Raw genomic sequence first — 288,358 nt, forward strand, 5'->3', positions numbered from 1 at the left:
TCCTTATAAAAGGGGGATATTTGGAGATAGACACGCATGGACAGAAGGCAACATGAAGAGACATGCAGAGAAAATGTCCATCCACAAGTCGAGGAGAGAGGACTGGCCAGATCTTTCTCTCACAGTCCTCAAAATGAACCAGGCCTACCGATGCCTTGGTTTTGGACTTCTAGAACTCTGAGAATTCTTTCCCAGAACTCATATTTCTGTTTTTAAGCCAGTGTGTGGTACTTTGTTATGGTAGCCCAAGTAAACAAATACAGAAATGTATTTATTTTCTCAATAACAAGCAGATAGACTGATTCCAGGACTGATTAGTTGCAAAGACTTTTTCTTTTATTGTGAAATATACTCCTTCGCATTTCAAACTTTGGGTGAATGGTACAAGAATATAAACCTCATCTGCTGAATTTTCTTTAATAAGCTCACTTTGGACCATTTGGCCATTAATTTAATAAAGTCTTTGCAGTTATTTAGTACTTATTTCATACAGCTTCTAAGGGCAGTACAGTCTATAAATGAGTTCCTTGGTGCGATAAGTAATTTTTCTTTTGATTTGTACCTGTTTAATGCACATACACAAAAAAGACAGGATGGATCTATTTTGGTCAAGTGTGTGTGGATAATCTCACGGTTTTATAGTCAACCTATGTGCTGATGACCACTAAAGGTAAATCTCTGAACTCCAGGCCTGTATATCCAACTGCTCTTTGGTGTTTCTACTGAGATACCTAGAGAAGGCAATGGCAACCCACTCCAGTACTCTTGCCTGGAGAAGCCCATGGACGGAGGAGCCTGGTAGGCTGCAGTCCACGGGGTTGCTAGGAGTCAGACATGACTGAACGAATTCACTTTCATTTTTCACTTTCATGCATTGGAGGAGGAAATGGCAACCCACTCCAGTGTTCTTGCCTGGAGAATCCCAGGGACGGGGGAGCCTGATGGGCTGCCGTCTCTGGGGTCGCACAGAGTCGGACACGACTGAAGCGACTTAGCAGTAGCAGTAGCAGCAGTAGCATCTCAAATTGAACCGATCCAAAACTGAGCTCCTTATCTTTTCCAACGCACACCACCTGATCTTCAAATAGTCTTCACCATCTTGGTTGATGACAACTCTACTCTTCTCATCGCTTAAGGTAGAAATGTCAGTGTTATCTCTGACTTTGTTGTCACACGTTATTTTCAGTTGGTTCAATAATGCCAGCTGATTTTACTTTCAAAATGTACCAAGAATTTCACCATTGTTACCACCACGTCTGCCTCTGTTCTGGCCCAAACTACCATCGCCTCTTGTCTGGGTTGTTGGAGGAGACTCCAAACTATTGTTCCTGCTCTTGCCACGAAGCAACTGGCGTGATCCTATAAAAATGTATGTTGGATCTCATCATGCTATTCAAAACCTTCCACTCATTTCTGAACTCATTCACAGGGAAAAGCTGAAATGCTCACTATGACCTGAGAGACCCTGCATTTTCTGGCTCCTATTTCTTCTCTTACATCTTCTGCTGTTCTCTCCCTATGTCTACTCCACCACACTTGTGTGTGCATGCGTGCATGCTCAGTCATGTGCAATTCTTTGCAATTCTATGGACTGTAGCCTGCCAGACTCATCTGTCCATGGGATTTCCCAGGCAAGAATACTGGAGTGGGTTGCCACACTCTTCTCCTGAGGATCTTCCCAATACAGGGATTGCATTTGTGTCTCCTGTGTCTCCTGCATTAGCAGGTGGATCCTTTGCCACTGAGCCACCTGGGAAGCCCACTCTACCACAGTTATGTCCTCGTTATTCCTGGAACAAGCCACATGTATTGTTTTCCCTCAAACTTTCCTGCTTCAGGATCCTCTCTCCCCAGATATCTGTGTGATTATTTCACCTTGTTTGAGACTTCACTCAAAAATCTTTCACTGCCCCCCTCCCATCTTTATTACTTATTAGCATTTGACACTGGACATGTACTTATTTATCTCACATATTGTCAGCCTCCCCAGCTACAACATAATTCCCATGAGGTGTGTTTTTCTTTTCTTATTATATTTCAAGGACTCAATAAATTTTGGACAAACAGCACTAATTTGTCCTGTTTAGAGAGAGAACACTGAACTCTCATCGTCTTCCTTCAGGATTTGCAATAATGCTATGAGAACATGTTCCTTCATAATCTGAACCTCCACGTCTCATGCTCTTTTCATTCTTTTCCATGTCAGGCAGCTTGTTCCCAAACTCTGCTTTTATCATTCCACTCACCTGATTGCAAACACATTCTGGAACACCTTTGTGTAAACATTAAAACATTCAGACAAATGCCTAATTTTCCAGTTCCTGGCAGTTGTATTATGTAAAGTATGAGATCAGGCATAAACTCACTTGATATTAATTTTTGGGGGGAAGAACTTTAAAAACAAATTGTTTTCTTTTTTAGCCACAGCAGATATTGTAGACCCAGCATTTAATGATGGCAGATATTATTAAACAGTTAACAAAGCATGAATAAATGAAAGAAATATCTATTTTTTATTGTTGCTATGTGACTGTGAGCTCCTACAGTCCTGGACCTAAGGATTATTTTATTTATCTTTGATTCTAGCACCTAATTTATCATCTAACCCCTAAAATAAATTCAGTGTTTGATGCATGAATCATGAAGGGCTTCTGTTAGTCCATATTGCCTTTTAAGCCTTGGTCCACCTATATCTCTGCCATTACTATTATCCAGGTTATGTGCCTCCTTGAGTTTGCTTGGCTAAAGTCTTCTGTTTGATGCTATGCTTACCATCCAGTAACATGACACCACTATACAGCACTCTTCTAGGTTGCAAAAGGGATGTTTCAGTCTTCCTTAGAAGGAGGCTTGTTGAAATCTGTGGCTGCCTTGGTAATAGTGGCCAAGATAATCTGACGCTCTGCTTGCTCAGGTTCCTCGTGTTGCTTTTGGACATGACTTAGTTCAGTTCAGTTCGGTCGCTCAGTCGTGTCCGACTCTTTGCGACCCCATGAATCACAGCACGCCAGGCCTCCCTGTCCATCACCAACTCCTGGAGTTCACTCAGACTCACGTCCGTCGAGTCAGTGATGCCATCCAGCCATCTCATCCTCTGTCGTCCCCTTCTCCTCCTGCCCCCAATCCCTCCCAGCATCAGAGTCTTTTCCAATGAGTCAACTCTTCACATGAGGTGGCCAAAGTACTGGAGTTTCAGCTTTAGCATCATTCCTTCCAAAGAAATCCCAGGGCTGATCTCCTTCAGAATGGACTGGCTGGATCTCCTTGCAGTCCAAGGGACTCTCGAGAGTCTTCTCCAACACCACAGTTCAAAAGCATCAATTCTTCGGTGCTCAGCCTTCTTCACAGTCCAACTCTCACATCCATACATGACCATTGGAAAAACCATAGCCTTGACTAGATGGACCTTTGCTGGCAAAGTAATGTCTCTGCTTTTGAATATGCTATCTAGGTTGGTCATAACTTTCCTTCCAAGGAGTAAGCGTCTTTTAATTTCATGGCTGCAGTCACCATCTGCAGTGATTTTGGAGCCCCAAAACATAAAGTCTGACACTGTTTCCACTGTTTCCCCATCTATTTCCCATGAAGTGATGGGACCGGATGCCATGATCTTCGTTTTCTGAATGTTGAGCTTTAAGCCAACTTTTTTGCTCTCCTCTTTCACGTTCATCAGGAGGCTTTTTAGCTCCTCTTCACTTTCTGCCATAAGGGTGGTGTCACCTGCATATCTGAGGTGATTGATATTTCTCCCAGCAATCTTGATTCCAGCTTGTGTTTCTTCCAGTCCAGTGTTTCTCATGATGTACTCTGCATAGAATTTAAATAAGCAGGGTGACAATATACAGCCTTGAAGTATTCCTTTTCCTACTTGGAACCAGTCTGTTGTTCCATGTCCAGTTCTAACTGTTGCTTCCTGACCTGCATACAGATTTCTCAAGAGGCAGGTCAGGTGGTCTGGTATTCCCATCTCTTTCAGAATTTTCCACAGTTGATTGTGATCCACACACTCAAAGGCTTTGGCACCGTCAATAAAGCAGAAATAGATGTTTTTCTGGAACTCTCTTGCTTTTTCCATGATCCAGTGGATGTTGGCAATTTGATCTCTGGTTCCTCTGCCTTTTCTAAAACCAGCTTGGACATCTGGAAGTTCACGGTTCATGTGTTGCTGAAGCCTGGCTTGGAGAATTTTGAGCATTACTTTACTAGCATGTGAGATGAGTGCAATTGTGCAGTAGTTTGAGCATGACTTAGTGATGACTTAATACCTTGAAAACCCAGCCTTTCTTCCTGGAACTTCTCTGTTGCTACAGTGGTGGTAGGCACTGCTGGAAGCTGCAGGCTGTGGGTGGACAGCTGGGGAGTGCTATTGGCTTTCATTCACTTGCCGGCTCAGCTCATGCATGGATAACGCCACTGCTGTTCAGAGTCTCATTTCCCTAGAGCTGCCTGGGGAGGCAGGAGGCATGATTCAGAAATACGGGGTAGTCCACAGCTCCTGCAGTAACCTATGCCCAAACGGAGCTCCATTTTTCTCTCTTCCTCTGTTCCAAAACATTGTGGTCTCCCAGGTCTGCCATGGAGAAATCACATGAGACTGAGCAGCCAGACCTCTTTGTGGCCATCTCAGTTCATCACCTTGGTTATCTTTCTTTTTTTTTTTTCTTTAACCTCCTTGCCTGCCTCATTTCCCCTTTCCCCTCACTCCTGCTTTCCTGGAGTTGCACTCCCTAAGGTATTGTTATACAAGCCCTTACCTCAGGTTCTGTTTTCTAGACAACCAGGATTCAAATATCACCATTGAACATCTCCTCAGGCGTAGGCCTTGTAAAGATTTCTACGTGTTTACTTTTGTGGTATGTACTCTCATATACGTTTTTTCTGTTCTTTCTTTCCATGTTCCTCTTTTGCACAAATCAAATGAAAACAAGCTCTTATCCTTAATACCCTTAAGGGCTTAGATCACTGACTGGTAGTGGTCCGTGGCCTGTTAGGAACCAGGCTGCACAACAGGAGGTAAGCAGCAGCAAGTGAGCAAGCTTCATCTGTGTTTACATTACTCTTATTCCTGCCCGAACTCCTCCTCCTTTTAGATCAACAGTGGCATTGGATTCTTAGAGGAGCACAATAAATGTAATGTGCTTGAGTCATCCCCAACCATCCTCCCACCCTGGTTTGAGGAAAAACTGTCTTCCTCAAAACAGGTCCCTGGTGCCAAAAAAGTTGGGGACCACTGGCCTAGATAATAACAGCTAATTATGCACCAGGCACCTTTACAACCATTTTTATCTCTCAACAGCTCTGTCTAGGTACTAGCATTATGACCTTTTTTTTTTTTTACAAAAGAGGAATCTGAGATTAAGGTGTTTAGTGACTTGGTCAAAGGCACACAGTTAGTAAATGGCTATGTGAACTCCAGAATTCATATTGTTAAAGACATCATAGCTCAAAGAAGCCTCCAGTAAGGACCTGGCTTTCCCGGAACCAAGATACAGGAGCTTCTCTCTTTACAAAGAGTTTAGATTCCAAATGGCTATACTTACGGCCATGGCTTTAATTCATTCAAACTTAATATGAAGGGGTTTACATTTCCAGTCTCCAGATGAATTTTCCACAAAAGGAAAGGGAGATGGGCAACCCTTTTAAAAGATGTCTACTTTTCTCATCTTTGCTCATATATGTCCTATGGCATCTCTTTCTTTTTTTCTGGCCACTCCATGTGGCAAGCAGGATCTTAGTTCCCCAACCAGGGATTGAACCCATGACCCCTGCAGCAAGAGCAAGGAGTCAACCGCTGGACCACCAGGGAAATACAATAGTGTCTCTTGCTAAAGGAGACATGTTTTGTATACTTTGAAATTGAGGGTAAGTAATTCCCTCCTAGATAATCTCTTCAAGTGTGAAGAGGAACTGTTTAGCAGCTTTGTGCCCACAGATACTTCGAACATTTGATTAGTGCTTTGAGCCTATGGAACCACATTTTGCCCCAAAACACAAATTTTACCATCTTAAACTTTAGTTCCGGAAACAATACTTGGTCTTAACTAACTTCAGGTTAGGTTACTAAGCACCTGACTTAGAAGGTTATCTCTTGGATTATACTCCAAGGTTTTTCCATTCCATCAATCACTTTCCCAGTCTCCTGCTGTCAAGAGCATAGGCATATCATGTTTTACCTGTTGCATGATTTGCTTGTCACCTTCAGAATTGTCAGTACTATCCAAGGAGTCATCTGTGTGCAAATGAAGCAATTCTCATTCTCATCGGTTTCAATTGTGAATATCTCTTTTATCTCCATCACAACTCTATCCCTCTTTTTTACAGGACCTATCAGCACTCCTACTGCTTTTCTATCTATCAGATACTATGCGGTCATTATTATTCATGTAGCACCTCAAATTAAGCAGCAACAGAGCAAACATCTTTGACTCCAGAGCCCGCTGACTCCCAGGACTTTGGTGGGGAAAGATGATTTGCTTTTGTTCTGATTCAGTTCAGGTCAGTCGCTCAGTCCTGTCCAACTCTTTGCGACGCCATGTACTGCAGCACGCCAGCCCTCCCTGTCCATCACCAACTCCCAGAGTTTACTCTTAAACTCATGTCAGTGATGCCATTCAACCATCTCATCCTCTGTCGTCCCTTTGCTCTGATGGGTGGCTTTAAAAAATGTTAATAAATTAACAGTTCTTAGTTTTTGATTTTTCTACTCTGGATGCTTGACATCTTTTAGGAGGCTTCCTTCTTCCATTCAAGGAGAAAGATGTAATAAAGTTTACCACCTTCATTGAACTCCATGCCTTATTGGCTTATTGACTTTAGAAAGAAAGGATCTTGCTAACTAGTTACCTCCCTTTTTTATAGTGATTTAATTTATTGATCAATTTGAAGCCCATGTTTATATGCGGAGGCTTCACTGGTCAGATCCTGGGGCCATCACATAAGCAGTATCACTTTGGACATGTTTCCAAAGTTCTCAGGATATCGATTCCCTTGTAAGCTAGTGTGGGGAGTCGGTGGGAAAACATAAAAAGAGTTGTTATGCGAAAGGGTTTCCACCAACGGAAACTCTGAATTTCTCTGAGGGTCTTAAACAGGATGAACAAATGAAGCAAGCTCTCGGATGATGTTCAGTCAGTCCCCGATATTCCAGGGACAGGGAATCGAAGCTGAGAAATCCAGATCACAGGCGGACGGGATAAATTCCGTGCGTGGAATGAGTCTACAAGACTAGGGGGTGAACCACAGGCTGGAGCGCCCCACTTCTCCACCTCCATCCCTGTTCTCGCTCCACGCCCACCCACAGCTCGCCAGCATCAGAACGTCATCGCCCGGCGGCCGGGGGCCGGGTCGCGCAGCCCACGGCGTGGGAGCCGGAAGCCGAGCGATCAGGCTCGCGGCGTCCCGGAACCGCGGGAGCCTGAGAGCTCGAGCACCTGGGGAAAACCGGCAGGAGACAGCGGGCATGCGCGAGGCTGCTGGGCCGCGCAGGCGCGCTGGCGGCCTCGCGCGGGAGACTAGATCTGGTTCTCCGGGTTGGAGTGGTTGGGGCGTTGTGGGTTGTCCTGGCTGCGGGGGAAAAGAGGGGAGAAAAAGGAGATGCGGTTGGAGCCGGACTCTTGAGACGGGCGGATTTGCTTCTGTGATGGGGAAGGGCCGAGTGGACGGATCCTAGTGTGCGTCTGTGCTGGACGCGCACTACAAGAGTTAGGGATTTGTCGGAAGATGAAATCAAACTATTCTGCAAAGGTGCGATGCGATTTTCCTAAGCCAGGAACACGCCCAGATTCACGCCCAGATCCTGAGGATAGTGCTCCTTCGGGATGATTCTGTATCTGTGTGCCGGCACAGCGCAAAAGCTGACGTGTTATTTCAGTCCGTCACCAACGACTGCGGGGCGGGCTTTATTACATTACTCCCCAGTTTCCCTTCTGGAAACCTAGGACAGATAAAGTTGTCTATAGGTCGCACAGCTGAAGTCATGGAATTGCTCTTTCCACCAGGGTTGTCTCCAAAGCTCACCTGTCGCCTATTAGACGGTTGGAAGTCATGAAGTGAAGTGAAGTCGCTCAGTCGTGTCTTTGCGACCCCATGGATTGTAGCCTACCAGGCTCCTCCGTCCATGGGATTTTCCAGGCAAGTCATGAATAGGTGATAATTAGACAAGAAAGACATTTTGTAAATAAGTGGTAAATCGTGAGGTTTGGACGTTAAAAGGTATAAATCAGGCTGTAGGAATAGTTAGGTGTCAGGGTAAAGGGGTCACAGTGGATTTTGAATAGAATTTGGCTGGAAGTAAGGAAAAGGAAAGCATAAACTTGGAGTTGGAACCGGAAACCTGAGAAGAAAAGGAAACAATTGCCTCAACTGAAACCTTGTGTTTACATTTAGCTTGTAAATTATAGCATCTGTAATTCTAGAGATTCTTCCAAAGCAGTGGACTATCTCTTTTCTGTACCTAGATTTATGCTAGATACATAGTGATAACTATTCCTCTGTTCAGCCAGAGGATGCATTCCGGCCACCCACTTAACAGTCGGAAACTTTGGTACCCATCACAAAAATAATAGGAGATGGAGGGTTTCTTGCTGAACTCTGACCTGCCTCAGAGAGGTCTCTTTAACGCTTGCAGGTTTTCTAGCTCCATAACTTTTGTGGCTCCAGTAAGAGGAATAAATAATCATAACTCCCAAACCAGTACCATCTCAGTGCCAACATCTATTTTTAAAGACAGGAAAAAGCCCATATCATCTTTGTTTAAAGAAGCTTGGACCCAGTGATTTGTTAATTTGTTCGTGGTTTCATACTGCTGTTATTGCTGTAACAGCTGCTCCTGCTGCTAAGTTGCTTCAGTCGTGTCCTACTCTGTGCGACCCCATAGACAGCAGCACACCAGGCTTCCCCGTCCCTGGGATTCTCCAGGCAAGAACACTGGAGTGGGTTGCTGTAACAGCTTGCTCTGCCCAATTTAACAACTGATTACTACCTTGTCTTAACCTCTCATTGTTTAATGGGTATAAATTTTATCTCCCAAGCAAGACTGTAGGATTCCCCAGGCAGGAATACTGACTTTGACTTTCATTCCCACTAAAGAGCACACGCGAGGCACTCAGTTAATAATGAATGAAAGGTTGCCTTCTGAAGAGCAGGAAACAAGCCTGTTATGTCTTTATATTTTGCTGGCCCTCTAGCAGAACTATCTCCTTTTGGAGGACATTCAGCAAGTATGTGACTTGACTGCTGTGCCTTTCAGCAGAGGAAATATAATCTCCCTGTTGCCCTATAAAGAATTGGCACCTAAACACCATGTTCCCAAGAAGTCTGTCAAGAAATCATTGTTGATAAATTGATTAGCCTCAGAGAAATTCTTAATTCCTTTCTGAAGTGTGCATCTGCCCTTCCACAGTGAAATTCATGGTCAGGCTGCCCAAGAAATTCTTTGGGAGACTGTAATTTGAGTATCTTCTTGATTGAGAAAATAAATAAACCAATAAAAACCCCAACCCAACAACGGAAACCCAATACCAAACAAGACCTTGGTGCTTAAGAACCTCATCTGCAAATCAAACAACTTCGTGCCGCTGGGGCGGGGGAAGGGTCCTGGGGGCGGGGGGAGAGTGGGGCGGGGAGGCGGGGGAGAGAGTTGGGGGAGCTGGGAGGGAGAAGAGTGGGGGGTCGGCGGGGGAAGAGAGAGAGTGCATGTGTGTGTGTGTCTCGTGCTTCATTTGAGGTAGGAGATGCCAAGAAAAATCTGAAATACCGTTTTTCTGTTAGCCTATTCAACTGATAGCAAAGACTCCATGGGGTGAGGTGCGGTTAGGAAGGCGATGAGTTCAGGTAACATTTGAGCACAGGAGAGTCAGAGGCTAAAACAAATCCTTTTCAATATTTACATTCAGTGGCGCTAAATCTGGCCCGTTTCCCCATTTATTAGCTGTGGAAATTGGGAACATTTCTGAGCCTTAGCGGCCTCTTTTGTAAAATGGGCATGAAAACGATACCACCATTTAAATTTTGTACTTACAATGTGTAAATTTGTAAAGCGCTCAGCATATTCCCTGGCACACTAGTACTTAGCAAGAGCTTTAAGTAAGTAAAAGGCGATGACCTCGACTTCCACACGGCTAGCCTCCTGTAAACGCTACTGGTACCAAAATACTGGAGACGCCGCAGTTTCGGATTATAAGGTTTTCTGACCCATGCAATTATTTGTCTGCCGTCTGCTCGGCTAAAACTCGCTCAAACGATTTGGGATGTTCGTACTCTCCTCCTCGCCTACTTGGTTCCCGCTCTCAGTCCCCTGCCGTCTCAATCGCGGTGGGGGCGTGAACGGAGGAGGAGGACACGGCGGTCTCCTTCCCCACCCCCAATCTTCGCGGGTCTGCGAAAGCCTTGGAAACCACTCCGCGGCCCTCTTCCTCCCTGGAACGCCCCGGGGGCGGGACTCGGGGGCCGCGCAGGCCCAGTGCAGCCGCTCCGCGCCTGCGCAGCGGAGCAGCTGAAGGAGGCGGGGGATTGGTATCCGAGCGAATGTGTGAGGGGAGGAGGTGTCCGGGCCGAGCGTGGTACTACGACGGGCGCGGGCCGGAGGGGGCGGGGGGATGCGCCGCGGCGGCGGCGGCGGCGGCGGCGCGGGCGCTGGGACTGGTGTTTGGAGGCGCCAGAGCAGCGGATCCCGGTCTCGCTGCCGCAGCAGCGCGGGTGTCGCGCGCGGCCTGAAGACGCCGTACCTTTTTGCTCCTCACCTTTTTTTTTTTTTTAAATAACCGGAACCAATGAACGCAGCCGGGACCCAAGCTCCAGAGGCCGCCGGTGCCGACGGGACCAGACTGGCGCCCGGCAGGAGCTCGCGTCTGGGGTGGCGGGGGCGGCCCGAGGAATCACAGGCGGCGGCGGCGCCTCTCGAAGCGGACGAGTGGCCGGCGGCCGGGGCGCCGCCGCGCTTTCCCCCCGCTCCTCCTCCTCGTCCTCATCCCGCCACGACGTCCGGCCCGGCCTTGGGCTGGCTGCGGCGGCGGCTCTGGGCTCCGCTGCTGGTGCTCGGGCTGCTGGTGGCCGGCGCGGCGGACGGATGCGAGCTGGTGCCCAGACACCTCCCCGGACGGCGGGCGGCGGGCTCTGCTGCGGCGGCCGCCTCCCCTGCCGCTGCCGCGGCGGCGGCGGCGGGCGACAGCTCGGTGCTCATGACAGGTGAGGGCCTGGAGGGCGGCGGGCGGCGGGCGGGGCTCTGCCGGACACTGCGGGACCACCATCTTCAGGAGGGGCCCGCTCCGCTCCCGACGCCTGCACTTCGACGGCCCGGGTCAGTGCGTGATGCCCGGACGCCAGCGCCCTGGTCGCTGCTTGGTCGCCGTCTCCTGCACTCCGGATGCCTTCCCTCTCCCCCCAACACCCCGCCCTCGCCCTCGCCTCCCGACGGCATTCGCTTCCCCGCCCTTAAGTCTGCTCCCCGGTGTTCCACGCTGAGCAATGCAGTGGTTTCTCTTCCGTGCTGCAGAAAGAGCCGGCAGGGTCTGCAGGGTACTGGGCTGATTTTTTTTTTTTTTGAAGCTGCTAGAAGTAGTCAGCAGCAGCAATGCGGTATGGAGTCCGCCTCTGGTGCTGCTTTTGCAAAGGCAGCTGGCAGCGAGTCTCACCGGTTCAAAGCCCCGCTGAGCAAAATGTCCCAGGGGAGACTGCTAGAGCGGATTCTTTGAGAGCCATAATACCTAGTGGTATTAGCGGTTCCTTGTTAGTATGGCAAACCTCTAGTCTAATGTGGATTTCTTTTTTCTTTTTTCTTTTTGAGGAGTGGGAGGAAGACCCTTTTAAAGGATGAGTAGATAGTATTTGCTGGTGGGATCATCACGGTGCAAAGGGTGCAGAAAGCTCAGCAGCTAACCAGCCAGATACCGAAAATTTACCAGTGCAGGATATTTGGTGCTTGTATTTGAGCAGCATAGTCCTTACAGACTGCAATAGCACCTTTAAAAAATGTGGAACGTTCTTGAAATTTGCGAACATGTATGGTAAGATGAGGTAGAAAATTAAATCCTTTAAAGCTTTCCGTTTTCGTGTGCTACTGATAGGTTGTGGTTTAAGTAATGATGTAAGGATCTTGAAATGCTTTCTTTGGGAAAAGTAATGGCGTTAAAGTGAGCTTTTTTTTTAAACTTTATTTTTAAAAGTAATTTGTAGGTTTTCTATATAACTGCAGGACTAAAAAGGACACAGTCAAGTGTAACAGTATGACCCATCATTAATTTAACCAAAGAGATAGTCGAACAGGCGTTTGAAAGTTACTAACAGCTGCTGTGAGTGGTGCTCAGGAGGTGGAGTTCAGAGCAAAGTAGCTATTCTCTGGGTTCTGTGACAGGATGTTTACTATTCTAGCGAGGAGGGTGTTGGTAAACTTTCCAAGCTTTTTGGAAGTTTTGTGAAACATGATGATCGGAATATTTAACTTGCTTTACCCTAAAACTTATCAGGCCCTTTAAATGGAACTTGAAACATCAGGTCTCCATGATTTGGTAAAAAGATTACAGAATGGTCAGTATTAGGAGTGTAATAGAGTTTGAGTGAGAGAATAGATTGGATACTTTTATGCTTGAATAGTCTTATAGTAATCATTAAGAAAGTAGCAAGATAAAACTAGACTGTGGAGTTTTAATGCCTCATGCAGGAAGGGAGGGGGTGAAACTCCTTGGGTTTCTAGAAGGAATAGGAGTGTGACTCAGTTTCTTGAGTAGAAAAGTTTGGTTAATAAATAATTGACTACTGTTTTATCAATATGTAGTTGGTAGAAGGGCACATGATTCAGAAAATTTAGAATTAACCGCTAATGTGTGTCATGTAGATTACATCAGGAAAATTACTTGATGGGATTTTATTTTAATAAGCAGTTAATAATCCTTCCTTTTGAAGACTTAAGTTCCTCTGAGTTATTTATGGCATTGTGAAAAAGGCAAGGTGATTTGTATTGGATGAAAAGTATGATATATCACACAAAATGAGTTTGAGTGGTATTGCTTTAAAGTAAGTTTACTAAAATAATATTAACCCTGAAATTTGTTTTTAATATTCTTTCCCTTTGTTAGAATATTGATTTTGAAAAGTTGGACATTTCTGTTTAAACTTTAAGATAATCAAACTACGCAATGCACAAGTTGTCATTTTAATAAGTATGTAAATACAGTCAACAGAACTGGTAGCTGGGAAAAGGTAAATTGAAAGTCCACAAGAAGGTTAGAGAATATTGAAAATTTCATTGGTTTATATGGTCTGTATTGGGGTCCTTCCTATTCTTCTGATTGTATGAATAGTGCTATCTTTTATGGTTTCCGTTTGTAAGTGTTGTGCTAAACTCAGAACATAATTATTGCTATTGTACGCTTCAGGAAGTAGAACCGTAGACTGAACCAAAAAAAAAAAAATAACAGCATTATCATAATCTAGTCAGTGTTAATGGATAGAAATGGAGTAGAGAGTTTCAGTAATAAAAGTAAGTTTTATGTGACTTTTGAAAAGTGGAAAATTCTTGTAAGAATTTGGAGACAATTGTTCTCTCTGACTCTGTATTAATGATGTCATTTAACCGTGAATTCTTAGTAGATCTGAAAATGACAATCAGAGTCACTATCTTCTTTCCTCTTCAGATTAGTATTTTAAATACTTAGATTTAGCAACACCATGAGTTTTTCTCTTACTAATAAGATCTAGAGAGCATTGTCTTCCACTAAAGTTTTCCTCTCAGGAGTTTTACTGTAGAGGTTTAGTGTAGTTTAAGAATGAATTGCCTGTCAGTCATCTGCTGCATGCTTAGTTTTGAGCAAGCAGGTGTTCTTTTAAAGAGACTGTGTGTGCATTTGTGCTCAGTTACTTCAGTGGTGTCTGACTGTTTACAACCCTGGAGACTGTAGCCCACCAGGCTCTGCTGTCCATGGAATTTTCCAAGCAGAAGTACTGGAATGGGTTGCCATTTTCTCCTCCAGAGGATCTTCCTGACCTAGGGATAGAACCCCCATCTCCTGCTTTGCAGGCGGATTCTTTACTGCTGAGCCACTGGGGAAGCCCTTGAGAGAGAGAGACTATGTCAGATCATCAGGATAAACAGACCCGTTGTCATAAGAATATTGATTTATTTTTTCTTTTCTTTTTTTTATATTACTGTTTTAGGATTTAGTTTGTGCAAATTTTTGATAAGATGAAACCATTAAAAAAGGCTTTGTAGTAAGGGTTTAAGTTATATATGTGTATATGTATATAATATTTTAATAATAATTTTAACTTAATAATAACTGGATATATACTTAGGGTTCTTTGAAAGCGATTTTGAAATTTAAAGCAAGCTAGGGATGCACTTGTTGATTATAATCTAAAGCAGTGCTTGAATAATTAAAACATCATGTTTTTTTTCTCTTTTGCCTAACAGATTCAGAGTCAGTGACTTGATCCCAATCAAGTCTGAGTGATTGATCTCATCCAGATATGGTCCCTGAGAAACAGTTTATGAAAGGGCATTGACAGAGGGCATATACATATATATACACACACATACGTATGTTTTTGTGTGCATAATATACATACATAAACATATTGCATGTATATAGAACACAATTATTCTGGTAAAATATGCAGAACAATTGAAATATTAGAACATTTTCAGAGTCTTTTAAAACAAATTTTATCTTAAAAAAATTTGCTTCTATCATTCTTTTATGAATTAATGTAACCCTTTTTAGTGTTTAAAGGTTTTAACTGTAATACTTTTCACTAGTTTGGCATATTAGTAAAAATATAAAATTCATATTTTTAAACATGTCTTTTGGAAGTATTAACATTTCATTGAAAATTTAAAGTGTTCTTTTTTGAAAGTATAATACCATTTAGAAGAGCCACCACTACTTTCTAATGTTAAACATATCTGTGTTGTAGGGCTTTCACTTAGATGAAAATATCTCACATGAGCATGATTGTCTTTGGGAAAACATTAAACTTCACTTTTTTCACCTTGCCTCCCTAACATTTACCCAGCAAATGCTGTCACTTTTTTGAAGATTAGCAGTTGGCTTGAGTGTAGTATATATTACTCCGAGTAATATTTTGTGAATTTACATGTGTCAGTGGTTTCATTGTGACAGTAGTTAAATTCATAGTGTAGCTCACATAGTAATAGAAAATGTTTTTACTCCTTTCGTGAAGTTACTCTTTTTGGATTTAGCTTAGGATTTCATGAAACCACCTTTTGATGGCTAGCTCTTCTGCAGTATCCTTTTTTTCCTTTCCCATAGTTAACATTTACCAGTCCCTTTCTTTACTAGTCTTTGGCCATAGCTCTAGGTTGTTTTTTTCTTTTTCCTGATGGCAGAATTAAAGAATATACTCATATGCCTTTGATCTAGTGTATTCTGACCATTTAAGAATTGGTAGTAATATCATTGGTCTGGAAACACTGCATCCCTTGGTGCTCTTTGAGTATACTGTGGCAGAACTGATTGGTCTCTGTTGGGAATCCCCTGGCACAGGAAAAACTCAGAGGGCCAGCTGGAATAGTTCAGGATTTAGCTTAATTTTAACAGGAGGAGGATCCACACAGAAATTGTTTAATTTGCTAAAGGCTTGCTTTGTGACTGGATACATGCTAATATTTTTAGATTAATTAATACTTTTGAGTAACTATATCACGCATTTTAGATATTGCCCTGCTCATTGATGATAATGCAGCATGGAACACTTTATTTGTGTATATGGTAGCCAAAGTATAAACTCATTAAGCTAATGTTAAGTTTAACAACTAATAATATGATTAGCTGATTAGCAAGCCATTTTCGATTTTTGTCAGAATTTGGACCTTACTTGATTAAGACCTACCTAGGAGATTACTTCTGAATTGATCAGATTTCATCAACCAAGCAATTATCAGGCGAATGCAGACTACCACGTAGTCGCTAAGTCGTGTCCAACTCTTTCGCAGCTCCATGGACTGTAGCCCTCCAGGCTCCTCTATTAATGGCATTTCTCAGGCAAGAGTACTGGAGTGGATTGCTATTTCTTTCTCCAGGGAATCTTCCAGACCCAGGAATTGAACCTGCGTCTGCTGCATTGGCAGGTGGATTCTTTACCACTGAGCCACCAGGGAAGCCCACCACGTAGTAGGAATGGAAAAAAAATAAGAGAGTAAGACGTGGGTTTGCCTATTGGGAATAATACTATTATTTGATGGTCAGTATTTTGCTAACTGCTGTATGTATATCACTGTTTTTGATTGAGAAATTAATTGTTAGATAATTGCTTTCTTCAAATAAAAGATGAGAAAATTGAAGCAGGATAATCTTAAGTAAGTAACTTGTCCAAGATCACAGTAAGTAGCAGAGTTAGACATTGATGTGGGTTTCTCTGACTCCAGAGCTTTGTTTCTTAACTGGTGTGTTGTATGCATCATTATATACTCAAGTAGACATAATAATAGACTGTGATTAACTGTAACAGACTTCAAAATGTTAGAGAAAGTAAGGCTACTGGAGACTGTGCCTTGGAACAGGGTTGGATTTGAGCTTGACCTTGATGTATTATAGATAGGACTTCTTGTGGAGATGAGTAAAAAGGCTTTCAAGAGGGAGGTGTATACAAGAATAACTAATAAGTGAAATAGCTTTCTTTAATGTTTAAGCATGACTCATACAGTAAACGATCTGCCTGTGATGCCGGAGACCCAGTCCTGGGTGGGGAAGATCCCCTGAAGGAGGAAATGGCAACCTATTCCAGTATGCTTGTCTGAAAAATCCCATGGACAGAGGAGCCTGGTGGGCTACAGTCCATGGAATCGCAGAGTCAGATGCGAATGAGTGACTAATACTGATAGAGTGTGTGTAGAATAGTAGAAATGCAGGGAGAAAGAAGGTTTGCCAAATTATCAAGAACAATATTCCCTGATGTCAGGACTTCGCTGATAACTCAGTTGGTAAAGAATCCCCCTGCAATGCAAGAGATACCAGTTTGATCCCTGGGTCGGGAAGATCCACTGGAGAAGGAAAGGCTACCCATTCCAGTATTCTTGGGCTTCCCTTGTGGCTCAGCTGGTAAAAAACCCACCTGCAGTACAGGAGACTGGGTTTGATCCCTGGGTTGGGAAGATCCCCTGGAGAACAGAAAGGCTACCCACTCCAGTACTCTGGCCTGGAGAATTCCATGGACTGTATAGCCGGTGGGGTCACAAAGAGTTGGACACGACTGAGCAACTTTCGCGTAATAGTGTCTAGTTTATTCGCTGGCTATTGAAATGTCAAGATATTTAAAACTGGGGTATGCAGCCAGGTACTGGGGAGTATGGAAAGCCACAGGGAAGTTTTGATACATTTTCTTGGTATATTCATTTTACTAATATTTTGAAAACAAACATTAAATATTTAATAGTAATTTAAAACATTTAACAATACTAAACGTGTAGGTTATGGAAAAAATAGGTTTATTATAAACTTTGAGGTTGAACAAAAGGCTTGAAAATGTATCTTGAACTTTCAGAATGTTTTGTTCATGAACTGAGTTCTAAATCTATCATCCTGTCAGGGGTTGAAAAGCCCTGTGGTTTTTAAACATGGGAGTGACATGACCTCAGTGTTTGAAAAGCTAAGTATGGGTGGATGGAAGTGGGGAGATAAGAGAGATAAATAAAGAGGCCAATTAGTAAGCTATATAGAAGTGGAGGTCTTGAGAGTTTAAATGATGCAGTGGCTATGAAAATGTTTAAAGGAAATTTTATAAAATTTAATGTTAGATTAGAAAGGAATCTATTTATAGGAGGTCTGAGAAATAAAAGTTACCTTTAATCTTTAAACTCCTAGAGCTTGTAGAATGATTTAAATTGGTACAAGTCTTTGAAAGGCAAGAAGAAACACTTGGTTATAGAGGGTCTTTATTTCAAATATGCCTTTTTAATATAACATTATTTTTGTATATGATTGGACTTACATGTTGATTTCCTAAGTATTTATATGAAATTTTTTAGTATTCTGTATTTAGAAATGAATGTCTATTCCTTAACAAAGGATAACTTTATAGATTGAACTAACATTACAATGCTTCAGAGTTGAACTTCCCCCCTACCCTCTTTGAATGAATAACAGTGCCTCAGAGTGCTGACATATTGTTTTCAGAAGTAATTTTTGAGTTTCATTATGTGAATTACACATTTGATCACATGCCAAATCTAAATGATTTTTTTCCGTATTCTTCCAGATCTTTATATTCGTAGGTATTAGATATTCAATCCTTCTTGACACTTGCTAATCCTACCTTCAGCAACTATTCTTGACTGGTTTCACTGTTGCAGATTTAAGGATGGTTCTCTCCTAAGCCTGAGTGCCCAGTCCTGTGTTCCTCTGGTCTAGCTGAACATTTCCTCCTCAGAGAGCTTCATTACTAGGAAAGTTCTAAATTGGGGGTGGGGAACCCCAAACCAATGATTGATTTGGCTTTTGACTTTATTTCATTTGGCCCTTGAGGTGATACTGCACAGTTATCATATTTGCGCTCCTGGGAGTAATTTCCTTTTCTGCGAGGCTTCATCAGCCATCTGGTCTGAAATGAAACAACTTTTAGGATTAAGGCTAAGATCAGTTGTAGAACAGTGCCTTTTCAGTGTTTTCTTAAGATAGTGGCAACTTCCCCACCCCAGGACCAGGGAGCTAGAGTATGACAAAGAGAGTTTACTTGGACTGATTCATTTCAAAACCAAGTGCCTGTATCTGTCCCAGTATTTCTTTCTAATGAATTTGTGTTTTTGTGTGCTTCTGGATCTTAGCTTCTGTAATTTGCAATTTACTTTTTTCCTCTAGTCATTTTCACTTTCTGTACCTCTCTTTGATTTTCCTAAATGTGACATTATATGGAACTGAAAATGTTGAAGACATTTTACAGAATTAAATTAAAATTTAAAACTATTTGAATTGAATATCTTATTTGTTTAATTAAAAAATACTGAGAAGCCTCATCACAAACCCCCACATTAATGAAGATGATTTATAATTATTTTTAAAGTGATTCTCAATAATTGAAAAGGTTTTTAAATCCTGATTTGATTTTTTTTCTTGCTATTCACAATGTACATGTTATTGCACTCATGTTTTCTTTACACTGTTTTTCTTTCCTTTCAAAAATATATGATGTTGAGTAATAGATAGTCTTAGTTCCCCTCCTTTTTTATTCCCATTCTCCAGCAATAAATCTTTTAACTTTTCCATTCGTGACAAATACATTGTTTTCCCTGTGTTTTCCTGCTCTCTGTCATCTTCAGCTGTTTCTACTTTGTCACACAACTTCAGACTATATTAATCCTTGATGTTTCCTCCTTCTGAGTTTCTGGGTCCAAATTAAAAAAAGAGAACAACAAAAAAAAACTACTCGAAATCTTTGTCCAACTGTGGTATAGGTATCTTTTGCTGTTTCTTGACTGCTGTGAATGTAGGATCCTAGATCCCTGATGAGCGATGGTACCCTCGTGCCTTGGAAGCAAGGGAACTCCCCTCCTTTGCTGTTTCTTGAATTTGCTTCTTAAAATATATCTTGTGCTATGCATCCAGTGTTTGGTTCTAGTTCTGTCAAAATGGATTCTGAAAAAACCCCATAGAGGCTAAAAATGAGAAAGTCAGACTTCAGTGAATGTGTGTGTTCACATAAGTTTTGAACATTTTTGAATGACTGTTTTGTGCCAGACATGATACAAAGAACTGGGGATATAAAATTTGACCATTTTTATTGTTGCGAAAACAATGTAAACTTGAAAACTGCCAAAGTGTTGCATAATTTTAAAAAATGTTATAAATGTTATATCATTCTTAAAAATTGAGGTATAGATGTACAATAGTATAAAAGTTTCAGGTGTACAGCACAGTGATTCACAATTTCTAAAGGTTATAGTCCATTTATAGTTATTGTAAAATATTGGCTGTATTCCCTTTGTATCCTTGTAGCTTATTTATTTTATGTGTAGTAGTGTGTACCTCTTAATTCCTCACCCCTTTCTTGCCCCTCCCCGCTTCTGTCTCCCCATTGGTAAACATTAGTGAGTCTGCTTCTTTTTTTGGTAATATTCACTAGTTTGTTTTGTTTTTTAAAATTCCACAAATAAGTGATACCATACAGTATTTGTCTTTCCCTGTCTGACTTATTTCACTTAGCATGATACCCTCCAAGTGGCAAAATTTTGTTCTTTTCTGTGGCTGAGTAGTATTCCAGTATGTACGTGTGTGTGTGTGTGTGTGTGTGTGTGTGTATGTGTATACACGCCACATCTTCTTTATTCATTCATCTGTTGGTGGACACTTAAGTTGCTTCATATCTTGACAATTGTAAATAATGCTGCTGTGAACATTGGGGTGGATATATCCATCTGAATTAGTGTCTGGTTTTTTTTTAGTGTATGTAGGTGTGAAATTCCTAGATCATATGGTAGTTCTAGTTTTAGTTTCTGAAAAATCTCCATACTGTTTTCCATAGTACTCGCACCAGTGTGCATTCCCACCAGCAGTGTAAGAGGGTTCCCTTTTCTCCACATCCTTGCCAGCATTTGTTATTTGTATTCTTTCTGATGATAGCCATTCTTAATAGATACCTCATTCATAATAAGGTGATATCTCATTATAGCTTTAATTTGCATTTCTCTATGATTAAGGATGTTGAGGATCTTGTCATATGCCCATTGGCCATCTGCATATCTTCTGGAAGAATGTTTATTCAGGTCTTCTGCCCATTTTTTAATTGAGTTGTTTGCTTTCTTGATATTGAGTTTTATGAGCTGTTTATATTGGATGTTCACCCATTATTGGTCATAGCGTTTGCAAATATTTTCTCTCATTTAGTAGGTTGTCTTTGTTGATGGTTCCTTTTCTGGGCAAAAGCTTTTAAGTTTAATTTGGAACCACTTGATTATTTTTGGCTTCATTTCTTTTGCTTTAGAGGACAGAGCCATAAATTATTGCTATAATTTATGTCAAATTCTTCTAGGAGTTTTATGGTTTCTGGTCATATACTTTGATCTTTAATCTGTTTTGAATTTATTTTGTATATGGTGTTAGGGAATGTTCCACTTTAAGTCTTTTTGCTGGTAGCTGTCTGGTTTTCCTAGCAGCACTTATTGTAGAGACTGTCTTTTCTCTCTTGCATGTTCTTGCCTCCTTTGTTATAGATTGACCATAGGTGTGTGGATTTATTTCTGGACTCCCAGTTCTGTTTTGTTGATCTATGTGTCTGTTTTTAATGCCAGTACCATACTGTTTTGGTTACTATAGCTCTGTAATATAATCTGAAGTCAGATTCCTCTAGCTCTGTTCTCTCTCAAGATTGTTTTGGCTATTTGGGATCCTTTATGTTTCCATACACATTTTAAAACTACTTGTTCTAATTCTGTGAAAAATGCCCTTGGTGTCTTGATAGAGATTGCAGTGAATTTGTAGATTGCCTTGGGTAGTACAGTCATTTTAATAGTATTAATTCATCTAATCTAATCCATGAACACAGTGTATCTTACCATTTGTTTGTGTTGTCTTCAGTTTTCTTTCATCAGTCTCTCACAGTTTTTTGAGTACAATTCTTTTACCTCCACAGGTAGATTTCATCCTAGGTATTTTATTTTTTTGATGTTATTGTGAATGGGATTGCATCCTAAATTTCTCCTTCTGATAGTGTCTTGTTAGTCTGTAGAAATGCAACAGATGTCAATTTGCTTTTTAAAAGGAAATGACTATATATACTAGCTTATTTAGTAGCATGCCTGCATTTATTAAAAATATCAGAATATTTGTTACAGGTGCTTGTTATACATTTGCAGTATTAAGAATAAGTCTCCCTTTTCTTTGGGAAAAGTTATATAAATAAACGTTCTTTTTTGTTTACTCTGTGTTACTTTTATCCTTTATAACAGAGAAACTAAAAAATGCAAGCAAATGAAAAGATTCAGTGAGTTTTATGTGCCACTCACCAAGGATTAATAAACTATCAATCCTTTCTGTTTTTCCAGGAGGGGATATACCCACTGAAAAGGTGATGCTCCATTGTGATGGAGGTATTTGAACATTTGGCTATGTACTATGTTTAATAGAATTACAAAGATGGAATTCCTAACTTTAATTTGGTGAGGTGGGTTATTAATGAAGGTGTTCCTGCCTCTCCACAGCAGAGGTATATCCTTACTGAAAATATATGAGAGTTTACCAGATAGGGAAATTCACAGTGGTGTGAGAGACATAGGCTGAGTAGAGTGGGAAATGACTCTGGTCATGGACATTGGCATTTGAGAATGCTACATGGAGATTGTGAATTACCAGATACTCAAGATGGCAGAGTCAGTTGTGAGCCAGCTTGTAGTGTATCAACATTTGTATTTGAATGTGAGATTTAAATTTATACCTGGCATTTGTGTATTTTATCTTGCTTAAACTTTACAGAAGCCTTGTGAAATTATGGTCTTCTCTATGATAATTACTCCACATAATGGAGAGATTTAGGATTGCTCTCAAATAGTTTATACCTTAAAAATCCTCCAGTGCCAAGGATTTTTATGATAAAGCCCAGGGTGTGATTGGAAGTGAATTAGAAAATGAGGCTGGAGAAGTAGTAGAATTAAACTTTATGATTAATGTTAAATTCTAGATCTTTATTGTTCAAGGAATTTTATAACTCCCTTCTTCATTTATCTTTGGTTCAGTTTGGTTCAATTACTCAGTCATGTCCAACTCTTGGCAACCCCATGAACTGCAGCATGCCAGGCTTCCTTGTCCATCACCAACTCCTGGAGCTACTCAAATTCATGTCCATTGCGTTGGTAATGCCACCCAACCATCTCTTCCTCTGTTGCCCCCCCCTTCTCCCTTCCTGCATTCAGTCTTTCTCAGCATCAGGATCTTTTCCAGTGAGTTGGTTCTTCCCATCAGGTGGCCAAAGTATTGGAGTTTCAGTCAGCATCAGTCCTTCCCATGAATATTTGGGACTGATTTCCTTAATGATAGACTGGTTGGATCTCCTTATAGTCCAAGGGACTCTCAAGAGTCTTCTCCAACACCACAGTTAAAAAGCATCCATTCTTTGGTGCTCAGCTTTCTATATAGTCCAACTCTCATCCATACATGACTACTGGAAAAACCATAGCTTTGACTAGATGGACCTTTGTTGGTAAAGTAATGTCTCTGCTTTTTAATATGCTTTGTAGGTTGATGATAGCTTTTCTTCCAAGGAGTAAGCATCTTTTAATTTCATGGCTGCAGTCACCATCTGCAGTGATTTTGGAGCCCCCCAAAATAAAGTCTCTCACTGTTTTCATTGTTTCCCCATCTATTTGCCATGAAGTGATGGGACCGGATGCCATGATCTTAGTTTTCTGAATGTTGAGCTTTAAGCCAACTTTTTCATTCTCCTCTTTTACTTTCATCAAGAGGCTCTTTCTGCCATAAGGGTCGTGTCACCTGCATATCTGAGGTTATTGACATTTCTCCCGCCAATCTTGATTCCAGCTTGTGCTTCATCCAGCCCGGCATTTTGCATGATGTACTCTGCATATAAGTTAAATAAGCAAAATGACAGTATACAGCCTTGACGTACTCCTTTTCCGATTTGGAATCAGGCTGTTATTCCATGTTCAGTTCTAACTGTTGCTTCTTTGACCTGCATACAGATTTCTCAGGAGGCAGGTCAGGAGGTCTGGTATTCCCATCTCTTGAAAAGTTTTCCAGTTTATTGTGATCCACACAGTCAAAGGCTTTGGTGTTATCTTTGGTAAATAACCAATTTTTCCTTCCTTAAAGTTTTGCTATTAACTATTCTGAGCTCTTAAAAATGCTCATTTAAAATGTACATTTCTGGGGCTTGAGACAACTTAAAAAAATTGGTATTCTCAATAAGTGGATAATTCCTGTTTGTGCTTTGTTTTCATGGCTATTTAAGGATGAAGTGTAATTTTTAAGAAACATAGCACTTTATATCTTGAATTTTTATTTGGGCCATAAGTCAGTTCCAGTTTTTGTGAAGAGTAATTAAGAGCATAGTCTCTAGACTACAGCATGATTTCCTGGGCTTGAGTCCCAGACTGACAGTGGTATTGTAACTTAGGGTAGATGGTTTAACCTATTAGTACCTAAATTTCCTTATCTCTAAAATGGGTTTTAAAGTACAAATGAGTTCATCTGTGTAGAAGAGTGCTTTGAGTATGGCAAGTGTAAGTGTTCAGTTATTGTTGATATTTTTAAAATCTGTAGATAGAGATGTAGGAAAGTTGTAGAAATGTGCAGTGATATGTCACATGTTGTTAAGATGTTTTGCATACATGTAGAAAAGTAAGAAGACATAGTTTGAGTCACTTTTGTAATCTCAACAACCATTAATGGCCTGTTGTTCTTCTGTCGCTAAGTCATGTCCAACTCTGTGACCCCGTGAACTGCAGCATGCCAGGCTTCCTGTCCTTCATGGCTTGAGATTAGTTAAAACTTTGTAGAAATAGAAAACTAAGTGTAGACAGAGATTGAGGAGTACTATGGTATTTTTAAGAAGTTGGTTGTATGGTTAGCTTGAGTAGTTTTTTACCTTTATTTTATATAATTAAAAGATGCATGTAACAGCTGAAATATTAGTCTTAAAAATCTTAAATTTCCGAGTGTAAAGATTTATTACAGGAAGTTTAGAGTATGTTGACAATTATAGTTAACATATCTACCTTAGTAACTAGAAATAATAATTATAGCATCAATTACACCCTTTTAAAGATCTGTATGTATATTTAATAACAGGCTCATAGAATGATTTTTCCTTAATGTGGAATTAATAAGTTTTTAAATGTTAAGTATATAAACAGGCATATGATAAATATTAGGGATATAATGATGGACAAGACTGATGAAGTCCTTGTCCTGATGGAGCCTGCATTTTGTTTGGGAAGATAGGGAAAAAAAATAGTTAATGAGAAATGCCATCAAGGAGTGAAAGAGACAGAAGACAGAAAATAATGTGGATGGTGTGGGGACACCTATTCATTTAGGTAAGCTGGTTAGGGAAGGCTTCTGAGAAGGTCACATTTAAGGTGACATCTGAAGGATAATGGAGAGCCAAGACAGTGAAGGATTAGGGACGAGCATTCTGCACAGGGGCAATAGAATGGATAGAGACCTTGAGGCAGAAAGAATCTGAATTGTCTGAAGAAGCGAGAGAGTATTATTTTGACTGAGCATCTTGAAGGGAGGAGGAGAGTAGCGTGTGATCTGGGTGTATAAGCAAGAAGGACCAGATGGTACAGAGCCTCATAGACCTTGTTTGAAGTTTATCAGTGGGTGATAGGAAGCAGCTGAAGGATTTTAAGAAGAGTTAAGTGATAGGATTTATTTTTGTTTGGCCTGATCTGTGTGTATTTATACTGTGAAAAGAATCCTTAACATAAAATTTGTCATCTTAACCATTTTTAAGTGTACAGTTCAGAAGTGTTAAGTATATTTACTACCATTCTACCTTATTTCTGTGAATTTGACTACTTTTGATAGGTCCTGTAAGTGGAATTATGTAGTATTTGTCTTACTGTGACTAGCTTATATCTCTTAGCATAGGGTCCTCACGGTTCATCCTTTTTGTGTATAATACAGAATTTTCTTTCATCTGAAGGCTGAATAATATTCCAGTGTATGTTTATACTGCACTTCTAAAAATAGATTTATTTTATTTTTTGGCTGTGGGTGGGTGCTCGTTGCTGCACATGGGCTTTCTCCAGGTGTGGCCAGCGGGGGCTACTCTTCACTGTGGTGTGTGTGCTTCTCTTGTTGGGGAGCATGGGCTGTACGTGCCTGGGCTTCAGTAGCTACGGTGTGTGGGATCAGTACTTGGCGGCTTGTGGGCTTAGTTGCTCTGTGGCATGTAGGATCTTCCTGGGTTAGGGATCGAACTGGTGTTCCTTGCATTGCAAGGTGAATTCTTAACCAGAGAAGCCCTCTACTGCATTTTTTAAAATGTCCTTTCATCTGTTGGTTTTACCTCTTGGCTATTGTGAATAGTGCTGCTCTGAATGTGGGTATGCAAATACCTCTTTGAGATTTTGGTTTCAGTTTTTTTGGATGTGTGTATATGTTAGTGTCTTGAGGAAACTAAACTTTTTGTCTTTTCTGTGGTGGTTTCTTTTCTTTTGTACTCTTTTCTTTGGTGGTTGTACCATTTTACAATCCCAGCAGCAGAGCATGTTGGTCCATGATTTATGTTTTAAAGATTTCTTTGGCTGCTGTTTGGGGAATGAGTTGTTGGGAGCAAGAGTGTCCACAGGGAGATTGACTAGGAGAGTAATTATTAGAGTCCAGTTGAGAGTTAATAAAGGCCTGGACTAGGATGATAGGAGAAAAGGGTTAATGGGATATTTTGGAACTAGAATTGATTTGACTTGCTGATGGATTGGAAAGCAGGGATAACTGTTAGATTGGTAGCTTTAAGTTCCTAATGACATCCGAAATGCTAATGCGGGTAGAAAAGCTTCCCAGAGCCCTCAACGTATTTCTTCTCATGCCTCATAGGTCAGGCCTGGGTTATTGGACAATGGAAATAGGATTTCCCTTGTTTAGAACAATCAGGATTCATTGTCCCAGGCCTAGGGGAGTGGCCCACCTTCCTGAGCACATTGCTGGCCCATATTTGAACAAAGTGGAGGTTGTCTTAGGAAGGAGGAAGAGAGGGAGTGGCACGTAAGTAATTAGCTTTGTGAGTTTTGGGGAAGCCTCCTGACCTCTTTGCTCCATGTGTAAAATGGGAGTATAACCATCCCAGAGATGTTTTGAAGGCTAAATAAATAGTGTATTTGAAATGTTTAACAAGGAATAAGTTCTCAACAAACGTCATTTTCTTTATGTGATTCTTCCTCCCACCCTCACCATCTTGTTTTGGACTTTGTATTTCCTTTAACTATCCTCCTGTTTTTTGATCAGCCAAACTCAAATTCTTAGAATTACATTTCACCTTTCCCCCACTCCCTTCATTCTTATTGCTACCACAGTGGTTCTGAACTAAATCGTTTGTGTTAGAGGAGGCAGTCTTGTATTCTCTTATATTCTAGTTTCATTCATAAAACTTATTATTATTTTTTGGTTATACCAAATTAAATTTAAGCTTGTTTTGAAATTCATAGTGGACACAAACTCCTCCTGATCTTCTCCCCATTATAAATATACTCCACCAAAATTAGGCTGATTCTTGTTCTTTGAAACACATCTTTATTTCCTCCTGTATTCTTTTCCTTACATGTTTCCCTCATGCTAGAGTGTCCTCTCAGTCTCTCAAGGTCCATTTTAAATGTTTGTGTATTCAGTCAGTAAATGTTACAATATTCTGTGTTCTGCGCACTGTTTTAAGAGTTGGAGATACAGTGGTAGGCAAAAATTGACATGGTTCCTGCTCTTCTGCATTTATTTAGTCATAAAGTATTCTCAGAGTCATCGTCAATTTGAAGACATGACTTCTACCTTGAGACTTTCTTGACGTTCTTTATACCCTTCGTATTGTAATTCTTGCAGGCAATATCTGTCTGCCTACATTGTGATACAGTGGTTTTTCTTTCCTTTCTACTCAGTTGAGAGGCATCTGTTCTGGTATCTTTCTCTTAAAAGTTGTATCATAGTCTTGTAAACGCTTTTTGACTTGAAGCTTTGTCTTTGTAATCTGTTATAGTTGATTCTTTACATCTGTATAGTGATTTATGGTTTATAAATATCACTTGGCTACATTGTGGTCTAGCCCTTTAAAATATATGCATAGTTTGGAATACTGTACGATTTCATCATGGACACCTGATCTAACATGTATTTGTTGATATTGAAAAGTTTTGTGTGTATCAGGTATTTTTGGGCAGAATTATAGCACATCTTTATTTGTGCCTGTAACTTCTAGTGGAAAAACGTTAACAGGATTAACTTTGCTTTTCACTTTTAAAAACTGAGCAGTTATAATTAATGTTACTCAGTTGTCTTAATGCTTGAACTCTTTAATTGATAATTTCACATCTTTTTGAAGGTGTTTCAGTTCAGTTCAGTCGCTCAGTCTTGTCTGACTCTTTGCGACCCCATGAATCACAGCGCGCCAGGCCTCCCTGTCCATCACCAACTCCCGGAGTTCACTTAGACTCACGGCCATCGAGTCTGTGATGCCATCCAGCCATCTCATCCTCTGTCGTCCCCTTCTCCTCCTGCCCCCAATCCCTCCCAGCATCAGAGTCTTTTCCGATGAGTCAACTCTTTGCATGAGGTGGCCAAAGTTCTGGAGCTTCAGCTTCAGCATCATTCCTTCCAAAGAAATCCCAGGGCTGATCTCCTTCAGAATGGATTGGTTGGATCTCCCTGAAGTCCAAGGGACTCTCAAGAGTCTTCTCCAACACCACAGTTCAAAAGCATCAATTCTTCGGCGCTCAGCCTTCTTCACAGTCCAACTCTCACATCCATACATGACCACAGGAAAAACCATAGCCTTGACTAGATGGACCTTAGTCGGCAAAGTAATGTCTCTACTTTTGAATATGCTATCTAGGTTGGTCATAACTTTCCTTCCAAGGAGTAAGTGTCTTTTAATTTCATGGCTGCAGTCACCATCTGCAGTGATTTTGGAGCCCCAAAACATAAAGTCTGACACTGTTTCCACTGTTTCCCCATCTATTTCCCATGAAGTGATGGGACCGGATGCCATGATCTTCGTTTTCTGAATGTTGAGCTTTAAGCCAACTTTTTTGCTCTCCTCTTTCACGTTCATCAGGAGGCTTTTTAGCTCCTCTTCACTTTCTGCCATAAGGGTGGTGTCATCTGCATATCTGAGGTGATTGATATTTCTCCCAGCAATCTTGATTCCAGCTTGTGTTTCTTCCAGTCCAGTGTTTCTCATGATGTACTCTGCATAGAATTTAAATAAGCAGGGTGACAATATACAACCTTGACGTATTCCTTTTCCTACTTGGAACCAGTCTGTTGTTCCATGTCCAGTTCTAACTGTTGCTTCCTGACCTGCATACAGATGTCTCAAGAGGCAGGTCAGGTGGTCTGGTATTCCCATCTCTTTCAGAATTTTCCACAGTTTATTGTGATCCACACTGTCAAAGGCTTTGGCATAGTCAATAAAGCAGAAATAGATGTTTTTCTGGAACTCTCTTGCTTTTTCCATGATCCAGTGGATGTTGGCAGTTTGATCTCTGGTTCCTCTGCCTTTTCTAAAACCAGCATGAACATCAGGGAGTTCACGGTTCACGTATTGCTGAAGCCTGGCTTGGAGAATTTTGAGCATTACTTTACTAGCACGTGAGATGAGTGCAATTGTGCGGTAGTTTGAGCATTCTTTGGCATTGTCTTTCTTTGGGATTGGAATGAAAACTGACTTTTTCCAGTCCTGTGGCCACTGCTGAGTTTTCCAAATTTGCTGGCATGTTGAGTGCAGTACTTTCACAGCAGCATCTTTTAAGATTTGAAACAGCTCAACTGGAATTCCATCACCTCCACTAGCTTTATTCATAGTGATGCTTTCTAAGGCCCACTTGACTTCACATTCGAAGATGTCTGGGTTTAGGGGAATTAAAATGATGTGGTTATTAAAAAGAATGGAATTTATTCAGTTTATAATCTTACAGACTTTAAAAACTTTTAAAAAGTGCTGATTAATATGAAATTAAGAGTAGTAAAGTCAGTCAGTATTCGGCAGGGACTTACAGTGTGTTACTTAATTGGGGAGTGTATTCAGCAGATGTTCGAATGCCTACTTCAAACTACTAGACACATTTTACATGTCAGAGGAGGATAGAAAGTAAACAAATGAAGTCTCTGGTCTCATGATTTCACTTGTCGTGAAGTTGTAGTTTTGCTTTGTACAGTACCTGATCTTTGAACAAATTGACACTTTCCTCATTTTATGATTGCCGCTGATGCCACTGTTCACTGGTTTCCACACTCCTTTGTAGTTGAAGCTAGGTGGCACATTGATTTTATTTGTACTCGTTTATAATATCAGTTATAGAAGTCATAATAAGTCTCTGAGTTTTATGCAAAGCATGTATAAATACATGTTTTCTGAAGTCAACTCTAATATAATATAACAGATCTAGAACTGGAATTCAAAATCTATTAATTCCTGGTTCTGTGTTGTTTTTTTTGCCATATGCCATATCATATTTCTTTATGGGACCTATTTTTTCTCATTGTCCTCTGCTCTCCCTACCCTCCATCCCTCTGCTTTCTCCTGATACAGTACAATCCACCCCTTGCTTGTTGCTGCCTCCTCTGCCTGACATGCCCCCAGTTGTTCTCCTGGTGCCTGCTCCTGCCCTCAGCTCATGCTTCTGCCTTGTTTAAAGGTGTGTACTTAACGTCACTCTTGATGCTCCCTTGGGAGCCTTTTCTGGGTAGTGCCAACTGTGTGTGAGCCTCAGGGCATCCACTTTTCTGAGCCTATCTTTGTCAATTTTTGTGTTTTTATTTGCAGCTCTTGGAGTTTACTTATAGATCTTTTTTTTTTTTTTATATAAAAGCTTGCATTAAGCTTTTTTTTGTATTTGTATGTTTGTTACCATTTGTAAACTCTTAAAAATAACCAAAACAAAAATTCTTAATGTGTATTTTAAAAATTATACTTTTTAAAACTTTTAACCCCTAGAAACATGTAGATATGTTGGCCCTTTGAATTTAGTCGAAACACGTATGAAAATCTCTGAAGTTTTTTAAACTTGTTTATAAAATTATCAACTAGCTTTTAGAGTGTATTAAAATTTAGTTTTACATTTTGAAGTCTAAAAATTTGTTTATTGATGTTTTTGAACTGTGGTGTTGGAGAAGACTCTTGAGAGTCCCTTGGACTGCAAGGAGATCCAACCAGTCCATTCTGAAGGAGATCAACCCTGGGATTTCTTTGGAAGGAATGATGCTGAAGCTGAAGCTCTAGAACTTTGGCCACCTCATGCAAAGAGTTGACTCATCGGAAAAGACTCTGATGCTGGGAGGGATTGGGGGCAGGAGGAGAAGGGGACGACAGAGGATGAGATGGCTGGATGGCATCACGGACTTGATGGCCGTGAGTCTGAGTGAACTCCAGGAGTTGGTGATGGACAGGGAGGCCTGGTGTGCTGCGATTCATGGGGTCGCAAAGAGTCAGACATGACTGAGTGACTGAACTGAACTGAACTGAGGTGGCTAGTGGTTATTATCTATTCATATAAGCCTTGAATATTGAACTGTTAGTTTTTTCTTCATATTCTAGATTAGTAAAGGGAAGAAAAATTGCCATATTCCAGGGCCTCTGATTTATAATGGAACGACATGGGAATAGACTCTGCTCAGGAAATAAAAAATGAGCCTTTTTTTGTCTAGAGTCAGTGTTTCAAGATTTCCAGATAAATAGCAGCTGTTTTTGGTTAAATACAAATTCCAAAGCAAGACGTGGTGTGTTTATAGATAATTCTTTTCTAATGATTCTGAAGATGGTCCTGAAAAGTCTTATCCCTAGCACAATTTGAAATTGAAGAACTAAGATCTTATAGGAAAAGTGGGCTTTGAAGTGAGGATCAATAGACAGGCCAAAGTCTATTAGTATTTATGTTTGCTGAAAACAAATACCATAGTAAAGAGTCATTGCATGTTCTGACTTAGTAATTCAGGAAAGTGTCTTCCTTGATGGCTCAGATGGTAAAGCCTCTGCCTACAATGCGGGAGACCCAGGTTTGATCCTTGGGTCAGGAAGATCCCCTGGAGAAGGAAATGGCAACCCACTCTAGTACTCTTGCCTGAAAAATCGCATGGACAGAGGAGCCTGGTAGGCTACAGTCCATGGGGGTTGCAAAGAGTCGGACACGACTGAGCGACTGTCTTGAACACCTTGAATTTCCATTTATCATCTTTTCATTATGAGGAAGGTTTCAGAATTTCCTTCTGTAGTTTGTGAGGTGCTTGAAAACTCATTTTAAGTAATAGACTATATGGTAGTTTGTGCTGCTAGTTGAGCTGGGTGTGGCTTTCCTGTTACTAATGTCACCTTCAGTGCACCTCAGACCTGAAATTTCCCCAGTGGAGTATTGCTGTCATTTGGTGTTCTGTGTGGCCTGAATAATGTTCCTGCTTCACTGGCAACTGTCTGCAGCACGACTGTGCTGTAGAGGGGGCCCTCTATGTGTGCTGGGTTTGCGGTAGGAATGGAGGAGTTCTTGATTCTCCTGAGGGCCCTTCAGCTTTAGGTAGGGCTTGTGAGCCTGGGCCTTGGCAGTGAAGTCTTCTCCCCTTTCTCCTAGTGGAAGCTGAACTCTGCCTTGTGTCTGAGGGAGTACTTAGGCTAGAGAGAGCTTCCTGTCTTTTGCCCAGTGGTAGCTTACTGCTTAGTTGCAGCATGGGATCCTAGGCCAAGTGGGTCTCTTGTCTTTCTCCTAAGGTAGTGGGCTTGTACTACTGCTCTCTCTTAGGAGCAGTGAATCTGCCTGGGCCCTGGGGATGGGAGGATTTCTCAATTATCCTGCTGGTAGATAACTACTTCTCCCAGTCTATGCTTATCTCTCAGACTCTGACTAATAGTGGTTTTTGGTATATATATCTATGCTAATTCTTTCCTTCCAGGTTTTGGATTCTGTTCTCTTATCCTGGTACTCACTTGTCTTCCCTTTCTATGTCCTGACTTCCTATTGATAAATTTTTTGCTGCCCAGACCCTCATGGTCTAACTAAATTCCTGCTGCTGCTGCTGTCATTTCAGTCGTGTCCAACTGTGTGTGACCCCATAGACGGCAGCCCACCAGGCTCCCCCGTCCCTGGGATTCTCCAGGCAAGAACACTGGAGTGGGTTGCCATTTTCTTCTCCAGTGCAGGAAGGTGAAAAGTGAAAGTGAAGTCGCTCAGTCGTGCCCAACCCTCAGCGACCCAATGGACTGCAGCCTTCCAAGCTCCTCTGTCCATGGGATTTTCCAGGCAAGAGTACTGGAGTGGGGTGCCATTGCCTTCTCCGAACTAAATTCCTGGTCTTGTACTTCCTCTGCAGTGTCTTCAGGTTGAGTCATCAACATCAGTGAAGTAAGGTGCTTACTGAAAAGCCAGGAAGTGTTTCAGTTAATTTTGTGATTCAGAAATTGCCAGTTATTCTATAGTTAATCCACTTGACTGTGTATTATACTTAGCCCTCTGGACCTTGGACTGTTGTGTAATTTGTACCAAAAAGTCTCTAATGAGGATTCCATCCATTCTCCTTAGTTGGTTTCACAATCTAACAGTTGTTACAGGTTTTATTCTTCATTGCTCACCTGTGGTATAGAGTGTATGGTTTTGTAGAGCTTGAGTCAGATGCCCTGGGTTTAAATTCCTATTTCACCATTTCTTTTATCTACCTGTCTATCTGTAAAATATTTATTGACTACCTTCTTTATTCTGGGTGCAGAGTTATTACTGTGACTTCCGGCAACTTTAACTTATTGAGCATAGTCATTGTGTTAAGTGCTTTTTATAGGTTCACATTTAATTTTCCAACAACTCTATAAGAGCAGTAGGTTTTTTTTTTTTTTTTTGTAGTAGTACTTATTTGAGGATTTTTTTTTGTAGTAATTATTTGAGGAAATATTGAGTAATTAATTTTAGGAAACTGAAGGCTCAAATAGTTAAGAATCATGCCTACTGCCTCTGGATAGTAAGAGAAAGCAAACCTTCCACAAACATTAGTAATGTTTATTTGAAGGATTCTTTCATAATCTACTTAACTCTTCCTCTGTTAGAAACACGTTGTAAGTTTTAGTTTTGTAAATAATGATTCAGCCAGACTTCTAGGAGCTGTACTTGATTGTTCTGATTTCTCGTTTCCCACATCCTGACCGTCTGTCAGTAATACTGTGGGTTCTAACTCCCCACATGTTTTGAGTTTCTCTACTTTTCTCCATTCCCATTGCCATCACTCTAGTCCAGGCCACCACTACCCCTCACAGGGATTCCTGCAGTAGCTTCCCACCTTCTTGTTACTGCTGTTAACCTTTGACAGTCTCTCCTTTCTGAAGCCTGTAAAAAATGCACATAAGATCATTTCCTTCCCATTTCAGTGGCTTTCCTTTGTAATTACAATAAAATAGCAACTTTTTACCCTGGTCTGCAAATCCCTGCTTGCTCTGATTTCCTTTCTACTGCTAAATATGCCAAACTCTTTCCCTGTTTCTAAGTCTTAGCACTTGAGGTTTACTGCCTGTTCCTAATGAGCTTTTTTTTTTTTTTTAATTATTTATTTTAATTGGAAGCTAATTACTTTACAATATTGTAGTGGTTTTTGCCATACGTTGACAGTCAGCCATGGGTGCACATGTGTTCCCCATCCAGAACCCCTCCTCCTCATCCCATCCCCCAGGGTCATCCCACTGCACCAGCCCTGAGCACCCTGTCTCATGCATCCAACCTGGATCATCAGCTTTTTGCATGGCTGACTTTAGTGTTGTGTTTTGTGTCTTTTTTGGTGACCACCTGTAGGATCAGCCCGTTTCCTTCCTCCCTTCAGTATATACACAAATCGCTTAATAGTTTGATACACTTATAACTAGAAATTATATCTTAATATACTTATTTGCAATCTGTACTTGCCCATAGAAATGTAAGTTTCTAAAAAATTGGACCCTTGTCTGTCTTATTTGTAATCCTAAGTAGTGTCTAGTATGTTGTCGGTAATCTATAAACTTTTTGGATGATGAATGTCATGATTCATGCCTTTTGTGCATAAGTCTTTTTCTGTATTTTGACCTTTTCCCTTTCTGACGCTAGAAAGCCAGAGTAGAATTAAGCTAAGGGAAATGTTTAATGTATTTTTTAACTGTATATGCTAATTTAAACATTCAGAAATGATTTCCTTTCTATTTAGATCTTATGATACTTAAAATGAGTGCTGTGTTATCTCAGTTTTCATTCTTCTTTTATACAGTTTTTTTTATTGTGAAGTTGAGACAAGTGTAGCAAAGAAATTTCACCCTCAGAACCACTTTGTTATTGTTCTTTTTAAATATACAGAGTTACTGTATATATATAGTTGCAATTCTTTTAGATGCAATTTTGCATCTTGCTTTTAAAAGTCTAACATATTCTGAGCTTATCCTAACCGTTTAATGAAATAGAAGATATATTTGCTTGTTCTTATTGTTGGATAGTTTCCCATTTTTAAATAGACTCTCTTCAGTTTTTCCATTAAAAATATTGTTACAAACATTTATGTGCATAAAGCATTTTGGCATTTTGGGTATTAAAGGTGAGTTCCCAAAGGCATACTATTAGATTAAAAGGTATGAATGTTTTAAGATTTAAAAAATATATATTACTGGCAGTAATTACTGGCATATTTTTGTCTAATGCATATATTACTGCCAAATTGCATTTTGGAAGGATTGTGTTTTTGAGTGCCCATTGGTGTTTTCTGAAACTCCAATACTTTGGCCACCTGATGTGAAGAACTGACTCATTGGAAAAGACCCTGATGCTGGGAAAGATTGAGGGCAGGAGGAGAAGGGGTCGAGAGGATGAGATGGTTGGATGGCATCACTGACTCGATGGACATGAGTTTGAGTAAGCTCCGGGAGTTGGTGATGGACAGGGAAGCCTGGCGTGCTGCAGTCCATCGGGTCCCAAAGAGTCGGACACGACTGAGCGACTGAACTGAATTGAACTGATTAGTGTTTGCAGTGAAAAAGAATCTTTGCTATTTGGGGTGAAATATCATGTTTCATTTCTATAATTACTAGAGTTTGAATGTTCCCCCCCAGTGTATTGTTTAACACTTTGTCCCTTGTGAGGGCTGGGGTGGATTAGGATGTTCTGACAGCAGATCTCTTATCTTAAACTAGTGAGAGGATGAAGCTTGATTCTTTCCTGACATTCCATTATTGGGATTTTTGTAACAGTGTGATGTTAAACAGGCTGAGATTTCCCGTAGATTATATATGCTTCTTTTCTCCAATTTTTGTTGACGTTTTAGCTGTTGGTAGTTTTTTTCCCCTCTTCATTCACATTTAATCCAGCAATTTAGTGTCTTATATTTCTTGAATTTAACAACTTAAATTTCTTACCAGTAAGTTACCATGAGTATTATAAATGTTGATTGCCTCCATTTTCTGTTGCAAGTTCCCCTGGATTGTTGACTTTTCTCCAGATGGTAATGTCCATAGCATCTAATGGCATAGTTAGTCTGAAGTTTGTGTTGTTCATCTCTTTTTATGGCTTGAAGTATAATATGTAAGTCTGGGAACTGTGTGTCTCTTTCACCGTGGGAACTGGTGATCAGAGAAAATTGCAGAGTGAGAAACAGGGAGGGTAGGAAGTGAAGGCAGGCTTGGAGTAAAGGAAAAACTAGCGTTTACAGTAATGTGAACCTGCATTTTGATTGTGTCCCGTTTACAGATGTGAAGTTTCTGTGCCTCAGTTTCTTTCTTGGGGAGAAAAGGAGATGATGATTTCTATCTTAAGGTCACATTAAGGATTAAATTTTACACACACACAGCATGTATATTCCTGTGCTGTATAGTATGTTATGGCATTCAGTAAATAGCTGTTTGTTTTTCCCTTGGGAAATAGAGGGACTGTCATGATGTCTGGGAAGACCATATTGTTCAAACACAGGTGTGAGTTGTATGAGCATATGTTAAGACATTGTCTCAGATTCCGAACATATGCAGTAAGTTACATTGTGGTGAGCAAAACTCTTGCACAGGTTTGTTCTCGGTAACTAAGCTGTAGTGGAAATAGAATTGTATACTTAAAATAGGGTAGGGAAAAGATTTTAAACTTTAATTTAAAATGAAAACTTCCTGCTACATTTGTGAATTTTTTTGGAAGAAGACTTAATGTTTTATCAAATAATGCTCTTTTTATAATTGAAGAAAGCAAGCAGCATGTGGGAATACTGTCGCCTTATGTGAGTCATATAAATCTGCAAGATTGTGTCTTTTGATAGGATGTTGGTAATTTCATATTGGATGCCCATCAGATGGATCCTCAGGATTTATCTTATTCTCTGAAAAGTAGTTGTTAAAGTAGGACTATCAGATTGTCCCCTGAATTAGCAATTGACAAATGGATTGCCCTCTCAGTGAACCAAAAGCCTTACTGTATCTCCAGTGGGATTGGGATAATGGGATGAGATACCTGAGTTCTTTATATTCCTCTGGAAGAAAAGATGCTGCTGTGGAGTTCACTCACCTGCAGCTGGGCTTAAGAGTTACCACTTCTCACCTTGTAATGAGCCACTTCCTGGAGAGCACCCCCCAGTCCCTTCTCTGTGCTGTTCTCTGTACCAGCTTTGGGAATGGGGAAAGTGAAAGTCACTCAGTCTGTGTCTGACTCTTTGCGACCCCATGGACTATGTCCACGGAATTCTCCAGGCCAGAATACTGGAGTGGGTAGCCTTTCCCTTCTCCAGGCGATCTTCCCACCCCAGGAATTGAACCACCAGGGGAGCCCAAGAATACTGGAGTTGGTAGGCTACCCCTTCTCCAGGGGATCATCCCAGCCCAGGAATTGAATCCATGTTTCCTGCATTGCAGGTGAATTCTTCGCAGCTGAGCTACCAGGAAAGCCCTGGGAATGAGGAGTTGAGGTATTTATAATCTAGTGAGGAAGAGTGGATATAACTATGAGACTCTGATTGACAGAGGTGTATATAAAGACTTGTGAGAAAAAAAATTGTGAGAGTAAAGTGAAGGAGATAAATGTAATAACATGGGCTCTGAAATAAAATGGACTTAGGCTGTTTTAATTAGGATGAATAAAAATAAAATGGGCTTGTGCCATTTTATTTAGTGGAATTGTTTTGAATAAATGAGAGCAATACAGGAAAAATGTTTGACACAGTGTTTGCCACATAGTGACTTTTATAAAGTGTTAGCTGTATTACTTTAAATTCCTTTTTTAAAAAATAATATAAATTTGTTTATTTTAATTGGAGGCTAATTAATTTATAATATTGTATTGGTTTTGCCATACATTGACATGAATCCGCCACGGGTGTAAATGTGTTCCCCATCCTGAACCCCCTTCCCACCTTCCTCCCCATACCATCCCTCTGGGTCGTCCCAGTGCACCAGCCCCAAGCATCCTGTATTCTGCATCAAACGTGGACAGGTGATTTGTTTCACATATGATATTATACATGTTTCAATGCCATTCTCCCAAACCATCCCACCCTCGCCCTCTCCCATAGAGTCCAAAAGACTGTTCTATACATCTGTGTCTCTTTTGCTGTCTCGCATACAGGGTTATCGTTACCATCTTTCTAAATTCCATATATATGTGTTATTATACCGTATTGGTGTTTTTCTTTCTGGCTTACTTCACTCTGTATAATAGGCTCCAGTTTCATCCACTTCATTAGAACTGATTCAAATGTATTTTTTTTTAATGGCTGAGTAATACTCCATTGTGTATATGTACCACAGCTTTCTTTTCCATTTTTCCAGGCAGTAGTACTGGAGAGGATTGCCATTTCCTTCTCCAGGGGATCTTCCAGACCCAGGGATCGAACCTGGGTCTCCTGCATTGTAGACAGACGCTTTACCGTCTGAGCCACCAGGGAAGTCTGTTGATGGGCATCTAGGTTGCTTCCATGTCCTGGCTATTATAAACAGTGCTGCGATGAACACTGGGGTCCATGGTGTCTCTTTCAGTTCTGGTTTCCTCGGTGTGTAATTCCTGCTGTTTCTGTGATGATGCATCTTAAAGCTATTTGGAGTAGAGAATTTAAAAAGTACTGGAATGGGTCTGGAATGTGATTTGTTGCCACTATCCCAGCTTCTTTGGGAAACTCAAATACAACAAAAGCTAATAGTTAATGATCCTGTGTTTTAGAAGGGTTTCACTGGTAGCTCAGCTGGTAAAGAATCTGCTTGCAATACAGGAGACCCCAGTTTGATTCCTAGGTCAGGAAGATCCCCTGCAGAAGGCATAGGCTACCCACTCCATTATTCTTGGGCTTCCCTGGTGGCTCAGGTGGTAAAGAATCTGCCTGCAATGGGTTGGGAAGATCCCCTGGAGAAGGAAATGGTAACCCACTCCAGTCTTGCCTGGAGAATCTGCATGGACAGAGGAGCCTGGCGGGCTACCATGGGGTCACAAAGAGTCGGACACGACTAATCACAGCTTTTTAGAAAGAGTACAGTGCATGCTATTTTAAGAAGGGGCTTTTTGTTGTATTCTAGCCCCCATCTGTCATTTGACTGTGGTGGAAACACCCTCTTTATTTAGCATCATTGGAAGATTAAGTAGGCCACTCGAGTGAAAAGCCAGGATTTATTGAGTATGCACTGTGTGTCAGGTGTAGTTCTGAATGTTCTACATAGGGTATTTCATTAGCCTTCGGAGGATTGCGAGGTAGAGCTCCATTTCACAGGTGACGTAATGGAGGCCCAGAGAGGTTAGAAAAGCATTCACAGGGCTTCCCTGGTGGCTCAATGGCAAAGAATTTGCTGGCAAATGTAGAAGCCACAGGTTCGATCCCTGATCAGGGAAAATCCCACATGCAATGGAGCAACTAAGCCCGTGTGCCGCAACTACCAGCTTGTGCCTTGGAGCCTGGGAGCCGCAACTGCTGGAGCCTGCGCACTGCAGAGTCTGTGCTCCACAAGAGAAGCCTGCGCACCACGATCAGAGAGTAGCCCCCACTCACTCCAGCTGGAGAAAAGTCCAAACAGCGACGAAGGTCCAGCACAGACATAAATGAATAAATAAAGAATAAAACATTCATAGGGCTGGTAAATGGTAGAGGCAGGATTCTACCAACAGCACTCCTATCCTTAATCAGTCGTCTTTTGATTCTTGAATAATTAATTGCACTTTAACTCTTTTGAATTATAAACTTCCTTTATTTCAAATGTTTTGGAAGCAGATTATTTCTCAGATTTGTTACTTCTCTGCCTTGTACTGAATGTAAATTAACAGGCACATTGTTAGTGCTCACGCAGAAGCACAGGTGTTTTTCAGGACTGTTGATTTGTATAGATTTGTTCAACTTTATCTTCCATGGCTTTGAACTGCTGTAGTATTTATTTCTTCATAAGCTTTTTACTAAAGTAGAACAGTACAGAAAATGGCACAAAATCATTAGACAGTGCAGTTATTTTTCACAAAGTGAATGCTCCCATATCACCAATACCTAGAACAAGAAAACACAGTATTGCCTTCACTCATGTCCCCTTGTAGTCACTGTCTGCCTCTGCTCATGGTTAACTGCTACTGTCATTAATTCAGTACTGTAGGATAGCTTTCCTGTTTTTGAATGTAAAATAAAGGTAGACCTATCAAAATATGACTATATCACGGTTTATTAATTGTACAGCTGTATTTAAATTGTTGTTGTTTTTGTGTTAGCTGCTTAGGCTGGAATGCAAAAGGAGAAAGGGGTGGCAGAAGATGAGATGGTTAGATGGCATCACTGACTCAGTGGACATGAATCTGAGCAAATTCTGGGAGTTAGGACAAACCTGAATCTGAGCCAACTCTGGGAGTAGAGGACAGAGGAGTTACAGTTTGCAGAGTCGAACGTGACTTAGTGACTGAACAAGGGCTGGAAGATGGGTGTCTGAAAGCTTGAGTTGTTAGAACTGTTGGTAGTGTAAGGGATCCTCCTTTGAGTAAAGGCTGTAGTTTTTAACGTGTGATATTTGTGATATCTTTTTCATTTCTGAGGATATATTTGTAGTTTTTCAGGTTTATCTGTGTTTTGCCTAGGTGAAGTCAGAAGGAAGCTTTCATATAATTCTGCTTGTAAGACTAAGGAGTTTAGGAGCAGAGAAATGCAAAATCTGTAAGGTTCACTGTTACTTGCATTATGAGAATGTAGAATATTATCACCTCAGATTATAGATAGGGTGTACATATATGTAATATATATATTACAGTGTTGACTTATCCTAGGTGCTGAGAGATTTCATGATAATTTATTGAAAAAACTCGTGTGAACTTTGCTTCATACCTGATTTTTAGATGCTAGATTTTTAGAAACTGATTACCGTGGGCCAATTCCTTTTATTTGACAAATAAGGACACTGAAAGCTCATAATTTGTGGTTAAGTGGAAAAGAAGAAAAATATGACAGGTGGAACATTCGCTTTCTTTTTATATTCATTGTGAAACCAAATCAGTAAGAAGAGTGGAAGGAGAGCTAGGAAAGTATATCACAGTTTCCTGCTTAAAACTTTTATTATCTAACAGCATATTCACATAATTGAGAAGATTGTTTTAAATTTTAATTTAAGGCTAATGTATTAAATCAACATATATTTATTGAGCATTTATAGACATTGTTCTAGGCTCTAGAGCAATGAATAAAAGAACAAAACAATGAGCTTACCTTTAAGTGGGTAAGACATAGTAAAGAAGTAGACAAACAAGTGTGTATTAAGTCAGTTCAGTTGCTCAGTCGTGTCTGACTCTTTGTGACCCCGTGGACTGCAGCACGGCAGGCTTCCCTGTCTATTACCAACTCCTGGAGCTTACTCAAACTCAAGTCCATTGAGTCAGTGATGCCATCCAACCATCTCATCCCCTGTCGTCTTCTCCTCCCGCCTTCAATCTTTCCCAGCATCAGAGTCTTTTCCAGTGAGTCAATTCTTCGCATCAGGTGGCCAAAGTATTGGAGTTTCAGCTTCAGCATCAGTCCTTCCAATGAATATTCAGGGCTGATTTCCTTTAGGGTGGGCTGGTTGGATCTCCTTGCAGTCGAAGGGACTCTTAAGAGTCTTCAACACCACAGTTCAAAAGCATCTGTTCTTCGGCACTCAGCTTTCTGTATAGTTCAACTCTCATATCCATACATGACTATTGGAAAAACCATAGCTTCGACTAGACAGACTTTTGTTGGCAAAGTAATGTCTCTGCTTTTTAATAAGCTGTCTAGGTTGGTCATAGCTTTTCTTCCAAGGAGCAAGCGTCTTTTAATTTCATGGCTGCAGTCACCATCTGCAGAGATTTTGGAGCCCCCCAAAATAAAGTCTCTCACTGTTTCTGTTATTTCCCCATCTATTTGCCATGAAGTGATGAGACCAGATGCCATCATTTTAGTTTTCTGAATGTTGAAAACTAAATATTAAGTCAGGCAGTAATAAATTCTTTGGAGGAAAATTAAGTACAGGGAATGAAGAATGCCAGGGCAAAGTCTAAGTGTATTTGCTGTTTTGTATACAGTGGTCAGAGAAAGCTTGGGTGACATTTGAAAAGGGGGAAGAGAGCGACAGAGTGATGTGAGTCCTACTTAGGTGGAGGGAACAGCAGGTACCATGGGCCCTGAAGTGGATGGAGTGTGTTTGGATGTTGCAGAAACTTCCAGGGAGATCTCTGGACTGGTGGGTGGAGTAAGATATAGAGAGAGGAGTAAGAGATTAAGTTGGAGAGGTAGATGAATCTAGAATGTTTAGAGTTTTATAGATTGATATAGGGGTGTTGGTTTTTCTCTGAGATGGGGACCACCGCAGGATTTGAGGAAAGTTGTGACATGGTCTAATTTGTGTCTTAAAAGCATCCCTTTAGTTACTTCATTGAGATGAGACTGTAGAAGATCCTAGTCTCAGGGAGCAGGGAGACCAGTTAGGAGGCTTTTTTCTGTGTGGGAGGGAGTGGTGGAGCTCCAGCGCTAGCTGTGGAATTGGTGGGGGATGCTATAGGTGGTTCTATATGCAGATACTAAATGCAGTGAAAGTTTTTCTGTTCTCCGGCTCTCAAAATCAAGTTCATGTAACATAACATTGTGATGTAAAAACATGAAAGCTTAGGCCATATTATGTAATTGAAGGAGTTAAGAGATTACAACAAACTTTGTAGTTTTTCAAATGTTGTATATTAGCCAAACAAACTTTTTTTTTTTTTTACTGCTCTCCATGTCCTTCAACCCTTTAAAACATAGTCTGTTCTAGTTTTTCCCATTACTCTTTTTGTTGATATTGCTTTCATTTCTGTTGTTTCTGATTTTTAGCTTTCCTCCTCTGTGGTGGTGTAATTACAAATACCTCATCTCTTTTATTTATCCATACTTTAACCAGTATTCCTTAGTAGTTGATCAGGTTTTTGACTTTTCTTTCTTGATTTGAATAATCTTTTAAATTCTCTTGAACTTACATCATTGTCTCTGCTACCTAACCTGAAGTTATTTTGCTTGATTATATAATTGGAGTTTTTTTCAATTCTGAAAAGGCGGTAGAGAGACAAGTGTACTAAGTAAATGCTCAATATTATTTTGCTTGTTCACTCTATTAGTTGCTTGTTATTTGGTTCATGGTTTACTTATCTGCTGCAAACTGTATTCATTATGTCATGAACACACTTAAAAATTTATACATATGCCTATTTCAGTAATTATAGTCTGTGGTAAGTATCCAGGCTTTGCCGTCAGGCTGATATGAGTTAGAATCTCACTTCTGCTGCTTATTAGACTTGCAGGGTGTGCTGGGCCCTTCTTATACCTACCTGTGAAATGGGGAACACAGTGTCTTCTTCCAAGAATATGAAGTGCGTAACTGTGTCTGGTAGTACTAATAATAGTCCTTCAAGTGGTTATTGCCTCTTTTTTCTTTATAAGCCATTGCTGTTGTTTAGTCTCTAAGTTGTGTTTGACTCTTGTGATAGAATGGACTATAGCCTGCCAGGCTCCATGGGATTTCCCAGGCAGGAGAACTGGAGGTTGCCATTTCTTTCTCCAGGAAATCTTCCTGGATCAGGTATTGAACCAGTGTCTCCTTCACTGGCGTGGATTCTTTACCACTGAGCCACTGAGGAAGCCCTTATAAACCATTGGGGTAATTTTTAAAGAGTGAACAAGTGATAAATATGAAGTTGTTGGTTTTTTTTTTACATTTTCTTTAAGCTGGAATTCCTTTTGCCTTCTTTCTTCTTTCCTTTTCTTTGTTCTTATCCCAGTGCACAGTCATCTTGCCAAAAGGCTGTGGATCCATTTGAGAATGAATGGCTGGGACAAAGATAAATAGAGTGAAATTTTTGCTGTGTAGAGGAAGGTTTTGTCCTCAAGGGGACCTATTCTCCCCTTCAGCCAAGAGGTTCTACGTCTGTAAGCTGGGAGGGCCTTGACTCTATTTTGGTAATTCAAGTTAGTCTTGTGTTCACTTGACTTAGAGCTCTTTAGCGCATATAGATCAAATAAGAATTTAGTAGACAGCTGATGTGTTTCTCTTTTACGGGTACCATGATCAACTGGCAAATGCCATATACAGCTTTCTGAGTCAGACTATTCTGATGTCTGTTTTCACCCTGCTGTGCATGGTGGTGACCAAGTCCACTTTGTCTTTGGTGATTAAATGCTGTCTAGGCCCCTGCCTCCCAGGACCCATTTTTGTCCATTGCATTTGGGGAGCCCAGTTCAGTGGCAGCAGTTCACACTGTACTTTCTGACCTGCAGAGAAGAGCAACCATGGAGTTCTTTAGTGATGCTGAGGTTCACCTCACAGGTGAGGTTCACCTCACCTCAGATTTATTTCTGACAGTTGTCCTGGAAAGTATGTCTTCTGGATTATCGTGGGGTGGTTCAGTATGTTTTACATGATAAACCACTTTAAATGTTTCAGGTTCTCAAAGCCTTTGAATACCACCTTCTACATTATACTGGTATTCTACCATATTATTATTATTCTAACAGTTGAGCTATTTCAAGTCCTGAAAGATGATGCTGTGAAAGTGCTGCACTCAATATGCCAGTGGCCACAGGACTGGAAAAGGTCAATTTTCATTCCAGTCCCAAAGAAAGGCAATGCCAAAGAATGTTCAAACTACCACATAATTGCACTCATCCCACACGCTAGTAAAATCATGCCTAAAATTCTCCAAGCCAGGCTTCAGCAACACGTGAACTGTGAACTTTCAGATGTTCAAGCTGGTTTTAGAAAAGGCAGAGAGGAACCAGAGATCAAATTGCCAACATCCATTGGATCATCAAAAAAGCAAGAGAGTTCCAGAAAAACATCTATTTCTGCTTTATTGACTATGCCAAAGACTTTGACTGTGTGGATCACAACAAACTGTGGAAAATTCTGAAAGAGATGGGAATACCAGACCACCTGACCTGCCTCTTGAGGAATCTGTATGCAGGTCAGGAAGCAACAGTTAGAACTGGACATGGAACAACAGACAGATTCCAAATAGGAAAAGGAGTACTTTAAGGTTGTATATTGTCACCCTGCTTACTTAATTTCTATGCAGAGTACATCATGAGAAACGCTGGACTGGAAGAAGCGCAAGCTGGAATCAAGATTGCTGGGAGAAATATCAATCACCTCAGATATGCAGATGACACCACCTTTGTGGCAGAAAGTGAAGAAGAACTAAAAAGCCTCTTGATAAAAGTGAAAGAGGAGAGCGAAAAAGTTGGCTTAAAGCTCAACATTCAGAAAACGAAGATCATGGCATCCGGTCCCATCACTTCACGGCAAATAGATGGGGAAACAGTGTCAGACTTTATTTTTTGGGGCTCCAAAATCACTGCAGATGGTGACTGCAGCCATGTAATTAAAAGACGCTTACTCCTTGGAAGGAAAGTTGTGACCAACCTAGACAGCATATTAAAAAGCAGAGACATTACTTTGCCAGCAAAGGTCCGTCTAGTCAAGGCTGTGGTTTTTCTAGTAGTCATGTATGGATGTGAGAGTTGGACTGTAAAGAAAGCTGAGCGCCGAAGAATTGATGCTTTTGAACTATGGTGTTGGAGAAGACTCTTGAGAGTCCCTTGGACTGCAAGGAGATCCAACTAGTCCATCCTAAAGGAGATCAGTCCTGGGTGTTCATTGGAAGGACTGATGTTGAAGCTGAAGCTCCAATACTTTGGCCACCTCATGAGAAGAGTTGACTCATTTGAAAAGACCCTGATGCTGGGAAAGATTGAAGGCAGGAGGAGAAGGGGACGACAGAGGATGAGATGGTTGGATGGCATCACCAACTCAATGGACATGGGTTTGGGTGGACTCCGGGAGTTGGTGATGGACAGGGAGGCCTGGCGTGCTGCAGTCCATGGGGTCGCAAAGAGTCAGACACGATTGAGCGTCTGAACTTAACTGAACCATATTATACTGAGGCAGTCCTGGCATTTCAAGTTCTTTTAGTGTATACTGCCTTTTGGTACATGTTTTATCCCATTGACCCAGAGCCTTTTCTAACCAGCCCCTTGAGGTACAATATTGAATCTAGAATAGCCATTTGGTTAGTCTCATAACAACAAATTCTCCTCCTCCAAGTTTGCCCTGTCCATATTATCCCACATCCATAATATTAAATCCCACATGTATTACTCAGGTTTGTATCTGTATAAATTGGAAAAATCATACTGTTCTTTTGAATTGTAGTACTAGGGGTGTAGACCTAGGGGTCACTCCTTGTATCACACCTTTCAGGGCCAGTTGGGACTTTTGGGTCTGGAAGGAAAGGGTCTGTGTAGATCCTGAGGAGAATTAGCTGTGTCTGGCAAGGCACCTATCTAAGGGGAAGTTTTTACAGAGTCTTCATGCGAACCAGAGTTCACCTCTGTCAAGAGTCTGTGTCTGATAGCAAAGAAGAGCCAGCACAAGTCCCCAGCTTCATTGAGATTTGTGTACATGATGTCACTCCAGTTTGCAAGGCCCCGTTTCTTCCTAGCCAGTGCCCTTTAAAAGGCAGTATCTTGTGAGGTCGAGAATTCAATTTGTGTTGGAATTCAGCCACTCACCAGATGACTGTGGGTTTGGTTTACAGAAATCTCAGCTCTGAGGCTTCAGTAGATAAGGGTTTCTTTCAGGGAAGACAAGAAACTTTCAGGTCATTTATATAGCATTTGAACTAGGCATGTGAAGTACTGAGCTTATCCTTTTACTTCCCCACTTTACCCAGCACAGGAGTCACCCGCTCATCTCATTGTAATTTTTAGTTTGACACATGTTGTAAGGTATCAATTGCGTGTTCACCTAGAACCTTGATTTCTGTAAGTATTTGATTGAGAGCATCCAGTGGTTAGATATCTTTTTCTGTACATCTCTTTTGCTGTGTCACTCTATGGATTGGCAGTGCCTTCTTTGCCTGTCCACTGGAAGTGGAGTCATTAGTGCGCTTAAATTGAATCAGAGTAGAGAACCAATTTCATAAACCCCAGAACAAATTCAGAAAACTCGTGTTTAAGCATCTGTTCTTATAGAACTGCTTTTGATACCCAAATCAGTATCAGATAGGGTTCTTTAGAGAAACAGAACAAGTATATATGTGCACACACAGGTACATGTGACTTCCGTGGTAATAATTTTCTTCCTTTTGTTAAGCAATATTACTTAGCTTTGTCTTGAAGTATGTATAGAATCATGTACGTTTTGTCTGTCTTGCCAGTGCTGAGAAGTATATTTTGTTCATTTTATTGTATGTAACTTCATTTTATTTCGTATTATATTCCAGGTGTGAATACTCCACAGTTTAATTTTTTTAATAAGCATTTTTTCTTTGCAGTTTCTGCCCTTTTGTGAACAGTGCATCTGTGAATATCCTCTTATTTACATTTATGTGAGTTTCTCAGGATGATGTAATGAAGGAGTTTGCTGGGTCAGATAGTATTCATCTTTACTTGTTAATACCTAATTACTTGTCAAAAGAGGGAATGTTAGTTTATTTTCCCAGGATCACCAATATTGGCATTATATACACTTAGAAAAAGTTTCTGGGGTGGATGTGAAAAATGGTATCTTTTTGTGTATTTAATTTGTTCGTTACTGTTGAGTGTTAGTTGCTCAGTCCTATCTGACTCTTTGTGACCCCATGGACGGTTGCTCGCCAGGCTCCTCTGTCTATGGAATTCTCCAGGCAAGAATACTGGAGTGGGTTGTCATTTCCTTCTCCAGGGGAACTTCTTACCCAGGGATGTAACTTAGGTCTCTTGCATTACAGGCAGATTCTTTACTGTCTGAGACACCAGAAAAATTAAGCATTATTTCATATTACTGGTCATTTCAGTTTCTTATTTTGGAGATTGTCTGTTCAGGCCTTCTCAATTTTTTTCTATTGGGTTGTTTTTTTTTTTTTTTTTTAGTAATGTTTTCGGAATTCTTTATATTTCTATCCTGTGTTACAAACTATTTTGTAATTCTTTGTATTTCTATCCTTTGGTTACAATTGCAGTATATCTTTTCAGTTTATGGCTTGTCTGTTTATTTACTTATGGTGGGCTTAATATTAGTTCTTATAGTTAGTATTGTCAAATTAACTGGGCTTTTCTTTTATTGTTAAATGCTTTTTATGTCTTAGTTAAGAAATTCTTGCTCACTCTGATATATAAATCTTACAATATCATCTCAAAGCTGTGTAATTTGTATTTCAGTTGAGGATTTTAATTTGCCAAGAATTGATTTCTGTGTATTTTGTTGAGAATCCAGTCTGATTTTTTTTTTTCCTGTGTGTAGATCCTCAGCCAATTCCAGAACCATTTATTTTATGTTTCAGTTTTCCTCACAGATTTGTATATCTCATTCTGCCATATATCAAGTGTCTATATGTGTGTGTGTCTGTTTCTGAGCTCCTTATTTCTTCCACTGATTTGTTTGTCTGTTACTTTGACAATACCGTTTTTTAAGTTACTGTCATCTTAAATATAGCAGGTTTTCTCGTTTTTTTCCCCCAAACTGACTATTCATTGTCATTTTGCACATTCATATTCATTTTATAATCAGCTTGTTCAGCTCTAGGGGGGAAAAAAAACTGTTGGGTTTTGACTGGAATTGCAAATTGATTTGGAGATAGTTGACATCTTTGTAACATTGAGTCTTCCAATCTGAAATTTTGGTGTATATCTCTATTCAATGGCTCTCATAAAGCTTTATAATTCTTTTCCTTAGAGGTCTTCCATTGTTGCTGTAATCATTCCTAGGTACTTTGTTTCGTTCTCCCTCTTTTAAACAAATATTCTAGTATCTGTTTTAACATGGAATTGTCAGTTCCCCTGCTGTAGGGTCGCAAATATTATGGGCTCATGGTTGTCTTGAGCTGGTGGTTTTTGTACCTCAAGAAGTGTGAACTTGTAAATTTTCTCTTTTCCTGAAATTTTTTAGCATGGGTAGGAAGAGGCAAGAGTTATGCCTTATATTGGGTTTTGGAAACCCTCTATGTATGAGAAATGTGAAAAAACAGAAATTTGACTCTAACCAAATCTCATCAGTTTAAAGTCTCCATCCTTGCTCTGTTGTTCATGAGGGTCAACTGAATTTGTAATCCCACCTAAGTAACTCCTTGGATAATTTCTTCTTATGAAACTTTCAGCTAGAACATGAGGGCCTAAGGTTCAGACAAATTTTGAATTAGTTTGAAAAAGTAAGTGAGTCTATTTTAGGCTTTATCCACTCCTCACAGTAATAGTCTTTTTAAGGATTTTTGAGGAATAATTGTCAAACTCAGTGTATTATCTGTATTGCTGCATAGTACATTACTACAAACTCATCTACTTAAAACATGTGAATTTATTATCTTAGAGTTTCTATTGGCCAGGTATCTTGGCATAGGTTAACTGGAGTCTCTGCTCAGTCTCCCAAGGTTGAAGTCATGGTATTTGTTGGGCCACATTCTCACCTGAAGCTTGCAGTCCTCTTCCAGACTCATTCAGTGTTGGCAGAATTCAAGTCCTTGTGGTTATAGTACCAAGGACCTTGGTCTCTTGATGTCTTTTGGCCGTTTGTTATTCTCTCCACAGCATGATGGTTTGCTCCTTCTAGGTCAGTCTTTTTTACATGTTGTGTCTTTTTGACCTTTTTTTTTAAAATGGGCCTTTTTAATGTGATGAGGTTATTCCCATCCCAGATAAAATCTCTTTTAAAGTGAAGTAAAAGTCAACTGATTGGCTTAACCTTAAAGACATCTACAAAATCTTTTCTGCCAGGTAATATAACAAATCACACTAGGGATAGCTCATCATATTCACAATTCCTCACATTCAAGAGAAATGGATTATGTAGGTTGTATACACCAGGGAGACAGCTTAGAACTATGCCTGTCACAGTCTGACTCATACAAGAAGTTTCCAGCTTCTCGTATCAAGTGATATCTTGATTGTTGTTCACACATGATTTATTTTCACACATACAGCTTTTTTTAAAATGTGCTTTTATTTTGAACTAACTATAGACTCAAGTTGCAAAATTTTTACAAAGAGGTTCTCTGTATCCGTTCTGATAAACTGAATCTTCCAATCTAAAAATTGAAAAAATTTCCCCAGTGGTGATACCTTACATAAATAAATACAGTACATTATCAAACTCAGGAAACTGATACTGGCATAGTATGAATAAGTAGACTACAGACTTTACTTCAGTTTCAACAGTTTTTATGTCATGAATTTTTAGATTTTGGTATGTCTTTGTGCATAATTATATGTATAGATTCTTAATAACAGTCTCATTCAAGACAGAATTGCTCTGTCATCAGAGAGGAATTTCCTTGTGCTCTAGGCACATAGTAACACATTACTTCTGAATCCCTGGCAGCTGTTCTGTTCTCCACTTCTATACTTTTGTCATTATAAGAATGTTATATAAATGAGAATTTAGATTATGTAATTTCCTGAGATTAATGCTCTTCACTCAGCATAATGCCCTTAAAGTTCATTCAAATTGCTGAATATATCAGTAGTTGATTTCTTTTTTATGGCCAAGTAGTATTCCACTGTATGGGTATACCACAGCTTGTTTAGCCATTCATACCCATTAAAGGAAATACGTGTTTCCAGGTTGGCCCTGTTAACAAATAAAGTTCCTACAAATATTTCTGTTCAGGATTTTGTATAAGCATGTTTCTGTTTCTCCAGAATAAGTGTCTAGGAATACAGTTGACCAGAGAAGGCAATGGCAATCCACTCCAGTACTCTTGCCTGGAAAATCCCATGGGCAGAGGAGCCTGGTAGGCTGCAGTCTATGGGGTTGCGAAGAGTCAGACATGACTGAGTGACTTCATTTTGACTTTCCTGCATTGGAGAAGGAAATGGCAACCCACTCCAGTGTTCTTGCCTGGAGAATCTCAGGGATGGGGAGCCTAGTGGGCTGCTGTCTATGGGGTTGCACAGAGTTGGACACGGCTGAAGTGACTTAGCAGCAATGCAGTTGATGGACTATATGACGAGTATGTGTTTAACTTTCTAAGAAACTGCCAGACTGATTTTCAGAGTGATTTCTGTACTGATTTCCAGAGTAAAGTTTTACATTCTCAGCAGCAAAGGATAAGTGATACAGTTTCTCTGCATCCTTGCCAGTATTTAGTTCTATTGGTATTTTTTATTTTGAGTGTCCCAACTGATGTATGGTGGTATCCCATTGTGATTTTAATTTGCCTTTTTCTAATTGCTAACAGGGTTCAACATCTTTTCATGTGTTTATCTGCCATCTCTATGTTCCTGTCTTTGCTCATTTTCTAACTGGATTTTGGTTGTTTTTCACTGTGGACCTTTTCAAATGAAGTGGAGACAGTAGTATAATGAATCCCTATTATCGAGTTTCAGCAGTTATTGCATTTTGTTCTTTTGAATATTTCAAAGCAAATCAGATATGTAAGTTTCATGTCATTTCACTTGTATCCTTAGTATCTAATACTAATACCTAATTGTATTAGTGTACACCTATTATATATTAGTAATAGTATATATTAGTAGTTAGTATATACTTAGGATATGTCAGCAATATATAATATATATCTAATACCTGATACTTAGTCCATGTTTACATTTTTCTGTTTCAGAGATGTATTTTTAAAAATGGTGAGTCTGAATCAGAATTCAAGTAAGATCATTTAGTTGTTTTTTTTTTTTTAATCACTCTCCTTGCTTTTTTTCCCTCAAGCATTTGATTTGTTGGAGAAGATGGGTCATTTGTCTTCTAGACCAATTTGGATTTGTCTGATTTTTTTTCTCTTTGTGTTGTTAACCTGTCCTGTCCCCAGTTTCCTCTAAACTGACAGTAACATCTAGTGTCTTCGTTAGATACAGGTTCAGATCTTCAGGCAAGAGTACTTCACAGGCTATGGCACACTCCCCGTTGTGTCACCTCACGAGGCACATATGCTAGACTGTTCTGCTTTTCAGACTGCCAAGTTCAGTCAGCTCAGGCATTGTCAGCCTCATGCCTCCATTTAAGCATTTCTCATTTATCTTTTACTTAATGGTTATGGCTTCCATTGAGGACTCTTGCCAGTATTTCATTTGGGGTTACAAAGAGACGATTTTCCAGTTCAGCTGTTTTTTCATTTGTTTGCTGGATTGTCGAGAACTTTTACCAGTTTTTTGATTTTCGTGAAATACATTCATACAGGAAAGGTAGTAAAAAAAATGCTCACTTCCCCCCATTCCTCTTTAATTATCAGTTCTCAGAGTAATGACTTGTTGTCCAAGTCATTTACAGAAGACACCAATGAGGTGTTTCCCTTCCCGTCATTTTCTTTTTGTGTCATTTTGAATTTGTAGTTTTTTAAAAAACTGTTTTATACTTTTAAGTGACATTTTCTTTAAAATTTTACTTTCTAACCATAGATGTTTAGAAGTGCAGTTGATTTTTATACACTGATCCTTTTAATCCAGGAACCTTGCTAAGTTCTTATTCATTTAAATTTATTTTTAGATTTATAATTACAAGTTTTTTATTCTGCTTTTCACATCTTTATACCATTTTTTGTTCCTTACTATGGTAGTATAATACTCTATTATTGTTTGAATAGGAATGGATAATATAACCCTTCTGTTATTCCTTACATCAGGGGCAACATTTTCAATATTTTATTATTAAGAATGTGTTTTGCTATAGATTCTTTATCTGATTAAGGATGTTCCCGTATATACCTATTCATTTTATCATGTACTAGTGTCTAATTTTATGAAATATTTTACTGTATTTGTGATTCTATGAGTTTTCTGCTTTTAATCTGTTAATGTTAATATATTAATTGATTTTCATTAATGTTCAACCCTCTCCAGTGGACCACATTTTGTCAGAACTCTCCACCGTGACCCACCCATCTTAGGTGGCCCTACATGGCATGGCTTAGTTTCCTTGAGTTAGACAAGGCTGTAGTCATTGTGATTAGCTTGGTTAGTTTTCTATGACTGTGGTTTCAGTCTGTCTGCCCTCTGATGCCCTCTCTCAGTGCCTACCGTCTTATTGGGGATTCTTTTACCTTGGATGTGGGGTATCTCTTCACATGCTTCAGCAAAGCGCAGCCACTGGTCCTTTCCTAGGATGTGGGGTATCTCCTCACGGCTGCTGCTACTGACCTTGAACCTGCGGTATCTAACAGAAGAGGAAGATATTAAGAAGAGGTGGCAAGAATACACAGAAGAACTGTACAAAAAAGATCTTCACCACCCAGATAGTCACAGTGGTGTGATCACTCACCTAGAGCCTTACATCCTGAAATGTGAAGTCAAGTGGGCCTTAGGAAGCATCACTATGAACAAAGCTAGTGGAGGTGATGGAATTCCAGTTGAGCTATTTCAAATCCTAAAAGATGTTGCTGTGAAAGTGCTGCATTCAATATGCCAGCAAATTTGGAAAACTCAGCAGTGGCCACAGGACTGGAAAAGGTCAGTTTTCATTCCAATCCCAAAGAAAGGCAATGCAAAGAATGCTCAAACTACCTCATAGTTGCACTCATCTCACATGCTAGTAAAGCCATGCTCAAAATTCTCCAAGCCAGGCTTCAGCAGTATGTGAACCATGAACTTCCAGATGTTCAAGCTGGTTTTTGAAAAGGCAGAGGAACCAGAGATCAAATTGCCAACGTCCGCTGGATCATGGAAAAAGCAAGAGAGTTCCAGAAAAACATCTATTTCTGCTTTATTGACTATGCCAAAGCCTTTGAGTGTGTGGATCACAATAAACTGTGGAAAATTCTGAAAGAGATGGGAATACCAGACCACCTGACCTGCCTCTTGGGAAACCTATATGTCAGGAAGCAACAGTTAGAACTGGACATGGAACAACAGACTGGTTCCAGATAGGAAAAGGAGTACGTCAAGGCTGTATATTGTCACCCACATCATGAGAAATGCTGGGCTGGATGAAGCACAAGCTGGAATGAAGACTGCCGGGAGAAATATCAATAACCTCAGATATGCAGATGACACCACCCTTATGGCAGAAAGTGAAGAAGAACTGAAGAGCCTCTTCATGAAAGTGAAAGAGGAGAGTGAAAAAGCTGGCTTAAAACTCAACATTTAGATGATTAAGATCATGGCAACTAGTCCCATCATTTCATGGGAAATAGATGGAGAAAAGGTGGAAACAGTGTCAGAATTTATTTTTTTGGGCTCCCAAGTCACTGCAGATGGTGACTGCAGCCATGAAATTAAAAGATGCTTATTCCTTGGAAGAAAAGTTATGACCAACCTAGACAGCATATTAAAAAGCAGAGACATTACTTTGCCAGCAAAGGTCCATCTAGTCAAAGCTTTGGATGTGAGAGTTGGACTATAAAGAAAGTTGAGTTCCAAAGAATTGATGCTTTTGAACTGTGATGTTGGAGAAGGCTCTTGAGAGTCCCTTGGACTGCAAGGAGATCCAACCAGTCCATCCTAATGGAGATCAGTCCTGGATGTTCATTGAAAGGACTGATGTTGAAGCTGAAACTCCAGTACTTTGGCCACCTGATGTGAAGAGCTGACTCATTTGAAAAGACCCTGATGCTGGGAAAGATTGAAGGCAGGAGGAGAAGGGGACGACAGAGGATGAGATGGTTGGATGGCATCGCCGACTCAGTGGACATGGGTTTGGGTGGACTCTGAAAGTTGGTGATGGACAGGGAGGCCTGGTGTGCTGTGGTCCATGGGGTCACAAAGAGTCAGACACGACTGAGCAACTGAACTGAATGTTCAACCAATCTTCCATCCCTGGTATAAACTCTGCTTTGTCATGATGTATTATTATCCCTTCTCTGTAGTTTGTTTAATTTCCTAATATTTTTAGATTTTTATGTTTTAAGTGAGGCTGGATTGTAATTTTCAGTTTTAGTACTGTTTTCTTGGCTTTGGTACTAGTGTTAAGCTGTCGTCATAAAATGAGTTAAGGAAGTTTCTGTTTTCTTTTTGTGTAAAAATTAGGGTTCCTTTTTTCTTGATTATTGTTAAAATTCAAAAATGAAAACAACTGGGCTTGGATTTTCTTTGTGGAAAAAGTTCCTAGGTAGTTTAGTTTTCAGTTCTTTGAAGACTGTAAGGTTAAAGTAGTGTCTTTCTGTGGTGATAAGCTAGTAGTTAAAAGTGAAAAATTCCGTATTTTTATTTTAGGAGTTATTAGGCTTCCCTGATAGCTCAGCTGGCAAAGAATCCGCCTGCACTGCTGGAGACCCTGGTTCAATTCTCAAGTCGGGAAGATCTGCTGGAGAAGGGACAGGCTACCCACTCCTGTATCCCTGGCTTCCCTTGTGGCTCAGCTGGTAAAGAATCTGCCTGCAGTGCAGAAAACTGGGGTTTGACCCCTGGGTTGGGAAGATCCCCTGGAGAAGGGAAAGGCTATGCACTCCAGTATTCTGGCCTGGAGAATTCAACGGACTGTATAGTCCATGGGGTCACAAAGAGTCAGATACGACTGAGCGTTTTTCACTTTCACTTTTTTATGTATATATGTATTTATTTAGCTTCCCTGGTGTGTCAGTGGTGGAGTCTGTCTGCAGTGCAGGAGTTGTGGGTTTGATCCCTGGGTTGGGAATATCCCCTGGAGAAGGAAATGTCAACCCGCTCCAGTATTCTTGCCTGGGATATCTCATGGACAGAGAAGCCTGGTGGTTTACACTCCAGTTATATATTTATTTAAATTGTGGTATAGATGATCTACAGTGTATTAGTTTCAGGTGTTTGAAAGTGAAAGTGTTAGTTGCTCAGTTGTGTCCAACTGTTTGTGACCCCATAGACAGACTCCATCTGTACCCCACCAGATGTATAGCAAAGTGATTCAGTTACACACACACACACTCACAGAGCAGGTCTTTAATGGCTATCTATTTTATATGTAGTAGTGTGTATATGTTAATGTGTAACCCCTGCTTTATCTGTTCCCCCCTTTACCTTTTATAAATATGTTTGTTTACTTTGTCTCTGGGTCTAGTTCTGATAAGTTTTTTTCATTTTTAAAGATTCTGTTTTTAGAGTCAGCATTCTTTGATTAATGGTTTGAGATGAGCTATTCTGTCTCCATTTTTTGAGGTATTGCGTGCATGCTTTTTGTCTGTAAGTAACAGTTATATTAAAATTACATTAAAATTGGTTAGTATATTGTGCTTTAATACAGTATAGATTTGTGTTTTAAGCTTCTTAAATTTGTAAGCTTTCTAAATAATGAATCTTCAAGGAATCTTTAGAGGACTTTGAGCTAGATATCTAACTTAAGCTTCTTCCTCTGCTACTTACAGTCATTGAGTATATCTCTTACTTTTGGAGTTTCAGATTTCTCATTTGTAAAACAAATATCTACTAAAGAGGAAAACCTGAGAAGTGCTTTATAACCATACACTATTACATATATATATATATATACACACACACATATATATGAAAAGTTTAAAAGATCGTGGATATAGATAATATGTGCAGAGAGGGACCTGAGAAGGAACCTTTTACTGAGGTACAGTGATGCACAGTGTTGTATGCTACAGGTGTGCTGCGTAGTGGTTCACACTCTTCAAGGTTACACCCCACTTCCAGTCACTGTGAAATGCTGGCTCTTTCCCCTGTGTGTTGTGCAATGTATCCTTGTAGCTTATTTATTGAATGAATAATAGTTTGTATTGCTTAATCCCCTACCCCTGTCTTCTTACCACCTTCTTCTTCCCACTGGGAACTACTGTTTGTTCTTCATAACTGTGAATGTGTTTCTTTTTGTTATATTCACTAGTTTGTTGTATTTTAAAATTCTACACAGAAGTGGTATCATATAGTATTTGTCTTTCTCTGTATGACTTATTTAACTCAGCATAATACCCTCCAAGTCCATCCATTTCTCTCTTTTTTACAGCTGAGTATTATGCCATTTTGTATGTATATATATGGATGTGTATATACACACATACCATATCTTCATTATCCTTTCATCTGTTGATGAACGCTTAAGTTACTTACATATCTTGAAAACTGTATAAATGCTCCTGTGAACATTGGGATGCATGTATTTTTTAAAATTAGTGTCCTGTTTTTTTTCCTTTGGATATATACACAATAATGGAATCGCTGGGTCGAATGGTAGTTCTATATTTAGTTTTTAGAGAAACTTCCATACTGTTTTCTGCAGTAGCTGCTCCAGTTTACATTCCCACCAACAGTATGGAAGGGTTTCTTTTTCTCCACACCTTCACCAACATTTGTTATTCGTGTTCTTTTTGATGACAGGCATTCTGACAGGTGTGTGGTGATATCTCATTATGATTTTAATTTGCATTCTCTGAGTTTTACTGGTGGTGAGCATCTTTTCATATGCCTTTTGGCCATTTGCATTTCTTCTTTAGAAAAATGTCTATTAGATTCTGCTCATTTTTCATTTGGGTTGTTTTATTTTTTTGTATTGAGTTGTGTGAGCTGTTTATACATTTTTAATATTAACTCCCTTATTGGTAATATCACTTGCAAATATTTTCTCCCTTTCAGCTGGTTGTCTTTTTGTTTTGTCAATGGTTTTCCTTGCTGGGCAAAGGCTTTTAAGTTTAATTAGGTCTCATTTGATTATTTTGGTTTTATTTCTTTTCCTTTAGGAGACAGAACCAGAAATTATTGCTGTGATTTATGTCATAGAGTAGTCCATCTATGTTTTCTTCTGGTAGTTTTACGGTTTTGTCTTATAAGTAGGTCTTTAATCCATTTTGAGTTTATTTTTGTGTGTAGTGTTAGAAAATGTTCTAATTTCATTCTTTTACATGTAGCTGTCCAGTTTTCCCAGCACCATTTATTGGAGAGACTGTCTTTTATATGTCGTATATTCTTGACTCTGTGAGTTTATTTCTGGGCTCTCTGTTCTGTTTCAGTGATCTTCTATGTGTCTGTTTTTGTATTGGTACCATACTGTTTTGATTACTGTAGCTTTGTAGTATAATCTGAAGTCAGAGAGCAGGGTTTTTCCAGCTCTGGTCTTCTTTCTCAAGATTCTTTTGGCTATTTGGAGTCTTTTGTGTGTCCATATGGATTTTAAAAGTATTTGTTCTAGTTCTGTGAAAAATGCCCTTGATATTTTAGTAGAGATGGCATTGAATCTGTAGATTGCTTTGGATAATACCATCATTTTAACAACATTATTTCTTTCAGTCCATGAACATGGTATATTTTCCCTCCTGATTGTGTTGTCTTCATTTTCTTTCATCAGTGTCTTACAGTTTTCTGAGTATAAGTCTTTTACTTCTTGAAAGTGAAAGTGAAGTTGCTCAGCCATGTCTGACTCTCTGCAACCGCATGGACTGTAGCCTACCAGGCTCCTCTGTCCATGGGATTTTTCAGGCAAGAATAGTGGAGTGGGTTGCCAATTCCTTCTCCAGGAGATCTTCCCCACCAAGGGACTGAACCTGGGTCTCCTGCATTGTAGGCAGACGCTTTATGGTCTGAGCCACCAGGGAAGTCCTTTACCTCCTTAGGTAGCTTTATTCCTAGATAGTTTATTCTTTTTGATGGGTTTGTTTCCTTAATTTCTCTGATAGTAATTTGTTAGTGTTAAGAAATGTAACATTTCTGTATATTAATTTTGTACCTTGCAACTTTACTAAGTTCATTGATGAGCTCTAGTAGTTTTTTGGTGGTGTTTTTAGGATTTTCTACTTACAGTATCATGTCATCTGCACACGGTGATGGTTGACTTCTTTCCTTCTAATTTGGATTCCTTTATTTATTTTTCTTTTCTGACCACTGCAGCTAAGACTTCCAGTATTATGTTGAGTAAAAGTCCAATATTATGTTGAATAAAAGTGGTGAAAGTAGGCATCCCTGTCTTATTCTAGATCTTAGAGGAAAATGCTTTCAGCTTTTCACCATGAGTATGTTGTTAGCTGTGTGTTTGTCATATATAGTCTTGATTATATTGAGACATGTTCCTTCCATGCCTGCTTTTTGAAAAGTTTTTTTTTTTTTAAATCATAAATGGGTGTTGAATTTTGTTAGAAACTTTCTGTGTCTGTTGAGATGATTGTGTGGTTTTTTTTCTTACATTTGTTTATGTGGTGTATCACATTGATAATCTTCAGTTATTGAAAAATCTTGCATCTCTGGGATAAATCCCACTTGACAATGGTATGATCCTTCTAATGTATTGTTGGTTTCAGTTTGCTAGTATTTTGTTGAGGATTTTTGTATCTTTGTTCATTAGTGATATTGGTGTGTACTTTTCATTTTTGTGTGCCCTGTCTTTGTGTGATTTTGGTTAAAAAAGTAACCTTTGAGATCTGGTTGAATCCCTCCATTTTTTAGATAATAGAAGCTACTAGAGGATGTATAGAGCTCTGTGCATGGCCTGGGCTTCCTGTTTCCCAAATTATTGGCTTTTCCTACTTTATCTTCCTTCAAATTAAATAGTGAGTACTTGAGAGAGACTGACTTCTTTAGGCACATAGATGACTGTATCATTCCTAAGAGGTCAGGTAGAAAAGTACACGTGATATTAGGGAGAAAAAGGAATGTTAAGACTTTAGTTTCTTAAGTTACAAGTAATTAAAACTGCTTCAGAGAAGTTATTGATCTTTTTTTTTTTTCCACCACAGTTTAGACAAAGAGAACCTTGTTATACTTTTCAGGGATTAAAATTGATGTAATTCAGTAAGAAGTAAAGCTCTGTGTGGTTGCTGCATAACTTTGTACTTGAAATTCAGTTGAAATTTTACTTAAAAAACCATTGCTTCAGAATAATTTTAGTAAAATTTTACCTTGTGTTTAACATGACTTTCAAATCAATTGTGTTTATAAGAGATAGTTTCTTGCAATCTAATTTGTCTACCTGATTCTTTATTCTCACTAAATGTGCTTATGCTAAGTTGCTTTAGTCATGTCCAACTCTTTGCAACCCCACGGACTGTAGCCCACCAAGCTCCCCTATCCATAGGATTCTCTAGGCAAAAATACTGGAGTGGGTTGCCATGCCCTCCTCCAGGGGATCTTCCCAACCCAGGAATCCAACCTGTGTCTCTTACATTTCCTGCATTAGTAGGTGGGTTCTTTACCACTAGCTTCACCTGGAAAGCCCCTCACTAAATATAGTCTTGAAGAAAATTGTTTCCTTCAAATTTAAGTTGAAACTGATAGTGGGAAGGGTTTGAGCTTTGAAGATTCCGTATATTGTGTCCTGTTTGTGGGCTTCCTTTGTGGCTTTATGGTAAAGAATCCGTCTGCCAGTGCAGGAGACCTGGATTCCATCTCTGGGTCGGGAACATCCCCTGGGGATGCAGTAATCCACTGCAGTATTTTTGGTGGGGAAATTCCGCGGACAGAGGAGCCTGGTGGGCTGTAGTCCACAGGGTTACAAAAGAGTTAGACACAACTTACCAACTAAACAACAACAACAGCATCCTGTTTGTGGGGGGCTTTTTCCTCCCTCTCTCTCACTGCTGCAGTAACTGAAGACCCCAGTAAGTGAAGACCTCTCCATTCCTCCAGCTTAACCTCCTCTTGCCCCATTGTGTGTGCATGCTAAGTTGCTTCAGTTGTGTCAGACTATTTGCAACCCTATGAACTGTAGCCCTGTAGCCAGGCTCCTCTGTCCATGGGCATTCTCCAAGCAAGAATACTGGATTGAGTTGCCATGCTCTCCTCCAGGGCATCTTCCTGACCCAGGGATCAAACTCACGTCTCTTATGTCTCCTGCATTGGCAGGCAGGTTCTTTACCGCCAGCGCCACTTGGGAAACCCCTCTCCTTCATTAGTACAGCACGTATTTCAGTTGCTAATTATTATCTTCAGTTCCTGCTATCGGTTCTTGTTTGAGAATTTCCTCTTTCCTTCCTTTTTTACCCCTCCTTTCCCAGGAAGTTTATTACTTGTGAAATGATGAGGCACATGGGGACTTGTTAATGGGAGGAGCCCAGGTTTGCCAAGGCAACTTTAAAATCCCAAATGTCTTGTAGAAAATATGTGACCCATATTTTAAATGAATTACATGCTAGATTTGTTAATAGTTATTTTGAGTAAAAATTTTCTAGAAACTGAGGCTGTGTTGCTTTTGTATGAATAGAAATTTCTCTGAGGAGTTAGGTATAGTTGCTTAGTTGTGTCTGACTCTTTGCAACCCTCTGGATGGTAGCTTGCCAGGCTCCTGTGACCGTGGAATTCACCGGGCAAGAATACTGGAGTGGCTTGCCATTTTCTTCTCCAAGGGATCTTTTTGACCCAGGGATCGAACCCGAGTCTTCCACATTGCAGGCAGGTTCTTTACTGTCTGAGCCACCAGGAAAGCCCCTCAGGAGTTACTAAGGATTTATATAAAATTAATGGTAATTTTGTTTAAAGTAACTTTGATTTAAAGTTGAAGGTGGCATTTAACACAGCTTATGACTTCTTTGTTCTGAAAAACAAGACATTTTATTCAAATAAAACTCATTACATACATCTTGTCACAAAGGTAGTGCTTGTGCCTCCACAGAGAAGGTTAGTTCCTTTATGTAATAAATGTGAGTTTCTTTTTAGGTTTTGTGAGTGTTATTAGCTGCACTGTAGTTCTTCAAGTTTACTAAAGTGAAGTATTGCTTTTTACTTGTATTTTTCAATGCTACCCACAAGAAGTCATGAGGATGAGTTGTTGTTGCTAAGTCACGTCAGTCGTGTCTGGCTCTGTGTGACCCCATAGACGGCAGCCCACCAGGCTCCCCTGTCCCTGGGATTCTCCAGGCAAGAACACTGGAGTGGGTTGCCATTTCCTTCTCCAGTGCAAGAAAGTGAAAAGTGAAAGGGAAGTCGCTCAGTTGTGTCTGACTCTTAGCGACCCCATGGACTGCAGCCTTCCAGGCTCTCCGTCCATGGGATTTTCCAGGCAAGAGTACTGGAGTGGGATGCCATCGCCTTCTCCAATGAGGATGAATATTTTATGCTAATTTTGTAGCTAGGAAACTAAGAACCAGAGATGTTGAGTTTTGCTGAAGGTTACATGGTTACTGTGATAAAATTGAAATTACAGCTTACGTCTGATGCCAAAGTTGAAGGTATTATGATTATTTAGGAAATTTTGGCGTTGATAGGTAGACTACTACTTGTAATTATAATAGTTATGCATAAAAATGCTATAAGAGTGAAGAATAGGAAGTACCTGTTATGAAGTCAGGAAGCCTTTATAAAGGAACGTAATCACTAGTGAAGAGATTCTTCAGGGATCAGAATGTGTCTTGTATTTCGTATTGCGGAGATTGGGCTTTACTCTATGGGAGACTGGAACGTACTTAAGGATTTCAACAGGAGGGGAAGATGTGACCATCATCTCATCCTAAAGATGTGGTGACCGTAAAGAGAGATACCTTTGTAGCATGGTGGTCCTGGACATAGGGAGACCATTACAGGAAGGCTGTGGGGCGAAGCATTGAGGTTCTCTCTGATGGCAGTGATGGAGAGCTAGAGAGGCTGGAACTGGATTTGTGCTTTTTAAAAAAAATTATTTTTTATTGAAAGATAATTGCTTTACAGATGAATTTGAACTTTTGATAGTCTGACGACATACAATTGTTGTTCACACTTATTCCACTCCCCCCCTCACCCCCAGTGTCAAAAACAGAGGTAAAAGTTTGTGTTTAGAAAACTGACCCAGTTCTGCAATCTTCAGATTGCTAATTTGCAAAGAGCCTTGCTCTAAATTGTTAAGAATATAGCTACCTTTAGGATAGAAATCGTCTTTTTGTGACAAAGCTGTTTCTTTGGATGAAAGCTAAATTTATGCCTGGATTATGGTAATAGTGTAAATAAGACTTTTCAATATAGGATATACACAGTCATTTCAGGAAGCAAAGCTCATATTACTTAAAGTGATCAGTATTATTTTATGAATGGCTTCTTTATTCCCTTCTAGATCATTTCTTAGAAATATCTGATGGAGTTCTGTAGTCAGGAAGAATGCAGTAATTGTCCATCTTTTTGACATCATATCCTTCTAAGCCAGATTCTACTTATTTGATGCCACCCTGCATCTTGTCCTTTCTTCATATCCTGAAGTGCAAGGGACCTGTTGTAGTGTTCCAGTCTGACATGTGGAGTTTTCTTAGGTTTTCTGTCAGAACAGTCTTCCTGTTGTTAACTGTGCCAAAAAAAAAAAAAAAAAGGGTTTATATGAGCTTAGTTTTTAGTCTGTAATCATTCAGAAATTTAGTTTATTCATCTAGAAGTGTCTTTCTGTAAAATTATGAAGTACAGAGGAAAATGATTCACCGTTATCTTTATGCTTGATAATCAATAAAGTCTTTTATTTAATGGAGACTGCATACCATAGTGAAATTAAATGAAAGTCCTAGGAATCAATACAATTTATCTTTTAAATATTTTTGTAATCTGCCTCATTCTGTCTCACCTTATTAACATAACCTTAGTTTAGACCTTGTGGCTTGGGATAATAAAATAACTTGTCTCTCTGCCTCTAATCTGTTGTTCTTATATCCACGTATTGGAGCTACCTGAATATTCTATTTCAAACATAACTCTGACACCATTCCACCGGTGTCTCCATGAGTTTCTCATTGCTGTTGAGTTCACTAAACTTTTGAAGTTGTGGCGTAACTAGAGTGGTTTCTTGAATATTTAATTTCCATGAAGTCTTGCTATCTCTGACAGTTTTACACATCCCCCCCCCAACATATTTGATTTTTTGTAAAATATTTTAATGTGTATGTTTCTTTTCAAGTTTTAAGTACGATTTATTTACTTACTTATTAGTAGTATTTATTAAAATACTTGATACAGGTTAATGTTAGTTGGGACAGGAGTATAAAATTATGAAAAGATAGAAAACAGGACCCATAACTGATAGTAAATAAGAAAGTGGCACAGATATCTGGCAACCATCTTCGTAGTTCCTAAAGGCCAGACTTAGCTGAGGATTGCCGACCCTGGTAAGAATAGTAAGAGACATTTTGAATGTTTGGAGAAAAATAAGGAAAGTAGCAGATTATTTCTGATCTTGTAATCATAATGGATGACAATAGAGAGTCAAACTCTTCACCACCCCGTTTGACTCTCTCTTTTGTTAGGAAAGAAATTTGATTGAAAATGGTAGATCCGAGTTATTTTGAGAGAATAGGATGAGAAAGGAACTGACTGTTCTCAGTGGCCAGGATATTTTCATTCTAGGGTCTAAAAACAACTTTAATAATCCTGTTGTCATGATCTCTGAGCAGTCTTAGAGACCAGGAATAGTATGTGAAGGCTGACAGGTTTTTTTTGAGGTATAATTGACGTATAATAAATGGTTTCTATTAAAAGTGTACAGTTGGCAAAGTGTTAGTATATGTATATATACTTTGCCACAGTTAGAATATGTATATAAATCTTTGCCACAGTCAAGATAATTTACATAGCCATCATCCCCCCAAATTTCCTTTGCACTATGGAAGAGAAGACAGAAAAAGCAGTCCATGAGGAGGAGAATGACAATACTATGTTGTCCTGAAATCTGGAAAAAGAAGGGACTGATCAGCTGTGGCAGATACTTACTGATAGGCCAAGTAATATGAGAACTGAGAATTGACTACTGAATTTAATAATGTAGAGATCCCTGGTGATTTTGACCAGGACTATTTAGGTGAAGTGGTAAGAGGACAAACCTGACTGGAATGTATTTTAAAACAGTTTTTAAATTCAGTTTTTTAAAGGTTACTTTCTATTTTCACTTATTACAAAATATTAGCTGTGTTTCTTCTGTTGTACAGTATTGGGTTGGCCAAAAAGTTTGTTTGGGGTTTTCACTACATCTTATGGAAAATCCTGAATGAACTTATTGGCCAACTCAATACATCCTTGATCCTATCTTGACCCAGTAGTTTGAACCTCGTATTTCTCCACCCATATATTGCCCCTCTCCCCCAAGCACTAGTTTGCTTTCTGTATCTGTGAGTCTGCTTCCTTTTAATTTTTTGTTATATTCACTGGTTTTATTTTTTAGATACCCCACGTAAGTAGTATCTTACAGTATTTGTCTTTTTCTTTCTGACTTATTTCACTCAGTATAATACCCTTCAAGTGTATCCAAATTGCTGCAAAACTTCATTCTTTTTTATAGCTAAGTAGTATTCCATTGTATTTATATACCATATCGTTTGTTGGTGGACCCTCGGGTTGCTTCCATATATTGGCAATTGTAATGTTGCTTTGAACATTGAGTGTGTATATCTTTTTTTTTATAATTTTTATTTTTACTTTATTTTACTTTACAATACTGTATTGGTTTTGCCATACATTGACATGAATCCACCACGGGTGTACATGCGATCCCAAACATGAACCCCCCCCCCCCCCCACCTCCCTCCCCACAACATCCCTCTGGGTCATCCCCGTGCACCAGCCCCAAGCATGCTGTATCCTGCATCGGACATAGACTGGTAATTCGATTCTTACATGATAGTATACATGTTTCAATGCCATTCTCCCAAATCATCCCACCCTCTCCCTCTCCCTCTGAGTCCAAAAGTCCGCTCCACACATCTGTGTCTTTTTTGCTGTCTCGCATACAGGGTCATCACTGCCATCTTTCTAAATTCCATATATATGTGTTAGTACACTGTATTGGTGTTTTTCTTTCTGGCTTACTTCACTCTGTATAATCGGCTCCAGTTTCATCCATCTCATCAGAACTGATTCAAATGTATATCTTTTTGAATTAATATTCTGATTTTTTTTTCTTTCTTGGGGAGATATATACCCAGGAGCAAAATTGCTAGGTCAAATGGTAGTTCTGTTTTTAATTTTTTTAGAAACCTCCCTACTGTTTTCCATACTGGCTGCACTGGTTTACATTCCCACCAGCTATGTATGAGGGTTCTTTTTTCTCCACATATTCTCCAATATTTGTTATTTGTGTTCTTATTGATGATAGCCATTCTGATAGGTATGAGGTGATAATCTCATTGTGTATTTGATTTGCATTTCTCTGATGATTTCTGATGGTGAACATTTTTTCATGTGCCTACCTGTTGGCCATCTACATTTCCTCTTTGAAAAAAATGTCTGTTTTCTTCTGTACATTTTTAAATTGAGTTTGTTTTTGATGTTGGGCAATATGAGCTTTTTATGTATGCTGGATAGTAATCCCTTACTGGTCATATCATTCGCAAATACTTTCTCCCATTTGGTAGATTGCCTTTTTGTTGAGGGTTTCCTTTGCTATGCAAAGGCTTTTAAGTTTATTTAGGTCTCATTTGTTTATTTTTGCATTTGTTTCCTTTGCTTCATAGAGACAGATCCAAAAAAATGTTGCTGTGATATATGTCAAAGAGTGTTCCACCTATGTTTTCCTCTAGGAAAGTTTTATAGTATCTGTATCTGGTCTTATGTTTTGGTCTTTAATCCATTTTGAGTATACTTTTGTATATGGATTGGTGAATGTTCTGATTACTTTCTTTTAGATATAGCTGTCCAGTTTTGCTAGTATCACTTATTTGAGAGGCTGTCTTCTCCATGGTATATTCTTGCTTCTTTTGTTGGAGATGAATTGACCATAAGTGTGTGGGTTTATTTCTGGACTCTCTGTTGTGTTTCATTGATCTATATGTGTTTTTGTTCCAGTACCATATACTGTTTTGACTACTGTAGCTTTGTACTATAGTCTGAAGTCAGGAAACTTGACTCTTCCAGATCTGTTCTTTCTCAGATTTTTTTGGTTGGAGTGTATTTTAACAGAAAGGGAGGAGAGAAATTAGAGATGGTAAATTAACAATGTTTTCAAGGAGATTTTCTGAAAGAGTAGTGAAGTGAAATTAAAAGTATTTTGCTTTTTTTTGTTTTTTTAAGAATGAGAGTAAAGGATGTTTATATTCTGATGCTAGTGATCTGCTGAGAACAAAATGTTAAAATGTTAAGGATGAATACTTGGAGTAGTGCTATTGAGGAGTTCAGTGGGGTGAGATTTAGTTCACAAGGGTAGAGATTAACATTATATAGAAAGTTGGATAATTCATCTGTGTCAGTAGGTCAGAGGCACAGTATGAGGAGCAGACACTGGGAGGTTGATTGGTCATGAGAGTTTATGGAAAAACTCTTTCAACTGCTTCATTAAAAAGTTTTTTTTTAGTGAAGCATGAGAAGCAGAGTCATTGCCATGAATAAGGATGAGGATAAGACATTAAGGGTTGAGGATCAGGAAGGTGTGAAATAGACTGGGAGAGTGAACAGACCAGATAGTTACAGTATGGTTACCTGGCAACATTAGGGTGCCATTGAAGTCTGTGGTTATGAATTTCAGGCATCATGATCAGCCTTGTTCAGATGCATGGGTATAGAGGTACAGTAGGTGGAGAGTTAGATTTTTATCAAGGTTGTGGCCTGGCTCACCAAGTGAGATAACAGAGAAGGAGGTGAGAGTATTTACAGAGGGGTGGTTGTGGTGGGTGGCCATGGATTTAGCTATAACAGGAGGTGAGAGAAGACATGAAAGATGAGGGACAGTAATCCATGCAAGAGATGGTGACCCTGAGTAGGGCAGAGTCTACATAATGTGTCAGAGGGAGAACCAGCAGGTTTCTTGAGGTCAGATGTGATGTGTATGAGTGTTGTCAAGAATGACTTCAGAGTTTTCGACCCTTAGCACTTGTAAGAGTGAAGTTGCTGTCTGCTAAAGTGCTCAGTTTGTTATCACATTTGGTGTTTTGGTCATACTTTTTTGATATGATTGTTCCATATAAAAGAGAAAGTTTTCTGGTGTAATTAAAAGTTAGGAAAATACAAATATAAGCCAGCCTAACCCATGACCACTCATTAACTTTCTGTATTGATTCACTCATTCAGTATATACTTACTGAGTGCTTGTTATGTTTCAGGTGATGAGAATATTGCACAAAATATTCTTTTTGGGTATTTTTAAAACTGAGAAGTCTTTTTCTTCTGACAGATTGTGGGATATAGGGAAAAATTAAGTTCTTTGGATTTGGACAGATCTAGGTTGAATTTCAGCAAAATGATTAAAACTTTTGACCCAGGAGTAAATTATTTTACATATGAGAGACTTGGCTAATTCATCGTGAGAAGCTCTAGTATGTTTCCAACTTGGTAGGGTTGTTGAGAGAAGTAGAATTAGCCAAGCAAAACAACTGGCAGTAAGTTATCCAACAAACTCTCTATTCCTTCTTTATCTTCTCTTTTTATATTTTAGGGTGTATTTGGTTTTGGGATCAGGCAAAAGATATTCAGAGTTAAGTCTAATTAAAAACTAATGTTTTTGCTATCTGTTAAGCTAATAGCAGTTTAGTAGGAAGAGTACACTAGATTGCAAGAGCCTTGGCATTGAATTCCTGCTGTGCTGTTTACTTTCAACGGGCACTTTACCTTTCTGGATAATAATAAAAGGTATCTAGTGAGTGTTGTTTGTGGACTTCTAAGTATGTGCCAACGCTGTGTTAGGTGTTTTATACATAGATATCTCATTTAATCCTAACAACAACCTTGTAAATATACTGTTATTCCCATTTTATAGATGAAATAGTTAAGGCAAAGAAGTTAAATAACTTTCCTGAGGTTGTATAATAAGTGGCAGAATGAGAATGAATTGAAAGTTCTTTTTTCCCCTATAGAATGCTCAACCTTTCTCATCAGTAAAATTGGGATACTGTTTTTATTTTCTTATTGTTGTTGGTTTCTTGTGCTGAGAAAGAAGTGAAACAGTGTCATGCTCTTAGATCAGTGCCTGGCAGTACCAGTAATGTTCTTTATTTCCCGAAGTGTTAATATAGGTAGAATGGTTTTAATAGTCTTTGTTTTCTACTTGTTTTGCTCATAGCTTTTTAAAAAAATTGTAAAATATATATAACATCAAATTTATCACTTTAACCATTTTAAGAATATGAATTAGTGGCATAAAGTACATGCACAATGTTCTGGTTGTAATTTTGAATTACCATTTTCTTCCCTCCAAACCAAAATAAGCAAAGCTATTCCGTTGCTCTGTGCACATAATATTGCTAATCATCATTAGTGTTCATAGCATCCTGGGAAACCAGGAGTCAGTAAATAAGTGTATACGTGCACCTGTTTACTTCTGTTTTTTCCACCTAGTCAGCAGTATTTTCCTGCATACGACAGATACAACAATGTCATGCACAGATATAGTGCTTTCTATGAGGTTATAAGATAAAATACAATTGGAAGAATTAGGCATCTGTCAGTGAATCTAGAGATAAATACACCTGCATAAATAGTCCTGTTCATTTATTAATATTAATATTAATATTTAAAAGTTGATTATTAAAATCAAAGGAACATATTGGTTAACCATGAATATAAGTGTAGATATTTTTGGGTTGAGGAATGTTTGATAAATGAATTGCATATTGAGAGTTTTGAGGCAGAGGGGATTACCTTCTGTCTCCTACCTTTGAGAAGATTAGTGGGAACTTCTTGAGGTGACAAGGACAGCATGTTTTGTGTGGGTGGGAGATGGTAAGTTGAAAGATGTCCCTGGAAAGTGAAAAGGGACCTAAGTAACTGAGTTTGTATCCAATAGTCTGTTTAAAACATTTGGAAGGTATTTTTGGATTTAGCAGTTTTTAAGGGAAATTTTTAGCTAACAGATTGGGGAAAGTTTTTTCTCTTTACAAGAGTCAGACTACTTCTTTGTCAGCAAAGTCAGTCATTCACAGCTCCAGTCATCAGTCAGAAGAGATTTCAAAGAACAGGCCCTTTATTTTCTGTTCAGTATAACACTTAAGCCATAATTTGATAATATCAGTGGATATTTCTTAAAAAATAAATTAATCCTCCTATATGGCAGGTTTTTGTGATATGCTTGACACTGGGAAAATAAGGGAAAATAGGCTCTTCCTTAAAGAGGATATCAAAAAAGAAAGAAGGCATTATTCACTTTCTTTTTGAATTTGAATCAGATTGTTGGTTTTTTGGAAAATGACACCGAATGGTAACCTCTAAAGATTTTAGAGAAAATATCTCAAAATACTCTGATTGAAGTATTTGATTTGATAAGTGGCTTGAACCATTAATGAAAGTACTAAGTATGAACAATATTTGTTTAAAATTTTTCTCTCAGTGGTAATAATTAAGAAAATCCTAATCATGAGACTCATAAATAGTCGCCAGTGTGGTAAGTCAAGTTCTTGGCAATATATGATGTTACACATTGTTAATGGGCTTCAGTCATTGGTTTGTGATTAAAAGTCAGCTGGCTCTCCTTAGTTGTTATGAAATTGCGGACCTTCAAGGTTTTGTAGGAGGGAAACTAGCTTTAAAGACTGGATTTGCTTTTTCAGGTTCATTTATTTCTTAAGTTCTTATTTTTCTTACATTTCTGAACTGTATCCCTACCTGTATCAATTGGCTGGGACAAAAAAATAAAGAATATGGCATAAATATTGGTCTCTAGTAAAGGCTTAATGCAATCACTTTTGATGCATTTTGTAACTATGTTGTTTGGTTACACTCAGCCAAATAGAAGTATACGTTTGTTTTACCTAGACTTGTAGTTCAGAAGTGTGGGTCATAGTTGCCTCCCTTCTCTGACTGCATTTCACTTGTCACTTCAGTCTGACCTTTTCTATCTGACCGACTGCTGGGATTGTGGTTTATGTTCTGTTACTTCCTGCCTGCAGTTGGAATAGGCTTTCAGTGGCGACAAGCATGTTAACTGAGACTGTTAACTGAGACAGTTTTCCTCTGTAGATTAAAATGAAACTGACTATGTAGGAAAGCATTTTTTTAAACTTGAAAGCACTACACAAAATATAAATTGTGACTTATCTGTGTTATAGTTACCAACAAGTCACAGTTCGGCTCAGTCGCTCAGTCGTGTCCGACTCTTTGTGACCCCGTGGACTGCGGTACTCCCTGTGCATCACCGGAGTTTACTCAAACTCCTGTCCATTGAGTTGGTGATGCCATCCAGCTGCCTCATCCTCTGTAGTCCCCTTCTCCTCCCACCTTCAATCTTTCCCAGCTACTTAAAACTTTATCAGTAGTTTCTTGAATATTCTGTTTTTTAAAAATTTATTTTAATTCTCGGTTCCTTGTCATTCACTGACTAATAGCCCCAGGCCACCAGATTCACATCCTTCTGCTTCTCCGCTTGCTAGTGTTTCCTTCCTCCTCCTAGGGAGGAGTGTTGTCTAGCAGAGGACAGTTGCTTGTAATGTGGGACTGACCTCCCTGCCCCACCCTTGTGAAGGCCAGGGGCAGCATCTGGGGAGAGGTGAACAGGGAGGAGCACTGAGTAATACTCTCTGCTGAGAGCCAGTCTGCCAGCAGACTGCTCTTTGTGGGTCCCAGATCTTATCTTACTTCCTCTTTGGGTTTGCTGTTTTCTCTTTTTTTAAAACCCTGCTTATTAAAATGCAATTTCTTTTGCATAATACTACCCAAAATGCAATTGCTTGCATATAAAAATCAGTCAGGCATAATTATTTATTAGGAGTGCTGATCCCCTGGAGGAAGGCATGGCAACCTACTCCAGTATTCTTGCTTGAAGAATTCCATGGACAGAGGAGTCTGGTGGGCTACAGTCCATAGGATCACAAAGAGTCAGACACAACTGAAGCAACTGAGCATGCACACACTGTATAATAATAATATATATATATATTGTAACATATATAATAATAGTAATGTATAGTAATCAACAAAATAGGCTTCTCTGGTGGCTCAGTGCTAAGGAGTTTGCCTGCTAGTGCAGGGGATGTGGGTTTGATCCCTAAGTTGGGAAGATCCCCTGGAGAAGGAAACGGCAACCCTCTCCAGATTTCTTGCCTGGGAGATCCATGGACAGAGGAGCCTGGTGGGCTACAATCCATGGGGTCTCAAAGGGTTGGACATGACTGGGTAATTAAAACAACAGTCATAAAAACAAGCTTAGGCCTTGCCTTCATGAAATTTTATCTTTACTGTTCGAGTTTTAGAGCCTTGAATCTTAAATATTTTAAAGTTCTCCTTCCATTACTTTTTTTATAATGTGTTATATATTTTGTTTGTATATTAAGTATTTATACAGCTGTCTTTGACAGTGGATAGATAAGATTTCATACTTCAGGCTCTTGGAAGCTACTGAATAGTTTTCATGAGAGGAGGAGTAATATTAATAAATTTCAACTAACTGCTTAGACTACAGTCAGTGTCGTAAAGAGGTAAGGGATTTTTATTGTCAGTTTCTGCATCTTAGTTTTCTAATCAGCCAAGTAACTTTGTGAAAAGTTTTTCTCTTCCAAACATTTGTATTAGAAACCAGTTAGGTAAGTAATTCAGTGAACACATGTTTTGAGTGCTTACTATGTGCCAGGCCCTGTTCTAGGCACTCAAGGGAGAGCAGTGCCTAAAATCTCATGATTGCATTATAGTGGAGGAGTTGACAGTAAGAAAATAAATGCATAATATGTGCACTGTGATTAAATGCTGTGAAGAAAAACATAGCAAATAGAAAAGGCGAGGACTATTTTAGATGAGGAAAGAAGATGACCTGTTAGGAGAAACATTTGTGCTGGAATGAAAAGAGTTACCAGCAATGGGTGTACTTGGAAAAAAGAGCTTTGCAGGTTGGGGAAACTGCAAATAGGGGGTTTCAGTTAGTAATCTATTAGTATTTTTTCCCCTTTTTGGCACTTTATAGTAATCTGTAGATCCCTCCATAATCTGGCCTTCATTGATACTGTCAGTTTTGTCTCTCAATTATCTTGTCAAGTGGTAATAATAGTGCCTATTTTATAGGCAAAGTGAAATGTATAATATATAACATATAGATTTATGTGATGTGTAATAGACACTCCATAATTGATAGCTGTTGTCATCATTAGTTTGTTAGTGTAACTATTAGCAGCTTATGTTCTTGCCTATTGATGTCTTCCTAGAGAATACTTGCTCAGCTTTCAAGATTCAGTGTGAATATCATTTTCTTCTCAAATCTGTTTCTTGCTGAGCAGGCCTACTGTCTCTAAGTTTTGCTGCCATTATATATTCATTACGTGTCTGTCATTGCATTTGCCATGTTTAACTTTGTTTTTACCCTTTATGTCTCTGGCTTCTAACCTGAAGCCTGGCATTTATATATTTTTCCAGGTAAATAACTTAAATTCAGAAGTTTATTTGGCTTCTGATATTTATATATGTTTAAGCTTTCAGTTCTTCCCTGGTGGCTCAAACGGTAAAGAATCTACCTGCAATGTGAGAGACCTGGGTTCGATCCCTGGGTCAGACATATCCTCTGGAGAATGGAATGGCAACCAACTCCAGTGTTCTTGCCTGGAGAGTTCTATGGACAGAGGAGCCTGGCAGGCCACAGTCCATGGGATAGCAGAGTCAGACATGACTGACCTGTGCTTCTTCCAGCCCAGCATTTGTCATGATGTAGTCTACATATAAGTTAAATAAGCAGGGTGGACAATATACAGCCTGACGTACTCCTTTTCCTATTTGGAACTAGTGTGTTGTTCCATGTCCAGTTCTAACTGTTGCTTCCTGATCTGCGTACAGGTTTCTCAAGAGGCAGGTCAGGTGGTCTGGTATTCCCATCTCTTTCAGAATTTTCCACAGTTTATTGTGATTCACAAGCCTTTACCTCACAGTCAAAGGCTTTGGCATAGTCAGTTAAGCAGAAATAGATGTTTTTCTGGCACAGGTAATGGAGTTCAGAATTTACAACTCATCTAAGTTAGAATTCAAAGGCCTTAAGACACGGTACCAAATGGAAACAGAATTTCATGTGGAAAAATGGATCACTCTTGCCGTATCCTCAGCTCCTGTCTTTCCTTCTGCTGTTCCATCATGGCAAAACACCAAACCTTAGAGCAGTCTTTGTCACTTACCTTCCCATTCTTGGGAGCATGGGCTGTTGAGTGCTGCCAGGATTCCGGCAGCACTTCCTGGTGATTGTGCCTCCCAGTCTTGTCTCCATTTGTCTTCCACTGTCACCAGATTGATCTCTCTATATGAATCTGATTTTGTTGGTCTTCTCATTGAAATCCCTAATGGGCTTCTCATAGTTTTCAGGGTAAAAAATCCAAATTCCTTAGTATGGAAAAACTACTTTTAAAGTTTTTATCCCTTCTTCAGTCAGTTCAGTTGCTCAGTTGTCCGACTCTTTGCGACCCCATGAATCGCAGCACGCCAGGCCTCCCTGTCCATCACCAACTCCCGGAGTTCACCCAGACTCATGTCCATCGAGTCAGTGATGCCATCCAGCCATCTCATCCTCCGTCGTCCCCTTCTCCTCCTGCCCCCAATCCCTCCCAGCATCAGAGTCTTTTCCAGTGAGTCAACTCTTCGCATGAGGTGGCCAAAGTACTGGAGCTTCAGCTTTAGCATCATTCCTTCCAAAGAAATCCCAGGGCTGATCTCCTTCAGAATGGACTGGTTGGACCTCCTTGCAGTCCGAGGGACTCTCAAGAGTCTTCTCCAACACCACAGTTCAAAACACCACAGTTCAAAAGCATCAGTTCTTTGGTGCTCAGCCTTCTTCACAGTCCAACTCTCACATCCATACATGACCACTGGAAAAACCATACCTTTGACTAGACGGACCTTAGTCAGCAAAGTAATGTCTCTGCTTTTGAATATACTATCTAGGTTGGTCATAACTTTCCTTCCAAGGAGTAAGTGTCTTTTAATTTCATGGCTGCAGTCACCATCTGCAGTGATTTTGGAGCCCCCCAAAATAAAGTCTGACACTGTTTCCACTGTTTCCCCATCTATTTCCCATGAAGTAATGGGACCAGATGCCATGATCTTCATTTTCTGAATGTTGAGCTTGAAGCCAACTTTTTCACTCTCCACTTTCACTTTCGTCAAGAGGCTTTTTAGTTCCTCTTCACTTTCTGCCATAAGGGTGGTGTCATCTGCATATCAGAGGTAATTGATATTTCTCCCGGCAATCTTGACTCCAGCTTGTGTTTCTTCCAGCCCACTGTTTCTCATGATGTACTCTGCATTTAAGTTAAATAAGCAGGGTGACAATATACAGCCTTGACGTACTCCTTTTCCTATTTGAAACCAGTCTGTTGTTTTTGATCTCTTGTTTATTGATTTTTTTCGTCTGAATATAATTTGTGCCAGCCATATCAACCAGCTGCATTTCTCTGAGTGTTTCGTGTTCTTTTCATGCCACTGAATGTATGATGCATGCCTTTCTCTCCTTCCCAAGGTCATCAATACAGTTCTTTAAAACTCCCCATGTTTACCTCTAGAAAAGTTCTGCCTCTTCTTTCCCTGTCTGGATTAGGTGCTGTCCTTCCATGCTCTCACAGCACTCCACAATTAATGTTCTCAGTGCCAACAGCATGCCCTTTTCCTCCTTAGCCTGTGGGCTTTTTCAAGTACAGGATTCTCTTATTATCTCTTTAATTTCTAATGCTGACCAGTGGTTTGCACAGTATAGAAGACTGGAACTTTGTGATTTAGTTAATGTATGAAGTAGCAGAATTTACAGAAGTCCAGAATGTGTCCAGCTAAGTTGTGGGTATTACGAGCATGTGAGAAATGGAAGAACATGCCCCCTGCCCTTTTCATAAGCTTAGTCGTATGGACAGAATCACTTTAAGCAATTAGAGGTTAAAGTGAAAGTCGCTCAGTTGTGTCCGACTCTTTGTGACCCCATTGACTGTACAGTCCATGGAATTCTCCAGGTCAGAATACTGGAGTGCGTAGCCTTTCCCTTCTCCAGGGGATCTTCCAACTCAGGGATCAAACCCAGGTCTCTTGCATTGCAGGTGGATTCTTTACTAGGTGAGCCACAAGGGAAGCCAAAGCAGGACTTGTACCAGAAGTGGGGTTCGAACCCATGAAGATATAAATCCATTGGCTCTTAAGTCCAATGCCTTAACCACTCAGCTATTCTGGTACAATATTAAAGAATGATTTGAGAATAAAGATATGGTTGAGAATTTCAAATTCTTTGGCATTTCATTATCGGCTCTTTGTTCTGTTTTTCCTTAATATTTACCACTCCTAACATGCTATTCCGGAGAAGGCACTGGCGACCAAATTCAGTACTCTTGCCTGGAAAATCCCATGGACGGAGGAGCCTGGTAGGCTGCAGTCCCTGGGGTCGCTGAGTCGGACATGACTGAGCGACTTCACTTTTCACTTTCATGCATTGGAGAAGGAAACGGCAACTCACTCCAGTGTTCTTGCCTGGAGAATCCCAGGGATGGGGGAGCCTGGTGGGCTGCCGTCTATGGGGTCGCACAGAGTTGGTCACGACTGACGCAACTTAGCAGCAGCAACATGCTATTCATTTTGCTTATTTATTTTGTTGTGCTCATCTCCTCCACTAGAATGTAAATTTTAAGAGAAATTTTTCTGTTGTTCACTGCTATTTCCAATGCCTGACACATGGTAGTGCTCAGTAGGTATTTGTTGAATGGATTGAATGGTGTTCAGAGAAAGAAGTACTCAGAAGTTGGTTTTTATAAAATACGTCATGAAGAAGTTACATTTAGAGGTAGATTCTGAAAGATAGTATTTTATTAATTTAAGTTAAATACAATTTTGTTTACATATGAGTTTTTTTCCAGATTGTAGGGCTTCCTCCTTTTCTCTGCTTTTAACATTTTTACTGTCCTCACTGTTGACTTTGCTTAGTTTTAACAACAAAGCCTATTTAATCAGAGTGAGTGATGCTGACCCTTTCCTTATGTGCTAGTTATAATAAACTTTCACTTCATACGCTTATTTGCAAAATAAAATACGTATAAAAATATGTCTTTGAGAGGCAATAACACATTATACACATAATCTTCTTTATGCCATATGTTGTTGTGATACCTGAGAGCTTATATTTTATTTTGCATCCTTTCAGGAAAAGTTGTGGGCATCTCAGAGTTCTGGATGTTTTGTGAATTAGGGATTATACTTGACCATTATTTTTATAAGTTCTTAGATTTTTAGCAAATGTTAATTAGAGTTTTAAATATTTACACATTTATGTCACGTAACATAATTTCATTTTTTTATTTTTATAGGCTTTTCTGTTTCCTTCCCTTTCAAGACTAAAGGAATGAAAATAAGTTTTGATTTAAAACTATTAAAAATGAATGTTAAATTGCCAAAATGGTCTGTAAGTAGAACATGTAGGTAATGAGGCTTAAATTGTTTTGTTTTGTTTTTAGAGGAAGTTATTAGTTGATCTCCACAACTGACTTCTTTTCTTATTTTTTTCCCCTCAGTGTAGAATTAGATACTCTTAGGTGGGCTGCCGTCTGTGTGGTCGCACAGAGTCGGACACGACTGAAGCGACTTAGCAGCAGCAGCAGGCCATTATAACTGCAGTAGAGCTTAGTAAATATCTAGTCTGCTTGCTTTATTTTGGAGATGTAACTAAGACATAAGGACAAGTGATTTGTGCACAGTCAGTTAGTTTGAAATAAGACCAGATGATAAACTAGGTTTTAAACTATTGTTATAACCATTTTACACTGTTGCTGTTGTTCAGTCACCAAGTCATGCCTGACTTTCTGCAAGCTCATGGACTGCAGCACACCAGGCTCTCCTTTCCTTCACTGTCTCCCAGAGTTTGCTCGGATTCATGTCCATTGAGTCAGTGATGCTGTCTAACCATCTTATCTTCTGCCACCCCTTTCTCCTTTTGCCTTAAATCTTTCCCATCTTCTGGGTCTTTTCCGGTGAGTCAGCTCTTCACATAAAGTGGCCAGTATTGGAGCTTCAGTTTCAGCAAGAGTCCTTCCAGTGCATTCAGGGTCGATTTCTTTTAGGAGTGACTGGTTTGATCTCCCTGCAGTCCAAGAGATTCTCAGGAGTGTTCTCCAGCACCACAATTCAAAAGCATCAGTTCTTTGGTTCTCAGCCTTTTTTATGGTCCAATTCTCACATCCTTTCATGACTACTGGAAAAACCACAGCTTTGATTTTAAACTTTAAGACCACACTATTTGTGGAAATACATGTGAATTTGATGATATTTTAAAAGGATGTTATTTTACTACTTTAGTGATTTGGTATAAATCAGTTCTTGGAATTTGTCAGTCTACCAGTCAGCCATATTGAGTATGAGTGAAGTTTTGACAGTACTTTTCCATTTTGGTATATAGGCTGTTTATTATTTGAGGTCAGCAAGAGGTAGTTTTTATTAATCTCATTTTAAGTCATGAAAAATGACTTATTCTCTCTAAATTGTTATTTTTTGACAATCTACATGTGAGGATTCACTTATTTCCATACAAAATTATTTAGGCAGTAAATGTATGTTAAGAAAAATATGAAGAACAAGGTTTTTAAAAATTTAGTTTTTCCTTGTTGAATCTAAGAAGTTACACATTTAGAGAATCATGTGATGGATTCTTAGACTCTGTTAGAAAAATAATAAAGACATTTCTAAGGATCATGTCAATGTTCTGCATTTCTTTTTCTTGTATTCTTTGTGATGTTGCCGTAAGGACTTACATTTTAAACTGGACTATATAAAGAAACCTCTTGTGCTCTGTGATTTTTTTTTTTTTTTTTTTAGTTTTTAAGGAGGGAGTTTATCTGTTTTTTTTTGGGGGGGGTTAATTTACAAATCATGAGTTGGATAAGAAGATGATTGAAGATGTGGAAGAATGTGGAAAATTTGAATTTAGTATTGGTTGTAGTTTGATATCAGTTAAGTTGGATTATTTATTTTTAGTCAATATGTTCATATACTATACTTTTGATGTGAAGAATACCTTACTAGATAGAATTCTTAAAGCATGTTAGTTTGACTTAGTCTGAAATTTAATTTGTTGGTTTTGTTTGAAATTCAACTCTCTTGACTATAGCCTGTGTTTTGGGTGGCAGGTTAGTAATTGCCCTTTGTTTTATTTCAGATCCATGCCTGTCACTGAGTCCACCATGCTTCACAGAAGAAGATAGATTTAGTCTAGAAGCTCTTCAAACAATACATAAACAAATGGATGATGACAAAGATGGTGGAATCGAAGTAGATGAAAGTGATGAAGTAGGTGGAGACCCTTTTTCACTGATATTCTCTTGTAACAGTGTGACCAAGTTTATAGTCTTGAATTTTCCCATTATTCCTTATATGACTCAACTCCATTTTCCTCGTCTTTAGTTTTTTTTTTTTTATGTTTTAATTTTACTCTTTGTATTTAGCATGATTTTTTCTCTTTTTCATGCATATATGTCTTCCCAGTTTTATAAGAATCCTTGGCTTCATGTACTTGTGTTTCTCAAACATATATTCTGTTCTGTGTCACCTATTTCTGTTTTATAAACCACCACCACATTTCGTCATCTAAAACAACAACAATTTGTTATTTATCCTGGTTCTCTGGGTTGATCGGGCTTTGCTGGGTACATTTTGTGTTCCCACAGTTATGGCCCAGGATCACGGTGGCAGTTGTATTCAGTTGTGATCTCTTGTGGGCTGAAATATCTCAGATGACTTCTTCCCCTTCAGTCTCTCCATTTGGCAATTACTAAGCTGTCATCATTCAGGGGGCTAGCTCAAACTTCCTCATAACATGACAACTGGCCTTCCAGGTGGCAGTGTTCCAAGAAAACAAGTTCCCATGTGAAAGTGCTTATCATACCCCTGCTTGCCAATACCTGTTAATATCAAATTTTAAAACAAGTTAATTGGCTGAATTCAGAGTGTGTGTGGGATAGGATTATATGAAAATATTAATGCCAGTATATGTGGTTTATTGGGGGTCACCGGTGTCATAGTTGCCTGTAACCACTGTACAAATAAATAATGCTTTTTTTTTAAAGGATTCTCACCTTACCCCTGGTCTGGTGTCCCTTTTAGTTTTCTTTGTAGAAATTGTGTTCTTTGTTTGATTATGGTCTCATTCTTACCAAATTTCCTGGTCATCTTTTAGGTTTGTTCAACCTTTTTGTTGTATCTGTCACTGTTGACACTGTTTCTCTTTTAGTTTATATAATACTAAATTACATTTTTTTCTACATTATCTTATGTTGTATAACAGTGACATCTTCTCATCACACTGTTGTCTAATCACATTGTTATGTAACAGTAGCATTCTCTAAAGATCCATTTTTTACCTGCTGTATCCCTGGTGGTTAAATGGTAAAGAATATGGTCTCCCACCAGTATGGGAGACCTAGTTTCGATCCCTGGGTCAGGAAGATCCCCTGGAGAAGGAAATGGCAACCCACTCCAATGTTCTTGCCTGGAGAATTCAATTCACAGAGGAGCCTGGAGGGCTACAGTCCATGGGGTTGCAAAGAGTTGGATACGACTGAGCGACTAACACTTTCAATACCTTCATAAAACATTTGCCTTGAAACTCCTCATCTGTTTTTAGGTTACTCTTATTTCCTCCATCTCTAAGTCAGTCCAGATTCTGACCTACATGTATGGCCTTCTGCCTGATGTCTTTTGAGGACTCTTGTTTTCAGCTTAGTTTATCTAAAACAAAATCCCAGATCCTCTCTTTGAAATCCTCAATGGCACTTGTGGACCTATTTCTCCTTTTTTTTTTTTTTCATTTGTTTCTTTTTTTTAAAAAATCTTGAATTCTTACATGTGTTCCCAAACATGAACCCCCCTCCCACCTCCCTCCCCATAACATCTCTGTGGGTCATCCCCATGCACCAGCCCCAAACATGCTGTATCCTGCGTCAGACATAGACTGGCAATTCAATTCTTACATGATAGTATACATGTTAGAATGCCATTCTCCCAAATCATCCCACCCTCTCCCTCTCCCTCTGAGTCCAAAAGTCCGTTATACACAGCTGTGTCTTTTTTCCTGTCTTGCATACAGGGTCGCCATTGCCATCTTTCTAAATTCCATATATATGTGTTAGTATACTGTATTGGTGGTGTTCTTTCTGGCTTACTTCACTCTGTATAATCGGCTCCAGTTTCATCCATCTCATCAGAACTGATTCAAATGAATTCTTTTTAACGGCTGAGTAATACTCCATTGTGTATATGTACCACAGCTTTCTTATCCATTCATCTGCTGATGGACATCTAGGTTGTTTCCATGTCCTGGCTATTATAAACAGTGCTGCGATGAACATTGGGGTACATGTGTCTCTTTCAATTCTGGTTTCCTCGGTGTATATGCCCAGCAGGGGGATTGCTGGGTCATAAGGTAGTTCTATTTGCCATTTTTTAAGGAATCTCCACACTGTTCTCCATAGTGGCTGTACTAGTTTGCATTCCCACCAACAGTGTAGGAGGGTTCCCTTTTCTCCACACCCTCTCCAGCATTTATTGCTTGCAGATTTTTGGATCGCAGCCATTCTGACTGGTGTGAAGTGGTACCTCATTGTGGTTTTGAATTGCATTTCTCTGATAATGAGTGATGTTGAGCATCTTTTCATGCGTTTGTTAGCCATCCGTATGTCTTCTTTGGAGAAATGTCTATTTAGTTCTTTGGCCCATTTTTTGATTGGGTCATTTATTTTTCTGGAATTGAGCTGCATAAGTTGCTTGTATATTTTTGAGATGAGTTGTTTGTCAGTTGCTTCATTTGCTATTATTTTCTCCCATTCAGAAGGCTGTCTTTTCACCTTGCTTATATTTTCCTTTGTTGTGCAGAAGCTTTTAATTTTAATTAGATCCCATTTGTTTATTTTTGCTTTTATTTCCAGAATTCTGGGAGGTGGATCATAGAGGATCCTGCTGTGATTTATGTCGGAGAGTGTTTTGCCTATGTTCTCCTCTAGGAGTTTTATAGTTTCTGGTCTTACATTTAGATCTTTAATCCATTTTGAGTTTATTTTTGTGTGCGGTGTTAGAAAGTGATCTAGTTTCATTCTTTTACAAGTGGTTGACCAGTTTTCCCAGCACCACTTGTTAAAGAGATTGTCTTTACTCCATTGTATATTCTTGCCTCCTTTGTCAAAGATAAGGTGTCCATATGTGTGTGGATTTATCTCTGGGCTTTCTGTTTTGTTCCATTGATCTATATGTCTGTCTTTGTGCCAGTACCATACTGTTTTGATGACTGTGGCTTTGTAGTAGAGCCTGAAGTCAGGCAAGTTGATTCCTCCAGTTCCATTCTTCTTTCTCAAGATTGCTTTGGCTATTCGAGGTTTTTTGTATTTCCATACAAATCTTGAAATTATTTGTTCTAGTTCTGTGAAAAATATGGCTGGTAGCTTGATAGGGATTGCATTGAATTTGTAAATTGCTTTGGGTAGTATACTCATTTTCACTATATTGATTCTTCTGATCCATGAACATGGTATATTTCTCCATCTATTAGTGTCCTCTTTGATTTCTTTCATCAGTGTTTTATAGTTTTCTATATATAGGTCTTTAGTTTCTTTAGGTAGATGTATTCCTAAGTATTTTATTCTTTTCGTTGCAATGGTGAATGGAATTGTTTCCTTAATTTCTTTTTCTACTTTCTCATTGTTAGTGTATAGGAATGCAAGGGATTTCTGTGTGTTGATTTTATATCCTGCAACTTTACTATATTCATTGATGAGCTCTAGTAATTTTCTGGTGGAGTCTTTAGGGTTTTCCATGTAGAGGATCATGTCATCTGCAAACAGTGAGAGTTTTACTTCTTCTTTTCCAATTTGGATTCCTTTTATTTCTTTTTCTGCTCTGATTGCTGTGGCCAAAACTTCCAGAACTATGTTGAATAGTAGCGGTGAAAGTGGACATCCTTGTCTTGTTCCTGACTTTAGGGGAAATGCTTTCAATTTTTCACCATTGAGGATAATGTTTGCTGTGGGTTTGTCATATATAGCTTTTGTTATGTTGAGGTATGTTCCTTCTATTCCTGCTTTCTGGAGAGTTTTTATCATAAATGGATGTTGAATTTTGTCAAAGGCCTTCTCTGCATCTATTGAGATAATCATATGGTTTTTATTTTTCAATTTGTTAATGTGGTGAATTACATTGATTGATTTGCGGATATTGAAGAATCCTTGCATCCCTGGGATAAAGCCCATTTGGTCATGGTGTATGATCTTTTTAATGTGTTGTTGGATTCTGATTGCTAGAATTTTGTTGAGGATTTTTGCATCTATGTTCATCAGTGATATTGGCCTGTAGTTTTCTTTTTTTGTGACATCTTTGTCAGGTTTTGGTATTAGGGTGATGGTGGCCTCATAGAATGAGTTTGGTAGTTTACCTTCCTCTGCAATTTTCTGGAAGAGTTTGAGGAGGATAGGTGTTAGCTCTTCTCGAAAGTTTTGGTAGAATTCAGCTGTGAAGCCGTCTGGACCTGGGCTTTTGTTTGCTGGAAGATTTCTGATTACAGTTTCAATTTCCGTGCTTGTGATGGGTCTGTTAAGATTTTCTATTTCTTCCTGGTTCAGTTTTGGAAAATTGTACTTTTCTAAGAATTGGTCCATTTCTTCCACGTTGTCCATTTTATTGGCATACAACTGCTGATAGTAGTCTCTTATGATCCTTTGTATTTCTGTGTTGTCTGTTGTGATCTCTCCATTTTCATTTCTAATTTTATTGATTTGATTTTTCTCTCTTTGCTTCTTAATGAGTCTGGCTAATGGTTTGTCAATTTTATTTATCCTTTCAAAGAACCAGCTTTTGGCTTTGTTAATTTTTGCTATGTTCTCTTTTGTTTCTTTTGCATTTATTTCTGCCCTAATTTTTAAGATTTCTTTCCTTCTACTAACTCTGGGGTTCTCCAATTCTTCCTTTTCTAGTTGCTTTAGGTGTAGAGTTAGGTTATTTATTTGACTTTTTTCTTGTTTCTTGAGGTATGCCTGTATTGCTATGAACTTTCCTCTTAGCACTGCTTTTATAGTGTCCCACAGGTTTTGGGTTGTTGTGTTTTCATTTTCATTAGTTTCTATGCATATTTTGATTTCTTTTTTGATTTCTTCTGTGATTTGTTGGTTATTCCGAAGTGTGTTGTTCAACCTCTATATGTTGGAATTTTTAATAGTTTTTCTCCTGTAATTGAGATCTAATCTTAATGCATTATGGTCAGAAAAGATGCTTGGAATGATTTCGATTTTTTTGAATTTATCAAGTTTAGATTTATGGCCCAGGATGTGATCTATCCTGGAGAAGGTTCCATGAGCACTTGAAAAAAAGGTGAAGTTCATTGTTTTGGGGTGAAATGCCCTATAGATATCAATTAGGTCTAACTGATCTAATGTATCATTTAAAGTTTGCGTTTCTTTGTTAATTTTCTGTTTAGTTGATCTGTCCATAGGTGTGAGTGGGCTATTAAAATCTCCCACTATTATTGCATTATTGTTGATTTCCCCTTTCATACTTGTTAGCATTTGTCTTACATATTGCAGTACTCCTATATTGGGTGCATATATATTTATAATTGTTATATCTTCTTCTTGGATTGATCCTTTGATCATTATGTAGTGGCCTTCTTTGTCTCTTTTCTCAGCCTTTGTTTTAAAGTCTATTTTATCGGATATGAGTATTGCCACTCCTGCTTTCTTTTGGTCTCTATTTGTGTGGTATATCTTTTTCCAGCCCTTCACTTTCAGTCTGTATGTGTCCCTTGTTTTGAGGTGGGTCTCTTGTAAGCAGCATATAGAGGGGTCTTGTTTTTGTATCCATTCGGCCACTCTTTGCCTTTTGGTTGGGGCGTTCAACCCATTTATGTTTCAGGTAATTATTGATAAGTATGATCCCGTTACCATTTACTTTATTGTTTTGGGTTTGGGTTTATACACCCTTTTCGTGTTTCCTGTCTAGAGAATATCCTTTAGAATTTGTTGGAGAGCTGGTTTGGTGGAGCTGAATTCTCTCAGCTTTTGCTTGTCTGTAAAGCTTTTGATTTCTCCTTCGTATTTGAATGAGATCCTTGCTGGGTACAGTAATCTGGGCTGTAGGTTATTGTCTTTCATCACTTTAAGTATGTCTTGCCATTCCCTCCTGGCCTGAAGAGTTTCTATTGAAAGATCAGCTGTTATCCTTATGGGAATCCCCTTGTGTGTTATTTGTTGTTTTTCCCTTGCTGCTTTTAATATTTGTTCTTTGTGTTTGATCTTTGTTAATTTGATTAATATGTGTCTTGGGGTGTTTCGCCTTGGGTTCATCCTATTTGGAACTCTCTGTGTTTCTTGGACTTGGGTGATTATTTCCTTCCCCATTTTAGGGAAGTTTTCAACTATTATCTCCTCAAGGATTTTCTCATGATCTTTCTTTCTGTCTTCTTCTTCTGGGACTCCTATAATTCGAATGTTGGAGCGTTTCATATTGTCCTGGAGGTCTCTGAGATTGTCCTCGTTTCTTTTAATTCGTTTTTCTTGTTTCCTCTCTGATTCATTTATTTCTGTCATTCTATCTTCTATTTCACTAATCCTATCTTCTGCCTCCATTATGCTACTATTTGTTGCCTCCAGAGTGTTTCTGATCTCATTTATTGTGTTATTCATTATATTTTGACTCTTTTTTATTTCTTTTAGGTCCTTGTTAAACCTTTCTTGCATCTTCTTAATCATTGTCTCTAGGCTATTTATCTGTGATTCCATTTTGATTTCAAGATTTTGGATCATTTTCACTATCAATATTCGGAATTCCTTCTCAGGTAGATTCCCTACTTCTTCCTCTTTTGTTTGGTTTGGTGGGCAACTCTCCTGTTCCTTTACCTGCTAAGTATTCCTCTGTCTCTTCATCTTGGTTATATTGCTGCGTTTGGGATGGCCTTTTTATATTCTGGTAATCTGTGGAGTTCTCTTTATTATGGAGCTTCCTCACTGTGGGTGGGGTTCTATCAGTGGCTTGCCAAGGTTTCCTGGTTAGGGAGGCTTGTGTTGGAGTTCTGGTGGGTAGAGCTGGGTTTCTTCTCTCTGGAGTGCTGTTTTTGAAGACAATGGTCTGCTTTTCTGGTTGCCTGATGTTCTCTGCCAGCCTACAGAAGTTGTTTTGTGGAGTTTGCTCAGCGTTGAAATGTTCTTTTGAGGAATTTGTGAGGGAGAAAGTGGTCTTCCTGTCCTATTCCTCCGCCATCTTTTTCTGAATCCTATTTCTCCTTTTTTTAAAGTCTTCTAAGTCAGGAGTTGGCAGACTTTAATGTAAAGGACCAGGTTAAGGGTTGAAATGTATCCCACTCCCTAAATATTTTGAAGTCCTAACCCCCAGAACCTCAGAGTGTGAACTTATCTGGAAATGGGTTTGTTTCAGGTGTAGTTATTTAATAGGCACGTATAATGGAGTAGCATGGGTCCTTAGTTCAGTATGACTGGTGTCTTTGTAAGAGAAGAGAAAACCATGTGGAAAGGCAGATATGGGGGGAAGATTATCATGTGACAGTGGAGGCAGAGATTGGAGTTGTGAAGTTACAAGTCAGGGAATGACAAGAGTTGCTGATGACCCCAGAAACCAAGAGAAAGGTATCAAACAGGTTGTCCCCTAGAGCCTTTGAGAGAGCATGGCCCTGCTAACACTTGATTTCACATTTATAGCCTCCTGACCTGAGAAAGAATGAATTTCTGTCATTTTAAGCCATTCAGTTTATGGCACTTTATTACAGCAGCCCTAGGAAACTAACATAGGCTAGCTGATAAATATTTCAGATGTTTGTGGGCCATATAATCTCTGCTGTATCTACTCATCACTCCCGTTGTAGTGCCAAGCAGCCACAGACAGTATATGGAGTAATGGTCATGACTGTGTTTCAATAAAACTTTGTTTGTACAAAAACAAGTATTGGGCTGTAGTGTGTCAACCCCTGCTATAAATGAAATTTTGTGTTTTTAGAATTAATTCCTCCTTCCTCTTTTCCACTTATCTGTTCTAGTTATTGTTCCATTTTAATCTAGGTATTTATTATTTTATGGGTAGATTATCACTTCTACATTTTTCTTTTCTAATTCATCATGCATATCACTTTGAGAATGTTTTTCTCTAGCTTAGAAGTTTAACAGTGATTTGTTAGTACTTATTAGATCAGATATTAACTCTTGAGTCTTTTTTTTTTTTTTGACTGTCTCTGCATCAACTGATTTCTGCTTACTGAGCTAATAATCTCTTCTCATTGGGTTTAAATCATTTTGAATTGAGTTCAGTTCCAGTAATACCAAAACATGGCTTCAGTTCAAAATAGTCAAATTTATTTGTTCACTTTTAGAACTACAGATGACAGGATAGTCCTATTTTACATTGTTCTCAACACTAAGAGTCGGACACGACTGAGTGACTTCACTTTCACTTTTCACTTTCATGCCCTGGAGAAGGAAATGGCAACCCACTCCAGTGTTCTTGCCTAGAGAATCCCACGGATGGGGGAGCCTGGTGGGCTGCTGTCTGTGGGGTCACACAGAGTTGGACACGACTGAAGCGACTTAGCAGCAGCAACAGGAACTTAAAAAGTATTTGCAGTATGTAAATATATTCTATTGGTCAAAAAGTAGAGTAAATGAAATGAAGTTGATGGGTTGTTTTACTTACTAGAATGTAACAAAGTAGTTGTCATTTATTAAGAGTCACTTTGTTATACTGAGTAATTCTTTCTCTCAGCATCATCAACATTTTTTCTCTCTTCCACTACGAAGACACACAATATAGGACACACAATATACACAACAAAATTAAGCTATAAAAGTACTTTTAGTTTTTTAGTAAAGCATTTAAAAGTAATGCTCTAGATTATTAGTGATAAATTGTTCATTCTAATCCTTTCAAGATTGTCTAAATGGTTTATTTAGTTGCCAGTATATTTACTTAGGATCTTGAAGATCAATATTCTAATGTTAAGTTTTATTTACTCCATAAATTATTACTATCCATATGAATTATGGAATAAATAGCATTTTATGTTCATATCTTTGATACTCTTTGTAAAGGAAATTATATTCTCTAGACTGAATAGATTTCCTGAAAATATTGTTGTACATTTTCTTAATCATTTACAGTATTAGTTTGATCAAACTCCGTGTCAGCTCAGAGTGTCTAGTGTTAAGTAGATGAGTGCCCTGTTCAGTTTCATAATTCAGTCCATCAATTAAATTGGAAATAACTTTTAACACTAAACCATGTACTGGGTTGAAAGGTTATAATTTTAAGTTATTACACTAATGGTGCTGTATTCCTCTGATTTTTGGTATTACTGAGGAACTAATAATTGTTTAACATTGTTTTAGGTTAAGAAATATATTAATTCAGAGGGATTATTTTGGGGAGAGTTAGAGGTGGGACTGGAAGAGCATATGTGGTTAATTTGGAAAGTTTTGGTATTAAAAAATGTTAAAAAAAAGATTAGTGTGTACTTTCACTTTTTAAAACTAGAATAGTTTTAGATAGCTACATTTCAGAACTTATAAATTAAGATTGGTTCAGTTTTAGCCTAAATAGGTTAGATTTTTAAATATTAAAATCTACATAATAAAATTAGTCTTGTTATTGATATATCAGGTTATAAATATTATTACTGGGGTTTTTTCTGACACCAAGCAGTTTTTCAGTTTTCTAACACCCAACTGCATTTCCAGGAATTCAGTTCTGACACTCTCTACCTGGAGATAGTATCAAATCCTGAGTTAAAGGACTCAGTCCCATTATACTGCCCTTACTTCAGGTGCCAGCCACAAATCTCTGGTTATGTTTATGAACTTTAGCCGACTGGCTTTGAATCTGAGATTCCCATGGCTCTTTCCTCAGATTTGAAAATTTGCTGAGTATGTATCTGAATAAAACGAGAACATGAATTCAAAACATACATGCACCACAGGTTCATAGCAGCATTATTTAAAGTTGCCAAGATATGGAAGCAACCTAAGCATCCACCAATAGATGAATGGGATAGACGATATGGTATATAATAGAATATGACTTAGCCATAGAAAGAGTGAAATTTTGCCATTTGCAGCAACATGGATGGACTTTGAGGGTATTATGCTGTTAAGTGAAATAAGTCAGACAGAGAAAGACAAATACTGTACGATACCGCTGACGTGTGAAATCTAAACATACAACAAATTAGTGAATAATACAAAAAAGAAGCAGAGTCACGGTACTGAGAGCAAACTGTGATTACCAGTGGGGAGAGGGAAGTGCTGGAAGGAGCAATATAGTGGGCATAGGATATTAAGAGGTAAAATCTGTTAAGCTACAAGGATATATTGTACAACACAGGGAATATAGCCAATATTTTGTAATAACTATAAGTAGACTAGGGCCTTTAAAAATTGTTAGTCACTATTGTACACCTGTAAGTTAGATAATATTGTTCATCATTTGTACTTCAATAAAAAGAGAAAATTTGCTTCAATGGCTCACAGAACTCAGGAGAACACTTTACTAATGTTTACTGGTTTATTAAAAAGAATACAACTCTGGAACAGCCAAATGGAAGAGATGTACAGGACAGGGTTTGATAGAAGGGGCATGAAGCTTTCATGCCCTCTCTGGGCATGCCACCTTCCCAGCACCTCCCACACCGTGATGGGTACACTAGCTGTCTGAATCTCAGGAGTTTTTACAGAGCTCAGTTTTCCCAGAGGTCACGTGAGTGGTACTAAAATTTCCAATTCTCTAATCACTTGGTCTTTTTGGTGACCAGCTCCATCTTGAGGCTGCCTGGAGGCCTGACCCTTACTCATCTCATTAGGGTGAACTCAGGTGTGATCAAAGGAAAAAAGAACACTATCACTGAGGAAATTCCAAGAGTTTTAAGAGCTCTATACCAGGAACCAGGGATGAAGAACAAATATATTTGTTATTCTATCACAATTATAAAAATATTTAACTATGGAAAAACGCAAAAACTCATATTATTTAATTATTAAAAGTACATTCAATGGGAAAGATCTGTTCCAATAGTGTGTTATATATAGGCAGGTATTAAGTAAGCTTATGCAGATAATTGACAGCCTGTTTGAATGTATTTGATTGCATAATAGTTTCTAGAATTACAAGTTATTTTAATCTTTTTACCTCATCATCAGATATTAAGTGCTCCAGTATGTGAGGTGTTACCATTATCTCTGTGCCAAACAAAGTAAGCATGACTGTATAATTTATACTTCAGTGGGATTCTTATTCAGTCTTTTAAATTTTAATGAGATTCCAAATATTTTGTAATGTAAATAAAAACTATAAAACAAAGCTTACGTTTAAAGAACCTAGAATTCTATTGGTATGATACTTAACCTTTAATGTTTAAAAACAGAAGACGATATCTTTCTCTTTGTATTTCTTTTAATATTAATATTTAAAAGCAAATATAGCATGTGTCTCTGTTTTAATAGTACCCCAAAGAATCTAGAAATCCATTGTACAATATGGTAGCTACTAGTATGTTTGTGTATTGAGCACTTAAAATTCAAGTGTGTTATATGTGTAAAATGTGCTTCAAATTTGGAAGATTTATATAACTATAAAACATCTAAACTTTGAAATCTTGATTACCTGTTGGAAATGGTTATATTATGGACATACACACTGAGTTACATGAAATACAAAATTTGTTTTACTTGTTTCTTTTTACTTTTTAATGTGACTCCTAGGAAATTTTAACTCACAATTTATTTCTATTGGACAGGACTGATCTTGGAGACTATAACGTATTGCAAGTGTTAAGGAATAGGTGTTTAATTCTGAGTTTTTGGACCAGTTTGGTGTCTTCAGTTCATTACAGCTGTGTCTTGATTTGTATTTCTTCAGTGTCTCTTTTTTAAAGTGAATATTAATACTGCATCATTAGGAAACCTTACTCAGAAATTTTAAAATACTTAATTTCTTGTGACTTTTTGAATCAAAGTATTGCTTTTAAAAGTATTTTGGATTAAAAACTTTTTACTGTGGTATAGTTTCTTTACAGTGCTGTGTTAGTTCTGCTGTACAGCAGAGTACATCAGTTATGAGTGTACATATATCCACTCTTTTTTTGATTTCCTTCCCATTTAGGTCACCACAGATAATTGAATAGAGTTCTTTGTGCTATACAGTAGGTCTTCATCAGTTATTATTTTACACGTGTGTGTGTTAGTTGCTCAGTCGTGTCTGACTCTGCAACCCATGGACTATAGCCTGCCAGGCTCCTCTGTCCATGGAATTCTCCAGGCAAGAATACTGGAGTGGGTTGCCATTCCCTTCTCCAGGGGATCTTCCCGACCCAGGGTTTGAACCTGGGTCTCCTGCACTGTGGGCAGATTCTTTACCATCTGAGCCACCTGGGAAGCCTATTTTATACATAGTAGTACTCTTGCCTGGAAAAATCCCGTGGACGGAGGAGCCTGGAAGGCTGCAGTCCATGGGGTCGCTGAGGGTCGGACACGACTGAGCGACTTCCCTTTCACTTTCACTTTCATGCAGTGGAGAAGGAAATGGCAACCCACTCCAGTGTTCTTGCCTGGAGAATCCCAGGGACAGGGGAGCCTGGTGGGCTGCTGTCCATGGGGTCGCACAGAGTCGGAAATGACTGAAGTGACTTAGCAGCAGCAGCAGTGTAATATATGGCGGTCCCTATCTCCCAGTTTGTCCCATCTCCCCCTTCTGGTTAACTGTAAGTTTGTTTTCTACATCTGTGACTCTATTTCTGCTTTTTTTCATCTGTACCATTTTTCTATATTCCACATATAAACAATATGATACAATATTTGTTTTTCTGACTTCACTCTGTGTGACAGTCTCTAGGTCCATCCATGTCTCTGCAAATGGCAATATTTTCATTCCTTCTTAGGGCTAAGTAATATTCCATTTTAATGTATGTACCACATCTTCGTTGCCCATTTCTCTATTGATGGGCATTTAGTTGCTTCCATATGCTGGCTATTGTAAATAGCGCTGCAATGAACATCGGGGTGCATGTATCCTTTCAAATTATGGTTTTCTCCAGATATATGCCTACGAGTGTGATTGCAGGGTCATATGGTAGCTCTATGCAGCTTAGTATCAAAAAAAACCTAATCAAAAATGGGCAGAAGACCTAAACAGACATTTCATCAAAGACATATAGATGACCAGCAAACACATGAAAAAATGCTCAACATCACTGGTTATTCCCAGAGAAGGGAATTCTTTAAGTTTTAGAGAAATGCATATCAAAACTACAATGAGGTATCACTTCACACTGATCAGAGTGCCAGTTATTAAAAAATCTACAATAAATGCTGGGGGTGAGGAGAAAAAGGAACTCTCCTACACTGTTAGTGGGAATATAAATTGGTGCAGCCACTATGGAGAACAGTATGCAGGTTCCTTAAAAAAACTAGCAATGTTGCTTGAAAAAAAAAAAGTTTAGAATAATAGTTAGCATTTGAAAATGCTGATTGGAAGCTTAATTTTTTTCTCACATGCCCTTTGTTTTTGGTCATATGAGAAAGCATTTTCTCTTCTAGTTTATTTGTTTATTTGATATTGAGCTAATATTGGGTATCTGCTGTATGCCAGATACTCAAGTAGACCTTGGAATACGTCAGGAACAAAACAGAAAAAATTATATAAATCTTCAAGCGCTTGCTAACATTCTAATGGGGCATGTGGGAAGGCAGACTAAACAAACCAAGCAGGGAAAGGGGGATCAGACAGGTAGATAATGGATAGCTACAGCTGTAGCTTTAAATAGAATGTCATGGCAGAACCCATTAAGAAGATAGCACTTAAAGTGTATACTGTGTGCAGTGCTTGGACAAGAGAATAAATATCTGGCAATTTTCCAGAGCTGTTCTAAAACTGAAATTGGAGGACTGGGGATGTTTTAGATTAGAAACAGGATGTATGGCTTTTGCTCTCTAGGTCATTGTCTTCTGACTCAAGATCAAGGAGACTAGGTGTCAGTATATGCTGAATTTGTGACCTGCTTAGATTGACGTGTTGATTACAGTTAAGTTTGCATGTTCTGTTAATACTGAAGATATTTTGGACAGTGAAGGTACTTGATTAACAGGTAATTTAAATGAAATTATTGAATGGTTTTGTGGCCCTGAGCTCAGTAGTAGCAGGCAGTGAGAATTGACATTATTACTGCCTACTAAGTGGCTGGAAATTTTATTAAATTTCTAGTGTATATGAACTTTGTTTTCTGTTTTTACTTTTCCTCCTTTTATATTTAAAAATTTTTTTTCCCTTTTTCTACTTTCTCTTCCTTTTTATTTATTCTTCCTTTCGTTCATGTCATTTTGAATAGTTTCAGTTTTTGTTCTTAGTTTGTTTTATATGTATATAAATATAAATTATATATATATAAATTTATATATACATATAAATTTCTGTGAAAAATCTGATTGTACCTTGTATTTCAGTTTTTCTTAGCTATTCTACCTGAAAAACATCTTTGTCATCATTTATATGTACCCCTTTCAGAAGACTTAGTTTTAACCACACAGATATATCTGTCTGAAACAAGGAGAGTCACCTAAGAAAACAGGCAAAAGTAGGGTCAGAAAAAAATTGTAGATAATACATTTTAAAAAAGGATCACTGAGTTTTGAATTTCATGGAGTACTGTTTCTAAAGGAATGTTGTTGGTGTTGTTTAGTTGCTAAGTTGTGTCTGACACTTGCGACCCCATGGACTATGGCCCACCAGGCTCCTCTGTCTGTGGGGTTTCCCAGACAGAAATACTGGAGTGGTTGCCATTTCCTTCTCTAGGGGGTCTTCCTGACCCAGGGATCGACCCCACATCTCTTTCATTGGCAGGCGAGTTCTTTACCACTGAGCCACCAGGCAAGGTCTTCTGAAGGAATGACTGCATGCATTCTTCTCATTTTCTAAGTTAAAATGTCAACTTATGCATTATTATCTATTATATAATAAATTCTCCCCAACTTAATGGTTTACTAAGTCACTCATGGTTTTATCATCTCACAGTGTCCATGTGTCAGAAACCCAGGTGCAGTTTAGCTGGGTTTCCTGGCTCTGAGCCTTTCACAAGCTGCAGTTAAGATGTCAGCTGGTGTACTTCCTGGAGGTCCAGTGGTTAAGACTTCATGCTCCCAACCCTGGGGTCACAAGTTTGATCCCTGGTCAGGGAACTAAGATCCTGCATGCTGAGTGGTGTGGCAGGAATAAAACAAAAAGATGTCAGGTGATACTGCAGTCATCTCAAGGCCTGATTTGGGGAGGATCCCCTTCAAGGCTGACATATGTGGCTGTTGGCTCCCCAGGTCCTCACTGGTCATTGGTTGGAGATGTTGGTTCTCTGTCTCATGGCTGTCTCCATAGGGCAGTGGGTTTCACTCAGTGAGTGAGAGGGAGCTGAAGGGAGAGTGTAGGGTGGGGACAGAGAAGGAAGCAGGAAGAGTAACCACATCTTGGAAGTGACGTTTCATGCCTTTTTCACTGTGTTCTGTCTAAAATGAGTCCTTAGGTCCAGCTGATCCTCAGGGGAGGCAGTTACATTGGAGCATGGATAAGAGGATGTGGGGATTATTATGAGCCATGTTAGAGGCTGCTTACCATGGTTTGTTTTTGTTTTCTGCTAACTAGAGATATTTGATAGGAACTTCTCAAGCCACAGGATTATAAAAACAATAAAATTATATGACTTCCTTCAAAAGGGTTCGTTTTATAAGCGACCCACAGTAAGACATTTCATGTTTATCTTTGTAGTGTGTGTACTAGGCTCACAGTTGTGTCTGACTTTGCAACCCCATGGACTGTAACTCGACAGGCTCCTCTGTCCATGGGATTCTCCAGGCAAGAAAACTGTTGTGGTTTGCCATTCCCTTCTCCAGGGGATCTTTCTGACCCAGGGATTGAACCCTGGTCGCCTGCATTGCAGGCCGAGTCTTCACCACCTGAACCACCAAGGGAAGCCCATGATGACTCATTGGAAAAGACTTTGATGTTGGGAGGGATTGGGGGCAGGAGGAGAAGGGGGCGACCGAGGATGAGATGGCTGGATGGCATCACTGACTCGATGGACGTGAATCTGAGTGAACTCTGGGAGTTGGTGATGGACAGGGAGGCCTGGCGTGCTGTGATTCATGGGGTTGCAAAGAGCTGGACACGACTGAGCGACTGAACTGAACTGAACATTTTAGAGCATGTTAAATTTGATTAAAATGATCTATTGAGTAGTGCTTTACACGCACAAATGTACAAGTACAACAAAATTTGACTGAAGGATCACTTGGCATTCACCCAAAAGGACAGGTGGGACAAAGTAAACTGAAGAGAGTAGGTGTGAAAGAATTCTTGCTGTTAAATTATAATTATTGAGGTATTTTCCTGTATGCTGAGATTTTTCATAGTTTCATAGTTCAGTTATTTAAAGATTTGATGCCATAAAAACAGGCTTTAGTTCTGGAAAATAGTAGCAATAAGCATACAACGAGAGTAGCGGAGAACATTAATAGTTATTCCATAGAAAAAAGTTTGTCTATGGAAAAACTGGGAAATAGCTAATTTGCTTTTGTTACTGTAGGACTTCTCAAGCTTCTATTTGTGGATTTATATACTAACATAATAGAAAACATTTATTTAGCATTTACTGTTTCTTCCACAATTGGAAGCACTTTGCACACACTCTGGTATGGACTCCTCATAGCAACCCTAGAAGCTAAGAATATACAATAATTATCTATTTTCAGGCAAGGAAGTCCATTTAGGGAGATCAGGCAAATGCCCAGGGCCACTGGCTTAAAAGTGATAAAACAGACTGAACCCATGTTCTTGATTTCTAGTCTGTGTTGCCTTTCTGTGTTAATGTATATCATTAATCTCCATCATCAAGCCCTCCCTGATACAATTTATAAATAAATAGCTGTATATAAGTAGTGTGTGTATAAAAATATTTTTACTATACAGTATATACATACACGGGCTTCCTGTGTATGTATAGAATTCGCTTGCCTGTGCAGGGGATGCGGAATCGATCCCTGGGTCAGGAAGACCCCCTGGAGAAGGAAATGACAACACACTCTAGTATTCTTGCCGAGAAAATTCCATAGAGGAGTCTAGCGGGCTATATATAGTTCCTGAAGTCACCAGAGTTGGACATGACTTAGTGACTGAGAAACATATACATACATGCTGCTATATCGGTGTTATGTTTTTAAAATGTTTACACAAATATAAGTTAAAAATGATATAAGATTACATACAAATGGAAGCTCTAATATTTTCTCCCTTCAAAGTGGATTAGATTTTACATCCCTTTGGCGTCTGGGCAACCAAGTTTGGAGACCGCTGCAGTAATGAATCGTGAAGCAGCGTCTGTTATCTGTCTTGTAGGCTTCACTCCATTTTTGTAAGTACAGCAACTGTGAGAACGCTTCCCGAAAGCAAGTTCCTAAACACTAATAATGCTAATATTCTCCTCCAGTTTACCACTGTTCATTGTGTACAGGTCTCTTTACTAATAGTGCATCAGTTACTGATACTCTTATGGTGACTGCCCTGTTTCTTATGATTGAAATTAGCTCTGATACTATGATACCTTTAAGAAATTATATTGTGGCTGGGCTTCCCTTGTGGCTCAGCTGGTGAAGAATCTGCCTGCAATGTGGGAGACCTGGGTTCGATCCCTGGGTTGGGAAGATCCCCTGGAGGAGGGATAGGCTACCCATTCCAATGTTCTGGCCTGGAGGATTCCATGGACTGTATAGTCCATGGGGTCGCAAAGAGTCGGACACGGCTGAGCGACTGTCACTTCACTTCATTGTAAGAATGGAGGAGAGGTCACACTCTTTATACTAATTTAGAAAAAGGCAGGAGATGACTGAGGCAGAAAATTTAGATATCGTTTTGATGAGTGACTCAATGATTAAAATCTATACTTTATTTCCTTTGAACAGTATGCTTTTTGTAAATTTATGATTTTTCATTTTAGATGCAGATTCTTTTAATTTTTAAATTGAATTTTTACTTGACATGTGTCTAATTATTGATCTGTAGAGATCACAAAAGAAGTAATGATTTTGAACACCTTTGAAGAAGAGTCTGTGCAAGAAATACCCTTCTCTTATCAGGAGGAAGTCATCTGTTTGGGTTTATGCACAGTATTGTTTTTAAATTTTATTTTATTTTAAATGGAAAGATAGTTACAATATTGTGATGATTTCTGCTGTACATCAACATGATTCAGCCATAGGTTTACATATGTCTCCTCCCTCTTAAACCTCCATTCCACCTCCCTCCCCATCCCACCCCTCGAGGTGGTCACAGAGCATGGGCTTTGGGTTCCAAGTCATACAGCAAATTCCCACTATCTGCTTTACGTACGGTGATATATATGTTTCAGTGCTACTTTCTCAAATCATCCCACCATCTCTCTGCTTCACTGTGTTCTCTATGTCTGCATCTCTGTTGCTCCACTATGGATAGGTTCATCACTATCATCTTTCTATATTCCATATATATACCTTATATATATTCCATATATATACCTTAATATAGGATATTTGTCTTTCTCTTTCTGACTTACTTCACTTTGTATGATAGGCTCTAGGTTCATCCACTTCATTAGAACCGACTCAAATGCATTCCTTTTTATAGTTGAGTACTATTTCATTGTGTATATGTAAGACGTTCAAACTGGTTTTAAAAAAAGGCAGAGGAACCAGAGATCAAATTGCCAACATCTGCTGAATCATCAAAAAGCAAGACAGTTTCAGAGAAACATCTATTTGTGCTTTATTGACTATGCCAAAGCTTTTGACTATGTGGATCACAATAAACTGGAAAATTCTGAAAGAGATGGGAATACCAGACCACCTGACCTGCCTCTTGAGAAATCGGTATGCAGGTCAGGAAGCAACAGTTAGAACTGGACATGGAACAACAGACTGGTTCCGAATAGGAAAAAGAGTACGTCAAGGCTGTATATTGTCACCCTGCTTATTTAACTTCTCTGCAGAGTACATCATGAGAAATGTTGGGCTGGATAAAGCACAAGCTGGAATCATTGCCGGGAGAAATATCAATAACCTCAGATATGCAGATGACACCACCCTTATGGCACAAAGTGAAGAACTAAAGAGCCTGTTGAAAGTGAAAGAGGAGAGTGGAAAAATTGGCTTAAAGCTCAACATTCAGAAAACGAAGATCATGGCATCTGGTGCCATCAGTTCATGGGAAATAGATGTGGAATACAGTGGAAACAATGGCTGGCTTTATTTTTCTAGGCTCCAAAATCACTGCAGATGGTGACTGCAGCCATGAAATTAAAGACCCTTACTCCTTGGAAGGAAAGTTATGACCAACCTAGATAGCATATTCAAAAGCAGAGACATTCCTTTGTCAACAAAGGTCCGTCTAGTCAAGGCTATGGTTTTTCCAGTGGTCATGTATGGATGTGAGAGTTCGACTATAAAGAAAGCTGAGCGCTGAAGAATTGATGCTTTTGAACTGTGGTGTTGGAGAAGACTCTTGCGAGTCCCTTGGACTGCAAGGAGATCCAACCAGTCCATCCTAAAGGAAATCAGTCCTGGGTGTTCATAGGAAGGACTGATGTTGAAGCTGAAACTCCAATATTTTGGCCACCTGATGTGAAGAGCTGACTCATTTGAAAAGACCCTGATGCTGGGAAAGATTGAGGGCAGGAGGAGGGACGACAGAGGCTGAGATGGTTGGATGACATCACCGACTCAATGGGCATGAGTTTCAGTAGGCTCCAGGAGTTGATGATGGACAGGGAGGCCTGGCATGCTGCGGTTCATGGGGTTGCAAAGAGTCAGACATGATTGAGTGACTGAACTGAACTGAACCACAACTTCTTTATCCGTTCATCTGGCAACATCTAGGTTGCTTCCATGTCCTAGCTATTGCAAATAGTGCTGCAGTGAACACTGGGGTGCATGTGTCTTTTTGAGTTATGTTTTCCTTAGGGTACATGCCCAGTAGTGGGATTGCTGGATCGTATGGTAGTTTCATTCCTGATTTTTTTAAGAAATCTCTATACTATTCCCCATAGTGGCTGTATCAATTTATGTACAATTTTTGATACCTTGTGACACATCAAAATCTGTTAAGTACCAAATATGTTTATCACTTTGCCTCATCTCTTCTCTGTTCTCATGTTCCTATAGCTTGTGTGCTGTGCTGAGTTCCTTCAGTTGTGTCCGATTCTTTGTGACCCAATGGACTATACCTTGCCAGACACCCATCCATGGGATTCTGCAGGGGATCTTTCCAACTCAGGGATCAAACCCACGTCTCTTACATCCCCTGCATTGGCAGGTGGGTTCTTTACCACTAGTGCCCCATGGAAAGCCCCAACTATAGCTTGCTATTCAAAATAATTTGGAGGCTATAGACATGTTTGGAAACAAGGCAGAAATGAGGTTGGGGCACTCTTCTACTTTGCATTTAGCCTATAGAGTGAGGAAATAAAGGCAGTGAACCCTTAGGACAAAGGGATTGCTGTAGCCAGATCTGCAGGCCTCAAGGGAGAGAAGTGGATGAAAACATTTTTTATCTTTTGAAAGGTTGCTGTAAGGAATAAATCGAAGGGTGTCCCAGGATAAGCAGGAGCTTGTTAGAAATGCAAAATTACAGGCCCATCCCAGCAGTACTGGATCAGAAACTTAGGGATAGAGCCCAGAAATATGTGTTTTAACATGTTCTTCCATGATTCTGATGCCCACTCTTTACTTAATAAATCTTTACAGTTTTTGCACTATGCTTTTGTTAACGGTTTTTATAATGTCAGGCATTATATTTGGCTGCTGTGATAGTCTCGGGCCCTGAACTTTGTGATTTCACTTTGGCCACGTTCCAAAGGAACGTTACAGACCTGCGGTTACTATGAAACAGGGCTGTGTGTGTTTTTTTGGGGGAAGATTCTTTGCTTTTGTTAAGTAAGGTGGTTCTATAGACTAGAATAGTTATGAATCATTGTATAAATTATTGGGACAGATCTTAAGAAGACGTCTCATTTTATAGTTATATAAATATAATTAGAATGTTTCTTAGGTTCTAAGTTTTCTATCCTGCTGCAGCGTGTGTTTACTTGAGTACCTGGGCTCTTACATCTTTTCTTGACCATTATATTAATATTACCTATTTACTAGACTTCCTCTTCTTTCTCTTATTTTTGCAATTCATTTACCAGCTGCTATTGTTATCTTTTTATGATAGTTGATAAGAACTAACTCTCCTGCTGCTGCTGCTAAGTCGCTTCAGTCGTGTCCGACTCTGTGCGACCCCATAGACGGCAGCCCACTAGGCTCCCCTGTCCCTGGGATTCTCCAGGCAAGAACACTGGAGTGGGTTGCCATTTCCTTCTCCAATGCAAGAAAGTGAAAAGTGAAAGTGAAGTCGCTCAGTCATGTCCCACTCAGCGACCCCATGGACTGCAGCCCATCAGGCTCCTCCGTCCATGGGATTTTCCAGGCAAGAGTACTGGAATGGGGTGCCATTGCCTTCTCCGACTAACTCTCCTAGAATGTTTCAATTCACTAACCTCCTTCTGTGTCAAAGCAAGTGCCATAGATACCAGAAGACTTTCTCTTTTATAACCATCCAAACTGTCTCACCTCTACCCCTTCTTGGGGGTAGAGGTGATTTATTATAGTAGGTTCCCTCTTCTTTATGGTTCCTTAGTCACAGGTCATTTGAGAATACCATTGGTCCTATGTAGTTCAGTTATATATAGATTGAATATTAGGCTTTTGTTGTAGGACCTTAAATACAACAAAAATTTCTGTGGAAAGGTGGGTTTCAAACAGCAAATAAATGCTCTTGCATGCAACTGGGAATTAATAATTTGTGGCATGAGATCTGTATATAAAGACCACAAAACTTCTGAACTATTTTATGGTGTTGAAACTTTTGAAATTTTTGTCTCTTTCTCGGAGTTCCCACATTCCCTGCCTCATCTGGTAAATATTTTAGCCTTTTCCTCCAAATAATACCTGCTTTAGTATCCTTAAGTCATACCAAATGATAATTATGTATTTTAATTTAATTGACTTCTCATTCCTGTTGATTAATTGTTAAAGTGCCTTGCAGAGGGTTTCGTGTTGAGTACTGTTACAGACTGGAAGGGGGCAGCAGCGTGGGAGCATGCATCAGGACCTGCATCTGTGCTCCTTCAGTTCCAGCCCAACTGTACTGCCAGCCCCGCTCTCTCGTCCCCCTCCTTTCCTGGGCACTCGCTGGATCACAGCATGGCACTGCATTTATGTAATTTTTTTTTTTTTGAGAGTTTAGCACTCTTCACATTATTGTAAAAGATCTCTGAGTTCCAGTGGGTACAGAACCTATTTATTCCCATTTCACAAATGAATTAGATAAAATTGTACCTTTGCTGGAACATTAACTCTGTCTGCTGTTTATTGTGATTATGGACAGGATGACCATATGATTCATCATCCAAACTGAAATCCTTTTCAGAATGAAAGGAGGTCATATGAGTAACTACACGAGGGCGGCAGTTGTGAGTGAGGGGTGCCCCAGGCAAGTGGGGCAGCATAGTCACCTCACTGTGTGTCTTATCGCAGGTTCCCGTTGTACTGCTTATCTTTATCTTTGTCTTGCTCCTTTACTAAGTTGTTGTTAAACTGATCTAAGTTTGTGCCAAGGTTTGTTCTGTTAGCAAAGCTTTTTGGATCTATTTCAGTTTAGTTTATCATCTTAAGTCCTTTTACATGGTATAATTTGTTTTCTAGTAACATGGCAGAGACTTGAGCATTTTTCTATTACTTTTTCGTAGAGTTAAGTGATCTCTCTCTCTCTGTCTGTTCTTTAGAAATAATGTAGTTTAACAATATTTTCTGTATTAATACTTGCTGACCCTTTCATTGCTTTTTAGTTTTTTTTTTTTTTGTAGTTTGCTGGCTTTCCGTCATTTTTTTGTATGTGAAGAATTCAGTCTAAATTCTCCTTTGGACTTATCCAGTGTTCAGCCTGCTAGGCAGAAAGGAGCAGAACAAAGATGCGGATTGGTTGTGTCAAGGTCGCTTTCCTTTAAGAGGGGACAGTAAGTGTCTGTCAAACAGCTTACCTCGGTAGTGCTGACCAGGTGATTCCTGATTGACTGAATTAAGATTCCATTCCTGGGAGAGGGTGAAACTGTAATTAAGTATTGTCTTGGTTTAGTGATGTGGGGCTTAGCATAAGTGACTTCATAATGGGCCCGTTGACTTTAACAGTTCTCCCTTTTTGATCAGACTTCAGCCTGAGAGGTGTAATCAAAATTTAAGGTGTTAGTGTCTCTGCCAGCTACTGCTCTGAAATTCTAGCTGTTTTTGCTGACCCTCTGTGTGGTGTTGACAGGTTCAGGTTCACATTTTTTAAGTTGGTCATTCTCTTCATTCCTTTTCTGATATTCCAGTCTTAGGGAGAGCACTTGTTTAGTGGTTAGTAGCTATGAACATCCACTTAAAGGTTTTGAGAGAATGCAGCATACCAGGGAGACACTATGGTTATTACAAGGATAATTCTTAATATCTGGGGTTGATTTTGAAGCCATGGTCCGCAAGACCCAAACCACTCAGATTCAAATAAGTCAGAGACAGACTTGATTGAAAGAGTCACTTCGTTAAGCCAAGTGGCTTGTTCAGTGATCTTATATTGTTGAGTTTCGGCTCCCCCAGGAGTGTTAACCTAGGTTAAGCAGGTGGTGTTAGCCACAGCACAGGCACCTTCTTGCTCAGCTAAAAGATAACCAAGGGCTATCCCATTACCATGAACAACTTTGGTCAGAGAGTTAAGGATTTTTGTTGAACACCTGCCATCAAACAACTTTGGCCAGAGAGTTAAGGATTTTTGTTGGACACTGCAGTCTGCTTTTGCAGCAGATTCTGTAGTATCTTCAAGAGTAAAGGAGAGGTTCTTTATCAGAGCCTCAGATTTGTACTCACTTCTAACCAAGGTGGCTCAGATGGTAAAGGATCAAATGAGGGAGACCCGGGTTCAATCCCTGGGTTGGGAAGGTCCCCTGGGGAAGGAAATGGCAACCCACTCCAGTATTATTGCCTGGAAAATTCCACGGACGGAGGAACCTGGTAGACTATAGTCCATGGGGTCGAGACGAGTTGGACACGACTGAGTGACTTCACTTTCACTTTCTAACCAAGGAAGGAAGTAGGGACCTGCCAAAGGAAGCAAATCCTGGATCATGAATGCCTCCTGTTAGATTCCTTCTAACTTGTCGATGTAAATTCAGGGGAGTTGACCAATGAGGTATTTCACTTTGACTGTGGACGGTTAGGGCTGCAGTTAGCTCACCTAAGAGGCATTGCTAAGTTATGTGCCAGCCATGTAGGCATTCATAAGTCCAAGGAGAATGATAATCAGCACTGACAAAGATAAATCCTGTCAAGGCACAGACTACTCCTGTGAAAGTGGTACTGTTAATGGATCCATTTGTCTGTTCCAAGCCATGGGTCAGTTAGGTTTTCAGTGAATTTGAGAAGTAAATCTCCTAGCCTGAAATTAAAAAAAAAAAAAGTTCTAAATTCCTTGCAAAGGTGGGTGCTGCTGGCAAGATTTTTTCTGTGATTGAGAGTAGGTCCAGTTTAAATGATCCTAAGAACATGCAGGTGCAAATGTACCGTGATTTGTATAGGTATTTGAGAAAGTACAATTATAATTGGAGAAAGGTTAGAACAAGGCTGTGGATGTTCTGGCTATAAAATTTGGACTCTGACTTCCAGGGGGTTTGATTGTAGTTTGTTCGTTCCCTCCCTTCTTCCTTCCTTCCTTCCTTCCAGCCTTCTTCCCTTGTTTGTAGTTTATGTTGACATTGGGAACAGACAGAAAATTGGGAGGACGAGGGGGTCTCTAGCATCATGGACAAATTGGAATTTTTTGAAATGAAATTCAGCAGTCTGAAAGGTTACCTCTGTTAGCAGTGGCTTGGGAGATATGGATGATGGCTTTATCTTTATAGGCCAGTAGCAGAGTAAAGGAAAGAAAGAGAAGAAGCAAGCGTTTCGTGTTTAGTAAAGTATGAAGTCTTGACCTAGCAGCTTGGATGGAAGTAGTCTACCTTGATGTTGGCAACTTCTCTAACTGGTCAGTTTGATTTGTGGATCTCCAGTGCTTGTACAGGACCTGATGTCAGGTGGAGCCTTCAGCCGTGAAACGTGTACCCAAGTTTTAATGCTTTCTAGTTTCACTGTAGTGTCAGTGCTCAGAAGCACTTGATAAGGTCCCTTCCAGTGGGGCTTAGGGGTTGTCTTCCTCTGATGCTATTTCCAGAATACTCAGTTATCAGGATCCAGACTATGACCTACAGGATCCTTTAAATTGGGATCTGGGAAAGCTTTTTTAACCTGTTGATAATAGGCTTTAGCATAAGATATTATAATAGTTGATCATATTAGCATGTGATAAAGGGATCAAAAAGTTGTATACCAATAGTTTATATGGAGTAGTTTGTTTCCTAAAAGGAGTACAGCAGCAGACCCCAACCAAGAAGCAGTACCTTAGGCCAAAGGAGGCCAGTAGTTTTGGTGAGTTTTGCAGTGTTTTTTGTTCAGGGTTGTATAATTTGCCTAGTGAAGTGAGTTCCTTGATCGCTGGAGGTTGTGGGAGATAGACCCTAGTGGGACACATGTTTTCTAACACTTTCTCTTCCACTGTGAGGACATTAGCCTTGTGGCTAAGGAAGGCTTCAAGTCATCTGAAAAACATACATACACTAACAAAAACATACTGATAAGTCATTCAAGGTGGCAGTTGAGTAGTTTTCCCAGGAGTGGACCTGACAGGTCCGACACTGGTGGTAGACTGTTTTCACAGTCTTACAGATGTGTCCTCATGCACGTTTATTCATAGTCTGAGTCACCATAATTGTACCATGGTTGGTAAAGGGATGTAAAAACCGAAAGATGGGGTTTGCCAGGGAGTCAGGAAGAACCAAGCAGCTCTGGTTCTTGGTTGGGTTTCCATAGCCCCAACTAGTCATTCAGTTTGTAACCATTATTTGCCCATTGTGGTTTCTCCTATTTAGGAACAGATTGTTTCCATGTTGTAAGGACATCAGGATGGCAGAAATATGGCAGCACGTGGTCAGTTTTTGCAGAAACAGAATGGACTTTATCTACATGTACCATGACCTTTACAGACCTTGCTGCTGCCTGTACATGAAAATCAGCCAGGACATTTTCCCAGTAGCCAGGTTCAGTCCTTTTAGTGTGAGCCTCAATTTTGATACAATTTAGAAGGTAAGAGAACAGTAGCAAGAAGGTCATCTACTTGTCCATTTTTGATTGAAGTCTCAGAGGATATAAGAAAACCCCTTTGTTTCTGTAATGTCCCCAAATCATAGATGATCCTAAAGGCACACCAGCTGTCAGTATAAATATTAATAACTTGTTCTCCTGATAATTTGCGTTTTTCTGGTAAGGGCATGGAGCTCCGCTTGTTGGACTCATTTAGCTTGTGGGAGGTTTCCCCTCTCAAGTAGTTGATATCAAGTAGTGATAGCATAGCCAGCTGGGAAATTCCCACTTTCATTTTTACAGTATGGTCTATCAACAGACAAAATTAGATCAAGATTAGTCAAAGGAGCATCTCATAAATTGCTGTCACAAAATGGGATGTTATTATCTCATTGTCATGGGGTTCACTCTTATCAGGCAAGGGTACTAATGAAGCAGAATTAATAACACTGTAGCATTTAAGATGCAGATTAGGTGATAAAAGCAGAAGGCACTTGTAAACCCTTAGACTGCTTGCAGAGAAATTCTGAGTCAGTTCACAATTAAGACTTTGGACAGCATGTGGAGTTTCTAAGTAAATATCATTTCCTAGGATTAAATTGGAGGCTTCTACTGACTTTACTGCTGCAGCTGTAGCCTTAAGGCAGTTGGGAGAGGCACAAACAACTGAACTGAGTTCTGTGCTATAATAGGCAATAGGCCTGTGTTTATCCCTTGGTCTTGCATGAGCATTTCCAAGGCTTGATTGTCTTGTTCATGTACAAATAAGGTGAAAGACTGAATTGTTAGGTAGCCCTAGGGCAGGTGGTTCTTACAGGCTTTGTTTAAGTCATAATGATGGCCTACTGATGTTTATCTTCCCAAAGAAGGAATTTAGAGGTTGAAATTTTAGTTCATAGAGTGGGAAAGCTGACAGAGAAAAATTAAGAACCCGTAGTCTACTCGTAGCCAGGCAGGCCTAGGAATCCACAAATCTTTCCCTTAGTTGTGGGCCTACAAAATAATTACCGTAATTTAGTTCTTTTTGAAGATAGCTGGAATCCTTTTGCACTTAAGATTATGACCTAGATGATGAATAATGTTCAAGATCTTTTGCAGTCCGTTCATAATCTACCCTTTTCTCCTTACCATTTGCCATGCAGCTTCTTTACATACTCTTTACTCTTCCCAAAGTGAACTATTGACAGACAGCTGTCTTGTACACATCCTGTATTCTTATGCTTACAAGGCACTGCACTCATGATTTCTCACAATCTCTTCTTGTTCCATTTTTTTGTTTGTTTGTTTAAACTTTTGGCTGCACCACGTGGCACGTGAAATCTTACTTCTCTGACCAGGGATCGAATCCATGCCTCCTGCATCGATAGCACAAGAATGTTAACCACTGGACCACAGGGACGTCCTCTTGTTCCATTTTGCATATCAAATTATATCCAGTTTCTTAAGATTAATTTTAAGATTTAGCTGAAATAGGACTTAGTCCATATAAAGTCTTTCCTGTTTCGTTTCTTTTTTTTTTGTATTTTTTCCTGTCCGTTTTCTAAGCCAGAATAATCCGTTTCATTGCATTGTGTTTTTCCCTTGGGGTATTTGTTCGCTTATAGTTTAGCTTGACCCTTATTTTCATTTTATTTCCTTCTTTCAGTCAACTCTTTGTATTTTACCTGTACCATATTAGTTACTTAGCATATGTGTGTTGAGGGAAATTGAACTCTTTCTGTAGGCTATAAAAGGATGCCAAAAAACCCGACATTCTCTGAGTACTCATATGGGATTGTCTTCGTCAAAAGAAATGGATTACAGTTACGACCCTGAGTCTCACTGATAGAGATATCTTTACCTCTTCCTCTACTCCCTTTTCTATAGTTGAAAACTACAAACGATAGAAAAAGGTGTTTAAGAATTATATTGCAAATTAATGAAATCTCTTAAAGGTTGGTTTTCTTAATGATTGTGAGATATCAGCAGTACATTTAAATCTTCTAAGTGAGTAAAATTGTGCATATAAGACAAAGAGTTTCCTAACATTCTTGATTGTTTAAATATTTGCGGTATGCTTTACATTCAATTCAATGCAGAGATTTAAAATATACACTTTGATGATTTTTGACAAATGTGTGATGACCCAGATAACCATGATGGTGTGGTCACTCATCTAGAGCCAGACATCCTGGAGTGTGAATTCAGGTGGGCTTTAGGAAGCATTACTGCCAATAAAACTAGTGGAGGTGATGGAATTCCAGCTGAGCTATTTAAAATACTAAAAGATGATGGTGTTAAAGTGTTGCACTCAATATGTCAGCAGATTTGGAAAACCCAGCAGTGGCCACAGGACTGGATAAAGGTCAGTTTTCATCCTAATTCCAAAGAAGGGCAATGCCAAAGAATGTTCAAACTACCATACAATTGCACTCATCTCACACGCTAGTAAGATAATGCTCAAAATCCTTCAAGCTAGACTTCATCAGTACGTGAACCAAGAATTTCCAGATGAACAAGCTGGATTTAGAAAAGGCAGAGGAACCAGAAATCAAATTGTCAACATTTGTTAGATCATAGAGAAAGCACGGGAATTCCAGAAAAACATCTACTTCTGTTTCATTGACTATGATAAAGCCTTTGACTATGTGGATCACAACAAACTGGAAAATTCTTAAGAGATGGGAATACCAGACCATCTTGCCTGTCTCCTGAAGCCTATATGTGGGTCAAGAAGCAACAGTTAGAACCTTACATGAAACTACTGACTAGCTCAAAATTGGGAAAGGAGTAAGACAAGACTGTATATTGTCCCTGTTTATTTAACTTACATGTAGAGTATATGATGTGAAATGCCTGGCTGGGTGAGTTAACAAGCTAAAATCAAGATTGCTGGGAGAAATATCAGCAGCCTCACATATACAGGTGATACCGCTCTAACAGCAGAGAGTGAAGAGGAAATAAAGAGCCTTTTGATGAGGGTGAAGGAGGAGAGTGAAAAAGCTAGCTTAGAACTCAGCATTGTAAAAAACTAAGATCATGGCATCTGGTCCCATTACTTCGTGGCAAACAGAAGGGGAAAAAGTAGAAGCAGTGACAGATTTTCTCTTCTTGGGCTCCAAAATCACTGCAAATGTTGACTGCAGCCGTGAAATTAGAAGATGCTTGCTTCTTGGAAGGAAGGCTATGACAAACCTAGTGTGTGGGTGCTTAGTCGCTCAGTCGTGTCAGACTCTCTGCAGCCCCATTGACAGTAGTCCACTAGACTCCTCTGTCCATGGAGAGTCTCCAGACAAGAATACTGGAGTGGGTTGCCATGCCCTTCTCCAGGGAATCTTCCCAACTCAAGGATCGAACCCAGGCCTCCTGAATTACAGGTAAATTCTTTACTCTCTGAGCCACCAGGGAAGCCAAAGAATACTGGAGTGGGTAGCCTATCCCTTCTCCAGGGGATCTTCTTGACCTAGGAATTGAATTGGGGTCTCCTTCATTGCAGGCGGATTCTTTACCAGCTGAGCTACCAGGGAAGCCCGTGACAAACCTTGACAGTGTATTAAAAAGCAAAGACATCACTTTTCCCACAAAGGTCCGTATAGTCAAAGCTATGGTCTTTCCACTAGTCACGTACAGATGTGTGAGTTGGATCATAAAGAAGGCTGAGTGCCAAAGAATTGATGCTTTCAAATTGTGGTGCTGGATAAGACTCTTGCAAGTCCCTTGGACAGCAAGGAGCTCAAACCAGTCAATATTAAGGAAAATCAACCCTGAATACTCATTGGAAGGGCTGATGCTAAAGCTAAAACTCCAGTACTTTGGCTACCTGATGCAAACAGCTGATTCATTGGAAAAGATCCTGATGCTGGGAAAGATTGAAGGCAAAAAGAGAGGGTGGCAGATGATGAGATGGTTGGATGGCATCACTGATGCAACGGACATGCACTTGGGTGAACTCTGGGAGATGTTGAGGGACATGGAGGCCTGGCACGCTGCAGTTCATGGGGTCCCAAAGAGTGGACACAACTTAGCGACTGAACAGTAACAACAAAAATACACCCATGTATTTACCACCCCATTTGAGATACAGAACATTTTGATTCTGATTTTGAAATTCTCATTTTCTTTTGTAGAAGATGAAAAATCTTTGTGCTGCTTTAAATCTATTAAGTGAAACTGGCCAGTAATTTTCCTTTAACTCCCCATTGCTGGTTTATTTGCCACACGTTGCAGTGTATTTGAAAGGAGGGTTCATCCACCTGCATTCGTATCTATAAATTCTATATCTCTACTATTACTGTGGATTCACTATTTGTGCTCTTGGCAAAAATTGAATTCATGCACTTAGGCATTCAATCTCATCTACTCTTTGTCACTCTTCAGCACTTTTCTCTCCTTCAAGAACCACATTTTCCATTTTTTACTGGACTTTTCTCATCTGACTCAAACCTGCCGTTATTTTCCCACCTTATCACCACAGGCAAATAAAAACTCTTGACTGTACTTTTCCCTTTGGTTACTGCTCAATTACTTTCTCCTTCCTTTACAACAAGATCCCATGAAAGGTCTTGTGTAGTACTTCTCTCATCTTGTTGTTTTTGGAACTCCTGTAAACTCTTGCCTCTTGCTCACCAGAGATGTCTATATTGCTATGCAGTGGTCACTTGTCAATCGTTACATCACTTTTTGGTATCATGAAATAGTTACACATGCTTTCCTTTTTAAACATGAAATTTTCGCTTGCTTCCATGCAGCCACACTTCCCTTATTTTCTTCTATATTGGTTGCTTCTTTTCACTTTCTTTGCTGATTTTCTCTTCATCTCCCTGACTGCCTAATGTTGGAGTGCTCTGAACTTAGTGTTTATACCTCTTTGCCTGTTCATACTCATCTCCTTGATGGTAAAGTATACTTACTTCCTCATTTCAAGGCTTTCAAATACCTTTTACTGATTGGTATCCTAAGTTCTGGTTTTATATATCCAACTGCATCGATACCTGTTTTGGATGTCTAATAGTACGTTCAGACTTATGTTGTTGTTCAGTTGCTAAGTCGTGTCTTGACTCTTTGTGACCTCATGAACTGCAGCGTGCCAGAATTCTCTGTCCTTCACTATTTCCCTGAGTTTGCTCAAGCTCACTTCCATTGAGTCAGTGATGCCATGCGACCATCTCATTCTCTGTCGTCCCCTTCTCCTCTTGCCCTCGGTCTTTCCCAGCATCAGGGTCTTTTCTGATAAATCAGTTGTTGGCACCAAGTGGCCCAAGGGTTGGAGCTTCAGCTTCAGCCACCGTCCTTCCAATTAATATTCAGGGTTAATTTCCTTTAGGATTGACTGGTTTGATCTCCTTGCTGTCCAAGGAGACTCAAGAGTCTTCTCTGTCACCACAGCTGGAAAGCATCAGTTCTTCAGCACTCAGCCTTCTTTATGGTCCAACCCTCACATCCATTCATGACTACTGAAAAAAATCATAGCTTTGACTATACAGACGTTTGTCAGCAAAGTGATGTCTCTGCTTTTTAATACACTGTCTAGGTTTGTCATAGCTATTCTTCCAATGAGCAAGCGTATTTTAATTTCGTGGCTGCAGACACTGTCCCCATTGATTTTGGAGCCAAAGAAAATGAAATCTGACACTGTTTCTACTTTCTCCCCATCAATTTGCCATGAAATGATAAGGCCGGATGCCATGATCTTAGTTTTTTGAATGTTGAGTTTTAAGCCAGCTTTTTCATGCTCCTCTTTCAGCTTCATCAAGAGGCTCTTTAGTTTCTCTTCACTTTCTGCCATTAAAGTGGTATCATCTGCATATCTGAGGTTGTTGATATTTCTCCCGGCAGTCTTGAGTCTAGCTTGTGAGTCATCTGGCCCAGCATTTCTTAGACTTCAGTTGTTCAAAATTTATTACTGATTTTCTGCCTGACTCAGATCTTGTCTCAGTTGTCTTCATTTCTAACAATGAAATTATTGTTGAAGCAGTGTATATAAGAAGCATTGACTGGCCTCCCAAAATTTGCATCATCTTTAATGTTTTGTGATTTTTTTTCACTATTACTGTTCATATCTGAGATCCATTAACCTATTAGAGGCTGCAGAATGCTGATATTTTAATGTCATTCTCCTTTCTTGCTAACTGGAATACTTCTTTAGAGAAAAATTTCAGTATATCAGTTGTTGGAGTTCCTGTTTATGTGGGAAAGGCTGGATAAATCCTTGATTCCTTCCTCTTATTTATAGATTTTAAAAATAACTAGGTATTTTCCAAGAGTTCTCCAAAGGGGAGAAAAGAGAAGTATGTGTGTGCGTGTATGTGTGTGCGTGTGTGTGTGTGTGTGTGTGTAGTATCATGAATTCATAGATTTAAATGAATTTCAGGCTGTTATGATTGTTATCATCTGTTCTGTTGTTTAAATTGTGCCAATATTTGACCTTATAAATATTTGAAGCTTATTTAATCTTGCACTGGGTCTTTTTGCCCCAACCCGAGTAGGCTTTCCAGGTGGCACTAGTGGTAAAGAACCTGTCTGCCAATGCAGGTTGTACGTAACAGGCATAGGTTCTGTCCCTGGATCGGGAAGATCTCCTGGAGGAGGGCATGGCAACCTATTTCAGTATTCTTGCCTGGAGAATCCCACGGACAGAGGGGCGACAGTCCACAGAATCGGATTGACTGAAGTGACGTAGCACGCGTGTACAAGCAGACTTTGATAGGTTTCTTGGTTTCCGCTGTAGTAAGTTTTCCAGGCTCTGCTTGTACATAGCTGGCTCCAGATTTCCAGTTTCTTTAGCCATTTCTTTAGGGGATGTGATTGTTTTTATTGGAAAACAATTTCTGACAGACCATAGTTAAGGTGCTAGCAGTGCTGTTAGTCATTGTTCCTAAATGTTCTTTCAGTGGACAGAGTAAGAAAGATTTTATTGTGTGTGTGTGTGTGTGTTTTTTTTTTCACTAAAGGTGATACTATGAATTCAGCTTGAGACTTAAGATTCAACTTTAGTACTATGGGATTTTTATTTAACTTTACTGATTTTACCCCTGTAATCCCATTGAAACTCTTTGTGCTTAATACCAGCATAATTACTCACTAGAATTATTCCACAGTAGGTACCCACCAGTCTCAGGATAATAGTACTAATATTAACTCCAAGATGTGATTACTAAAAGCAGTTTAAACCCTTTCTCTTTTAATTCTTGTTTTTGTCCATAAGGTATATCCCACCGGAGATACATGATTAAAATCATTGGAAGATAGTTCCTATGTTGTTATGCTACAAACTAGATAGAACAGATTTGTTTGTTTTATTTTACTTGTGATTTTAGGGTTTAGATTTTAAAATTCATTTTTTAATAATTATAAAAGACATTTATTTGATTCTACAGTAATATCTGTAAAACAAAGTTTATGCAAGAAGTATAGCTTCTATCTCTGTGTCATATATCATTTTTCTTCCATTTCTTTTAGAGGTAACCCCCCTGACTTTATGGTTTATTTGCCCTTTAATTAAAAAAATAATTAAATATTTATATATTTTTATTCTCTTCTTAAAAAGTCAACCTTGTTTCAAGTAACAGTATACTTTTAATTTAATTCATTTATTTCTGGGTTCCACATGCTAGGAAGTATATTCTTTGAGGGTAGGAATTTTTGGTGGTTTCAAACTTCTGTGTTCTCACCACTCAGAACGAAGTCCAGTTCATAATAGATACTCAATAAATATTTATGTGAATAATTGTTTGCATTGTGCTTTCATGGTGTTTTATCTTAATGCGAATTAAAATTTCTGTGTTCATTAAAATATATTATACTCTATTTAAGAGTGATAATATACTGAAGAGCTCAAATTAGTATTCTGAAAGTTTATTTTTACTTTTGTGTAGTAGTTTTTCCCAGTTACTAGTGAAAGTGAAAGTGAAAAAAACAGTTTCTTTATAAAATTAACAGGACATTGTAAGTAACAATCACTGAATATGTTTTTCTCATTGATACCCCTTGTAAAGAATCCGCCTGCAATGCGGGAGACCTGGGTTTGATCCCTGGGTTGGGCAGATCCCCTGGAGAAGGGAAAGGCTACCCACTCCAGTATTCTGGCCTGGAGAATTCCATGGACTGTATAGTTTGTGGGGTTAAAAAGAGTTGGACACAACTGAGTGACTTTCACTTTCAGACTCTGTTAACTCTATGCATGTGTGTGCATATGTACTGATTTGTAATATGGCTTAGTGTAGATTTTTAAATCTTAACAATGTATGGAGAATGGTTAAATGAAAAAAAGCGTGTACTGGGACTCCTCTGGTGATCCAGTGGCTAAGAGTCCGTGATCCCAGTGCAGGGGCCCCAGGTTTGATCCCTGTTCAGGGAACTAGATCCCACATGCTGGAGCTAAGAGTTTACATGTAGCAACTAATAATCCCAGATGCTGCAATGAAGATCGAAAATCCCATGTACTACAACTAAGACTCAGGGCAGCCAAAGAAATAATTATAAAGCATGTACTATAGGGGCAGAGGTTATTTGGAAACTCTATACTTTTCTGCTAAATTTTCTGTGAACCTTAAACTGTTCCAAAAAATAAAATCTTAAAAAAACCATGTACTATTGTAGTACTACTAATACTATTTTAATTGGAATCCATGGCAGATTTTAAAAGCTACAGTGACATCAATTTTGTGCCAGGAGCCATGTATAAAATAGTTGCATTTGTCTATGATATCGTTATTATAAGTCATACATGCAAAAATCATTTTTCCAGTATTAGTATTAGAATGAAACAAGTAATGCATTTAATAGACTAGGTGTCTCAGAAATAGAACTATCCATGTGTATGATTAGTTGATCAGTGTAAAAATACTGATATCTGACTGTTTGCATCATATAAACGTAGCATTGTAGATCATTGGGGATATTAAAGTCATTTCAGTAAGTTATACTTGGATAACCAAGATTTAGAGAAAAACAAAACTAGATTCTAACTTTTCACCTTATATCAAAAATAAATTAAAAAATTTAATAAAAGTGAAACCATTCTGAAATTAAAAGAAAATATAGATGAATACTTACCAGAAGTCATTAGAACTTATGACTAAGAACCTTCAGTTCCCTTAATTAGTCTGATTAAAACTTGGTTTTTAAGTTTGACAAGGGAGAAAGAATATGAGATGGAAGAAACTGTTCAGTTTATAGCACTGACTTTCATCTCTAGATATATATATATATTTTCCCCCTTAGGAAAGTCTCTCACTGTTTGCTGCTGTGAGTGCCTGGCATGCTTGTATGTGTGTATGCATGCACACTTCTGTGTATTTGCACTTTTCTGCACTCCTCTTTTTCCCTTATGGGGTTGCACAGAGTCTGACACGACTGAAGCGACTTAGCAGCAGCAGCAGCAGCTCTAATATCGGAGAAGGCAATGGCAACCCACTCCAGTACTCTTGCCTGGAAAACCCCATGGATGGAGGAGGCTAGTAGGCTGCAGTCCATGGGGTCACTAAGAGTTGGGCGTGACTGAGCGACTTCACTTTCCACTTTCATGAGCTAGAGAAGGAAATGGCAACCCACTCCAGTATTCTTGGCCTGGAGAATCCCAGGGATGGGGAGCCTGATGGGCTGCCATCTATGGGGTCACACAGGGTGAGACACGAGTGAAGCGACTTAGCAGCAGCAGCAACTCTAATATGGAAGTATGCCCTTCCCAGGTGGCACTAATGGTAAAGAACCTGCCTGCCAGTGCAGGAGACTAAGAGACGCCAGGTTCGATCCCTGGGTTGGGAAGGTCTCCTGGCGGAGCACATGATAACCCACCCCAGTATTCTTGCCTGGAGAATCCCATTGACAGAGGAACCTGGCAAGCTACATTCCATAGGCTTGCAAAGAGTTGGACACAACTTAAGTGACTTAGCATCTACAAGTTCCCCCAAAGCTAAAACAAATTTTGGATGGCTTCATGTCTCTTAATTAAAAGAATATTGAGATACAGTAAAATGCAGTTGGATAATCAGTTTATTAAGTCAGTTTTCAGTTTAATTTTGTGGTTCTTTAGAGCCAGACATCCTGGAATGTGAAGTCAAGTGGGCCTTAGGAGGCATCACTATGAACAAAGCTAGTAGAGGTGATGGAATTCCAGTTGAGCTATTTCAGATCCTAAAAGATGATGCTGTGAAAGTGCTGCACTCAATATGCCAGCAAATTTGGAAAACTCAGCAGTGGCCACGGGACTGGAAAAGGTCAATTTTCATTCTAATCCCGAAGAAAGGCAATGCCAAAGAATGCTCAAACTACCGTACAATTGCACTCATCTCACACACTAGCAAAGTAATGCTGAAAATTCTCCAAGCCAGGCTTCAGCAATATGTGAACTGTGAACTTCCAGATATTCAAGCTGGGGTTTTAGAAAAGGCAGAGGAACCAGAGATCAAATTGCCAACATCTGCTGGATCGTGGAAAAAGCAAGAGAGTTCCAGAAAAACATCTATTTCTGCTTTATTGACTATGCGTGGACCACAATAAACTGTGGAAAATTCTGAAAGAGATGGGAATACCAGACCACCTGACCTGCCTCTTGAGAAACCTATATGCAGGTCAGGAAGCAAGAGTTAGAACTGGACATGGAACAAAAGACTGGTTCCAAATAGGAAAAGGAGTATGTCACGGATGTATATTGTCACCCTGCTTATTTAACTTATATGCAGAGTACATCATGAGAAATGCTGGACTGGATGAAGCACAAGGTGGAATCAAGATTGCCAGGAGAAATATCAGTAACCTCAGATATGCAGATGACATCACCCTTATGGCAGAAAGTGAAGAAGAACTAAAGAGCCTCTTGATGAAAGTGAAAGAGGAGAGTGAAAAGGTTGACTTAAAGCTCAACATTCATAAAATGAAGATCATGGCATCTGGTCCCATCACTTCATGGCAGATAGATGGGGAAACAGTGGCTGACTTTATTTTTTTGGGCTTCAAAATCACTGCAGATGGTGACTACAGCCATGAAATTAAAAGACGCTTACTCCTTGGAAGGAAAGTTATGACCAATTTAGACAGTGTATTAAAAAGCAGAGACATTACTTTGTCAGCAAAGGTCTGTCTGGTCAAGGCTATGGCTTTTCCAGTAGTCATGTATGGATGTGAGAGTTGGACTGTGAAGAAAGCTGAGTGCAGAAGAATTGATGCTTTTGAACTGTGGTGTTGGAAAAGACTCTTGAGAGTCCCTTGGACTGCAAGGAGATCCAACCAGTCCATCCTAAAGGAGATCCGTCCTGGGTGTTCATTGGAAAGACTGATGTTGAAGCTGAAGTTCCAATACTTTGGCCACCTGATGTGAAGAGCTGACTCATTTGAAAAGACCCTGATGCTGGGAAAGATTGAGAGCAGGAAGAGAATGGGATGACAGAGGATGAAATTGTTGGATGGCATCACTGACTCAATGGACATGAGTTTGGGTAAACTCCAGGAGTTTGTGATGGACATGGAGGCCTGGCATGCGGCAGTTCATCGGGTCCCAGAGTCAGACACGATTGAACGACTGAATTGGACTGAAACACCGAATTCCTTATTTGTCTCTTGCTTGATTTCCTATGTTGGAAGCCACCTTTGCTTATTATCGGTCATTAAATGAGTCTAGACTTTGGTAATAGGGACCTGCAAGCTACAGAAGTTTTGTTATTTGACGATTGTATATTTTAGGGTGCTGGAGAAGGAAATGGCAACCCACTAGAGAATTCTGTGGATGGAGGAGCCTGGTGGGCTGCTGTCCATAGGGTTGCACAGAGTCGGACATGACTGAAGCAACCTAGCATGCATGCATGCATGCATTGGAGAAGGAAATGGCAACCCATTTTAGTATCCTTGCCTGGAGAATCCCAGGGACGGAGGAGCCAGGTGAGCTGCCACCTATAGGATCGCACAGAGTTGGACACAACTGAAGCAACTTAGCAGCAGCAGCCTCAAGTTATTCAATACCTGAATTAAAGTAGCTTTGAAAATAGATGTTTAGTATTCAAAATTCCCATAAGTCTCGGACCAAATGGTATGTTTAGTTCACATGCTCAGTGATATCCTCCCATGGTATATCCTCCCATGGTAATATCAAGAGTGAGGAGGTTTATCCCAGTCTCTCTTGTTCTGTGAGAGACGAGTCCAGTACCTAGTCCCAGTTGTAAATTAAGTATATAATATTTCATAAGGTAAGTACAATGGTTAATATGTTAGAATTTTAACCTCAATAAGATTCTGGGAATGCTTAATTTAAATGTGTTGTTCTGGGGAATTATCAAACACTGGCTTGGTGAATGTAGGTTAACACCTTTCTGCATCAAGATAGGAGTTCAGAGATACTATGAAAATGCCATCAGAAGCTCTGATTGATTTGTTATAATTTTATTTTTAATATAGTCTATATATAGCTTCTAGTCAGCATAGAAAATATACAAAGAAATCATACTCAGTGGACATAGTTTTATTAAGTATCTGATTTATTAAATGTAAGCTGCCTTTTTTATTAAGGATAAATATGCCTCATTTTAAATTTTGGCATGGTAGTGCCATAATTTGTGTAATAATTCTAATTGTTAATAGTTTGGGTATTTTCAAATTTTTATTATTTTATTACAGTATTGTAATGAAAGTTCTTACCTTTCCTGAAAGGTGGAAATTCTGGGATAAAAGCAATTACCATTTAAAATTTTAATTGTTTTGCTAAAATTATCCTCCAAAAAGGTTATACTAGTTTTTACTCTTTTTTAGCAGATGTGTGAATGTGCCATTTCCTTTATGTTCTGTAGATTATGTGTGTGTGTTTTTTTTTCCCCAGCCAGCAGCTTTATTGAGGTACAGTTGACCTACAATACATTGCATGTATTTTACCATGTAGTTACATTTCCAGCAATCTTTATTCCTTTATGAAGATTTTGATTTTCAGCTGGTGATATTTTTCTTCTGCTTATAGGGCTTTAAAAACATTTCTGATGATACAGGAACAAGCTCTTTTGGTATTTGTATATATGAAAATATTTTTATTTTGCCTTCATTTTTGAAAGATGCCTTCGCTAGGCGAGAATTTTAGGTTAAGAGTTATTTTTTTCTCCTTACTTCAAATATGCTGCTGAAGTGGTCTCTGGATTCTTTGTGTCTGATGAAATCTGCTGTCCTCCTTTTCTTTGTTCCCCAGTTGTGCTTAATGTGCCCTTTTTTCCCCTTCTCTGTTGCTTTTAAGATACTCTGTTTATCCCTATTTGACTGTGATATGGATTGGTGTGGTTTGTGTCTCTTGTCTTGAGGCTCACTGCTCTTATGGAATGTGTAGGTTCATAGTATTAGTAAGAATTGGAACAATTATGACCATCATTTCTTCAAATAAACTTTTTTGTTTCTCCTCGGCTCCTTGGGGACTCCAGTTATACCTGAGTGATAGCCGCTTGAGGTGGTCCCACAGCTCCTTATCCAGGTTGGGTAGTTTCTGATGCTTACTGTTATAAGTTTGCTGATATTAGTCTGTCATGTTTCAGTTTAGTTCAGTTCAGTCGCTCACGTTTAATCTGTCATTAATTTCATTTAGTGTGAGATTTTTCATTTCCTTCATTATAGTTTTAATGTTTAGAATTTTGATTTGAGCCTTTAAAAAAGAACTTTAATTTTTCATGTCTCCATTAACATGTTTAATACTTACCCTGACTTTGAATATCTAGAATATATCTGAAATAATTATTCTAATATTTTTGTTTGCTGATTCTCCCTGCCATGTTTGGATTGGTTCTGATTGATTTTTCTCCTCAGTTCAGTTCAGTTGCTCAGTCATGTCTGACTCTGCGACCCCATGAATCACAGCATGCCAGGCCTCCCTGTCCATCACAAACTCCTGGAGTTCATTCAGATTCATGTCCATTGAGTCGGTGATGCCATCCAGCCATCTCATCCTCTGTTGTCCCCTTCTCCTCTTGTCCCCAATTCCTCCCAGCATAAGGGTCTTTTCCAGTGAGTCAACTCTTCGCATGATGTGGCCAAAGTATTGGAGTTTCAGCTTCAGCATCAGTCCTTCCAATGAACACCCAGGACGGATCTCCTTTAGGATGGACTGGCTGGATTTCCTTGCAGTCCAAGGGACTCTCCAGAGTCTTCTCCAACACCACAGTTCAAAAGCATCAATTCTTGGGCGCTCAGCTTTCTTCACATTCGAACTCTCATATCCATACATGACCACTGGAAAAACCATAGCCTTCACTAGACAGACCTTTGTTGACAAAGTAATGTCTCTGCTTTTGAATATGCTATCTCGGTTGGTCATAACTTTCCTTCCAAGGAGTAAGTGTCTTTTAATTTCATGGCTGCAGTCGCCATCTGCAAAAATAAAGTCTGACACTGTTTCCACTGTTTCCCCATCTATTTCCCCTGAAGTGATGGGACCAGATGCCATGATCTTCATTTTCTGAATGTTGAGCTTTAAGCCAACTTTTTCACTCTCCTCTTTCACTTTCATCAAGAGGCTCTTTAGTTCCTCTTCACTTCCTGCCATAAGGGTGGTGTCATCTGCGTATCTGAGGTTACTGATATTTCTCCCGGCAGTCTTGATTCCAGCTTGTGCTTCATCTAGCCCAGCATTTCTCATGATGTACTCTGCATGGAAGTTAAATAAGCAGGGTGACAATATACATCCATGACATACTCCTTTTCCTATTTGGAACCAGTCTTTTGTTCCATGTCCAGTTCTAACTGTTGTTTCCTGACCTGCATATAGGTTTCTCAAGAGGCAGGTCAGGTGGTCTGGTATTCCCATCTCTTTCAGAATTTTCCACAGTTTATTGTGATCCACACACTCAAAGGCTTTGGCATAGTCAATAAAGCAGAAATAGATGTTTTTCTGGAACTCTCTTGCTTTTTCCATGATCCAGCGGATGTTGGCAATTTGATCTCTAGTTCCTCTGCCTTTTCTAAAACCAGCTTGAACATCAGGAAGTTCACGGGTCACATATTGCTGAAGTCTGGCTTGGAGAATTTTGAGCGTGACTTTCCTAGCATGTGAGATGAGTGCAATTGTGCGGTAATTTGAGCATTCTTTGGCATTGCCTTTCTTTGGGACTAGAATGAAAACTGACCTTTTCCAGTCCTGTGGCCACTGCTGAGTTTTCCAATTTTCCAGTTTTCAGTTTGCTGACATATTGAGTGTAGCACTTTCACAGCATCATCTTTCAGGATTTGAAATAGCTCAACTAGAATTCCATCACCTCCACTAGCTTTGTTCATAGTTATGTTTTTTATCCTAAGTTTGTTCGTAGTGATTTTTATCCTGATTTGGGTTTTAATTTTCCGTATATTTGCATGCCTGGTAGTTGTTCATTGGATGCTAGCCATTGTAGATGTTACCTTTTGGGTCTGAGTTTTCCTGCTTATGGGCTTCTCTGGTGGCTCAGATGGTAAAGAATCTGCCTGCAGTGAGGGAGACCTGGGTTCAGTCCCTGGGTGCGGAAGATCCCTTAGAGAAGGGAATGGCAATCCACCAGTATTCTTGCCTGGAGGATTCCATGGGCAGAGGAGCCTGGCAAGCTACAGTCTTTGGGTCACAAACAGTCAGACATGACTGAGCTACTAACACTTAAGGCTGTTCCTGTTTATTCCTGTAAATGTTCCTAAGTTTTGTTCTAGGTCAGGTTGAAATTACTTGGAAACAGTTTAATCCGTTTGGCTGGCACTTTTAAGCTTCTTTCAGTTTCAGCATCAGTCCTTCCAGTGAATATTCAGTACTGATTTCCTTTAGGATTAGCTGGTTTGATCTCCTTGCAGTCCAAGGGACTCTTAGAGTCTTCTCCCGTACCACAGTTCATACTGTTCATGGGGTTCTTGAGGCAAGAATACTGAAGTGGTTTGCCATTCTCTTCTCCAGTGGACCATGTTCTGTCAGAACTCTCCACCATGACCCTGTCCATCTTGGGTGGCCCTACACGGCATGGCTCACAGTTTCATTGAGTTAGACAAGGCTGTGATCAGTTTGATTAGTTTTCTGTGATTGTGGTTTTCATTCTGTCTGCCTTCTCACTGATAAGGATAAGAGGCTTATGGAAGCTTTCTGATGGGAGAGACTGGGTCTTGTTCTGATGGGGGGGGCCACGCTCAGTAAATCTTTAATCCAATTAAAGATTGAGATGGTTGGATGGCATCACCACTCATGGACATGAGTTTGAGCAAGCTGCAGGAGTTGGTGATGTACAGGGAAGCCTGAAGCGTGCTGCAGTCCATGGGGTCGCAAAGAGTTGGACACAACTGAGTGACTAAACTATAAGCTTTAGACAGGACCAATGTGGTGTTTAGTCTAGGGTAAATATTTCCCAGTACTGAGGCACTCTTGTGATGACTCACATACTGTGGTTTTCTACTCTGTCTTGTTGGAACAAGCACCATTCCTTGCCCTGTATAATCTTTAGGGATTGTTTTCTCTGATTTTTTTGCATGTCTTTTTTCCTTGCATGCATTAGTAGTCAGCTAGAGACTCAAGGCACTCTTTTGAGATATCCAGGCTTCTCTCTTCTGTGCAGCTCACTGTTCTCTGGTACTTAGAGCCCATATTCTCTAGCTTCCCTTAGTCTCCCCAACTTTCTACTTCCATCTCTTCAACCCAGAACTGCTAGTCTCTGCCTAGGTTCTCTCTTCCTGCACCTTTTCCTGGAAGTCCTCTCCAGGAACTAATTTAGGGCAACCATAAGGTGTACTTTGTTTCTTGTCTCTCAGAGATGACTGTACCTTGTTGCCTAATGTTCAGTGTCCTGAAAGCTGTTGTTCCTTATGTTTTGTCTTATTTTTCAGTTGTTTGGCGGGAGGATGGTAAATCTGGTCTGTATAATTTCATCTTGGCTGGAAATATAAATTCTGACTTACTAAGTTTTAGCCAATAAAAACAGAATGAGATTTTTTTTGTTTGTTACATCTTGAATACTTATCACTACTTCAAGTGAAATTCACATATTTATGTTAAATTTGAATGACTGGCCTTATGTATTATTGATTTTATGCTGATTGTATAGAAGTTTAATTTTTGTGGTCTTATGAGTATTGGCCACACACAAATTCATGGATGACAGAAAGACATTTAAGTAGCTTTTTGGGTGTTTAGAATTCTGGAATCTGAGACCATATCCTAATGGTAGATATTGACAGAGGAAACGAAGGCCGAAACTTGACTTTAGTGATCTAGTTGCCACGATACCTATCTGTTTTAACTCCGGTAAAAGCAGTAAAATTTTACCATATATTTGTAAAGCTGTCCTCTTTTCTTTTTAAAATCACTATAATTTGTGAAATAATTTTTACCTTTTATTTCCTGAATGAGGATCCAAAAGGTAAGTCATTTGCACCCTATCTTAGTGTTCTTTTAAATGATAGTACAATGCCTTTCCTTTTTTTAAAACTAGTGGACAGACAGAATCATGCATAAATAATTTCTTTAGAGATTTTTGGATTATAATCAATAATAATACTGAAGCGTAACCAAGATACTAGTCATGCATTGGTTTCTGTAAAACAAATGGCAGGCCGACTTCGTTCACAAAAACATTGGGTTTCACAAGTTTCTTTGTAAATTACTTGTTTGGCTCTGTCCATCTGTCATTTCTCTATTAACTGATCAATCAGTTGCACCAGTATCAAAAGTAATGGTTAAGTTCTACAGTTATCTTAAAAAAGGCTGTGATCTAGGTTAAATGGTGTTGGCAGTAATTGTGCAGCTCAGCTGAACCCTGGAGTTGTTCAGAGAACAAAATCCTAAGGAGGTCACTGTTGGATTTACTGTAGGTAAACTGGGGATTGATGGGTAGATTTTTGATGTTAGAAACTCGGAATGGGATTAAGGGCTCAAATGGTTCTATAGCAATACTGCAGGGAGTTACTGTGGTGGGAGGTGGAGCCAAAGTGTGAGGTTATGCTTATGCAAAATGGAGACTCTTTTCCAGGTCAACTTGCAGTTTTCATTAGCATAGAATTTAAATTTTTGAATTTAGGATCTGAAGAAATTCTTTCAGATGTTACATAATTTACCTTAAAAAAAAATTCTTAGTTGCATGACAATGTATTCCGCTTTGCCTGTGTTCTCTTGTGTCTTCATGTCAGCGTCATCATCCGTCTTAGATAATAAGATCAGTTTTTAAAACAGGTTCTCTCTTCAGTACTATAAGTGGCTGACATTGTTGAGTGTTCACTATATGCCAGGTACTGTTCTTTGCACTTCATATGAAATAAATTAATTTCACAGCCCTTTGATATATGACTTTTATTACCATTTGCTGATGAGAAAGCAAGAGCACAGAGGATAAAGTAACTTACTGAGGTCAAATGACAAATAGTAGATTTGGAGTACCTGTGTGCTCTGGGGACCCAGGGTGTGCTGTCATCCATTGTGCTGTTTGCTTTAACAGTTTTGGGAAGAAGAGAGAAACATAGGCAGCTCATGCTTAATTAGCATGAAGGGAAAGGCTATCCACTCCAGTATTCTGGCTTGGAGAATTCCATGGACTGTACAGTCCATGGAGTCGCAAAGAGTTGGACACGATTGAGGGACCTTCATTTTCTGAGACATTATTCTAAGCTATTTTAGTATTATTTTCAAGACAGGAAGACCCTGGAATTCTATTTTCAAGGAATGAATCAGCTTTGACTGACACATATCAGACCTTGGACACTGTTGTTTTCATGACAGGTATCATTTGGGGAAGTCTCTGCTTACATTGTTATGAAAAAACTATGGTTTTCCTCTTCACCTCTAGGTTGTATATTTTGTTTCAGTGTGTCCGAGATGGCACTTTAAGAGTACTGGGCTTGGATAGGAGGTGGGAGGGAGGTTCGAGAGGGAGGGGATGTGTGTATACCTATGGTTAGTTCATGCTGATGTATGGCAGAAACCAACACAACATTGTAAAGCAATTATCCTTAAATCAAAAATAATTAAATAGCACTGGGCAGTCTTTTCCTCATAAATGGCTGAATTCCCAAAAATCCTAACATATAGTCAGGATGAAACCCATTTAAGCTTTAAACAACAGTAATAACATTGACATATAAAAACCAATCATTTTGGATCAAAAATATTTTTATTGTCTAATACTTCTATGTACTATGAATGCCTATTCATTTTCATGGCTGTATATAATGGGCAGTTTTGTTTTCCTCACTGTATAGAGGAGAAATTTGAGATCAAAGAGAACATAAGTAGTAGAGCCAGATTTTGAATATAGTCTGCCAACTTCAAGAGTCTTGAGTGCTTAACTGTGATGGTAAATCACCTGTCCTGGGGTCTGAGGCCTTTAAGTGGTGCATTTAAAAATAAAAGAGAAAACACAGATCTGTCATTGTATGCCATAGAAACCAGGGCCAGAGTTGTGTAGCCCAGGCCTCCTGGGACACTGAGGCAGTCCTGGCACTATTTCTCTCTGTCTCTGTGTTCAGTCCTGTCTCTTTCATCATTTTCTTTCTCTCTCTGCATTTTGGCTTCCTCCTTTCTCCTTACCACCTGACTCACCTTGACTCTTCCTAAAATGATACCTTCAACACAAGTGTCTTTACCACCTTGAAAATGCAGACCCTTGGCCGAGTGACTTAACTTTTCATGATCAGATTTATAGTTTCTCATGGGATAGAATTCTGTCGTCCTGGTCAGGCTCTGGATTATTTTCTTCAGGGTCAAGCGTCCATCCTTCGATCACCTATCTGTGGTGGGGCTCATAGGCTGAAGGATGAGTGACTGGGCAGGACACAGTCAGGGATCTGTCTACATGACCACTGGCAGGTAGTTCTCAGGGAAAGATTAGTACCCCAGAATCTGTCTATACTAGTACATATTGGATTTTATTAAAGCTGTATCATAAAACTAACTACACATATATAAATATCAACACAGATGCAATAAACACATCATAAAAATTAAATGAAGCCATAAAAAGTAAAACAAATAACCTCACGAATACAAATGCAAAATAATATATATGTTATAGGCCCAAGTTTTTAAAAAGATGACTTCCTTTTAGGTTGTGAAAGTCAAGGGAAGATTGATGAATTGTTCTAAACTGAGGAAGATGAAAGGACATGTGGGGCTTCCCGGGTGGCTCAGTGGTTAAGAATCCACCTGCCAATGCAGGTGATTTAGGATTGGGAAGATCCCCTGAGAGGAAAGGGCAACCTAATCCAGAATTCTTGCTTGGAGTTCCCATGGACAGAGGAGCCTGATGGGCTCCTGTCCATGGAGTTACAAAGAATCTGACTAGACTTAGTGGCTAGGTGTGATGCAAAGGGACGTGCGGACTAAATATAACACATGGTCCTGGATTGAATCCTTTAGCTGCAAAGATTTTCACTGGGACAACAGCACATATGGAATGTGTTCTGTGAATTAGATAGTACAAAATAGAGAGTATCAGGATTAATTTCCTAATTTATATGGTCATACTAATACTATATAGGATAAAATCATGTTTATAGGAAAACATGTGGAATTATTCATTGGTAATGGGACAACATGCCTACAACTTATTACGAAGTAATTCAGTTGGGAGTAGGGGAAAGCTTTTTGTTTGTTTTGCAGGTTTTGAAAATATTTCAAAATAAGAAGTAAAAAAGAAACTGCAACTATGCAACTGCATATATAATTTCTTTAATGGTACATGCTAGAAGAATTTATACAATAGAACCATCTGATAGATGTTTTTGAAAAGAATATTTGAGTCATTTATTTGTTGAACACTCCTTTATTTGTATAGTCAATGCAGACTTTCCTGAAGTAGGTTTACGTAATTGGATAGGTTTACCAAGAAACTCTACATTATTTGCTGTGTGTTATTTGAGGATTTACTTCAGAAGATTTCAAATTCTATTTTCAGATTTCTTAATTTACTGGTCGTACTGAATAAGAAGTACCTCCCTGGTGGCTCAATGGTAAAGAATCCACCTGCTAATGCAGGAGACTTAGGTTCAATCCTTGGGTCTAGAAGATCCCCTGGAGTAGGAAATGGCACCCATTCTAGTATTCTTGTCTGGGCTATCCGACAGACAGAGGAGCCAGGCAGGCTACAGTCCATGGGATCACAAAAGAGTCAAACATGACTTAGCAACTGAACAACAACATGTATTTTCACTTATTAGTGACTCTTTAAAATTTTTTCTTCTAGTGGCCCCCATTTCAAAAATGTGCAGTTTTCTGTGAAGTTTTAGAAAAGTGTGAATAGTCAGAATTGTCTTCTCCTCTCTAGGATATTGAGGAGTTTATTGAAGCTGTTGGTTTGTAGTATATTTGGTTTATTTTCTTGATCAAAATGTTGAAGATATGTGAAATACAGAATATACTTTTGTTATATGAGTATACTTTTGTGTTATCTTGAAGGTCATAATTTAAAGGAGAAATATATATTAATTTTTGAATGATAATTCCAGAGAAAACATAATTCAGTGTTATTTATTCAGTTTTTGCCCAACTTAGGAGCCAGATAGTTCTTTTACTCCAGATAGTTACTTTACATTTAAAAGCTTTTTTAAAAAATTGCATTTTGATACCTTTATTTTGTTTTGTTAAGCACACATTTTGGTAGATATCTATACACTCATTTTAGGCTTTCTAAAATAGCTTAGTATTTGGAATGTCACATCTAGTTTATATTTGGTAAATAGCTTTATTTTCTGAAGTGTATTTATTGATCCTAAAGCCACCGAACTCTTTTTTTCTGGGTTCTCTGTGTTCATTGTGGTAAGAAGAATTTCCTAGGACATTGGTTTTTTTTAATGTATCACATAAATGAAACAGTTGCCATTTGCTCCAACTGACTGGACCATTTCCAAGGCAGGCTTCCTCTCTGCCATGTCAATCATATCAGTCTAGAATTTCTCTCTGGCTCCTGGATCTCTTCCAAGTGAGGGACGGTTTCTGAGCATCTCAGCAGCAGTGATTTTTGCAGGTATATCCACAGGATTCTGAAAATGTCAGTCAGGAAGAGGAAGTGGGATGGACAGAAATAGGGAAATAGGAAATAGAAATAGACAAGAGAAGTAGTTAATGAGGCAGGTCGCTTTGAAAATAACTTCTTTTTAAAGGAGCATTTAGGAAAAATAAAACAACAGTAAGGCACTGTTCAGAACAATAGAATATACAAGTGCTAGAGCGGACCTTCTAGAATAGTGCTTTCCAGATTATCTAGAATTAGGGCTAACCTGTGATGAGGGACCAGATTTTTTGTTTCCAATTCATTGTGGATAGGGCTTATCCAGTAAGTCCATTTGCCACACGATTGGGTAGGATTCTTTGAACACATTGTCTGATTGCTACAATGGATTCTAAATTCTGAAATTTCTCCATTTCTGTGTGTATTGTATGGAGCTATCAATTTGCTGAATGATGCTAGTCTGCTGACCACTTGTTGAGTAGTGATTTTTGTTTTCCTAAAACTTTGTTTCCTCATTTTACACCTAAGATTATTTAGCTCAGAAAAGTGAAACAATTTTCTCTGTATTATATAGCTGTTAAATTTTCTTTTGTAGTTTCAGTAGAGCACAGTTCTACTCAAGAGCAAATGTTGGCCTTTCGTTGGAAGGTGGTATTCACAGTCAGTACATTGTTCATTCTGTCAGTCCTGGCTGACTGTTTGTGACACCATGGACTGCAGCATGCCAGGCTTCCTTGTCCTTCATTATCTCCTGGAGTGTGCTCAAATTCATGTCCATTGAGTGATGCAGTCCGACCATCTCATCCTCTGCTGCACCCTTCTCCTCTTGCCCTCAGTCATTCCCAGCATCAGGGTCTTTTCCAATGACCCAGGGTCTTTTCCTGCTCCTCATCCAGGTTTCCACAGTATTGGAGCTTCAGTTTTAACACCAATTCTTCCAGTGAATATTCAGGGTTGATTTCCTTTTAGGATTGACTGGTTTGATCTCCTTGCTGTTCAAGGGACTCTCAAGAGTCTTCTCCAGCACCAGAATTCAGAAGGATCAATTCTTTGGCACTCGGCCTTCTTTATGGTCCAACTCTCACAATCATACATAACTACTGGAAAAACTATAGCTTTGATTATATGGGCCTTTGTTGGCAAAGTAGTGTTGCTGCTTTTTAATAGGCTCTCCAGGTTTATCATGGCTTTTCTTCCAAGAAGCAAGCCTTTTTTAATTTCATGGCTGCGGTCACCGTCCTCAGTGATTTTGGAGCCCAGGAAAGTAAAATTTGTCCCTGTTTTGACTTTTCCCCCATCTATTTGCCATGAAGTGATGGGACTAGATGACTTGATCTTTGTATTTTGAATGTTGAGTTTTAAAACAGCCTTTTCACTCTCTTTCACCAAAAGTCATAAAAATATGCCTCTGTGGTTTGGGGCATTAGAGATTTCCACTTTCTGCATTATGGATTTCTTAAATAACCTTTTGTATGACATTATAATTTTAGAATCAGGAAAAAAATCAATAAAGATGCCAAGTAAACAATACCGAAAAAGAAAAATCAGAAATAGTGAGATAGAAAAAGCATCAGTTCAATTGCTCAGTCGTGTCTGACTCTTTGTGACCTCATGAATTGCAGCACGCCAGGCCTCCCAGTCCATCACCAACTCCTGGAGTTCGCTCAAACTCAGGTCCATTGAGTCGGTGATGCCATCCAGCCATCTCATCCTCTGTCATCCCCTTTTCCTCCTGCCCCCAATCCCTCCCAGCCTCAGAGTCTTTAAGTGGTGGTGTCATCTGCATATCTGAGGTTATTGATATTTCTCCCAGCAGTCTTGATTCCAGCTTGTGTTTCTTCCTGCCCAGCATTTCCCATGATATACTCTGCATATAAGTTAAATAAACAGGGTGACAATATACAGCCTTGACGTACTCCTTTTCCTATTTGGAACCAGTCTGTTCCATGTCCAGTTCTAACTGTTGCTTCCTGACCTGCATATAGGTTTCTCAAGAGGCAGGTCAGGTGGTCTGGTATTCCCATCTCTTTCAGAATTTTCCACAGTTTATTGTGATCCACAAAGTCAAAAGCTTTGGCATAGTCATTAAAGCAGAAACAGATGTTTTTCTGGAACTCTCTTGCTTTTTCCATGATCCAGCGGATGTTGGCAATTTGATCTCTAGTTCCTCTGCCTTTTCGAAAACCAGCTTGAACATCTGGAAGTTCATGGTTCACATATTGCAGAAGCCTGGCTTGGAGAATTTTGAGCATGACTTTCCTAGCGTGTGAGATGAGTGCAATTGTGCGGTAGTTTGAACATTCTTTGGCATTGCCTTTCTTTGGAATTGGAATGAAAACTGACCTTTTCCAGTCCTGTGGCAACTGCTGAGTTTTCCAAATTTTCTGGCATATTGAGTACAGCACTTTCACAGCATCATCTTTCAGGATTTGAAATAGCTCAACTGGAAATCCATCACCTCCACTAGCTTTGTTCGTAGGGATGCTTTCTAAGGCCCACTTGACTTCATATTCCAGGATGTCTGGCTCTAGGTGAGTGATCATACCATCATGATTATCTTGGTCATGAAGATCTTTTTTGTACATTTCTTCTGTATATTCTTGCCACCTCTTCTTAATATCTTCTGCTTCTGTTAGGTCCATACCATTTCTGTCCATCTTTGCATGAAATGTTCCCTTGAAAGAAAGTGAAAGTGAAGTCTCTCAGTCGTGTCCCACTCTTTGCGACCCCGTGGACTGTAGCCTACCAGGCTTCTCTGTCCATGGGATTTTCCAGGCAAGAATAGTGGAGTGGGTTACCATTTCCTTCTCCAGGGGATCTTCCTTACCCAGGGATCGAACCCAGGTCTCCCGCATTGGAGGCAGACACTTTAACCTCTGAGCCACCAGGGAAGCCATGTTCCCTCGGTATCTCTAATTTTCTTGAAGAGATCTCTATAGTCTTTCCCATTCTGTTGTTTTCCTCTATTTCTTTGCATTGATCGCTGAGGAAGGCTTCTTATCTTTTCTTGTTATTCTTTGGAACTCTGCATTCAGATACTTATATCTTTCCTTTTCTCCTTTGCTTTTCACTTCTCTTCTTTTCACAGCTATTTGTAAGGCTTCCCCAGACAGCCATTTTGCTTTTTTGCATTTCTTTTCCATGGGGATGGTCTTGATCCCTGTCTCCCGTAGTGTCATGAACCTCAGTCCATAGTTCATCAGGCACTCTATATCTATCAGATCTAGTCCCTTAAATCTGTTTCTGACTTCCACTGTATAATCATAAGGGATTTGATTTAGGTCATACCTGAATGGTCTAGCGATTTTCCCTACTTTCTTCAATTTAAGTCTGAATTTGGCAATGAGCAGTTCATGATCTGAGCCACAGTCAGCTCCCGGTCTTATTTTTGCTGACTGTATAGAGCTTCTCCATCTTTGGCTACAAAGAATATAATCAGTCTGATTTTGATGTTGACCATCTGATGATGTCCATGTGTAGAGTCTTCCCTTGTGTTGTTGGAAGAGGGTGTTTACTATGACCAGTGCATTCTCTTGTCAAAACCCTGTTAGCCTTTGCCCTGCTTCATTCCGCATTCCAAGGCCAAATTTGCCTGTTACTCTAGGTGTTTCTTGACTTCCTGCATTTGCATTCCAATCCCCTGTAATGAAAAGGACATCTTTTTTGGTAATTACATAATAATCTATAAAAACTTTTCTTTTTGCCTAATTAGAGTAATGGGTTTATATGTAGAAATTGTCAAGAGATGGCTGGAAACAGATTGGGAAGTATTACATAATTCATAAAAAGTTGCTTTTTATTTGGTAGACAGTGGAGGGCAATTGAAGAATTTTATATAATAAGGCAATACAGACTAGGTTGGTTTTTAGCAAAGAAAACTTTAGTGTTTTCTTACTATATATTTTAAAGTAAGATTAATAGGGGGGTCTACTTCAGTTTTGTAAAATAGTTCTAAATGCTGTAATTGAATGTCTTTGAACTAGAAGAAATGAATTAAAAATGTAGAAGAACAAATATATGATGTAGTGATTCAGTCTATTTACTGTGTTATGAAATATCCCTGACACTAAGTATTTGGTCACATTTCGGCAGCATATTATACTGTTGAGCATAACCAAACTGCTTGGGCTGGAATCTCAACTCTGCTTGGGCTGGAATCTCAACTCTGATGTTCTTTTTTCAACATTGGAAAATTACTTAACCTCTTTGGGTCTTGGTTTCTTCACTTATAAAGTAGCGATACTTGATACTTTACTTATAGAACCATCATGAAGTTAAATAGTTAAAAGACTCTCTGTGTATGTGTGTGTTGATGTGACATGTTTATTATATAACATATAGCAGTATCTGATAAATGTGTGTGCTTAGTCGCTCAATCGTGTCTGATTCTTTGTGACCCCATGGGCTGTAGCCCTCCAGGCTCCTCTCTCCATGGCATTCTCCAGGCAAGAATACTGGAGTGGGTTGCTATGTCTTCCTTCACAGGGGATCTTCCCAACCCAGGGGTCAAACCCAGGTCTTCCACCTTGCAGTGGATTCTTTACTGTCTGAGCCACCAGGCAAGCCTTAGAATATTGGAGTGGATACCCTGTCCCTTTTCCAGGGAATATTCCTGACCTAGGAATCAAACCGGGGTTTCCTGCATTGCAGGCAGGTTCTTTACCAGCTGAGCTACCAGGGAAGCCCACCTGATATATGATGAGCATTAAATCCATACTTCTAGCTGCTGCTGCTGTTGTTATAATTAGAAGATATCTTATTAAATAAATTTGATAAGCATTTGAGAATAATGTGAGTGTAAAATACCACAGATATGCCAGTTGTTGTCAGAAAATTACCAACCTCTGGACTTCAAATTCTACTTTTTTCTGTTTATAGAGAAATACCGAAAACTGTTCTATCAATGCTCAGGATTTTTATTATTGTGTGATAAGATTGGCTTATATTTTTGTTTTCATTTAAGTATACTTAATGTTTTCTCTTTTATAGTTTATCAGAGAAGATATGAAATATAAAGATGCCACTAATAAACACAGCCATCTGCACAGAGAAGATAAGCACATAACTGTTGAGGATTTATGGAAACAGTGGAAAACATCAGAAGGTAAGGCTGTTTTAGTGATCTCGAGCTCTCAGCTGCTTTTCTGCATTGCTCACCCATTTTTAACACATGATTTACAAAAAAATCCAAATAGTATTTCTGTGAGGATGTTTATATTTTAGTAAATAATTGTTCCAGTTTTGGTTTTGAAATATTTTCATTTTTCTTAGGATTTCTTAAGGGTCCGGTAATTTGACACCTTATGCTAGAATAAAAAGATAATACATGTCTGAGAGCTTAAAATTTTAGAGTGTTGTTTCATCTGTTAAATGGCATTATTATAAAAAGTTTGTCAAATAAACATGGATCATAAAGTTTTCCTTTTACTTATGGACGACAGTTCCTAAAGTTTTTAAAAGGCACAGAACTTTTAACCTTTTTCTTAAGGAAACTCTTCATGAAGTCTTCTAATAGTTGCCTGGTAAAGTGTAATTTATATTTTATTCCTTTCTTTACACTTAAGTCCTCCAACTGTCTTATAGATAGTAATTGTTTAGGGCAGAAAAGATGTGTGACATAAAATTTCAACTAGATCTCTAGTATTGGAAAGCTACTTAAAAAAAAAAGTCTTCCAAGTTTTTTTTTTTTTTTTAATGGTAACAGAGTTGAATAAAATGTCTTTTTTCTAATGTTTCTATTCACTGATCAAATCACAATTATATTGTAGTTTATATTTTTCTCTTCAAGTTTGAATAGTGAAATGAAATTAAAAAGAAGCTAGGACACATTGCCAAGTAGGTATATGAAGAAATTATGAAGTTTACTAGACTGTCAGTGGTAGCATTTTGAAATCAGAAAATATAAGAAACTATTTCCATCAGTGCTTCATATTTTTATTAATGCTTAAGAAGATTTGCTAACATTTTTTTTTCATTTAAAAAAATAATTCTGATTAAATACTCAGGGAAGAAGAAAATGAAAGAAGGGAAAAATACTGTTGACCTCAATGAAAGATATATAGATTTTAAAAAAAAAACCAGTGTGTCTCCATTCCCCTTCCCCATGCCATTTTAAAGTAATACAAACTTGAGTAGGAATAGAAATGAAAGTGAAAGTGTTAGTTGCTGACTTGTGTCTTAGTCTTTGCAACCCCGTGGACTGTAGCCCACTGGGCTCCTCTGCCCATGGAATTCTCCAGACAAGTATACTGGAGTGGGTTGCCATTCCCTTCTTCTGGGAATCTTCTTGACCCAAGCTTGAACCCAGGTCTCCTGCATTGAAGGAGGATTTTTTTTTTTTTTACCATCTGAGCCACCAGGAAGGAATAAATGAGTATAAATTTCATGGGCAAAAGTGCTAGAATGGTCAAACTCAGTAAGATTTAATCAATTTATGTGAGATATCTCAATAGTACATAGATATTAGTGAAGGACTTGGTGATCCCTTATGGAGTCGATTGCTACTAATATTTTTTAGATTTGGAGTTTGTGGTAAGTTGAATGGAGCCCACTTAACTATGTCTGAAGGAAGGAAAAAAAGACTTGACCACTTCTCACCACCTGTTGTGCTCTCTCTCACCATGGTTCAGCCCCCATCTCTTTCCTAGATATCACGGTAATTTTCTGATAATAGGGGTAGGTCCTTAAGCGTCTCCTTGTGGATGCTTCTGTTGTGTGGTAGTCTGTTCTTCACTTGTAGAGTAATCAATTTACCATATAAATCAGATTTGTTCAATATCCTATAATGGCTCACTCAGTTCAGTTCAGTTGCTCAGTCGTGTCCGACCCCATGGACCTCAGCACAACAGGCTTCCCTGTCCATCATCAGCTCCTGGAGCCTGCTCAAACTCATGTCCATTGTGTTGGTGAAGCCATCCAATTGTTTCATCCTCTGTCGTCCCCTTCTCCTCCCGCCTTCAGTCTTTCCCTGCATCAGGTTCTTTTCCAGTGAGTCAGTTCTTTGCATCAGGTGGCCAAAGTATCGGAGTTTCAGCTTCAGCATCAGTCCTTCGAATGAATATTCAGAACTCATTTCCTTTAGGATGGACTGGTTGGATCTCCTTGCAGTCCAAGGGACTCTCAAGAGTCTTCTCCAACACCACAGTTCAAAAGCATCAGTTCTTCTGCACTCAGCATTCTTTATAGTCCAACTGTCACACCCATTATGACTACTGGAAAAACCATAGCTTTGACTAGATGGACCTTTGTTCATAAAGTAATGTCTCTGCTTTTTAATATGCTGTCTAGGTTGGTCATACCTTTTCTTCCAAGGAACAAGCGTCTTTTAATTTCATGGCTGTAGTCACCATCTGCAGTGATTTTGGAGCCCCCAAAAATAACATCTCTCACTGCTTCTGTTGTTTCCCCATCTATTTGCCATGAAGTGATAGGACCAGATGCTGTGATCTTCGTTTTCTGAATGTTGAGCTTTAAGTCAACTTTTTCACTCTCCTCTTTCACTTTCATCAAGAGGCTTTTTAGTTCCTCTTCACTTTCTGCCATAAGGGTGGTGTCATTTGCATATCTGAGGTTATTGATATTTCCTCCAACAATCTTGATTCCAGCTTGTGTTTCTTCCAGCCCAGCGTTTCTCATGATATACTCTGCATATAAGTTAAATAAGCAGGGTGACAGGGCACAGCCTTGATGTACTCCTTTCCTGATTTGGAACCAGTCTGTTGTTGCATGTCCAGTTCTAACTGTTGCTTCCTGACCTGCATACAGATTTCTCAGGAGGCAGGTCAGGTGGTCTGGTATTTCCATCTCTTTAGGAATTTTCCACAGTTTGTTGTGATCCACACAGTCAAAGACTTTGGCATAGTCAATAAAGCAGAAATAGATGTTTTTCTGGAACTCTCTTGCTTTTTCTGTGATCAGCGGATGTTGGCAATTTGATCTCTGGTTCCTCTGCCTTTTCTAAATCTAGCTTGAACATCTCTAAGTTCATGGTTTACATACTGTTGAAGTCTGACTTGGAGAGTTTTGAGCATTACTTTGCTAGTGTGTGAGATGAGTGCAAATGGGTGGTAGTTTGAACATTCATTGGCATTGCCTTTCTTTGGGATTGGAATGAAAGCTGACCTTTTCCAGTCCTGTGGCCACTGCTGAGTTTTCCAGATTTGCTGACATATTGAGTGCAGCACTTTCACAGCATCATCTTTTAGGATTTGAAATAGCTCAACTGGAATTCCATCACCATCACTAGCTTTGGTTGTGGTGATGCTTCCTAAGGCCCACTTGACTTCATATTCCAGGATGTCTGGCTCTAGGTGAGTGATCACACCATTGTGGTTATCTGGGTCATGAAGATCTTTTTTGTACAGTTCTTCTGTGTATTCTTCTGCTTCTGTTAGGTCCATACCATTTCTGTCCTTTATTATGGTCATGTTTGCATGAAATACTCCCTTGATGTCTCTAATTTTCTTGAAGAGATGTCTAGTCTTTCCCATTCTATTGTTTTCCTTTATTTCTTTGCACTGATCCCTGAGAAAGGCTTTCTTATCTCTCCTTGCTATTCTTTGAAACTCTGCATGCAGTTGGGTATATTTTTCCTTTTCTCCTTTACCTTTAGCTTCTCTTCTTTTCATAGCTATTTGTAAGGCCTCGTCAGGCAACTGTTTTGCCTTTTTGCATTTTTTTTCCCCTTGGGGATCGTCTTGATAACTGCCTCCTATACAATGTCATGAACCTCCATCCATAGTTCTTCTGGCATCCTGTCTATCATATCTAATCCCTTGAATCTATTTCTCACTTCCACTGTATAATCATAAGGGATTTGATTTAGGTCATACCTGAATGGTCTAGTGGTTTTCCCTACTTTCTTCAATTTCAGTCTGAATTTGGCAATAAGGAGATCGTGGTCTGAGTCACAGTGAACTCCCGGTCTTATTTTTGTTGACCATATAGAGCTTTTCCATCTTTGGCTGTAAAAGCTAAAGTTTTTAGGAAGACCTCTAAAGGTCGGTGATCTGCCCTATCCTAGACCCTCTTTTCCGTTTTCTGTCCTGTCCATCTCACTCTCACTGGGCTCTGTCCTAAATGGACTCCTTGCTGCAGGAATGCAGATGTCCTCCTGATTACCTCTTTTATTGGGCTATTCTCTCCTTAAGGTCGATCCTGACCACTCTATTTAAAACAGCAAATTGCAAACCACAACCCCCATTGTCTCTTGTACTGTTGTTGATCCCTCTTCCGTAGCTTCAGACTTTCTCCACCATCCCCATCATGTATCAGCTTCCAAGATATAATTGATTAATTTGTTTTGCTTGTCCTTTTCCTTCTCTCCCCTGCCCCCCAAAAAGTTAGCCTCAGAGGAAAGGGGTATCTTGGTCTATTTTTGTTTATTATCGTGTCCCAGATTCGATGGGGTTTTGTCCCTAAAGCCTATTTTGATTTCTCACCCTAGTGAGGGATCTTTTGTGAGAAATGAGAAATGTCTGGTTTTAGTTGGAAGATCTTTTTAAGTTTTGAATAGCCTCTTGAATCTTTTTCCCTAGGCTTTCAACCTAATTTCCATGCCCTGAGATTTTATCATCATGGTGGTGTGAAGATTTTCCCCTTAACTCTCGAAGAGTTGGCCTAAATTATCTACTCCATGCTTCTTTTTCTCTGAACTCCAGTCTCTCACATAACAACCTCTTAGGGGTTAGGGTTTGGGAGGAAGAGTCTTAGGCTCCTACTGCAACAACTGCACGGGAGGAAGGAGAGAGGAGCTAAATGAAAGAAACGTGTATAGAAGTTCTGTAGTGACCTAATTGATTTTCTCAGTGTCATTTCTCAGTTGATTTGACCGTGTGTGACTCTTTCCATTTATTAAAGTGCTCATGTAAAAAGGCAGGGCATTGTTCCTAAGTTAGTGATTTTAATCATAGCCTGAAAAGCCCCCGGTTTCCTGGAGGCGTCTCGGGGGACAGGGCATGCTAAATGTGTAGGGTTCTGCTTTTATTTGGTATATTTTGTTTCTCTTAAAGGTTTCTTTTGGGAAACAAAAAGTAATTCTTCTGGAAAGGTTTGGAAACTGCTGATAAGGTGACTAGAATGCAATAATGTGTAACTTAAGTTTGTTTAGTTGAATATGAATACAGATACACACACACACATGCACACACATGTGTACGTACACACAAACACACAGTCATACCTGTGCCCATGCTTGTGTCTCCAGTGCCTAGAACAGTGCCTTGTTTACTTTGATATTCAGTAAAGATCTGGTGAATGAATGAGTGTATACTGTCTGATGAGCGCTGGATACTCAGTAATTCAGTTCATACTTTGAGTACAGGCATTTCTGTTGTAATGAAATATATGCATTCCTGGAAAACTTATGCTGTTCAATTATTATGCTTAATAACTGGAATTTATGGAAGAAAATTGGAGTTGGAGCCAACTACTCAAAACCTATGCAGCTTTGTAATCAGAGCACTAACAGTACTAATAAAAATAACTAGCACAGGGAAAAAAAAGAGGTGTTGAATTTCAAACCAGTAAATACTGTGCTCACTATAGAACTTTACCTTTAATAATACATAAAGATAACTTAATAAAGGAATGTTAGATAGGGTTGAACTTGCTAAATAATGACGATAAGGGCAATGTATGCAAAGATGAGAACTAAACAAGCATATCTAAGCGGCTGTGGCCAGGCTGAGCTAAGAGGAAGAAGGAATGGCAAACAGACATCATTTTCAAAGCTTTGTTGTTCTGTCTTTATACTTTGTATCCAGTTCCTGTTACTTGGTGGTGTAAAATGATAACATATGCTTTCTTTTTATCAGTTGCAGGTAAGCTAATTCATGTTACAGAAAACCATGTAGCCTAATAGGTTTTGTATCTATTTTGTGTTAAGCAGGCAGTGGATCCTGGGTATTAAAGATAAGTTAAATGCATTCTGAGCTATTGATATGAGAAGTAAGTAGCTGAGTGGAAAAAACAAAGTAAAGAAATAATTACAACATATGGTGATAGTGTATAATAATAGAAGTAAGTGTAAGATATGAAGCTCATTGGAAGGACTAATGAACTCTCTGATAGAATTATAACCAGAATTGGGTGTTTGCAATCAGCTGTGAGGATTGACTGGGAGTTCTGGAAGGGAATAAGGAAAGTGAAAGTCGCTCACTCGTGTCTGACTCTTTGTGACCCCATGGACTATACAGTCCATGGAATTCTCCGGGCCAGAACACTGGAGTGGGTAGCCTTTCCCTTCTCCAGGGGATCTTCCCAACCCAGGAATCAAACCCAGTTCTCCTGCATTGCAGGTGGGTTCTTTACCAGCTGAGCTACAAGGGAAGCCCAAGAACTGGAGTCAGTAGCCTGTCCCTTCTCCAGCAGATCTTCCCGACCCAGGAATTGAACTGGGGTCTCCTGCATTGCAGGTGGATTCTTTACCAGCTGAGCTATCAGGGAAGCCCTAGGCAATAAGGAGGTAGACCATATATGGTAGCCCCCTTATTGCTCCTCTTTCAATTACCTGAAAATTTGCTGGAAGTGGAGGTAGCGTCCTTTAGGTGGTTTGTGGGTTTTTAAGCTGTATAAATATACATCCCAGCCCTTCTCTTTATAAACATTAAGACATCTGGCACATTTTAAAATGCACTTGTAAAATGGATCTCTTGTGTCATATAAATGAGTAATGTAGTAAAAGTGCCTGGCATACTTCCTGGTAACACCTGATAGGCACTTAATAAGTGTTGACTTACTTACCTTTGTAATAATGCTGGATGAACAAAAATGTTCAGCTCTATTTAAAGTTTTGTAAGGTTTTTTGCTTCAATCTCATAATATTCATCAGTTAAATGAACAGATATATTAGGCTAAAGACTCACCATTTTAGTGTACAATTCTCTGGGTGGTGAAATGTAACTAAGATCTTTATGGAATGTTGTCAAATGGGGGAAAAGGTAGAATTGTGTTCCTCAGAAGTTGATACTGATCTCATATAGAACAATTTCAGTGTGACCTGAATGTGCTTGTGTGTGTGTGTGTGCGTGCGTGTGTGTGTGTGTGCGTGCATGCGTGCGTGTGTGTGTGTGTGTGTGTGTGTGTGTAGAGAATCCTTGGTTAGCTTGCACATGGCAAAAGTCCAATATAAATAAAAGTCAATTAAAAAACTAATACTAGATTTCAGACAGATTTAGATAAACTGGATCAGTTGTTAAAACTAATGAAGGCAGCAGTTAGATAGCAGCCAGATACCTAATGAAGGAAAGTATATAGAGAAAGTTATTGATTATGTATGAGATCTAGGGACTCATGTTAGATATAACACTGATTAAGTAATATATTGTTTTTAAAAATAACTCATTGGGTTAAATAGTTATTTTAACATGTGACAACCATGAGGTAATCTTTCCATCCTGTTCATGTTCAGTATGGGTCTTATCTTACATAAGGTCACTGTATAATTTTGGTCTTTACACACTGAACAGACATTTGGAGATTTTGCTGAAGGTTTATTATTGTTGTTTTTTTGACCAGGAATTTAAAGAATCTGAAATTGCTGGAGAGAATGAAAGATGTCAGCCTTTAATAATGTATGTTTTAAAGTGTGTCCAAAATCTAGCTAGAGAGAAATGAGCAAGAGCATTTTCCTTCTGTTTAGGAAAGCAAAAATGTCAGTGTTACACGAAGAAAATATAAAGGAAAAGAATTCCTGATGATGGGTGTTAAATTTCTAAAAGTAAGGAGGATTTTAATTCTTTCTTTATGTAGATCCTTGATATTCTTAAGGATTTTTTTCTGGGTGTAAAAGTACAAATGGAGCTCTAAATGTCAATAAAATACTTTTTCATGTGTATGCCATTGGTGACAATGAGACTGGAATGAAATAAAATGTAAATCAATGCATATTGTTTGACATTATCAGCAGAGTAACTCAGAATGTAGACCTTGTGGATAATAAGGTAGCCAGTTACCTTTGTGACATCCATCAACACAATATTGTATGTTTACAGTAGGCATAGCAGTCACTATGGCAGGATACAAATATAAGATAAGGCCTTTTTCTTCCAGAAGTTTACAGTATTGTTACATGTGCACAGATGAAATGTTAAACAACAATACATGAAGATTTGATTAAATAGTAGGTAAGTGGTTCTATTTGTGGGACTTTAAAAGAATGGATAGATTTATTATGAGGAAGTCTTCATTAGGGGATGACTCTTTAGCAAGATTTTGAAAGATAAAATTTTTCTAGAATTGAGAAAAAGAGGGATATACATACAGGTTAGCATATTAAAATGAGTACTTGTAATTTCCATTAGTCCTAAATCCCTCAAGTAAGCACAGTTTTCAAGTCAGAAATGTAATTTTTTAGTGTATGAAATAGAGTAAATCACTGTTTTAATATTTGTCTTTTGCTGTTAACATGTAGTGCTTAACCTTTCTGTGTCTTGGTTTTGTCATCTGTTAGATAGGGGTAAGCCTGTCTACTGCATGAGAATGTTGAAGATGAAATGAATTCGTAAATGTAAAGTGCTTAGAATAGTGCCTACCACCTAACAGGTGCTCAGAGACTAAGATAAGTGTGAGCATAACACATGTAGAGGACACTGGAGATTAACGTTTCCGAGTTGGGGGCCGTATCACTTACTAAATGATACTGATTACCTGGAGCACTGTATTAAGGATGTTTGATGTGTGCCTAATCTCAATAGCAAAGGAGGATATTATTGTAGAAATTATGAGTTGGCAGTGTTTACAATATTTTAACCTTTTTAACATCATTGCACTAATGAGGAGCTATTATAGCTTCTTGTTTTAGAAAGTCATATAATATAGTAGAAATATAGGACAATGCATTCACTATAGTCAAGAAACCCTGCTATGAGTTTAATGTAATGTGGATTTGAGTGGGAGGAATGATAATACACAGATACTGAAGATACACAGGTTCTGAAGATATACAGATGAAGAATATGTTTTCTGTTCTCCACCTGCCTACAGTCTGCTATTGGAGAAAGTTCTGTTGACAAGTAATTAAAGGATGTGCTACTGTCTACTGTCTGTAATCAGGATAGGTAGTAGGCACTGTGAGTTAATAGAAAAAGAAGTATGCTGGTCTGCCTGCAGAAGTCAGGTTGCATATAAAGGGGCATTTATCTTTTATCTGTCACTCTTTCAGTGGGAGGCACTCTGCTGGATTAATAGCTTTCAGGGTATTTGTAATTAATATAGCACATTTTAAAAACATAAGATGCTTAATATGCTTCAAATGCTTATCTGTTTTATTAATCTAGGTGTTTAACACTTCAACTTTTATATCATACTTTTAGTTCTAGGAGGAGTTGTTGTTAACTATCTTTAGAGGTACTGGGTTTTCATGGCCCACAGAAAGTGGTTTATACAAAGGAAGGCCTGTTCTTGAGGTAGAGTCTAGTTTCAGAATGACAAATGTCATTATTTGCACCACTAATAAAAGTCTTTTATAGTCAGTTTCTTTTGTGTAGAGAGTAGGTAAGACAAGCATATTGTTCATTTATTCTGTCAACCAACATTCAAGTGTGTTAACATGGGCTTTTTTCTATAAGAATAGAATAAATATTACTTGATCAATGTGTAAATTACTTGATTATTTTGCAAAAACAGTTTTGTATTAATCAGAATTGATTTTTATACCTTATATAAAGTGTGTTTTTATTCTTTTACAATCAAATAGCCTTCTGTGTATTGTGTACTTATCCAAATGAGTTCAGAGCACTCACAATAAATTGCTAATGTTTCTTAATCTTATCCTGTGTTAGTATTTCGGTCTCTGTTCCCTGAATTTCAGATCTCTTTCAGGGATAACTATTTTGATTTTAATTATTTTAGTTGTCTTCTAGTTCTCTTTCTCTTTTCTTGTTGGGACTCTCTCTTTAACTTCAGGATACTTGACTTCTGGAGACTTAGTCATTGCATATGCTGATGTGCTATGATGAATTATGACTTTTTAATCTACAGCAGATATTTGATTTTGAGACAGCTCTGTGTTCCTTTATAGTTCTTCCTTGGTTTTGTTCATCTCAATATGAGATGCAGAGACCCACTGCTTATTACATCTCTCTCTATACTGGGCTCTAGAAAACTTGATCGTTTCTATTCTGTGTGAACACATGCGTTAGATGTATTGTGAGCTTCATTTTTTTCTCAAATAATGAACTTTTATATTGTCATCATGCAGCGACGCTTTTCTTATCATTTAAGGAGGTACTATTCTAAAATTGTTGTGAATTTGCCTTATTATGGTTTTTTATATACCTGAATTCTACATTTCTCCTCTGCTGTGTTCACAGACTCAAGGGATACCTCACGTTTGGAGTACAGTAACAGAACCTTCTGCAGAAGGTAAAAATAAGGGCTGTCCACTTTTCACTGTGATGGACTATCTAGAAAACAGTAGGCTTTCTTGAACATCTTACTGTTCTTTCTTTCCTTACCCCACCAATTGGAAACCAGTTCCATATGGAACTGGTTTTAAATTTTTGCTTTACTAATCTTTTGGGAAAGGGGTGGGTAGGAGGGACTCTGGTTCAAGTTCTGGTTGTTAAAATTACATGATTATGGAAGACTCACTATGTAAAATTCTGCTTTAGGTGGAACAGATGTTTTGTTCCTGCTCTTTTGGATACAGAACTTGTTCGTTGGTAATAGTATTTTCTTCTTCAAAGGTGGCTAGTTTTACAGAATCTTTTTTCAAGCAAGTCTTATGTTTTCTTGGGTCTTTTTTTCAATTCTAGTGAATATTAGCAACTTAGAAGCAACTGTAATAGAAATAATGCAAATTATAAATACAAAGAAAATAAAGATTTCAAAGATACTAGATAACAATTTGAATATGAACATGACTTATTTCTAAAAATCTAAACATTTCTGTAATTCTGGAATTACATATATACATATGTTTCAGAGGGAATGTATGATAAAACACAGGATAAACCACATATGACTTATTTCTAAAAATCTAAACGTTTCTGTAATTCTGGAATTACATATATAGATATGTTTCAGAGGGAATGTATGATAAAACACAGGATAAACCACATAACACTTATGTCTTATGCTTAAAAATCTTTACACTATGAATGGCTATGCTATTGAAATAGAGTACCAAGAACAAATAATGTTAATTGTCTAACTTTCTCATCTGGTTAGGGTGCTCTTCAATAAGAGGTCCTGAATACACATTCTTCTAACATTTGGCTAGTCTTCTGTTCTTTTTCTCTTTGTATCAGTATTAATTCTTCCAGGAAGTTGAAAATGATGGATCATTTAGAAACTGTTGATTCAAATTGTTTAAAATCAGCTGCATACTTAAGTTATTAAACTAGAAGGTCATTACATTTCTACGTATCTTCATAGAAGATAATGTACAAAAAGGATCGAGAATTCACATTTGAAATTAAAATATTTCATGGTTGAGGAAGTCTGGATCAGTCTGACACAATGAAACAGCAAATGTCAGTTGCATTGAAGGAAATTTAATTTTTACTTCCATTATCAATTTTCATACCATGTAATCAGCTAAAAGTATCAAACAGGTATTTATCACTGGGAACTTACGGCTACTTAAGGGCTATGTTTCAGAACAGAATTAATGATGTAGAGTTGTGATTCCCTCATATAAAGGTATCATAGTTAGAGTCATATGAATTAAGACTTCACTGAGAGAAGGAAAACAAAAGAGAACAGCTCCTTGGGATTACTGTTAATAAGACAAAACAAATGCATAGCTAATGAGATAAATATGGCCATCGAGACATGGGAGATGAATCAGGAAGGTGCAGTTTCTTGGAAGTCTGCAGAGGAGAGTTTTCAGATGGTTGTATAGTTGAGGGCATAGCCCACCTGTACCACCAAAGGATATGCTGAGAGCCCTCATGAGGAAGCTTTTTTTTAGTTCTCTGTAATGAGAACAGTTGTACTTACGAGGAGATGATTTGTGCTTATTTTGTGAACCCTTTCAGTGATTTCATTTCCTCCTTTGTCTACTTTTTGTAACTGTTAAGGGTCCTCATGTGTATTTTGTGTATCCTCTTCGTTTCATTTTATTTCTCTAGTTCATTGATGTCCTTCATGTTTTATGTCTTTGCATTATATGAATCTTTGTAAGTAATTTCTTCTCTCTCTCTGGGGGATAGAGAGAGGAGATGAAAAGTGGCCAGCAGTACTAAATAGAGAAATGTGATGTATTGGGAAAAAGCCATTAAATATGGAGAGAAGACAATCATTAACCTACAGATAGCAATTTAAACATTGGTATGGGGAATTGACTCACATTTGCACACAAAATAAATCTTAAAGAAGGTGTGAGTAGCCCGAATGGTTATCAACAGATAAATGGATAAACAAAATATGGTATACAGTGAAATACTATTCAGCCTTAAAAAGTATGGAAATTCTGACAAATGTTGCAACATGGGTGAACCTTGAAGACATTATACTAAGTGAAATAACTCAGTCACAGAAAAGCAAATACAGTATGGTTCTGCTTACATGAAGTACCTAGAGTAGTCAGAATCAAAGACAGAAAGTAGTATAGTAGTTGCTGGGGGCTAGCGGGAGGAGACGAAGGCAATGGCACCCCACTCCAGTACTCTTGTCTAGAAAGTCCCATGGACGGAGGAGACTGGCAGGCTGCAGTCCATGGGGTCCCTGAGGGTCAGACACAACTGAGCGACTTCACTTTCACTTTTCACTTTCGTGCGTTGGAGAAGGAAGTGGCAACCCACTCCAGTGTTCTTGCCTGGAGAATCCCAGGGATGGGGGAACCTGGTGGGCTGCCGTCTATGGGGTCGCACAGAGTCAGACATGACTGAAGCGACTTAGCAGCAGCAGCAGCAGGAGGAGAATGGGGAATTATTGGTTAATGGGTACAGAGTTTAAATTTTGCAAGATGAGAGTTCTGGAGTGGATGGGGCTGATGGTTGTACAACAGTATGAATACTTAATACCATTTAAAATGTATAAAATGGTAAATGTTATGTTATGCATATTCTGCCACAATAAAAACTGACTTATGAGAATAAGTAGATACGACGGAGGTAAATGAGTGACTTCTTATTTAAGGCATAGGTAAGAAAATGGAGGAAACTGAATGGCAGTTACAAATGGGTAGTTTGATCAGGTAAAGGGCTTGCTTAAGAAACTGGTAGATCTGATTATGCTTAAAGAAAATAGGAAGAACTTTACTGACATGTTAAAAAGTTGAACATTAAAAATTTTTCAATTCAACAAGGATTTTATTCAAAAAGTACTACCACCATGTATTAATATGAGTTGGAAGTTGGTATTATGCCTTATTAGATCTTTTTTATCCCCAAAATTTTATTAGATATATTATAATCTTGACAATTATATAAGCAAGCAACAGTCTATACCTTATTACATATTAATATAATGTGTTAGTATTTATTTATGATTATGTTGGTTTATGGTTTGAAAATATAGGTTAATAAAAAATGAATTTAGTGTAAGACAGGCAAGAAACTGGTTGACAGAATAATTTTCCATTGCTGGATGGCACTATCACTAGCCATATTCAAGTCCTTTATAGAATTACTTCCTATGAAGAATTTGAGTGACAGTTCCCTTAAAACAATGCATTGAACTTTTTGGAAGGGGATGGTGGTGGGCTGGGCTGGGAAAAGGGAAGATGAGAGGATGAGTAATTAGGGGAGATCCAAGAAATTCTTACCTTTAAAATATGCTTATTCATTTGTTTGGTTTCTGAATTATATATTGTAAGAATATAGAATTCTAACATCCTTATTTTCCATGTTTTGACCAGTACCAAATATTTTGTGGCAGGATTTTAATGATAGTGCTACAGCTCTACTACAGTGAATAATAATAGGTTTCTGTGTGCTAGCTGCATACCCACTGATCCAGAGCCTGTGACCCTAGCAAAGGTAAGCAAGCATATCCCAGATTGCAGTGTGAGATAGTTGAAGATTGCTCTGCTTTGGTAGCTGTTAAATTTTTCTCATCTGTTTTTAATGAGCATGCCCAATTGCATGAATCTGACCATGACTTTAGACTGCATTTTCTTTTAGATGTGTAATTTTGAAAAAGAGAAGATTAAGTTTTAAGTTAGTGGATATATGTTTTTAGGCCTGTGTCTAGATTCTTTGAGTGGTTTTAAAGAATGTCCCCTCGAAGTAATCACTCTAGTTTCTAATGGAACCTGCACTTTATTAAATATTGGAGGCTGAATTTATCACAAGACTAAACGCTTCATAAACTACTGTGCATAACTGACTGTTCAACATGCTTTGTTGATTGGCTTGAAATTACAGTATACTATGTCTTCTTTACTCTAGAGCTTTCTTTTAAAGTTTGAGCAGTTGATATGTTTTAGTTAAGTCTTTTCTTTTAGTGGCAGAGGATAAAGAGACTCAAAGTACTTCCAAGTAATGGGAAATTTGTTGTAAGAATGCTTATCATCAAAGATGTTACTTACTGCAAGTGATAAAAGCATACCCGTTTTCTCCATTCATTAAGTCATTAAAAATTGATTCAGTTCCTTCTGAAGACTGGCCTTATTCCGGGTTTTGGAAATAGAGCATTTATCAAAATAGATATCCTACCTTCATGAAATTAGCAGTCTTAGGAAGACAGGTAATGAGCAGGCTTGCATGATCTCAGAAGACCTTGTAGGGCCTAACAGAGTTCAGGATTTAAGTATAATATCATTATACTTACTGCGATTCTAGCTCCATTGAGGAGTTTTGAGCTAAGCAGTGATGGGTGATCTGTCTTTTGAAAAGATTATGTAGTTACTGTGTGGCTGTTAGACTCTGGAGAAGAGAGGAGTAGAAGTACAAGGTCTGCTGAGGCTCTTGCAGTGACCTGGGAGAGGGAGGTAGCAGAGGGGTCTGATTGTGATATAGTTTGAAGGACTAGCTGACAGGATTTGCTGTTGGATTGGATTCAGGAACTTGATGAGGGGAAGGGAGTTGGAGACAGGAATTAAGGATCATGCAGTGCCTAGGTTTTATGTACCTGTGGTGTTAAAATTTCTTGGAGGCAATTAGGGGAAAAAAGGTTGAAAAAGGCTCAGCTGAGGGATCAATAATGGTCACATTTCAAAGAGGTGAAGAACTGAGTGCTGAGAGGTCAAGATGCAGAGGGGGATCCTGGAAAGAAGAAAGAGAAGTGACCAATGAGATTATGAGGGGAACTGGGAGAATCTAGGGTGCTGAAATATATGAAGGAAATATTTTTTTTAAAAGGGCATAGACAGTGTCAGATGCTCCAGAAGTTTGAGTAAGATCACAACAGAGAACCACCCTTGGGTCAGCAAAGTAGAGGTTGAGGTTGTTGACGATTTTGACAGAGCAGTTGCGCTGTAATAGTGGAAGTGAAAGTCGAATTATAGTAGATAAAAGAGGAAGTGAAGATAGTAAATACTGACTTTCAAAAGAAGGGGAAGAGAGATGGGACTGTGATACCTGAAGATAGATATGATGTGAGGGGCAGTTTTAATTTTTTTTAAAAGGTGAAAGATTTTAAATGTGTTTACATATTAATGGAATGACCCAGTTGAGATATAATTGATGTAGGAGAAAATCAATTAATTAAAGCCATCTTTATTTAAAGAGAGTATAGGTATGCAGTAGGGGCTTAATCCACTCTGGTAATCTGTATTTCTCTCTGTTTCTGTCTGGATTTTGCTTTTATTTTCTCCTACTGTATTTCCTAAAGGCTAACTCTGTGGCTGCGGGCAGTTGTAGACTTACCTTTTCCCAGGGTCATGACAAGAGAGAAAAGAATTTTTCCTGCCTACTCTAGTTAGAAAAGTTTCAGGAAGTAACTGACTGGCTTTAGGTCATGTGGCCATAACCTAGACCTGTCAGTGTGACCTCCAGAATGATGCCCTCTCATTACTTCCTTCTCCAACCCCCTCTCCCTGGTGATTACGAGTCTTGTCTCAGAAGACAGCAGAGAGTAAAGGGGTACCTACTTGACAAACAGCTGTAACAGATTGATGAGCAAGAGAAGGTAGAGGTTGACAAGAGTAGATTGAAGAAAAGCTTAAAAGGTTATTCTGGATCCAGAAGTAGGTGAGTGGAGTCTGGCAGCATGGGTCACAAGATACAAAATATAGTTACTCTTTCAGAAAATCTGATACATTCTTGACATTTTCAGTCAAAAACTTTTGGATTACAAATGGGTTTTTCTCATAGACTTCTTTTCTTCCCACTCTGGATTTTATGGCAAGACCATGTTATTTCCCAAATGTAAATGCTCTATTAAATCCCATTTTGGTATTTTAATTAAATGAGCTAATATAACTCTCAACACTGGACACTATCAGTAAAGTTTGCTCCACCTCTACCCTTTCCAAAATTTTTCTGGCTGGTCTAGATTTTCACTACTGCACAGCAGTTTTTTCATTGATGAGGTGAAACCCTGACTGTGTTCACCTAGGATTGCCAGAAATGTCTATACTGTGCAGGAAGAAAGATAGGTGTTTTTAAAAGCATCATTGGAGGATCAAAGAAGTGAATTTGAGGTGTCAAAAAGTAGGTGCTGTCCATTCCACGTTATTTTGGAAGTCTTGAGAAAGTGATGCCCTCCAAGGAATAATATGATTGGCACACTCCCTAAAGGCAAATAGTATTCATCACACTTAAGTAATATCTAAAACTACCGCCTGCTGTTTGCAACTACTGTAAAGAGCTTAAGAATATGAAGTACTTTTCCCATGCTATGTCTTCATCATGTCCTAGAGTTCTTGTCAGTTGTGTTACTCATCAATTTTTGCCAAGTGAGGTCTTCTCAGTAGGGAGAAGAACAGACATAACATTAGAAAATCAATGAATGTAAAGTTTATAAAGTCATCCTTAGTGAGTTGTCTGGAAAGATATGCTTTTGTGAAACTACAAAGAGTTACTTAATTATTAGTTCAGTTCAGTTCAATCGCTTAGTCGTGTCTGACTCTTTGTGACCCCATGAATCGCAGCATGCCAGGCCTCCCTGTCCATCACCAACTCCCGGAGTTCACTCAGACTCATGTCCATTGAGTCCGTGATGCCATCCAGCCATCTCATCCTCTGTCGTCCCCTTCTCCTCCTGCCCCCAATCCCTCCCAGCATCAGAGTCTTTTCCAATGAGTCAACTCTTCTCATGAGGTGGCCCAAGTACTGGAGTTTCAGCTTTAGCATCATTCCTTCCAAAGAAATCCCAGGGCTGATCTCCTTCAGAATGGACTGGTTGGATCTCCTTACAGTCCAAGGGACTCTCTAGAGTCTTCTCCAACACCACAGTTCAAAAGCATCAATTCTTCGGCGCTCAGCCTTCTTCACAGTCCAACTCTCACATCCATACATGATCACAGGAAAAACCACAGCCTTGACTAGACGGACCTTTGTTGGCAAAGTAATGTCTCTGGTTTTCAGTATGCTATCTAGGTTGGTCATAACTTTTCTTCCAAAGAGTAAGCGTTATGAATAATTTCCTGCTGTTATCAATTCTAGGAAAATCAATAGTTGTATGAGTTTAGGCTACTAGAAGAAATGGAAGTTTTATTTAGTTTACAATGCTGTTTTCATTTTCTATATTTTCTAATGAAAAATTTGGACAGTATTTTTTCAAAAAATTGTCATTTTGGTTGTCTTTCCCTTTTCTTTATATTAATAGGAAGCAAGGAGCAGAATTCTCTGAAATAGCAAATTGGTGTAATATTTTTACTAGTAACATTTGTGTAGACTGAAGACGTGTATAAGCTACAAAATAGATAATGTATTGTCTTCAGAAATGTAAGAATTCATTTGTTTTGCAAGTAAATTGACTAGGCAGGATTTAGGGGTCACTTCTAGGGTTTTGGTTTGTCAACAATTCCATTGAAATAAATTATTATTACTTACTAGATAATAAAGTATTCTGTTTATGTGGAATAAGAGGGCAATTTATAATTTAAGAAGAATTCTAAATTTAATTATTTGGTTATAACTGTTCATTTGTTCAACACTGTTTCACCAAAGTAAGCATAATTACTTTTTTTCCCCAGTGACACAGCTGGGGCCTGAAAAAAAAAATTAAAACAGGAAAGCTCTTTTGGATCTTGGAAATAAGTCAATTGCACGAGAACAAGGAAATATAAATGTGAATTATTGAGTAGACCATTATAAAAGTAAAAAAAAAAAAAAAAAGAGAAAGGTTATTTCAATTCCAGCTGTGCTTTTATAGTAGAGCAATATGTATGGATATGAGAGTTGGACTGTGAAGAAAGCTGAGTGCCAAAGAATTGATGCTTTTGAACTGTGGTGTTGGAGAAGACTCTTGAGAGTCCCTTGGACTGCAAGGAGATCCAACCAGTCCATTCTAAAGGAGATCAGTCCAGGGTATTCTTTGGAAGGAATGATGCTAAAGCTGAAACTCCAGTACTTTGGCCACCTCATATGAAGAGTTCACTCATTGGAAAAGACTCTGATGCTGGGAGGGATTGGGGGTAGGAGGAGAAGGGGACGACCGAGGATGAGATGGCTGGATGGCATCACGAACTCGATGGACATGAGTTTGAATGAACTCCGGGAGTTGGTGATGGACAGGGAGGCCTGGCGTGCTGCAGTTCATGGGGTCGCAAAGAGTCGGACACTACTAAGCGACTGAACTGAGTAGTAAGTCTCATTTTAAAAGTGTCAAAGATATTTTTGCAGTAGTTTATTATTATGTTTTTTTTCTAAATAGCATAAATCGGTATGGCAAGCTTTCCAGTATTATGAAGATAGGATCTTAGATGTTTTCAACCTGATACTAAGTGAATGTTGAACACCAACCTGGTACTAAGTGAATATTGAACAATTAGCTTTTTTAAAGATTCTGAGTCTTTATAATCACTGAGGTTTCTCACCTTTTGGATACTGATATCTTGAGAAACTCCAAGGTACAGACAGTATTCTAAAGAAAGTGTGGCACTTGACTGCCTGGATTCAAGTCTTTGTATAGATTTTTTCCCCTTGGCAAGTATATTAATCTTTTCTGTCTTCAACTTTCCCCATCTGTGAAATGTAGGTGGTAATAGTACCCTCTGTAGAAGACTCTGTTAAGGATTAAATTAAATCAATCAGTATATACAGCTTAGAACAATACTAGACAGCTAATAAGGACCTGGTATTTGCTATAACCATTGTTAGTGTTAAAAGATTGCCATACTTTCTTGAAGAAAACCACAAACTACAAAATAATGAAGAAGTTAGAAATTATTAGAATTCTATGCCAATATAATTGAAAAAGAAAGATTATTAATAGTTTTTAATTTCTTAAGTGAAAGCAACTTCAAATTTAGTGAAAATCTTCAGGACCAAAACTTTGCCCAGAGGCCCTCGTTGCAGCTTTGCTTTGGTCCTAATAATGAGTATGCAGGTATACCCAGGTGTCCTCACTTTGCAGTCTTCTTTAATCTGGAACAATTCCAAAGTATCTCCTGGCCTTGCATGTCTTTGGCCAGTAATTGTTAACAGTGTCATTTTGTAGATTGTATCTAAATTAGGATTTGTTTGATATTTTCTATGATTAGATCCATGTTAGGCATTTTGGGCTGGACTGTCACAGAAATGATTCTTTTCATTAGATCCTTTCAAGTGCCACCTGGTGTTAGTTTGTTATGCAGAATTACCTTTGATCACTTGATTAAGATAATGTCTATTCTGCTTCTGTAACCGTAAAGCTGCGTTTTTCCCCTTTATAGTTAGTATTTTTTTGTGAAGAGAAACTTGGAGACTTTGTAACATCACATCCCTCATCACTTTTCACCCACTGATTTTAGCATCCATGATTGTTTTTTGCCTGAATTAATTGTTACTCTGATGGTTGCCAAATTATAGTTTTTAGCATTCCATCATTCCTTCTATTTATTAGTTGCATTCTACTATAAGGAAAAATTAGACAGAGTATATTAACATCTTGTCCTGTGAAGATGGTGGGAGATAAAAGGCATATCTTGAAAATAGTGAATCTCAAAATCTTATGACTGATCTGAAGATTGATCTTCTGCATTTATTCATTTATATCAGCATGGCGCCTGGATTTCTACTTTATTCAGTGAGTTTGTTGCTCTTGTTATTTTGATGCTTTAATTGTCCCTGATATGACTGTTGTAAACCTTTCAAGCTGACTTTTCTATTCTTTTATATGTGTGTCTCCATAGTTTTTTGAGCCTTCCTTATATTCTGGTACAAAAAGGTGTTCTAGGCTTATTTTGTTATTTCTTAGCTCTACCCCTGGAAACAACCATTACTCCAAGGAATTCTGGTTACTTCTAGTTGAGGTAGTATTTAGAAACCAAGATTTGCACACTAGGTCTTCTCATTGCTTTTGAGGTATTCCCAGGCCCTCTCAGTAGTGAGAGTTAAGAAACACATACCCCTATATTTACTTTTCTCTAAATATTAAAAGTCATGAGTTCTTACTGATATCTGATACTAGTTCACATTGATAGCAGTGTAACACTACTAGATTAATTCTAGCTGGTTTATTTAGTTGACTTCTTGCCCTATTTATCTCTCAGTTGTGTCTGACTCTTTGCGACCCCATGGACTATACAATCCATGGAATTTTCCAGGCCAGAATACTGGAGCGGGTAGCCTTTCTCTTCTCCAGGGTATCTGCCCATCCCAGGGATTGAACCCAGGTCTCCTGCATTGCAGGCGGATTCTTTACCAACTGAGCTATCTCTTTTCACCAATCATGAAAAAACTAGTTCTGTTATCATCAATATATTTTCTAGTTAGCTCAATCCTCCTGTACATACTCAGTCTCTTGACACCATTGGGCTGTTACCTCACTCAGGAGCTTGCCTTGTATGGACCTAGTATTCCCATGTCCTCATATGCAGACTCTGACCACCACTAGTCTTATCTTCCCATCCTCATATGGAACTCAGCTACTGTTGGGCAATTTGAGAGTTAAAAAAAAGACCTTGGAGAGAAGGTGAGTGAACACTGTACAGTGACATTGTGTTAAGGAATCCATCTTTATGAATTTATTTTTATTACTGAAGCACATTATTCACATTTTTCCTTTATCACATAGCTCTAGCTATTGAAAAAGTCCCCTGTAAATGGGGGTGCCATTTAGTATTTTAATGTTTTAATCATTGTGTCAGTAGTAGTCAAAAAACAAGTAAACTTTTCCTAAAAGTTGTTTTGGTGTCAGTAATGTATATAGTAGATGAAGCCTGAATTGGAAAATGCTATATACCAAATGCAGCTAATATACTTTGTGAACTGTTTCAGATGCTAGATGTACTAGAAAGAGTCATATCAAACAAATTTCCTGAGTAACATTATCTTGAAAATGCTTTTACCCTTGGAATTGGTGAATTTTTCTATTTTGGAAGAAATAAGGATTAACACGTTTCTCATGTAATGTCTCTTTTTTGCCCAGAGATATGTGACATGAAACTGTGAAAGCTCAATTTTTATCTGGCCTTTGATTTAATACTCTTTAGAAATAAAGTATTTATTAACTGGACGTTGTGTTCATCATTTGTTGAACTCCTTAAAGTCAATACATTTTCTTACATTAAGCTTTACATTAGTCAGTAATAATTTCTTGTCTCTGATGTTTTATCTAGTGCCCACTAGTAATTACTGTGTACTCAGTAAATATTTGTTGAATAAAAAACCCCAAGTCACCTGTGCAGGTAGTCTTTTGAAGAGACTTTCAAATTCCAAGAGAAAAAAAATTGGAGCACTTTTGAACTCTTAGCAGAAAATAAAGCAAACATTTGTAGAGCTGTAATTTAGAATTGTTTTTGTTAAACGTATTCTTTGAAAAGTATCATCTTCTCTTTTTTATGAAGTTTAACCATACTTTTGAAAAGTTTGTTGCTTTATCTAGAAATGCCACTCTAAGAGTGAATGCAATGGTGACATTTTCCTGGCAGCTTTGGTTAATAAATCATTTTATTATTCACTCAACTTATCCAGCACATATTAATTGAGTTCCTAAGAAACATATGCCATTCCACATTTGTTTAGTGCGTGTTATATTTTTGGCATTGTATAATGTGTTGTAAATATAGAAATGAATGAGAAATACTGTTTGCCCTTAAAGAACTTGTTTTTATTTGATGTGAGTTACTCTTTATAGTCTCAGTTTGGGGTTTAAAAAAAAAGGTCAAGGGCTGAGTGTAAAATGGAAGATATATAACTAGAAATTCATCCACTCAGTCCCTAAGGTGATGTCTTCAATGATGCCATAATGAGATATTTAGGAAAACTTGATTAAACATTTAGTTCCTTTATAGCCATTGAGTCCACTGATTTTATTGACTGATATATAAAGTAAGTAGATTCCTTGAACTTATTTATTATAAGTAATAACACTTATTATACTATGATAATAATTTACATTTGTGGAGCACTTTTATCATTCCTAAGAGTTATTTCCTCATACGTTTTGTTAATCTTCAGAACAGTCATACAGTTTTGAGATTCAGTGTTTCTCCAGTTTCTGTTTTTAGATATGTCTTTGTTATCTTCCATTATCTTCATGAAAATAGGTGTTGATGGCATACTCTTGTTTAAATGATAAGAATGCAGTTGACAATAGGAAAGTATTAAAGTCTTCTCTTAGTGTCCATTGTACCACTGTTGGGAAGAGAACAATATACCCTTGTAATTTTTGACCTCTGAGCATTGAGACATTTACCAATATTTATCTAGGATGCCTAAAAATTACATGTAATTCTTGAAAGATGAAAGGTAAGGAGCTCCTGAGAGAAAGTGTGTAGTTATTTCTCTTTGATACAACTACTGATATTTAGGCTTCCCAAGTTCAGGGTGTGGCTCTTAGGTGTCCAAATATAGCATAGTGCAGGAATTTAGTCCATGTTACAGAGACATGCCCCGCTGACCACCATGCATCCGAGGCGCTCACACGCTGGCTCTGTTCTAAAGATAAGCCTCTCTTGATGGTCCTGAGCAGCTGATCAGCTAAAATCTCACTCTGAGCTCTGGACACCACAAAGTCTATAAACCACATGAGTTAAGATGGAGTGTGGAAGGCTTTAAATTTTTTCATTTTTTGTATTTGAAAAAGTTATTTTTTATGTTTATATTACATTCCGTAAAAGTTGCTTTATCACCAAAGTCTTGCTATGTTGAACCTTCAGTCAGTTGCATTTTCCCATGATAAGTTATGACTGTCACTGTAAGAACTTCTGAGTCTTTTGTAACTTGAAATTCTTAGTTGAAATAGACTTTGGAAAAGTTGTGAATACAGGTTGCACCTATATTTTAGAAATTAGCACTTCACATAAACATGGCAATAATTGAGATTTTTCAGATGACAAATAGTTTTTAGGTTGTGTATCTGAGTAGTTTCAAAATATAGCACTTCTTTCACTAACCATTTCATATAACCAGCTTTAAGGATAGTTACGTTCGTTAACAATATTTTTACTTTCTCCTTCCTGACCCTCCTACCATACCTTTTGATACTTATAAAGAAGTTTCATACTTTATTAGAAAGTAGTAAGTGTATAAGTAACTGTAAGGTGTTTAGCTGTACAGTACTGTATTGAGATATTAGGAACTGATTTTTCTAAAATACGTAGTTTGTCAAAAGAAACTGTTATGCCAGTTGCTTTCTTAATATTAAGAATGTTAAATATGGTATCATAAACTTAGAAGGTAGCACTTTTTAAAAAATAGTAAGAAAGATGTTAAGAAATCAAATGCAGAGTAGATGTAAATGATGTATTATATGTGTTATATCCTTCGTGTAGATAAAAGTATGTCCAAGGTGTGACACAGCTAATTGTGAATTTGGCTATATTTTAAATATTCTCGTTAATGCAGAGGAGAGGAGAACAAGGAATGTAATGGTGAAGAGCTGGGGCTTTGAAGTCAACAGATACTGTTTTGAATCCTATCTCCACTGCTTACTTGGTGTGTAAATTTAGACAAGTTACTCATATTCTCTGAGCCTCAGCTTCCTGATCTGTAAAGCAAGATTATAATATTACTCCTAAAACCTATTTTGTAGGATTTCATGAGATAGTTCACATAAAGCATTTAGCCCAGTTGCTGGAATTTGCCAAGTGTTTATAAAATGTCAGGTGCTGCTGTATTAACATGTCTCTACATGCACAGTAATGCTTTGTAATTAGTCCCCCCCCCCCCACACACACACACACAGAATTTAGGTGATTTCACAAATCATATTTGAAGGCTTTTAGGACAGCTTGTACTTATATTAAATATAACAGATGAAAACTTATGTGGTGGTACTTCACAAAGCTGTTTCCTCTTTTTAGGCCTGTAGCTTAATGAACTGAACTGAACTTAATACAAGTATATGGCTAAGTGCACTGGGTTCATTCAGTTCAGTTCAGTCGCTCAGTCATGTCTGACTCTTTGTGACCCCATGAACCACAGCTTGCCAGGCCTCCCTGTCCATCACCATTTCCTGGAGTCCACCCAAGCCCATGTCCATTGAGTCGGTGATGCCAACCAACCATCTCATCCTCCGTCGTCCCCTTCTCCTGCCCTCAATCTTTCCCAGCATCAGGGTCTTTTCAGATGAGTCAGCTCTTTGCATCAGGTGGCCAAAGTATTGGAGTTTCAGCTTCAACATCAGTCCTTCCAGTGAACACCCAGGGCTGGTCTCCTTTAGGATGGACTGGTTGGATCTCCTTGCAGTCCAAGGGACTCTCAGGAGTCTTCTCCAACACCACAGTTCAAAAGCATCAATTCTTCTGCATTCAGCTTTCTTTATAATCCAACTCTTACATCCATACATGACCACTGGAAAAAGTTTTATAAGATTGCATTTTATAGATGAAATGAGCAAGTAAATACATGTATTTTAATCTTCTGAAGTTTCTCTTTCACAGTTTTTGTTTCTATCATATTTGCTTGAGGCAGGAATGGACAGGAAGCACACACATTCTTACCTCATCCTAATGTCAAATACATGGCTATAAACTGGCACCTTCTAACTTCCATCATGTTATAACTTCCTGTGATCTTCTTTCGGAGTCAGGGATTCTCCAGTGTTACTTTGAAATGTGATATTGTGAAAACAGTATCATATGTCTTTCATACAACTATGGGATAGCAAGTGGACACAATTAAAAACAAAACAGGTTCTTTAAGGAAGAAAAAAGTCAGTTACATATTCAGCTAACACTTAAATGGCAACTTTATGCTGAGCTGCTGGAAACTTACAATATGGTAGGAACATAAGATGTAATTTAGCAAATAGTTAGAAAATAAGGCAGCACATATGATATGCCATTTGGTAGGAATAGTAAAGTACTATAGAAATTCAGGGGAGGGAGACATCACTTTCAGTTGGTGTTTCTTCTACTTATAACCTTGTGTGTTCAATTGAGGATGTACCTATGCATGACTCATGCATCTTTTTTGGAAGCCTGCTTTTGCTAAATGGCCACAGGAATGTTCCTTTCTTTACTCTGGTGCTGGGTATTTCTAGCCTTTCCTATCTCTTCATTCTCCTCATTACTACAGCTCCTGTTGCTGTCTAAAAGCTTTCTCCACTTAAGCACAGTTATAATTTTTATCTTTAAAGTGCTGGTCCAAAATAATTATGTGGAGGTAGGATTGATGATAACAGTTAGGATAAGGGGAAGAAAGGGAAGCTGTTTGGGTACGGAACCAGGACTCTCATCCATTATCACAGAAACAGCTCTTTAGCTAGCAGCAAAGGGAGGTAATGTAAAGGAGAATCCTCATCTTGCCTGTGTTCCTGTGAAAAGCCCATACATGAGCGCCCCCCATACCCTCTGATCTCCTGGAGATCTGCTTCTAGTCGTCATCCTGTCCCCATTCTCCCCTGACTCACACTGCTTCCTTTGGTCCAGAGCCCTGCTGCAGCTCTGAATCTCCTGAAATCTCTTTGAAATCTTACCCTTCAGGCTGGTAGAGCCCCATTTTCAAGTCCTAGAAGCCAGTCCCATGATGAAGAACTGGCATAGCTCCAGTGGGCTATTGTGTTACTATTGCCAGGCCTTCAGAAGGCCATGGTGCTTACTTGATGTCTGTAGTGGAATCCTGACTCCATTAACACAATTAGCCGGGGCAGATTGCTCATATGTAATGTTTAACTCTTGAATTACTATTAATGCTATATGTCTGGAAGCTTTGATTCTAAAAGAAAATGTGTTTTGAGTTTTAAAGTTAAATAGTGAGCACTTCTTTTAAATCAAGAGCCACCTATATTGTCAATGAACTTGGGGTCAGAAGATTAGAGTTCAAATTCTAGCTGTGTGACTACATTGCAGTTATATGTCCTCTCTTGGCCAAGGTTCTCTGTGTAGACTGTAGAGAAACAGCTGTCTTACAGATGTGGTTTGGAGATGTTAAATATAGTGTATATTAATATGTAAAATTCTAATCAAAGGGATGTGGCATTGTGGTATTAATAATCACTCTGTTAGGCAGAACAAGTTCCTGCCCTTGAGGAACTCATCAGCCAGAGGGTAACACAAGCACGGACAATTTCATTAGAGCACACGGATAAATCCTATGGCAGATATTATGTACATGTGATCAGGGGCGTGAGGAAGAGCAACTGTAATCTAGGAATGGATAGATAGGGAAAACTTCATGGAGGAGTGAGTTCCTGATCTGGGTCTCAAAGGCTAAGGAAGAGCAGCCTGACAAAGAAGGAAGAAGACAGGCATGCCATTCCAGGTTGAAGGAATGACATGTGGGAATATGGCAGATTTAGAAAGCTACATATATGGTTGCAAACGTGGAGCATAAACTGTCTACTTGAAGTACCTAATTTGATTATGAGGGCCGTTTACCTGACTCTAAAGAGGTAACATTATGCTACAGTGGTAAACAATTCCAGACATGGACTTGTTCTGAAACCTGGTTTGACCATTTAGTAATCTGTTTTAGCTAATTAAGAACTTTACCTTCATAAACTAACAGGTTCAGTATGATGACGAAAGTACCTACTTCAAAGATTTGTTGCAGTGGTTTTTGGAAATAAGCTTTGCAAGTCTCCCAGTGTTTAATAAACACTTAGTACATGTTAGGAACAGTTTTGTTGCTGTCCTGAAAGTTCTTAGAGTTACTTTTCCCCCTCTCATTATTCTATAATCTACTGTTCTAGGTTAACAGCAGCATTTTAAACATCATCTTTTGTTCATTATAACGAAATCAAAAACAAAGAATTTGAATGAGTTTTAAAGATGGTCTAGCTCAGTGTCATTATTTTTTGTGCTGAGAAATTGAGTTTCTGGGACTGGAATCAGGTCTGTTTTAATTCCAGAGTTCTTTCTGTTGATATTGGAATAAATTGTCCTAGATCACTCAAAGACAACAACCTGTAGCACTGGTTGCAGTTTCTAGCAGAAACAATAGAATTTAACAGTGTATTGACATTTCCATAGCTTTGCAGATAGATTTAAAAAAAATTCTATATTTTTAAAGAAATACATTATCCTTCTCTGTCTGCCCTCTGGTGGAAATGCTGTTTAGCAACAGCACATGTGAAAGAGGCAGTGAAACTTGGATAATAAAGAACTGGATAATTTTTTAAAATTTACTTCTTAAAAATTGACGTATAATTGATTTCCAGACAATTCTTAATAAGTCTTTCGCCAACAAAAATTCCTTACACAGAAAAGTTCCTCTTTCTGTTTGAATCTCCTTTCTAAAATGTGAAAATAGATTTTCATAATAGTTGTCAATTACAAACACATTCTGCTTCATTTATTTGAGAGAATCTTGTTGAGCACCTTTTGGGTACCAAGTGCTAGGGATAGAAGAATGAGCAAGAAACTTATGCTTGAGAGGTATAAACAGATGTTAAGACAGTAATCATAGAAACAAATAATCATAAATGCTATGTTAAATGCTATGCCTAAAAGTGTGATATATGATCATATAGAAGTGTTTGAGAAGGTTCCCCAAGGAATTAAAGTTTTAACTGCAGTATGAAGACTCAATAAAGTAAATAGGTAAAGGTGAGTCAGAGGGGTGGAGAAAAGGAAAGAGGAAACGCCATGTGTGCAAAGACTCCGAGGAAGGACATAGTATTATCTGTCGTAAGAATCAAAAGACAATTACTGAATTTGGAGCAGAGAAAGCTAATATACATACAGTACAGGTCCTGGTCCTGAGAAGATACTTACCAGGCATTACCAAAGAAGCCAGATAGCATGAGAAAAAGAAGACGATGAAATGAACTCCCCCCACCCACCCTGCACACCAAAGCAAACTGTGTGCTCTGTTAGAATTTTGTGGTTTTACAGATTCATTGTAAAGAAAATTACTTTAGCGCCAGTGTAATTCTCTACTTATTAGATGGAATAATACTAGAATTTGGGTACTTTAAACATGTCGTCCTCTTCATTTGATTTCTCTTCTCTTCTGTCTTGTTTCATTGATAACTGAGAGAATATTCTGATGCACTGGAGTCTTTAGGCTTTTGCTGTGGATCAGATGAACAGCCGTGGATGTGACAGCATCTTATCCTGTTATCTTGGCTGAAGTTTTCGTGTGGGTGTGTGAGGTGCAGCTGTGCTGTCGGTTTCTTGGCAGAGTCTCAGACCAGGCAGTTCTCAGTGCAGTTCGTCTTGAATAGGAAGAAACTTAAAAAAAAAAAAAAAGCTACTTTGCATGTATTAAATTCAGTGGAAAGCACCCAGGGCCTGAACCTTTGGCTGATATTTATTCTAAGTTATTTGGCTAAATGGATACAGCAGCCTCGGGCACATGCCCAGTCTTAATGGCAGGAACACAGGAAGGAGAGCTCATTAAAAAAAATTGTCAAAGCTCTGTCTCAGTATAAAATTATCAAATGTTGTATGTTACTTAAAAGTTAATTTTTGTTTAAGTTTTGTTTCTGATTTATTTAAACTTTTCTTCTAAAGAACGCGTAATGAAAAGGGCAGATTGTGAACATCCAGCTTTGTTTGCAAAAGTAAATTCATACTCAGGAAGCTCTCATCTCAGGTTTATCACAGATGGATTCCCAGATCTGCTTTTATTGCTCACTTTTTTCCTTCCCTCTCCTTCGGCCTTTTCTGTGAATTGTAAGCATTTTGTTTTTCCGCATCTTCAAAGTATGTATGAAGACGAATGTGGAGCTCTTCTTTTTTCAAGCACATTCACATCCTTTCCTTTGGATAAACTTGTCTTTGTTCTTCTTGAAGTTGGAAATGTCTTTAGCTGCTTCCAGTATTTAACTGCTTGTTTATATCTCTGCTGTTACTTGATATTACTCCTCTCGCAGTAGCATAGGATCAGGTCCTGAGGTCAGTTGCCCTGGGTTGAGATCAGTTCTGCTGGTATCTTGATCCCATTAACCTCTCAGTTTCTCGTCTCCAAAATGGAGAGAATCATGTTAGTGTCTCATAAGTTTTTGTTTCTTTTTAAGGCTTAAAGGGAAAAATGCATATAAAGGGTTTAATTCAAAGTAAGTGTCTAGGAGAAGAGATGTTAGTTGTCCTTTTCTTCATAATTTGGAGCCAGTCCCCTAGAATCCAGTAATAGCTATCTTCAGCTCTTTTGAGTGATCTCATTCAGTCTAAAGACCATCTGTATGCTCATGACTCCTAATTTATGTCTCTATTCCTAACCTTACTTTTCCCTAAGCTCAAGATTTGTATATATGACTGCTCTTGTCTATCTGCGCTTAAATATCTGATACATGCTTGAAATGTTTAGACACGTTATAATGTCTAAAAATAGAACTTTCTGTCTCTATCACCTGCCCCACTTGCCGCCCAAGTCTAGTCCTCCTCACTCTTTCCTGTCTTAATTAGTGGAAGCACACTCTGTGCTTCTTTAGACTTTCTTCTGCCTACCAGTTTCCATCCATTTCATCAGAACATCTAAAAGCATTTTCCCCAGAATATGTCCTGAATCTGGCCACTTGTCCCTATATCCTCTACTAGAACCTTGGTCCAAGACAATAACTCCTTTTGCTTGGATAAGGACTGGTCTTATTTCTCTTTGTTTTCAGTCTTGTCTCCCACAATTCATTCTCCACAGTGGAGAGTGCTGTTTTAAAAGCATAGATTATATACTTCTCTTTCTTCTTATTGAAAGATATCCGGAATTCTTGAAAATCTTTTTTGACCTGGCCCTTCTGACTACTTTCTATCCCTCATACACAGCTGGTTCATTCCGTAAGGTTTTTATACCAGCTCTTGTCTGTTTGGATTGTTTTTTCTCCAAGATCATCAGTGTTGGCTCCTTGCAATTTTGGGGTCTTAAATCACGTAACAGCTCCTCAGAGAAACTTACTCTGACATCTTTCCTTTCTTTTGCAATAGCTGATCATTATCTGAAATTCTTCCTCTTTTCTTCCTCCTTCTATTAATTGCCCCTACCCACTCCCAAAAGAATTCATTTTATGAAGGCAGGAAGTTTATCCATCTTCTTTACTGCTATATTCCCAGTGCCTAGAATGGAATCTGATACTGAGAAGGTTTATAATGTTACTGGATGGATTGTTAAATGAAAGGAAGAATGAATAAATGTATATCTGGTAAGTTTTTTTTACAGCCAGGGAAATAGTAGATTATTTCATCCTGTTCAAATTTGCATAGATGCTTATTTTAGAATTAAACATGCTAATGTTTTGTTCCCTTTTCCTTTATGTCGCTCTCTGTTCTAGATTGTAAGCCCTTAAGGGTAAGAGGTATGTCTCCATTGTTTTGAGCTTCTCATATGATGCCAAACATCATTTTAGTACTTATTAGTGATTGAATTGAAAATTCAATCTAACACTGTTATTTCCTCTGAAGTTACAGTAGTGTTATATATGTATGTACATACATATATATAATTTTTATAAATTCTGAAAGCACATGTGTTTAAAATATTCTTTTGCTTTTTATCTTTTGTAGTTCATAATTGGACCCTTGAGGACACACTTCAATGGTTGATAGAATTTGTTGAACTACCCCAATATGAGAAGAATTTTAGAGACAACAATGTCAAAGGAACAACGCTTCCCAGGTGGGTCTTTATTATCTGAGTGTTGTTTTTTTTTTCCTACTCCTAGAGAATAAGGTCACTTTTCAATTAAGTTACTTCTGTGGCTAAGGACTCAAAGGAAATATTATAAATATATCCATTCTTTGATACTTGTAAGGTATGAATTTGTAGGTTTTAATCAGTTTGTCCTGCTTGAATAATCAGGTCTTTTAAAAACATTATTCCTAGGGAAAGTAATTTTGAGAATTAGAAGATGGGTCAACTATATCTTTTTTAGATAACATCAAAGGACCAACCTCTGACCCTGTGGTAAAAGTAACAAAACTTATTCATTTGATATGAGAAAACCTATTTGAATGGATTAATGTACAGATACCTCTTAATTGTTGCTCTTTTAATAACAGCAATAACCACTTAATATTAGTGACAGTAAGTTAAATATCAAAAAAAGTTTAATAAAAGGTAAATGATAGTAATTATTTTTAAATGTATATTACACAGAGATGCTTTGTATTATCTCATTTAAGCTTCAGGTTAAAATTAAGTATGTACTATTATTCCCATTTTATAGATTAAAGAAACCAAGTCGGAAAGAAGTTAAATAGTTTGCCCAAGGTAGTATTTGAACCTGGATAGATCTGATACCAAAGTATAAGGTGCCAGTTTATCCCTTAGATGTCTGGAATTAATTGTCACTACTTTTCTAAATTATATTTAAAAATTCCATTAGTTAACCTAATAATCACTAAAGATTTAAATGTTAAAATTTGCAGAAATTTCACTGAAATTTGACCCTTACAAGATTGTTCATGTTCCATTCAAACTTAGATTGTTCCTGTATCAAAAAAGACTTTAATAATGCTGTCTATTATTATATGCATATTTCTAATCAATTTGCCTGCATGTATCTTATTTAAGTACACAGCTGTTTTTGCTTAGAAGTTTGTATTTTGGATCAAGTTGAAAGTTTTCATATCTCCTTAAATGTATTCTGAACGTCAGTATTTCTGATTTTACTGTGCACATGACTATAATGATGAAATTAATGGGGTTAAGAGTCAAATCAGTAAGTGCATATTAAGTATTTTTTATATTCATGGTGCAACTAGATGCTGGAAAGAAGAAAAAAATTAAAATTGAATTCTTGCTTTTAAATAAGACAAGTTTCTAAGTTAAAACAGTATAATAGAGCATTAAGGTGGGATTAGGGTTTTTTAAGTTGTTTATGTTAACTCTGTCACTTATATGACTTTCCTTATGTTGTCCTTTGGAAAGTTTCTTTACATAATAACAACATGAAATAAACAGGCTGCTCAATATTTTGACTGTAAATGTTATGGCCACTTTTTTCTTTTAGTGAAGTAAACGTTTTTAGTTTTTAGTCACTAAGTCATGTCAAACTCTTTTGTGACCCCATAGCCTGTAGCCTACCAGGCTCCTCTGTCCATGGGCTTTCCCAGGTAAGAATACTGGAGTGGGTTGCCATTTCCTCCTCCAGGGGACCTTCCAGACCTAGGGATCAAACCTGCATCTCCTGAATTGCAGGCAGATTCTTTACCACTGAACCATCTGGGAAGCCTGAAAATTATCAGAGATCCTCAAATTCTGGTAGAATTGTTGAGAAAACATCACACTTAATCAAGATAAGTTTTTCAAAATAGTGAACATGTTACTACAGAAGAAAACTTATAAATGTAGAAGTTCAACTTTTAGGTCAGCCTACTGGTGCCTTTTTGAATGGAGGGGAAAGAAAAATTGGCATAGTCTTCATCGAGCCCCTTTTATGTGGTAATAGAGATTAGATGAGTCCATTCAAAGGGGCAGTAGCAATTAATTACCTAAGTCACAAAGCTTTTTGTAGTGTAACTATAGATAAAAGAGCTATTTGTAAGAATGTATAAGAAAATGTATTACACATTCCAGTTGTACACATACCTACAGTAATTCATTATTTTCTTTCCTTTCTGTGACTTTAAAATACTATTACATCTGTAGTAGGTAAACTATGTTAGGTTTCATATCATGGTTATCTTAAGCCTTTTACTGTGTTTTCTGTATTCTGTAATTCTGTTACCAGAGCTTATACTAAGGCTCTCTTCACCTGACACATGCCTCCTCATTCCTTTCAGACCTGTGTGAACTTCCCTGACATCCTCACCCACGCAGGTAGAATCCCTTCCACCTCTGGACTCATATTGAACTTTGCGTAAAATTCTGTTTTATAGTTTCATTTTTACTACATCTCATTGTCTCTCTTAAATTTTGTATACTGATAGTATTACTATCCATTCTTACACCCATCCATGCATTCATTCATCTATTACATAAACATTTATCAAGCATCTACTTTGGCCAAGCACCATGCTAGTTTTGGGGATAAAGAGATAAGACACAGTTTGCCTTCAGGCACTTTAATAAGTGTCATATTAAAGATGTGACAAGAGCTTACACACAAAAGGTTACCCACAGAGATGATGAATGTAGGCATTTTCTATAGGGAAAGTTAGAGTTCTTTACTCTCTAAAGTTTTGTGGAAACCTCATAGGAGTTCTATAACCTGAAATCTTCCTAAATAAAAGGTTCAGAGTTAAGTCATTGGAATCATAGATAATTGGGATTGAATCCCTACCTTACTTACTAATTATGTCATCTTGGGCAAGTTACAACTGCCTTAGTTTCCTCATTAATAAAATGGCAATTTTACATATATTATAGAATTCTTTGAGTTTGTAAAGTTCTTGGCACAGTACCCAGCACATAATACATGCTTTTTTTTAAAAAATTGTCATTGTTATTAACAGTTTTATTACTATTATTACACTTTGTGTCAGAAGATTCGTCTTTGTATCCCACTTGGTTGATAAGAAATCTTAACTACTTGGCCTACTTGGATTGGAAGTCCAAAACAAAGCAATTTTATTTCCTATTTCACCTGAGCCTTTTGGCACCCTGCAGACTTTCTTCATTGCTAGTGAAATAGTTCTATACTTCTCATTACAAATATTCCTCAATTTATTCCCCCAACCAGCGATGACTTTTTCATTTATGACGTCAGTGAACTTTTAAATAGTTTAAATATTAGAATGTAAAGGCACAGGTTTTTAAAATGATATTTATAAAGAAAATGAATATGATCTAAATTGAGAATGATTAAGTCTGCTGTGTTAATAAGTAAATTGCTTACAATTTTCTTGTTGTTTATGAAATGACGGTAAAATGCCAGAGGTAATTTAATAATTATAAAGTATTTTGAATTTGATAAATTTCTGAATCACATTAATTTATAGCATAAAGAAACCTTTTAGAAAACAAGAACATCAACATAGCAATGAAATTATTGACATACAGTATTTGCACTGCTAAGCTTGCACTGAAAAGGTTTTTGTTGCATATAATAAAGTATTAAATTGCATTTGGGTGAACTCTTAATCATCACTAATATATATAAGTATTAAGTATGTTGCTGAAATATTTAAATGTACATCCTAGTAATATTTTTAATATATATGTATTTTTTAAATAAACAGGATAGCAGTGCATGAATTTTCATTTATGATCTCTCAGTTGAAAATCAGCGACCGGAGTCATAGACAAAAACTTCAGCTCAAGGCACTGGATGTGGTTTTGTTCGGACCTCTAACACGTTAGTATTCTCTTGCACAAAATATGATGCAAAAGAGTAATCAGATCATCTGTTGTTATTTAAAGAAAGAAAAAGTAAGAAAGGTAGTAGACCAGAAGAACCCTCTGTTGGGTAAAAAGTACTATCTTAAAAGATTTATAGGATGAGATTTTCTGTCATTGAAATATCGTGTGTGGTATTTTCAAGGCTGGTTACTGATGTAGAAAGTTGTAAAACTGTATGTAAGTTGATTAAATTTCTAGATTTAAAACTCTATAGTAGTTTTAATGTTTGTTATTATAGTTCGATATTCACTAGAGTCCTTTTTAAAAAAGGTGCATTCTCACTATCTTGATGACGTGAAATAATAAATCCTAACTGGACTTTATTAATTACCAGGGAAAAGATTTTTAAGATACAGATCATAAACAGTGGCCCTAGAGGCCTACTTGAAACTGTATAAAGTAACAGACTATTCTGGCAGAAGCACAAGGTAGAGAATATTATTTAATTGTTCTGAGGAAGAACATTTAAGAAATTGCTTTGTCATATTTGTAAGGAAAATAAACCTTTTTCTTTACCTTGACAGGAATACTTTTTTCCCAGAAGGGAAGTTTAATTTGTTTACGTCATTTAATTTCAGATTTCAGAAAGCTTTGGGGGAAAATTGTTTGAAGAGTACACATTCTAGAGGAATTTTATTTTTCAAAACAGAATAACTAAATTCTAGAAAAAATGGCTTTCACAAATTATAAATGAAGAAACTAATGTTTGTTTTACCTCAGTTTTTGCAGTTAAGAGGCTTATAGATTTCTATGATACTGTGTTGGGGGTCCCCCTGCTTAAAAAAGGGTTACTGGAGAGGTTGGATGCATTCCATGAGTTTACTGGTGGTTCTTTTTTGGCTCAGGCTAAAAGAGCAGCTGGTGAAACAGCTGGAACCCCGCTTTGTGAGAGTTGGTGGAAATGCACTCTTGGTGGGAATTACAAACCCTAGGAAATAGAACACTATTGAAATGCCAGGCGTTCCATGGAGATGATACCCTTTCTAACCTTTTCCTTGTCCTGAGTTTTCAACTGAATCTATTAGGGATTGTCTTCTGTGAGATTCACTCTAGTTTTTTCATGTGAATTATTGGTTAAAATAGGAATTAAACTATAGCATTTGTCTCTGTATACAGATTGATTGGGGATATTTTTATTTTATTGATCCAAGAACAAACCATTCTGTAAGCCAAACAGTATTATCATTTGTAAAGAAACCAAACTAGTCTCAAAGAATGTTGAAAACAAATGTATTAATAAACAAACCAGTTTAGAAGTTAATGATGCATTACCTTTTTAATGTGTTTGTCTTAGAATTATTACTTGAGTGAATGAACCTTATGGTTGGAACACCCACATTAAGATTATTAAAAAGAAGAAAAAAAAAAAAACTAGCAGTATCAAGTGAATGGAGATACATTTTAGAGGAGTTTTCACTGAAATCCTTACCAGTTCATGGTATTTGTTGTATAGTTTGAGACTTGTCCATCTTTTTATTATTATTTCTGGTGATTATAGTTCAGCCTGAATAAGTCTCATATTTGAACTAGAGCCTGAGCTGAACCTCTCAGTCTGAGGCAGAATAAAAACAAATCCTTTTGAGACTTGAGCCTTCTGCCAAGGAGTGAAGAGAGAATCTCTTTCACTGTAGGTGAGGGTATCTGCTCTGAAAATATGAAGCGCTGAGGATCTCTGGCATAGAGCATGCTGTTTATCACACTATATAAGCATACACGAACTCTAGGCTTGTAAGCCTAGGGTTCATTTCTGTGGCGCTCTTCATCTTGTCAAACATGGAAAATATCTCCTTGCTGCTAGAGGTATGGGCAGCTAGGCAGTTTTTCACTGAACACCTATAATCTCTTTGCAAGAAATAATACATCATGTTTTATTAGTTACCCTGCATCCCTCAATTGAGCCCCTGCTTTCAGAGATAAACTAGGAAATTATTTGACTAGCGGTTTCTGTGTTTTGTATTACTGAAGACAATAGGCCCTGGCTCCTTACTCCTTACTTTAGAAACAAGTAAGTGTTTAGAAACAAGTAAGTGTAGGAGTTACTTCTATCCCTGGGACCTGTTTCCCTCAAGTTACTCAGATCTCTGACAAAAAACCACCTAAAACATGGCTTGTCGTGATCATTTGACCCGTGGTTTCTCAACCTTGCCACTATTTGCATTCTGGGCTGTATAATTCCTAGATAATTCTTTCTTATCACCAGAGTGGGAGCAGGAAAGAGATTATCTTGTACATGATTGGGTGTTCAACAGCACCCCTGGCCTCTACCTACTAGATACCAGTAGCAAATAGCCCTACTTCTACTTCCCAAATTGTCAAGCAAAAATTGTCAAATGTCTGCTGGAGGGAAATGTCCCTCTCAGTTGAGAATCACTGATTAATCCTAATTAGTTACGTGGCTACATGCTTGGGAAGAAAACTTTCTGGTAAATGATAAGGGTTTCAGTTTCTGTATTAAAGCATGGCCACTACCTAACTTGTCTGAAGGAAGGGAGTTGGGCTGGTGATGGTGAAGCTTGTTATGACTCTTCACCCCGTAGAGGACCATTCTCTGTAGAATGCCCCAGGAGTTTTGTCACTAACTCCTGTACCAGCAGGGGCATAGTGCATCCTTGTGGGGTTATCTCTGCCCCCTGTTGTTGTTTAGTTGCCCAGTCATTTCCAGCTCTTTTGTGACCCCATGGACTATAGCCCGCCAGGCTCCTCTGTCCATGGCATTTCCCAGGCAAGGACGCTGGAGTGGGTTGCCATTTCCTCCTCCAGGGGACCTTCCTGACCCAGGGAACAAACCTGCATCTCCTGCATTGCAAGCAGATTCTCTACCACTGAGCACTGGCGAAGCCCTTGCCTCCTATAGGCCTAGTATATCAGGTAGTTATCATAAACTCATTGATGATTTGAAGAAAAAGTTTGTAAAAGGCTGGGGCTTATATATGGGAGGGACATCTTCATATTTTGTTTTGTTTTTAGATATCTACTACTTTTTAAATTAAGTGGCCATGTGTATTGAGATTTTGTGATACTCAAAGATTAATTGGCCATCTGTAATTCTTTTTATAGGCCCTCCTCATAACTGGATGAAGGATTTTATCCTTACAGTTTCTATAGTAATTGGTGTTGGAGGATGTTGGTTTGCTTATACGCAGAATAAGACATCAAAAGAGCATGTTGCAAAAATGATGAAAGACTTAGAGAGTCTACAAACTGCAGAGCAAAGTCTAATGGACTTACAAGAGAGGTAAGTAGGTAAAAAAGGCTATAAATCTTGTTTATGTGGGACCGTACAGTTTGTGAATATGTAATATGGGCATGTGCTTATGCATTTGTATTTAGGTTGATACATACATCAGGAATTGTGTGTACACTCACTTCCTTTCAAATTTTTAGAAAGGTCATAATTACAAATTTATTAAAAAAAACTATGCAGTAGGGAATAAATGGGTATTAAAAAGGTATGCATTAGGGAATAGATGGGTAGAAGACAAGTGGAAATCAAATGTAGGTAGAATTACATGTGTAGTTAAATTTTATTTTAAACATGACTTAAATAATTATCAATTTTTTAAAAGTGTTTTTCCTGAAGAGTGTTTCCATGCTATTTCCCTATGTTTAGCCCAAGATAAACCAAATAGCTATCTAGTAGGTTACCTGATGTTTTTGTTGTCCAAATTTAAGATAAAATAGAAATTGCTGCAAATTGTGATCGAAACATGTATATTATTGCTTGATACATATTCACTAAAATAATGAAATTTTGGAAACTTTAATGAGGAATTGTCATGTTTATTCTGTAAGGCTTGAAAAGGCACAGGAAGAAAACAGAAATGTTGCCGTAGAAAAGCAAAATCTGGAACGCAAAATGATGGATGAAATCAATTACGCAAAGGAAGAAGCTTGTCGACTGAGAGAGCTGAGAGAGGGAGCTGAATGTGAGCTGAGTAGACGTCAGTATGCAGAGCAGGAATTGGAACAGGTATTTACATTTTAAAGAAATGTTTGTGAGGAAATTTGTATTGCTACTCTGAGGATTTTTTAAAAATTTTGTTCCGTCTCCTACATTTTGTTCCATCATATATTCTTCCTTGGTCAGTAGTAGGGTCACCTGTCCATATTGTTAGCACTGGGCAGAGTTCATACAGCAAAAAACAGAGAACCAACTAAAAGATAAAGTTAGCATTGTGTTCACTCATGAAGTCCTAGCCCATGCCACGTTGTCTTGAGTAAACCTAAGATGTTTATTTAATATCTGTAGTATGTGTCAGTTTCTGACTATAACCTAGTAGTAAAGTATTAGTATATATAACGTTAAACTTCTCTGCTCATGTTAATAATCTCTATTAAACATCCATTTTAATCCTGTTAAATGGTTTTAGAACATTCTGTGGTACAGATTTTGAAGTTGTCCAAAAGGTGTCCTTTCCAATATCTGCTTCTACTGTGCATTTACTCAGGATGGAATTCAGGCATTACACTATCCTTCAGAGAAGGTGGGGAGGTCACCGGAGAATATCTTCATAGGTAGATGTATTAGTTTTCTAATTCTGCTATAAAAAATTACCACAAACTTAGTGGCTTAAAACAACACATCGTTATTATCTTAGGGTTCTTGCAGTCAGAGTCTAAAATAGGTCTACAAGGCTGCATTCCTTCTGGAGGCTCTGGGGAGGATCTGTTTCCTTGCCTTGTCCAAATTCTAGAGGCTGCCTGCATTTCTTGGCTCATGGCCCCTTCCTTCATCTTCAAAGCCTGTTGCTCCAGCCTCTGCTTCCGTAATCTCATCTCCTTCTTCTGACTTTGACCCTTTCTTTACTGATAAAGAATCTGAGGAACAAAACGAAGACAAGAAAGTGTGTTCAAGTTTAGAGAGTGACTTGTAAGACAGGGCCAAGAACTTAGGTATTCTGCCTCCCACTTTGCTTCATGCACTATTGTCTTCTCAGTCAGGTGCCAAACATGAAATAAAAATTAAGTAATGAATGAGTTTTGGTTTAAACTTAGACTCATCAGAAAATGTTCAGTGATTGGTACTAGTTCCTTCAGGATTGTCATTTTTGGAAGGACTTGTCTGACTGAATGCAGCTATCTCTTTGGTTAACTGTTAGCTTTTCTTTCTCTCATACCTTAGACATTGTCTTTTGAGTCTTTTCCCTTTAAGGAGTTTGTTCTCTAAAATGACTCCTAGATTTATTTTTCAGTCTGGTCCTGTTTACGTGACAGAACCTTCTTTATACAGAATGTAGTAAAGAAGCAAGGAGTTCACAAAAAAAGCCTAGCCAAATTACCCTGTGTTTGAGAATTAATTTTATGTTTTTTACTCCTGTGACAACTCCATACCTATTCTCAATGAGAATTCAAGCCTTGGATTTTTCGCAGTGCTAAACTAAAAAGTTTGATAACTGTTTTTCTGATGTTTGCAGATAAGAAAGAACAAATCAGAAAGCAGTAGAGGGAAATCTTCTATAGAGACATAAACTGAGGGCATGTTGTAATGGAGACTGCCTCTCAGTGAGAGGGAAGACACCATGTAAAGAGGGACCTCTTAATCACAAGTATTCTAGTTTGGAGTTTGGAGCCTAGAGGCCTTGCACTCCATGCTAGACCCTAAGATTACCAGGATATTACAACCCAGCACAAATTTAATAATCCTAATGAGATCCTCAGTCAGTAAGTTTAAAGGAGAGAATTGGGTATTTAAAAAGAACTCCATCCAATATGATTATAGTAATAAGAAACACAATTTTATGAGTGCTTACTGTGTGCCAAAACTTTATGCTGTGTACATCATTGCAAATGGTTTGCTCATAAATTTTAATCCTCACTGTACATAGATACATTCTCATTTACAGATGAGATGTGTATGCAGAGAGGTTTAATAACTTGCCATAGGTAGCACAGCTATTATGTGGCAAAGGAAAGATTACATGTGTCTTATTCCAAAGTCCATGTTTTCCCGTACTGCTATTAAAAGCTTTGTTTATAGAAGCAAATTTAACTAGGAAATTAATTTACATATTGTGTCACATAATCCGCAGTTCCACATAGTTTAAAGCTTTATTGTATTTTATGTGATGGGTAATCAACTCCTCAAAATTAAAAGGCAGAAAAACTGGTACATATTTTGTTAATTTCCATTAAACAAGAGCTTTTGGATGAATAATAGTACCACTTTATATTTTGTGTGGTTTAAATACATAAATTATTTTGTTCTTAAAGTCTCAAGGAACTTAAAATCAGGACAAGTCATAGTACCCCTGTTATACACAAAACAATAAGCCTCAGAAAGGAAAGAACTTGTTGAAGCTCACAGAGGTATACATCGTAAAGTCAGGTCCAGAAGCCAAGTTTTCATATACTTTGATTGTTTTTGTGTGTGTATGTATGTGATACCATGTTTTTAGTTATTACTGTTTCAGTCCTAAGACACAAAAATTATATAATTATTATATTTTGAAACAACTTAATTCATCATTTGTAAAAACTATTAATTATTCAATTTTCACTGCATCTATTTCCCTCTTTATTGAGCTCTTTGGGGGAAATACATTTATGGACACAATATTAAGGAAAATCTTAATGAGAAAAATATGGGCGAATTTGTTCAGATTATCTGTATTCTTACCTGACAATGAAAATTTACAGAAATTTTAGCTTTAGAAGACGACGGGCATGTGACCTTCACTTTGTAGTGTTACATAGAACTCCGTGTCACAGGACCTGAGCTCAGCTTCTTTCTTGAGAGATTAGCAGGGACGCCACAGGGCTCTGCCAGCTGTCTTATTAAGCACAGTATTGTCCCAAGCATATTGCATAGCTAATCGTGTCAGGCAAGTGTTGCTTATGATTTGTCTTAAGTAAGTAAGTGTTGTTTTACTTTCCCTGTTAATGTCTATATTTTGAATTATTTACTTCCTGTCTGATGGTTTTAGAGTTTTAAAAAGTTTTTAGAAAACTTGAAAAAGTTTTAAAAAGTATTTCTCTACATTTTTTTTCTTGTAGTATCTGACAGCTGTTCTCTTTATCAGAAATTTGTGTCTAGTATTCTAGTTTACCCTGGCGGGTAAGGTTTACTTAAATAAATTAGATTTCATCAGATCAGACGTTCCTTTGCACGTTAGTTTAGGGATGAAGTTTCAGTTTACTTAACTTGGGAAAAATTAATTTGCAGTTCTGGGGCTCCCGAAGCAGGATGCTCCATAGTTCACTCATCGCTTTGTCTGAAGGTCTGAATATGTATGCATAATTTCATAAACTCTATCCTGTATCTTTACACATCCTTAGCTTGAGCTCTTGCTAGTTTTTAAGTGAATCATTCCTAGAATAGGTTATCTCTTCCTCTGTGTCATTTTCTTAGACTGTCCCTAAGAGGTTTTTTGTTAGCACTTAATGCCACCTCACAAACTCACACACTAAGCATTTTAGTTTTCTGTTTATTGTCTGGCTCCCTAAAAGTTAACTAGAGGAAAAACTTACACATTCTGACACGGAAGCTATTCATAGTTTCCCTTGGAAAAATCAAGATGAATCTCACTCATTGTCTGTTTTCTTGAAATTTACATTTGGCCTGCAGGTGTTAGTTTATCTACTTTTTGATATGTGAGAAGCAGGAAAAAATTAAATAGAGGTGATATAAGACAGACTATAAGAGGCAAATGTGCTCATAACAATGAGAAATAACTGTCATAAAGAAGATGTCTGAAAACATTTTTTAAATGGTGTAATTACTTTAAAAATGAGTGCATAGTTATAGTTTATAGTTCCCAGCAGAGTCTATATAGTGTGTAGTTCCCAGCAGAGTCTATATAGTGTATAGTTCCCAGCAGAGTCTATATAGTGTATAGTTCCCAGCAGAGTCTTCTGGGAACATTAGAAGGGGTAATAGGACAAGTATTCACCCTGTTTTTGATATTTCTTCATATTCTGTCCATAAACAAACAAAAAAACACATTATGAGAAAAATGTAATCCATTTCAGTTGTTACATGCCCTGGGTGTTTGTCTCTCAGTTGATTCTGGCTATTATAAAATGTGAAAATGCAGTATTGCAACCTAAGAGAGATGTAAGCTCCCTCTCACCCTCTGTCTTTTTACAATCTTGCTTAGTGAGTTTAAGATGTACTTAAACCTTTAACTTTGGTTTTAATGTTAGAAATATCATTTTAGACTGTGATTTTACGAAGAGTATAATTCAAATTGCTTTTTTCTTGTAAATCTGGTACTTAAAAAAATCTTAATTTCTTTTTTTAAAAACAACTTAATTTAAATAGTTTTTTAAAAGAGAAATTTCTCTTTCTCTCTCCAACCTCTGCCACTTTCCTTTGCATCTCTTTCTACCTCCCTCTCCTCCACTCCTCCTCCTCTTTCTCTCTCTTTTTTTTCCCCCTCCCTCCCTCTCAGGTTCGAATGGCTCTAAAAAAGGCGGAAAAAGAATTTGAACTCAGAAGCAGCTGGTCTGTTCCAGATGCACTTCAGAAATGGCTTCAGCTAACACATGAAGTGGAAGTCCAGTACTACAATATAAAAAGACAGAATGCTGAAATGCAGCTAGCTATTGCTAAGGATGAGGTACTCGACTGTATTGACTAAACTTACTAACATTTCTAAAGGGATTAACCAGTTGGTGTATAAAGGCCTGAATAAAATTTGTAGTATCACAGATTCTTTCATGAATTGGAACTTAGTGGGTAGATTGACTCTTGTAATCATAGGCTGTAAAGTTACTTTTTTAAGAGAAGGGTATACCTTTCAGAATGACCTTAGTATCATTTAAAAATCATCCCTACTATCATGATCATAAATGTTTTATACAGAGCTTTTCTCCTCTAGGTTGCTGCTTCATATCTGATTCAGGTTAGTAGTTACTAGAACTTAATGTCTGACTATTAATAATTGTGTGAAATTATTGAGTCTTATTCTGATTTCTAGTGAAAAAGAACAATAAAAAACAGTGCAGTCACTAACACCTCCATTGCAGTAGGATATAGTTTATGTTCTTCTAGTTTTAAATAGAAGAGTCAGGTCTTTCTGATCCATGGAAATAAAGAGAAAAAATTCTCCAGAACAAAGTTTGGCTTAGGAAAGCATGCTTTCGCCCTCATCTGTTTTCCTTTTTTAGAAAATAGGGCTATGTCTTGGCTAATTAATTCTCCATTGATTTTATAATTATTAATATAGTCAAGACAAAATAAACCTTATTAGTGTGTGTTTTTTTCCCCAAACTGAGCCTTATTTTTCTCTCCTTGGGCTTTTAGGCAGAGAAAATTAAAAAGAAGAGGAGCACAGTCTTTGGAACTCTGCATGTTGCACATAGCTCCTCCTTAGATGAGGTAGACCACAAAATTCTGGAAGCAAAGTAAGAATCTTATTGCAGTTGTCTATTTTTATTGTGTAGAAATAAAATTTATAGACAGTTTGTTTTAATTTGTAATTATAGACAATTTTTAATTTTAATTTGTTATTTATAGACAATTTATATTTTAATTTGTCATTTAATCATGTTCTATCATATCCTTTATGCTAATTCCAAGAGGGGATAATTTCTTATGGAAATTGGTTAACTGCCTTGGTCTACTCATATAGTTGCCTGTTTTCAGTGCTATATTAAAGACTTTTGATGCAAGAAGTAATTCCTATATTGACTTTTCCAGGAAAGCTCTTTCTGAGTTGACAACTTGTTTACGAGAACGACTTTTTCGCTGGCAACAGATAGAGAAGATCTGTGGCTTTCAGATAGCCCATAACTCGGGACTCCCCAGCCTCACCTCTTCCCTTTATTGTGATCACAGCTGGGTGGTGATGCCCAGAGTCTCCATTCCACCCTATCCCATAGCTGGAGGAGTAGATGATTTAGATGAAGATACACCCCCAATAGTGTCACAGTTTCCTGGTAAGTGGTTAGTTCAAAAAAGAGTTGATACAATTTAAAAATTAACTTTGTACCATACCTTTTATGAATCATTTGCTTTGAAATCTGTAATAAAAATTTAGTTAATTCTTCATTTTTTTTTCTTTTTGTTCATTGTGTTTACTGTTTGAGAATACTGTGTAAGGTATGTGTGGTATACATATGTATGTTTGCATATATAATAGCACATCATACATGCTAAGTCATTGTATGAATGAAATGCTGAACTTTGAGGCAAAACATCTTTTCATATGATAGCATTATCTGTAGTAGAAGCTAAAAATTAGTGGAAGACCTTAGAAACCTAAGTCCAATCCTAGCTCTGCCACTCACTAACCAACTCTGTGACTTTGAGCCAATCAATTTACTTTAAATTGAGTTGCTGTCCCAATAGGCATATTTCATAGTATTTAGTTTTGCTTTTCCAATTCTGTCTTTTTATTTGAAAATATTTTCCTGCTGTATTTAACTCATAAAGCACTAAATCCATTCAACTTTAATCAAAGTTAAATGTGTTTATGTTTATAAAATAAATTTTTTTTGTGCTGGAAAGTGGTGCTTCTCCCTGAGGTGGTTTTAACATGTACAATTTTCATTATAATTGCTTTGTTATGTATGCTCTAGTCTTTGAAGATGTTTACAATGTTAAGAGTACATTTTGATAGAAAGGTGAAGTTTTAATATTTTATAATTTATTAATATTTGGAATTTTTGCAAGGTTACAGAGATTAAATTTAAAATATATATTTCTTACATTAGAAATTATTTGAAGAACTATTTATCCTTATTATTGCTTGTCTGATACGTTTTCCCAGTCTTTGTAACCCTTTTGAAACAGTATCTATAGAACAAGATTCCAAAGAATGGAACGCAAAATTTAATCATTTATCAGTTGAAAACTTACACAGAAATTTGAGACAAATCATGATATATGATGATTTTCCAGTTTAAAATTTTCTGTCCAGTTGTTAGAGCTTTCCTAAAAGTTAAGATTTAGAAAGTGTTCTAATTGTAAAGCAATTTTATGAAATAAAGCCCTAAATATTTAAAAATAATTCGTCAGTGACCTGTTTGCTTGTGTTCATATTTGAGATTTTAATTATCTAGTTTAATGGTAGACAGGTAGTACAGGCAGACTGGGGAGACACTAACCTCTTACAAGAGGAACAGGGGAGAGGGCAGATTGTACGCAGTATTTACTGTATTTACATACTGCAAGTGTGACCTCAGTCGTTTCACCTGCCACATGCTACAGAATAGTGATGATTGCAAAGTTTTATCTAGATGTGGGCCAGCTCTTCTGTCAACTTGTGTTTATCAGAATTATGTGCCCTTAGGCTGCCTTTAAGCTTGCTGTATGCAATACTGATTCATAAGTATATGGTTTTGTTTGAAAATGATAGCTTTTTAGTTACAGTTTCTCCTTAGAAACATTATTCAATATCAGAAGTATGTATATATGTATTCCCTAAAATTAACCAGTTTTTTTCTTTCCTTTTAAAGTACTTTTTGATTAGGACAAGATACCTACATGTGCATTTAAAACAAAACTTACAATTAAATGTGAATAATTTCTTTATGATTGTGATATACAGAGAAATCTGAACTTTTAAAAATAAGAAAGTACAAGAACTGATTTTAAATTCAGTATGATGTTTTAGAAATGTTGAAATTTATTATCTGTGAAAAGTAAGTTATACCAGAGATTACACTTTGAGAGCTCTGTCTCCACCCAGTGGCGCAAAAGTAATACTCTGTTTACTGACAGAAGCATAATTTCTAGACCTGATAGATAAACTCTTGGCAGCAGTACTAGGGTCTAGGGTAGAATGAAGGATCTTCATTATATATCCTTTAAAGCAGTTTTAAATCTGCACCATGGATGTGTGGTAAATTGTCTTAAGTGTGAAGTAATGACAAGGAAACCTGCCTATGGTATGTTAAGTGCCAAATAAAAGATTATAAAACCATATACAGAATAATATTGTAATATTGTATGTGTTTAAGTATGTACAAATAAAAAAAGAAAATATTATCAAAGGTTAGCTCTGTGTGGATAGGAGAACAGGTAATAGTTGTTTTCCTATGACCTTTATAGTATCTACTAAATATTTATAGTGGGATTGTAGTAGCAATTTATTTAAAATTTCTTACCATAAAGCTCTTCAGATATGCTTTAAAATGCTGAAAATAAATTACTTATTTACTATGAAGATAACATTTTGCTTTATTCATCTTTTTTTTTCTCTGAAAAAAGAAAATACGTCATCTCCCCATCCTACTAAAGTTGTTGTGTGTCTTCTAAAGCCTTTTGTACTTTTATTACATGCAACTGTAGCTGTAAGCAGTAGATACAGTTGGTTGTTTAAAAATGTACATAAATATTATCAAGCTGTAGGTATCATTTCACAACTTTTTGTTCACCGATATGTTTCAGAGAATTTCCATGCTTATATACAGATTAATTAAATTCACTAAAACTGTTTAATATGAGTTAACCACAGAGACATTACTTTATCAACAAAGGTCCATCTAGTCAAGGCTATGGTTTTTCCAGTGGTCATGTATGGATGTGAGAGTTGGACTGTGAAGAAAGCCGAGCACCAAAGAATTGACGCTTGTGAACTGTGGTGTTGGAGAAGACTCTTGCGAGTCCCTTGGACTACAAGGAGATCCAACCAGTCCATTCTAAAGGAGATCAGTCCTGGGTGTTCTTTGGAAGGAATGATGCTAAAGCTCAAACTCCAGTACTTTGGCCACCTCATGTGAAGAGTTGACTCATTGGAAAAGACTCTGATGCTGGGAGGGGTTGGGGGCAGGAGGAGAAGGGGACGACAGAGGATGAGATGGCTGGATGGCATCACTGACTGGATGGACGTGAGTCTGAGTGAACTCCGGGAGTTGTTGATGGACAGGGAGGCCTGGCGTGCTGCATTTCATGGGGTTGCAAAGAGTCGGGCACAACTGAGCAACTGAACTGAAGTGAACTGCTGAACCACAGTATATTTATTTATGTATTGTAATAATAAACTAAGATCGTGGCATCCAGTCCCATCACTTCATGGCAAATAGAAGGGGGAAAAGTGGAAGCAGTGACAGATTTTATTTTCTTAGGCTCCAAAATCACTGTGGATGGTGACTACAGTCACAGAATTAAAAGATGCTTTTTCCTTGGAAGGAGAGCTATGACAAACCTAGACAGCATATTAAAAAGCAGAGACGTCACTTTGCCAACAAGGTCCGTGTAGTCAAAGCTATGGTTTTTCCAGTAGTCATGTACGGATGTGAGAGTTGGACCGTAAAGAAGGCTGAGCGCTGAAGAATCGGTGCTTTCAAATTACGGTGCTGGAGAAAATTCTTGAGTCCCTTGGACTCCAAGGAGATCAAACCAGTCAATCCTAAAGGAAATTAACCCTGAATATGCACTGGAAGGGCTGATGCTGAAACTGAAGCCCCAGTACTCTGGCCAGCTGATGTGAAGAGCTGACCCATTGGAAAAGACCCTGATGTTGGGAAAAATTGAAGGCCAAAAAAGAAGAGGGCGGCAGAGGATGAGATGGTTAGATAGCATTGCCAACTCAATGGACATGAGTTTGAGCAAACTCCAGGAAACAGTGAAGGACAGGGAAGCCTGGCATGCTGCAGTCCATGGGTTTGAAAAGAGTCGGACACACCTTAATGACTGAACACATACACAGTAGTAAACTACAGTTTATCCATTTTTCTGCCAAGATAGGTTCTTTCTCCTCTTATGCTCTTGCAAAAAACACTGCAGTGAGTATCCTTATCTCTGTCTCCTTTTTCCTGACTTGGAGAGTTTCTCTGGGTGGACACATAGAAATCTCTTAAGTTGTTGGGAAGGCATTTCTTAAGAGTTGTTGCCAAGTTGTTTTAAAAATGGTTTATGAATTTTCAGTCCTCCCATTTTGCTAATATATGATTTTATGGCTATAGATTTTCCTCTGAGAACCACTTTACCTACAAGTTTTGATATGTGTAGTTTGATTGTCATTTAGTTTTAAAAATGTTTCCAACTTCTAACGTGTTTCTTCCTTGAGATATTAATTACCTGGGAATATATGTTTTAGTTTCCAAATGTAGTATGTTTGTTTTGTTGTTTATTTGGTCCTTAATTTTTAAAAAATATCTTTACTTATCAATTTCTAATTGTATTCTGGTTAGAGATTTGCACCTGTATAACATTTATTTTTTGGTGTCTCCTGAGACTTGGTTCATAACCTAGCATTTATTTGATTGAATATTTAAAATTTTGCACACATATCTGAAAAATATTTTCCTAGTTGTTAGTTATAGGGCACTACATTGTTAGTTAAATCATGTATTAGTTATGAAAAATCTTCTATATACCTACATTTTTGTCTACTTTTCTATCAGTTACAGAAAGATGTGTTAAGAACTCTCATATTTATCAGTTTATTCTAGTGATTCTGCTCATTTCTGTTTTATATAGTTTGAACCAAGTTATGTGGTGAATACAAGTTCACTGTATCTTTTTAGAAGATTATTCTTTTATGATTATGCAGAGGCTGCATTACAGCTAGCTAACAGTACTTTTTACTTTTCACTTTCATGCATTGGAGAAGGAAATGGCAACCCACTCCAGTGTTCTTGCCTGGAGAATCCCAGGGACAGGGAAGCCTGGTGGGCTGCCGTCTATGGGGTCACGCAGAGTCGGACACGACTGAAGTGACTTAGCCGCAGCAGCAGCAACAGTACTTTTTGCCTTCAAGTTTGTATTATTTGATATTTAAATAGCTAAAAGGGCTTTCTTTTCATTAATATTTGCCAACATAATATTTTCTCTTTCTTTACTTAAAGCTTTTTCCATCATCAGACTCTAGAATATGTCTGTATAAGAAATAGCAGTAACTGCTACTCCATTGCATTCTCTTTGAGGATCTCTGTTGCCAGCTATGGTCAACTTAATCCATTTACATTTAATCTGCTTGTTGATCCATTTGGATTTATCTCTGGCATATTTGTCTATTTTCTACACCTCTTCTCAGCTTCTCTATCATTCTCCTAAGGTTCTTCAGATGCTTTAATTTTAGACACTTCCCTCCCCATCTTACATATTAATGTTGTCTAGTATTTTCTTTTGAATACCCTGCAAAAATCATTTTTTATTGTTTTATTCCATCATTGTTGAGAAATATTTATGTATTTCTCTGTCCATTGTATTTTCTTCATTCTTTCCTTTTTTCTTCTTCCTTAAAAATACATTTTTTAATAAAAGTTCTTTCAGGGAGTGACTGGGAGTGGTAAATTTTTTCTTTGCCTGAAAATGTCTTTTTTTTCACTCTCACTTTAGGATAGTTATTTAATAGGATATCAAATTCTAAATTAATAATTGTTTCTCCCATAGTATTTTGAGAGCATTTTCTGGCCCCTTATTGTTACTGCTGAGAAGTTCTAGTAAGGTAGATTGTTCTCATTTCTTTTTAGTTAATCTCTTATTTCTCTCATTGCCTAGAGAATGTTTTCATTTTCTTTTATAATATAGTTCTATTATAATATAATTAGGTATAGAATTTTCCCCAGATACTTGGTATGCTTTTGAATCTGAAGATGTATGTCTCTTTTCAATTATGGAAAATTATTAGTAATTTTCTCTTTGAATATTATTTTTCTTCTCTCTGTTTACTCCTACTGTAATATTAGCTGTATAGAAATATAAGACTAATATTAGCCTCTAGTTACATGTTGGATTTTATTTTATATGCCATCTCTCTTAACCTTTCTTTTTATCTAACTGTGCTGCATTCAGAGAAATTGCCTTAGATTTGTCTTCTAGATTACTTATTCTTTCTGCAGCTCTAATTTTGTTTAACCTGTTGCTTGAATTTTTAATTTCAGTGACTGTTTTCATTTCTGTTCTTCTTGATTCTTCACAAAGTCTACTTGTTTTTTTTAATGCTTTTCCTTTTCTCATATTTTTAGTTTTTGTTTTATAATTTAATGATCTTAAACATCTTATTTTTTAGTTTTATTTGATAATTGTATTACTTGGTGTTCTTGATGAATTATTGCACCTGTTTCTTGAGTTTGCATAGCAGATGGCTTCTCCTGTTTTAAAGTGTTTTACTGAACTATCTTAAAGAGATTTGCTTTTTTTTTTTCTTCCTCCTGGGAGACACTTGTGAGGAGTAGGAGTAGGAGTAAGAACTGTCTTCAGGGGATTTGCTTTTTTTCCTTCCTCCTGGGAAACACTTTGTGAAGAGCTCCTCAATATGATTTCTTTTGCTCTGGCAGTAGTTTCAAGGGCTTCACCTACTCAGAACCATCCTTTTTTTTTTTTTTTTTTGTTAACTTCTTGAATTTGAGTTTCACAGACTTTTGCGGTAGTAAAAACTTGATCTCCAAGGTAGTCATGAGTTAGCTTGTACTGAGTTTGAGTATTGAACACCCAGAGTACTGATGTTTCTGCAAGAGCCTTTTTAGGTTCCTGTACCGGCAGAACATGCACTGAAGGGAGTTCCTTGTTCATTGGTCAGATTTTTTTCCAATACACTCTCCCACTGAGGAGGGTGGTGGCCCTTCCAGGACCAGGCTTTTGTCCAGAACACTCGCTCTTGATTCCTTTTCCTCCCCTTATGTGGGCTCTAGCTGTCATTTATAGCCCCCAGTTAAAACCCAAACCCTTAAGTTGCTGAGACTGAGCCCCTCCCACAGCAGTTCCCACATCACTCACAAGCCTATTAGCTCTGGCTTTAGTCTTTCTGTTTGGCATCTGAGAATTTTCTCTTCTTCCTTTCAAACTCAGCTATGCACTTAAAACTATTATTTTATTTTATTCCACATACTGAAGTATTTGAGGAGATTTAAAATATGTGGTTAGGGGCTGAGGGGTTGGGGATGGTGGTCAGCTTATCTTTGACTGCCATATTGCTAGAACCAGAAGTCCATATATTACTTACTATTTTTGGTTGTTGGTGGTGGGGGGGACCCCCTTATTCAAAACAGAATTTTACCTTCTTTGTCATAAGGAAATACAGTTTGCAAAATAGCATCATATTAAACCGCTTTGCTTCTGTATGTAATTACTGATACTAGAATGAAAAATTATCTCAGAAATAAATTTCTGTATAGTAAACTTCAGTGTTTCACTTAACTACTCTGATAAATCACAGGATGGGATGGCTGTAGACTTTCATTGAGAATTAATAATTGCCTGGAAATATTAAACATACTCACCTATGTATCGAAGAGTTTGTTACCCAAGGTCAGAGTGAACTGCTTTTTAATCCTACTTGAGTTTTATGGTATTATAACTGAGTACAGCCTTCTGTAGACCTCATTAAGCCACAAGGAAGAAGGACCCTCAACTCTAAGTGTATATATCTCTAATGGAAGGATTTGTACATTTCTTTAAGTGAAAGAGATGGCAACATATGTGAGAAGAAGAATTTTCCAAAGAATTGTAGAGTTGTAAACAATTCCATATGTGACCCATGTACTGGTTCTTATCTTTGTTACATTCTTTATTCGATTACTCAAAATTTTCCTCATGTAATATATTTAATTTTTTTCTTAAACCTTCTTAGAGACACATCTTTCCATATTTGTGAGTAATACTCAAGTTTTGCAAGCAGGGAACCCTAATTCTTCCCAGTCTTTCTCATCACTCCTAGTCGTGGCTGAATGTGGCTACATTTTACTGTATATACCAAATAAGCAGTGGCTGATGAGAGTGGCTGCATCATATGCTAAGAGCTGCAGAGCTTAATTATCTGTGTTAGCCTGGATACATTCTTTTAGTATTTGTAGGATGTTATTTCTTCTTTGGCGAAGTGATATTGGACTTTGGAAGATTCTGATATTGGAAATCTTCTAGTTTTGTAATATAGGAATAATAAGTAAGTAAAATTCTAATGGTTGGCCTACTAAATTAAAAGTATTTTCATATTGTATGATTTGTGCTTCAAAAAAGCCTTTAATAGAGGTAGTCCATTATGGAGGTAGTCAAATATTATGAAAATATTCCCTTCAATTTCATCTTCTTTTTTTCACTCCATCAAGATATTTCATTGGCTGTTTCTGTTTGAGTTGTTCATTAATTCACCCACTGAATTCATTCAGCTTACTGATTCACTCAGTAAATACTTATTGTACAGCTGCTTTTTTGCCTGGCTCTGTGCGAGTTGTTGTGATGCAGTGTTGAACATTTTACACAGTTAATTCCTTCACGAAACGTGCAGTCTAATGGAAGACCAACAAGAGCAATGCAATGAGAATAGTTTCATGATGTGAAAATACACTGTGGTATTGCCATGTGAGAACAAGGAGGGAAATGCTGACCTTCAATTTGGAGGGGCTAGGAAAGTTCCTGGAGGAGCTGCTTTTTAAGCAAAAACCTGAAATAAGAGGTCAAGGGAGAGATGAGATGAGGAATGGAACTGTGAAGTGAGTATCTTTTCCTAGTGTTCCTATAACAGAGAAGAGGGACACCAGTTCCAAATTAGAGGCTAGATAAATAGGGCATTCTAAGCCATGTTAAGGTGTTTGGCTTTATCCTACTCCTAGAATTAATGGGAGTCAAGTGTTCTGGGTAATAAAATGTCATATTCCTTTTCCATCATAAAGAGGTTGTAGAGGCTGCTGCATAGAGAGTAAGTTGGAGGAGAAAGATCAGTTACTAGTCTGGTACAGTGGTCCAGCATAAAGCAGTGGTGGTGGAGGGGGGAGTGGACAGATGTGAGAGAGACTGAGGAGGTGGAACTGGAAACATGTTACGATTAACTAGATGGAGACTGTGATGAAGGAAGAAGAGTGTCAAGAATATCTGGTGTGTCCAATTCATATAACTAGGTGAGGTGTGATGGCTCTTTTTTTTTTAAACCAAGGTGAAAAACAGAGAAGGAGGAGTGTGTTTGGGAGGAAAATGTTGAATTCAGTATGGACATCTGTGGAATACTTAAATGTCCAGTAGGCAGGTGCATGTGAAGTTCCAGCGTTTAGAAAAAAGATGAAAGCTGGAGTCGCAGATTTGGACTTCTGTTGACTGCAAAGGATAGTTGAAGTAATGGGAGTGGATGAAACTTGTTGAGAAGAAAAAGTGGAACAAGCACAGAACAAGGCCTAGAATAGAACTTTGAAGCAGTGAGTAAAGGAAGAGGTGAGAAGATGGTTGGAGAAGTCGAGGAAAGGACAGACTGATGTCACGTGCTGATTCAGTGGTAAGAAAGGATGGAGATACTCACTGAACTTAGCAGTGAGGACGTTTATCTTAACTTTGCTAACAGTAGTTGTAGCGAAATCATATGGAAGCACTTTACCATTTCTTTCCTGAGGGAGTGAAGATAAAGTAGAGGAGGCTTTCGTGATCATTTACATGAAAAGGAATAGCGATGTCCGCTGAAAACAGTCTGAGCGTAGAGGAGGCTTTGTTGTCACTGTTGTGGTTTATCTGTTTCTCGGGTTTGTTTTTTCAACTTTTATTTTTAAGTGCTGATGGGAAATGGAAGAGGAGAAGATGAAAATAAAGGCAGCAGAAGGGACAGTCAGTAGAATAGGGTCATGGAGCTGAGGGTTGAGAATGGGACAGTAGTGGAAGGAACAGGACGTGTGAGCTTGAAAGGTAGAAATGTGATCAGAGTCTAGATTACTTGGTATCTTAAACTTATACTATTTCAAAAATGGGAGTTTTGAATAACAGTAAGACCAAGGCATGAGAGTGGGTGGTGGAGTAGAATAGAGGTGAATGTCTGGTGAGAAGAGATGAGAAGCATGATTGGTTAAGGTGATAGTCTTCTGGATGAGATGGCTCAAGTTGATGAGAGGTAGGATGAACTGGGAAGAGAATGACTGAACAGCAAGTGCCTAGTGAGATGGAAGTGAGAAATTCATATGTGAGCTTAATAGTGTGAGCAGTGAAGAAACACATTTTTATAAAAGGAGTGAGAGTTTACAGACAATATTGGGGGATGAGAAGGCCATCAATGTGATGTTCTCATGCCACAGATGGGAGTTGTGTAAGAATGAATAGCTTCAGCTTGAACAGGTGTTCTTAGGAGAGCTCTGTTTCCATTAAGGCAAAGAAATGAGGTGCCCATTCAATGAAGATTTAAGCATGTAGGGGAAGTATGTCTACAATCAGCATAGGTCTAGACTGAGACTAGGAGCGGGTAGAAGGTAATCTAAGGCTTCTGGTTAGTTCCACGATAGTCAGTGTTTAAGAAACAAATTTGTATCTAACCTTTGCCTAAAAAGTAGTGAGACTATATAAACAATATTTAGTGATTCTTGATTTAAAATGTCTCAATGTTCAAACAAGTTGTGCTGTCTTTATGCTGTGTTGATTTTTAAACGTAAGGATTTGTTATCGTAGATAAATACTACTAAGCTTTTAGATTAGTAATGTCAGTTATTATATTAAACCTCAAGTGTTTGTGTTCACGTCTGTTAATTTTTTAGACCTGCTTTCATTTTTGTTACATTTTGTTGCTTCTCAGCTTTCCTGAGAATCATAGGTTATAGAGGGTGGTAATAAGTGTGCAGTTACTCGCTGGAGTAACGGTAGACGCCCTGGTGACAGTGCCACCAGCTCTCTTCAGTGTGTCTGTGTAGCACGCATGAAAGGGGCGCTGGGTTTTATGAGCATTGTCATCTGTTTCTGCTTGGTTTTCAGGGACCATGGCTAAACCCGCTGCATCACTGGCCAGAAGCAGCAGCTTGTGTCGCTCCCGCCGCAGCATCATGCCGTCCTCCCCCCAGTCTCAGCGAGCTCAGCTTCCTGCTCACACTCCTCATCCGTCACACCCGCGGCACCCCCACCATCCGCCGCACACGCAGCACTCGTTGCCTTCGCCTGATCCAGATATCCTCTCAGTGTCAAGTTGCCCTGCTCTTTATCGAAATGAAGAGGAGGAGGAGGCCATCTACTTCTCTGCAGAAAAGCAATGGTACTGGCAATGAATGAAGTACAGTTTGTGTCTGGCTGGGTTGGGGGAGGAAGGAGGTGGGTGGGTACGAGTGGAGTGTGGTAGAGATTTTCTGTTGCTGTGTAACGCATTACCACAGGCTTCATGCCTTCTAACATCACCCCATTTATTAGCTGTCAGTTCTGCATGCTAAAGTCCAAGCTTGGTGTGGCTGGGTTTTCTGCTGAGGGTCTCATGAGGCGAAAACCAAAGTGTTGGCTGGGCTTTGTTCTTATCTGGAGCTTGCAGGGCCTCATCAAAGTTCACTTGGTTGTGGCAGAGTTTGGTTCCTTGTGGTGCTAGGACTGAGGTGCTGGTTTCTGCGTGTGCTCTCAGCTGGGGTGCTCTCAGTTTCCAGAGGCTGCCTGCTATTCCTTGCCATCTACGTGTGGCCTCTATGCCTCCTTTGCTTGGAATCTATGCCTTCCTTTATCTCCGATCTTTAGACACAAATTTAAAAGGCTTACTTGGATAATAATCTCTCCATATTAAGATGAACAGATTTGGTCCTTAATTGTACCTGCAAGATCCCTTCACAGCAGCACCTATGGTAGTGATGGTTAATAACTAACTGGGAGAAGATGTGTGTGTGCCAGGGCTGGGAACTGGGGAACCATCTTAGAAATCTGCCCACTGCAGACCTAGGATATTTTGAGATATAACTATTAGAGGCCATTGAACACAATTGACTCAAGTCTCAGAATATCAGCCTGTCTAATGAAGAGTTGACTCATTGGAAAAGACCCTGATGCTGGGAGGGATTGGGGGCAGGAGGAGAAGGGGACAACAGAGGATGAGATGGCTGGATGGCGTCACTGACTCAATGGACATGAGTTTGAGTGAACCCTGGGAGTTGGTGATGGACAGGGAGGCCTGGCGTGCTGCAATTCATGGGGTCGCAAGGAGTCGGGCATGACTGAGCGACTGAACTGAACTGAATGAACAGTTTTATATGTAAACTGTAAAGGCATGAGCCTCAGTATGCTTGAGCACAAAGAAACATTAAATATGAATGCCTCGGGTTTTAAAATATTTGTTGCCACTTAATGATTTGTTCTGTTGCATGCTAGTACTTGCTAGTGAGCATGCAGAATCAGATGCTAAAGGTGTAGGAACTTAAAGGAGGAACTTATATTCACAACAGTTTCTTTTTCTATAAAATGGATATAGTAGCAGTGTGTTCTAGTCCAGTGAGACCTCATGTTGTTGGGAATCTCTCTTTCTAAACCGTATTCCTTTGTTGGAGGAGGAATAAGTGAGAGGAAAACTGTTAATAGTTTCTGATCCTGCTACTTAATAGCTACGTAGCCTGACTTCTTACTGCCCTCCTAAGAGAAACAAAGCCAGAGGGAATGGTCTGGACATTTTCCATGAGCCCTGGTGGCTCTCTGTCGTGATTTTTTTTTCCTTTAACATATAATTGTTTTACTTACTAGTAGAAGTAAAATGTATGATTAGCAGGTGATCAGTATGGCATACTCCTAAGGAGATAGAACAAGTTTTGTATCCTCGTTGCTACTGAGAATTTGCTGCAGCTTTGCCTGGTTAACACTTTATAGTTAGCTTTTTTTGTCTAGCTTTTGCAGTGTAACGGTAGTCACCAGTAAGATGGCTTTACTGACAAAACTAATTCTGTGTGGCTTACAGAAATTGGTAGGAAAACTCTAGAATTAAAATTCTTGTCTAGAATTTTTTGCAGGGATGGAAATGTTCAGTCCTTGTTTCAAAGAGCACTGTCAGAAATTCACAGCTCACTGATAAATATGAGAAGAATTTAGATTCGGAAAATGTCCTCTTCTCTTATTTTAGTCTTTTAAGTGTTGAACCTCCAGAATCCTTACAAAATGATAATAAATAAAGCACTTACTATTTACTTATCTTTTTATGTTCTATACATTATTACATGTACACACTCATTTAAACCTTGCTTTAAGTCTTGTTATACATGCATTAAACTTACATAAATTCAACTACATGTCAATATGGGGGAAAAAAGGTAGAAAAATGACATAAATGGTATATGCAATTAAGTTCAACATTCCAAAGAATATATGTTGTAGAAAAAAATGGGAGATTTTAAGGTGCACTGGACCTGTATTCCAAATTTGACTAAGTTATACAGAAGAAGCAACACTTCAGATTAGTATTGTTTTGAAATTAGGATGTGAGAACTAGAAGAAATATTAGAAATTAATCAAATTATCTTACTTTGTCAGGAAAATTGAGATCTGATTAAGTGATTTGCCCAAGGTTGTACAGCTGATTAATGGCCGGACCAGGACTGGAATCAAGGTTTCCTAACTTAGACCAATATTCTGTTTACACATTATTTAGATTTTAGAAACTAGATTTTGGAATATTTTAAACCTAGTTTAGAATTTCATAGACAAAGCAGCCAAAGAACATAACAGAATAAAGAGTAAATTCATAAAATTTTAACTAAATCAGCTTCTGATTCTGGAAGCTGAACAGCTTCTAGGAATGGTGACGTGTGTATATATATATATATGCACTATTTGATTAATGGACATCTACTCCAGAAAGAAGCCTTGCAGAAAAGTCCTTACCAGTGATTGATTTCCGAGTCATTTCTTGCTGTCTGAACTGCCTCTTGCCCCCTGTTAGCACTATCCATTATCAAGTTGTAAAAGCATTTGAAAAATTATGTAGTACATGTAACTGTATAAAATGAAAGCATCATTTAAATCTCTTATTTTCCCAGGAGATCTTCTGCCTTCTGAGAGCTTGTGGTGTAATAGACAATCTGCACATACATGTATGTGTAAAGTTCATAGAAAGACTAAATAAATCAGCAATCTAATATGTATCTAAAGTATGATATTAAAATGCATGTCAGAAGCCACAAACATGCACCTCCTAATGTGAATCATGATAGTAATCATAGTTCATCCAAAGTGAGAGATGATTCACTTCATTCACTCTGTGAATACGAATTTAGTCCTTGCTGTGTGTTGTGTACTTGCTAAAAAAACTTGAGCTGCCAAGACGGGTGAGACAAGGTCCTGGCCTAGTTCCAGCTGGTGGATGATGGTCATATGTGTTCCTGCCTTTCTGTCTTCAGTTCTTTTCCTTCTCTCACCTTATTTCTTTTGCCAGTTACGTTTTTACTCTGCCCCTACCTTGACTGTACTTTTCATTTCGTAGTCATTCCTTTGATAGAGTGAATGCTGTTCATCTCACCTGGATGGTACATACGAAAATGAATATAACATGATCCCTATTCTTCCCTCCCTTTCTGCCTTATTTATTAAATATCCCCATTAGCTTGTCACTGCTCCAGGAAAAAACAAGTTAGTAAGACTCCCTGTCTTCATTCAGTCTCTTTTCTTCTGAGGAAACTGACTGTAAACAAGTTAATATAAAATATTTTAGGTAGTGATAAGTTCTGGGGAGCTACACAAAGACAGGTAAAAGAGAGAAAGCTGCTTTGAATAGGGTGACTGGGGAGGCATCTCTGGGAGAGAATATTTGAGCAGGGATGTGAATGACAGGGAGAAGTGAGCCATGCAGAGAAGAAGAGAGGAGAAGGATGAGGCAGAGGGAGCAGTAAGAGCAGCAGCCTTGAGGCAGTCGCAAGGTCGGCATGTGGCAGGAGCAGGGCAGAGGCTGAGAACGGCACGGCGTGCAGCGGGAGGGGCAGCCGGAGGCCTGACCGTCCTGGTCCTGGTGGACTTTGGCAAGGACTGTGGGTTCTAGCCTAAGCAAGTGAGGAAGCGTTGGAAAGTTTCTTGAGCAAAGGAATGCTCTGGTCGAGTTTTTAAAAACCACTTTAAGGGGGCTGTTCAGAGAAGTAACTGAGAGGGGAGAGCCAGAGTGGAAGCCAGGAAGCTGCTGCAGTCCTTGAGGTCGGGCAGGAAGAGGGATAGTGGCAGCAGGGCAGGCAGAAAAAGAGGCAGCTTCGAGGCATATTTGGAAGGAATAGCTAATAGCATTTACTGTATGTTGCCTTTGGGGTTGTAAACTTTATTTTCCTGGTCTTCTTTATTTCTCTTTCAGCTATGGAGAAAGTGAGAGAAATCACAGAGGAATAAAGTGAGAATTTATTAAGCAGCGCTGTGTCATTGCCTTTCACCTGCCATCCACTCCCTGCCCTGGTCTTCCCTTCTTTTTTAAACTTGGGAGAGGCTATATTTTAGCTTAGTATATTCTTTTCTTTCTTCCTTAGGAAGCTATATTCAGTCAATTTAATGACTGAAAAATAAAAGGAGAGGCAGCGACTATAATTCGTCTTCTCAACTAGATGTCAAATGTATGATTTCATAAGAAAAGTTTTCAGTATGGAAACAAGACACAGAAGTAGCTGAGTGATAAAAGTCTGTAAAAATCAAACATTTTCATCTCTCTAACAATTGAAGGAGTTGTAACTTCAGTTATAATGTTTTCTAGATTGTTTATCATAGTTGATATTTAAAATTAAACATTCCATTTTGATAAATAGATTACTTAGAATAGCGGTTTTCTAATTCTGTTCAAATGTGTGCAGAACGACAGCTTAGACTATGGAAGTCGCTTTGGTTAGGATCCACTGGAACGGGTGCTGGTTCCCTTAAGAACGCACTGACAGAATTCTGCCTTTGCCTCTCTCTCATCCAGGGAAGTGCCAGACACAGCTTCAGAATGTGACTCCTTAAATTCTTCCATTGGGAGGAAACAGTCTCCTCCTTCAAGCCTTGAGATATACCAAACATTGTCTCCTCGAAAAATTTCGAGAGATGAGCTCTCTCTAGAGGATTCATCGCGAGGAGATTCGCCCATAACTGCAGACATCTCGCGGGGTTCTCCTGATTGCGTGGGTCTGACGGAAACTAAGAGCATGATCTTCAGTCCCGCCAGCAAAGTATACAATGGCATCCTGGAAAAATCGTGTAGCATGAACCAGCTCTCCAGTGGCATCCCCGTGCCTAAACCTCGCCATACGTCGTGTTCCTCCGCGGGCAACGACAGCAAGCCAGTGCAGGAAGCCCCAAGTGTTGCCAGGATAAGCAGCATCCCACATGACCTTTGCCATAACGGAGAGAAAAGCAAAAAGCCATCAAAAATTAAAAGCCTTTTTAAGAAGAAATCTAAGTGAACTGGCTTGGCTGACTTGGTGTAATTCCATTCAAGTGACATCTTTAAACTTTTATCTCCCATCCTTCACTTCCCCTTTTTTGTTTTAATTTTAGGAATGTAACTCCGTTGAGGCTTTCCAGACTGGATGCCATAGTGGAATGTCCTTAAAGGCAACTGTCTACTGTCTGCTTATTTAAATGACTATATAATCAATATGTCAAGCCAGTTATTACTGAAAAATCATTAAGAGATGAGACAGTTTACAGTCGTTTTGCCTATTTATTTCTGCTTTGTTATTAGTGATGTATATACACATTTTGTTGAAAGCCACTATGGACTTACAAGCTTTAATGGACTAGTAAGCCAGCATGGGCTTGCAAAAATTTCTTGTTTACCAGAGCATCTTCTTATCTTTCCACAGAGCTATTTACATCCTGGACTGAAATAACTTTAAAGGAGTAAAACTAATTGCACTACTGTTTTCCAGACTGGAAAAAAATCCCTGCAAGTGAAACTGTATAGAGTTTATAAAATGACTACGGATAGGGGACTGTTTTCACTTTTAGATCAAAATGGGTTTTTAAGTAGAACCTAGAATTTCTAATTGACTTGATTTCTGGAAATGAAAACCCGTGCTTTTATTATGGGACGCTTCTTTAAATGCATTTAACATTGTAAGTTTCAAGTCCTGCTGTAAAGATCATGTTGTTTTGTTTATCCCAGGGCTTTCACTGTGATTTTCTGCATTGCAGGCTGTATGATAAAATATAAATAATTTAAAGAGAGAAGGCTTTTAATTCCTTACACAAGTAGAAGAGTTAAAAAACTTGATTGACGGACTTAAAACATTCACAAGCATATACTGAGGTGGGGGAATGTAGGAATTCAGGCACTTGTTTACAGACTTAATAACTGCAAAGGATTTATGGTTTGTGAAAAACTTGTACTGTGGAAAAGATAATAAATCTCAGACATTATTGTGTGGGACTGTGCTGATTTTTGTTGATAACACTCCACTAAGAACACTATATGTTTTCTGGAGAGCTGTGTAAACTGTCTTCTTGCTTAACTGCAATGTAAGAAATAGTGATGTTTTGAAAGCAAGTTGTCAACAAATTTCTTTCTATTTTATATTGTTTGTCATATTTTTATGTAGTTTGAAATGTTTAAATGTTCTAATATCAAGATTAACAAATATAAATTTATGGTGCATTTAGATTGTGTTGTATTAATTTGTAAAGTTTGTTAAAATGATAGCATATGATAAAGGTAACTTACTGTGAAGATTGTCACGTGGAGCAACAAAGTACATTAATATCTGAGGAGTTTCTGCTAAAACAAATTCTTTTAAAAATTCAGTCAAAATGATCTGGTTAATGCAGTGTGGGTGGATGCTTGGTGCATATTAACTAGAATGGTGTTTCAGCTTTATGGCTGTAACTGGTAATGTCCAACTCAGTCCTGTTTAGATGAAAATGCTGATTAAACAATCAGCATTGAGACTTACTCCAAAGAAATACTTCAGTGAGAATATGAACAGTTTCCCAACAACTCCTGTAAATTTTGCATACTTTAATGCAGTTGTTAAACTGTTAAGGTCTTGAATGATTTTTATATATACAGATATTTATATATTTAGTAGACAGTGGTATAAGTTAAATAATTTGACTGAAATGAACATAGCGTTTTGGAGTAATTGTAAGTTAACCTGAAAGGTCAAGAGTTGAGGAACATAGGCCCGAAAGCTGTTGAGGAAGGGGAAAAACTGCATAAAGAGTTGAAAAGCGTTCTTGAAAGTTTCTTCAGAATGAAGGGAATATCTTCTTTCTTCTTACAACCAGGCAGAAGTTCTTCCTTCTGAAAACTGCAGAAGGAATGAGAACTTTTCAGTTTGATGAAAAGGAAAGGTAAAAGCTGCAGAGTGTGGAGTGGGGCTGGGAGGAGGAAGGGCTCTAGGAATGCCCAGCAAGGCCCTTGCTCAGGGTTACAAGGGATCCTGGATCAGAAACACCTGTATGCTAGAACTTAGGGTTGGGAGTGGGAGAGGCCAACCTAAGTAGAATGTGGGCTGTCATAAGTCAGAGAATGCATCGTTTGTGCTAGATTTCATACACTTTTTATAAACAGATTCAACCAAGGAATACTTGTTGCTGCTCCATGTTGCTTGTAATGTTTACTTAGTACAATGCTCCATATTCGTAAATTCAAAAGATAATTTGAGTTTTGGAAAGCCACAATAATTCCATATCACATCATTTACACATGAAGAGTTGGATGTTAGTATAAACTTTTGAACTTAACCTATTTGTAACCCTATTTTAAGCTTATAAAAACCATGGTATTTTCCTGATTTTAAAAGTTATTACTTATAAAAAATGTTTCATGATAGAAAAGTATGAAGAAGAAAAACAACCAAGCAGGTCAAATTCTATTGCCTAAAGTAATCCTTTTAATATTTGGCATGATTTCTTCTAGATCATTTTCTATATATTGATACATACTTTACATAATTGAAATCATCCTATATATCTTTATATTATACTTTTTCACTTAATATAAGCATTTCTCCATCATTAGTAAAAACTCTTTAAGAGCAACATTTTAGTGATTGTGTGATTTCAGGAGCAACATTTTAATGATTGTATGATATACTATTGTATTGATTTACATTATCTTTTTAAACATTCTTTTATTATTAAACATTAGGCTGTTTCCAGATTTCTAATATATGGAATGCTAGCATTTAAGATTTGTTGAGCACCCTGTATGCCAGGGACTGTTCTAAACTCTATGTTCTCATTTAATTTTTACACAAACCTTCTAAGGTATGATTTTTTTCTTTTTTAAAAATCATTTTACTGATGAGGCAGCTAAGTCCAAAAAATTAATTATTTGCTGAAGATCATTAGCAAGTGATAGAATTATGCTAACTTCTAAGTCATACTGCATAAATTCTAAAGAACATTCTCTTCCTTGGAATACATATTTTTAGAAAAGCATAAAGACTTAGTTTATGTACCTGCATATGTGTTTGTATGTATACACATGGAGTCTTACATGTATACCTTGATGGTGACTGAAAATTCTTTCTCCATGTAGCTGTGTTATATTCCCCTAATATCTGAGTGTACAAGTGCCTTTTTACTTCATATCATCATTTCTGAATTATCATTTGGTTAAAACTTCACTATTTTAATAAGTTTTTTTTTTATTAGGTAAATAATATCTAGTGTGGATGGAAAGGTTTTTTTATGCCATGTGTTTTTAATTTCAGTGAATTATTTCTTCATGTCCTTTGCCCATTAAGTGCTTGGGGTCCTAGTGTTTTTCTCAATCTTTTACGCAGTCTTCAAATGCTATTGTATTCTTTACTTACTAACTAGAACAGTGAATTTTTTTTTATCAAATAGCATTTTACAAGTTTATTTTTAAAAGTAAGCTGAAGAAAACATACCTTTAAGTTTTAGTCTTACTGCTCTCCTCTTTTTAGGTGTTGAATGAGAAACTAGGTTCCCGCCCCCCCTCCTCCAATAGCAGGTAAGAAGCATTCAGAATCTGCTTAATTCATTCAACAAGTATCTAATTGCTTACCATGTACCAAACATTATGATACGCTCCAGAGGTATCGAGGCTAAAGTGACAGGTACCTCCCCTAAAGAAACTTGTTATTTAATAGGGGAGACAGGTCATAAACCCTAACATAAGGGCAGTAATAGAAATACAAACCAAATGTTGGGAAGAGGGATTATGTAACTCAAAAGTATTTATTAGATCAAGGGTAATTTGATGGTGTTAATTTGCTAAGGATGTGGAGAGGTTTGCTATGGCTGAAATATGCCAAGTCCAAAGGCAAGTTTTAGGGCTTACTACTAACTAGTAGTCTAGTTCCAACAAGTGAGCTTGCAGTTATTGAGTTCCAGCAAAACACTTTGTGATAGCTGTGAGGGTGCTCATTCTGGGATAAGTTGTTCACCAGAGAGAAACACTGAGCTACTGCACAAGAGTCCTGATAGTACCGTAAGACTTTCCCTCCCCACCTTCTCAACCCTAAAACAAAGCAGTCTGTTGGAATACACTCCAGATTTCCCAAGTAGGCCTGATTTGATCTTTCGGTAACTCATTTTTCTGAGGAAACTCCATACTGTTTTCCATCGTGGCTGAACCAGTTTACATTCCCACCAACAGTGTGGGAAGGTGGTTCTCTCCACACCCTCTCCAGCAGTTTTTAATTGTCAACTTTGATGATGGCCATTTTGGCAGGTGGAAGGTGATAATCCTCATTGCAGTTTTGATTTACATTTCTCAATTGGTATCAGAAGGTCTTCAGGCCAGTTTTCAGATGTTGCCTCAGTCCCGTCACTGGGCTTTACTGAGGTTATCTATGGGTCTCTGACCCACAGGGTCCTATCCATGACAGTGTGTGTTGTGGGCCCAGGTAGGACATTGTAGGGAGGACTCAGTGCAGATCTTGATTTCTTATCTGCGAGAAAGGATTGAGGCAATGCCCAGGATTCCTCCTTGAGCTAGTTTTGACTGCCAGGGTCTCCATTATCCCGATGTTTGATCTTTTACTGCTTATGTTGCAGTATCTTCATTTGCCTTTAAAAATGAGAGAGCAAGCAGATAAGGAGAGCAGTTGTGCAGTTTGTGGGAGTCACAGTGACTCGGCCCCTCCAAATCCCCACTCTTGAAGGCAGCAGGAGAGTCGCCCTACTCTTCCCACATCTTGCCTGGTTGGCCTGGCAGGTTCTAGTCCCTTGTAAGCAGGGCTCTAAGAAATCTTACCTGAGTCAAACTTGTCTTGCTTCCAACTGCCACATTTTAGTTTCAGATAGTTGTGTGACATTGCAGCCATTCCAGTGTTGCCGTTCTGTTGAGAATACCTGGTGTCTATTTCTGGTAGAGGTCCATCACCTCTTTAATTGGAGCTTCTTAGTTCTAAAGTATCCACATGGGCTGATTTCCCATGTGTGAGAACATTAACTTCTGGAATCTCTCACATACCTCCAGTCCCTGGGATTTGATAGATCAGAGGGAGATTGAAGGGCAATACCACTTGGGAACTGGAAAAGGTTTCTAGAATAAGTATGTGGCTTTTTTGTTTTGTTTTTGAAATACCAGCAATTCAGCTTTGGTGCTTCTCCTTGAAAAAGCTTTCAATTAACACTCAAGATGTGCCTCTGTAGTCAAAAAGTTCTGTGACAGGAAATTAAAGAGGGGCTGGTTGAGGGTGGGTGGGGGATGAAGCCCGGGTGCAGCAGTGACCCAGAGGTTACCTTGGACCTATAACATAAAGGTAAGATAATAAACCTGGGAATACGACCAGGGCATGGAACCTCAGGAAAGAAGAGGACAAGTAGGGAGAGAAAAGGTGCATTTATTGTCAAATCACCAAATCTTGTTCATTTAATTCCTGAACATCTCAGCTAATGCCTCTGCTGCCCCGGGGCCTTGCTTTCTTCATTTCTCATCTTATTAACTTTAAACGGCCTTACCATCTTTCATTCACTTGGCGAGCTTTCCAAGCTGCAGGATGGATTTGTCTCTGACTAAAATCTCTCTATGCCTCTCTGTTGCCTGTACGATAAAGTAAACTTAAACTAGCAAAAGACCTTGGTGTCCTGGGCCTGTTTGCTTCTCCAGCCTCATGGCTTCACAAGGACACAGCCATGTGTAACCTCCAGTTATGCTGAACCAGATGGAGCTTTCTGAAAAGCCAGGCTACTGCTTTTGCCTGGAATGTCCTCTCCTGTCTTGGGCCATAAACTCTTAAAGTTTTAGCTCGGCTCAGGCGTCTCCAGGAAGCCTTCCATACACGCCCCGATCTGAGCATGATAGACCACTCCTGTGAATGTCCAGAACTTGATGTTTATTCTGGTGTTTGTCACATCAGATTATTAATATATGGAAGTATTGAGTTGTTTTCCCAATAAACTGAACTGCTTAAGAGCAGGGACTCTGCCTTATCTTGCTTTGAAGTCCCGAGGACTGAAAGTTCAGTCACTGAATACATTACTTGCCTGACAAATGAATAAATAACAGACATTACTGCTGCCTTCAAGTTTCAGACTGTTAGGGCAGTCACAAGTTTAATGATTAAAAGGCAATTCAAGACTATTACCTCATATAAATGAGCATAGTATGGCTGTATTTCCATTGTCTTATAATGCAGATTCCAAAGAAGGAAGAGAACGAGATGGTGTGGGGGTAATGAGTGTTTTCTTTGTGAGATGTATTTTCAGAGCTGGGTTCTATCCCTGGGTCAGAAAGATCCCCTGGAGAAGGAAATGGCAACCCACTCCAGCATTCTTGCCTGGAGAATTCCATGGACAGAGGAGTCTGGTGGGCTATAGTCCATGGGGTCGTAAAGTTGGACAAGACTAAGTGACCAACTTTCACTGAATGAGGAGTGCTGTCTGAATAGGCCTAAAAGAAATGGTGTCAGAATGGCTGGCTTCTTTTCTTTCAGGCTCTGTTCAGGTGTTCCGTCTGTGCAGTTGCTTAGCTTATCCAGTCCTGCTGTTCACTTGAGCTTTTAATGACTGTTCCACATATCTGGTAATTAATGGGATCCTTATATCATTAGATCTTATTCTTTTAGTAAGTATATAGTGAGAGCCTATGCTCTGCTGAGTGCTGAGCACAGGACAATAAGATAAACATAGTCTTCACCTCACTTGTTGGACAAATCCATAAATAGCTGTTTAAATCACCCTGTTTGTTATTAGGGGGCTTCCCAGGTGGCACAATTGATAAAGAACCTGCTTGTCAATGCAAGAGATGTAAGAAATGTGGGCTTCACGGTCCCTGGGTCAGGAAGATCCCCTGGAGGAGGGCACAGCAACCCACTCCAGTATTCTTGCCTGGAGAATCCCATGGACAGAGGAGCCTGGAGGGCTGCAGTCCGTAGGGTTGCAAAAGAGCCGGACATGACTGAAGTGACTTAGCACATTTAGTTTGTTCTTGGTGCTATGAAGAAAATGGTCACAGAGCCAGGCAGGTATTTAAATGAGCTTTAACTCCATTAAAGGGCAGGAAGGGCCTTACCAAGGAAGTGATTTTGTGCTTAACCCTGCAGAGTTAATAGGAAACAGACAAAGAGGAGATCCAAGTTTTTGAATGGCCCAGGCAGTGGTAATATAGAAGGACTTGGGAGGAAAAGCATCAGGTGTGTGTAAGAAACTGAAGGAAGGCTGGATGGTAATGAGGAAGCGAGAGAACCCAGAGAGAGCAATGCCTTGCAGGTCATATTTAAGACAGTAGACGTGCTCCTGAGACCGTGGGAAATCATTGAAAGGGTTAAGTGTGGGGAAAATGATTCTTCTTAAATTTATTTTACATTTCTACTGCTTCCAGATAGCTTGAGGGGTAAACACTGTTGATTTATGTATCCTTATATTCTCTCTTAGCACCTGTCACTAAATCAAATACTTAGTAAATATTTAGCAACTTGGTTTCCAAGTGGAGGGAGACAAGTGCAAGGGTGAGACTGAGGAGGGTAATTCAGAAGACTGATACAGACTCTAGAAAGAGCCAGGGAAAGGCACGGGGAGCCTTGGAAGTCTGGTGGTTCTACTTCCCTTTGGTTAGAAGTTTGTTTTATAATAGCTGGGATTGCTGTGGCAAAACACCATGGACTGGGGGCTTCAACAACAGAAACTGATTTTCTCACAGTTCTGGATGCTGAAACAGATTAAGCTACCAGCACGACTGGGTTCTGGTGAGGCCTCTTCCTGGTTGCAGACATCTAGCTGCCTTTTTGCTGTGTCCTCACAAGGCAGAGAGGGGAGCAAGAGACGGGGAACGCTCAGGTTCTATCAGGTTAGGATTCCATTGTGTGGTTTCACTGAACCTTAATTTCCTCCTTGAACTTCCCTGGTGGCTCGGTGGTAAAGAATTCACCTACCAATGCAGGAGACGCAGGTTCAATCCCTGGGTCGGGAAGATCCCCTGGAGAAGGAAATGGCAACCCACTCTAGTGTTCTTGCCTAGAGAATCCCCATGGACAGAGGAGCCTGGCAGGCTATAGTCCATGGGGTCACAAAGTGTCAGACATGACTTAGTGTCTGAACAACGAGATTCTGTCTCCAAGTATAGTCACAATTGGGGTTAGACCTTCAACAAATGAATTTAGGGAGGACACAACTCAATCCTTCACAGGCTTTATACTGTGAAACCACTGAAGCAGTGGCTCTCAACCTGCATGCAAGTCAACAGCGCTAGGGGAGCTCTCTCAAAGTTAATGCTGAGGGGACCTATCTTGGGAGTTCCTGTTTCTTTAAGTTCTCGCAAGGGGTTCAGTTGACATTTTAAAACTATATCCCGGGGATGATCCTAATTGTATCAGGGAACAATGACTGTATCTATGCATTGTGTTCTTAGCCTGTAAACTGAAGGACTTCATATTTAATTCTCTCTGTTCCTCTCTCTGAAATTTTTTCCTGATTAGAAAAATTTGAGAGAAACCAACCTTTGCTAGTCCTGTACAGGAAAAGCAGCCAGCTTTTTCACTGTCTTGTGCTTCGTGTTATTTGTCTTGCCACGACTGACTGCATTGTTAAACAGCAGTTGTAATCTCCATATTGTTGGCTGAGTGGGTGCCAAGCACACCTAACTTTCCCATAAATGGATCATGGCAAAGTTAGATTTGAAGGAGGGGAAAGCAGGAAGCACAATTCTGACCTTTGTGGTTTTTAACCGGAATGCTTCAGCTTCAAGTCACAGAAAACATGACTAAGCAATGGCTCAAAAATTTGAGGCTCTATTTTCCCTCCTAGGATTGGATGTCCAGAGAAAGGTGGTCCAGGTGGTCCATGTAGTGGCTTCTTCCCTCTTTCCACTGTATCCATCCTAGCTGCCTAATGGCCCAGGACAGCTGCATTGCCTCACATCACATGTCCATGCCAGTCAGGAAGAAGGCAAAAGCTAAGCAGTGTATGCCTGTTGACGCCACTACCTTGTAAAGTGCTTTTCAGGAAGCTTTGCCCAGTAACACCCCTCTTCACTTCATCAGCCAGGACTGTGGCTCACAGCATCATCCACAAGAGAAGCTGGGAAATAGAATGGTTTAACTTTTATTTATCTATGTTTGGTATGCTGCTGCTGCTGCTGCTCTCAGACACAACTCTACTAATGATAGAGAAGGGGGCTGGATTTTAAGGAAAGAATTAGAAACGTCTGCCACAGGTCACTGGGCACTTGCCTGACCTTGAGATAAATTTTAAAATGTTAGAGTTTCCCACAGCTAGAGAGTAGCCCCTGCTCCTGGCAACTAGAGAAAGCCCTTGGGCAGTAATGGAGACCCAGCACACCAAAAATAGCTTAATAAATAAAATTATTACAAAATAAAATGTTCGCATTTCTATCATGTGCCAGGAACCGTTCTAGATACTGGGAGTACAAGAGTGAAAACAAAAATGAAAAAGCAGAAAACCAGACAAAGCCAAGGCTTCACTCTCATGGGGTTACATTCAAGTGGGGAATACAATCAACAAATGAACTATGTAATGTGTTAGGTGAATGGAGTGAGGACTGAGGTGGTTTGCAGTTTTCAGTTGGATGCTCAGGAAGACCAGTGTTTAGAACCTGGTGTATGAGTAATAACATGAAGGAAGTGAGATATGTAAATTCCTTGGAATATAAATACCTTGAAAGGAGCCTCTAAGGCAAGGCAAGAGGGAACAACAGATACAAAGTCCCTGCATTCCTCTTTGTATTTCCAGTCTATGTTTGTTTTATGGGTTCTCATTATTTTTATCTTAATGGACATTTTTATCTTCATATGGACATTGGTATATACAGTTGAGGTATAAAGGGTAATTCTAGGGTTTGTCTTGATACTTCTTCCCCCTTTGGAAAAAATAAGATGCTTGAATGTACATCCTGAGAAATTGCTAAGTGTCTTTTCCCACTTCTCTCCCCCTCCTGAATCCTGTTCCCTTATTTCCTTATCCTTCCAGAGATGATGCTGTAGAAATTATGAGAATGGATTTGGAGTCTTGATAGCTCTGAGTATGAGCCGTTACATTTCCTACCTGTGATACTGGGCAAATAGCATATCTTCCCAGAGCCTATCAGCTCATCAGAGAAGCTGGGATGGATGCTAATGTCCCCCTCACTGTTGCTATACTGAGCGAGGTGAGGAGGTGAAGGGCCCCATCGCAGAGCTGGGTACCTATTGGTTATCTCTACTCTTCTCTTCCTCATGGTCTTCAGCTTCTGGGTCACATGGAATATCTGAGGTAGGTCAAGCACTGTTCTATGAAAAAAGGACTTCAGACTCTTTACCAGTGTGTGAGGATCTAGTGTCATATATATTCCTCAGTGAAGTTATATTTACCAGCCTGTCCCTACACCCAACCCCAAAGTCTTCTGAGAGGTTGACTCCAGGCCTTTACTTACTGAATGTCAGATGCCAGTGCTGCTCACACTGTGAAACCTCATCATCATCCGGAACCATCCACCTGCCCTGTGTGTCTTTGCGACTGATCCCTTTGCTCCATTTTGCCTCACCTGCTTTGACAATGTTGTAAAGAGTGCTTCATTTCAGTTTGGAAAAGCATAGTTTAAAAATGGGATCAGCAAACTTTTTCTATAAAGAACTGGACAGTAAATGGTTTCACTTTTGCAGGCCATGGGTCTACCACGAACTTTGTGCTCAAATCTGCCATTGCAGCCTGAAGGCAGCCACAGATGGCGTGTGAGAAATGGCACATAGACTAGATTTGACCTGTGGTGAGCTGGATTTAGTCCATGGACCATAGTTTTCTAATCCCCAATTTAAAATAAAGGTTAGGCATTGATCAAGAGGAAGAGCTTCATCATAGGCCCATAAAGAATAAAACATTAAAAATAATTCACAATAAGAAATAATCACTAAGTCACGTCCGACTCTTGAGACCCCATGGACTGTAGCCTGCCAGGCTCCTCTGTCTATGGGATTCTCTAGGCAAGAATACTGGAGTGGGTTGCCATTTCCTTCTCCAGGGGATCTTCCCCACCCAGGAATTGAACCGGGGTCTCCTACGTTGCAGGCAGATTCTTCAGCTATTGAGTTACAAGGGAATCTCTAAGAAATAATATCCCAGTACAAATAATCACAGTTCATCCAACCAGTTCATTCACTCCCATGTAACTAGTGCTTGCTGCACTGGGTGTTAGGTCTGCAGTCTGCTTTTATGAAGTGGGTGCTTCTGGACTGAAGTGAAAGTCTTGGAGATCCTGACTCAGCCCCCTGCTGCCCTCTGCGGTTGTCTAAGTGGGGTCAGCTTGGAAGTCAGTGATGTGTCAGTGTGTCTATGAGAGGGTGAGGTGGACCATAAAGGCGTCTTCTGGATCCTTAGCTGAGAGCTTGGCTGAACATCCACAAGGTCGGCTTCATGAGGCTCAGGAGAGAGTGACAGTGATGAGCCAGCAGGTGTCCAGTGCTGTGAGATGCTGAAGTCTGACCAATCCCAAAGGGAATGTCTTCAGTCAGCACTGCAGGGGTTCAGGTAAGGACTAATAAATGCCACATGCTAGGATTAGGGGACCATGCCCCAAAGTAGGGGTCCAGAAACTATGGCCAAATCTGGCTTGTGGCATGTTTTAGTGTGGCCCATGAGCTAAGAATGATTATCAGTTTTTAAAAGTGTTGTTCAAAACCAGCAGCAGGAGCTGGAAGAAGCTGGAGCTGGAAGAAGAGGAAAGAGGAAAAGAAGGAAAAGGAAACTGAGACCATACATTGCTCACAAGAATTAAATTAATTACTCCCTGGCTTTTATAGATAACATTTGCCAAACCCTGCAATAGAGTAAAAGCCATTCCTGGGACTAAGAATAAATATGAGACAGAACCACCCTAACAAAAATAAAACCAAGCCAGGGTAAGAAAATTTCACAATAATTAGCTGCTTTGCAGAACAAAACCAACCTTCTTTAAAGAAAATAACATAATCCAGACTCCTTAAATATCATCCACAATGTCCAACATACAATAAAAATTATAGGACATGTGAGCAACATGTGTTACCTCTGATCAAGGGGGCAAACAGCAATCAATGAAATAGACTTTGATATGACCCAAATATTATACTTAGCAGATCAAGACTTTAAAAGTACCATTATAAAAATGTTCAGAGACTTACTAAAAGAAAAAAAGATGGATGCAGTAAGTCAGCAGATGTGAGATCTCAGTGGAGAAATAGATACAATAAAACAGAACCAAATGGAAATTCCATAACAGAAAGGCATGATATCAGAAATGAAACGTTCAGTGAATGAATTTAACAGCAGATCGGAGACTTCGAAAGAGAAGGACAGTGAAATTGAAGGAAGATTAGTAGAATTATCCAATCTGAAGAAGAAAGATGTAAAAAGAAAAAAGTCTGAATATGAAAATAATGTAGAGAGTCTCAGTGATCCTCAGCGATCTGTGAGAGAGATTAAAATGTCCATTAACAGTCTGAGAAAGAGAGGGAATTATTCAGAAAAAAATATTTGAGGAAACAATACCTGAAAATTTCCAAAATTTGGTGTGTGTGTTAGTCGCTCAGTCGTGTCCAACTCTTTGTGACCCCACAGATTGTAGCCCTCCAGGCTCTTTCATTCATGGGATTTTCCAGGCAAGAATAGTGGAATGGGTTGCCATTTCCTTCTCCAGGAGATCTTCCCAACCCAGAGATCAGGCCTTGGTCTCCCACATTTCAGGCAGACTCTTTATCATCTGAGCCACCAGGGAAGCTCCAAAATTTGGTAGAAAAGTAATTAAGAAGCTCAGCAAATTCCTAACAAGTACAAAGAAAACCACACTTAGCCACATCATAGTCATTCTTTTGAAAACCAGAGAAAGGAAATCTAACGATGGTGATGGACAGGGAGGCTTGGTATGCTGCGATTCATGGGTTGCAAAGAGTCGGACACGACTGAGCGACGGAACTGAACTGAACTGAACTGAACTGAAAGATGGCCAGGGAGAAAACACTTAAAGGGGAATACATGCATATGACAACTCATTCTCATAAGAAACAATGAAGTCCAGAGGAAAATGGGGCAACATTTTTAAAATGTTGGAAGAAAGCAAAAACTCTGCAAACCAAGAATTCTGTATCCAGCATGAAAACTCTTCAAAAATTAGGATGAAATGAGGAGTTTTTAAAATAAAAGAAAAACAGAAAATTTCTTGCCAGAAGACCTGCACTATAAGAAATGCTAAAGCAAGTTCTTTAGTCTAAAGGGAAATGATACTGATGAAAACTCAGATATACTGAAAGTAATAAAAAGCACTGGGAATGATAAATATGTGGATAAATATAAAAGAGGCAATTTTAAACTTTATGAAAAAACATGGCACTTTAAAGCAAAGGCAATGTTGCATTTTGAAATTTGCAACACATGTAAAATAAAATATATGACACTAATAGCTCAGGGGAGAGGAATGGAATTTTTCTCTTGCAAGTATCTTACATTTCACAGGAAGTGGTTTAATATGAATGCTCTGCAGTATGTAATTAGCAAGAATGAGCAGTGTCATCCCAGGATATAGCTAAAACTTCAGTGAAAGTAACACGCAGAATGCTTGAAATATGATTAATCCAAAGAGAATGAGCCAGGTGAAATGGAGAAACCATAAGAACAAACAAGAAGGATTCAAAAATAGAAAACAAATAGCGGGATAGTAGAATTACATCCAATCATTTTAATTACCTAAAATGAATTGACTAAACTCTTCACTTAAGAGGTAGAGTCTTCACAAAAATGGAAGACTCTACAATATGCTACCTACAAATGAAGCAATTTAAATATATGTATGCATGTAGTTTGTAAGTGAAAAAAGGATGGGAAATAATGTACCCTGGATAGTGAGCATAAGAAAGCTGCGCTGTGCCTATATCAGTTTCACACAGAGGGACTTTCAGACAAAGATTATTGAAGATTATTGTTACATATAAATGGAGACATTTCATAATGATGAGTTAATTCATCAGGAAGGCACAGAACTCCTAAATATACAGATACACATAATACAGCTTTAAAATACAGGAAGCAAAATCACAGAATTGAAGCAAGAACTAGACAAAGCCACAGTTACAAATGGAGATTTTAACACCTTGTTTTCATAAATCGATGGAACAAGGAGATTAAAAAAGTCAGAAAGAAAGAGGAGGGAAAATTGGAAAGGAGATGAACCCCCTTCACCCTCACTGACGATGCATGCCCCTGCTTCCTCTTAGGGTCTTGTGAACACAGTTCTGAAATGTCCTTCTCTCACCCCTCTGTTTAGCAGAAGTGTGTGGAATCAGCTGAATAAATTACGAAACATATGTCATGATTCTCTTTGTGACAGTGTAAACCTACTATTATTTATTGGGAGGAAAAACAGAACACACAGAGCACCTCAGTACAAGATAACTGAACAGTGCAAATCAATCGCAACGTTCCAGCTTGCCTGGCGTTTTGCGGGCTACCCGCAAACATGTATTTGCTCAACAGAGACAACGCAGAGCTTCACCTCACTCTATGTACCATTTTTTGTTTTACTCTCTTTGAGTTATTTGATACTGAAGCTGTAGTTAGTTATGACTTTTGCTCATTGCAATGATTTGAAAACAGTATCAAAACAGAAGCCTCATGTTTCCTTTGGCAGTTTCTCTCTGCCTTGGGCATTTCCCCCTAAGCTTTCTCTCTTTCCTTTCTTTCCCATGGCATCTCCCATCTCCTGGGTCACAATTCTTGGGGGAGTTTTCTCAGCTGTAACCAGGGTTAAGACTGGACTAACACAGGAATGATTCAGTGTTATGAACACTTTTCCCTGTGTGATGAGGTGGAGGAAGAGCTCATTGCATTAGCGTGTGTGAGACTGAGTATTTCCTCAAGTCCTATTTACTGGACTGCCAGGAAATTCCCTACTTTATCTTGTTCAGACTTCCAGGAGCATTTATCATACTCCTTCCTCCTCAAAACACTTCTCTCCATTTCTGTACCCCACACTCTTCTGAATAATCAGGCTTCCCTTGTGGCTTGGACTGTAAAGAATCTGCCTGCAATGCAGGAGACCCAGATTTGGTTCCTTGGTTGCGAAGATCCTCTGGAGAAGGGAATGGTTACCCACTCCAGTATTCTTGCCTGGAGAATTCCATGGACAGAGGAGCCTGGCAGGCTACAGTCCATGGGGTCGCAAAGAGTTGGACACAACTGAGTGAATAACACTTTCACTTCATGCCGCAGAAGTCTCTGAATTACATAGTTGGAGAGGGGACGCCACTGTTACCTTAGACTCTTGTCTTCCTACTTGCTGAGTCTCAGGGTGTGGCCGCCAAATCCTTTTTAATACATTTCCAAGCTGGTAACAACCCCGTAAGTTCTCTCTTCCTTTCTCCTTAGGTCAGAATTCACCAGTAATATTTTTTCTTTCTTTCCAAATGTCACAAATCCACTACCCTTTGAGCCAAAGTTGCACCCCAGACATGTATTCACACTGAACAGTTAAATTTATTTTTTTTAGTTGCCAAATTAAAAACATCTGGAAATTTCACATACAAATACAAATTTTCAGATTTCCTTAAACTAACACAAAAACAGAGAAGGAGGAGGAGTCATTGCTAAGCTCCCTCCCACTCGCGTCTCCGGGTTCCTGACCGGCCAGGCGGCAGCCTCCTTGACAGTCAGCAATCACATCTTCTCTTCAACCTCCCAGATACCCCAGAGTCCAAAGAAGTGAAAAAAGTTTGGAGAGCTCTGCTCTAAGTCATTTAGGAAAATAGGAATCTCATTATTTAGAATCCCAAGTCTCCTTTTTCTATCCTTATCGGCTATTTTATTTCTCTGGAATAAACCAACCTGAAAAAAAAAATTCTTTTTTGAACTGTCGTTTCCTCTAGATGGCAGTATTGTACTGACATTCTCTCAGCTATCCGCATTCCCCCGCCTTCAAAATGTTAATTATCTAATTTTTCAGTGCGAATAATTTTTGTTTCTAAATTTATTTCAGTATTTTCCCAATGATGTCAGTTTATCAGTAAGCAGGTAGAGTCCACAAGCTACAATATTTAAAAGAACAAAACGACAATTTTCTCCGCCCCCCTCCCCCCTTGGAGCTTCCTGTGTTGATTAGTAGAAACAGAACATATTGTAACGTGTAATTGTCATGATTACGCAGGCTGTTCATTTAGAGTTTGTGTGTGCACATGAATTCAGCTGCCGCATCTGCAATGCATGCTGGAAAAATAGCCCCTTTCTCTGTGCACTTGGAAACATCAAATGTTTCTCATTTGGAGCAATTTCTTTATTTTGTTTTGTGGATACTGAATGTTACCCACAAATATGGGAGGCAAGGGAGCGGAAAATAGTGTGTACTACAAGGAGGAGGCTCTTAGAGATATACATGTACATAAGTAGACACACGTGAGCTGTGTGTCGGCCTCATACATAAACGAGGCAAGTGCCGCAGAAGGAAAGTTGTGTATGTTAATTAGATTAATGGTTTGGGAGCAAATCCATTTCAGAGCAACTAATTAAATATTTCATTGGAGTTATTTTATGTAATTTGCCTTGGTATGCCACAGACAGATATTAAGTATTTAATTTTATCTTCAAGTACAACCAACTAATATTTCACTGATTTAATTCTTTGGTTTTGGTTTCAGGTTTTCAAAGTGCTATCTTTTTAGTCCTGGTTAATCCGCCTGACAGCTGAGTGTGACACAGGGACCCTGCAGTTCCCTTTTGTAAAAGCTTGGTCAATTACACCTTGGACCAGCCCAAGTAGGATTTAAGCCCTCCTGTCGTCATCACTTTGATTACTCCCTAAACGGTTAGAGTTGGAAGAGCTCCATGAGGGCTTCTCTCATTCAGTGTTTGAAGGTTACAGTTTCCTTGATGGACGAGTCCTCCAGTCCCTGCATGAGCCCTCTCAGGGATGGGACTGTCTCGGGCAGCACTGTGCCAATATTGGCCCCACTGAGAGAGGTGACTCTAGGGACCTTTTTTCTTCACTCTGAGCTGGGGGAGGGCAGCGGCAGGAAAGAAATGCAAGGTGAGCAGGGCTGCGCCCAGGGAGTTGTGCAGGCTACATGTGGAGTGTGGGGCCCAAGCAACACAGCCTCCAGGAAGTTATCATGATTTCTTTGGAAATGGCGCAGAGAGGGAACCCATCGACTGGGCAGGTTTATTCTACGTGCAGCCTGCAGAGTCTGCTGTGACCTCTCTCTGTTACATATAGACTGTCTTACTTCTATGGCTCCTGACTCCTCCCCACCCCTGAACTGATGCCTTGACTCTTAGGTCCAAATGATGGATTTTACCTTTCTCCACTACTTGGCATACTCTTTCCACATCCTTCTTGGAGTCTGGCTTTTGGATCAAACTTGGCAGCACCCATGGAAGATCTTTAGAGAAAAGGTCATCAGTAGCTTTGGCTTTCAGGCAAAAGCACCCTTGCTAGCATAAGCGGGTTCCTCCCTGTACAGTCAGAACAGTGGCCTGACCTCAGGTATAACTTCTATCCTGCCGGACAACCAGCTCCTCCCGAACACCCTTCCTGACTCCTCTCCTCCTTTTCTGTCTTCCAGACCATAGTTAAGACTGAATGTCTTTCACTAAGCCTTCCTGGACACATCTGTTTCCACAACAGAATTTTCCCTCTCTCTAAATACTTCCCGATCCTTAGGCCACCCACTTGGAAGGAGTTAAGAGAGATATTGCAGCCATAAAATTAAAAGACGCTTACTCCTTGGAAGAAAAGTTATGACCAACCTAGATAGCGTATTCAAAAGCAGAGACATTACTTTCCTGACTAAGGTCCATCTAGTCAAGGCTATGGTTTTCCCAGTGGTCATGTATGGATGTGAGAGTTGGACTGTGAAGAAGGCTGAGCACCGAATAATTGATGCTTTTGAACTGTGGTGTTGGAGAAGACTCTTGAGAGTCCCTTGGACTGCAAGGAGATCCAACCAGTCCATTCTGAAGGAGATCAGCCCTGGGATTTGTTTGGAAGGAATGATGCTAAAGCTGAAACTCCAGTACTTTGGCCACCTAATGTGAAGAGTTGACTCATTGGAAAAGACTCTGATGCTGTGAGGGATTGGGGGCAGGAGGAGAAAGGCACGACAGAGGATGAGATGGCTGGATGGCATCATGGACTCGATGGACGTGAATCTGAGTGAACTCCGGGAGTTGGTGATAGACAGGGAGGCCTGGCGTGCTGCGATTCATGGAGTCGCAAAGAGTCGGACACGACTGAGCGACTGAACTGAAATGAACTGAACTGAACTGAAGAGAGATATGTGGTCTATCTTTTTGTCCAGATTTTCAGCGGCTCTAACCCTGGGAAAATGGAATCGGTATTACAGCACATAAAATCCAGCCTTCTCTGGAGCATTTTAAATTCTGACAACCTTTCTAGTTTCAAGAAAAATTTCAAGACAAGTCACTTTTTATAAGCAGCATGCATTTTCAACACCACAGCCTTTGGCTAATGGGATCTTGTTAGAGGAAGTGTGAGGTCTGCATTTCCACCTTGGGACAGTCTCATCTCGCCCCAGGTCTGGAAGTCCTGTGCTCCACCTCGCTCTCTGTCAAAATGCTCACCGTGTAACTGACAGAGTTTGCAAAGACTGAATGACTTGAGGGAGCAGGAAGGAAAGAGCTGAGCTGAGAGGTGGGGCTGATGGGGTATGCCCCAGCTTTAGATTTTGAAATCCTTTAAGAAAAAATAGGTGTTTTCTAAGATGAGATGAAGAGTGGATTCCAGGCAGAGGGAATAGAAGTTGCAGAGATATGGAACTAGGAAACAGCTAACAGAGTCGGACACGACTGAAGCGACTTAGAAGCAGCAGCAGCAGCAGCAACTACATATCCCTGTGCTTCAGGGCTTAACTAAATGCCTATCTTTTTCAGAACTCTTTCACTGATAATCTCAGACCACAGAGATGTTCACTGTGGTTGCCTGTTTTCCCTACAGAGCAAGACTGGAAGCCTTTGGAGACCGGAAGCCCCAAGAGACCAGTTCCATCTTTTCTGACATCCGATCCAGTCCTCAGGACCTTGTTTCTGAACTGCTCAGACACTGATGTCCTGTAGGGGGAGCCCAGGATGAATACAGTTGAAATTACTGGGTTTGCAGCTTCTTACTGATTCTGCAACAAAGGAAAATATCTTTCATTGAATATATAAGGTGAAAAAAAAAATGCTTGAATTTCTCTTGGTGGAAAACAAAGGGAAGTTTGCATAACTATGACTCTGTCTTTTCAGCATGTAAAGTGCTGTTTTTCTGCAGAATAGGGTTTTTAATATTTGATAAGTCTTTGAGAACACTGTGCGATAACAACACTGAATGGCTGGGCTCAGTTCAAAGGCTTGTACAAATATTTCTAAAGAAGAGCCATATTAAAGAGTCCAGTTTCCCTGAACTGTGCTTTAAGTTTATTGACACATAAATCTTCAGAAGAGTGCTTGACCTCACGTTCCTCCAGACTCTAATGCTGGCCTTTTTACGGACCAGAAATCTGGCCACTTTGTATTTCTCCAACAGCTACAACAGTAAAGCCACCTTCGTTAGGGAATAAAATTGAAAACTCCCTCCCAATTGAGCAGTTGATTTGAATGAAATCTGTTGTTTGTCTTAGGATGTTGTAATCAGTGATAGATGTTGAGGGGCGTTTGGGGGCTTCTGTGGATTCTGACACAAGGCATAATAACTGGAGCTGCACCCATGCCGGCATCCATCATTCTGAGCAGCGTGAAGGGCTTCCCACCAAAAGCCCACCGCTGGCCGGGATGGGGTTTGGGCTTGTTCTGATTTGTTACACGATGCCCCCAAGGCAGGTCAGAGAGGTTCGGATTTTGTTCAAGAGAAATCATAGTTCTTCATTTGTGAACATCTCTTTAAAGGAAATACTTTCTAGTGAGTGAGTAAGTGTGCGTCTGTGTGTGTATATGTGTGTCCCAACCATCGCACCAACAAGGACACCACATTTTGGTTCTCACTGCCCACCGAGTGTATTGCCTGTGTGGCCTCATTTGTAATCTGCCTAGCCCTCTCTCCCTGGTCAAATACCAACACAGCTCTCTGAACCCACAGCTGCTGCTTCATGCTTTCCTTGCCTCTTCTTAAAATCAGAGAGGAGTCACTTTTCCCTGGTGTGGTGACCTTCAGCTGGGCTTGCTTGCTCTCAGTTTTTCCTGATTCCTGCCTGGTAAGGGAATGTGCTAAGCTGGGACTGGCTTAGAATTCAAACATGTTGTCTGTCCCCAGAGTCGTTACTGTCTTAATTAAGCCGTAAGACGTTGCTGAGGGATGGGGGGAGCAGTGAATAATCATCTCTTTTTGATTTGCCCAAAGTGTATTCGGCTCAAAATAAAATGCAGGTAAAGGTACATTTCTTTCCCTAAGAGCTTGGAATAATAGAAATATTATTGTGCTGAGCAGGGTTCGAAGCAGGAAGATATTTGAACAATTTGCTTCTGGTTTTGCTCCAGCTGGTCCCAGGAAGGGGATGATGGACAGTTTAGGGGCTGGCCAGTCCTTCTCTGGGCTTTGTGTAGCTTCCATGCTTGGTGATGATATAGACCAGGTCATAGATTGCTCTGGTAAACAGCTAGATTTTTTTCTTTGCTTCTTATAGAATCTTCTTTTGTATCCTTCAATTACAAATAGGTCAGAAAAAGTAGGGTTTTCTCCAGAGGATGTGTTAACTCATTATCCACTAGCTGTTATTTCGCAGATGTCTGCCAAACTTTGCACTTTATGTGGTACATATTTTATTAGTTTGCACATAGATGGATGTTGGCAGTTACTCAAGGATCTACTCAAAGCAAGCAAATCCTTTACTAACATCACATGTTTATTTTCTTGTGTTCTTTTGTGTCGTATTTATATCCCCTCTTGACAGCAACTTATTTTATCATCATCTATCATTTCCTTTTGTCTCCTTAAGTATAGAGTGAATTTCCTGCATGGTAAATTTCTGGAAGATTATCTTTTGAAATATGATTGTGTTGATTTGATAAATGTTTTGTAAATATTTTTGGAAAACATGAGTTTTATAAATTATAGAGTTTGATAGTAAATAATGAATGTTTCTGACTTCCTGGTGACTGTGTGTATGAAAGTCAGTTATGATTTTTGTCTTATCCCCACTTCCCGAGCCCCTCAAGCCTATGCCTCATCTTTCTTTGTTACCTTTGTTAGTCAGTATTGATTCTATTTTCCTTTTCTTTAGATTATTCATCATCAATTTAAAGGACTAGTTGTCACTAACTTTTATATAAGCAGCCCATCACCTAAGTCAAATACAATTGTTTGAGCAAAGTGCCTGGGAACAAAGGGGAAGGAGGTTGGAAAAGGGAGTAAAAAGAGAATGAACTTACTATAGACTCTGTGCCGAGTGCTTTACATAAGTTATTTCATTTCTTCTTCACAGCGACCCAATAAAACAGATATCAGATGCAAGGGATGAGACTCAGAAGTTAAATCTTTCACCCAGGGCCGTGCAGTGATGGAGATGAGATTGGTACCAGCCAAATATGGCTTTGGAACATAATCAAGAGAATTCAGTAGGTGAGGGCAGATGGGAGGGAAAAGGATGGTTTGAAGATAATAAATTTCACCCACTAATGAGCAATTAGTTAAAACACATGTAAGGACATATGTTCACCTGTCACACACAGATACACAAAATTAATCTTGGGACTCAAGGACGAAAAAAAAAAGAGAGAAATGAGAGAAAGTGTGAAGGTGTGCTGGGATGGTCCAGCAGGAACTTTCTGATAGGAAGCCACAGCTGCAAGTGCAGGCCAGTCCCCAGACAGGATAACAACCCCTCCCCTTGCATCTCTGCGTTGGTAGGTGGTTTCTCTGCCACTGTGCCACCTGGGGAGCCCTATGCACACTCCTGTATATAAAATAGATAACTAATAAGGACCTGCTGTATAGCACAGGGAACTCTTCTCAGTGCTCAGTACTCGGATCTCTATGGGCCAGGAATCTAAAAGAGTGGATATAAATGTATGTATAACTGATTCACTTTGCTGTACACTTGAAGCTAACACAGTGTTGTAAATCAATTATACTCCAGTAAAAATGAAAAAAAAAAAAGCTCAATACACCTTTGATGAAGGAAGGAAAGAAAAAAAGGAAGGAAGGGAGGAGTTCCATCAGCTGGCATAACTTTGACTGTATCCTAGCCTCAACATTCCTGATATTACAGTGCTATCTTCCATTAAACTGATCCTGGAAAGCACCATGCTTAATGACCCCTTCATGGCCTTGGGTTTTCCTGTCATCCAAGGTGATTAATCTCATGTGCCAGCAATGACTGCAGCTGGTCTTGAAGAGCTCAGAAGGCTGGCTATGGCTCTTGGTGCCTCATCCTTGGAGTGTTTGCCTCACAGTTTTTGAGTTTTCCACATACAGTGTAGCTCTTTTTTTGACGCGACAGGTTCTCACTTCCTTGTACCAAAACAATCCCACTCTGGCTGGTTGCTTTTATATGTGTGGAAAAACATACACTTAGGTAAGAGATCCTTTTGAAAATAAATTGGGAAGGATGCCTGAAGTTAATTTCAAAGCTTCTTCCGTAGCTGGCAGCTTTTTCTGCAGATGTGTTCATCTCAGGGATGTGGACTCCGGTTTTCTGAGTGTTAGTGTAAGCACAGTCTGTTTAGAAAAGCAAATCTCCGTTTATCTCCTAATTAGACATTGCTGTGAAACTACGAGGCCCTGGCAGAGGCGATGCATGCTCCTCGCTCCTCTGCCAGGCCCCCTCTCACACTCTGTGAGCTGTTACATGTCCCCTTTCAGCTGGGAGAACCCACATTCTCTTGCATAAGTAACATGTCCGAACAAAGTGTGGAAGCAATGCGCTTAGAGCCAGCTCTTCTTGGGCACCTAAGTGGTGGACCTAAAACTGCACATCAACACCAAAACCAAATACAGAAGAGAAAAACATGAACCCCTCCACCCCCCATTCCCAGGCCGTAACGCACAAAATGGAATAGCAAAATCCTCACATCTGATCTGAAAATCTCAGACTTCTCTGAAATGGCTGGCACCAGCCCCGAGGAATTCCAGCGCTCCCGTGGCAGAGGTTTGCAGCATGGATAGCGAGGCTGATGGAGCTGGGACGGGATCTGTGAGTCTGGCAACACAGTGACCTTGGGCAGAAGCTTAATGTCACTTGGGCTCCCTCTGGCCACTTCACACATCTGTCAAAGGCGCATAATAACCCATCATCATCTCATGTGGGGGCTGAGGATTAATTAATAAGTGATTGTAAATTACTTGGCACTCCTCAGAGTCCAGGCATTCCATAAATGCAAAGAATCGTTATTATCCCGCAATTCAGCTGGCTCTGAAGCACTAATGACCTCGGGGAAGCTGCTGGAACACACAATGTGGTCTTTCCAGTTTGGAAACCTAAGGTGGAGGGACTAAATGGGGCTTTATTTCCCTGTCAACCCTACTATGAAACAAGACATTCTTCCCCACAAAAATGTCTGCCCTATGGCATTTTATCCCCTAAATTATGAAAACAGGTACCATCCTAGTTTCTGGCTTTGAATTCACAGTGGGAGTGCGGCAGTTCCCAAGGCCAATTCTCAGAGCACCAGGCTCGCATGACACACAAAACCAACAGGGCTTTATTGGGACACCACGCGTAATGCATTCTAGTGTGTTAACGACCTGCAAGGGCTTTATAAGACCATGTTGAATTTTTTGTTTGTTTTTTAAAATTTATTCATTTTTAATTGAAGGATAATTGCTTTACAATATCATGTTGGTTTCTGCCATACATCAACATGAATCAGCCATAGGTATACATATGCACCCCCCCCTCCCACCCCTTCCCACCCTTCTAGGTTGTTGCAGAGCCCTGGTTTGAGTTCCCGGAGTCATTCAGCAAATTCCCACTGGTTATCTATTTTACATATGGTAATATGTTTCCGTGCTACTCTCTCTACTCTCTCCTTTCATCCCAACCTCACCTTCCTCCCCTCTGCCCGCATCCATAAGTCTAGAACAGGTTGAACTTAATTTATCCTGCTCCTCAAATTATTGGATAAAATCTAGTAGATGTTTGTAAAAATTGCACCCTCCAGTCTGTGCCACCCTGATTGGAACGTGACTTTGAGGCTTTTCTCATCAGTGGGTGGTGCTGTTTCCGTGCCTTTGAGTCTGGGCAGGCCTGGTAACATACTGTGGCCAACAGCATGGGTCCAAAATGACATTGTAACAGTTCTGAGCCTGGGCATCAGGAGGTTTTGCAGCTTCTATTTCCACAGTTAAAACCCTGCCAGTCTCCACAAGATCCAGCCCAGGCCCTTCTGCTGGGTGATGAGAGAGCTGTGGGCCCAGCCAACTACCAGCCAACAGCCAGAGCCATACAACTTAGTGGAAAGAAGCCAATCACAGAATGTGAGAGCGACCAGTGGTGCACAGCCCAGATCGTTGGGCTCGTGAGCCCAGATAATCTAATAGTGTTGCTTTAATCCACTAAGTTTGGGGTGGTTTGTATGCAGCAATAGATTCATAAAACAATAGTGGCATCCATTTTAAAAATCCTTATACTACTCCCAGGGATACAAATTGGAGTTACAAGTTGGCAATGCTTAGACTAGCATTCGGCCGGATTGGCTATGATCAGCTCAGGATCTTTGCTGCCTCTCTGTCCATTTTTTTTTCTGTGTTTGGAGGAAGAAGTAGGGACTTATATGCCCCACAGTTCCTGTCCTCATATGGTTCTGGGATATATTTAGCCAACCAGAACCACTTGAATGAGATTTGGAAAGTGAATGAAAAGAAGAAGCTATCGTCCTTGGGTAATTGTGAACAGGAGTGTGGGCAGATGCTGGTGTGAACTTTGTAACAGCTTCTGGGTGAGTGCCTAGAAATCATCCCCAGGGTCCTTCTACTTCTGGGTTTATGAACTCAGGCAGTTTCTTCCCCAGACCTTTCAAGGGTGTGTAAACCTCTGATGGGGAGATTTCCAGTTACATTTGGAATTAGAATGTGATGACAGCTATAAGGGCATTTCTAGGGTATAGCACATGCCTGTGGCTGATGGCCCAGGGGAACCACACTCCAGCTAAAAGCTCTACTTTGCTATCTTTTAAAAATAAACGTTTACTAATGTATTATAAGGGACTTCCCTGTGGCTCAGAGGTATAAAGAATTCTCCTACAAGGCAGGAGATATGGGTTCAATCCCTGGGTCTGGAAGATCCCCTGGAGAAGGAAATGGCAACCACTCCTGTGTCCTTGCCTAGAAAATTCCATGGACAGAGGCTGGTGGGCTGCAGTCTGTGGGCATCACAGAAGACTCGACAAAATTTAGCAACTAAACAACAACAACAATTATAAGAGATTCAATTTGGTAACAGCCAAATGTTAGTTGGTGATGGACAGGGAAGCCTGGCATGCTGCAGTCCATGGGGTTGCAAAGAGTCAGGCACAACTGAGCAACTGAACAGAACTGAACTGAACAGCCAAATGGGAGAGATGTTGGTAGGAAGAGGGAGCTTCTATGCCCTCCTGGGGCACACCACCCTTCCCAGCACCAACCTGGAAGCTCTTACTAGTTCAGTGCCCTAGGGACCTTTCTGGACATTTTGCCTCATTTTACTTGTGTAAAATGGGAATGACAATTTTTATCCTAAAGAGTTGTGAAGAAAAGACATGGTCCAGATGTGCAAATCTGTGGGACATGGTTGCTCTCTAAACGGCACTTGTCTATCTGTTCAGGCCAAGTCCAAATGTTCAATTAATGGAGCCTACATTACTGAATTGTACTCTTCAAGGGGCCCCATGTTTCTCTCTTCACTTTTCTATTAAACATGACACATTAGTATATCTCAAGGAATCCTCAGTAACTTCCCCAGTATCTCTATTGGCCTCTCTGCTTCCTGATCTCTACATCTTTGCACAACTTGCTCCTGTTGCAAAGATTGTTTTCTAATAAGCAAAAGCATAGACTCAGGTGAATTAGAATGCAATTGCTGTGATATTCCCAGGGATTTGCATTTGAAATCAACAAACAAATCAAAATATCTCATTCCTCTGAAAGGATCTCAATAGGATTGTATTAAAACTCAAAGGCAAGGTGGGTGGTGCAGGGATGAGAAAGGCAGCCATCCATTCTCACTGTATAGCAGTTGCTGTGTTGTGAGAGGCCCACAAGGAATCAAGACTGAGTTAGAAACAAAAAAAAAAAAAATAAGAAAAACTTTGTCTGGTGTCTTGCTATTTTAGCTTGTTGCTTGCTTACTTGTAGGGAGGTGGGGGTGGGTGTGGGTGTTGGGTTTCTTGAACCTTTTTATGAAGGAAACTTCAAGTGCAACCAAGAGGAAACTCTTCTCCCCAGAGATCTGCATGTGTGTTCCAGCCCACAAACCCATGGCATTTATCTGATCTTAACAATGCATATTAATTTTTCCTAGATGTAATAATCTATTTTAATATGAAAATTGTATTTCCTCCTAACTCTTTGTAGATAACTGATACTACAGGAAGATGTGTATACCAGGTTTGCTTCCTGAATGGTAATACTGTGAAGAGAATGGACTCAGACTCAGATATGGGTTTGAATTCGGCACTCCCCATTGTACAGATGCATGAGCTATGGAAAATGAATTAATTAATCTGAGCTGATTATCTCATCTGGGGAAAAAAAAGAGAACAATATTTCTTTGGCAAGGTTGTTGCGAGGATAAGAATTAAATAAGACAATGCATGTAAAGTGAACAACAAAGTAAGTGATAACATGTGCATAGCAAACAGTAGCTGTTATTTTTATTGTTATTTATTCTTTTGGGGGGGCTTTCCTGGTGGCTCAGTGACAAAGAATCCTCATGGGTTCGATCACTGGAAGATCCTCTGGAGAAGGAAATGGCAACCGACTTCACTATTCTTGCCAGGGAAATTCCATGCACAAAGGAGCCAGGAGGGCTACAGTCCATGGGGTCGCAAAAGAGTTGGCCATGACTTAGTAATTAAAACATATCCACACATTCTTTTTTTGAATACTTTTTTTTTTGAATTTTTATTTTTAATTTTTATTTTTACTTTATTTTGCTTTACAATACTGTATTGGTTTTGCCATACATTGGCATGAATCAGCCATGGGTGTACATGAGTTCCCAATCCTGAACCCCCCTCCCACCTCCCACCCCATATCATCTCTCTGGATCATCCCCGTGCACCAGCCCCAAGCATCCTGTATCCTGTATCGAACATAGACTGGCAATTCGTTTCTTACATGATAGTATACATGTTTCAATGCCATTCTCCCAAATCATCCCACCCTCTCCCTCTCCCACAGAGTCCAAAAGTCCGTTCTAAACATCTGTGTCTCTTTTGCTGTCTTGCATACAGGGTTATCATTACCATCTTTCTAAATTCCATGTATATGTGTTAGTATACTGTATTGGTGTTTTTCTTTCTGGCTTACTTCACTCTGTATAATAGGCTCCAGTTTCATCCACTTCATTAGAACTGATTCAAATGCATTCTTTTTAATGGCTGAGTAATACTCCATTGTATATATGTACCACAGCTTTCTTATCCATTCATCTGCTGATGGACATCTAGGTTGTTTCCATGTCCTGGCTATTATAAACAGTGCTGCGATGAACATTGGGGTATATGTGTCTCTTTCAATTCTGGTTTCCTTGGTGTGTATGCCCAGCAGTGGGATTGCTGGGTCATATGGCAGTTCTATTTGCAATTTTTTAAGGAATCTCCACACTGTTCTCCATAGTGGCTGTACTAGTTTGCATTCCCACCAACAGTGTAGGGGGGTTCCCTTTTCTCCACACCCTCTCCAGCATTTATTGCTTGTAGACTTTTGGATTGGAGCCATTCTGACTAGTGTGAAATGGTACCTCATTGAGGTTTTGATTTGCATTTCTCTGATAATGAGTGATGCTGAGCATCTTTTCATGTGTTTGTTAGCCATTCGTATAAGCTTCAATATACAGGCAGCTCAAAATTACTCCAAAACCATAGACATCTCTTAACTCATTACTGGACACTTCATTGCACTCCAGAGAGAAGAAATCCAGCTCCACCCACCAGAACTCCGACATAAGCTTCCCTAACCAAGAAACCTTGACAAGCCACTTATACAACCCCACCCACAGCGAGGAAACTCCATAATAAAGAGAACTCCACAAATTCCCAGAATACAGAAAGGCCACCCCAAACGCAGCTATACCAAAATGAAGAGACAGAGGAATACCCTGCAGGTAAAGGAACAGGATAAATGCCCACCAAACCAAACAAAAGGGGAAGAGATAGGGAATCTACCTGAGAAAGAATTCCGAATAATGATAGTGAAAATGATCCAAAATCTTGAAATCAAAATGGAATCACAGATAAATAGCCTGGAGACAAGGATTGAGAAGATGCAAGAAAGGTTTAACAAGGACCTAGAAGAAATAAAAAAGAGTCAGTATATAACGAATAATGCAATAAATGAGATCAGAAACACTCTGGAGGCAACAAATAGTAGAATAGCAGAGGCAGAAGACAGGATTAGTGAAATAGAAGATAGAATGGTAGAAATAAATGAATCAGAGAGGAAAAAAGAAAAACAAATTAAAAGAAATGAGGACAACCTCAGAGACCTCCAGGACAATATGAAACGCTCCAACATTTGAATTATAGGAGTCCCAGAAGAAGAAGACAAAAAGAAAGACCATGAGAAAATACTTGAGGAGATCATAGTTGAAAACTTCCCTAAAATGGGGAAGGAAATAATCACCCAAGTTGAATACTTTTTTTAAAAAATTGAAGTAGAGTAGAATTATAATATTGTGTTCGTTTCAGGTATGTAGCAAAGTGATTGGATTATGCATATATATCTATATTCTTTTTTCAATTCTTTCCCATTATAGATTATTATAAGATTTGAATATAGTTCTCTGTGCAATACAGTAAATCCTTGTTGTTTATTTTATATATGGTACTGTGCATGTGTTAATCTAATACTCCCAATTTATCCCTACCCCTCCGTCTTCTTTGGTAACAATAAGTTTGTTTCCTATGTCTCTGTGAGTCTATTTCTGTTTTGTAAAGAAGTTCATTTATCTGATACTTTTTAGATTCCATGTGTAAGTGATATCGTATGGTATTCGTGTTTCTACACCTGACTTAACTTCACTTAGTATGATAATCTCTGGGTCCATCTGTGTTGATGAACATGACATTATTTCATTCATTTTATGACTAAGTAATATTCCATTGTATATATATGCCTCATCTTCTTTTTGCATTTATCTATTGATGGACCCTTAGGTTGCTTTTATGTCTTGGCTTATTGTAACTAGTGCTGCTGTGAACATTGGGGTACACATATCTTTCCAAATAAGAGCTTTGTGTTTTTCAGACTTATGTCCAAGAGTGGGACTGCTAGATCATATGGTAACTCTATTTTTAAGAAACCTTCAAACAATTGCTACTTACTTTTAGAAGGAAGAAAGTGAAATTTTCCTCATTTACTTGATACTGGAAGACCACTTAAATTTCATCTTATGGCTGAGATCTCACAGTGGACGTTGTGAAACTTTTGCTGACGTGGAGTTGAATAAGGAGCCTGGACTAGCCAGAGAGAAGGAAATACGCATGTGTAAAGATGGACTGCATGTGAACAGCGACTTTGATATCCTTCAGCTGATGGTAGCCAATGGTCTCTTCCTGAGAGACTTGTCTGTGTTTATGTAGATCTAAACCTTTACTCAAATAGTCATGTCCTTGGGACCCTGGAGTTTTTATGGCATGTCGAGCTGCCTGTACCCATTCATTTGGTTCACTTTATCTGCTTGATTTCTTTGCCCAAACATAAATTTCAGACATTCAAATGCCTTGTCAAGTAAATATGATAGGGAAAATTTAGAGGATAATAACCAAGGTTTGCCTCTTGGTTCCTTTTTTTGTTTTTGTTATTTTCTTCTCTCTCTCTCTCTCTCTCTTTTTTTTTTTTTTTTTGGTCACAAAGTATTTATTGCTCCCAGGGGATGAGGGGAGTGCTAAGATATCTCTGAATAATGGCTTTCAAACAAGTTTCTGAATGGAATTTAAGAGACAGTGGTGGACACAATTGTCTTGATAGCCTGAGCTATTAAGAACTTTGTTTTTTGGTTTTATATTTGACAAAAGGTATTTCGCAGCCAGAGTTTGTCATAAGTCTTAGAGTGATGTTATGGTTTTAATGCCATACTTTAAATGGAATACAGAATGTTAGATCAGATAAAGTAGAATATGGCAGAAGTGATGAGATGTCACTTGGAGAAAGTGGCTTTCATCTCGGGAGCTGTCCCTCACTCTCTCTCAGCATGCTGGCTCTGGGGGAAGCCAGCTGCCACGTTGTGAGGTAGTCCTGTGGAGAGGCCCTTGTAAGGGAGCTAGAAGGCTGACTTCAGAGGCCCGGTGTATAACATGAGGGAGCCTGGAAGTGAATCCTTTCTCAATCTAGCCTTGAGAGAACTGCAGTCCAGCCGATGAAAGATTGACCCTATTCTCAGGAGACACCTTGAGGCAGAGACACCCAGCTTAGTCACGCTAAGCTGTCATAGTTCCTGACCCATAGAAACTATGAGATCATCAATGTTTGTTTTGCTGAGTTGTTAAATTTTGGAATCATTCATTATACAGCAATAGATAACTAATACATGTGGCCAGTTTATGGTGTTATAAAATCAGTTTTTCTTCCAAAGAGGTGATAAAGATCAATGGCTTGTTGGTGGTAATGGACAAGCAGAGTGAACGTCCCCAGGGTTAAGGCCATGATGGATTTCCATCTGGGAACATCGACAAATGCCTGTCTTAGTAGAAACCCGGGGTAAGTTTGAGGGGTTCTGCAAATCAGTTGTGACTTTGCAGTAGCAGCAGAAAAGTAGAGAGGACTTAAGACTTGCTTCCTGAGGAGGCAGCAGGCTTCCTACAGGAGAAAAGAATATCTGCTGTGCTGAAACAGAAAGTAGAGGTAATGGCCTGTGTGTCTCAGCCAGGGGATGGCAAGCCTCTTCTGTAATGAGTCAGATAAGTATTTTTGCTTGTGGGCGGTTCATTCTCTGTCACAGCGACTTAACTCTGCCCTTGAGAGGGAAAGCAGGCAGCCTCCTGGACCTGGAAGTGCTTCTCTGTGATCATGAAGAGATGCAGAAGGAGCTGTGTGGACCAGAGGGCAGAGAAGGCCCTCACGTTTCAGCAACGTCTATAGACAGATGAGGACTGAAGGGTAAAGACAGAAGGGAACGGTACATCTCAGTCAGCGTGGGTGACCGTTCATGACTGAGCCAGGAATTTCTTCCCAGACTTTAATCCCTCCCTGGGGAGGTGTAGGGTGTGTTGTGTGTGTGTGTCTGAGAGAGAGAGAGAGAAAGAGAAAGTTTACAGGGACAGCATCCTGAATTGATTGAGTTCAAACCCCAAAATCACTGCACTTCTTTGAATTGGAAAATTTTTTTCCTCCATCAGTGGTAAATGGCATCTCAAGAACTAAGCTTACATCAGTCATGGGGAAATTTAAAAGGTGACATTTTTGCACACTGAGCACTGTGATTATGTAAAATCTGTGTATGCTGTGTGCATATGAATCGTTATAAGAAATAGTATCAAGGAGATTCAGATTTTGGAGTTGGGAAAAAGCCAAAAGTTCAGAGCACCTACGTAGAAATATCATTTCCTGCAACTCCTGGCTTATTCTAGAACTGAGTCAGCTATGTTATTTGCAGGGTCCAGCACAAAATGAAAATGCAGGTCTTTTTCTTCAAAATGTAGAAAACAAGTACTGTTTAAAAGTGGTACAATATAAAACTTTTTCCTTTCTTCCATGGCCTGTTTTTTGATTTGTGATGACATTTTGTATTTGCTCTTTAAGGTTGTTTTAAGTAAAGACAAATTAAAAATTTAATTATTAATAGGACTTTTACTATTCATCTGTATATTTTGCAATGCCTCTTCTAAATGCAAACATAAGAGCATTTAACTCATATAATCACCTAAATTACATAATTCATATTTTGCAGCTTATACCCATATATAAATATATATATGTGTATATATATAATATATATGTGTATATATATATAATATATATGTGTGTGTATATATATATACATACATATAAAAATATATATATTTTTTCTTACCAGAAGAGTCAAAATGCTGCACCAAATGTGCGTGTACTAAGAAGTGAAATTTAAAACAGTTTTAAAACAGCTGGGTTCATGCACATTCCACCGTGACTCTATATTTGGCTGACGATGAGTCAGGAAGGACGACAGACAGGAAAAGGGATTATGAGTTAACCATCTTTCCCTTCCCTTCTGTGTAATCATTTTCAGCATCTGTGGTTGACTAACAAAGGTGAGTAACATGAGGAAGACAAGATATGGTAGCGTTCAGGTTTCCTCCGTTAGGAATGCTCTAACAAGGAACCACACACTGAGGAACTCAGTGTTAGTTGCTCAGTCATGTCTGACTCTTTGCGACCCCACGGTCTGTAGCCCATCAGGCCACGGAATTCTCCAGGCAAGACTCCTGGGCTGGGTTGCCATGCCATGGCGTGTATCAGAAACGAATCATCTCACAGCTCTAGGGGGAGAGGTCTGAGATCAAGGTGCTGGCAGGGCCATCTCCTCTGAAGGCTCTAGGGAAGGCTCTTCCAGATCCCTCCCCAGCTTCTGGAGCAAGCCTGGGCTTGTGGCAATATGACTGCAATCTCCACAGGCCGTTTCCTTTGTACATGTCAGGGTCCGAATTTCCCCACTGTATCAGGGTACCAGTTATGTTGGAGTAGGGCCTGTCCTACTCCGATATGACCTCATTTAAGCTAATTACAGCTGCAATGACCCTATTTCCAAATTAAGTCACATTCTGAGGTGCTGGGGATTAGGACTCCAGACCATGAATCTGTGGGCAGGGACACAGTTCAACCCACAGCCATTTCCTTGTTTGTTCATGTTTCTTAGAACTCACAGCTGCATTTGCAGCAAGTTCTGGTTTGAACAGAAAGCATGACGTCTCGGGCTGGCAGTGTACCCCTTACCCAGTCATATACATGAATCGTGCTGAATTCCCCTTTGTTGGCCACCTGCTTTCTGTGCTCCTCGGGAGCCTAAACACCATCTGGGAGTGTGATGGCAGGGGAGAGAGATGGACACACTTAGTGTTTATCTCCTCTGCTCATGTACGTGTTCCATTGTCCCATCAGACTTCACTTACAAAACCCAAGTTCAGAGAGAAGATCATTAAGGATCCAAAGATGGTTACAACTTGAGCATTAAACCAAGCAGGGGGTTCTCTGAGCCTCGGGTCCTATGGATTGCATGGGTCGCACCTGCCCAAAGCGAGCTGTCTCAGAAATGTGGCCCAGATCTCTTACCTGAGCTTCATCCTCTGTTCTATAGAACCTTAGAAACTTGTGGGTGACCAAATGCAGTCACTGACTTCCTGGGGTCCACGGAGGTTAAGCGCCTGTCCCAAGTTTCCCAGCGAGAACAGGCAGAGCTGGAGCCCCTCTGACAAGTTCTCAGGCCATCACTAAGAGTTCTCCATCCATCACCTGGCCACCTGCTTCTCAGCTACCTTGCTTATTAAGAATTAGCTCACTGTGGATACCCAGAGCACAGAGCGTTCTCCAGGTTCATTGTCCCCAGGATGTGCCAAGATGCTCCTCAGATGGGTATTAAAAGGAACCTGACCCACTTTGCCTTCTTAGATGGCAGTGGAGGCAAATGGCAGTGGAGGCAAGTGGCAGCTGTTATCCATTGTTTAGGGCGATGCGACAGTGAGCAAAGCTGAGGGTTGGAAGGATCTGAATTTTCCTGTTCACTGCTCAGTGAAAAACTCTGAATTTTAAGAGGGGTGCTGGAGAGTGAGGAAGCCAGAAAGTGGCCTTATCACACAGCAGGGGCTCAGTATTTAGATCTGGCCTAGGGCAAAACGCTCTAATGATGGAATTGAGTTTTAGGGTTCCCCGGACACCCCCTGGCCTCTTTCTTGTCTCAGTTAACTTTTGCTACATAACAAACTACCCAAAACTTAGTGCCTTGAGAGAATAGCCATCCACTTGGCTCAGTATTTGGATTGGACTCTGCAGGACAGTTCTGGTCTGGCCTATCTTGCTCAGGTATTTTGTGTATGGCTGGGGCTTGCTGGCTTGTAAAGGATTAGAGTAGCTTTTGACCATGTCATGCCACATTCTAGGCACATTCTAGAATAAGCCTGCCATGTTCTATTGATCAAAGTAGGTCACAGACCAGCTCAGATTCAAGAAATGGAGAAGAAATAGATTCCACTTTTTTTTGTGGGAGGAGCGATCAAGCATTGTGGCCATTTTGTAATTTACCTCATAAACCCCAGGACGCCTCTCAACATCTCATGTCTTCCATCCAAGCCTTCTACACTTCACCTGTCCTTGGTCTCACTGCTTTTTACTAATCCCCACCCTCCTTGTTCTTCCGGGCTATTTATTTGAAATCTTTTATAGGAAAGAACCAGTTTATTTTAGAATGACTTGTGATGGATAATAGGTAGCAGAAGTGGGAGCGCTGGTAGGTTTTTCTGGACTTGTCTTATGACAGAACTTCCGGGCATTTTGGAAAACCAGGCCTTATATCTATCTTAAACTTTCATGATCATAAGAATTATCTGGGGAGCTTGTTGGAAAATGCAAATTCCTAATTCCAAATTTTCTGGGAGGAACTTAGGAGTCCATATATTTCAAGCTTCCTGGGTGTTTCTTTTTAAATAACTGGTTTTGGAAACACAAACTTATTTCAAAAGCATAAGAAGCATCTTGGCAGGAGGCAGGAAAGGTGTCTGAATCCCGGAGGGATAGACTGGGTCTTATTTATTTCTCTGTCCCCACAGCGCCTGACACCTGTGTAGTTGTCTTTCCCTGTTTAACTGAATTGAGTGGAGCCATGGTTCCCATGGGTGGTTTGTGTTCCAGAAGCATCACTTTCTTGTGAACATGTTAGGAGTGCAAATTCCCTGAGCCCACTCCAAGCCCACTGAATCAGAGACTGAGCTGGGGCCACAGTCTGCTTTTAGAGCCTTCCAGGTGGTTGCCATGATGCTCCCTTGAGTGTGAGAGTTGCCAGGTCGGAGCTATGTACCTGTGAGTAGGGCCTCCTGGGCATATGCACAGGGGAGCGAGAAGGGCCCACCCAGGCTCTGAGGGAGTGACTGTGCCCCTCTCCCTCCCTGCCCACCTCCTACCGGGCCAGACCCACTTGCTCTCCAGCGGAATGTTCCCACCGCTCCCAAGCTTGAGTGAGCCTGCCCTTGGGCCTGTCCTCATCTGTGTAACACACTCACAACTTGCTGAATTCTTTCTTCTGCCTTCTGGACAGGGCCTCTGGCTTGTTAGTTCAGGGTTTCTGTGCTAAGAGAAAAATGATGGTTCCTGGGCAAATAGAGCTTTTAAGTTGGTGTCAAGATTTCTCCCCCTTTCTTGAGCAGTTAATAAAACTCTATGCCTTAGGGGGAGAGCTGAGGGATTAGGAACTAAAAAGGAATTGGCACAAGGAAGCCACTATTTCTGCAGAGTTTCAGATGCACACTTAATTATAAAAGTGGGTTTACCAGTGCGCGCGCGCACACACACACACACACACACACACACAGCCTAGGTGTCAAGTTCCTTAAAGCCAAGTTCTGCTTCATTACGGTTTCCCTCAGCAAAAAGGAACCTGAAACTCCTTGTCAGCCTCGTTGGCCACTGGACATTTTGTTCTCTGAACCAGAAGGCTCCCCTTTCCCCACCAAGAGAAGGAGGAGACCGAAGGAGTGTGAGGACACTGGCGTGGACGTTAGGGTTCGACTTCTGACCCAGATAGCACCACACACTCTTGAACTCATTGCTTCATCTCCTCAAGGAGCAGCCCCTTCTCTGTAAAACAGTGCGTATAATTAGATTTCACCTTTCCACAAAATATTTTTGAAGGCACTTACAAATATAAATGCATGTAAAATGGCACTCAGAACTACATAAACAAAACTTGGAATTCCGTAGGATATTTGAACAAGACAAGTGGAAGGAGACGGGAAAGAGAAAGTCTGAACATTAAATTTGATTCTGAAAGTTTGGACAGGCTGGGAGGCCTGGGAGAGATACAATCAAAAGTTATTTCTCACCCTATCAGGTAAACAAGGAGGTGGGTGAGCATGGGTAGGGAGTACAGGTGGGCTTGGGGTGGTCTGTGGGGTGTCTGTTTTCTGATGGGACTTCAAATGGGAAGCGAGTCTTTCAACTCAAAGAAGTACAAAGTGTCCCATCCTTTGTTGGATTTGCCAACTGAAAGGGGAAAGAGGCTACTAGTGGTTTACAGAGTCAGGCAGCAGCCGGTGTTGTGTAGACTGGCTGGAGGGAGCCAGATGGGAATGGGGTGCCCCCATACGTCATGCTGTGCTAACAGACACCTCTGAAAGTGAAGAACAAGATGGGGGATTCTCCTTACCAGCTCCCAAGTCAGATCATGAAGCTGTAGTGAGGACAGGGTGGACTGGCACAGGCAAAGAGATCCCTGGCAAAGGATAGAGAGCCCAGAACACTCCAGACATATCTGGCTAGCACTGCAGCTCAGTGCAAAGAATGACACTCTTCAGTTAACTTACTTATTTATTGGCAATCGGTTATTATATGGAGAAAAATACAGTGACATCCCCAGCATCATATGGGCTGAAATTTTAATTGTAGAAAGACTAAAATATAAAAGTCTAATAGCTTTTAAAAGAAAATAGATCATCTTTATAAACTTGATGGAAAAAAGAATTTCATAATGTTCCAAACTACAAACCATCGCAAAAACCGTAAAGTTCAATTTGTGTTAAAACAAAAAATTTTTTGTCCATCAAAAGATACCTTAAAAAAAAGTTAGGAAGATATAAAGAATTAATATCTAGATTACATAAAGAACTTCTCTAAACTGAAGAGAAAAAGACAGGTTAGTAAAAGTAGGCAGAAAAGATATAATTTACTGAAGTGAAAACATCAGTTGCTAACAAACACATGAAAAGATATGAGAAGATACTTAACTTCATTATTAATAAGGGAAATGCAAATTGAAACTAAAATTAGATGTTGTTTCACACCATCAGATTAGCAAAAATGCAAAGTCTGACAGGATCAAGTTTTGTTAGGGTATGGAGTGATGGGACCTCTTACCCATGCTGTTGGAAACTGGCAACGATAAGCTGAAGATACATGTACGCTATTGTTCAGAAGGATACCACGAGATGGCTTCCCAAGTGGCTCAGTGTAAAGAATCTGCCTGCAATACAGGAGATGAAGTTTCAGTGCATGGTTCAGGAAAATCCCCTGGAGAAGGAAACAGCAACCCACTCTAATATTCTTGCTTGGGAAATTCTACGGACAGTGGAGCCTGCAGGGCAACAGTCCATGGGAAAAACATCACTAGATAAATATCCTAGATTAATTAATATCTACACATACATACATACATATATGCAGGCATGTACCTACACATGTGTTAGAAGACATGAAAAATAACAATCATAGAAGTATTTATAACAGCAAAATATTGGCAACTTTCCAGTGTCCATGCAGAGGAGAAATAAATTGTGTTATATCTATAATGGAATTCACATAGCAGTGAAAAGGAATGAACTAGAGCTACATGAATCAATATGGATTAATTCCACAAACATAATATTGATCAAAAGAAAGCAATTTGCAAATGAATATTTGCAGTATGATATCTACAAGAAAGTTCAATACACACCATAATTCTATTAATTGAACAGGGAGAAATATATATGCAAAGGAAAAAAAGAAGCATAAATAAATGAAAAATCTCCAAAATCTGGGCCGAGGGTTCCTCCTGGGCAGGAAGAAGGGAGCAAAGGAATCTTGGTGGGCTCTATAAGGGGATTTAACTATGTTGGCAGTGAGTTACTTTTTTAAGCTGGGTTATGAGTTGTTATTCTTGATGCTGTTTTTGTGTGTGTGTGTCAAGCATTAAGGCAATGGCACCCCACTCCAGCACTCTTGCCTGGACAATCCCTTGGACGGAGGAGCCTGGTGGGCTGCAGTCCATGGAGTCGTGAAGAGTTGGACATGACTGAGCAACTTCACTTTCACTTTTAGCTTTCCTGCACTGGAGAAGGAAATGGCAACCCACTCCAGTGTTCTTGCCTGGAGAATCCCAGGGACGGCAGAGCCTGGTGGGCTGATGTCTATGGGGTCTCACAGAGTCAGACGTGACTGAAGCAACTTAGCAGCAGCATCAGCAGCAGCAAACATTAATAATAAAAGGTGTGGCCTGTTGGTTATTGACCTGACCACGTGCCTGTCCTCAGAGATAAATCAGCACTGCCGTAATCCAGGCAAGGCCATTCCATTCCCTTTGCCAGAGACTCACTTTCCTCAACCCTCAGATTCTCCCTTACATGTGGGATTGGGCACATGACCTATTTTCAGATCTAAGACGAGGTTGGCTGGGGGACTTGGTTCTGGAAAACTTTTGTTTTCCTCCTTTCCTTCTTGGGACATCAGATGAGGATGTGATATCAGCTACTGTGGCAGCCACCATGGTGGGGTGACAAGCCCCAGGGCAGAAGGCCAGTGCTCTGAGGTTGGGAGAAGAGAAGAATAGTCAGAGCAGGGCTTGTATCTGATGACATAACCAAGTCACAGAATGATGCTTGAGCCATTCAGAACCCACAGAGTTTTATGAAGTAAACAATAATTACCTTCATGGCTCAAGCTACTGGTGGTCCAGCTTTCTGTTACTTGTGGAAAATCTTCCTTTGTATTTGTTGATACAAAACCCAACAAGACATTCTCCTTTTACCCTTAGCATTGGGCTTGCCATTCTGTGAAAACACTAAGCACTTTCCTTCAAATCTCTACTCTTTTCTCCCACATGCAAGGCCCCTTATGTCCTGGTGAACTCCTCAACCTTAAAAGCCCTCCTGAAACGTGTTGTCTGTAATGCTTTCCCAGCAAGCCCAAGTCAGCAGCACTCTCCCTTTTTTCTGGCCTCCACATTCCCTTTCTCTATGCTATAGTCCTTCTCTTGTGTGGCTGTGCATTGCACCATGAGTCCTTTTAAGGCAGGACCGTGGTGCCATCATTGCTGTGTCTCCAGTGGCTGACATAGTTTTGGGTACAGCATAGAGATCAGGTAAAAGTTGGGTAGAATGAATGATTCTGCTTGTATCTATATCTTAGAGGGAAAACAGATTAAGTACTGAAATGGATAATTTCAGTCCCAGGAGGAGGAGAGGTATGGGGAAGGAAGAATTTGAATGGCTTTCCCAGAAATGAACATGCCAAGGGAAGCTTTTTCTTAACAGCTCTTGATGCAATATTCCATCAGTCACATTCACATCTATTAACAATTTGGTATGCTCAATAGAGTCACATTTAAGCTCACCAGCCTATTAAAATCCTAGTTTCCTTTCATTTCCCTATCCTAATCAGGTTTAAGCAACAATTGTAAGGACTTATTTTCTAGGAGAAAAATGAATGCACAGGTGATGCTGGGGACTTGCAAAGCAATTGCCATCTCAGGACTTGAACTACAAAAGTGTGGGCAACCTTTATCATTAAACAGAGACAGTGATGCTCTTTATTATTAAAGAGATACAGTAACACAGGCAATGCATTATTTAATTTTAATGAGTTTAAACATTTCCTCCAGTATACTTCTCTGTATGAGTAATCACGAGAATAGAACAGGGATTACATTAAATGTTTCTTACTGCCTTCTGAAAGCGTTTTTCTTTTTAAAGTAGCTGTGTGTATGTGTGAATGTGGAGGGGACTCAGAGAGAAATGAAAGACAAGGAGCAACAATATGCAGAATAACCTTGAGAACAACTTCAATGCATTGAAAGGTCGGCATTGGCTTTTTATGTATCCAGGGCACTGGGACCATTAATTGGTGCATGTGTGGATAAGAGCAGCCCTGGTTGAGAGAAGATTTCAGCTGCAACAGGAGTAGACTGAGACAGACTGTTTAAGCAGACGTTCATTCTGCAGAGGGTCACTTGAAACAGCTTATTTTTGGAAACGTAGGTGAATTATGATAGCAGCATTTTACATAATATTTATTATCTATCTGCATGTGCGTGCTCAATGCTTTACATGCATTCTGTCATTTAAATTATAAAAATCCCATGAGGTTGATACTATTATGATTTTCATTTTGCAGAATACAGACTTAGAAAACTCATCCAGGAATCATAGAACCAGTAAAGCAAAGAGCTTCCCATTTTCCTGGGAAGAGGGTATAGCTCTTATTTGTGGGTTTACAAATGTTGTCTCTCCCATCAGGTCCTAGGAGAACCAGTATGAAGAGGGCCCCAGGAGCAGTCAGGACATGAGATGACCCACGTCTCAGCCACTAAGGCACAGAAGTTAACATTAGAACAGGGCGATCCTAACCAAGGCTGGGGCAGTGAAGGCCAACAGAGTCCTTGGCGGGCTTACCATCAGATTGGAGATCTGGGACAAAAGGACTGGACTGGTGCACGGTCAGAAAGGAAGACGCTGGTGTCAAGGTCCTGGATTGTGGCTGCTGGAACTTAGCCTAGAGTTTTTATGGCACTTAGAAGCATTTTCTGTCTTCTTACTGTGGATAGCAAAAAAGTGAAAGTGCTTTTCTCTTGTCAAACAGGACGTTGACCACCCGGAATCAGTGAGATTGCAAACTATAAAGCTCTCCTGATACTATTTTCAGTCTCTAAAGTGGGGATAACTGGAGCCCTGCTCACTGGATTGCAGGGAAAACGGAATGAGAGGCCTTATGGAAGTCACCGAACAGAGTCACCTCCTGCCACGGCTCCCTGTCACAGAGGCCGAGGAGGCTCAGAGGTTTCTAGTAATTCTCATATTCTGTACATCTCTTCCCCTGGGGGTCGTCCTTCCAGGGTTGCCCGATGTGATGACCTCCAATAAACACAGCACAGAGGAAGTCTCTTGACACCCAGACCCTTCAATTTGCCTTGGGGCAGACTCCCAACATCATCCCACCCCTAGTCCTGGCTGCTCCCACGGCTGCTGGCATCCTATCTCTGGTCCTTCTCTTCTTTGCCCATCAAGATATATCTGTTTTGTTTCTCTTTCCCTCAGGGTTCTCTCAGTGTTAAGAACCTCTGTAATATGCTTTGGTGATTTAATTAAAAGAAGCTGTCAATGGATGGGACCCAGGAATTGAGGAGCAAAATATCAGAGTGAGGGGGCTCTTTCCAGGGTGCCTGACAAGACACTGATGGCAATGTCCTGTTTTGTGCACTTCAAGTCCAATTCTAAGGAGCATCTGTGCAAAATGAGGCAGGACGGGACCTGAGCATGCGATTCTCCTTGTGATCTCCACACTTGCAGCCTTGGCCCCTAGACATGCCAACTAGGGGCACAAGAGCGGCACAAGAGCTTAGCTTTTGTCTTGTTTAGGTTTTGGGAAGGAACTGATCTTCTGATGTTCAACCCACAAGTTCCTCCCAGTGGAAAACTGGAAGAGAAGTGAAGGCAGCTTGGTTAGAGAACAGTGAAGTTGGTGTGTACCAAAAGAATTTGGTGACTTGGAGGTGACAGTTCTAACTTTTCATTGGCAAGAAAGGGTGTATGGTTATCTCTTAGCATCCAGGGAGGGACTGGTTACAGGGCTCCTCTTTCCTCCCACTGATAACAAAATCTTGGGATACTCAAGACCCTTCCATAAAAAGGCCTAGTACAGTTGCCACCTGCCTTATCTATAGGTTCTCCATCTGCTGACAGAACATGCAGATGCAGAGGGCGACTGTGAATTTCCATGGACATATTTTCCAGTTCATGTATACATCTGGCCAGTGCTGCTCATCAATTTGCTTAACTCGACTGAACAACTCCTGACTCCAGTGGCACCAACCAGCTGGAACAGGCTTGAGGGATTTGTCTTTATTTTAATTCCACTAGAGTGGAGCAACTGTTCCTCTGCTCTGAAGACTCCACCTAAACTTCCTAGAGGAAGGTCACTACAAGTTCTATTCCCAAGTCGAATGTGTGATTTCTTTCTTTTTTTTTTTTTAACACCAAGTAATTCTCAGATACCAGCTGGGTGTCCTACAATTCAACTAAATTCTAACACTGAAGAGATGGCATCAGATTCCACAGGTTAAAGACTCAAACCCACAAGACTTGCATTCCCTCCCCCTTCAGATGCCAATGTCACTTGTGCTTCTGATGTGCCCATATAGATAGAGGTTCTCCTGACCCACTCCTTGGGCTCAATTAACTTGCTAGAGTGGCTCAAGGAGCTCAGAGAAACATTATACTTGCTAGATCAGCATTTTATTAAAAAGGGATAGAATCTACTCCAGTACTCTTGCCTGGAAAATCCCATGGATGGAGGAGCCTGGTAGGCTGCAGTCCATGGGGTCGTTAAGAGTCGGACATGACTGAGCGACTTCACTTTCACTTTTCACGTTTATGCATTGGAGAAGGAAATGGTAACCTACTCCAGTGTTCTTGCCTGGAGAATCCCAGGGACGGGGGAGTCCGGTGGGCTGCCGTCTATGTGGTTGCACAGAGTCAGACGCGACTGAAGCAACTTAGCAAGCAGCAGCAGAATTCAGGAACTGCTAGCTGGAATAGATGCCCAGGGCAAGGCATGAAGAGGGGTTGCTGAGCTTTAATGCCTTATCCCCAAGTCTCCACATGTTCACGAATCCAGAAACTCTTGGAATCCCACCCTATTGGGCTTTTATGGAGGCTTCATTATGTAGCCATGGCTCTTTAAATTATTGGCCGTTGGTGACTGAACTCGTCCTCCCCAGAGGTCTGGCTGGGACTGAAGGTTCCAATTCTCTGATCAGTAGTCGGTTCCTCTAGGTGGTTGGTCAATCACCTAGCCTCTGGTCTAGGTGATTTCCAAAGTCACCTCATCCAAATAAAAAGTTATGTTTATTACTCTCATCATAGGAAATTCTGAGGGTTAGGGGATTGATAGGAAAGACAGTGAAAGTGTTAGTCACTCAGTTGTGTTTGAGTCTTTTGCAACCCCATGTACTGTAGCCCACTAGGCTCCTTTGTCCATGGAATTTTCCAGGCAAGAATACTGGAGTGGGTTGCCACTCCCTTCTCCAAGGGATCTTTCTGACCCAGGGATGGAACCTGGATCTTTTGTGTTGCAGACAGATTCCTTACTGTCTGAGCCACCAGCGAAGCCTCAAATACATATATCTCGCTGAGAGTTACACTGGCACAGCCACAAAAATTCAAGTTTCAAGAGGGGAGGACTTGGGTGCTCCTCTCCCTAGGCCTGTTGGGGCCTACATGTTGAAGACTGGAGGTCTTGGCAAAGAGATGGTAAACTTCCCATAAGTGCTTTTCCTAAATCACTATGAACTCCAGCACTGAATGGGGGTTAGGAATAAAAATCTCACCTCTCTGCCCATCAAGAGTTGGTTAATCTTCACACGCAAATGAGGAAAGTTGTTTTGTGAAAGAAGCAATGAGAAAATAATCTTATGGGCTGTTCTTGTACCTGGCTGTTGTCCTTTTGAGAGAGACTTTACTGTTTGTAAATGATGAGCTTGGCTGTGAACCAGCAATTCATTAACTGTAATTCACTGAGCACTTACTATATCCCAGGCTAGTTTCAGAGAGAAAAGTGAAAGTGTTAATTGCTTAGTTGTGTCCAACTCTTTTGAGACCCCATGGACCCTCTGTCGATGGAATTCTCCAGGCAAGAGAGAATTCCTCCTGGGGTAGGTAGCCATTCCCTTCCCCAGGGGATCTTTTTGACCTAGGGATGGAACTCGGCTCTCATGCATTGCATGCAGGTTCCTTATCATCTGAGCCACTAGGGAAGCCCAGTCTCAGAGAGAAGAGGGATATTCTTTCGCTACCACATCCTGATTTGTTTGGTTGAGTCTGTTTGCCTTTCCCTTTGTGTCTGCGTTTTCTTTTCCTTGACCTGCTTTATTTACTCCTTCTCTTGGCTTTACTTACTGTTGCAGGAGGGGAGAGGAGATAACAGTAGCACTATCCAGGGACTGGGATGGGCTAATCCTAACCAGGGCTTTCTCATGGCTAATAGTGAGATGGGGGCACATCCCTTTCCCCCTTGAGGCTGATTAAGCATCAGTCAAGTGAGCCCATTGAATCAGACAACTATTTCTTCTTCCAGTGCTGACACTCCTGGCCTTCCTCTGCCAGTTGGAGCTTTTTATCTGCAGAAGTTCTTTCAAGAGGATATTTATTTGTTGTAATTTAATGTAGCTTCATTATGATAAGTGCCTCTAAGTAGTTTTGTTCTTACTTTTTTTTTTTTTAATGTGGCTTTCCTCTGTAGTATAATCATTTCAGCAAGAACCTGAGTCTGTCGTATACTCATGGGACTGACTTCACTATTAGTACTTTTCAAGGGGAACATTAGGACTGAGCAGGGTCCGACCTTCAAAATCCACTCTTGTGCACTGACTGGTTGTCCATTTGCAAGACTGGCAGCCAGTGAGGATGTGGCAGCTCCAGAGATGCTGGGTCATTCAGATGCTTTAGATAGTATAGGACAAAATCAGGGTGGCTGCCGCAGGTACCTCCTGGGTTATCTGCTCAGCCCTCTGCTCTAAGAACTGCGAAGGTAGGTGTCTCCTTATAGCCATGTTTGCCCCTTGCCTCTGACTGATAAAGGTGGGCATTTGATTCAAGGTTGGCTCACCATAGAACTTCTCTGAGAAAACAGAGTTAGGGTGGAGAAAGAGATCACTCTTTAAGGTAGCTGGACCACCCTGAAGGAGATGTGGGTGGATTTCCCCAGGCAGAAACGGAGACAATTGTGCTACAGAGAGAAGGATGAAGTAGCTTTGTGGGTGGGGCTGTGATGGAAGATGGTGATGACTGTTTTCCAGTTTTTCCTTTTGAGTCCTCTGAGGCTTGGCTACATCTCTATACTTCAGACATGGCCACATAGCTTTGATTAGTCTCCATCACTAACAAAGGACCCTTTCCAATAGGGAATTTAGATAGATATAAGCTGGAGGCTCATATTGAAGAAAAATATTTCTTTCTATACTATTGTTTCCTTCATTATTTGTCCATTGGTTAATTCATTCATTTACTCATTTAATAAGCATATATTGAGCTATACTACATACTGGGTATGTTCTCTGTAGGGACTGATGAGTGATACAGACACAGGGCCTGACCTCAGGGAGCTTATGGTCTGCTCCTGTGGCTGCCCTAACAAGTTACTATTAAAACAAACATGGTCACTTAAAACAACAGAAATTTATTCTCTTGCAGTTCTGGAGGGCAGAAGTCCAGAAAAAGGTGTCAGAGTCTTCACTCCATCTGAAGACTCTAGGGGAGAATCCTTCTTTGCCTCTTCCAGCTTCTGGTGCCTCCAAAAATCCCTTGGATTATAGCCACATTCCTGTCTCTGATTGCACCTGGTCTCTCCTCCTCTCTCAGTGTTTCTCTCCTCTCAGTGTCTCTTGTAAGCACACTTGTCATCAGATGTAGGGCCCATCTGGATAATCCAGGCTGATCTCATCTGCAGTTCCTTAACTTAATTATACCTGCAAAGACCCTTCTTCTAAATAAGGTCACATTTATAGGAACCAGAGATTCAAGACATGAACATAACTTTTTGGGGGCTACCATTCAACCTACTACAGATTGGTGAACCAATTTTAGGAGCATGAAGCATGTTACAAAGGGAACATGTAAAGTCCTCAAGAAAATGGTGCCACAACTTTTTGGAGGTACCAGGGAAAGCTTGTCAGAGGAAGTGACATCATCTGAAATGGGAAGGAAGAACATTACAGAGGGTGGAGCCTTACAAAGGAAGGAAGAGGAAGAGATAGGAGAGGACGCACCTCCCACGGAAGAAAGGGGAGGCCCCGTGGCAGGGGTGGGGCATGCAGATAGACTAGGGAGGCTTGTGGGTTCCCACTGCACAGCCTCAGTGCTGTCTTGTGGTTTTATCCGGAGGAAAGCGACTTGGTTTGCATTTGTAAAGAGATTTCTTGTCCTTCCCTTTTTCTCAGCAGCCTCCAACTCCCTAATTTTCTGCCGAGGGCCAACGACATCATTGGTGGGAAATCCATGACAATCCAGAAAGGCTCGGGAGAGGGAAGCTGCCTAGGTTGAAAAGTATCAAAAGCCCCTAATTAGCATCTAATGTGCCACTCTCCCCACCTCTCATCCCCTCTTGCCTTAATTTTGGTTTTGCAAATTGTAAGTCAGTAAACTGTTATTTACCTCAAGGCCTAAGATACCAACGGCAATTTAATATTGTGAAAAATAAGAGGTGTCTTTGCTATTCTGACATTTCTTCTTTTAGAGCTCATTATTATTATTTTTTTTTCCTAATGAACGTTTCTTTCTGTCCTTCCTCTTATCTATTTTAACACATGCCATTTACTACCTCCGACCTGCTGATTACAGGGCTGGGCACAGGCTTACATCACTGTCAGGGGAAGGAGAGGAAAAATGGCAAAATAAATGGCAAGATGTCGGGGCGATAGCGAGCAGCAAAATTTGCAGTGCTTAGGAGAACGCGGCACCCAAATGAAATTGCGGGCTCCGGGCGGGCGAGGTGCGGCTGAGACCCAGGCAGGTGCGTGGGCCACGTGACTGATTATTCAAATAGGCTGATGATTAACTCGGTTTATATTGATGCAAATAATTTGCCGGAGCCGGCAACGGCTAATGCATTTTGGAACTGTGGTTTTCCATTGATAGCACAAAATAGTGTAGAGGAAAGCCATTTTCATAATATTAATAATGGAATTACAGAATCAGGTCACTTAAAGGAATGGCGCTGACTCAGCGAAAGCAGCGTCGACTTGACTGGAGATTAATACTGAGCAAAACGAAGCACAAACCTTGTGCAGCTATCTCATGGCATGAAACACACGTCTCTTACCGTTTTCTTTTTAAAAGAGAATGAGCTTGAAAAAATGGTTCGAGCTAAGTACAGTTCTCAGACGAATTTATTGCTTAGGAAAGAACTGTCCAGTGTGCTGAGGGAGCCTCTTCTGAGGTGTTTCTTCCTTTTCTCTTTGATCAAATATTGGGTTTACCTTCCTCACCCATGCCCTGGTTTAATGCCAGCATCTTAGGACAACGTCTGTAAATGCTTTCTGAATGAGTGCTTGAAATTGCAAATGAAGATCCACAAATGCCCTCTAAAGAAATGAATACATTTGCCAGTGAAGATCTTGTCAGGTTGAAGAGAAATACTGGGATGATCTCCCAGGATCGTCAGCTGGGTAGACATCAGCCTGTTGGAGGGCAGTGTGGGGATACAGTGGCAGGGACAAAGGAGGTGGCTCTATCTGTGAATTCTAAACAAAACAAAACAAAAAAAAAACCTTGAAAATATTTGGAGGAGGGCACAAAGGTGTACATAGGGTGAGGTTCACTGCAGGGCTGTTAGGAAGATGAAGCAACCAGAGATGGAATACTAGGCAGATGTTGAAGATCATAGTGAAGGGACAGGAAAAATGTTCGTGGTATATTAACAGAAGAAGCAGGTTACAAACATTTTAAAAAGAAAGTCAAGGGGTTCCTGTCATGATTATTTATCTAGCCCACCTCATCTTTCTAGTGGCTTGATGACTGAGAATAGGGTAAGAGGTACCTGGTAAGAAGCCAACTGCTTCTCCTTCAGAAATACCTCTTCTCAGGCAAAAGAAGGAACGGGAGAAGAATTATGGGACAAAAAGTAACTTGGAAGGGAGTCAAATGCTGTTAGAAGTTAATGCATGTCATGTTTTTTTAAACAAGGAAAAATTGTGGCAAAATATGCAGAACAGAAAATTTAGCATTTTAACTGAAGTGTACAATTAGTGTCATTTTTCCATTCACAGTATATAAGCATCAACATTCTTCCCCAGTTCTGAGGTTTCTTGCAAACTGAGAAACTTTCATTTCATATATGTATGCAAGGAATTGGAACAGGGCTGAAGACCTATTAAGCACAGGCTAGGGGTTGCCTGCTAATCTAGGCTGATCTCCGTGCATCAGCCAATAGCTGGGTTATCGTCCCATGAAGCCCCTGCCAGCAGTTGCAGAGCCATGCTGTGGCAGGATCATAGGATGGAGAGTCAGATCAGTCTTCTTGGTTGTATCTGTCTCTCTGTTACTTTCCCGGGTTGTTACCACAGCTGGATCACTTACAGTGTTGGAGGAGGTCATGAAGAGAACATAATTGCAGGTTGGACCTCACCAGCTGGACCCGTCCTCGGAATGTACTTCCTGCTCACTGTTCTCACAGTGGAAGCCCTTTGCAAAGATTCAGCTTTGAGAGAGCAAAGCGATGCTGAAGCCATCTTTATGATACACATGACTGAATCCCATTAAGCCCTTTAGATAAACTTAAAATTCTGATTGGGGGGTACTGAGATCTATTCAACTTGCGGCATCCAGTCAAGTCTCCTATATAAGTTCCCTTGCCTATTAAAACTGTCACCTACCAGTCTGGAGTGGGTTGCCTCTTTCTCTGGTCTCTCCTTGCCCTCTGTGAATGGAGGTTAGTGATGCCTGTCTTTCTTTTCTCTGTCAACAAATCTCAGGCCAGGATCTGAGCTGGGTGCTATGCTCCTCCAGGAGATAGATGGGGAGAGGGAGTGGTAATCAGGGGAGTTTTCTTGTCAAGATACACACTGAGCAGGGGAATCGGGGAACTCTACACCAATTAAGTGAGGGGAACAGGGCAAGGAGTGGGTGAGAGGACAATCCAAAGGTTAAAAGAGGAGGTTCAACTTCTAGGAAATATTCCTTTTGGTGTCCTGAACAGAGGGAAACTTTTACGTTAAGGATGCTTTTATTATTATTTTTTTAAACCACAGTATCTTCTTTCTTCCTTCATTATTGTGATCTATGGTCGTTGTTTTGTTTTTGTTAAGGTGCCTGTTGGGAACACTATATAAGCATTTCACCTGGCTGTGCCCCTGGTATACTCCTGGGTGCAACTTAGTCCCCTGGCATCTTTGCTAGCACAAGTTTAACCACCTTCAGGATAACGAGAACATTGGGCTCCTTATTTTTAGCAAACAGAGGGGAATGCAGTCAGCAAAGGGTGATAAATACCCCTTTATACTAAATATTTCACAGTAATGAAAAAAACAACCTCTGCCTTAAAATTGGACATTTTTTTCAATGTAATTTTTTTTTTTTTTTTTCAGGGCAGACGAATTGGCTAAGTCGGAGTGGGCAGATGTAGCTCTCATCAGCCCTGGATAGATTTCCTGGTGACTGGCCCAATGGGGCGTGCAGAATTTCCGCCTGTGATCCTCGGCACACATTCATCAGTTAGCAGGCGAGGGAAATGTTGCTGGTAGAAGCAGCCCAGGAGAAAGGATTCACCTTTGTGAGCAAATAATTTTCAGCCCTGGGAGCAGCTGGGATGTAAAAATCAAAGCCCCGACCTGGGATCTCCACTGGGCTGGTTCATTTACACTTGAATATGAGCTTTGAGGGAAGGTAGCAAGCTCTTTGTGATTAAGGAGGGGCCACAGGTGCTCTGATGGCGGGGGCGGAGTGCTGGCAGCTCCACCTTGGGAACTTGGTACTTGGGGCTGGTGGCCTGGCTGAGGAGTCACCACATTGGGGCCTGGGAGGCACAGAGATGATTAGATTTTCCAGGCTGATGTTTGACTGGTTCTCACTGTGGTGGTTTAGGCTTTATTTCTTTCATTCCAAGTATCAACTTAAAAAAAAAAAAGCACAGTATGAGAGTTGTGAGTTAAGTTTATCTCGGGCAATATAAGAGGAGCCTAGTGCGTGCGTGGGCCATGGTCTGGTCCTGCTACTGCTGCTAAGTCGCTTCAGTCGTGTCTGACTCTGTGTGACCCCATAGACGGCAGCCCATCAGGCTCCCCCATCCCTGGGATTCTCCAGGCAAGAACACTGGAGTGCGTTGCCATTTCCTTCTCCAATGCATGAAAGTGAAAAGTGAAAGTGAAGTTGCTCAGTCGTGTCCGACTCTTAGCGACCCCATGGACTGCAGCCCACCAGGCTCCTCTGCCCATGGGATTTTCCAGGCAAGAGTACTGGAGTGGGGTGCCATTGCCTTCGCCGAAGGTCTGGTCCATAGGGTCACGAAGATTTGGACACGACTGAAACAACTTCGCACTCATGCACATGAGGACTGCAGCCTGGGAGCCAGCACCTCAGATAGTTCTGAGAAACTGCCCCAAAGAGGTAGCGGGGAAAGGACAGTATATATGTAATTTTGGCAAAGGGGGAGTACATGCAATCAAGCACATATTTTTTGTAGACAGTTTCTGCTGGTTTCATGAAGCTTTTGCTAGTCATGAGAAACAATTGTCACTCTGAAGGATTTTAGTGCTTTTCTAGATATGAGGAGATATAAAAATTGGGCTCATAAAATCAGCTCCCGAGAATATCTACTATCTAAAGACCCGTCCTGCTGGTTTTCCAGGAGCACAGAGTGCCTCAGTTCCGCTCTCCACCCTGAATTCCTTCAGGGGGTGTTGGAGGTCCGCAGCTGCAGCAGCACATGATTTAATTCCTACAGAGGTAGATGGCAAGCCCACGGCAAGTGCTGATTTGTGGTTGACACAAGGGAGATTCACAGGGTGACTTTTTTTTTTTTATTAATAGACTTTATTTCTTAGCGCACTTTTAGGGTTATAGAAAAACTACGCAGAAAGTACAGCAACTTCTCACAGACTCCATTCCCTGTCCCATACCCACCAGTTTCCCCTATGATTAGCTTCCTGCATTAATGTGCTACATTTGTTACAATCGTTGAACCAATTAACTAAAGTCCATATTTTACATTAAGGTCACTGTGTTATTGGGTTCCCTAGTAGGCTCAGTGGTAAACAATCTGCCCATTAATGCAGGAGATTTGGGTTGGATTCCTTGGTCAAGAAGATCCCCTGGAGAAGGAAATGACAACCCACTCCAGTATTCTTGCCTGGAAAATTCCCTGGACAGAGAAGCCTGGCAGGCTACAGTCCATGGGGTTGCAGAGTCGACAACTTAGCAACTAAACAACAAACAATGCTCTGTTGTACAGCCCAATAGGTTTTTACAGTGTCCAATGGGAGCCAGTGATTTTCCTAGAGAATTTACTCCTACAAGCAGTGCCCAGGCTCTAGTGGGGCCCTTGTGGGCTAAGCCAAGGGGTCATGAGTGTCAAGCCGTCTGAGAACAGTGTTGCTCATCTCTGTCCAATGGGAAAAGAAGAGCTGCTCTCAGGCACAAGGATGAGGGTCACTGACGCTAGGAGAGGTCACTTGGAGAAGTGTTAGGTTTGCTCTGCAATAGGTGAGGAGTCTGCCTGGATCCCCCTCTCCCAGCTGGATGTCCCTTCCCATCAACCTTTGGGTTCACATTTTCTTGGGCTATTGGGAGGGGAGGTATATTCACATGGGGCCATTGGATGGTGTCAGGAGGTCCTGGGACATCCCTCGCCCCCGGGACCACTGGCTTCCAAAGGCTCAGGTTATCCCATTGCATTTGATGATTTCTTGTGGCTCCCTGGGAGCAGAAGAGGTGGGATATTCATTTGGCCTTAAAAATGGGGTTAATGAAATGAACAAAGATACAGAAGCTGGACATAGTAAGAACCAGCTTATTATGCGCTCAGTCAATGCTGCGCACTAACTATATCCTAGGAGAGTTCCAAGAGTTTTGCTCTCCACGAATTAACTCATTTAATCCTCAAAAGAACTATGTTGTTTATTATTACTACCCCCATTTTATGAGAAAACAACTTAAGAAAAGTTAAGTAACTTTGCTCACGTGAGTGGGTCCAGAATCTTATTCTGAGTTGAAACTTGGTCAATGCACTGTTGCTGTTGACTAAGCCCCACTGCATGTGGGGCCAGATACCTACACACACTCTTAAATTTCAGTCTTACTCCAACTCTATGAGGGAAGGCATTTGTCTTTGACAGACAGACTGGGTCTCAGAGAGGTCAAACAACTTAAGCTCAGCCATAACGGAGGCAAAACTGGGGCTTGAACTCAGAATTCCCTGATTTGAAACTCGGACTCATTCTCATATATTAGTAGCTTCTGTACCTGGGAACATATCTGAATAACCCAGGGAGCATTAATAAATCCAAACTCCTCAGTCCTCTCTCTGGAGACTGATTTAGAAGCTTGAGGGCAGGCCTGGGAATCTGTATTTTATAGAAGCCTTCCTTGGCGGTATTGCCAGCTCATCAGGTGCCCAAGTCCATGCCTAGAGGGGACACTCTGCCCCGCCACAGCAGCACCACAGCCTGGTTGGGGTGCAGGTTGCACAGCAGCGTTGCTTTGTGGCACATTTCAGTTAATGAAATCACTCTAATGATTTGAGTGGACGTGGGGATCTGAATCACCCTGTGAGCCACTCATCTGGGAAGCCAGTCCAGAAGCAGATGCTACTTTATTGACTTGCTACAAGGGTCCAGGGGGCAAGGAACCTGCAGGCCCATTCCTTCTGCATGGTGAGGCTCTCCTATCCCCCTACCTGTAGTGGGTGGACCCCAAGAGAACCCAGATCACCAGCCAGAAGGTGCCTCGGTGAGATCTAGAGTCTGAGCAATGGCCATCATCTCAGTCAGTGTTCTTTAGTCTTGCCTGCACCTAGCCTTGCTTTGGGGAGACTTTTGAAAGAAGACTGATGCCTACTCCACCCTAAACCAATCAGATTCGAACCTCTGAGGGTGGCGATAGGGGATGAGTATTTTAAAAAAACCTCTAGCTGACTCTGATGCACAGGCCAGGTTGTAAACCGTTGATTGGATGAAGCTGATGTTTAGTTGCCTCTCTGATGTTTAGTTCTTTGAGTGATTTCTTTCCTTTACCAAGTATTGTGGGTTAAATTTTTTAAAAAATTTTAACTAATACACTTTATTTTTTATTACAGAGTCCCCATAGATCCTCACCTCCACACATGCATGACCCCCATCAAATGCTATTTTTGATACAAATTTGCAAGACTTTAAATAACCAAAGGACAGCTCTCAGATTTCCTATCCTGAAAAGATGCTTCCTAAAATTGCTCAGGCGCAAAATTGACAGAAGTTTCATGGCAACGGCTTGAGTGACTGGCTGAGTCTCCAGCTCCTTTGTGGTCACAGTGTTGAAATGGGCTGGCTGTTCCCTCTGCCTAGGTGCAAGCAGGCTTGTAAAATTTCTCTGGTGGAATCTCTGTGGGTGAAATCTGCCTGTCTCAGGGACCAGTCTGGCAGGCACTCCACGTGAGTGAGAGTATATCAACAGAAACGGGCTGCCAACTTGATTTTAAAACAATCGTGTTCAAATCCCCTTGAAACAAGGGAACAATCCCCCTCACCTCCACTGTTGCACCTATTTCTTTCTAAAATTCTCTTCAGCTCTATGAAAATCTTTGCAGCAGTTTCTCAGCTTGTTAATTACAAAAACATTTCACTAGGGGGCACTTCAAGACTGAGTAAGGAAAAAACTCATCAACTTGGTGACAATGGATTTCACTTCATCATTAACTAGGTAAATAGTCCTGCACAAAGCAAAATATAAAAAATACATAAGGAATTAAATATGTGTTTAACTGAAACTGTGATTCAATTTCTGTGGGTTGTTTCCTTGAAACTGGACATGGGAGGAAAGTGGCATTCTTGGGCTCACTGATAATTTTGACTTGAATACTAAAATGATAGTAACAATAGTCCCTTTACCTGGTTTAAGATGGACACTTTGCCTATTGCAGTGCTTTAGTGCAATGGAGTGTTTAAAGCTTTTATTCAAATTTATGTTTAAGAAACGTTTCTTTTTGTTGACCTTCATGAAGAACATTACCGTGGTTCCTAGCAAGTCCCTGCTGTAGGGCTGACAGAGGATTGTGTATGGAGGAGAGAAGTCTACAGGTGCATCAGGACCTGAGCTCTGGACCTGGACTCGTTCTATCCAGCAGTATGACTTCGGGCCAATCACTGCCCTTCTTGGGACCTCAGTATCCTCGTTTATAGAATGTATCTCTTTCTGATGGAACATGCTATAAGAATCTCCCAAGAGGTCTCTTTGTGGTTTGCTTTTCTCCTGAACAGGGTGTGCCCTGACCACATCCTGCCCAGGTGGGATTCTGTAGGCAGCTTCAGTGCATTCCTTTGGGAAGCCCCTTTGGGGCCAGGTGCGGACACCCCATTCTTACCACAGGGTTCCTGCCAGCACTGGCACCAAGATTTTCGTTGCTTATCCCTCCGCTACAGCCATGTATCTTGGGGTGTACTCATTTCCTAGGGCTGGCTGCTGCATAAATTACCACGAACTGGGAGGGTTAAAACAGCAGACATGTATTTTCTCACTGTTCTGGAGGCCAGGCATCTGAAATCAAGGTGCGAGCCTGCCATGTTTTCCTGAAGGCCCGGGGAATGTCTTTCCACACCTCCTCCACTCCCTGGAGGCTCTCACAGCCCTGTGTGTCCTCTGGCTCTGGGAGCACAATGGCAGCTCTGGCGCTGTCTTCACATGGTCTTTTCCATGTTTCTGAGAGCCACCAAATCCATCTGTCTTTGTGAGGCCACTAGTCATTGGAGTAAGGCCCACTCAAATCCAGGATGACATCATCTTAGCTCGTTTACTCCTGCAATGATTCTGTTTCACAAGGAAAGTCAGAGCAAGGAGATCAAACTAGTTAATCCTAAAGGAAATCAACCCTGACTATTCACTGGAAGGACTGATGCTGAAACTCCAATACTTTAGCCACCTGATTCGAAGAGCTGACTCATTGGAAAAGATCCTGATACTGGGGAAGATTAAGGGCAGGAGAAGGGAGAGACAGAGGATGAGATGGTTGGATGGCATCACTGACTCAATGGACTTGAGTTTGAGCAAACTCCCGGAGATAGTTAGTGAAGGACAGGGAAGCCTGGCGGGCTGCAGTCCATGGGGTCACAGAGTCAGACACGACTGAGCGACTGAACAACGGCAATGAGGTCACAGTCACAGCACTGCCTTTATTCACAGGTATTGGGGGTGAGGAGTTCAGCATCTTTTAGGGAGACACTCAGGCTCCGATGCGCCTGCAGACCTTCCCCTCTCCTGTGCAGAAAATCCCTCGTTAATCCCACAGCAGAGACTCGCCTGCTCCGCATTAATGCTGTGTGTTATGTTCCTAGTGTCTTCTTGGGAAAAGACATTTCTTGGACATAAATTTCTGAGTTTAAGCCTCAAATACTCAATTGCATGAAAACACTGAAGTAAGCTAAGGATCCTTGTTAAATCAGATGAAGAGAATATTATTAACCATCATTAACATCATTATTCTAATCCTCAAGTCAAAGTCACCACTAAGACCAAGAACCAGGGGTTAGAGCTTCAGTATGTCTTTTTGGGAGACACAACTCAACACACAATACAGGCTGTGACAAGCAGAGCTTCCTTGGGAGGGTCGTAAACCAGGCTCCCTCACTCAGGACAAGAAACAGAGCTCCCAGTGTCTCCCAGCATTTCTCAAGCAGTTAGGGCCCCCATGTTCTCCCTGCAGGCTTGGTCCCTGACTTCAGGGATGCGTCTGCTGTGTTGGCTGACTGCCAGGATGTGGAGGCGAAGGAGAATGACAGCCTTGATCTGCTTTCCACATTCCTATTTTGCAGATGCTGGCTGAGTGGGCTGGACAGTGAGCGGCAAGGTGGGGGTGCCTGATGCTGGGTTTGAGTATTTCATACATTCCTGTTCTTGGGTGGTCAGCTTTGTTCTCTGCACCAGCCCTTTCTCATTTCACTGTTTGGTTCCAAGTGGTGCCTCCGGATGAAAAGCAACCCAGAGGCACATGGGGAGGCTGAGGTTTGGCCGGCGGGGCTAGGAGCTGTTTTCTGACTGCAGATCAGTTTTAGGAGAAGCAGAGATTTCTCTGTGCTGACTTGAGATCCCAAGCAAAACAAAACAGCTACCAAGCACTGGTGCTCTGATATGCAGCCTGCTGCCCCGTGGCCTAAGAAAGCGATGGGTCACATTGATCGCTGTGCTCTTTATAGAAATTTCTAGGAAACACCTGGGATGGTACAAGTGGCCTGAAGCCAGAAAGTATTTTTGCTTCTCCGAGTTGAGGTTTATCAGATGTTTTTTCCCCCATAAAACAAACTCTGTTGATTTGAATGCCATGATCTTTCCTTAAAGAGTGTCTGGTCATTATGGATTCAGTTCTGTGAACACCCACTTCTCAGTCTTTCTCCTGAGCAGGGCGAGCTGTGGGTGAAAGTTTGACTCTAACTCGCCTTAGCAGCGAGCAAGCACGTTTCCTCTTAGCGAAGCAACTTTTTAATGTGTCTCTGCGAGACACTGCTCAGAACACCTCCACCCAGGCACTTAGGCACCGCGCTGAGATGTTAAGTACAGAGGATGGCGGGATGTTTTTGTTGCTGTGCTCGGCAAAGCTGACTGCTTTTTACAAACACATTAAACATTAATATCTACAGAATGGGCAGTTTTAGAGTGCACAAGCACGAGTTTCTTGGACATGGATTTATTTATTTTTTATTAATGTAACCTTAGCATGCTACATATTTCTCGCAGAGCTCCAGATCTGAAAAGGCCTTGGCAAGGGCCGATGAATACTTCATGATTCCATTTAAGACCAAGGGAGCCAATAAACTCACCCCAATTTACATTTCAGCAGAGTCTTATAAGTAATGCATGTCGACCGCCTCCCAGCTGTCTCCTGGGCTGCCTAACATCTCAGCGCATTCGTGGCCTTTTTGGGAGACAGAACAGAGAAGTATTCTTTTCAATCTGTTTTCCATTTCTGTTTTCAGCTCCTCGAATCCCTGCTCTGGTGGTGGTGACTAGATGATTGGAAGGAGCTGGTCACAGAGAGCGCTGTGGTCTCTCTCCTCTCTTCCTGGGTCAGCCAACAAGCCCCCCTTCCCCCCACCCCCATGGTTTTCGGTATCACCCGCTGAGCCAAGCCTTTCAGATGACAGCGCAGCCCTGGGCCCACGGGTCAAGCCTGTCCTGACTCTCCAGCTATTCTGATTCAAGCTGGTTGAGCAGCTTCTATCTCAGACCTGACTTTCCTAGAACAGGAGCCCCATTTTGCTGTCTTCATGTCGGTCTCACGGCTGATGCTGCTTGTTCAGCTGGCCTGGCAAGCACCGGCTGCCCTGTGCCCCTTCGTCCACTCCCTCCAGACTCCTGATCCAGGAGCTGATGACTCTGAGTCGCCCTCCTCCAACCTGCACCCTCTCTACATGGGGTGAGTCAGAATGGCACTACCCTGCAGAATCTTCCAGTGGTTTCCAACTATTCAAGACCTGCCTGAGTATCCAGCGAACAGCTGCCCTATAGGCTTCAGACTTGCCACTTCACACAGTGGGCAGAATTGGCATAATTGCATGTGCCAATCCTTGAAAGAGGCTTCCCTGGTAGCTCAGATGGTAAAGAGTCTGCCTCCAGTGTGGGAGACCTGGGTTAGATCCCTGGTTGGGGAAGATCCCCTGGAAAAGGAAATGGCAACCCACTCCAGCGAATTCACTTTCTTTCACTTTCAATCCTTGAAATAAATATCTCTTCCTATGTATGTGCGTATGCATGTTAATATAAATATATATAATAAATATAACTATATGATAAATACAAATATGTATATATTTATATGTTATGTGTATATATGTGTGTGTGTGTGGGGGGGCAATCATTTCGGTCGTGTCCAACTCTTTGTGACCCTATGGACTGTAGCCCACCAGGCTCCTCTCTCCTTGGGATTCTCCAGCTAAGAATACTGGAGTGGGTTGCCATGCCCTCCTTCAAGGGATCTCCCTGACCCAGGGATCGAACCCACATCTCTCTTGCATTGGCAGGTAGGTCCTTTATCACTAGTGCCATCTGGGAAGCCCATATGTATATGTTTATGTCAATTTCTATGTATAGGTGTATGTATATGTATATCTCTTCCCTCTGTCTCTCTGGAGAACCCTGACTGATGATTCTGGAGCACCCCCTTTACTAACCATCTGGTATAAGAGGCTATCCTCCCACACGGCTCTCTGTGATGTCTACACACCCTTTGATGTTCTTCTCATAGAAAGGTGGAGACTAATTCCTCTCCGCTCCAGTACCAGCCCACCTTAGTGACTCACTTCTGTGAGTGGAATCCATGAGCTCTGAGGCTGCATTAGGGAAGGTGATATACTGTCAGCCTCAGGCTCTCCTTCTCTCCCTGTCACTCTCTGTCCCTCACTCTTGGGACCTTCCCGCCACTTTGTGAGAAAGCTCAGGACATGAAGAGAAGCCATGAGAAGGTGTTACAGCCCATGGGCCCAGTCACGGTGGCAGCTGCAACCAGCGTCATTTCCAGACATGGGAGAACAGCTTTGGGTGACCCAACCGCCCACCTGGGAGCTGCCTCGGTGACAGTGGGTGATGCGGAGACACTGTCCCCACAGAGCCCAGCCCAAGATGGAGAGTCAAGAGCAAAATCTAACGGTTATTACTCTTTAAAGATATATATTTAAATTTACTTTATTTTGCTGCTTCAGGTTTTAGCTGCAGCACATGGGATCTTTCACTGTGGCACCTGGGCTTTGTTGCCCCCCAGCATGCCCCTGAGTGAGGATCCAACCAACCCCTGCATTGCAAGGAGGATTCTTAACCACTGGACCAGCAGGGAGGTCCCTGGTGGTTGGTTTTTATACTGCAAAAGATAACTGGTGACCATTCTCTCTCTGTTTATGCTGATAGCTTCTTATTTTTCTTACTGCTCACTATTTGGAATAAAGTTATTTATTTCTTAACTTGTTTATTTTCTACCTCCTTTATTAAACAAACGGTCCATGAAGGAGGGAACCTTTTCTACCTCATCCATTTTCCCAACCTAGTGCCTGTAAGAGCTTCTGGCACAAAATAGGTGCCCAGTTAATATTTCTAGAGTGAATCTACTCTAGAATACTCTTGAATCTACTAAATTATATTCTTTTTGATCTTCCTTCTTTCTTCTCTTCCTCTCTTTCTTCTCTGCCTCAGTCTTTCCGTTTTTTCTTTCTTTGCTTTCTTACTTCTGCCTCTTCCCCTTCCTTTTTGATAATTTTATTACCTCTTATCACTCAAGTACTACATGAGATAATTTTCTTTGTAAAAAAGTAAAAATATTTCAGATAAAGCTGAATTCTCCTTCTCCCCATGCCTGGCCTCTTTCTTCCTCCCCCAACATCCTCACCTGTGTACTGCCTTGGCTCTCAGGAGAGAGGAGAAGCCTCCCTGACCCCTCACCCAACACCCAGTGCTACAGGGGCCTGGTGAGCTCCTCTGCCTCCTAGCCTCACTCTAATACCACCTTAATTTCCCTGGACACTGTCCCCAAGCTCTTCCCTGAGGGGCACTTGTGCCTGAAGCATTCAAAGGGTCAGGCATCTTCTCAATAGCCTCTTTCTCCCAGCCTTTCTGAGGCTGGGATCTTAGACTCTACAGGCAGGTGCACCAGAGGGTCACTGTTGATAGCAGAGCCACGGCTGCATGACTTTGATGGGGAGCACTGGGGGGGCCTGGACTGAGGAAGGGAGAGGACCCATCTGCACTGAACTGCGAGTGGTTTTCCCAGAGCCTTATGCCTTCGATTATTGATCCAACACATTTGACAGGTATTTATTGAGCAGCTGCTATGGGACCCGCGCTGTGCTTCATGAGAGGGCTGCAGTGGTAAATACGGCAGGCGAGTTTATGGTCTAGTGGGAGAGGCAGGCAGAGAGGTGGCAAGTAAAAATTCTAATTCGACAAGATCAGGGTGCTTCTGGAGATAAGTCAGGAAATCATGGTCATATTAAAGGGGCATAGGTCTAGCGTCGGAGGCTAGAGCAAGCCTCCTTAGAAACAGGAACGTGGAAGGTGAGATCTGAAGGCCAGCGAGGAGCTCACCAGATGCAGGTGGGAGCTGGGAGAGAGGAAGCACAGCTCGGTGTCTGAAGGAGAGAGAAGACAGAGAGGATACGACCTCAGGCCAGAAGCCCAGCAGAGTGACAGGAACCTGGGACCTGTTTACCAGGGCTACCCTTACCGGATGGAATTGTTGCTAGAACTTCAGCTTGTCGCCTTAAGCAGCAGGGAGGGAAGGCCGGCAGGCCTCAGCTTGGGACACCAGCACTGGGGCCCTGCTGGGCTCCCCGCAGGTGTGAACTAAGGCCTGGAGTGGGGGTCATTTCACATGTGGGTGCTGGGAACCCAGGCCAGATGTTGCCCCCTTTTCCAGGAGATCAGGCTCTTCACATTCCCCACTCTGACCCGGACACGAATCTCTTCCCTTTCCAGGCTTCTCCAGGAAGGCCACCCCTGTGAGTGCATGGGAACTGAACTGCTGCTATTTGTGAAGGACGCGTGGGGTTGGGCATGGGGGTGATGCTCACACAGCAGAGCCCAGGGAACTGCACACCCTCAGGCATGGGTCTCTTTTCTCCCCAGGCTTCTTTGAATGTGCCATTGACATGGAGTCTCCTCTCTCTGCTCCTCAGTCTCCCCCTTCTTCCTCTCCTCCACCTCCCTCTTACCCTCCTTCTCTAGAACAGAGCAGTCACTTTTCTTATCTCATGCAGAGCAGCCCCACCTGCATCTCTAATCCCAGCCCCGGCTGACCTGAGCCCCTGAGTAGTTTATCAAAGCATTTGCCTGATGAAAGTGGGTCACTCCCTGGAGGAGAGATTCTCATGGCAGCTGCTAAAAGGAAAAAAAAAAAAAAAATTATTGCAGGGGAAGATAAAATAAGCCTGGAAACACTGGTAGCTTAAGCACCTAATCAGTGTGGTCAGAGCTCCCCACCAGCTGAGAGTCAGCTGAGGGTAAAGGCACCCGTGCTTCTAAACACACATGAGCGACTTTCCCCTGGGCTCTCAATATGCTTTTGTAGGTGGTGAGCTCACCTGCAGGGAAGCTATGTCACTTTAACTGGAATCATGGCCAGACTGGCTTTTTGTCTATTCTCCTCACTTCCTGTCTTTTAATTCCTCCCCCCTCCCTTTTTCACTCTTGACATTCATAACTATTTACTGAAGGCCTTTATGTGCTAGGATTTAAACCAGGCATTCGCTAAGGAGAGAAATACCTTCTAGATAGATGTAGGGAGCCTTAAGGAAACTGCTGCTCACTGTCCGTCCCCTTCTCCCAGGAAGCGCTCGCCGCCAGTCACCATGACTACCACTGGCGCCTTGTGTCCATCACAAATGGTCTTCTTACTGAGACTTTTGGTCTTGAGGTTAAGAGGCATTAGCTCTCCTGATCTAGAAGCTACACAGTGTCAAGCTCAGGTGCTTTAGGGAGGGCCACGTTTCCCCTAAGTGTGGAGAAAAGCAGGGGTACATTGAAGAAGAATGAACCAATACCTGGAGAGAAAGGGAAAACTCTTAGAAGATAATCCTGGTGATAACCGTTCTCCGAGCTCCCACTGTCATAAAGCTGGGCTGCGTCTCTGCCCATCCCACAGTTTGGCTTCTTAGTTTTTCTTTGCAGTTGAGCTAATAAATCTCTGATTTTGCCAAGACTGGTTTGAATTGTGATTCTGTCACTGGCATCCAAGCTAATAAAGGAGTCATTAAAATTGGACACATACTGTACTTTGCAGTAAAAGGGCTTCTCTGAAAACTAAGAAAGAGGCTAGAGGATTGATGACTTCACGTCATTATGACCCAGCTCAAGCGAGTTCTGTGAAGTGTCTGGGCGCAGCGTCTGACAACATAGCGGGTCCCCTACCAATGTTAATTTCCTCCCTCCCTCCCATCGCCTTATCTTTTCTTCCTGGAAGCTTATTTCAAGTTAGACGCCAGAAAGCAAAGACATTTTAAAGCAGGTTTTGTGTGCCCTTTTAGATTGCTAATCTCCTAAGTGCTATGAAGTAGCCTGGGTGATCCAATGCTTCTCAGATGTCCTACTTTTCCATGGGCTCAAGCTGAGTCTGTACTTAATATGCAACCAGAATGATATCAAAAAAATATGAATCACAGAGGCATATAGATGGGGAGCTCTGTTACAGGGAAAGCATAGCTGTAAGAGAATAGCTTTTATAGAGACTCCCAATCCTGGGGTTCATAGCATCTTAGTTCGATTACTCACTTTAATTAGAAACTGTTGGATTTAACATTCATCAACTTCCCAGGTCTTTTATCTTTATCCACAGTGACTCACTGACCAGTTTCTAGATTACCCTAGCCCCTTACCTTTAGAAATGCTTTCTTTGTTCTTATGAGATTTGCTATTTGTTAATTCCTGACTTCTATCAACACTGAGTGTTTTCAATACTTTTTCACACAAGACCATGGTTTGTCTTCAAGCTAAATCTCCATCTCGCTGGATAGTTGCTAAGTTACAGACTTCACAATATAACTGTTTACTTTCACAATAGAAACATTTATAACAGAAGGGTTAATTGATAAAGGAACCAAGAACACCGATACGAAATAACTTAGAATATATACATATGCAAAGTTGAGGCCCATGCTGCCAATTCTGAGTGACAACTGTCACCAGAAATCCAAGGATTCTGACGCCTGCATTGAAACCCCCACAAATGTCCCGGTTTAAGCTGTGGTGGTGGTTTGGTTGCTAAGTCTTGTTGGACTCTTTGTGACGCCATGGACTGTAGTCCACCAGGCTCCTCTGATTTTCCAGGCAAGAATACTGAAGTGGGTAGTGATTCCCTTCTCCAGGGAATCGTCCCCAGCCAGGGACTGAACCTGGGAATCCTGCATTGCAGGTGGGATCTTTACCAACTGAGCCACTAGGGAAGCCCAGTTTAACAGTGCAGCAGTTCTAACTGGTATGCGTGGCTTGCACATGACATAAATAGTTGTAACCTTTCTGCAAAGTGCCAAGTCAGGAGATGTTAATCCACAGGGAAAGCATGGTGAGGCTGCAGCTCCAACCTGATCGGTAATTCCTGTTCTCTGATTTGAAAAAAGAGATTCCTCTCCCTACAGTAGCCCAGCCTCTATTATGCTGTGTGTGCATTAGTAAAATTGATCTCCATAAGAATTCTTCAAACTGAATTACTTAACAGCCTTGTTGAGGGCTGTTGCCGAGGGAGAGAAGTCAGCGGAGCCGCTGACGTTAAGGCTGATTAAGGCTTCCGCACTTGGCTAAACAGGCCATGCTGTCGATTAGGGAAGCCGGCTGCACTTTACACCTGGAAAACAGGCCCTCTGAGCAAGGCTCCTCTTGCATTAAGACTACTCATTTGGAGGTGATGTGAATTTTCCATATTCATTTCAATTCACTCCTCTGCTTCCTCAGGGTAATGACACACTTTGGGCTGATTTTCAGGTGGAGAGCTCTCAACCGTTCCAATTCTAAAATTTTCTTTTTCTTTTTTTTTTTTTTTTTAATTTTATAAAATTCATAATAGGGTGGACAAAAAAGAAAGGAAAAAAAGAGAAGAGCAGTCAAGTGAACTCAGGTATTACCAAGCCAGGAGTTGTTTTGTTTAGAGTCTTAGGGTCTGGCACAGGCTATGGGGTCCTGCAGAAAAAGACCTTAAGGTGAAACCTGGAACCCATAAGGGATGCTTACTAGGTGCTTCGCATGGGGGAGGGGAACAAGCAGTTAGTTTGCTTTGGGCACAAACATTAAGGAAGTGCTAAAAAGTTTGAGAATCAAGATACATAATGTATTAACACTTTCTTTTTAAAATAAAAATTACGGCAGAAAGAGCTATGATGAACAAAATACCAAAGTTTTAAATGGAGACAGGATCCAACTCTGCACTTTCTGACTTCACTTTCCTTACCAGGGTCCCAGCCCTGGTGCCTTGTACACACAGCCATGTTTTCTGCCAGCAGCTGCCACCTCCATCATTGCCATGTTGCCCAGGTGATAAGAGCAGGTCAGAGTTACCCCAGTGGAGTTTTCACCTTTTGTGATAATTATGACATCCTCGTTCAAGGATTGCGGACTCATCTTCCACTCCAGACACTGTGTTGAGTGCTCTACACCAGTAATTCATTTAATTCTAGCAGGTAAGATAGGTGTTTTTCCAGTAGTCATGTATGGATGTGAGAGTTGGACTATAAAGAAAGCTGAACGCTGAAGAATTCATGCTTTTGAACTGTGGTATTGGAGAAAACTCTTGAGAGTCCCTTGGATTGCAGGGAGATTCAACCAGTCCATCTGAAAGGAAATCAGTCCTGAATATTCATTGCAAGGACTGATGCTGAAGCTGAAACTCCAATACTTTGGACTCCTGATGCGAAGAACTGACTCATTGGAAAAGACCCTGATTAAAGGAAAGATTGAAGGCTGGAGGAGAAGGGGATGACAGAGGATGAGAGGGTTGGATGGCATTACAGACTCAATGGACATGAGCTTCAGTAAATTCCGGGAGTTGTTGATGGAAGCCTGGTGTGCTGCAGTCCATGGGGTTGCAAAGAGTTGGACACAATTGAGCGACTAAATTGAACTGAATTGAAGGTAGGTGTTAGAGTCCACAGGTGTGGAGCCCGAGGCTCAGAGAGGCTCCGTCAATCAAGACCCAGGGTTCTCACCAGACTGGTGTGATTTCGAGGCCACGCCCCCACCCTTGCACACACTCCAATTCCACTGTGAAACGATCTTGAGAGGGGAACACCTTAAGGGCCGCTAAGAAGTCTAGGCAGAATTTAACCTGATTGTTCTCTTATTGATGCAGTGTTGTGTACGATCTGCTCAGACCTCTCGAGCAAGGGAGGATCCTTGCTTTCTGGGGCAGCGTTCTATTTTGGGGATGTTTATATTTTTATTGAGGCAAAACTTCCCCCTCATCACCTCCACACATTGTTCCCATATTTGTCTTTTGCAATAACTGTTTCTTTGCCTGTAATACCTTTTCTTGCTATTATCTGCTCTCTGAACTTCTAGTCATTCCCCAAAACCCAGATTAAATTGCCCCTTATTTATGTATATTTGTCAGATTCTCTGGATCAGTTGTTCATCCCCTATCTCTGATCTTGTGGCATTTTATACTTGTTTAGGTTCTCACATTTACTACATTTTTGGTTATAGTTATTTGTTTTCACATTTACCCCCCACTAGACTGTGGGCCCTCAGTCTTGTTTATCATCGGTTCCCAAACACCCAGCCCACTGTTTGGTACACACTGCTGCTGCTGCTGCTAAGTCGCTTCAGTCGTGTCCAACTCTGTGTGACCCCATAGACGGCAGCCCACTAGGTTCCCCCGTCTCTGGGATTCTCCAGGCAAGAACACTGGAGTGGGTTGCCATTTCCTTTTCCAATGCATCAAAGTGAAAAGTGAAAGTGAAGTCGCTCAGTTGTACCCGACTCTTAGCAACCCCATGGATTGCAGCCCACCAGGCTCCTCCATCCATGGGATTTTCAAGGCCTATTAAAAAATGCTTTTGTGAAAATCACTAGAGTTAAACAGATTAGCTGGGAACACTCAAAGTTTGTTACAAAGAAGGGAAGTCTGAGTCTGAAAGTGAGTCACTCAGTTGTGACCAACTCTGCGACCCAATGGACTATACATACAGTCCATAGTGTTCTCCAGGCCAGAATACTGGAGGGGGTAGCCTTTCCCTTCTCCAGGGCATCTTCTAAACCAGGAATCAAACCAGGGTCTCCTGCATTGCAGGCAGATTCTTTACCAACTGAGCTGTCATGGAGGCCCATAAAGAAAGGAATTTGGAGTCAAATAGAACCATGCTTGAATCTAAGTTCTGCCTCTTCTGTTTCCTAGATGAGTGCCCATGGACCAACCATTTAAATCCTTGTTTTCTTCCCTGCCTTATTCTCCTTCCTTATCTCTCTTTCCATCTTTGCTCGTTACCCGTCCACAGGTAGTTGCTAGCAGTGTCATAACAGAGCTCAGGACCTGGCTAGTTCCTACAGACAGTTCTTGGAGATCCCATGTTGAGGGCTATTTCTGAAGTTTGAGGATGGACTCTGCAAAGAGAAAGCTATGATATTCTATGCTGTTGCCAGGTACTTTCTTGAGGGGCATCAAATTGACTCTATAAAACCCCTCTCCAAACCCAGCATTGATCTTTGATTTTAATAATGCAAACTGTAGCAAAGAGAAATCCTTATACGGGGCGATCCACAATGTGGAGAAGTCTTCAGCGATGTGGGGAAAGCCAGCAGCAAACGACAACCCCTGGACGCCTGGAACTTTGGGGTCAAGTTTGCTTATCACTGCCACTGGCTGGAGCATAGTGAAGGTTGACGATGAATCTTTTCCTCTCTTCCCTCCAGGTGGCGCTAGTGGTGAAGAACCAGCCTGCCAATGCAGGAGACTAAGAAACACGGGTTCCATCCCTGGGAGGGGAAGATCCCCCGCAGGAGGGCATGACAACCCATTCCAGAATTCTTGCCAGGAAAATCCCATGGACAGAGAGGAACCTGGAGGGTTACAGTCCACAGCGTTGCAAAGAGTTGGACAAGACTGAACCGACTTAGCACACAAGCATGTGCCCCCTACCCCAAATCTCCATTATGTTAAGAAAAGGGCTTTAAGCACTGGCTCTATTTACAGTTTTATTAGATATACTTGATTGTGCCTGTTATATGAAGCCTGGGGGCAAAGCACTGAATTAAATGTCAAAGAAACAAATACACAGAAAACTTCAGTGAATTGCTGAGATATGTGCACCCACATCTGTGGGCTCTGTGCTAAGAAACAGACACCCAAATCTGTGGGGGAAACACAGAGCAGCCCTTATCCTTTAGAAAATTCTGAGCCTGAGTCCTGTCATTTCCAAGGTCAGCATGTTAGGAATTCTGCATTTTCAAAACTTGCAGCCCAGGTGATGGAAGGCATGAAATTCACATCTCTTGTTCTACCATCTCCTGCTGCTTTTGAGCTCAGTAGGAATTTCAGAATGCCGTTCTTTTTTATGCCTCCAGTTAATTCTGCACCACAACCCGAGGCAGTATTGACATGTAAAGGATGATTCCGCCGATTGTAGCCACCATGCTGTTTCCCATGTCTGACAAGCCAAGGGCAGTGAGAGACTGCGGGAGGCGGGGATGGGGGCAGCGGGAAGAAGAGGAAGGTGAGCCTCCAGAGGGGCCAGGGGAAGGTTATGGGAAACAAGACTCTGTTTTTGTAAATCTGTATGCATGGTGGAAATATGTTGTTTTTGTGTGTCTTGTATGTATCACTTTGGTGAATAACTCCTCTGCTACTATATGATTTTGAAAGTTTTGGGGAAAAAAATAACGAGCGAGATACCATTGTTTCCCCAGATGTGCATTCCACCCTTCTCTGCCTCTCTGTCTAAGAGGCTGAGCTGCAAGACCTTCATCTCCAGGGTTCTGGTTGGTTCATCCATTGAGAAGCGCTGAGAGGGGATAGGACCTGGGAGAGTGAGCCCCCTCCCTCCTGGGTTCATTTCTCGATAAAGCTCTGGTCTCTGCTTCTTCAGGTGCCTTCGACTTACTCTGGTAACCCAGCCTGGTCGTGTCTCCCTTGATGTCCTTTCTGTATGGGGAAGTGAAACTCCTGGCTGCGCCCAGGGTGGGACGCCATCCCTCGTCAATTTCCCCACCCCTGCCCACATCTTTATAAACTGCCCCTTTGTTTAACTCTCCTCGAGCTTCCCAGGTGGTGCTATTGGTAAAGAACTCACCTGCCAGTGCGGGAGACATAATGCAGTTTTGATCCCTGGGTCAGAAAGATCCCCTGGAGGAAGACATGGCAACCCACTCCAGTATTCTTGCCTGGAGAATGCCATGGACAGAGGAGGCTGACGGGCTACAGTCCATAGGGTACCAAAGAGTTGGACACGACTGAAGTGACCGAGGGTGCGTGTACCATTGTCCCACTGAATGTGCTGTTTCTTATTGTTACCCTGACAGATACACAGCATGTCTCATTTCCCCTCAGTATCCTTCTAAAATGAAAACCAAACACCACGGACAGGCAGATAATCCAGACTAGCTCCTTCACTTCTTTAGAGATCGCTGTCAATGATTTCTTATGAGCAGGCTGTTCTGGAGGTTAGGAACACCAGGATGAAGGACAGACCCTCCCTCTATCCTCATGGCTTGTATATCCTAATGGGAGAGACTAAACAGAGACAGACCTGAGGTCATTTCTTACTCTAAAAAAAGGGAAAGGATGACATTAGAGCCTAGCTGGGAGGGTGTCGGTGGGTGGGTAACATCAGATGGGGTGGCCAGGGAAAGTTGAGAGGCACCGTGAATGACAAGAAAAATGGCCAAAAGTGCAAATTACATGGAAGGGACAGCAAAGTGCCAGTGTACAGGAGCAGAAATGAGCTTGGTCTGGTTCAAGATGAGACAGAGGTCAGTGCAGCTGAAGTTCAGAAAGCCAGGACGTGGGGGTAGGTGCTGAGGCTGTAGAGGTGCTGGCCCTGATTATGCGACCGAGAAAATCAGGAGTTAGATCTTATTCCGAGTGGGACAGGGGCCATTTTAAGATTTAAAGATAGAAGTGATGCAATCTTTTTTACGTTTGTGAAAAATCCCTCTGGTTGACATCTCAGGAGGGATGCCCCATCTGTATGTGTCTTTGACTGTTATCCTTCACAGCTGGCTGCCCTGGTGTGGGGAATGGTGTCCTGTGCACCACGTGGTGAGGTAGGAAGCTGACTGTCCTCCTTGACTGCTCCATCTCATTTATCTTCATCCATTCAGTTGCCACCTCCATCCTTTCTGCCTCTTTTGTAATTCCCCTCCTGGCTTTCATCTCCTCTGTCCTTACTTAGATTGGGAGCCTCAGTTTTCTCACCCTGGATTTCTGCACATCAGCATCTCTACTTTCAGCCTCCTGCCTCCCCCGCCTATCTCCCACTTCTCGGACAGGGTTATTTTTGTCAAACACACTCCTCAGATTCTTGTTTTGCCTTGACACCTCACTGCATCCCTGGCCAGCCAACACAGCCTTTGCCCGTGATGCTAACAATTGCTCTGAGATCTTGTGTTTCCTCAGAGGATATGCTCCTTCCTTCACTCTACGCCTTACCGCTGATGTTCCCTCTCCCTGGGATGCTGTTTCTCTGCTTGTCCCAGTCACACCTGGTTTTTGCAGTGCCTCCTGGGTGAAGCCAGTTGTGAAGCCCCAGCCATGAGGTGGAGGTGGCCCTGTCCTCCTCACTTCCGTGAGCAGCACTATTTTGGCTCTTGTCGCACTGTTTGGCAACTCACTGTTTGCTTGTTGGTCTTCTCCATTTCCCTGGACGCTCAGATGGTAAAGAATCTGCCTGCAATGCAGGAGACACGGATTCGATCCCTGGGGGGTGGGGGGAGATCCCCGGGAATGGCAACTCACTTCAGTAATCTTCCCGGAGAAGCCCATGGACAGAGGAGCCTGGCAGGCTGCAGTCTGTGGGGCTGCAAAGAGCTGGACGCAGCTGAGAGACTAACACTTTCTCCTTCTTCTCCATTAGCCTGTGGATGCGGAGCATGGGGGAGTTTTCAAACACTAGCAACTAGCAGCGCAGGGGTACCAGCCCTTTGGAATGGAAGCCTTGGAAGGGGTCCTGGGGACCGAGGATTCTGCAGACGCCCCAGAGCAGGAGTGGCAGGAACACTTGTCTTGGGCCTTGCATAGCAGTTATTTTCCAAGAGTTCACTAGCTGCTGTTACAATAGTGACTTTCCAGCACTTTAACAGCTGTTCAATAAATCTTTGTTGCATGATCGAAGGATGAATAACACTCTACCTTCCTATGAAGCATCCTCCAGTCCTTGCCCAACAGCTCTTTCCCTGTTAGAATGGAAGGCTTCCTGAGAGGCTTCCCCAGTACTCTCATACCACCTTGCCTGGGGGCGAGGAGCTACTATTTATTGAGCATTTGCTATATACACAGGGCACAGTGCTAAACACACGTCTCCTTTAAACATCATGGACTTCAGTGAGAGAATAATGACAACATCGAGCCCTTCTATGTGCCAGACCCCGTTCCAAACGTATTTTAACTCATCTATTCCTTATATTAACTCTAAGAAGTGTGTGTGTGTGTGTGTGTGTGTGTGTGTGTGTGCGTGCGCAGTCACTTCAGTCATATTCAGCTCTCTGCAACCCTATGGACTGTAGCCTGCCAGGCTCCTCTGTCCATGGGGAGTCTCCAGACAAGAACACTGGAGTGGGTTGCTATGCCCTCCTCCAGGGGATCCTCCTGACCCAAGAACCAAACCAGCATCCCTTAGGTCTCCAGAATTGGCAGGCAGGTTGTTTACCACGAGTGCCACCTGTGAAGCCCTAACTCTAAGAGGTGACTATTATTGTCCCCACTGACAGATATTGAGATGGGGGCCCAGAGAGGTTAAGCAGCTTGTTTAAGGTCACAGAGCTGGCTGGTGGGAACTCTTGTCCGATTCTCAGGCTCATGCCTTAACAACTGAACTATTCTCTCTCTACCTGAACTTGGTGATTGATGGATGGGGTAAAAGGTGGAGGTTCCCCTGGGGTTCAAGATTCCTGGACTTCCCTTTAACCTCAGTTACACACTTCATACTTGCCTGAGAGGGGCTGGCACAGTGAAGGTTTTCACAGGTGTGTGCTGGGTGATGGAATGAATGAAGGGAGGGGCAGAGGAGTCAGATGCTTGGTTTTCTATTAGCTGTGGGGCTTCTGCTCCATCTGTACTCTTTCCTGAGAATTCTTCTTCTTCACTTTGGAATTTTGCTCAGCAGGGAACATTTGAGGGTGTTGAACTCTCATGGGCCATGCATGTCAGGCAAATTTCTGAGCTATTATACAACTGTAAATATATACCTGAGATGGTCCCCTGTGTTTTACGTACAATGACTCATCTAATCCTCAAGACCACTCTGTGATAGAGGGGCTCAACTCATCCCCAATTTACAGATGATGAAATGGAAGCACAGAGAGGGGAGTTCCTGTCCCGGACCTCTCCTCTTGTGGGGGCCAGTGTCGGGATTGAAGCCCAGGCAGGCTGGCCCCAGAGTCCACTCTCAGCAGACACTGCAGGGCAAAGGGGAGCCTCTGACCACAGCCCATGCTGCTGCCCAGGCAGCCCTCATGGCCTGGCTGCTGCCTCTCCTGTGGGACAGAGTGATTGGGAGCTTGGAGAGACTGAAAACTCTAAGTGGCATTTGCTTTTGTCTTCCACCTCCTTTTTAAAGTTACTTGAAATCTTTTAAAGCCAGTGCCAGTGACATTAAAAACATGAGCAATGCCAGGGAGAGTGACCTTGGGCCCAGCTACCTAACACCTCTGTGCCCCAGTTTTCCTGTTGATCAAAGGGGGTAATAACAATACATGTTTCGCAGAGTTGTAGGGATGAAATGAGTCAATACGTGCTAAAGGCTTACAACGGTGCTGTGTACACAGCAAATACTCAATAACTCTCTTTTTGTCATCTCCTCTCTTTCCTCCGTTTTCCTTCTTCATTTCCTCAGGGAGATCTTTCCTAAATCCTAGATAAGGTCAGGTGTCCCTGAGAAGCTTTTTAATAGTGCTGTCCTTCCTATTTTGTAACGCTTTTTGAAGTTGTGTTTGCATATTTAAATGTATATGTATATGTATTTAAATATTTAAATATGTATATGTATTTAAGGCATGATTCTAGATCATCAGCTCTGCAAGCGCGAGGTCTGGTCTCCTGCTCATCACTGTACCCTAATACCTGGGCTTCCCTGGTGGCACAGTCATAAAGAGCCCACCTCCAATGCAGGAGCCGTGGGAGATGCAGGTTTGGTCCCTGGGTCAGGCAGACCCCCTGGAGGAGGGCATGGCACCCGTTCCAGTATCCTTGCCTGGAGAATCCCACGGCCAGAAGAGTCTGGAGGACTGCAGTCCATGGGTTCCCAAAGAGTCAGACGCAGCTGAAGCGACTTAGGATGCATGCATGAACCTTAATGCACATCCTTGTCCTCGGCACAGAGCAGACACTCAGTAAGCATTTCTAGAATGGGTGCTGTGAGAGAAGTTCCACCACCGCCCAGGACTGGATGCTGGCCTCCAGTCATCACTTAGTCATCTTTTCACTGCAGCCCAGCACTATTGCTCCCTTGGCCCCTGCCAGCCTCTCTGGAAGGAATCTGGAGGAGTCATGTGTACCATGAGCTGGACTCAGGGCACCTCCCCAAACATCTCTCTCCTGAACCTTCTGCCCGCTTCCATCAGGCCCATTCTCTTCCAGCCTTCTTTTTTTTTTTTTTCTTTTTGGCTGTGCCAAGTGGCACTTGGGGTCTTAGTCCCCAGCCAGGGATTGAACTCGTGCCCCTTGCTTTGGAAGTATAGAATCTTAACCATTGGACCACCAGGGAAGTCCCTTCCATGGGACTTCTTGATCTCGTCTTGTTCCACATGCCTTCTCTCTGTTCTTTTTCCTAGTTTCATCTATTACTTCCTCACTTTTAACTTATTCTTTCAACATAGCGTTTTGGGGCACCTCTTCAGATGAGTTCCTGAATGTTTTATTGTCAGAAGGGCTGAACAGAAAATGCCTTTCTACATTCACTGGCAATATGAGAATGGATCTTTTGCTTTGGTTCTTATCAGACTTACCCTGCAGACCCCTCTGTGCATCCTCAAGGTTCTTCAGGCTGGAGCTGAGCAAGAAGTGCATTTAACAAAGCCTTCATTTGAGGCCCCTGAGCCCCAGGCAGCAAGAAGCAAGGCTTGGTCATTCTGTGAAGAGGACTTCAGAACAAATGAATTGAAAACTTGGCAAGCCCCTGGTTCCGGAATCTCTCCCTTCCCAACATGTCTTTGATTCAGAGCCATTCCATGTTCACGAGTGTGATAAGAAATACTATTTGGAAATATCTCCTTTCATTTTTCAGTACATTTGCTTTGAACCCCCCACCCCCAACTTTCCGACATTTTCTTATCTATATTGTACCAAAGTTTAATTTCTTCCCTCCTTCACAGAGATGGATGGGAACGAGCTCTCTGCTGACAGGATGGTAGATGGATTTATGCCCATAATAAGAGGTAAGAACAGAAGGGACTTTCTGTGGCTTGTGAAGAAGTCACTGCCTCCTGAGAACCAGCCGAGACCTCTGGTATCTCAGCACAGAGTCTGTGGCCAGCGGCATCTTGAACGAGGCTGGAGGAGAAAACAGGCGCGTCTTCCTGTCTGGACTCGGCTGCCCGGCCACAGTCAGGATGAAGTCAGGGAACCTGTGAGCTCCTTCCTGGGCCTCCATCCCAGGCTGACTCCTGTGAGGATGCCAGAATTTGGGAAAAGAAGAAAAACAAAATTAAAAAAGGAAATATAGGCTTCACAAGACATTCAGGTTTGATCCTGAACCTCAAGGTGTCCCAGCTTTGGGCTCTGCGTGCTCCGTCCAGCACACATGACCCGTCCCAAAGCACCTCTCTGTACTCTGTTTATCTCTGTTGATTCAAATACTGTTTCAGCGCAGCTTTAAAAAAGCAGGAGGGTGGATGGAAAATACCAGGGTGTTTTCTTCACAGTCCCAGACAGGCTTGCAAAAGCAGATGACAGGCCCAATCCAGCTCTTGCATTTCCTCTTCTCTGACTCTTTATTTTTTTCCTGTCCACATTTAAGAACAAATGAAAAAAAAAAAAAACACATTCTTGTGACTGAGTATTGGAATGGCTGGTACAGGTTAAGTTTTAGAGAAGTGTGGGCATGCTTGGTATCGTAGTCAATCTGAAACAATTTTCAGAATGCCAGGCCCTTTCTGCACTTTTACTTTCTTTCAAATGAAAATAGCTTTATTGTTTTGACTGATTGGAGAGTTAAGCAATCTGTGTGGTTTACTGGCTTAGAATTCAGACTGAGGTCAAGTTTCTTTTCATATTTAGGTAAAATGGCTTGGCACCAGCTTGCTGCTGCAGAAATGCATCAACTTTCCTGGGGTCTATTTGTTTTCCTCCTGTGTCAAGTCCAAGAATCCAGGAACTGACTTGATTCAAGCTGTAAGTCCTGGTTACAGCTGCCTGGCATGGGGAGGTATGGGTAGCCTCTAGTCGGGTCTGTGGATTGTTCCCCAGACCAAGGCGGGAACCAGAGTGCTCTCCTGAGTCACTGCGGTGATGTCAGCCGGTAGGTCTCCTAAGGGTGTCTCTTTCTTCAGGGAGTTCTTGAGATTCTATGAAAGTAACCTGCCCACTATTAGAATGACCACTAAAACTACAGCTTTATTTCTCACTTGTCTGATTCTTACCACTGACCCCTTCTGTCAAAACACGAGCCTGCCTATGTGCATACCACACACATATGGACACACACACAGACACACACATACACAGATACACACAGATACAAACAAGAGATCTGCACCTCCTGTTACCCCCACGGAACTCCGCTTCCTAACCCTGGGCTCTACCTCCTGGTATTTAAAGTGTGGTCCAGGGCCTGGTAGACCCCAAGCCTGTTAGAAATGCAGAGTCCTAGGCCACACTCCAGGCCAATTGACTTGAAATCTATCTGTGCGTGATCTCTTCTGATTCATGTGTGCTGCTCTCCTCCTGCTGGGAAACCTTGCCTTTTCCAGCCATCGAAGGCTCTCTGGATGCTGCTTGCCTTGCATCTGGGCCCACACCCAGGGTCTGTCACGTTCCGGTCTGCCCAATAGCCTCCATCCTGCTGTGGTTCCCCCTCTGAAGGTCTTCTGGACCCTGGAGGGTGAGCCTTGTGTCTGTTCAGACTCTCTCAGCGCAGGTGATGAAAGAGGTTTGTCTTTAGAAGACTGCTCTGGAGCTTGAACTCGCTCGGAGCCGTCTCTAGATGCTTCCAGGATGCACTGAATTTAAGGGAGGGCATCCAGGCATCTAGATTGAACCTGCCTGGTGTCCTGCATCCTTGAGCTTTGGCCCAGTGGTCTTCTCTAGCATGTCTGTCTGGATGTGCCATAGCGTGGCAGTTACCCTCCAGAAGTCGAGAGATGGTAGCCCTGAAACCTCTCACGAGATAGTGACTTACTTGTCCCCCAGAGCCTGATTCTCCCTTTGTTTTTGGGCCGTACGCTTGGAAGTAAAGCCTCCTGTTGCTGCAGATGAATGGGTTCCCCAGGCTCCTTGCTTTGGTGAGGACCTGTTCTGCTGCTTTCAATAGAAATCCAGCGACGCTGGTGTAACCAGATAGAGGCTTATATTCCTTTGCTAACAGTGTGTTCAAAGGGGGGCTGTCCAGGGATGCTCTGGGGGCTCAGTGATGCCGTCAGAAACCAGACCCCTTCCAGCTCCATGTGCCACCATCCTTAACATGTGGGTCCACCCCCAGGCACCCCCGGGCATGGGATGTGTACCACAGGTAAAACGAGGCGAAGATCTGGTGTCAGCTGACTCTGTTACTATTTGTATCAGAAAAGCAATGGCTTTCTGGGAAGCCATACCCTGTGCATCTCATTAACCCAAATTGGGTCATGGGGATGTGTGAATAAGGGAGAAGCGAGCCTGGGGTTGGATAGACATTGAGCAGAATCTTCACAGCTGTAATTCAGGATGTATTGCCAGGTGGTGTTCTGAGTTGATCTGATGTGGGAGTGATTGCGGAGTACAAAGGCAGAATTCAGAGGCTGCTCTGATAGTCTGGGCAAAAGTGAGCAAGATGTCTTTGTGGATGGGTGAAGGCCACATGGGCCAGCTACAGAAAGGACCCCATCTCCATGGTGACGCCCCAACCCCACCGCTGCCCTCATGTGGACCCTGTGGTTGCCTTCAGATACATCTCTGCTTTTGTTTGCCTTCTACACAGCAGCCATAATGATCTTTAAAAACTACATACATCCAAACCAGGACAAGTGACTCTCTGTGGAGAAATTAGCTGACAACACAGATTCGGTCAGGCTCTCCTGTCCCACTCTCTCATGACCTCATATCTTATGTTCTGTAAACAACGATATTGCTGAACTTGGTAGCACTGGGTCTGTACACCCACTTGGCCATGGGCCACTTTTGTCTGTCTTAATATATCAGTAGTCTTTGAAGACTCACTGCTGCTGCTGCCCAGAGAGGATAAACAGGTCTGCAATCCCCGCAGCTTCTTGAGTCTTTTCTGTCTTCTCTGGTTGCACCTTATCTACCCTGGGATCAGGGAACAATTTGAGTGGCAAGACAATTGGCTGAGTCATCAGGATATCCAGCAGGTAGGGGAGCCTGAGGCTCCAATGGAAGGAGGAAGCCAGTGGCCACCACAGACCATGTGGTACCCAGTAGCCACTGTCCTTTTGGCATGGTTCCCAGTGGAAGACTGGGAGGCGGTGAATGGGTCACCGGATAATATTGAAAAGACATTATAGGCAGTGAGCTCGCGCTTGCTGGACAAAGCAGCATGTACATACTGCTGCTAACACTGTGAGGTGGGTTTTATTGACTGCCTTGAAGGTGAACATGGAGAATGCTCTCCCTGATGCTGCGTGAGTGTACAAAAAGTATTGAAAAAGCCTTATGAGCGGCAAGCTCTCACTTGCCAGATAAAGCAGCATGCACTGCCACCAACACTATGGGGTGGAGTTTGTTGAACATGGAGAATGCTCTCTGCAATGCTATGTGAGTGTGCAAACTGCGGAGATGGGCAGAGGAACTAGAGCAACAGGTGCAGTTGCTGGAACAAGAGCTGCATGGCCTTGGGGACTATGGTGTCTCTGACTCGGAGGTTACAGAATGCCAGGTGACTCATGCAGGGTGCGCCTAATCAAACACACAGCCCGATGAAATGGATCGATGCTGCCATCTGCACCATGTGGACGAAAGCAGGAGCGTTCCTGGATTCCGTGAGTAAATGGCACACTTATGCTGAGTTAACCCAAGTGGTGAGAGAATTGGGCATGAGACAGGGAATATTTAACCTAAATGCCCGGAGCCCAGATGATGACGTTTCACTGGCTGTTTTCGAGATGCCGTTTTAACCAATGCTCCGCCCACCTATTTTGGATCCTTGCCTGCTGTACTTACACCCTATTTGGGGTGCCCCATCTGGCTAGCCTGAGAAACATAAAGGGGCCGTGTCAGGCTAAAGGGGTCAGGGCTGTGAAAACCCTGAAGCTCAGCCGAGCTGACAAATGCCCTGTCTGGGTGACACAGGCGCAAATGTGGGCTGACACACTAGCAGCAGGACTTGACAGAAATAAAATTGACAAGCAACCTAATGCTATACTCCTAGAGCTATGGAAGCAATTGAGATCGGAGCAGCAGTTGACGAACTGTGGAAAGCGCCCACACATGAGGAACAGGCGGTTCAGATAGAGGACTTTATGCCAACTGGAGGTGTCTCTGCTGATGCCCTGTTCCATTTTGAATAGGGCTCAAACCAAGATGCCTGCCTAGAGAGCCCCAGCGGGGACTGGAGGCTCCATGTGAAACCTGCAATTCCCTGGTCACCGACAAATGTACAAAGAGTAGCGGCCCTGGTTGACACCGGTGCTGAGTGCAGCCTGACGGCAAACCAGCACAGTGTCCTGGCTACAGTGCATATATTGACGGCTATGGTGGCCGACACATTGAAGCATGCATGTGTCCTTGACATGGGCAACTGGGTGACTTTTTGTGCAAGTGTACACTGTGTACATGTCCCCGGTTCTGCAATGTATTTGGGAGATAGAAATCTTGCAAGGTCTTGTGCTGTGGACCTCTGTGTGGGAATTCCATCTCCGAGTGCACGTTGTGAAGGCAGTCATGAGGGGATATGCCAAGCATCCCCCACCGGTGTTGCCGACACCCTGGAGGGCAGTGACTGTGAGACAATATCGTCTACCAGGTGGCCACAAAGAAATAGATGCCGCCATTGCCGAGCTAACAGAAGTGGACACCGTATGTTCTACACAAAGCCCATTCAGCTCGCCTGTGTGGCCCGTCTGGAAGCCTGATGGCTCTTGGTGGATGACTGTGGGCTACAGGGAACTGAATAAAATGGTGCCATCTGTGCATGCTGCCATGCCACTTATCCATGGCTTGATGGACCAGTTAACTGCAGCGCTGGGCATGCATCAGTGTGTGGTGGACTTACTAATGCTTGTTTCTCCAGTTATAGCTGCTGAGAGTCAAGATCAGTTTGCATTCACTTGGGAAGGGTATCAGTGGATGTTCCAAGTCCTCCTCCAAGGATATTTGCATAGCCCAACAATATGTCATGGTTGCAAGGAATTTGGAAGAATGGAACTGCCCTGCATCAATGAAACTGTTTCATTATATTGATGGTGTGCTACTAATCTCTGATTCTTTTGCAGATGTAAAAGTGTACTGTAAAGCCGTATCCTAGGATGTAGACAGTGTACTGTAAAGGTTGTATCCTCAGATTAAGAAAAATGTAATCATGTGGGTGAACAAGCCCCTCCTAATGAGGCGATGCCTTGGCTACACCAGCACCTACCATCAGGCAGGGACAAAAACCAAGTAGGCAGTTGCCAGAGGGTGGGATCTTCCTATTTCTTGGAGAGAAATAGCAGATGCCCGCCATGATTGTTCCACACGCTCCCGGGAAGCTCTTCATCCCTGCAGGCTGGCAGCCACTGATGGACAGGTGGTGAGGGGAGAGTTCCTTTGACTCGGTGGCAAGTGGACTTTGCAGGGCCTCTGCCACTATCAGAGAATGCCAGCTTCACTTTAACAACTGTAGGTACAGCTACAGATTTGCTGTTTGGCCATGCAAGGCCGCTGACGAATGCTGTACACTTCAGGTGCTTGCCTGACTGATAGCCATGTGTGGCCATCCTCTGATTACAGACAGTGACTAGGGTACTCATTTCACCAGAAAGGAAGTGCGAGACTGGGCACAGAGGCTGGGAATTCAATGGGTATTTCATGGCCCATATCACCCGCAGGCATCAGGTATGATTGAGTGATACGATGGTTTGTTAAAACAAGGCTTGTGGCTGCCTATTGATTCCTCCCCCACTTAAAGGGGTGGACTTGATGTCTATGGGGGGTTTTATGAGTCCTCAATGAAAAACCATGTAGGGGTGGAGTCGCCCTGGTCGAGCCTCTTCTGCATCGTGCTGCTGTGCTGATACAACTGCAGATGGCAACAACAGATATTCTCCGAAAACCTGGCTCTGGAACCCAAGGTAATATCTTGTTCCAGCCGCAACGGAGACTGCACAAGGACAGACGGTGGCCTGGACTTGGCCATGGAAGATAAAGGCCCGCCCCACGCGTTGGGTAGCTCTCCTAGCCCCATGGGAGCAGAGGCTGCAACAGGACTTTCAGGTTGTACCCTGGGTGACAAGCCCCTGGCCCCCTTGTGTGCATGTCACCTGGCCAGGACCACAGGGAGCTGCCTCAGTGTTGAAAGGTGCATTTGTACTCTCCCTGGGGCCTGCCATGAATTTCCCTACTATGCTCCACGTGGAGCCGCAGGACGTAAGAAATCCACGACGTGCAGCGCCTACCTGGAGACACACTGCGGGAGAGGCGGGCCAGCCTGGCCAGTGCCTGGCGCTGGGTTTTGCTCTGTAGCATCTGTGCAGCCTGCACTCTAGTGCTTTGTTGTGGTAGCCCTTACTGTTGTTGTGGAATGTGGGTGCAAGCAGCAATGTGCACCAGAAAAGAGCCACAGGGGGTCGAGTGTGTGTGAACAGTGGGAGAGAAGACCCGAGGGGTGGATTGTGGAGAAATTAACTGACAACACAGGCTCAGTCAGGCTTTCCTGTCCCACTCTCTCACGGCCTCACACCTCGTGCTCTGTAAACAACGATACTGCTGACCTTGGTAGCACTGGGCTTGCGTGCCCACTTGGCCACGGGCCACTTTTGTCTGTCTTAGTGTATCGGTAGTCTTTGAAGACTCGCTGCTGCTGCCTGGAGAGAATAAACATATCTGCAGTCCACGCAGCTCCTCGAGTCTTCTTCCAGCTTCCCTGATTGTGTCTCATCTACCCTGGGATCAATGAACAGTGTGAATGGCAAGACACTCCCTTTGCTTTGTTTGAGCCTCTTCCCATTTCATGTACAAACCCCAAATCCCTACCATAGCCGAGGAGACCCTAGCACATCCGGTGCCTGAGGAACTTCTCACCTTGTCCCCTACCAGTCCCCCCTTCCCTCTGCTCCAGCCACACAAGCTCCCTCTGCTTTTCACCTACACTTGATCTGGCCCCAGGACATTTGAACTCTTCTCCCTGACTCTGCTTCCAGCACTTTATTCCCCCACATTGCTGCCCTACAGGCTCTTTCTCATCTTACAAATGCCACCTCTTCTGAGAGGTCTTCCTTGACCACCTATCTAAAGTCATCAGACACACCATCACCACTTCTTTTCTGTGGACCCTTCTACTGTTTATAGCACATGTGTTCCTGGGAGTGGAAATCTCCATCTTATGCACCCATGTCCCTGGTGTTCAGAACGGCGTGGGACACACTCAGGAGTGCTGAGCTGCATTACACTCATACTGTGCTTAGTCGCTCAGTCATGTCTGACTCTTTGTGACCCTATGCACAGTAGCCCACCAGGCTCCTCTGTCCATGAGATTCTTCAGCCAAGAATACTGGAGTGGGTTGCCATGCCTTCCAGGGGATCTTCCCAATCCAGGGATCGAACCCAGGTCTCCCACATTGCAGGCAGATTCTTTACCATCTGTGCCACCAGGGAAGCCCAAGAATACTGGAATGGGTAACCTATCCCTACTTCAGGGGATCTTCCTGTCCTGGGAATTGAACCAGGGTCTCCTGCATTGCAGGTGGATTCTTTACCAGCTGAGCTACCAGGGAATCCCTAGCAGCACTGTTCCTAGTTGTTACCTGCAGGTGATGAGATGAATTAAGGACTCATTCAAACTGTGGAGGAGGAGCTGGTGTGCCTTCCTCAATGTGAGACAGACTGAAAGCAGGGTCAGCGCCTGAAATGCGTCCAGTGGGCTTGGCCCCTGGGTGAGAAGCCCAAGGTTTTGTAAGCAGGCATCCACCTCAGATGGGAAATGGGAGCCTAGAGCAGGATCTGGAGAACAGGTGAGGTGGTCAGAGACTGGAGCAAACTCTGGGCAGGCAGGTGCCATCCAGGAGACTGGTGCCATCTGGCTCGGCTACTTTCTGGACAGAACAGTCCCATTTGCCCAGTTACAAGCTGTCTTTAAAGCCCTGCCTCATGTATCACCAGTTCCTTACTTAGTGGCTGATTGATTCTAAGGGACCAGGGGAATCAAGGAGGCCACTCAAGCTCTTAGCAAGGTGACAGTGACGTGGGTGATTCTGTTCTACAGGGGATCATGAGGAGAAGTCATTGGTTTAAGACATATGAGGATGAGTTGCTCAGGGTATTATGGATGCTTCTCCAGGCCTCCTGTTCCTGGGACTGTGAGCGTAATGAGGAGGTGTTTGTCTAATCACGCTGTGATCCTGCTTTCCTTTCCCCTCTTGTGGTCTGGCTGAACCACGTCTTCCTTTTCATGCTGTTTCAGCAGCACCCCCGCCTCCCCAGCCTGGCTCCTTCTGCCTGTTGATGCTTCCCCTGGCCCCTTCTGACTTCCTCTGGGACAGATCTGTGGGCTGTCTGTTTCTTGATTACATGGAAGCAAAATCAGGAATGATTTTTTTCCTCTTGTTGTGAATTCTGGTGCAGTAGAATTGCTTCTGTAGCAAAAAATAAAAAGCACTGATGTATAAATGGAAAGCAACTCTCTGCCCACTGCTGAAGGTTTAGTCTGGTGTTTACAGGAAGCCTTGTGGCAGGAGGCTTTTCACCAGGGTTACCAGACTTTGTGTAATTACCCTCCTTGGGCGCTGGAAAGCTGGAGGAGGGCACAAACCTTTGGTGCTTATATAACAGAAGGAGAAACTGAGGCTGTGTTTATTCTTACAAAGAATCAGTGAAGCAAAGCAAGGCCTGACCCCTTGTCTTGACTTATTGCTCATAAAGAGGGAGGCCATTCTCAGGGAGCTGCCTAGCACATCGTTGGTGGGCTGTGGGCCAGGTCTGAGGTTTGCCCAGCCCCTTACCTTCATTAAGAACTTCAGGCCAGTCAAACACGTGGAAAAGAGCCAAAGCCTTACCTGTGGAGCCTGACTGGGTCAACTTTTAATAAGAAGCATCACAAGTTATGACCAACCTAGATAGCATATTGAAAAGCAGAGACATTACTTTGCCAACAAAGGTCCGTCTAGTTAAGGCTGTGGTTTTTCCAGTGGTCATGTATGGATGTGAGAGTTGGACTGTGAAGAAGGCTGAGCACCAAATAATTGATGCTTTTGAACTGTGGTGTTGGAGAAGACTCTAGAGAGTCCCTTGGACTGCAAGGAGATCCAACCAGTCCATTCTGAAGGAGATCCTTCCTGGATGTTCCTTGGAAGGAATGATGCTGAAGCTGAAACTCCAGTACTTTGGCCACCTCATGTGAAGAGTTGACTCATTGGAAAAGACTCTGATACTGGGAGGGATTGGGGGCAGGAGAAGAAGGGGACGACAGAGGATGAGATGGCTGGATGGCATCACCAACTCGATGGACACAAGTTTGAGTGAACTCCGGGAGATGGTGATGGACAGGGAGGCCTGGCATGCTGTGATTCATGGGGTTGCAAAGAGTCGGACACAACTGAGCGACTGAACTGAACTGAACTGATTATTACAGCTTTTATGGGTGATGTGCTAGCGTAGAAAGATAGTTTAAATCAAGCAAAGATGAGGCATAAACCCTGGAGAGTTCATAGGGTAGGAAGCTGGTGACCCAGAACCAAGATTAGCTGGTACTTAGGTAATTCTAAGCACTTGGAGCAGCAGAATAAAATGTTCCCTTTTTCCTGGCTGAGTTCTGCCCGCATCTGCCCTTGGCTATGATGCACTCCATCTCCATTTCCATCTGGCAACTCATTCATTCTTCAGGTTAGCTTGTGCTTCGTCTTCTTGAGATTGTTCCTGGGTCCTGGTTGGAGGGAAATGCACATTTCCATTACAAGTTTGCGTACTCATTGTGCACTCTGCCTGGAAGGTTTTGCAGAGGTATCTGTCTGACATGTTCCCTCACTTCTTCCAGGTCTCAGTTCCAACTGGACCATCTCAGAGATGCATTCTCTGCTCACTGCCTATACTAACACCTGCACTGATCTCTCTCCTGGACGCATTTTTCTTTAGAGACACTAATATTACTTGATTCTCTCTCTCGCACATACACACACACCCCTGTCTACCTACTTACCTATCATCTATCTCATTGTCTATGCAAATTTTGGTCTGTAACCTCCATGAAAATGTAAGCTTCATGGGTAGAGTGAAAACGTAACGGTCTTGATCACAGCTTCTTTCCAGTTGTGCTAGCCTAATGCCTGGCATAGTTTTTTCAACATGAAAGTATTTGTCGGTGAGAAAACTGATGGATGCCTGAATTCTGTGCAGCCACAGCAACCTCTTTTTACTTCTATTGTGGCACTTTCAAATACTTTCTATCTTCCCCTTGAGACTATAAGTTTTTCTTCTTTTTTTTTGGAGCAGGAAATGCTATAATTTCTTTTCTAGAACTGCTTGCCCTTTGCTCAGAATCTGGTACAATGCAATGCTCAGAAGTATGATGGGTTGGTAGCTGGCTGACTTTCTGAATGTCCTGGTCAGAGACAAAGATGGACCAAGGTTATGGCTGTGGGGTCAGAGAAGGGCCAAGTCAGTAGCAATTTGTGACAACTTGTATAGGATGGGAAGGAGCAGAGGGGGTTGTGCTTAACTCTGACAATTTCAGCAAGAGGGGCCGTGTGGGTGGTGATACTAAATGAGGTATCAAACCTAGGAGAAGGTGCAGGGGGTCAATGGGAGATGGGGGGTTACTCAGTCATTTGCATTATCTGACCTCCAATAAGCAGTCATCTTATTGTGTTCTTTTTATCCCACACTGAAATAAAAATAATATTTTCTCCTTCTTTTCTCAGGAGGATGTCATTTAAATATTTTAATACATAAATAATTTTGTCAAATCAATGTTAATTCTTATGATGGGCTAAACTTTATGATGAGACGGTGGATAGGAAAGTTGCTTACATGCTTTGCCCCCTTTGTTTCTGAGCGTCTTTTCTCTTTATCTCACTTTATTAAATGCCACAAAAAGTGAGTGGTAACTTGGACATTTTACAGGGTAACTGCGCTTGTTGTCATTGTTCAGTCTCTCAGTCATGTCCCACTCTTTGAGACCTCATGGACTGCAGCTCGCCAGGCTTCCCTGTCCTTAACCATCTCCTGGAGCTTGCTCAGACTCATGTCCATTGAGTCAATGATGCCATCCAACCATCTCATTCTCATTGTCCCCCTCTCCTCCTGTCCTCAGTCTTCCCAGCATTAGGGTCTTCTCCAATGAGTTGGCTCCTCACATCCGGTGGCCAAAGTATTGGAGCATCAGCTTCAGAACCAGCCCTTCCAATGAATATTCAGGGATGCTTTCCTTTAGGATTGACTGGTTTGATCTCCTGGCTGTCTAAGGGACTCTCAAGAGTCTTCTCCAGCACCATAATTTGAAAGCACCAATTCTTTGGTGCTCGGCCTTCTTCATGGTCCAGCTCTCACATCCGTACATGATTACTGCAAAAACCATAACTTTGACTAGATGGACCTTTGTCGCAAAGCGATGTCTCTGCTTTTTAATACACTGTCTAGGTTGGTCATAGCTTTTTGTCCAAGAAGCAAGCGTCTTTTAATATCACGGCTGTAGTCACCATCTGCAGTGATTTGGAGCCCCCCCAAAACAATCTGTCACTGTTTTCATTGTTTCCCCATGTATTTGCCATGAAGTGATGGGACCAAATGGGAAGAATCATGGGCCATTTCAATGCTTTTTTTTTTTTTTTTTGGCTAAGGGGAAGTAGAGAGAGAAAATGGAGAAAACTTTAGAGTAGGGTCCCCAAATTCTGGGATCTAATGCCTGATGATCTGAGGTGGAGCTGGTATAATAATATTAGAAATAAAGTAGACAATAAATGAAATGCACTTGAATCATCCCAAAACCATACTCCCCACCTCTGGTCTGTGGAAAATTGTCTTCCACAAAATTGGTCTCTGATGCCAAAAATGTTGGGGACCATTGCTTTAGAAGATAGCATTTGATTTATGTCTATGCCTTCCATTTGTTCATCTTTCATACATATCTTTTATGATCTTCCAGTTTTGCTTGTACCGTTTTCTGCCAAACTTTGAAAAATAATGTATCTTTGTAATTTCAATTTTTCTCTAAACTAGAACATCAAAACTGAATACCTTTCAAAACGTTGTAAAGTTTTTATCTTATTAGTTTATATGCCAATTTTCTAACTATATAGAACATAGGAAAAATAGCTCCGTGGAAAGATTTGGGCTTTTAATCTGAAGATTAGTTTCCATATAGTTTACAAAAATAAGTATGAGGCATTATTCCACTGAGGGAGAGTGATCCAGATCATAAAATTTCTATTTCCATTCCCAGGTTAATCATAACATATTAGAAACACAGACTTTAACTCTCCAGTTTTACCATTCTTATGTAGTACAAATTGTTTCCCAGATTGTCTAGTTTCGATTTGAAATATTATGTTCATAAAACTCCGAGGAGCCCAATTTCTTTGTAATGCCTTCCTCTCATCACTGCTGCTGTGTATAATTTATGTAGCATCTCTGACAGTCTTTGCGCTTTGTGTAGCTGAGATTCCAGTGTTAGGTCTTTACCCTGAAGAACTTAGAATTCAGAATCTAAAGTTCCATGCACTGTGAACAATAAAGCCAGAAATGATGGTGGTGGGTGGAGGTTTCAAGGTCTCTCTAAATCTGCTCTAACAAGGTTCTCATATCATCATTGAAATGGGTCCTTTTTGTACTCAGTAGCCAGGATTAAAATGGGACCTTGGGTAACCCCAGTTCTTTTTCCTATGAAACTATGAGAACTTGTCAGGCTCTATAGTCTTAATTTTCATGAAAACTTACCAGAGTGGCAGGTTGTTTAATTTATAACAATGAATGTCTACCCCTGGCTACCATATGTACTATTTTACCTAGCATGTAAATTTCTTGAGGGAATAGCCTATGTGTTTTGTGTTTTAAAAATACTTTCACTATTTTAGAACCATGTCTAAGTCTTATTATTTCAATATTGAGTAAAAGAATCCCTAGCAAAATATTTAAACAAACATGAAAAAGGGAATTCATTGAATTAAGTACCCCAAAAGCTAAGGGGTTTTCTCCTTCATGTGTGGCTGGTTCCAGGCTCAAATGATGTCACAAATGATGTCAGGTCCTGGTATCTCTCCATCCTTCCATTCTGCTTCTCATGGTTTGTTTTTGTGGTTGTCAGCTCTTCCTTTTCCTCTTGGTGGCAACCTGGCTCCAACTAATCCAGGCCAGAAGATGAGAGGATAAGAGAGCTTTTCTCTATATTTCTCTGTCTCTGTCTCTCTGTGTTTCAAGCAAAAGTCATTAGTTTTAATTGCTTATCCATCCCTGACCCATCATGGTAGCTGAGGATGTAATGTTCTCATTAGCCAGGCCAGGTATGGCATTATTATTGATATAATCTAAGCATCATCAGATGAGAGTGAAAGAAGGAGTATTTCACTGAACAAAATTGGGCGATTATTTCTGTATAAGAGTGAGGGATGCTGGCTAGTCTATCAAAACAGTTAGTTGGCAATCATTTACTGACAGATGAATCGGAATCATTTAAATTTGGGCTGTCATTTGGATTTCTCAAACCCTCATCAGGAACTGCTAAGAGGACAAAGCAACATATTTATTTTCATTAAGTCAATATTCCTAAGAATGTCTGCTAATGCAGGACTGTTCAGAGACTTTTGTATTAACAGCCTTGTTTTCAAGTCTAAATTAATCATAAGAATGTTACTCACTGATGTGTGCGGTTAATCAATTATCTAGACCAGAGTCACCTGTTTAGCTAAACTTTGAGGGACAGAAACTGGTTTCCTCTGCTTTATGCGATAGTGTTTGGAACCTGGATCATGGTGGTGTTGAACAATGCTGTTGAATGAGGGTAGTTATGTAGAGGTCTCTAGAGTCTTCATTTTCAAATAGGTAACAGAACACTGCAAGGCTGGTGACAAGACACGACACTTCTTCTAATATGTTCCATCACTTTGGGATGGTTTTTGTAAGTTAAATGAGATCTCCTTTGCTCTTCCTTTAGGCCAATTCCCTTGCAAGGCAAGACATTTATTTCTGACCTTAAGGCGTCATCACAGGGAGCTGACAGTGCCTTCTGGGGAAGACCTAGCTTATCTCCTTTGTGTAGCAGTCTCTGAGGTCCCAATTCCCCATTCACCAGTTAAATCCCAAATCCAGGTTAACTGTGCCTATTAATTTGTAGACAAAAATAACAGTTAAGTAGCAAGAAGGAAGTTTGCCCTTAAGGGAATACCCAAATGCTATACTGCATTCTCACCAGGACCACCTGCATCAATTTAAAAAGAGTTTTTACCAGCATAGGAAGAATTTTCTGCGAACGTTTGTGTTTGTGGAGCTTGTTTACCTCAGCTGGAAATTGCAGCGGATCGTAATTTGAAGAATGTTTACTTTTTTTCTTCTAAATCATACTCAGTGGGAATTATTGGGATCTGGATTTTTTTGTTCTCGTCTGAAAGTGGTGGGAAGTAAACTTGGATTGGGTTCAGACTCTGGAGACCTGATCAAATAGGAAAGGTGTGATTCCAAATGATTTCTGGAAGGAGAGAACAGATATGGAAGACTTCCTGTAGTTTGGGCCCCTCAAAATAAAGTCTTTGAGAGATATCTTTGGGATATCTTAAGACTGACCCTCAGCATTACATGAGTCAGAACATCAAAGATTCTTTTATGTTTAATTGACTCCATTTACTAAGTTGCAAGTCATAATGGTCAATAGAGACTTCTTAAAGAATTTATAGTAAAAGTTTGGCATAAAAATTTTTTTGGTCTTGGTCCTGCAATTGACAAGAATTTCAGCATCCCAGCATACCTTCTTTCTTGAGGATCCCAGGGAATCCAAGCTGTATAGTATCTGGCGGGATGGTGGTGGGTAGAATGTCTTGCACATATGTACCAGGGTGCCAGAAGCGGTAGGATACCAGAAATTAAAGCCTTAGAGTATCAGCTTTGGGATGAATCTTGAGGATCTCCTTCAGTATTTTTGTGCTATGATATTAAAAATATTAAAAAAGATATTTTCTTTGCACATAGTGCTGAAATAGTGGATGGTATGTGGTCAGAGAAAGCCACCTTAAGCAGCATAAGAGAAATTTTCTGCAGTTTAAGAACTAACCTTCAATCTTGTAAACTTAGTAGTTTCCTTTTCTGAATCTACTAAAGGAAGAGTCTTTTTTTTTTAATAACCCATGTGTATTCACATTTTAGGGTTTCCCAGGTGGCACTAGTGGAGACGGCAATGGCACCCCACTCCAGTACTCTTGCCTGGAAAATCCCATGGATGGAGGAGCCTGGTGGGCTGCAGTCCATGGGGTCGCTAAGAGTCAGACACGACCGAGTGACTTCACTTTCACTTTTCACTTTCATGCATCGGAGAAGGAAATGGCAACCCACTCCAGTGTTCTTGCCTGGAGAATCCCAGGGATGGGGGAGCCTGGTGGGCTGCCGTCTATGGGGTCGCACAGAGTTGGACACGACTGAAGCGACTTAGCAGCAGGTGGCACTAGTAGTAAAGAACCTGCCAGCCCATGCTGGAGACCTAAGAGATGTGGGTTTGATGCCTGAGTCGGGGAGATTCCCCTGTTGAAGGCATGGTAACCCACTCCAATAGTCTTGCCTGGAAAATCCCAAGGACAGAGGGGCCTGGTGGGTTGCAGTCCATGGGTTTACAAAGAGTTGGACACGACTTAGTGACTCAGCAACAACAGCATTCACATTTAAAGAGTATGGCAGTAAAAGTAATGTATTCACCTACATTTTCCACTGGTCTTGCAGTAAGGCAAGGCCGAGTGATCAGTTTTTGTTGGTGGGCTCTGTATTTTCCTCTTCTGATTTAAGACATAGACGAGTAGGTGAAATTCCTGTGCATTCTCTTTGGCTGTTGTCACTCAGGAGGCCTTGTGTTCCACCACATGGTACAGCTCAACGGGTGGATTTGCAACTTTTGAGTTAATAAGTAAGAGCACTATCCCCACCCCACCTCCCCCACCCCTAGCCCCGTGAACTTGTAGCAAGTTAAGGCACTTAGATTTTGGATTTGTTTATCACTGCAGCAGAATTCCTCCTAATATACTAACTGTATGAGATTGTTGTATAGAAATCAAATGCTGATTTGTTAAAAAACCTTTTATTTTGTATTGGAGTATAGCCAATTAACAATGTAATGATAGTCTCAGGTGAACAGCGAAGGGACTCAGCCATCAGTTCAGTTCAGTTCAGTCGCTCAGTCGTGTCCGACTCTTTGCAACCCCATGAATCGCAGCACGCCAGGCCTCCCTGTCCATCACCATCTCCCGGAGTTCACTCAGACTCACGTCCATCTAGTCCGTGATGCCATCCAGCCATCTCATCCTCTGTCGTGCCCTTCTCCTCCTGCCCTCAATCTCTCCCAGCATCAGAGTCTTTTCCAATGAGTCAACTCTTCGCATGAGCTGGCCAAAGTACTGGAGCTTCAGCTTTAGCATCATTTCTTCCAAAGAAATCCCAGGGCTGATCTCCTTCAGAATGGACTGGTTGAATCTCCTTGCAGTCCAAGGGACTCTCAAGAGTCTTCTCCAACACCACAGTTCAAAAGCATCAATTCTTCAGCGCTCAGCCTTCTTCACAGTCCAACTCTCACATTCATACATGACCACAGGAAAAACCATAGCCTTGACTAGACGGACCTTAGTCGGCAAAGTAATGTCTCTGCTTTTAAATATACTATCTAGGCTGGTCATAACTTTTCTTCCAAGGAGTAAGCCTCTTTTAATTTCATGGCTGCAGTCACCATCTGCAGTGATTTTGGAGCCCCCCAAAAATAAAGTCTGACACTGTTTCTGCTGTTTCCCCATCTATTTCCCATGAAGTGATGGGACCAGATGCCATGATCTTCGTTTTCTGAATGTTGAGCTTTAGTCCAACTTTTTCACTCTCCTCTTTCACTTTCATCAAGAGGCTTTATAGTTCCTCTTCACTTTCTGCCATAAGGGTGGTGTCATCTGCATATCTGAGGTGATTGATATTTCTCCCAGCAATCTTGATTCCAGCTTGTGTTTCTTCCAGTCCAGCGTTTCTCATGATGTACTCTGCATATAAGTTAAATAAGCAGGGTGACAATACACAGCCTTGACGTATTCCTTTTCCTATTTGGAACCAGTCTGTTGTTCCATGTCCAGTTCTAACTGTTGCTTCCTGACCTGCATACAGATTTCTCAAGAGGCAGGTCAGGTGGTCTGGTATTCCCATCTCTTTCAGAATTTTCCACAGTCTATTGTGATCCACACAGCCAAAGGCTTTGGCATAGTCAATAAAGCAGAAATAGATGTTTTTCTGGAACTCTCTTGCTTTTTCCATGATCCAGTGGATGTTGGCAATTTGATCTCTGGTTCCTCTGCCTTTTCTAAATCCAGCTTGAACATCAGGGAGTTCACGGTTCACGTATTGCTGAAGCCTGGCTTGGAGAATTTTGAGCATTACTTTACTAGCATGTGAGATGAGTGCAATTGTGCGGTAGTTTGAGCATTCTTTTGCATTGCCTTTCTTTGGAATTGGAATGAAAACTCACCTTTTCCAGTCCTGTGGCCACTGCTGAGTTTTCCAAACTTGCTGGCATATTGAGTACAGCACTTTCACAGCATCATCTTTCAGGATTTGAAACAGCTCAACTGGAATTCCATCACCTCCACTAGCTTTGTTCATAGTGATGCTTTCTAAGCCCCACTTGACTTCACATTCCAAGATGTCTGGCCTTAGATTAGTGATCACATCATCATGATTATCTGGGTCATGAAGATCTTTTTTGTACAGTTCTTCCGTGTATTCTTGCCACCTCTTCTTAATATCTTCTGCTTCTGTTAGATCCAGCCCATTTCTGTCCTTTATCGAGCCCATCTTTGCATGAAATGTTCCCTTGATATCTCTAATTTTCTTGAAGAGATCTTTAGTCTTTCCCATCATTCTGTTGTTTTCCTCTATTTCTTTGCATTGATCGCCGAAGAAGGCTTTCTTATCTCTTCTTGCTATCCTTTGGAACTCTGCTTTCAGATGCTTATATCTTCCTTTTCTCCTTTGCTTTTCGCCTCTCTTCTTTTCACAGCTATTTGTAAGCCCTCCCCAGACAGCCATTTTGCTTTTTTGCATTTCTTTTCCATGGGGATGGTCTTGATCCCTGTCTCCTGTACGATGTCACGAACCTCATTCCATAGTTCATCAGGCACTCTATCTATCAGATCTAGGCCCTTAAATCTATTTTTCACTTCCACTATATAATCATAAGGGATTTGATTTAGGTCATACCTGAATGGTCTAGTGGTTTTCCCTTCTTTCTTCAATTTGAGTCTGAATTTGGCAATAAGGAGTTCATGATCTGAGCCACAGTCAGCTCCCGGTCTTGTTTTTGTTGACTGTATAGAGCTTCTCCATCTTTGGCTACAAAGAATATAATCAATCTGATTTCGGTGTTGACCATCTGGTGATGTCCATGCATAGAGTCTTCCCTTGTGTTGTTGGAAGAGGGTGTTTGCTGTGACCAGTGTATTTCCTTGGCAAAACTCTATTAGCCTTTGCCCTGCTTCATTCTGTATTCTAAGGCCAAATTTGCCTGTTACTCCAGGTGTTTCTTGACTTCCTACTTTTGCATTCCATTCCCCTATAATGAAAAGGACACCTTTTTGGGGTGTTAGTTCTAAAAGATCTCAGCCATACATATACAGATATCCATTTTCCCCTTGAATCCCTCCCATCCAGGCTGCCACATAACACTGTGTACAGTTCTACGTGCTGTACAAGGGGTCTTCGTGGGTTATCCATTTTAAATATAGCAGTGTGTACATGTCCATCCCAAACTCCCTAACTGTCCTTGCCCCCAGCCACCAAAGGTTCATTCTCTAAGTCTGTGAGTCTCTTTATGGTTTGTAAGTTCACTTGTACTCTTTCTGTTCAGATTCCACATGGAAGGGATGTCATGGGATGTTTGTCTGACTTTCTTCACTCAGTATGGCATTCTCTAGGTCCACCCGTGTGGCAGCAAATGGCGCTGCTCCTCTCTTTTTAATGGCTGAGTGACGCTGTATTGTGCGTGCCACGTCTTCTCCATCCATTCCTCAGTCGGTGGACACTTAGGTGACCTCTGCGTCCTGGCTATTGTAGAGCATGCCATGAGCGCTGGGGTGCACGTGTCCTTTCAGGTCATGGTTTTGTCCTGATGTGTGTGTGTGCTAAGCGACTTCAGTCATGTCTGACTTTTTATGACCCTATGAACGGTAGCCTGCCAGGCTCCTCTGTCCATGGGATTCTCCAAGCAAGAATACTGCAGTGGTAGCCATGCCCTCTTCCAGGGGACCTTCCCGACCCAGGGATTGAACCTGGGTCTCCTGTATTTCAGGTGGATTCTTTACTGTCTGAGTCACCAGGGAAGCTTTTCTCTAGATATATGTATATAAACAGGTATATATATATATATATATATATATATATATATATATATATATATACTGGAGAAGGCAATGGCACCCCACTCCAGTACTCTTGCCTGGAAAATGGTCAGAGGAGCCTGGTGGGCTGCAGTCCATGGGTGGCGAAGAGTTGGACATGGCTGAGCGACTTCACTTTCATTTTTCACTTTCCTGCATTGGAGAAGGAAATGGCAACCCACCCCAGTGTTCTTGCCTGGAGAATCCCAGGGACTGGGGAGCCTGGTGGGCTGCCGTCTATGGGGTCGCACAGAGTCGAACACGACTGAAGTGATTTTGCAGCATATATATCTACAGATATATATATATCTGCAGATTTTAAAGTTAGGAATGATAAACGTCAGTGTTAAAGGGCTGCACATCTGAGACCTTAGATCAGTGTTTTCTTTCCTTAAAGAAGATCAGATGTTCGTTTCCTAGGGCTGCTGCAACAAATTAGCACAAAACTGATGGCTTAAAATGACAGAAATTTCTTCTCTTACAGTTCTGGAGACTGGAAGTCCAAAATCAAAGTCTTGGCTGGACCCCATTGCCCCTGAAGGCTCTATGGGGGCTCTTTACTTGTCTCTTTCAGCTTCTGGTGACTTCTGGTATTTCTTGGTTCATGGCAGCATAGCTTCAATCTTTGTCCCCATCTTTATATATAGCCTTCTTTTTTTGTGTGTGTTTCAGTGTTTCAAATTTCTCTTTCTTTTCCATTACAAATCCAATGACATTAGTCACTAGAATCTCGGATTCTAGACACTAAATCCAATGACTCTAAATCCAGGATGACTTTATTTTGAGACTTCTAATTTAATTACATCTGCAAAAATTCCTATTTCCAAATAAGGTCACACTTACTGTTAAGTATGACTGTTAGGACTTCGAAATACCTTTTTTTTTAAAAAAAAAATATTGGAGTATAGTTGATTTACAATGCTGTATTAATTTAAAGTATATATCAGAATGAATCAGTTATGTATATACATATATTCCCTCTTTTTCAGATTCTTTTCCCATAGATGTCATTAGAGAATATTGAGTAGAGTTCCCTGTGCTATTTGGTAGGTCCTTATTAGTTACTCTAGGCTATGGTTTTTCCAGTGGTCATGTGTGGATGTGAGAGTTGGACTGTGAAGAAAGATGAGCCCCGAAGAACTGATGCTTTTGAACTGTGGTGTTGGAGAAGACTCTTGAGAGTCCCTTGGACTGCAAGGAGATCCAACCAGTCCATTCTGAGGGAGATCAGCCCTGGGATTTCTTTGGAAGGAATGATGCTAAAGCTGAAACTCCAGTACTTTGGCCACCTCATGTGAAGAGTTGACTCATTGGAAAAGACTCTGATGCTGGGAGGGATTGGGGGCAGGAGGAGAAGGGGATGACAGGGGATGAGATGGCTGGATGGCATCACGGACTCAATGGACGTGAGTCTGAGTGAATTCCGGGAGTTGGTGATGAACAGAGAGGTCTGGCATGCTGCGATTCATGGGGTCGCAAAGAGTCGGACACGACTGAGCGACTGAACTGAACTGAACTATTTCAGTTACTCTAGTTATTATTTATTTTATATATAGTAGTGTGTATATGTCAGTATCTTTTTATGAGATAAAACTCAATACACTAGAGACTACATGGGAAATCAAATGACAGTCAAAATGCTGTTTGTTCAACATGGACTCTGAATAAAGGGAATTAGTTGCATGAGTTATTCTATTTCTTTAGGTTGACTTTGCTTATCTCTTCTCTGATCCCTTTTTTATTAGTCTTAAAGTTATAATTCCAATCTTATTTTCCATATTTCTAAATTCTTGAAAATTTCTCATGAGAACCTCATGTACTAAATGTATCAAGAGTTTGCCTCAATAATGAGGGAAACTTCTTCAACCTTGTAGCTGCTTCCTTCATCACTTTGTTCCTAGTCTGTCCTCCACCATGTAGTTTAATCGGCATTTATTTTTACATGCTAAAAACCTTGAGATTCTTAATAAGGTATTGATACATGCTACCTGCACTGAAAAACATATTTTTTATTCACTTTTCATAGTTTCTGCTTCTACCTGAAGGTATTTAACAATATGTGAGATAACTTCTGCCTTTTTCTCTGTACTGCTATTTTTCCTTTTTTTTTTTTTTCAGTCTTTCTGATATAGTTGCCTCTGGCATTAACACATACCAAGATTAGTTTTCCCTTGCTTCATACTATTTCATAGAGACAGAGTTAGGAACAAAAACCTATGTGACTAAGGTTTGAAACTGAGGAGGAGGGCCCTAGGAGTGGGGAGTGGGGAACTGGAAAAGAGAGTTGGAATTTGCACTTGGACAAAATTGCAGGGTCAGGATAGCAAAAGTCACTTGAACTCACCTACTAGGAGTTGAGGAGGGAGCCAGCAAAGGCCCTTATTGGTTTTGCCAGTCCACACAGGATGAGATGGTTGGATGGCATCACCACCTCAATGAATAGGAATTTGAACAAACTCCAGAAGATAGTGAAGGCTAGGGTAGCCTGGCGTGCTACAGTCCATGGGGTTGCAAAGAGTCAGACATGACTTAGCGGCTTAACAACAGCCACAGGACTGGGGGCAGTTACTTGAGGGGGAGCAATTGTGAAGAGTGTTTTTCTTAGTTGTGGTTTGCTGGTATGCTTAGGATCACAGATCCGTGGTTTGGAGACCCAACTATTTTAACACCATTAGCATTTCTGTAACCATTTCTTTTTTCTCTGTTAGATTTTAATAAAGCTCCTGATGAAAATGTCAGGGTGTCTCAGGAATGATGTGTGTATACATTTTCAGGTCACCATTTTAAAGAGAGGGCCACGGGGGCCCCTTCTACGGGAGGTGAGTCAGAGTGATTAAACTGGAAGGAAAATAGATGCAGTTTTGGCTATTGAGAATGTTTGTTTCTGTAATTCCAACTTGCACCTGCTTTTGCTTTCAGGCATTATCACACCAAACATATATGGGGGAAGATTAGATTCTATGTGATTCAAGTGTTCTTTTGGGAGAGGAAGAAAAAGTAACAGAATCGCCTGCGGCCCTCTTGCGGGTGATAGGAGGAATATAAGGACCAACTGCCAAGTTCTTGAGGCCTCAGGGGCCTCCTTTTGGGATCTTATCTTTGTCTGAAGGAAACTTTGATAAAGGCAAGTGGTAGGTTGGGGAAGTAATTTTCCTCCATCTGGGTAAAGTCTGAGTCTGTTATACTAAATGGGGAAAGAAAACACCTAGGAAGCATGCTCTCACCCCCATAGTCCATGTCCTGGTACATATTGCTAATTAGACTTGGTACTTTCTCACTGACTTTAGATCAAGCTTTGTAGTTTTCAACATAGCATTTAGCTCAACCATCATCAGTCAAGTAGACTTGATGTGCTGGGGAAATATAACTGCCATTTCTGAAATAGACTGCCTCTCTTTCAGTTTCCAGAAGGCAGAAATCAAGTCTTGCCCTTATTTGTATTTGTAATAGCACTTAGCTTAATTCTGAACCCAAGGTGTTGCTCAGTGATTTGTTGGGAGCAGCACTGGGTGGGAGAAGGCTGAGGACGGCTTCCTAATTGCCAAGGCGGCCAAGCACAGCCAGTTCACAGACAGCTGTGAGGCTGTGCTTCCAGATCCTGAGGTTCCATTTTGGTTGATTTCTAGTAGGAAGAGCTTCATGTTTGCACCTTGTGTCTATACCATTCTGAGGTTCCTTGTTGAAAAGGAATTGTGGTAAGCTATCTATCATATATAGGGTGGATAAATGACAAGGT

General features: G+C 40.3%; 1 protein-coding gene and 1 non-coding gene across 3 annotated transcripts; one reads left to right on the plus strand and one right to left on the minus strand.

Annotated features, from left to right (window-relative positions):
* The first annotated feature begins 9,859 nt into the window (after positions 1-9,859).
* On the plus strand, positions 9,860-193,580 carry STIM2 (stromal interaction molecule 2). Of its 2 annotated transcripts, XM_069593824.1 has the most exons (13): positions 9,860-11,184; positions 78,817-78,947; positions 131,803-131,917; positions 162,677-162,788; positions 166,295-166,410; positions 169,512-169,689; positions 170,247-170,424; positions 174,845-175,012; positions 175,274-175,297; positions 175,699-175,799; positions 176,095-176,333; positions 187,000-187,273; positions 191,906-193,580. In XM_069593824.1, exons 1-13 carry the CDS (start codon positions 10,770-10,772, stop codon positions 192,381-192,383), a joined length of 2,529 nt encoding a protein of 842 aa, XP_069449925.1. In that variant the 5' UTR covers positions 9,860-10,769; the 3' UTR covers positions 192,384-193,580. The 2 variants fall into 2 exon arrangements, with proteins under 2 accessions (XP_069449925.1, XP_069449926.1); XM_069593825.1 differs by lacking the exon at positions 175,274-175,297.
* Positions 75,770-75,852, minus strand: TRNAL-UAA (transfer RNA leucine (anticodon UAA)). The gene has a single exon. It is a non-coding gene; the product is annotated as a tRNA-Leu (tRNA).
* Positions 193,581-288,358: the final 94,778 nt, after the last annotated feature.

The sequence above is a fragment of the Ovis canadensis genome, chromosome 6, assembly GCF_042477335.2.
Source record: "Ovis canadensis isolate MfBH-ARS-UI-01 breed Bighorn chromosome 6, ARS-UI_OviCan_v2, whole genome shotgun sequence".
NCBI lineage: Eukaryota > Metazoa > Chordata > Mammalia > Artiodactyla > Bovidae > Ovis > Ovis canadensis.

Excerpts from the sequence above, each read along its gene's own strand:
- STIM2 (XM_069593824.1), top strand. The coding sequence starts at position 10,770 with ATGAACGCAGCCGGGACCCAAGCTCCAGAGGCCGCCGGTGCCGACGGG. Across the intron at positions 175,013-175,273 it reads TAGCTATTGCTAAGGATGAG|GTTGCTGCTTCATATCTGAT; the intron begins GTACTCGACTGT and ends TTTCTCCTCTAG. Across the intron at positions 187,274-191,905 it reads TTCTCTGCAGAAAAGCAATG|GGAAGTGCCAGACACAGCTT; the intron begins GTACTGGCAATG and ends TCTCTCATCCAG.